The following is a 288,358-nucleotide window of genomic DNA, read 5'->3' on the forward strand; positions in this document are numbered from 1 at the left end:
ATCAAGTCCTAAGCGTCGTCTGCTTCTGTCACGACTGCAGCGCCTCCTCGCCAAAGTACACAGTTTTAAAGAGAATTCGCAAGTCTTTGTGACAAAAATCTTTACAGCTCCCTTTGGGGGAAGCACATCCGTCACAGGAGTGTCGATGTTGCATCTAAAAAAAAAAACTCAGGCGAGTAATTGACTCTAAAATACAAGAAATGAGGTGAGAGCTTTATGGTGCGATGCAGCTCCCACACACACAAAAAAAAAACTATATAATTATCATTAACCCCCCCCCCCACCCCCCCCCCCCCCCACCCCCCCCCCCCCCCACCCCCCCCCCCCCCCACCCCCCCCCCCCCCCACCCCCCCCCCCCCCCACCCCCCCCCCCCCCCACCCCCCCCCCCCCCCACCCCCCCCCCCCCCCACCCCCCCCCCCCCCCACCCCCCCCCCCCCCCACCCCCCCCCCCCCCCACCCCCCCCCCCCCCCACCCCCCCCCCCCCCCACCCCCCCCCCCCCCCACCCCCCCCCCCCCCCACCCCCCCCCCCCCCCACCCCCCCCCCCCCCCACCCCCCCCCCCCCCCACCCCCCCCCCCCCCCACCCCCCCCCCCCCCCACCCCCCCCCCCCCCCACCCCCCCCCCCCCCCACCCCCCCCCCCCCCCACCCCCCCCCCCCCCCACCCCCCCCCCCCCCCACCCCCCCCCCCCCCCACCCCCCCCCCCCCCCACCCCCCCCCCCCCCCACCCCCCCCCCCCCCCACCCCCCCCCCCCCCCACCCCCCCCAAATTAAGAAATTCACGATTTAAAGTCAATCAAGAATAATTTGAATTACATATATCATTACCAGGTGGTTGATTTGTTTGTCTTATTTTTGAAGAAAAGAAAGCCAATTTCAAAAGAATCTTTATAAGAAGAATAGAATTTTTTTTTTTTTTTAATTTGGAATTCATCGCAAATCTTTGTACATCAATACAATTGCTGCGGTTTCTTCGAAAATCAGCCACTCTTCAAAACATCAGTCATAATACACTGTTAGGGACAGTGTATTATTCGTTTTATATTTAGTTCCCGTGATATTTTGAAATTACTTTGAAGACGAAGTAAGTTATTAAGAAGATTAAAAGTCTTCTTAAAGAAAACACAGAACCTTGATTTTAAATAATAATTTAAAATCAAAACTACAGACTAACCAAGAAGGAATTAGGAATTGAGAATTCTACACAAAACCGTTTATAAATGGGAAAAATAAGGAAATTGTTTCTTTTTTTTACCTCATAATGACTTCATAATTTCAAACCATTAAAATCGAACTACGCTGAATGGAGAAATAACATGGCAGAAGTAAAATTTCGTTTTCTATAAAATCAGAGGAATTTTGTGACACACAAATGTTTTATCCCACCCACTCAGTTATCGGAAATTTATTTCACCATTTTAGCTCTAGTTAAATATTTTGTAATATATATATATATATATATATATATATATATATATATATATATATATATATATATATATATATATATAATTGCTTGTCTTAATGCACAGTTTTTAACTTGATTTATATTAAGGAAAGTGGATGATTGTCTTTGCATCTATTGAATTAACATATATATAAGAAAAACCTAAATTAAAAATATAAAACAAACAAACGAACTCTTCATTGCAGTCGGATGTGTCTAATGATATATATATATATATATATATATATTATGTGTTCAAGATACCAAGTAATTTTATATAAACTTGGTTTTTTAAACCTATTTTCCAAGTAAGCAAAGAGACAAGTAAGTCAAGTTTGCGCCTGGACGTAATGCAAGTCTGATGCAACTGGTGGTAAAGGTGGATTAAGGTCCGATCACTTACCTTAGAATTTTCCCCCAGTTGTATGATGTTATGCATTAAAGGCAATGGTCACTACCCATACCGGTTTCGACATTGTCAGTTGGTTGTTTCCTGTTTTGTGGGATGGATCTAGGGTTGAATTAGATTATTTTGTAACTTCTTTTCCTAGTTGTAATTAAAAAAAAATTAAAATGTTAATTATCTGAAAATAGGACAGTAGACGATCGTCAAATCTAAATCTCGATACAGGATATCAAATAACCAAGTTTACTTTTTGCATGATTTTTTAACCTGTGTACTCTGTTTGAAAACTGAAGTTAAAGAAAAGTCAGAAATACACAGGCCGAACTCTTATCTGCGTGTTAAGGCAATAAAATTCTCCTATAGAATGAACCTCTTGTATATTGGAAACCTAAAACGACTTCAAAATTCTGTATTTGATATCCCACGTTGATTTCCGTATTATTTAACCCTTTGGCCAAAGTTCTAATCTACCAAGATTTATAAATTTTGGAAGGTGGAATACCCATGAAAATTGAGTTTATTCACAAAGGTTAGAAACATCAATATATATTCATTATGCAAAGAAATTGTTTTTTTCACAATCTTCTTAAAAACGTTCATCTGGTGTTGCGATGTTGAACTGATCTGATTCCTACTGGAAGGGCAATTGCTTTTAATCAGTGCTGCTTAAGTATTTTTTCACATTATCTTCATCATCTTTTCAGGGATTTAGGCTCAGTGGCCTGTTTCGGTCTGATTCCATTTTTTTCTTGGTCATCCCTGAATTCTATAGCCTCCAAATGGGTGGTATTGTAGTATTGTTCGGGTAGTCTTTAACTATCATTCTTTCGACATGTTCTTTCTGAGTCTATGTTTAGTTCTTTACGTGTTTCTGTTCTTGTTTTGTTCCAGAGAGTACACATTGCTGTTCTAAATAAATAAAAACGAACAGGTTTCTGTTCGTTTTTATTTATTTTGCAGGTTTTTATGGTCCATAATTCTCTTCCATTCAGTAGAGAAAGTCTTCCCAAAAACTCTTATTCTTGTATGCTTTTGAACTAGGTTAGGTTTGAAAATATTATTGATCATTCCTGTTATCTTTAGGAACTTTAAAATTTTTGATATCAACGTGAGATTCTTTTGCCCATGATACATCCAAGGTATTTGAAGCAGATATTTTTTTCTAATTTTTTTTTTTCCGTCATCATTTTACTTCTGACTGGAGACGATCGTTTAATAGCCATGGTTTTTTGTTTTTTCTGTTGACATCCACATTCCAATTATTTCAGCAATTATGATTAAGGAGTATATTGAACTCTGGAGTTAATCTTCATTTCTTGCTATAATTATCTGGTCATCTGCTAACAAAAGGATGTTAAGTATAGATCCACGATCCAGTTTAAATGCTGATTTTATATTTTGTTCCATTTCTTTATTACTTCATCTATATACTCATATTCATAGAAACCGCATCACCTGCTGTAACCATGTGTTTTCGATAATTAAATCTAAATTTCTATTTGAAAAGGGATAATATTGGGTTATTACACAATAATTGTCAAAATTATGAAGAAGGAAATTAATCAGGGGAAAACTGACGATTTGTTTTCGAATATATAACTGCATGTATCTTATTATCTATGCAGTTATATATTCCAATATCAGCACATTTTGTATTTCGGATATCTAATAATATTTTCCTGTACTGAAGGCAGTATGATGTATCTCATTCTGAGTTTTGCCATCTGGTAATATCCAGGTTACTTTATGCATTCTCTTATGCTGGAAGATTCTGCCACCTATCACTAAGTTATATTGCACACAGTTCCACTAACTGTCCGCCATTTACATTTCTCTCTCAAACCATGCTTACCCATTATATTACGGAAATTCGATGCTGCTAAATTAAAAAATGCTGAAGACTGCAAAGAGAAAATATGGATATTAATTTTGAAGGAGGGGAGGATATAAGGAATGATGTTATGATGTTATAGAGGCAAAATAGAAAAAGTTAAAAAAAACCCTCAATGATACAGCAGAAGAAGTTTTAGTATAGGCTAAAAGAAAGAAAGAAGAATGGTTATCGATGGAAAATTGAACACTAATGGATGAAAGGAAAAAAATAAAGCTGAAATTATGTGCAAGAAATACTCTCCGAAAGGAAAATAAACTTAAGCACAAATATAAGATTTAAATTTAAAAAAAAGTTAAGAGAATGCTACAAAAGATAAATGGCAATGGTATGAAGAACTGCATCGAGGGCTCTACAAGCTACAGACAAGTACATCAGTAGAGAGTTATACAGTATTATAAGACTTTCTGGAGAAGGCATGCAAAAGATTTTCTCAGTGAAGGATCTCAACGGAAAAATTCTAGTATCAACAGAAGAGCAATTGGAAAGGCAGAGAAAACATTTTAGTCAAATATTGAACAATAGCAGTGATAGAATACAAACAGAAATAAAAAGAATGTAGATGAATTAAAAAATGATGCCAGCCCGCCATCTAAATTGGAGATAAAAAAGCACGACAAGGTTTTTAGGAAAAGATACTAGTAAAGTGTGATTGTTAGCGTAGTCATATGGATCTTTCTATGATACTCGTCTGACGAAGAAAGACAGTTGAATCTTGTGTTCTAGACGAATTGTTTTAAGAATATTTTCAGCCGATTTCTGGGCATGTCGAACTTTAGGCGAAAACAAGGACAGTTTTCCCAAACTTTAACTTGCGAAAGAAAACTTATCTCCTCCACTCAGTAAAACTGTCCACCCACCCACCCACACCCACCCACACACACACACACACACAATACTTATCCGGAAAGAAACTCAATTCTATTCTGGCACTGATTTCGAATGCATTTATTGATCATTTCTTAGGAACTGTTTACCTAGAAAGTGAACCGAATATAGGCGAATGTAAGTTGAAAAGACAAATTCAGGACACGCGACTTACTGATATTTCTAAAGGCTTAGCCTCCGATTAGGTTTGAGGTATGCTTGATATATCCACTCTGTCAGTAAATAAATACAGGTGTTGAGTAACTAACGGTTTAGGATTAATTACTCGCAAAACTGAGATCAGAAATGTTAACAGTTGTAATGTTTGGAATATTCAAGAATAATTGCATTTCATAAGGTGGGGAAAGATTCTCATTGTATAAAATGGAGAAGTATAGACACTTAGTCGAACAGGAGTTGACTGCACAATGTCAAGAATTATTTGGAATAATAACCAGTACAGGGTTAACAAATAACTAATGAAACCGTGTGCTCCATAGTTTTGTTCTGAGATGATTGATTTTGGCTATTTCATTAACTTTTGTGAAGGATTTACGAGGGTAATTGCAGAAATCCACCGTTTGCGTTTATTTATATAACAGAAGTTCTTACACTGATTCACATATCAACCTGCTGAATAAGCTGCGTAAATTGGGTATTCGGCATTATTTAGTCAAATTATGTGTCTTCTCAGAATTGGTAGACACATAAGCGGCAGGATAATGTGTTCTGAGTGGATAATTTCAGGAGTCAGGTTGCAATTAGAGAAGTTACAGAGATGTTCAACTATATAACAGTCAACATGATCACGTGAGTAGTATAGCGGGCACTTCTGACAAAATCATGATCAAGATAAGAAAGGAATCGCGACACGTGATTGAGATGATGACTTCATTGTGTGTGACGCGAGGAGTTTGGAATGTTTGGAATTTTTCTGGGGGCATATGTGTCAATGGCATCAGTTCTTGTGTTTTGGTTCGCGTATGGAATTATGAGTGATGGTAGAGATAAGGATTCGTGCTGTGATTGGTGGGGCACGTCTGACCAAATCAAGATCAAGATAAGATAAGTAATCGTGTAGCAGCTGAGTGTTGTTAGCAGATGAAGATAAGTGATGTCATTTTTCAGTTCTAAATAAGTGACATATTTGTTAGTTGTAAATAAATGTTGTTATTGTCTTGAATGGAAAAGTAAGATATATTAGAAGATATGGATTTGTGTTATGATTGGTGGGACACTTCTGACCAGATCATGATTAAGATAAGATAAGGAATCATGTCGTGGGTGAGTGTTGTTATCAGATGAAGATAAGTGACGTCATTTGTTAGTTGTAAATAAGTGACGTTATTGTTTTGAATGGAAAAGTAAGATATATTAGTCGAAAAGGATTCGTTTCATGATTGGTGGACACTATGAACAAAATAGGGGTAGGGTGAATGGGGGAAAGCGACGTCAATGTCTTGGATGTGTATTGTTATTAGTTGTAGATAAGTAAATGGTTTGCGTATGGTATTATGAGTAATGGAATCTGATAAGATCAAATTTGGGATGTTTCGAATTTCGCTGACCCCTTCTCTCAGGGATATGATGTGGTGTGTTTGGTTCGCGCATAGCATTTCAAGGTTTATTTAGGTATAAGGAATCGTGATGTTATGTGTTTGGAAATTTCTGAGGAACATGTGTCTATGTGAAATCACGTGTTGTTTTGGTTTGCGTATGGAATTGTGGGTGATGTTTTTGAGCTAAGATACCTTGGAATTTCCCAGGGTGACACACATCCGTCATAGTTGTCAAATTTTCTGTTTGGTTCTATATAGATTGCAGTACTAATTTTCCAATACAGTTTGGGGTATTTCTTTCCTGTTAAAGCTTATGGAAATTCGAAAACGATTATGGGAGTCGATGTGGCGGCAGCGTTTCGCGCTTTTCAGAATAATTTAATTATATGCTGATGTCACCCAATCACAAAAATTAGACATGAAAAGTCGCTAATGTATCCCATAGTAACACTCTAATGTATGTACCCTATGATAATTCTTATGAAAAAAAAACTATTCAGTATTAGAATTAGAACTGTGCTTACCAAACATACAATCACTGGCCATTGAAATTGGAAATATCACTTGGTATGTTTAAGTGAAACAAAAAAGATTAACTTACTTTTCAGAATGGGGCATCTTGGAACTAGCTAGCTAGGTTCTGTAAACAATATTTATTCAAAATTGTTGATTTTAACATATATTCACAGCACAAAAACACAAAAAACATATGAGTTGAAAGAACGATATTTCTGTAAATAACCAGCAGAATTTAGTTGACTACTTACTTCAGATTACTTCCCGTTTGGTTCTCTGCATTAATTCTTTCCAACAGTTGCTCATGCTATGTTGTCCAAAGCTTGGTGGGAAAGTCTATGCACCGTTTTGTTGAGGACATGTGTTATTTCCTGTGTGGAATTCAGAGTGCTGTTAGAATATGGAATTCTGACAAGCGAAATGATTTTTTTTTGTTTTAAATTGAGTGGTTATTTTCTCTATTTTACTTGTAAAATTATGTTTACATATTCTAACAGAATAACTGAGCAAAATTAATAAATAAATAAATTGTATGTGAATATATTTTCCCACACTGAAGATTTCTCATCAAGTCTTATCTTAAAGAGATGTCTCTTATCTGGTTGCAAATTTATTGTTCCTAGGTGAGAAATCGTGTGTATAGATTGGAACTCTTCATTCCAGTGGGAAATTTTACTGTAGTAAATTAATGCTTACTTTTTATTTTTTTTAAAACCAATACATATAATTCTAATCACCATAACTGAGCAAAAAAGAAATAAATAAATAACTGATTGTCCTTTTCTGACTATTAATTTTACCTTCGATTATTTCTGCTCTTAACCTATTTTTTGTAACTGAAATTTATGTTACTTATATGCTGATGTCACCCAATCACAAAAATTAGACATGAAAATTCGCTAATGTATCCCATAGTAACACTCTAATGTATGTACCCTATGATAATTCTTATGAAAAAAAAAACTATTCAGTATTAGAATTAGAATTGTGCTTATTCCAATTCTAATTTTTCTTTAGCATTAGTAATTATAAGTAAGAGATATGAGACAAACAACGTTTTAAACTCTCCATTAATGTTTTCTTTTAGAAACTTCGTTTGCCAGCACAACAAATAAATAGTTACTTCTTATTATTTCAAATTAATATTAGCTCTGTAATAAATACACTTTATTAATTTCTATGTTACCTTTTATTTGACTGTAATATTATTAATAAATTGCATTTACTGAATCTAACATACAGAAATTAAATAAAGTGAAAAAGACAGTATTTCTTTCTTATTCTTCTGATTTAACATCTGTGCTGATGTTCATAGTGTATGATTTGCCACTGGCGCTTGTGTCATTCACGTGATTTTTCTCCATGTGACATTTCAAAACAAGTTGAACTATAAAACTCATTTCGGTTAGTCTCAATTGACTGTTGTCCTCTCAGCCTGTCTTTTATTTCTTCACAGTAGGGATATATATATATTAAAACACAATTATTATATTAGATATTCTTTCCAACACAATTAATAATTATTTATTCTTATTTCAAATGAATATTGGCTCAGACAGAAAGAAAGAAAAATTGTAAAGAAAAAAAAAATGTTTACCTTCAAATAACTATTTTGGAATCACAGCAAGCAAGAAATTTCTCAGCTTTTCAAAGTTTTAAAATTCCTACCCATATTGTTTTCATCATTTAGACACATAAGCGGCAGGATAATGTGTTCTGAGTGGATAATTTCAAGAGTCAGGTTGCAATTAGAGAAGTTACAGAGATGTTCAACTATATAATGCAGAAAATGCAAGGACTCACAGAGGAGATGGGCAGCCTTCTGAGGGGATGGTGCAGAACATCAGTAGAATGGAAGTGACGGAGGCCATGAAGAGGATGAGGAATGGAAAAGCACTGAGCCCCGACAGAATTCCAGTGGAGGCATGGAAGGCACTGGGGGAAGAGGGAATTGACCTGCTGTGGGACCTGTTCATGAAAATTTGCCAACAGGAAAATATACCCGAGGAATGGAGGGAGAGAACTCTTTTTCCCATCTACAAGGGTAAAGGGGATGCACAAGACTGTAAAAATTACAGAGCAATAAAGTTGATGTCCCACACAATGAAGATCCTAGAAAGCGTTCTTGATGGTAGATTGAGGGAGGAGGTGGAGATTGCAAAGGAACAATTTGGCTTCATACCTGGAAGATCAACAACAGATGCTATCTTTGGGTTACGACAGATGATGGAAAAATATCGAGAGAAACAAAGGGAGCTACATCTGGTATTTATTGATCTGGAGAAAGCATACGATAGAGTGCCAAGGCAAGAAGTCTGGAGGTGTCTGAGGGAGAAGAAGGTGCCAGAGAAATATGTCAGGTTGGTGCAGGAAATGTACAGAAATGTGAAGACAAGTGTTCGGACCTGTTTGGGACAGACAGAAAGTTTTCAAGTAACAATTGGCTTGCATCAAGGGTCAGCATTAAGTCCGTTTCTGTTTAATATTGTGATGGAGGTGGTAACAGAGGAGGTGAGAGAAGATGCATCTTGGACAATGTTGTATGCAGATGACATCTTGCTGTGTGTAGATTCAAGAGAAGCGGAAACTAAACTGGAAAGATGGAGAAAAGTACTGGAAGAGAGAGGTATGAGACATACCTCTCTCTTCCAGACAGTAAGTAAGACAGAGTATATGTGTTGCGCAGTGGGCGGTGGCCAGGAGACAGACCTGGAGCTGGAAGGAAATGTCATCAGGAAGGTGAGAGACTTTAGATACTTAGGTTCGACAGTGGAAGAAGATGGAGGAGGTGAGAAGGAAGTGGGATGCAGGATACAAGCAGGTTGGAGGAACTGGAGGGAGATGGCTGGAGTGTTATGTGATAAGAGGGTGCCGATCAATCTGAAAGGCAAAATTTATAGGACAGTAGTGAGGCCAGCTATGACATATGCTATAGAAACTGTTGCCCTGAGGAAAAATAACATTAGCAGGATGGAAGTAGCAGAGATGAGAATGCTTAGGTGGATGTGAGGTGTGACCAGAAAGGATCATCTGAGAAATGACTATGTCAGGGGAACAGTGAAAGTTACGAACTTAGGAGCGAAAATACAGGAGGCAAGGTTGAGATGGTTTGGTCATGTGATGAGGAGGGAGGACGAATATGTGGGAAGAAGGGTCATGCAGATGGATGTGCAAGGAAGGCGGAAGCGTGGGCGGCCAAAGAAGAGATGGAGGGAGCTGGTAGAAGAGGACTTGAAGATGAAGAACTTGGATGTGGTGACAGCCCAAGACAGGAAGGTGTGGAGGAGACTCATAATAAACAGTGACCCTGCTTAAGTGGGAGAAGCTGCAGAAGAGGAAGAAGAAGAAGAAGAAGAATTGTTTTCATCATTTGGTATCATTTAAATGAAGAACAGGTATGGCTGTAAAGTTTGTTAATGTTTTTGATTTTTCTTTTCCAATGGCGATCATTTTTTGATACATTCATGTTAATTCTCCAACAAACTTTTTAAGAATTTAAATAACGTGATGGACTAAAATATATGCTGTTTCTTTGTAAAATAATCAAATTCTAACAGTCGTTTTGTTAGAATTTGGTACGACTGTTTTTTCTAGTCTGGTGAAGGTATCTACAGATATAGTAACAATTCTCACTTTTCATTTTATTTATACTTTATTCACAAAACTACAAATCTCTTATTTTCTATGGTCTCTGTTTTTAATTCCCCCATCAGTAGAATATATGGCTGGTAAAGTTTTGAAATAAGTTTTGAATCGCAGCCAATTAATTGTAAACTTTTATCGTATATTGCATTATCACCTTTCCACTGAAATCTTCTCCACTAAAAATTGTGGCTATTAATTTCATACCCAATTCCATTTTTTACATCTGAATTGATACAGTCTCTTGAAATATTTGAGGGCTTGCATAAACAAATAAGACTTAATTCACTGAGTGGATTTTCAAAAAACGTCTCTGGTTAGTTTGGTATTTTTCACTTTATTTATTTTCTGTATTTTTGATTCAGTAAATACAATTTGTATGTTATCCTCGACTACTTGCAAAGAAGTGTTGACTATGAAATGGACCACAGTGATTGTTATATTCTGAAATGCCAAGATGGGGAACTAATACTAGATGATACAGGAGCTGATGGAAGTAAAGTTTTTTCTATTAGTTGTGAAGAAGCTGAGACATTTTCACCAAATATGAACGACATTGATAACCATTTACTATTTTTGGAAATTGAATTACCAACTGTCCATATCATTGGGAAAATTATCGCTAATCATTTAAATTCTTCAATGGTAAAATTAGACTTTCAAGATTTTATCCAGTTCGATAAAGATTCTTTATTTTTGGACATTTACGAACATTTTACAAAAACTGTTTGTGTATATTTGCTGACAAAAGAATACACAGAATGTGTTAGGGAGGCATGGTGTCATTTCCAGACTGACACAGTATCAAATATAAGGAAGTGTGGTTTCCATGGTATCTGATTTAAAAATTCTTTTGCGTGACCAGCTATTTTGATGTAATGTAACCAAGAAACAGTGAGTAACAAAAATTTTATTCATTGATCTCTTTGGAAAATGTTAAGATCTAAACTAAATATTGTGAAATATTTTTAGGTAATTACATGTTTCGAATTTTTCTCAGTGAATATACTTGTAAATAGTATTTCAGCAAAATAAAATATGCAATTGTAAACTTAAATGAACAAAGATGTGTGCTTTTGTTGTTGTGTTTTTCCACAGTGAATTTTTTACTCAGTTATTCTGATTAGAACTTGATATTTAAATCCACAACTTTCTATCTTAATGCAATTCTGTTTAATTATTTTAAAAAAAATCACAACTGTGAAATTAATGCCAGGACGGAGGAGAAAAAAAAGTGTTGAAAACTAATATCCATGTCTTTATTATTTGAGAAATTGTCTAATGGTACATATTGACATTATTTGAGTTATCTGAAAGCAATTCGTTCACATAATCGAAAATCCGAACTGTTAGAATTTGGTTGTTTTACAGAGAGAGAGAGAGAGAGAGCACCTAATTAACCCAAAATGTGACTTTAACTCTTAAAGTTTGGTATAGAAAAAATATTTGTACTCTCCAGATAACACATATGCAAATTTTAGCTTTCCCCACAGAAAGTAAGATAAAAAGACACCAACAGTATATCCAACAGCATGCAAAAACATGTCATTGATTCATCTGCACAAAAGGTTCATTTTTTAAGGAACAGTCAGGGTAGGGCATGGTAAGTGTAACAGTACTATAAGAAAATACCATAGAGTCGAGTGACTTTGGACTTAAGGTAATCGTTCATCCACTGAAGCTGCTGTTTTGTGTTGTGGTGTTTTGAGTTTGGTAATCTAAAAATTATGGGTGAGCTACAAATTCTTTGAATGTTTCTTTGTGAAAAGTTCTAATTGTTCAGAATTTTGTAAACGAAAGTTACCACGAAATATACGATCAGAGCTAATAATCAGTGAAATAATAATAAGAAATAACTATTTATTTGTGGTGCCATATGAAGTAATCTAAGAAGAAGAAGAAAAAGAATGAAGGAAAACGATTATGAAATTCGACAGTGGGTGAAAAATACGAATTTTCAGTTATTATTGCTATAATTGATCTACAATTCCTTTAGAATAAGAGTTCAAATTTATTTCCTAAGAAATCTGTAATTCTGATGGAATTAGCATAAAATATGCATTGACAAAATCACCTTGTAGTTGGAAAGAATTACCTGAAAGAGTTAAAAAACAGCTGAAATGGGAAATTGGTTCACTATCTTTGGACAAACGAAGAAATTGGATGATAGAATCAACATGGAAATATCATATATTACTTGCCAAAGGAAGAGAAAAATCAAAAACATTAACGAGGTTAATAGGGAGGCCTGTTCTTGATTTAAATGAAATTGGTTGCCCAAAACGTGAGAACATAATGTGTACTTTTAAATGCTTTTGGAAACATAACAAAAGATTCTGTGCTTATAATAATTCTCAGAAGTATATGTATTGGATTCAAAGAAATAAATATACAACCATTAATTTTACTACAGTAATAAATACCCAACGAACACCACATGAAAAATTAACTTTCAGTTGAGAGTCACATTGTCAAAGCCATATAATGGCAATTCCACAAGCATAGAAGAACATTTGATGTATTTTTCAATTTATTTATTTTCTGCATTGTTAGATTCAGTAAATACAATTTGTAAATAATATTTTATTCAAATAAAATGTCTAAATTTAAATGGACAATTGGGTGTCATTGATGTGTTATACAACTTTAAGAAGAAGGATAACATTTTTTCCCCCTTGTGAAATTTCATGCCACAAAGTAACCAGAAAATTGTTTTTGATTCGTTGAATTAAAAGTCTTATTTGTTCATGCAAGCCTTCAAATTTTTCAAGAAACTGTAAAGTCTTGGAAGCAAAAGGAATAATCGTGCATTAAATTCATCATCATCATATGTATCAAGGATATAGGCCTAGTATGGCCTGTTCCGGCTTTAGAAGTCATCGTTGAATCATTTAAGAGGACGTCCTGGTTTTCTTTTTCCTAATGGCTCGTACTTTAAGGCTTGTCTTGGTAATCTTTCTGTTTTCATTCTTTGAACGTGTTCCATCCATTTATGTTTATATTTTTTATCTTTGGACAAACTAATAAATGAATAATATTCATTTGAAATATTCGACACTTGGAAGCAAAAGGAATAATTGGGTATTAAATTAATAGCCAGAATTTTAGTGCAGAAGATTTCACCTGAAAAGTTACAATACTGTAAGAATTTGAATATATTATTTTACAGACCCATTTGTTAATAATATTACAGTCAAATAAAAGGTAACATAGAAATTAGCAAAGTATATATTACAGAGCTAATATTCATTTGAAATATTCTACACTTGGAAGCAAAAGGAATAATTGGGTATTAAATTAATAGACAGAATTTAGTGGAAAAGATTTCACCTGAAAAGTTACAATACTGTAAGAATTTGACTATTTTACAGAGCCATTTGTTAATAATATTACAGTCAAAAAGGTAATATAGAAATTAACAAAGTATATATTACAGAGCTAATATTCATTTGAAATAACAAGAAATAACTATTTATTAATTGTGCTGGCAAAAGAAATTTTTAAAGAAAATGTAAGGGCGAGTTCAAAACCTTGTATGTCGCAAATATCTGTTACTTAAAATTACTAATGCTAAAGAAAAAATTAAAAAAAAATAAATTTACAAAAATAGGTTAAGAGCACAAGGAATCGCAGGTAAAATTAGTAGTCCATATTTGTTTTAAAAAATTAAATGTAAGCATTAATTTACTACACAAATAAATTCCGACGGTAATGAAGAATGAATAATTTCAGGATATGTGTCATCCAAACATGTGAATACTAATCCCTTAGTCATATGTAAGTATTTGAGAAATATCCAAACTTGAGGAAATGCTACCTTTTGAACAATACCACAATATACGGATGTGACGAAACCACAGCATCTATACGGTCTGTAATCTAAAGGAATAAGTACTTAACTAGTTCAGGTTACAGTATTTACAGAATTTTCGTTCTTTGTGGATTTTGTGTTTGTGTTGTGGTGTGGATATAAAATTGAACTATTTTGGAATATTCGTATTTAGACGAGCCATTCTGGAAAACTGTAAGTAATTTTAAATTATCACTAGAATTTCTAGAATACATACAATACGTTTTGTAATCCATTTAACTGTCCGTTTATTTTAATCTATTTATTTTAAATGCCGTAGAGATGCTACCATATAATTAAATTATTCAGAAAAGCTCGAAACACAGCTACCACCAGACTCTACTCTACTCTAAGAATTCCCACCCCTTAACAGTAAAGAAATACCCATAATGTATTGGAAATTAGTACACCCATCTATAGAAGAAAAAAATGTATGTTAGAGTGACAGTAGCATAGAATTAAATTATTCAGAAAAACTCGAAACACTGCTGCCATCACGACATACTCTAAGAATTCCCACCTTTCACAGGAAAGAAAGAAATACCCCATAATGTAATATTGAAAATTAGTACACCCATCCTTAGACAACCAAACAAAACATGATGATAATGACGGATGTGTGTTGGCCTTTGGAAAATTCCAAGATATCTTATCTCAAAAACATCGCCCACCATTCCATAGCCAATCCAAAACACCATGTGATATCACAGAGAGACATATGTTCCTCAGAAATCTCCAAACACAACGTCACGATTCTTATCTCTAAATATCACCAAACACACCACGTGATGTCCCCGACAGACGAGGGCCCCAGAGAAATTCCAAACATTCTTAACTCTATAACCACAAACATTCACATCAACACGACTCCATCTACCACCACCAAAGGTTTCGGACATAATTTTTGTAGAAAAGTGAAGAAGAAGTAAGAAGTAATAATTAGAAATTTTCTACACGTACAATTAGGTTATCAGGATCCATCTCTTTTTGACAAAAGTAACATTTGCCAAGGATCTCGAAATGAGTGAATTTCATATACGATTGGAAGTCATCCCAGTTCATTTTGGCATCGCAGATCTCGCATATTGATCATAATTGCATATATATATATATATATATATATATATATATATACAGATTGCTTTAAATTTGTTATCTAAAACAGAAACTGCTGAATGTTTTCTGCCCATTTTCATTTGAATCTAAATTAAAGCTTTAACACACTATTGTTGAAGTAATGGTTCAGGGAGTAGACAAGTCAGTGTGGTTAGCCTAGTGGCTTTGGGCATCGCAGGTATATGCCTCAGAAGGAGTGTCCTAAGTTCGATTCCCAACGACGACGTGATGAGCTTACGGATGTTTTTCAGCGATATCCAAGTTAGCACGTCTTGGGCATGGGCAACAATGTTCTTTCCGCCAGTTTATCTGCTTTTTTTTCCCCTCAAGCAAGCAAACCGGTCACGCTAACACACACATGAATTTTCATTCTGGAATACTGACCCCTTCATAGGCCTGATTTGTCAGCTATACCGGTTCCGAAGCAAGGATCAAATTTGTGGGGACTGACATGGTGCCTTACATTCCCGTAAAGGGAACTCACGGCCGCTGTATCATAATACGATAAACATTATTACCGAGTGGACAGTGTCTTCGCTTTTCACCCAAAAAACTGTGACTCTACTGCTATGAATATTGTGAATATTTAACTATTAAGTACATTTCAGCCAGGGATGAACCATGGATAGAATTCACCATCGAGGATATTCCAAGCTTGAATACGGCTTGGAATTCCATGCAGAGTACGGAATCTGGATTATTCGCTGTTTAATTCACTTGCGATAGTTTAATATACGAGAGTTCACAATTATAATGGGTTTTTTTGGTAACTTTTAGATAAATAAAATATAAAATTATAATTTCTGTCATTCACTTATAATTCGGATCCATGATGGAATAAACATTATTAAAATCAGTCAAGTGACCAATTCCTGAAGTTTTACCCAATTGCTTATGGAAAATTCTTTATTTTCATTTACGTTTTTGTGCAACGTCTACGGAGTTATTATTTATTTTTTTTTTCACAGTCAAAACAATATCAATTAAACAACAGTTGTTCTGGTGACACAGAACAATTGAGATTCTACCCAAGAATCTAACAATAGTCCGTCAGGTAGCGTCGTAAAAGATGGATTGTTCCGCGTAATGTCACTTCATTGATGTTTAATTGATTATTTATTGTGTAATTTATTATTATTATTATTATTATTATTATTATTATTATTATTATTATTATTATTATTATTACTATTGTTATTATTATTATATCGCAGAGGAAAGCAAGCTTCTAGCAGAAATGCCACCCAAACAAAGAAACAAACAAAAAAGTATATTGAAAAGAATGTACTCAGTAACGTCTATACTGCATGGTATTAAATACAGAATCTAAAAAAAAAAAAAAAAAAAACATAATCGACAAAATGAAGAAAAATTATGCACACTAATATAAAATCATTCCATTATTATTATTATGACTATTGAACTGTGAGTTATTGCTGAATTGCATTGTGAATCCATATGTAAATACGATGGATAGATATTAAATTAGTTTTAAGAAATGTATAATTATGTTTATAAAGAATTAAGTACTATGCATTTTGTACTAAATCCTTGTACTGTACAGAAAACATGTCTTATATATATATATATATATATATATACAGGGTGTTGTATCTATTAAATTTAATGAATTGACAAAAAAACATTACAGGCAGAGTTAATTACAATACTATCAACAAGATTTACTCAAAATAACCACCATTAGCATCGATCACAGCTTCAATTCTGCTTCGGAACCTCGAACAAGCTGATGCTACAGTCTCCCTGGGAAGGGCCGCAAAAACTGTTTTAATTTTATCCATTAACTGGGCTTTTGTATTACTGGAAGTGCGATTGGTGTCTTTTTCAACTGCGCCCCATACAAAATAATCCATGGGGTTAAGGTCTGGAGAGTTTGGAGGCCAAACATTTGGACTGATGAAGTCGTAGAAATTTTCAGACAACCATTTTTTACTTTTCCCAGAGGTGTGGCAAGGGGCCGAATCCTGCTGCCATACATACGGCCTACCATTGGCTACCCTTGTTATCCAGGGCTTGACTACAGTTAGCAACTCCACGAACAAAGCCCGAATTCCAATGCCAGGGTTCTTCAACACCTGTTCCTGCAGATTTGCGAGGAATTCTGCTGTACGAACGCAATCAGATCGTCTGCTAGGGATCTTTCTTCTTGCTACATCCTCGTAGTCACCATTGCAAGTCTCTAGTTCATGCCTGATTGTTTTTACTGTATTCAGGGAGCATTGGGCAGCAGTCGTAATATCCTTATTTTGATGGCGGGCACGAATCATCATGATACAAGTTATTCTCTTCCATGATTCAGGTGGATTCCAGCTATCCATCCTTTCTGACATCTTGTATATGAATGAAGAAGGGTCCAAACTTTTAAATGAAGAGAAGTGTGTGTTAATACATGTAACTTACGGAAAAATATAATTAATTATAAATATGTCAAATTTATCCCGAACACCCTGTATATATATATATATACGTAAAGTCTCTGTATGATAATAAACTTGTTGCCATTATCAAAAAAAAAACATATTATTATTATTATTATTATTATTATTACTCGCGAGAGCACCCTGTTCCAATGTACATAACTCACCACGTACCCTCCTTAAGCTTGAACTACAGAAATGTAAGAATTAAAGCATACATATAGAACTACAGAAAAAACACAACTTATGTTTCATCTACCCACTTCCTGCTTAAAGTGTTAGTGATCCTCTTACTGTAAACTTTACTACCATATTTCAGATGGCGCTATAGCCGCTAAGTACTTTTCACACCCATAGCTTTGGTACTGTTATTATAGTAGAAACCCAGTGTTCATTATTTAACCACTCTGTCGAAGAATTGTTCCCATTGTCCAAAATTAAGATTAGTTGTATTGGATTACTCGTATTTGATTGCAATATTATTAAGTTTCTTTTAGCATTATAACGTTTACTCAAGAGCATATTTCTATTAATCAAATAAATTATCATCACAATAGGTAAAATATAATCATGCAGAATCCAATTTAATTCATAAAAATGCAAAAATCTCTCATCCTATAATTACCTTTATCTTTAATGTCATTTTCTTATTTTTAATTTACAAATGTTGACTTTATTCAGATACTTGTACACGTTCGCTTTTAATACCCTCAATAGATACAGCTATGCTACCATACTAGGGAAGTGACTATGATCAAGGTGGTTCCCCGTTGCCTTCCTTGCCGTGCTATGTCCTATAGCTGTATCATGTGTGTTCACGGGTCCGGTTTGCCTGTTTGCGGAATGAAAAACCCCGCAAACAGACTCACTTGGGGAAAAAACCCTACTGTCAACCCCCAAGACCGGCTAACTTGGCTATGGCTGAGGAAGATCCTTAAGCTCCTCACCTCTCCGACGGAAATCGAACTTAGAACATTCCTTCCCGAGGCATATAGTTGCGAAGCGTACAGCCAGTAGGCTAACCGCGCGGACCATATGACATTCCTTAAAGAAAAGACTGAAGAATTCCTTTTGAAAATGCAAAAAAAGGCAAAGGAAGTGTATGCAAAATTTACGAATTTGACACGTTTATGGATCTGAATCGTGTGATGTATAAACACACACACACACACACACACACACACACACACACACACACACACACACACACACACACACACACACACACACACACACACACACACACACACACACACACACACACACACACACACACACACACAGATCATTCTGAAGTCATCTGATTTCTTGCAAGAAATCCACTCTAGAGCAAATAGACAAATAGGCACCAATTGTTAATTAAGCCAGAATATTGTCTGTTTGATGCTGTGTATAACTGGGGTTTAAATTGCCTTGCAAAGAACAAAGAACCAACTAAAGATAATTTAATGAATATATTTTTGTCTATTTTTCTTATTTCGATTTTCTTTAATGTCCCGAAAAGAACTTGTTACAGTTGCAGAAACAGAACTGGTCACCTTTCAGGAGATCGGTCCTTTGCTACGCCGAAGCATAAACCCAGACAGGAAATTCAGCTCCCATCCGCACATTGGCAAGCTACCCTTAGGAAAAGAGAATATTTTGTTTGTGGATCCTCTACCATTGAGATATTGAAAAAGAAGGTTACAACGCCGAAAACTGTAAAACCAACCATCGCAACTCACTCAACTCTCTCTCATTTGTCATGGATGACATCTTTTTTTTTCTAGAGATTGTTGAAGATTAGATTACATGATTCTAGTGGAACCATATATGGTTGTCGAGATGGAAGATTCAGAAGTTACTTATCAAAATACGAAGTGTGCATAAAATTGATAATTAACAGCAGTTCCAACGAATTACAATGCGAGAATATTTATAAAGGAACGGATCCAAAAGCATATTATGTCAAGAAGAGAGAAATTTAGCTGATGTCGACATTCCCTCGCTAGTTTTTAAAATGTAGAAATAGGTCCAGGAGTGAAAACGGAAGTTTTCGTTGTGGAACTGTAAAGTTTTGTTTCAACCCGAATAGAACTGGATAGTAAGAATGTTGGGTTTATTTATGGATGAAATAATTTAAACTAGAATGTAGTAGGAGTAAATCATATTTTGAATAAAGTGTACGCCAATAAATGGTCCTGTTTCTCTGTGAATTTGTTCATATTTTTAGCATATACATTTTTTTATTATTATTTTCCCTAATAGAAACTGTGCACAAGTCTAAAATTCAGATCATATTCAAATAATAATCAGAGCAGTAATGCCACACTGGGTGAATAAAACTGATTTATAATTTAAAAACATTCACAAATATTCTGTTTCATGCAGATATTAGTATAATATAAAATAATTGAAAGAGATATCAGGCACCCAGAATTATGCAATTAACCTGGTGGTTGTTTTAATAGAATTCTGACAACCATTCATCTGACATTTTCGAATGACACTTGGAAACAATTGAATTCCAAGATGAATACGTACTTCATAAATTTTAGCTAGTCAGGAAATGCTGAAACCCACGATAAATTGTCTTTCCGGGATATTACGTATCGTAGAACTATTCCAAGTATTTTTTTTTTTGTATTGAATTTGCTATTCTTCTTTCACATATGGACGCATTATTGAGGGAATGAGCTCGAATGCGGACCTTTTTTATGTTTTAACTCTCCAAGAAGCATTTAGCATTAATACAGTCAAAATTAGATGATTGGCTCAAAACTATCAGTGTGTTTTGAATAACATAATGGCTCTTTGTTGAAGCAGCTTGCATTATTCACACATCTGTACTTGTAGTCATGTATAACTGATAGGAATTTCCGTAATCAGAATATCTTAAACTCACGCACTCTGAATATAAGCGTCTGGCATTTAAGTAGAATAAATAAATGAGCATCTGGGAATAAACGATTCGTTAATTATATCTTATTTATCAGCTGAATCGATTACTTCAGGAGACTGTGGTGTTCCGCTATTGGCTGTATGCTGAGTACATCTGCGTGTGAGCGTGAGAGTGTGTATTCTAACTAATACTTACAACTTCAGTGATCTTCAGTGGTGCATGATACTCAACGCCACACTCATCACTGTGAGTATAATATAATCTGCCACTCTGTTCAGTTGCTCATGAGAAACAGTGTCGGAAGTGTAATAAGAATAGATTGAACAAGGTGATAACAGCAGACCTTTGAACCAATGTCACTCCTGTTGTTAACAGAAGATTACGGATTAGTCCAACAAAGTTATAACAGAATTACGCAATCCAAGAGACGGACCACAGTTTGAAAATATTAATCAGGAAGAATAATACTTTGATTATAATTATGCATGGCTGTGGAAGTAGACAACTTCAACTGGTTCTATTTATCACGACTAAGAAAAACTATGATCTAAAACACCAGGTTCTAATTCTTTCCAATTCCATTTCTAATTCCATTCCATATGGGGAGTTTTGTTAGCACGGAGTGAGTTTTATTGCACATTTACTTGTCTAATACCGGTGTCTAACCTGATAAAATTTTAAAGGCCTTATTGTTGTCAGGCACCCTAACGTATATTATGTAATATATAGATCCAATAGGCATTTCTCCCCCTCCTCCCCACAACAAATTGACTTTTCAGATCGGAGTAGTATTTGACCTGGTGTGGAACATCACCGAGCATCCGAGTGGCCATACGGCATTTGTATATGCCCAGTGAACATAGAGAGAGAGAGAGAGAGAGAGAGAGAGAGAGAGAGAGAGAGAGAGAGAGAGAGAGAGAGAGAGAGAGAGAGTACTATTTGGCGATTTTTTTCTGATCGTTTGAGTTTTTTATTGCTTTGAATATCCAATATGTACTTCAACATTACGCTGTGTAGCTTAGTAGAAGAGACGTGTGCGTTCAGGGCCCTGAAATGCAAGATGAAAAGCGTCGTAAGTTCTGTTATTGTCACTGACCAGAGGAATTTTTTTACTAAGCCTTTTTATCGATCGATTTCCGAATTAGTCGATCTCTGTAACGAGAAATCGTAATTTTTATCCCTGAAACTTGAGATTTCTCCCCGTAAACTCGATAAAAACGACCGTAGAACTCATAGTATTACGATTAGGGATCATCATAGAGTGAAATTGTTTTCAATACTATCTTTCCATTGATATACCAGTTAGCAGGATAGGAATTGGACGATTAAAATTTCAGCTATTCTGCTACAATTCCGTCCTCATACAACGACATTATTCTTTTCGAAAAAATGTTACCGTTGTCTGAATGATCTGCTTCTTTGTTCTTGATAAATTATTCTTGTTGTACTCTACACACGGTGTTGTGTGGGCAGCTCAAAAGGGTTGCCATTTCCATGATACTCGGAATGACTCTTGTTGCCATGAGTATCACACTTGACTAAAGATCAAAAAATCCTTCCACCTGCTTTGTACAGTCTGGAATGGTTTGGTGCTTCTCAAATAGTCTAACTGTGTAGTAATCGCAAATGATTTATGTTCAGTGTAGTAGTCTGCAACATCTTAATGGAAGTCGGTTAATTCTATACGTCAGTAGAATCCCACTACATAAGTACCAGGAAGTCTGCAAAAACTCAGGCGATCACCTAGATCACTGTAATCTCAGAAAGTTAATCGAAATCATTTACAGTAAATAACAACTCGGCAGTGTTTCCACTCAGCGACACGCCTTTCCCGCCAGCAAAAGGAATCCTCAGCAGTGGCTGTGTCCAATTGACAGGCTCATCCCACTGCCGAGCAGAGCCACTCATACACCAGGGGAAAGGCATCCACTTCAGTTGTCCCACCCTCTGTGGAACCCTCCTCAACAAATTTCTTACTTCAACACATCAGTGGGAGCCAGACCCAGAAGGGATTTCATGTACAAGTTATGAAAAGGAATAACAGCTTACAATTAAAACACTCTGGATTAGAGATATTTTTTGAAATTTTTTTTTTCACATGTTAATGAATAAAATTAAAGATGTCATAATTTATTGGCATATTTAATTTAATTTATAACCAAACGATAAAATTTTAACATACATATATTGTTTTTCTCTTACTTTCATATATTTCAATCCTCGTCAGGAGTGAATGTATTATTTCTGGATGGTGTGCAGGGAAACAACTTATTAAAACCGCTAACCGATATTGTTAGCACTCCTATACAACAATATTAAGTAATTTAGGAAAAGAGAATTTCAAAGTTTCTTACATCAGCATCGCTGTGTAGAAATTTTGGGGAATATTGTTGATATCATTCGACCTTTGAACATTTCTCTTTTGGTCCCCGTCTGGCATTTCGGTCCACCCTAGCGTTGCTTCGAATACAATTTTCGCTGCCAAAAGTGCACTTATTTTTATGTTCCTAATCGAAACTTCCTAATAGAAGTCGCTTCTTCTCTACTTAAGGCCAAACTTCCTCCTTCCAAAATATCTCCTTCTGAAATGAAATCTTTACAGTCCTTCAGACAAAATAATCACCTCATTATCACCAAAGCTGACAAAGGAAAAGCAACAGTAGTTATGGACTCAGCAAATTACAGAAGAAAACTTTCTCTTTTGCTTCGAGAACGCTCCACATATCAAGAAATTGATTATAATCCAACCAACAGACAACTAAAGAAATTAAATTCTCTCTTAGATGAAGTCATCAGTTTGGATAAAGACACAATTGAAAGACTTAAAACTCATTTTGCAAGACCTCCTAGATTTTATGGCCTTCCAAAAATCCATAAGATTGACTATCCTCTTCGTCCAATAGTAGATTGTATTGATTCTCCTACTTACCGTATAGCCAAATATCTAGCTAAATTATTGAAATTTTACATTGGCAACTCTAATTCTTTTTAAAAAAACTCCTCCGATTTCTTAGAAAAATTAAAAAATGTCTCATTACAACCTACAGATCTTATGGTTAACTTTGATATAGAATCTTTATATACCAATGTACCTCTCAAGGAAACTTTACAATTACTTGCTGACATCTTTCCTCAAGACATTATAAAACTATTCGATTTCGTAATACATTCTGGAATTTTCGTATGTCAAAATAAATTTTACAGCCAAGTAGAAGGAACGGCCATGGGAAGTCCTCTTTCTCCTGCTTTAGCCAACTTTTATTTGGAACATTTAGAAAAAGTCCTCTTCTTATCTATTTTCCCTCAACCATCCTTTTGGGTAAGATATATAGATGACATCTTTACTATTTGGCCTCACAGCAAAAACTCTTTACCTACGTTTTTAAACAGTATTAATTCCTTGCATCATCGTATAAAGTTTACTATGGAAATAGAAGGAAACAACCAGTTATCTTTTCTAGACGTTCTCCTCATCCGGTCACCTTCATATATTCTTACAACTACAGTATACAGGAAACCAACGTTCACAGGTCGTTATGTTCTTAAAGAATCAGCCCATCATCCTTGTCAAAAACAGGAATTATAAAATGCCTCATCAGAAGAGCCAAAACTAATGGCTTTTCCTAAACTCAAAGGCTTTTCTAAAAAAAGTACTCAACATCTTCTCAATTCTTATAATCTTCCACAAAACAACAAAGTTTCAATACGTCGAGTGCCTATTCCTTATATCTCTGGTATTTCAGAACCTATCGCAAGAATTTTAAAGAAATATGATTTAACAACTACGTATTCACCTATCAACAAATTGTCTTCTCATTTTCCTTCTCCTAAAGACATACGCTCAACTTTATATCTTCCTGGAGTTTATCAAATTCCTTGCAACTGTGATCTTTCCTATTTTGGTCAGATGGACGTTCTCTTGAAAAAAGAATCCAAGACCATCAATCCTCCATTCTTCAAAACAAACGTGAAAAGTCTGGATTGGCCCAACACGGGATTGAAACTGAACACAGCATCTTTTGGTCCAGGACTCGCCTCTTACATAGATCCCGTTATAGGTTCGAACGTTTGTTCAAGGAAAGCGTGGAACCTTACTCCATCGTCCCAACCTGAATCGTAATGACTGTATATCTATATCAAAAATCTGGGAAATTCTAATCAAGATTACTCATTATTATTTTTTTTTCAATCATGTGTCTACTTCAAAATGTTCCGTTTTATACTTAATACTTAGTGATATAACATCACGCGGCGTGTTCTATTTTTAACCATCCATTGTTAGTATTCTAGCTTGTATTTTTTAAAACTGTTCTTGTAATACCACTGAAGATGGTCTGCTATTTCCAGACCGAAATATTTGGTTAATTAAATATCTTTTTGTGTTTACTTGCATTTATCATTCAGTCTTATGTCACAAGTATCCTTAAAACAGCAAACTTAATATCTAATCGACAATCATGTCGATTAGATATTAAGTTTGCTCATCTAATCGTCATGGTTCGATGACGCAACCCGAGTTCCACTAAGGTGTCGCTCGTGGGGCTGAAATTTGCAATATAACGTCAAGTATTCTGAAAGTCGTGCTTTCACAGAGTTGTTTCGTTGCGGTAAGTACATTCGTTTGGAAGTTGTTTGAATATTTGAATACGCAGAGAAAAAACACTAATCATAAACGCGTTGTAACTGCCTTCAGTTATTGGTACATATATAGAGACTTTCTAAAATATAGGCAGTTAATGATTTCTAATTTGAAATTGCATGCATGAAACATCGAATTTGAAATATGCTGAAGCATTTATTGTAAATTTCACATTTATAACTAAACATAATATATATTTGATGAATATGTTACATATTATATGGATGAATAAAATATAATTTTTTCGTCCATATTCATTCCAGTAATCTGTGTGGAATTTCATTGAAATTTGGTATATGTTTTCGGGAAAAAAGGCAATGTTGCATACAATCGCAATTTGGTTTCAACCAAAGCCGTCAATTATATATTGTAAAGTCTCCTGTCACTTTCGAAAGAATCATAAAAAATTGGTTATTGTAAAACAGAATATGCCTAAGTGGTTTCAATTTTGAATCATTATTACAGGCTAACTTTGCTTAATAATTCGAAAGTTCTTATTACTAATTTCTACTGTCCTTTATTTTTTAAAATTAGTCGCAAATTAAAAAATGCATGCCGAAAATTCTTTTTTTTTTTCGCTAAATTAGGTTTTTATTAGAAAATCAACTTTACTTTATTCTTTCTATATATTCTGCAGATTATTCACCAGAATGTATTTACAAATATGGGATTGTTTTTTTCAGTAACAACGAGATGGTATAATTTCCTTTTTAATATTTTGTGCTATATCAACAGACGGACAAGATGGATACGCAGAAAAATGAGAAACAAAAAATTAATCAGATCGGTAAAATTAAACTTTTATCTATCTGATTCAATCATAAAACACGCGATTCATGTTTTATGTTTTATGCTACTTTGGGTGATAAAATAAATATAAAAAAATGAACGTAATTGAAAAACAGAAGAGAAAATAAAAAAAAAAGGACTGTAGTTTTAATAGGTTCTGGTAGTTTGGGTTCTGTTGTTGAGAAGGAGGCCTTCTAGTATATCGTTATTCATCCAGAGGGTTTGTCCGTGTGCTTTCATTTTTTAAAACGTTTTGTTGAGTTTTTGTTTATCTCTGTAAATAAGTTTTCATATAATGTTTTGTATCATCTAACTTGAGTACACTACTCCAGTCTGTGTTCCTAATGAGATCGATTTTTAGCTATTTATAAAGGTAAAAAATATTATATTTATAACGATACCAGTTGATTTTTCATGGCTGATTGGTTTCTCTTAAAAGAGAAGCAAATTTCTTTTAATTTTTATTACTTTATAATAAATCTTGTGTGAGTTCTAAGAATTATTCAAAGTATAATGAAGATAACCATTTTTCTTATATTTCATCTTTTTAAACATTTAAAAAAAATGTTTAACAGTTTAATAATGTTATCATACTTTTTAAACTGGCATTAACTATTGGTAATTATTAATTTATAATTAAGAATGGAAAACAGAATTCATTTATAGGGTATTTTTGCATGATCCCTCAAATTCCTTTTCAGAAAACGTGGTTGGATTTGAGAAGGACAAACAGTTTCGAAGTATCTGGAAAAATCTTGATCTGAATTTTATTAATCAAGAACTGAAGCTTAGTGTTTTCTATTCCAAATTTACTTAAACAAATGCAATTTTATACGATCATTGCACAAATTACTGTTTTTTTTTTAATATTTCAATGTACAGGGTGTCCCAAAATTCACGCAAGATTTAAATTTAGCGCTATTTGTGCGGTAAAGTGTTGCCAACGAGAAAAAAAAGACAGCGTGACAGCTGACAGTTCAGGGTTATTAAAAATGGAGCCCTACACGAAAGAACAACGCATTTTCATTGCTGAGCAATATTTTAAAAATAATGAAGGTTTTCGAACAAAATGATCTTCAGCGATGAGGCTCATTTTCATCTTGATGGCTTCGTTAATCGACAAAATTGTCGTATTTTGGGTTCAGAAAATCCACGAGTGATTGTTGAGAAACAAATGCATCCACAACGTGTCACTGTTTGGTGCGAATTTTGGGCTGGAGGCATCATCGGTCCATTCTTCTTCGAACATGCGGCTGGTAAGGCAATAACAGTTAATGGTGCTCGGTATCGCGACATGATATCCAGTTTTTTGTGCCTAAATTGCAAGATATGAATGTGGACGACATGTGGTTTCAACAAGACGGTGCCACATGCCATACAGCCCGAGAAACAATTCAATTACTGCATGAGTCATTTCCTGGTCGTGTAATTTCCTGTTTTGGTGATCAGAATTGGCAGCCCAGATTATGTGACGTAACGCCGTTGGACTTTTTTCTTTGTGGTTTTTTGAAGTCTAAGGTTTATGCCAACAAGCCCACGATCACCCACGCCTTGAAAGGGGAAATTGAGCGCTATATTAACGAAATTCAGCCACATTTATACAAAACGGTAATGGAAAATCTGTGCCAGCAAAGCCGTGGAGGCCATTTACCCGATATGCTATTCCATGCATAACCCTATACTGTATGCTTTATGAGTCAATAAGAAATTACAATTTTTAATTAAAAACCTGTGTTTTCTATCAAAATTACTTCTTGCGTGAATTTTGGGACACACTGTATAACACAGTGTCCCGATAGAGGTGAAATGAATAGCAATAAGTTAATCAATGGAACTGATGCACAAAGTTTCATTTTCATATACAAATTTATTTATTTTCATATGCTTCAAAATTGCAAAAAAAAGTGGTGGCATAGCGTATTAATACTATTGGATTTTTTGGTTAAGGGGTAAAATCAGGAACCGTTGTTCTAGAGATCAGAGACGAATCTTTTTCCTTGCCAATAGTGCATCAATAGCAGGCTATAACCTTACACCTAAAGACATTCACAAATGATTATGTTCCAGTATGAGAGCCCACAATTTGCCAGTTTGTGAGTGGAGATGCTATCCACTCAACAAATCCGTCGCATTTTATTATCTCCTTTGAAGCGTATAGATATTGAACATAAGGATAATTTTTGGCTTTTATTAGATCTTTGTCACTGTGCAGAAAATCAACTTTCCTAGAACAGTTGAGGTTGGTTTCTATCGTCCCAAATTGTGACCACAACTCTGATTACTGAATGAGTGAAAGAGCTCGGAAATATACTACAACTGATCTTGAGAGTTGGCTTCCTGATTACATAATCCTACAGATGGCAGCACAAACGAATTTTATAGCATTTATTGCCACTAATTATGTTAGAAATCACTTTTTATATAAGCTCTTTCAATTGTTTTAAACCTTTCATTGATAGAATGGAAGTCATTTTAGAATATCAATTTTTATATATGTATAACGCTCTTTTATTGTTTCATGAATCAAAGAAACGCCTTACTGATTGAATAAGTGATGGAGTGTCCATTCTGCAAGACGGAGTTATGTCAAATGAATATGAAGCAACATTTTGCAGAACTATGTTCCAAAATGCCAAAGGAATGTGAATATTGTCTAACGGCTCGAGAAATTAAAGAAGGCAAAGTAAGTATACCATTTAGTTATATTCAAATTTGTTTTATTTCATACGTCTAATATATGAAGATATAATTTGTTATTATGTTGAAGCACTTTACATGTCATTGCGGTTTAATTTGAAGTAAAATTATCAAATAAGACACGTTACAAAAATGAAATAAAATTTGGGGTTTTACTCAGTTATGTACAAAGCAACTTGAAAACACAAAACACATTTTTTACGTTATTATTACGAGGGAGAGTATGGAAAGTTCTTATAAACACCTACAACAAAAATGATATTAAAGCAACTTGCAAGGTATGCAAGTTGATATTAAATTTAAAATGATATTAAAGCAACATACAAGGTATGCACTAAACCAACTTGGTTTAGTGCATACCTTGCGGATTACATTTTCTCACGTAACATAGCTAATGACGCTTTTCGATAGATCTGTTTTGCTCTTCTGGAATGGTTTTCTGACATCATCCTTTATACGTCATAATTTCCTGCTTTGGAGTTCAAGATGTAATCTTTTCTGAATGGAACATTCATAAACTACCACTTCTCAAGTGAGTACAACATGATCACTGTCAGCAACCAGAAGCAGAATAGTTACGTCTTTAACTGAAACTCCCCCCTGACACTATAATCAGATTCTAACTTACTTTGACCTCGAGTGTTTTCTCTCACATGCTCACAAGCATACGATAACATGTGATATAAAGATAAAAATTTGTGTTCACTCCAAAGTGCATTCGGCAGAAGATAAAATCATTTCCACGCTACATTCAACAAAACGTATCTAACCACCAAATAACAGGCATATCTAGAAAAGTAACGCTCTGTACGAGAATATTTTAAAATCGAGACCCACCATACCCGATGGTAAGGCATTTTTTATCTTTTCGAATCACAACTTGACATCTTAAATAAAGGGTTCAATTTTGAGGTCGCGCCGGTGCACATTCCTAAAATATATATTATGTGCAAAGTGGAAAATTTCCTTTGCATTCTACCTGAATAGAAAGAATATCAGGTAATCCCATTGCACAAGGGTGGTGCAAAGGCCGATGCATCCAACTATAGACCAGTCAGTATCTTTGAGTGGTGGTTAAGATTTTGGAAAAGTTTGCTCGCATTCAGAAATGTGTTGACAGAATCTCTACTTTCCAACATGGATTTACCTTTGGAAGGTCATGCTTTAGCAACTTGTTCATCTTCTATAATAATGCACTCAGTGAGTTACAAAGGTTGCATCATTATACTTTCGGATTTTGCTAAGGTTTTTGACACAATAAAGCATGGAATACTGTTGCATAAATGAAAGAATATGGGATTAGATTATAAACTGTTAGCATGAATAAGAGGATGGCTAACCGACAGATATCAAAAAGTGATATGTATATCACTGTGATGTGAATCTACAAGATTCAAGGTAACAAGTGGTGTAAATCAAGCATCAGTTCTTGGTCCAATGTTATACAATCTGTATTAATGACATTGGGAAGGATTTGCTGATGATGCAAAAATAGTTAGGGCAATCAGGAGTGCTGCTGTTATGCAGTACTTGCAGAATGTTTTGAATAGGCTGGAATTACGGGTTGGCGAAAATAGAGTGATTCTCTGATTGAGAATCCCACTACAGCGCACGACTTTACATTTATGTTAATAAATGTAACGGAATGTAATAAATTAGTAAATATCAGAGAATATTGGCAATGATAAAACAAACCTCAACATGTGTAAATATAAGGAAGTGATTTTGCCTATTTACGGAAGCCTTGATAAGATCTAACTTGGACTATTGTGGTCAGGTCTGGTCTCTTGCTTTCCGTTGTGATTTTGATATAGTGGAAACAGTACAAAGGAGAGTGTTAAAAATTATATTAGGATAGAGGAATACTGATTATGAAGACAGATCGAGAATTTGTAGACTCCAGACACTAGCAAACAGGAGAAAGAGGGGTGATGTGATTGAGACCTACAAACTTCTTAAAGGGTAATACACGATTTCAGTTGATGGAATATTTCAATTTATGGAGGGTGGAGAAAGGACAAGAGGGCATCCTAGGAAGCTGAGAATGAATGCTACTAAGAAGGGGTGAGAGCTAGATTTTTCTCTCTTTGTGGTGTGTGATTGAAATGGATTGTCATTGGATGTTATGAGTGCAACTAGTGTGAATGAATTCAAGAATAAGTATGATCGATGGTGTGTGTAGGATGTGGCCTCTCTGTATGAGTCTCTGACTCCCTGGGAATCTCACATAATAATAATAATAAAAAGAAGATGATGAAGATTGAGAGCTGCGATATGAAATTATTCGATGCTCAGTTTAGGCAGAAGACGTGGTATGAGGGGTTGATAGTAGAAATTTTTGTATAAGAGAAATGGCCTGCATTTGAATGGATCTGGAAACAGAGCTTCAGAAATTGTTTATTGGGGGATGAGACCTAATACAGAGAGACAGAGACAGAGAGAGAGAGAGAGAGAGAGAGAGAGAGAGAGAGAGAGAGCCAAGAAAACTAGAACAGAGTAAGAATGATGAGAATGTATAAAATTCAGCAAAGGAATGCAAATGGTAACGTTGTTTCAATGGGTTTTGGTTTTCACTCTTTGGTTTTCGGAATTTCTTAGCATGTGTGGGAACAGAACAGAGAAATTTGCCAAGCGAAACCAATCAAATTGCAGATGGAAATGTATGAAAATATAAGGAGATAACTTCTGTCTATTCACAAATGACATGATCATGAACAAATGGATTGTGTTCGTTTGCTTCAATCTTAGGCAACAATGTTGAATTCAGTGTTGCCTAAGATGTATTGCATTATTGAAACTTGGCTCTCAGTGTTATGTACAGTGTGGTGTTCGAGTGTACAGGGGCATAGCATTTTCAGAAAGGACAGAAGAACAGGAGATGAAGAGTACTACTAATGATATCAGATGATTTAAGTCCTGTTAGGATTTTTAAAAAGTGATAAATAGGAATAATAATAAGAAAATGTTTCATGCAGCTTTGAGGCTAATAGTGTGAAGTCGACTAACAGAACTGGTTAAGGATTGCTACAGACTGCCAGTGCATTCTCCGGGAACAATGAATTCCATCGACAAATTATCCTGTTGAGTATAATCAGCATGCATGGCTTAAATTGTTATTATTATTCCAACCTTCATGAAGGCATAAGTCTCATTAGGGAGGTATACTTTAGACAACACCACTCCTTAAATCATCCACTCTGTATTTTCACCTTCTTCTCAGACCATGCATTCCATGATGCTACCACCATCCATTCAAAAACTTACTTATTGCCCTCTTACTTGCTTACTATTTCCATTTACAAATTCCAGGGATTAGCCTTGAGCTTGTTCCTTTCCCTTATTCTAACATATGAAAAAATTCCTGCTGACAATCCTCTAAATATCTGTCGACAGCTTAAATGTCTCCATTATATCCCTCCCGTTCGTTTTTCTGGATCTTGTAATTTGCATGTCCCTAGACTATTCTCCTAACCAACATTGCACTGTCTTGATATCAATATCGTCACCCGCTTCTTACCCCCCCTTCAGGGTTATTTCATTTCTCTTTCAAATCCAGGCGACCAGAGTAGAGCATAGTAATCCATATGTAGTCTGTTCAGTGCTTTATGCGATGGAACCACCACCCGTTTATATATTATTTTGAACTCTCCTGAGCACTGCAGCTATTCTCCGTGTTACCTTCACAGCGTTTGTAATATATCCTCTTTGTAATATATCTGTAATGAAACTTTAAATTTCTGTCTACTGTCTCCCCCTAAGATCCGCTGTTTTTTCCACTTCTTCCAGTATAACTCCACATAGTGAGTAAAGAATTCCATCTTTTCATCCCAAAGTTCAAAACTTGCCATTTTGAGCAAACCGATATCCCTATTCATTTAGCCACACCTTCTCATCTTATTCGAATCCTCATGAAGATCAAAAACATTAACACTGTTCCTAATAACTCTCTCAAACTTTACATCATCTGCAAACAACTGAATATCGACTTTTAGTCCAGCGACAATATTATTAATATAAAGATTGAGTAGTACACGGTATGGAAACTCTGCTTGCAATCTTCATACTTTATGACGCTCTTCCCCATATACAATTCTAATACCTATAATAAAGTTACTTCCCAACCCAATCCACAAGCCTGATAACTAAACCAATAACTCAAATATCAACTTGTTATGTGACTCCATATGAAATGCCTATATAAAATCTAAAAAAATAAAAGAAGAGGAACAAAAGAAATGCCATTGTATGTAATTCTCTAGTCCACTGCTCTTGTTACTCTATTATAAAAGGCAACCAAACTACTAACACAAGAGTAACCCTTAACAAATCCATGCTGTCCTGCATAAATGATATTGCTCCCAGCTGCCAAAGTCTATATACGAGTTCTTACTAATTTTTACTACAGAAAAAATACAAAGAAGTCTGTAGTTTATAGTTGAATTCTACTATCATCCTCATGCAATGGCACTATCGCACTCCTTTACTACTCCTCTGTTGAATGATTGATTAAACAACCAGGTTAATGGCACGGTCAGTTGCTTAAGACTTTCTCTGAAAGAACGGCGAAATTTCATCTGGTCGTCCCTTGCCATACTAATATCAAAGAATGCTTAGAATTCTGAATACATTCCCTCCATTCACTTCTAAACCTTTAATCCTCATTATCCTTAAAGGAATAAAGCCTGCTTTACCAAGATGGAACACCTTAATAAAGAAATCATTATGCATCTCGACTATGTCATCATTTTCCTTGGTTAGTCGACTACCATTTCCATCCAGCAGTGTAATGTAATCCATGTAATCCGTCTACAAGTATTTTACCTCCTACAGGCCACATAGTGAATAACATGTCTTGCATTATTCTTGCATCACAGCTGTAGCCTCTCCTGCTCTAATTTTTCTCATTCTTATACTAGTAACTCCTTCACCTTGAGTATTATATTCTTCGTGCAAATATTCTCTACCTGTCTCTTTATATGCCTTTCATAGCCTTCCTTTATCCGCAAACATTAAACGTGTAACATAAATCTCAAGTTAAGAATGAAAGAACATTTATTGCGCAGTTGCTAGACTACTTTCTCAAGTAGCATGTAAAAGAAGGAACTTGAGATCAAAGAATATTAGATTTGACAGTAACAACAGAATTTGTCTAAGCTAAAGATGTAGAACTTTTGTCACCAATCGCTGGGAGTTATCATGCCGCATTGACCCGAGGAGTAAAAAAGTATATGATGGTTACAATTAGTAGAAAAGGCTACATGTTGAACTACAAAGATGGATATTATGAAAACCAATGAGGGTATTATCTTCAACCCCTCACTATCAGTTAATAAGTGAGACGATATCAGAATTTCATGAGAAGCTTTGAAATACATAAATAAATAACGTAGTATCGAAATCTGTTTATAGAGTTCGGCGAATAAATAAGGTGCGAATGAAATGGGTACGTCATCTTATTAAGCATTCATCATATTCATAAAAAGAAGTGGATTGACGTGATAGGAATATCGGGAGAATGAGAGCAGTTATGAAATAAGACCATGGTCTGAAAGGTTCTCGGTCTAAAAATTAAAAACAAATTTATAATTTCAAAATTATTTTTATTTTCAACATAATCCAGCGATGCTCCAGCGCCATTATCCCGTCCCTGTAGTAGTTCTCATTAAAATCTGCAAAATATCCCTATACAGCCGCAATCACCTCTTGATTCGAAGAAAAACGCTGATCTGCGAAGAAGAGTTTTAGTTTTGGGAAAAGATAGAAGTCAGAGGGAGCCAAATCTGGGGAATAGGGTTAATGTTTCAACAATTCATAGTGCAGATTCCTTAATTTTTCCACTACCAGATGAAAGATGATTTTTGTCTTCTGCAAACCGGGTATTTTCTTACGAATGTTTTCGCCTGGTCTGGTTAAAAGATCAGTGTAATATTCCCCAGTTATTGTTTTACCTTTTTTCAAGATTATTAATAAAAAAATGCCTTTATCATCCCAAACCACCGATGCTATCGGTGGTTTGGGATGATAAAGGCATTTTTTTCGGTGGATGCTATCGGTGGATGACAAACCACCGATCTTTCCTGCTGATGGAACCCCTGAATGGTGAATACAAGACTCATCCTTAGTAATAAATCGACGCACAAAATCCGTTTTATTCTTGTTAACACGCTCTAAGCACTGTTCAGAGATTTTCATGCGATTGCGTTTTTGATCTGCTGTGAGCAAGCGCAGCACCCATCTTGCCCAGAGCTTTTTCATTTGCAATTCTTCATGCAAAATATCCTACACTTTCTTTTGAAATGCCTATCATCTCAACAATTTCACGCACTTTGACTCGCCAGTCATCCAATACCATATCTTACACTTGATCAACGATTTCTGGCTTGTTACACTTTTCGGACGTCCTTCAGGTGGATCGTCTTCAAGGCTGGTATGGCCATGTTTAAACTCTGCAGCCTATTTCTTAATTCTCGAGTCGAGAACGAAAGAGAAGTGTGCCCATAACCTTTCATGAACTTCGAATGAATTTCTTTTGACATCGCACGATACACAATTTTATCCATTTGAATGGATACATACATACTTTTGTTTCAGACAGCTGGGTAAAACAAACTATTACTTTATAGAATGACTTGCAATTTCACATGGATGCTTATGACAGATGTACCAAAATAAAAATCTTGGCGATAGTGTTGTCATCTATGGTCGAAGCCGAGAACCTTTCTGACTACACTAGTATATGAAACGCAGGCCAGAAACATAACGAATACTGTAAGAAAACTAAATCGGAGTATGAAAAAAATTGGCTGCACAGGCTAAAATCAACACAAAAGAATTTTGTCGTTATGCTGTAATTGAAAGAATCAATGTGGTCATTATATTATAACTCGTTTTTATAGCTTACATTATATGTACATCGCAAAATAAACCTTTCAGATATGAAAAAATAATATCTGCCGAAACTACTGTATATGTTAGTCTGTATATTTGTTAACATTGCTAGGTGGTGACTGTAGTTATTATGGCGAAGTGAAGACGTTTATATTACTGTAATTACTTATTAAATTTATTTAGGGAAATCCTAATTATTACAATCCTAAATCGAATTCCCAATCCGAGAGGTATATTTGAAGTTGTCTGAAACATAAAACCATTAGTGCTGACAAAAATAAAGAAAAAGTGAGACCTGAGAACTATACTGTGGTTGCGCCAAAATGAAGGATTTTCGTTTCGTTTGAAATACAGACCATGAATAACAGCCAGAGACATCGGAAGAAATGCTATTTGGCAACATTTCATACCCTCCACAACTTAAGAACAGAATGAAGGAAAGATGGGCATTATGAAAAAATGTCTAACCAGGTGACTTTCGTGAAGATCTCTGTCAATTTTCCTAATTAATGTTATAAATAGAAAGGTTTTTTTTTTCGTTCCATTTTATTTAGTATTTATTATTTAAATCACTAGTAAATAACTGGAGAATAAAGATAGACTATATTTAAATGTAATAATGAAAGCTAGTTTCTCTGAAAGTATCCAATTGCTGGTTGTAGATTGATATATTTATATTTATATTTTCTCAGAAACACCAAACTAGATGCCACTTCTCTCTGGTAAAGTGTAAACAATGTGAAACTAAAGTAAATGAGAAATATTTACAAGCGCACGTAGAAAAAGAGTGTCCTGAAACACGCGAAGCGTGTCCTGCCTGCAATCAGAGTATTCGCAGGAAAGAGATGCCTGTAAGTATGAAGATGCTTTATATACAGTATGTTGCTTTTATATTTATTTATTCATACCTTTTTGTGTCCTTCATGCGGCTCACGAGAGCCAGGTAAACTACAATAGTACTAATGGTGTAACTCTACATAAATTTTGGTACACGATCCTATCTTACCGTTCGCAGCACTCACAAAATATCACTGCAGACAGCTGCACTGTCATCCTTCATATGCCAGTTATTGTTAATAAGGTCATTTGATTCTCAGTCTCTGCTAAGCGTGAGTGTGCATATGTATCTTTAAAATAGCCTTGATAATTTATTTTTCCGTATGGGTTTCCCCCCCCCCCCCCCCTTTTTCTTCCCTATTCCTTTGGATGGGCGGGTTGAGCTCTCCTAATGAGCGATTAAGTATGTATAGCGTATGACTGTATATCCGTGTGTAGCCTTGATATTCGTAAAATAAGCTGGATGGAATAATTTATAATGAAAACGATAACAGTGTTGTAGTGTCTACAATATAACATTTAACAAAATCTTGTACCCTAATAACAGGAAATGGGTAGTTTTACTCTGATATGAGCGAAATAATATTAACTTCTTCTTCTTAAGCTTCACGAACCATTAAAGTTCTTAGCTGCAAGCACCACAGTTCTCCATTTTTTTCCCTATCCTTAGCCAGCTCCTTCCAGTTTCTCAGCTTCAGCTCTTTCATGTCCATTTCAATGTTATCCATCCATCCATTTTCTGAGGGTTTTCCTCTAGGACGTCTTCCATTTGGATGATGTTCAAAAGTTCTCCTCACTAGCCTGTTATCCTCCATTCTTTCCAGGGTGACGTAACCATCTCATTCGACTAGCTCTGATTTCATTTATTATTAGTGGCTTCTTATAAAGTTCATGGAGTTTTTTATTCGTTCGCCTTCTCCATTCATTTGTCACAGGATTTTTAACCGGACCAAATATTTTTCTTAAGATTTTGTTTTCAAAGCGTTGTAATTGATGTTCAATAGCTTTTGTTATATTCCATGTCTCTGCACCATATAATACGACTGGTCTAATTAGCATTCTGTAGGTATTTATTTTAGATTAATATGACATATTTTAAGATGAGAGGAGGTGCTGAAGTGAGAAATATGATTTATTACCTGCTTGGATTCTCATCTTTATTTCTGTTTGGACCTTATTATCTTTAGTTATTATAGAGTCTAGATATTTAAATTGTACTAAGTTTTTCAATATCATGTCAGCAAATTTAATAATTGGTGGCTTATTCAGATCATTATCTCTAGATACTTTTAAATATTATGTTTTATTTTGGTTATTATTAAGACCTATTTTTTCGGAAGAGATTTTAAGGTTTATAAAAGTTTCAGTTATATCATATGCACTTTCTCCTATAATATCAGTATCATCTGCATACCCCAGGAATGATGCAGAGCATGACCCAGTACCCTTCGTTGTTTCTCGAATTACTTTTTCTAAAGCTATATTGAAGAGTACAGGGATATCGCATCTCCTGGTTTTAAACCTGTAGATATGTTGAATGGCTCTGACAATATGCTGTTAGTTGTTAGAAATAATAGAAATATTTAATGTTAATTAATTTCTGATTATGGTCAAAACATAAAATGTCCTGAATGAATGTCCTGAGAACGCAGTGTACCATTTAATTTCGTGAATTGCCCTTGCAAATTTGTCAATTCTGCGAATGAAAAATCTGAGGACCCTGGTTTTTAATTCGGATTAGGAAATCTTTGTAAGGCAAAAAATATTATGTGGAATATACAGCAAAGAGTTGTTTCTAATTATTGAGAAAATAATTAGAAACTGAGAAACGTTTAGTCCGATTTCAAGCCAACGCACATTGTTTCTGGTTTCTTTCTTCCTTTTCTTTAGACAGAAATTAATACTGCATCCAAATTATTCCACACTGGCTGATAGGAAATTAAAGAATACATGCATTCATTCATTTGAAATATGAGACAGAGGATGTGAATTTGAAACAAAAACTATAAAAATAGAATCAAAGGTCAAACTGCCGATGCCAATTCGCAAAGCCTTTTCCATAATTTTAGTCCTAGCTTGCTTTCACCTGTTCTTCGACTGGATGGATGCAATGATACTTAAAGGTGGACTCTTCTTCTGTGTTGTCTTTTCATTTTCTACTATTTCAGCAGTATCTATCCTGTAGCACTGGAATTGCTTCAAATTCAAGATATTTCTAAAAATGATAACAAATCTTTTTACTGTGACCTAAAGACCTTTCAACTGCACTAACATCACTTTTTTCTAAAGTGATGAAGTAAACCAATGAAAAGAAACTTTTGTGATTTTTTCATTCCCCTCAATTAATAAACGTTCTCAAGTATTGATTCCGAGGTCAGGTACGGATTCAAGTATGGATTCTGGAGAATCGCAGACGTTTCTTCAAAACCCTGGGTTTCCACGAAAATGTTCCGCGGATTCATTAAAGCATTCAGATCTTTGTAATGTATATGTCCTATCTAACAAATCTTTTTGCTGTGAATGGAATATGATCTCTGACGCAAACATATCTGTGAGAAGAGTTGCTATGTTGCATTATTTGCTACTCAGCACATGACTTCCTATCTTTTAAATCCCAAGGAAGGCGTTGTTATTAAGTAATATGCGTTGTTTGTCTTCTTATTTGTGCAACTGAATTGCCACCAATAAATAACTGCCATCATACGCACTTTGCGTATGATGGCAGTTATTTATTCCCAGACTTTGCAAGTAAAACTGATGTTTTTCACAATTTTGTTCTTTCGCCTACTCTCTCCTACACATCAACGACCTTCTATAGTTTTTCTGAAAACAGTCTATTGCATCCCCTTTCTCAAAAAGCACACCAGCCTTCACAATACAAATCACCAAACCTCTCGAATACCAACTCCTGCAGTCTTAAATTCATCTTCGAACTGTTTTTTAATTGGATCTAATAACCTGATGAATTCCTGTTTTAATTTTGTTTGGTACAGTATTGCTTCAAAAGCACTTTTTTTTTTCAGGAGCACATCAAAATTTGTAAATTGGTAATGGTCTGTTGCGAAAAGTGTGATGCTAAAGTGCAAAGGAAGAACTATACAAGACATAGTACCTCTGCTTGTCCAAAGAGATGTGTGAGTTGTCCGTTCTGTGAAAAACAAATAAAAAAAGACAACCTTCAGGTAAGTTTGGGAAAAAAATAGCTTAATTATGAATAACGTCTACAGGTATTTAAATATCAAATTTTGTTCAAGTTAACAGCATAATAAATAATATAACAAACCATCTCTGCTACAAAAAGCACACCAGAATCAGAATATATAAAGTTCTGATTAAAACAACTTTATTATATGAAAGTGAAACATGGACCATAAAAAAGAAAGATGAAAAACGAATTCAAACAAATGAAATGAAATTTCTCAGAAAAACAACTGCATATACTTGTGTGACCATAAAACAAAAGAAGAAATTTTACGATTCCTGAATATAAAATCAATTAACTATTATATAATTAAATATAAACGAAAATTGTTAGAAAATTTAAATCGAATTTGACAATAACAGACTGCAAACATGGATATAAATTAAATGGGAAAGATGAACTATAAGAACAAGAAAGCAATGGAATGAGACATGCACAGGACTACTGGCCTAAAATCTATAATGGGAAGAAGAATAACTTCTAATTATTTTCCGTTAAATTGATTCAAATACAATTCACATGAATATAATGAACTTGCATAACGTTATTACTCCTGGACCAGATGTACTTTCTTCCAAATGGGAAAATATGTCTAGTCTAGTTTAGATATTTTAAAATTAAATTGTTAAAAAAAAGTAATTAAAAGTAAGTAAGTAAAAGTACTTGCGTAATGATTCTCAAGTTCTGCAATTGTGGCATTAAACCAGAACAGGCGAATCTATAGAGTAATATCGCACCTGTAGATTACAGAATTACTTCTTTTAGCTGAAAAGTTTTTTCTCATATTATCTTTAACCACCTTACCGTCCATTAAAGATCACATACGCATCCTCAAAAGCTTCATATCCATCATAAATATCAATGTAATATCAATGGAATTACAGTTTTAATATGCACTTCGCATCCATGGACGTATATATACGTCCTGGTCGGTAGCGTGGTTTTTAATTAGTAATAATTTCCTTCAGCAGAGAATCTCAAATTTCCAGCACCTAGTAAAGCATAAAAAACTGTTAATTATTATTAACAGTTTTTTCGATGAATTATATATAATTCATCGAAATCAGCCAAGTGAAACCCAAATTTTGAGTGTGCTGAAAATTGAGCAGAGTTCACCGTGGTTACTAACGAGCATAGAACAAAGGACGTCGCAATCTTTACAGTTGTCCAAGGGAAGAAAGGTGAGCCATGAAGTGCAACAAGTGCCCGAAGGAATTATCGTCCGACAGAAGTCATATAACCTGCAGAAACTGCCTTAGGAATATTCACTTTACAGTTCCGGATTCTCAGAAACAACATGGCAACGCAAACCCAAAGCCAAGCGAGAGAAATGGAATGCCTATATTGCAGAGAGAACAAAGAAATGCCGCCACCCACGGCGCAACTGATTACTCCAGAGGCAGAAGCGGACGATGAACTGAACAGATAAAAAAATACCGGTGAGTCTTATAATTTTAGTTCCGTAAATTTATTACTAGAAAAAGGTTTAGAAAATATAAAAGCCAGCTTGGTAGATCTTGTCCAAGAACTATTTGATAAACAGAATAAACAAATAACAAAAACAATTAGCGAATATGAAGAGTTTGTTAAATTTAATAATTCAAAAGTCGAAGAAGTCTTACAAACAGTAAAAGACATTAAAATCAGCATTAACACTAACTGACAGGCAGCACAAATTGATAAAAGACACATCGGAACTCCGTCAAGAACTTAATTCCCTGAAACTGCAATACGAAGTTTTAAACCAACAACAACATAAAGAAGACCTTGTCATAAACTGTCTTCCAGAAACTGAATCCACAGAAAATCTCAGAAATGTAGTTTTAAAGTTAGGCCAGGCAATTGACATCCCCCTACAGCATAATGATATTCAGACCATAAATTGGATTCCCAGAAAGAACAAAAAAAACAAGGCTTGCCACGACCTGCACCAATAATAATCCCTCTGACAAGCAAGGCTACAAAAGTCAATCTCATAAAAGCCAGCAGACTGAAAAAAAAAACAGTAGTCAAGGATTTAAATGCATCGCAAGGCAATAAGCCAATCTTTCAATATGAGTATTTAACACCTTTCAATCAGAATCTTTTCAACCAAGCAAGAAAAAAAACAAAAAGATAAAAAATATCAAATTTTATGGATTAAAGACGGCAAAATATTCTTGAGAAAGCCACACACTTCAAAGTCTATACAAATAAAAAGCTCGGAAGATATAGATGGGTTGCAAGAGTGAAACAAAAGACTCCAACTTAGTTCAATAAGAAGATCTCAACACAACAAAAATGAATGTGAACCATCAGACAGATGTAATTACACCAGAATACATCGGTAATTGTACTTCCGAATTGCTTGATGCATGGAAACAACACACAGTACAAGCGAGATGTCTCTCGATCTTGCATATTAACACCAGAAGCATCCGAAAACATTGGTTATTGTTATAGGCTTATCTGAGGAATTACATTTGATATTATTGATATATTGATTCTTACAGAAGTATCCATAACTAATGACGAAGGGACTCCTTTCCAAATTCCAAGCTTCCAACAACATAAATCATGCCGCTAAACAAAAAGAGGGGGTGGAATATTAATATTTATCAAACAAAAATGAATAGCAAAAGAAACGGCCTATCAGTTTGAGCATGCTGAAACCCTCTGCCCCGAAGTCATTAATACCACGAATAGACAGCATCCCATAATACTAAATGCTATTTACAGGCCACCAAACCTAAACATAATAAAATTCTTGCACGAACTCAATTGCTGGCTTTCACGCCAAGAAATATGTTCAAACGAATACTTAATGATAATTGGCGACATAAACATAAATATTGCAAACGAAAACTAGAACAACACTGTACAATATCTAGACACGCTATCCATGTATAATCTAATACCAACAATAAGATCATGTACTTGAGAAGAAAAATTCGGAAATACTAACACTGCCTCCTGTCTAGATCATATAAACATACGAGCACCACCAAACAGTTACACTGCATCAGTCATAACGTGCAAAGTAGCAGATCATTACTTCGCCGCTCTAACCCTGCACACCAAGACAATATCCATTCAATGTCCCAGAAAAGTGACAGAAAACAATAATAGACGAAGAAATAGTCAACTACGAAATAAGATAAACAGACTGGGAACACCTGGCATCAGATTCAGCAGATATCTTATACAACAACATTAAACTCACACTGGAGGAAATATATAAGAAAGTTACAAATTCGTTCAAAAACAACACAAAATCACTGGATAACACAAACTTTAATCCTAGAAATACACAGAAAGGACGCTTTAAGGAAAGAATTAAAGCGATATCCAAATAACACAGCTTTAAAAACTGAATATAAGATCCCAAGGAATCGCCTTACGACACAAATCAGAAATGCAAAAAGAAGCTACTACAGAGACAAACTAACCTCTGCACAAAACAACATGAAACAAACCTGGCATCTGATCAGTGAGATGCTTGATTGTGTTCCCAACACCACCGCCTCCGAAATCATAGAACACAGCTTCAGTAAAGACGCAAAACCTATCCAACAACTAGCAAATGACTTTAACCAATACTTTGCAGACTCCATACGAGAACTGCACAGAAATATTCCCTCAATCACAAAACGAGACCTTCCACTTGGACCGTGATCAAAACAGACATTATGGTTCCCAACCATAAAAGAAGCAGAACTTCTCTCAGCAATTCATCAAATCAAACCAAACAAAGGCGCAGGAATTGATGGTATAAGATATAAAGCAACATGCAACTAGTTTAAGTCCTATCCTACTAAAATTAATAAACAAAATATTTAAAACAGGACAGATACCAAGTATGCTAAAAACCGTCATAATCACACCCATATACAAACATGCAAAAAGAAATTTAATCACCAATCACAGACCCATAGCCACATTACTAATTATCAATCAAATTATGAGCGGATCGTAATGAAGAAACTCACAGCATATACAGAGACCTTTCATATTATCCCCAAAATACAATATGGTTTTCAGAAAAATAAGGGAACAGCATCTCTCTCTTGGAAGACATTACAGGCGTAATGAATACCTCCTTAGACAAAAATAAAATTGCCGCGGTAGTCTTTGATCTAACTAAAGCATTTGACACACTCACACATCAAACCTTGTTAGAAAAGCTGAGGCATGTTGGAATAGACAGGCCTCTTCACAGGTGGTTTACAAACTACCTTCAAAACAGAAAGCATATCACACGTATCGGGTCAAACCGAAGCAGAGAGCAACCAGTGACCTGTGGAGTACCACAGGGAGCTGTACTCTCCCCAACTCTATTCAACATTTACACGCACGATATTAATCAGTTACGACTCAAAGGTAGGCTATTCCAATACGCAGACGATACAGCAATAATATCCATCCATAATAACGCATGCATAGCCCAAACAAATATCCAACATGACATAAATCTGATCATAGACCGGCTCACGAAAAACTCCATACACCTAAACTCAGAAAAGACAAAATTAATGATATTCAGAAACCCACTGACTCGACCAGTTGATAACAAGTATATAACCATCCAACATCCACTTTCCAACATAAAAAACACCCAGAACAGCAAAACCACTACAATCACTCAGGCTGAAACAATACGATATATTCGATGCAGAAATGAACTCGAATAGCCACATAAACCATCTACACAACAAAATCCGAACAATAAGTGGCAAACTCTACAGGTTAAAAGACATACGCCTTAAAATACTAATATACAAAGCACTATACCAAGATACGCTATAACAATGTATGCTTTCTATAACATTTATATGTTATAGAAAACATTTATAGCAAACATGAATGCTTTCTATAACATTTATATGTTATAGAAAACATTTATAGCAAACATGAATGCTTGCTATAACAATGTATGCTAAATGTTTTGCTCTCAGTATTTTGTGTTCTGACATTGCAATGCATATAAGGTCGTTATTTTTTGTTTGTTCCCAAAAGATTAGTTTTATCATTTTGTACTGTAGTGACATTAATCTATTTAATTTGTAGGATGCACATTCTGTGCATCCTACATTAAATAGATTAATATTAAATAGAGTTATGTCACTAAATTAAATAGATTAAATAGATTAACGTCACTACAGTACAAAATGATAAAACTAATCTTTTGGGAACAAACAAAAAATAACGACCTTATATGTATTGCAATGTCAGAACACAAAATACTGACAGCAAAACATTTATGTCACTGTGCAGCTTTGCTAAAACATTATTTCGATGCCAACTACAGGACAGTTAGAAATACATACCGTATAACAAGACCTCAGACAACTAATTATGTCACATATAAATACAGTAATCACTACAGAAAGGCCACGCGAAATTTCTATATCCCAGACATGATAAACAAATTTCCTTTTGAATACAGAGACCTTACAAAGTACAATAGCCTGAAAAGAGCTCTAAGGACATACTATGAACTAGAATCACGCACCCAACATTCCATACAAACTTAATGAAACACACAATATATTAGTTCAGGCTTCCAGTTCAGCAACGCACCAATACATTCCAAGTTAGTTTGTGTGTGTGTGTGTGAGTGTGTGTGCGTGCGTGCGCGCGTGCACGCGAATTTCTCAATCATAGATTTCGTAGCTTGCCAATACAGCAAAAAAAACCAATAAATATTAACCAACTGGTGTCATACTCAGATAAGCTTACATATAAGCTTCTAGGATGAAAGCAGAGAAATTAGTTCTCATCCAAGATGTATCATATGTAACCAAATGCATGTATTGTACGTATCACATGTAAAGCAATGTTTGTAATGTATGTTTTATATGTAACCAAATGCATGTAATGTACGTATCACATGTAAAGCAATGTTTGTAATGTATGTTTTATATGTAAACAAATGTATGTAATATAAGTCTCATATATAAACAAATGTAAGTAATGTTTCATATGTAATCAAATGTATGTAATGTATGTAATAACTCTAACAAAAGTATGCAACATAGAGTGATTATATCCATTGATATTGTATATATAGAGTGTAAAATTGCAAAGAAATATCTGTAGTAATCATCATTATGAATATTCTAATAATATACGTTGTAAACAATTATTGTTATTATTATTATTTAAAAAACTTTATGTGCGAGAAAGTATTTGTTATGCATAATTGTGTTCATATGATGTATGTAATTTATCTGAGAAATAATAAAATGTTAAAAACAATAAAAAAAAAAGAATTATTATCATTACATCAACTCACCTAGAAAATATGCGTGTTAGAAAAAGACAAAACTTTGAAAGGTTTATTTTCATCCATCTACTGTTATTATCTATCTCGTTAACTATGTTTACATGAAATCGTTGCTTGATGGATTCAGGTCATTCAACCTAATACGAAAAGGAACAGAGAGTAGAATTTTCGAATCCAGCAATGTCACAGTGTTTTAAGAAGTAATTTTTGGCATGCAAACATGGCAAAAATTACATGCCCTCATGTAAATATTAAAGTTTACCATTGAAGACATTTTTCTCATATTTAAGTATATTTAATCCAATTTCTATGAAACTTTATCTTTTAAAATGAAATCTATGTAATTTTATTCTTTATAATTATTATCTGTTTTCTTTCTTAGAAACACAAAAAGAAGTGTTCCATTAGTAGAGTCAAATGCGAAAAGTGTGACACCATGGTCTTCATCAATGACATGGAACGACACAAGAAGGAGTGTCCAGAAACACGCCAGTCATATCCTGGCAGTGAAATTATGCCCTGGTGGAAAAAGGTACCAGTAAGTGTGGCTCTGTTTCGAAATTGATTAAAAATAATTCAGGCTTAGTACAAAATGAAAATGTTTCTTGAAAGTTCAGTAACACCATCGTTTTGTACAGTCAGAAATAATAATTACTATTTCACAATTCATAACACTAAAAGTGAGTTATATCAGATCTGGAACGTTTTGGCCACGCCATATAAATATATGAAAACAGTTCTGTTCATCGTTCAGTGGATGTTTTTCTGTAGTAGCGAATTTTAACCATCTTATCGGCCATTATGGATCAAATACGCATCCGCATATTTGATTTATTTATGCTTCGTATCCATCATATATTTCAATGTAATATCAGTGGTATTACAATTTTAATATGCACTTCGCATCCATGATATCTTGAACGTCTATAGATCTTGGCTGTTAGCGTGGTTTGTAATGGATATCTTATCTAAGCTGTTTAGATAACGATCATCTCAATAAAATATAGAGCCTTTTGACTCCGCGTTTTTGGTCGTTAATAGTTAAAATAATTACGTTTTGCTACCCAAGAACGTAAGCCCAACTATGAAATTCGGAGGGGCAGTGTGATGTATGGTATGGTGCAGTTTTTCTCCGTTCGGACTCAGGTCTCTGTTTATGGTGACACAAACATTGAACCCTGAAAGGTATCTGGTTGATGCAATGCTTTCTACTTTGTATGGTTTCTACAGAACTGACCATTGTCTTGTACAGCAAGACCATGCACCGTGTCATAAGACTGCTACTGTAACTTCGTGGTTTGTGGACATGAATATCACAACAACTGCAGTCCTCCATAGAGCCTTCACCCTATTGACCATGTGTGGGATGACTTTGAACGTCGGGTGAGGTCAAGGGACGTGTGCTCCATAACAGTCCAGGACCTCCTTACATGCCTACAGGAAGAATGGTCCCAAATTTCCATTGATTGCTATTGTACGTTTGTTAAAAGCATGTCCCTTAGGAAATTGAAAATTTACTACCTTTTGATGTAATGAATTTTATTTATATGTTGGTATTTATTCGTAACAATATTTATTTCAGTTTGTAATTTCGAAATCAAAACATGCAATAAACCGTACGGAATTGAAATAAGAAAAAATTAATGAGAAATAGTTTAAATTAATCAAAGGTATTTTTTGTCTAGTCTTACGTCAACAACATATCTTATTTTTCAGAAGGAGAAAGTTAATCGTAACTCTGCAAAGGTTACTTGTGAAAAGTGTGGCTCTATTGTGAACAAGAAGAACCATAACAGACATATTAAATCTAAATGTCCAAAGATATGCTTGAGATGCTCCTTCTGTGAAAAAGAATTCGAAAAGATTAAGTTTTCTGTAAGTTTGGACAAAGGTACTTTAATTTTCAATAACTGCTGATTAATTTCAGTTAAACTAATAATACTGACTCGGTTGTAATCAAGTCTTATTACCTTATTACTCATGACTAACCTGTACGTTCTGCCAAAAGGGAAAAATTAGAATAAATGAAACCATTTTCACGTTCGAGCAATGATTCTAAACTGCTTCAATTGTGGTAATAAAACACAAGAGGTGAACCTAAATGAACCGTTCTACATGAGCACTCTGTGGATGCTCATATAGAACAGAAATCCTTCCACGCTTATCTTCTTTTAATTGAATACGGAAGTGATGTGTGTGTGTGGGGGGGGTTTCCTTCACGGAAACACAAATTCTCTTTACCAAGTAAAACAGACAGACCTTTCTAAGCCGTCGTATGTTGGCAAACATAAAAACTAGGGAAGTAACATTGCCGTCCATGCCATTATCTACAGAAGTTAAATTTGTATGAAATAATTTCTTGAACGATACAAGTCATTAGGACAGCTAAAATACTAGAACTGGGTATGTTTCCTAGCAAACTATCATTGTTTTAAAGGTATTTCTGGGATTTATTTTCAAACTTTACCATAAAAGAATATTTGCTCACATTTCTCTATACCTGAGATCTAATTTTTATGAATATCTTTTAACCCTTTAACTGCTGATTTTATATTTTCCTGATATTGTCCCATGTGCTGAATTAATTTTTCCAAAAATTTAGAAATAAAATCAATTAAAATTCTTACAAGGAAGAAGTCCGGACAGCATCATACATTCTTCATATAGAATTGTTCACTCACAAAAATGGCGATAATTGTGTTTTATAAAATTTACATAATCTGTAAGTGGTGTCCACTTGAGGGCGCCATTTTTACCACGCTCGAGTTAACTCGACTGTTGCAGTTAAAGGATTAATGTAATTCTCTGTTTTCCTTCTTAGACACACGAAAAGATCTGTTCCTCCAGGACAGTCAAATGTGAAATGTGTGAAAATATGGTCTGTATTAAAGATGTCGAACAGCACAACACGAATGAGTGTCCAGAAACTCAAAAACCATGTCCTGCATGCAAAATTATATTCAAGAGGAAAGAACTAACAGTAAGTATTGTTATATTTCTATATTCATTAAAAATAACTTTCACTTGCTTAAAATGAGAGTTTTTCTTGAAATTTCAATAGCACCTTTAATTAGGACGATCGTAAATAACGATGACCATTTAATAGTCCTTAACTATGAGAGAGTTATATCAGATGTGGAAATTTCTTGGCCACATAAATACATGAGAATACTTGTTATCGTTTCCTAAACTTTTCTGTGTAGTTGCGCTTATGATTGCAGTTTTTAACTGAGTGCGTCAGAAATTAATCTGCATTTTCGTAGTAATTCTTCAAATAACCGTACAACATCAGAATAATCAGAGTTTGAAAAGAATTGCGAGATTCTCTAGTTGTAAATCGTTGCTCTTTGTCAAAAGGAAGTTCAGGGTTTTCACTACAGTTGAGTTTCGCATTGAACTCATTACCTCGGTTTCCCTTCAATAGCCTAGTTTTAATTCAAACCTTATCATCAACACTTTTCCAATTCGATTTAAGTAGGGCAATGCTGCTGTGGAAGCAAAATAATAGGCTTTTATAAAGCTATGGTACGCAGCAATGGATCACAATATGTACTCTTGAAATCTAATAGAATAAATTTTGTATGGCTGTAAGAAGAATCATTTTTATCAGTCCACTTTATTAAATGTGGTTTAAAGGCAGTGAAGTTATTTCTTCGAATTTAACCACCTTACCGGCCATTAAAGATCAAATACACATCCTCAAAAGCTTCGTATTCATCATACATTTTAATGTAATATCAATGGTATTACAATTTTAATATGCACTTCGCATCCATGGAAATGTGGATATATATACGTCCTTGCCGGTAGCGTGGGTAAGTTCAAAGTGCATATCAATGTCATATAGCACCATGGAGAATGATAAGACCAGTGGCGACATGGTTTGGCAAAACTGGACTGATAGAATTATTTTTAATGAGGGAGAGATTCTAAGGTGTGATCAATTTTTTTACAGGAATACTGACTGCCGTGTGATGAAGGAAAATTCCAAAATACTTGTGTCTGTTTATCACGTTTGCAAGGGAATATTTGTCCATTAGTAAATAGCACAAAAGAAGGAAGATTTACTGATATGTCTCCAAATAAAAGGTTTGAGAAACAAAATTATATGCACTCACAGATATATGCACCAGATATATGCTCCCACATCTGACTGCACAGATGAGGATATTGACTTATTTTACAAAGATCTTACAGAGGCAATAGAAACAATACCAAAGCAAGATGGCTCATTATCGAAGGAGATTCGAATGCCAAAGTTGGAATAGATAATGATGGTTGGGAAAGAGTCATGGAAAATATGGTTTCGGAAAAAGAAATGAACGAGGTGAAAAATTGTTAGAATTTGTTTTAGACCACGAGATGATGATCTATCACACAAGATTCCAACAAAAGGAGTGTAGAAAATGGACGTGGCGATCAAATGATGGGAAAACTAAGATCATGATTGATTATGATTAAATGAAGATGGATAACATTAGTACAGCAATGTAGAACTTTTCAATGAGCGGATATAGACTCGGACCATAGTTTAGTGGTTGCAAACATCAAGTCGAAATTAAACAATAAATATAAATCTCAACATCAGAATAGCAGAGATACAGCACGAATAAGTGAAGCAAAAATAGGAAGAAGGTACAGAGCTGTGTTAGAAGAGAAATTTAAAAGTGTGAAGAAAGAAAATATCTCGAATCTAAGAGTGAAAAGAGTAATGAAGGCGATAGAAGGTGCAGTTGAAGAAACAGTAGTAGATGAAGAGAAGATCAAGAAGAAATGAATTACACAAGAAACACTGAAGTTAGTACAGGAGAAAAGAATTTTGAAGATAAGAAGGGATACATCAGAACAAATAGAAGAGCAATATAGAAGAAAGTGTAATGAGGTGAAAAAAGCAGTCAGAATAGATAAGATGAAATGGTTAGAAGCCCAATGCAACAATATAGAACAGTACTATGGAGACAATAAAACAAGGGAGGTACACAAAATGATCAGAACGATTAATTGAAAGTGGCAACCAAAACAGACCACAATTAAAGATGAAAAAGGCAAATTATTTTTGAGTAAAGAAAAAAATTGTACAGCGGTATACAAGATAGTGTAGTGAGTTATATGAAGAAAAACTAGATTTAGATAGTGTTGGGAAACTGACTGAAGAATTGAAGCAGATATCACCACCAGTTAATGAGCATGATATGGACATTTTGAGAGGAAAGGTAGAAAAAGCAATAGGATGGATAAAACACAACAAGATTTCTGGTAACAATAACATTACTGGAGAAATGATTAAATATGGTGGTGAACGTATGGTTACAGAATTGTACCAACTATGTAATATGGTATGGAAAGAAGGGAAATGCCAGAGGATTGGGTGAAATCAATATTAGTAACATTATACAAGAAAGAAAATAAGCTAGAATGTAAAAAGTATAGAACAATTGCATTAACAAGTCAACTTGGTAAAGTGTTGTTGATGATGATATTGACAGAAAGATTGAGAACACAATTGGAAGCATAACTTGAAGACGAGCAAGCAGGATTTAGGAAGGATAGAACTACAATTCAACAGATTTTGAAAATGAGGTTAATAGCAGAGAAAGCTAGGGGAAAAACCAAAAACATATATCCTTGCTTTGTTGATTTTCAGAAGGCATTTGACAGTATTGACCAGAACGTGACTTTAGCAGTTCTGGAATCCTATGGAATTGATAAAGAAACTAATAGCTATATTAAAAGATGTTTACCAGAATGCAGTTACGGCAGTTAGAATAGATGATGATGTGGGGAAATGGTTTAGAACAAGCAGAGGTATTGGACATCTGGATCCAATATCACCAAGCATTTTCATCGCACATTTAGAAAAAGCAATGGACAAATTAAAGGAAGATGCCAAAGGAATATCTGTACACGGAATGACAATTAACAATCTGAGATTTGCAGATGACATTGTTATTATTGAAGAAGAGACGAAAGAGAACTACAAAAACAACTGAAACTGTTAAATGAGGAAGGGAAAAGTTTTGGACTTATTATGAACTTGGAAAAAACAAAGACAATGGTATTTTGTGAGAAGAACATGAAACAAAAGATACAAGTGGATGGAACTGATATAGAAAATGTAGAACGATTCACATATTTGAGAAGTAAACTGACATATGACTTGGACTGTAAAAAAGAAATAAAGATCCGGATTGCAAAGGGAAGAACAAATCTAAAGGCTATGGATAACCTCTGAAAAAGTCATGTGATCAATCTGCAAACAAAACTAAGAATACTGGAAACATGCATCTTTAGCGGTGTACTGTACGGATCTGAAATGTGGGTGATAAACAAGGAATCAAGAAAAAGAATTTTGGAATTTGAAAGATCTTGTTACAGGAAGATTATAAGAATTGAATGGATACAGAAAATAATCAATGAAGTGCTCTATCGAAAGATACAACCAAAAGATAATCTAATGCAGAAGATTATAAAACGGAAGCTGCAATTATTTGGACATATCTGTAGAATGACTGGAGACCGAAAGGTAAAGACATTTGTGTTTGGTATTTTGGTCTTCTGTATGGTTTAAACAGAAGAGGTAGACCATACAGAGAATGGATAGACGATATAAAGGACTGGTGTGGAATGGGTGTACAAAAAACTACGACATTGCGCACTGGACACAGAAAGGTGAAAGAAGTAGTGAAGGAGGCATTGGACACCAACGGGCAGTAAGCTCATGGTTCGTGATGATGATGATGAAATAAAATTTAATCTTGTCAGTTCTCTAAGATTTTTGTAACACAAAATATGTATATAACCAGTATATACACTGATTATTCCATAAGTAATTTGGTAAAACTTCAGTAGTTGATCACTTGAGTGATTTTAATAATAATTTTATTCCATCATGGATCAGATTTATAAGTGGATGAAAGAAAGAATAATATAATTTTTATTTATGTGAAATCTAACATGAAACATTATAATTGCGAACTGTCTCGTAAGTGGATTAAATAGTAATCAGAATTCGTACTCTGGATGGGCCGTTTTCAAGTTTGGAATATATCGGATAGTGAAATTCATCTCTGGTGCTTGACTGCCTGAAATTTACCTAATAGTTAAAATTCACAATATTCATACCCGTAGGATCAGAGTATTTTGGCCGAAAAGCGAAAGCACTATCCATTTGGTGAACAAGTACTTCGACAATACTGTGATAAAACTTTCATTTAGATTTAAAAGTTCGAAATATTTTAAATTATGAAAATGAACAGCAGAAAACGTTGAAATGTTGCTGTTTTAGATTACAAATTTAAAGTGATCGTGTCGTTTCTTATGATTATTCATTTTATGTTTCAGGAACACTCAGTTGTGTGCAATTATGTTCAATACCGTTGCGGGATTTGCGATGTCAAAATGAACTGGGATGACTTCCAATCGCATATGAAATTCACTCATTTCGAGACCCTTGACAAATGTTACTTTTGTCAAAAAGAGATGGATCCTGATAATCTGCTTGTAAGAAAATTTCTTATTAGTATACTTCTTCTTCACTCTTCTACAAAATTATGTTCGGAACGTTTGTGGTTGTGGTAGGTGGGTACTTGGATGGCAGTTGTATCTTTATGTGTTATAGTTGGTGGATTAAGTAGGGTAGGTGTCAGTTATGTATAGTTGTGTGGAGCGTCCTTTCGCGATGAGCCCTTGCTTTTCTTGCGGTGTTATGTATTAATAATAATAATAATAATAATAATAATAATAATAATAATACACACCATTTAGCACGTTAGAGAAGAGCATCCGTTGGAAGTCAAGAACATCAGATATTTAAGATTAAATTTTCATTATTATTTTATCAAAACTGAAAGTTGCAAAAAGCCGTCCTTTGATAAATGTTAATGTTGAAATATAACAATTCAAGTGATAAATGATTAAGAAATGAACTTTTTTACCCAAATAACGCTCAATTCTATAGACTTTGCACTAAATTTTAAATGAAAATAAAGAAATAGATTGTATATGCCAAAGTAGCGTGGCATAAACATTTTACACATTGTTTCTTTTTTATTACTGTCCAAAACAGCAAAGTCTGTTAAAATTTCTCGTTAAGCACCTGCATTTTGTAATCTTTACAGAATACCTCAGAAAGAAAGCTGCTCTGGGAACAGAGAGGAGGCAAGAAGAAGATGCGGTGGATCAACAGTTGCACTTTAAATGAATGTTGGTCAGCAATAGTGTGTATTATAGTAGACTGAGCAGAAATGGAAGGTTGGATAAGGAAAGTAGAAGTAGCTGGGCTGAGATATGGAAGTTAAAGTGGTTCAGAGGTAAAGAAGAATTATCGATGAGCCGAACTGCTCTCTTTTGTAGAATATTAACACTTTTTAAGGTTTTTGTAGACTACCCGAATGTGAGAGCTTTATTCTAAGGTCGGGGAGGATTTGATATTTGTTCCGACTTATGCGTAATTTGATGTGAAATTACGCACCAAGTAAATGGAAAGTGTTGAGCAGAACAGTACACAGCTATAAATATTTTGGAAGACTATGAAATACAAATACGATGTGCTTGTGCCACGTAGAGATAAATGTTATAGAGATAAATACTTTAAAAAAAATAAAGATTTAAAAAAAATAATAAATAAATAAAATAAAAACGTTTTCTATGAAAGATGTTCTTATTTCATTCTGTTGAAATTAGTTCTGAATCGTCGTGCACTGAGAGCTACTTTTCCAATCAATGTCAATCCAATCTTTATGGGGTTGCCATTCTAACAGTTTTTGATTAATGTCAAATGTTTTGGTTTTTGCAAAATGCTTATTCTTGAAGGGTATCGATGATGAAATTCCTAAATTAAAGATGACACGATAAAACAATGACATTAGCTTTTCATGTGTTGAAGTTCGTAAATGTTTAGTAACTGTTGCTCTGCTGATATTTGTAATTTAAAAAATACATGATTTCTCATATCTAATGATATAGTGATTTATGAAGCGAAGTTCTTATGACCCGCTTTTCATGCAAGGAATTTCATGAAAGGAAATTACATTCAGCAACTCCATGTTCAACACAAAACACAATTTCGCTTTAGCACCATGGATTTGGAATATAGAAATGCTTACGAATTCTTAAATGTCATAGTTATCTTTAATATATAGCCTGTAGTCCTCGTAGAGGTTCAAGGAGATCTGAGAAAAATATATGATGAAATAAAAAAAGTAAAAAAAACTTATAATTATGCCGTATCAAAAAGAATATGAGTTGACTAGAATGAAGGCGTAGGCTTTTAAGTGAAAAGAGAATTAAAGAGACTAAGTGACGAAAAGTCAGTATGGTAGTCTCGATCATGAAAAACTATGTTTAAAGATACGTGCTCCAAAAGTACAATAGACGAACTCAACGGCTGAATTGCTATTGACCTCGGGTTACAAGCATGCAATTAGTCTTCTGAAGAACAGGTTTCTTGGATTTTCTAAATTGTCTGAATTACATTTTTCAATAACCTATCAATTTGGATAGGATACCCAAATTGATATCCTATCAATTCAAAAACAGAAACTAGAAAAGGGTATCATTATTAACACAAGGATATCTGTCCACATGACTTTTGTGGTTCTCATTAAGTGTCAATGTTTCCAATTAATGTTATAAAGCAGTTTATTATTATTATTATTATTCTAGTTGAGTTAATATATATTATTGAATTCAACCAATAGCTGCAGAAACGTAGATAAACTTAAATTAAATATAATGATCAAAGCGATGTCTCTGAGAGTTCCCAATTATTTATTGCAGTTTTATATTTTTATCTAGTAAACCTTGGTATATGTTTATTTTTAATTTTTCTCAGAAACATCAGAGTATCTGCGACTTCTTTTTGGTCAAGTGTATACAATGTGGGACTGAAGTGGTTAATAGAAATGTCGAAGCACACATAGAAAAAGAATGCCCTGAAACACGCGAAGCATGTCCAGACTGCAGCCAACGTTTTCGCAAAATGGATATTCCTGTAAGTATGAGATGGTTTATTTATTTTTGCAAATGCAATTGAATGTGTGCTTAATATATATTTAAAATTTAACATTTATGAAGCAGCTAAAGTGGTTTGAAAAGTTCCATGTTTAACCCATTACAGCCGAGTTTGAGGACCATTTAAAACATTGTTTTAAATGGTCCTCAAACTCGTTTAGCTGATTTTTTTTATAAAAATACAAAAAATATAAATGTAATAAAAATAGGCAAAAATGTTTAGGTCACCCACAGCACTAATATTTAGGTGTTCAAAAACCGTTTTTGTGTGAGAGTCACATAAAAAAAATATATGCACACAAACTAACAAAAATTATTTTTTTTTAGTCGTTTTGAAACTACTAAATTATTGCCAAACACGCGTTCAATTGGTTTCTAGAAATTATAATAAGGTTATAATAGGAGGGATGATCAAAACTACTCGTTGGTATAATATTTTGTAAGGAAAACGGAAACAACGTTGCAATTGGGAAAACAGAATATTTGTTAATATTTGACCCCTAGATTAATAGTAAGTGGGTATTAATTCCTTTATTCATCATTGGAATCACTTATGCGTCCATGACTTGAAGTATCCTTGAATTTTTTAACCGCAATTCAAATTCAAGGATAAGGTGATGAACCTTATTCCTAATAAGTATTCTTTTGTCTGTAGATTGCGGATGTTCTAACAGCTAATTTGTCTTGGTTCAGAACGAAAAAACCGAGTTCTGTTTTTAACGAAGAGGAAACTTTGTGTGAAAAATTCTTACCCACTATCTGACCAGAAATTACAATTCATAGATTCATTCGATTAAAATATGCAACAGACGATGTCAGTTTGAAGAGAAAAAAGACCATATCAGCAATTTTGTTTTCTTTTCACGTTTTAGATCGCATTAATGTACGTATGGAGAGATCTGTTATTAGAAAGGATTATTAAAATTTATATTTGCTAAATTACCAATGCTAATTCGCAAATCTATTTTCCTAACTTTGGGCAGAGCCTGCTCAAATATTTTTCGCTGCGATGGATGCAACGATACCCAAAGCGGAAGCCAATCTAAGGAATTCTTCCTTTCCCACTAAACCATATTATAGTCTTAGTAAATGCCTTCCGAAAATTCCAAACACCGAACATGAAATTTTTATGTGATGTTTCGGTAGAATAGATCAGAATAATCCTCTCTAAACTATAAGTGCAGAGAGAAGACTGTGCATAAGAGAAGACTCTTATGCACAATCAGTTCTTATGATCTATTCTACCGAAACATTACATAAAAATTTCATGTTCGGTGTTTGGAATTTCTATTTCAAAAAAAAAAAAACATTCTTGGTAAAATATGACAAATGTTATTAATATTATTAAATCACCGTTCAGTAGCACTTATATAATTCGTTTTAAATTAATGAAGGATACCATTGAAATACAACTTTGCGTTATCTTAATTTTTTAATTAAAAAAAAAGATTTCGAGTATGGATTCCTTGGGGAAGATACGGATTCGTGTAGATTCCAGGGGTTTCACGGAGATTTTTCACTGATCCAAAAGCATGCAGACCTTTATAACTTGATTTATATGTAATTTCTAATGAAACGTTAACTGGATTGGAAACATTCTCTGGCGTAAATGTGTTTGTAAGAACGTTATGGTTGCTTTTTTTGTTAGGCCTGACGACTCCGAGGTAATAGTATTCAATGGCATCCTTAATATTACTGAAATTCACTTATTGTATCAGTAAACAGCGTAAGTTAGATCCATTATTTTTTAAATGAGAAGTTAATGGATTTCCTGCTGACACTAGGGATGAGCCTCTCCATCAATGATTGATCTAATGATGAATTAAAATTAATTGATGCAGCTGCAAATAAAAAATATATATATACGTCAACTAAAAGTCACTTAAGAATTGAATCTTTCCACTTCCCAAAAGTGTATTTATATCACATCTTCGCCGGAGAAGTGAAGAAATAAACACATTGAATACGATCTTTCCTACAGAATATTTGATTTCACGTGTGATTGCTCATAAAGTGTTGTTTGTTCTGACATTTTTTTATAAATATACTTAGGTCCCGGCAAGCTTTTAAGTTATTTTCAAACAAACAAAAACAGTAACATAGAAATATGTCAAATGCTTTTCAAATCAAAATAGAACGAATTAATAGTATAATTGATAACTTACACGCAATCTCATATTTATCATTACGATTTGTGCACATATAGTGAGTACATATTTCTTTATTCAACTGACTTAATTATAAAAAATAATTTGTATCGTATTGTATCATTAATTTTATTGATTAAATTATATTTTGCCCCTAACCGTTCCCTTCTATAATTTCTTTCGAATAATATTAACGCATATTTTCATTAAGCGAAATCAAGGTGATACACAAAAGTTCTAGAAATTTTATAAAAATTTGAAAACAATTACTGCCGTAACACTTGGTTTCCACTAAACTAGCCTCCTTTGAACAAGCCCCCTTGAGCACGTACACAGGAATACCAGTGCTATTTCTATGATTTCATGGATCCCCGAAGTTCTCAAGTGTGATTGTGTTCAGCCTTCTGTCATTTGCTTGAATATTCTGAATCGTGCCAAAATGTCGCATTTTCAGTCCTTAGCAACAGGAAAATGTCTCATGGAGCTAGTTCGATCGATTAGGAAGTATGTGTAATGATTGTGGTGTTTCTCGATGCCAGGAACTTGGAAACATTGTCACGGTGAAGAACCCACTTGTTCCTTCATTGTTTAGACGTTGGTGCCGAATTCCCCCATCACTCACTTCGAAACTTCACAGTAAAACTTGCCTTGATAATTTCATTGGGAGGAAGGAATTCCTTGCAAACACTTAGATGTCAAACAAAGAAACAAACAAACAAAAAAGATCAACATTGAGTTTGATATTGCTGCAAACGCGATGCGTAGGTTTCTGTTGCGGTGAATTTGCAGACATCGACTGGGACGACCGTTTGTTTCAGCTGTTGTAGCAGTTTTGTAGGTTGAAGCCAAATTTGATGAAGGTTATGTGCTCCTTAAAATCCGCCATTTGGAGAAGAAAATCGCAGAAATACTAAAATGCGACGTTACAAAAAAATCACGCTACGAAGGATACTTCTCACCTCTTTTACCGGTGGAACTCCATACTACAACAGATTTGCGCGCGCGATTCAAATTGCTGGACACGTCGTAATCTGCTCTCACGAGATCTGTCTTCATGTTTTTTCAACCAGCTTGCTAGCTTCCTGACTGGCCGCACGTTACTTGTGATATAGGATAGATCTTCATCCTCTGATTTCTCAAGTAATCCCAATATTTTGCGACTTGGTGCTTTTACTTCTTTTCACTTGAATACAAATCCAATACAGGTATTTCCAGAAGACCGTTCACTACATCTCTCTCTCTCTCTCTCTTTCTCATTTGAGTACCATATTGAACTCCTACAATATCCAATTCAAATATTGGAGCCATTTTACAGTCAGGTCTTGACTTATGTTTTACTACATTTAATGAAAATCTAGTTTTACTCTAACATCACGTATAATTTCTTATTTTTCAGCACCACAGAAACATTTGTGAAATCGTAAAAGTCTCTTGCGAATACTGTGGTGTTCTAATGAACAGGAAGACATATGAAAGGCATGTCACCTCCACTTGTCGAAAAATGCGTGTGAAATGTCCCATTTGTGATAAAGAATTTGAAAACAGACAACTTCCGGTAAGTTTGGAAAATATATTTAAAAATGAATAATATCCCATTAATTTAGATTAAATTAATACAACTGGCTTGGTTATAATGAACTCATATGACGTTATTATTCTTGGACAACCTTTGCTTCTGTCAAATGAAAAAAAAAAGGATAATTGGTGAGATATTTTAAAATTAAATTATTCTAAATAAAAACCATTTTAAAGTCCGGTTAATGATTCTTCGATTTCTTTCCAAAGATCTTCGATTTTGGAAATAAAACAGAATAAGCGAAGCTATATCATAATGACCACGGGGTGCTCACTTATCTTCTCATTAATTGAATACGGAAGTGATGGGGGTTTCCTTCACAGAAACACAAATCTTCGCTACCCAGAAAAAAAAAGAACATGCATATAGGCAAACATTGCAACTTATGAAAGCAGTGTTATCAATCGTATTATTAATAAAATGAAGTTTATCTAATTTCTATCATCACGGATACAGATCATTGGGACTAAAACGTAATGGAAGAATTTGTTAGGTTTTGGAATTCTTGGTAATGTCAAGTGCTTTAGGAAGTAATTTTGGAATAAACCGTCGATCCAACTGACTGATGATCGAGAGAATACACAGAACTGTATTTGTATTCTAAAAAATATCATCACTTAAATAGTACTTCTGAGATTTATTTTTGAAATTTACCATAAAAGGATATTTACTACATTTCAGTACATATAGGATCTAATTTTTATGAATATCTTTTAATAGTGCTGTATTCTTTTTTAGACACACAAAAAGATCTGTTCCACCAGTACAGTCAAATGTGAAATGTGTGGCACTGTGGCCTTCGTTAAAGACATCGAACGGCACAAGACAAATGAGTGTCCCGAAACACAGCAATCCTGTCCCGAATGCAAAATTATGTTAAAGAGAAAAGAACTAACAGTGAGTGTGGTTCCCTTTTTAAATTCATTAAAAAATAACCTTGGCTTACTCAAAATGAGAGCATTTCTTGAAATTCTAGTAGTACATTTAATTGGGACGGTTGGAAAGAATACTTACCGGTTAACAGTTCACAACACTACCAGTGAGTTATATCAGTTCTGGAAATTCTTGATCATATCAATGCACTACTACCAATAATTATCCAGACACCCGGTATTTGAATTTATGCAACATTCAAGGTTTGTTAACATAAAATCCGGTATACGAATAGCAGGAAGCACAGTGTTTCATCGTAGCAGTTGAACACAGGTGGTATGGTAACACGACGTGATCTTACTGACTTCGAGAGAGGTGTCATCGTTTGTTTCAATTGGTGGCATGTCCATAAGTGACATTGCCTCTCAGCTGGTGCATCCAAAACGAACCGTTGGTAATTTGATCAACAAACCGAGACGTTATGGCATCACTAGTGCAGAAAAACACTCAAAATGACTGACAAAGACAGGAGGGTGATAAAAGGAGTGACAAGTCAAAACCGGCTACATTCGGCAGAGACCACCCGTGATGAGTTTGAGAGCACCAGTATCATATCGGATGTGTCGACCATATCGGATCATATCATATCAGATATCACTCCGATTACTGGGTTTCTAAGGAAGAGTAGCGGCCCACTAGCCTAACATCAAAACAACAAACGAGGAGGCTTGTCTGGTCTGGTGCAAAGAGCATGTGAACTGAATTGGCCACTATTAAACGGTACTCTGGAGCGATGAATGAAGGTTCACCTGTTTCCAGTCTGATGGCAAGGTGTGGGTGTGGAGACAGCCTAGTGAACGCTTGTTATCACAATGTGTTTTACCAAACGTAAAGTTAGGTGGTGGAAGAGTAATGGTGTGGGGTGCATTCGGTTGATTTGGAGTGGAACCACTGGTCGTTCTCCATGGTTCCACGAAGGCATCTCAGTTCCTTCACAAATTCTGGATAATCCGGCGCTGCCTACACTGTGCAGGTTTATGGAAGACGGCCTATACCACAAAGCTGCAGCTGTTATGGAATGGTATGAAGAGACCTGACCTGACCTGACCTGCGCAGAAGAGTGATTTCAACCCTGTCCAATACCTGTGGGACGAATTGGAGAGTTCATTAAAATCTAGAACAGCACCTCTTCTATCTGTCGCTAAACGCAGTGTTGATGGAGGAATGGAGACAAATTCCACCTGATATCTGTCGCACGTGGGTGAAAAATAAATCCTCAAAGGATGCAGCAGGTGATCAAGGCTAAAGGTCGACACATCTGATATTAGGGATCGCCTACTTCCGGGACAATTATTGGTAGATATTGTATATGAAAACACTTGTGGTTATCGTTCGGTAGACGTTTTCCTGGTCCCGAATTTTACTGAATAATTTAAAGGAGATATTTAGAAAACCATTTGATTAATATTTTTTCGCCTGCAGAGTCCCGTTTAGGGTCCATATGAATGAAAGTAATATGATTATCGTGGAGGTGGGTGTGTGATAAAAACCATGAACCCACTCATTTCAAATAGGATAGAGACACAAGAAATAGCCTACCAAACATTCCACTTTGTTGAAAAAGTCTCACATGAAATCTTTCTCGCATATTGTATCCCAGCGTTTGACCACTTTGATTTGAAAGTGACAGAGATAAGTGTGCCGCCGTACACACTTCATGAAAATGTTTTAGCTTGTCATTACCAACCACACAACTTCTGCACATATTATTATAAATTAGCCTATTAATCATCAGCCATTGCAGATGACATAAGTAGCGCTTTGGAATAGTAGAGCCAACGACTAACAGTAAACGGAAATGTATAATGGAAATACTACCGAAAGAAAATTTAATTAGTCCATATAAATTGAGGCAACCAGTCTGGAAGAGAGAGAAATGATGGAGAGATGACACGTAGAAAAATTGACAAGAGTGGCACAGGAAAAGAGAGAGTGGGAGAAGTTGGGGAAGGCCTTTGTCCTTCAATGAGACATTAAGCTAAGAATAACCACAACATACACTGAGGGATTCTCGATTTTCTCTAGTGGTACATCTGTGATGTTTGTCAAATGGAAGTTCAGTATGCTTTAATGTTTTTCACCAGAGCATTTTGCTCTGAACTCCTTGCCATCGGTTTCCTTCAAACAGTCTGCTAGTCTTAGCCAAACACGATCATCAACATCGTTCCGATTCGACTTGGGTAGGGCAGTGTTGCTGTGGTAAGAGAACAGTAGGTTGTTGGAAAAGCTGTGGAATTCCGTGACAAAATACTCCCAACGCGCACTCTTCCAATCAGCACTGTTCTTCTGTATGGCTGTAACAAGAATATATTTTACCAGTCCGTTTTATTGTGTAGTACCAAGAAAGGATCACTATTAACCTTTGTATATATATTGGAGCAAAAAAGGTCGGGATTCGAATCTCGTTATGATAATATGCATTTTTATTCATTCTGTGACCGGATCGTATCCGTGTTACAACACAGTTCAAAGGCAGAGCTCTAAATATTATTAGGGGGTTTCTTTTTATCTGATTGCTAATTGTCCATGTGATTTTTTTAATATTAAATTAGAGGAAAAATCCTCTTTCCTGTGCCAGAAGTTGATAGACTCAGGAACAGAAAACAATAAATAATATAATCAACTAACGTCTTTTATTCCCTTATAGGAAGTAGGCAAGTTTTTTTAACCCTATCTATCTTTTGGAGACTAGCTGGCCCAAGGCTATCACTAATTATAAGCTACAACCGTTGAATCGACAGGCAAACATCTGCTGCCATCTTTTGGTACCTAACTCAAAATATACCACAGTCTACAATAACGAGGGTTCTACGGTCTATTTCCTTGAGTCTACGGGACAAAAACCTGAGTTTCCAGTTTCCAGGAGAAAAAATCACATTTATCGTGCCAGAGATCGACTAACTCAGGAACCAGTCGAAGAAAGGCTTAGCCATTCCTATAGTGAGAGTCTAGACTTGAACTTTAGTCCATCTTTAGGCGGCTTAGTGCAGAGGATGCAAGCACCACTTCCACTGAGCTACATGGGGCTATATTATAAAATATTCATCACAAAATAAAGAAAAAAGAAACTGAAGTTTTGAAAAAAAATTAAAAAACTTCAATGAAAAATAAAAATCAGAAGAATAACTCTGAGATTTATACTCACGCCTGGCATAACAATTATTCATCAGAAACAATAAACAGACTACTGTAATTCATTTTATTCGTTATTTCAGATAGATATTAAAATATTCTTTAACATTACTGTTCCTCCACTATGCTAAATAAAAAATAAATAAATAAAATAAAAAAGAATGGATGAATAAGATCTGGAAAATGTGAGAAACACTGCATATTGCAACACCACAAGTAATCAATCGCGTAGTTCTTGTAGGAAAATTTACTTAGGCTGAGATGGCAGATTATCAATGTTGTGAGACCACTAATCTCCTTTTATAGAAAATTGAAGGGTTTTGAAATTGACAGATAATCTTTATTTATTTTAGTGGCACTAATTTGTTGTAACTTTAATAATTGGGTGGGAATTTTCATTTAAAAAACCATAAAGTAAAAAACAAAAGATGACACAATTTGACATGTTTGTTCACACCAATTTGTTGATAAAAACATTCTAAGTCTTTTCTTTTAATTTATCGTTTTTTTTCAAAAAGGATGCCACCCTTCACGAATTCATTTTTAAAATGACTGGTTTACCGTTGAAAACACAGTAACTTAAATAGTAACGTAAAACTTAAGACAATTTAAATCATCTTTTTTTCATATATAGTTTATGTTATCTTTCAGGGCCACTTAGTTGCCTGCGGTTCTGTTCAATACCGTTGCGAGATACGCAATGCTAAAATGAACTGGGATGACCTGCAATCGCATAAGAAATCCATCCATTTCAAGAATTCTGACAAATATTCCTTTTCTGAAGAACAAACAGAACCTGATAATCTATTTGTAAGTTTCGAAATTTTTTAACATGTTTTTATTTCCTATTCTTCATTATTTTTATATAAATAATTGGGTCAATAAATCACGTTAACATATTTTCCAGATTCCATGTAAATCTATGAAGAATTGTTTGTTTTCTTGCTATTTTTTTGCTATTTATTTTAATCATAATTGCATTATGATTAAAATAAATTAAAGAAAAAATTCATATAACACTTTAAAAACCACCCATAAAGCGAAATTGAAAAATTAAAACTAAAGTGAAGAATGGTTTAAAAAGAGTTACTTTGCTGGTAACTCTTTTTACACGAATACCATGCAAGAAGTGAGTATTGTATGCTAAATTGTATTCTGTTTTTTAGGATTAAATGAATGATAATTTTGATTTAGAATAAAAATAATATCAGTATTAATTACAAATACGAAACTATTATCTTTATTGAATAAAGAACGTCATTGTTTCAGTATCTTTTAATATTTTCTAGCATATTAATAAATGCATTATTACCTGGTGAAAAAAAGTCTTATAAAAGAGGACGAGGCACCAGAAGGGGCTATTAAACAAATTAGTAAAAATTGTTAAAAATATCTGATTATAACTGTTTTTTTCTTCATCTTTTTGAAAAGTGTTTACACATTTTAAATGACTGTTTAATTTATATTAACTATTAAAAATCATTAATTGAATATTATGAATGGAAAACAGAATTCATTTGTGTGTACGTTTACAGGATGAGTCAACTATCTCCTCTGAAAATGAAGGTGAATCTAAGACCGACAAGGATAAACAGTTCACTGAAGAGCTCTTCAAACACCTTGATCCAACTTTTATTGATGAAGAACTGAAAGTCAGTGATCTCTTCCGAATTAACTTCTCTAAGTGAAATTTTAGACTTTTTTTTTCACAGTTTTGTTTAATTTTCATGCATAAAATTATTTCGTTTCATATGCTCTCAAAATACTACAAAAGTTTTTTAATCCTATAGCGTGTTGATATCCTGGGTTGGGTAAGAGGTCAATAATTATTGATGGACAAGACAGAAATCATACACAGGTGTACAAAATATTGCAGCGAACTATATAAAAATCAACTAAATAATACTGCAACAGAAGTAATCAAAGACCTAAAAGCAATCTCTCCACCAGCAGAGGTCTTTGAAAATGACACCTTGGAAGAGGAGGTGAATAAGGCTATAAAACATCTCAAGAACAACAAGAGTCCTGGACATGAAAATATAATAGGCGAGATACTAAAATATGGTGGCGAATCAGTTGTAAAAGAAATACATAAGCTATCTAATGAAATATGGAGATCAGGGCATGCCCCTGAAGAGTGGAATAAATCGGTCTTGGTTGTTCTTCATAATAAAGGCAGTGCTTTGGAATGCACCAATTACAGAACTATTGCATTAATGAGTCATCTTGGCAAAGTGCTGATGAAAATACTAACAGAACTCCTGAAGGGTCATATGGAGTCACATCTTCCTGATGAGCAAGCCGGATTTCGAAAAGATCGAAGTTCAGTGCAACAAATACTCGCACTAAGACTAATAGCAGAGATTGCTCGAAGAAATAACAAAAATATATACTGCTGTTTCGTTAACTTTCAAAAAGCATTTGATAATATTGACCCAAATATAAAATGGGCTGTCTTGTAATCCTATGGTGTGGACAATAAATTGATCCGCCTGCAGAAAGATATAAACAGCTAAGCACAAGCAAAAATCATAATAGCAGGTGAGACTGAAGATTGGTTTGCCACTAGTCAAGGCACAAGACAAGAGGACTCAATATTAACAATCATCTTCATCACACATCTGGGAAGAACACTAGATAAGATTAAAGATGAAGGTGGAGGAATTTCAATGAATGGCATGAGAATAAAATACCTCTGCTTTGCAGATGACATCGTCCTGATTGAAGAAGACGCAGCAAGGCTGGAACAGACATTCCCACCCCCCCCCCCCCCCACCCCCCCCCCCCCCCACCCCCCCCCCCCCCCACCCCCCCCCCCCCCCACCCCCCCCCCCCCCCACCCCCCCCCCCCCCCACCCCCCCCCCCCCCCACCCCCCCCCCCCCCCACCCCCCCCCCCCCCCACCCCCCCCCCCCCCCACCCCCCCCCCCCCCCACCCCCCCCCCCCCCCACCCCCCCCCCCCCCCACCCCCCCCCCCCCCCACCCCCCCCCCCCCCCACCCCCCCCCCCCCCCACCCCCCCCCCCCCCCACCCCCCCCCCCCCCCACCCCCCCCCCCCCCCACCCCCCCCCCCCCCCACCCCCCCCCCCCCCCACCCCCCCCCCCCCCCACCCCCCCCCCCCCCCACCCCCCCCCCCCCCCACCCCCCCCCCCCCCCACCCCCCCCCCCCCCCACCCCCCCCCCCCCCCACCCCCCCCCCCCCCCACCCCCCCCCCCCCCCACCCCCCCCCCCCCCCACCCCCCCCCCCCCCCATTTCATTTTTCCTTCAAGGTGTTTAATTTTTTTTCAAAACATCAATTTGTTTTTTCTTTATTTTATGATGAATATTCTAAAATATAGCCCTGTGTAGCTCAGTGGAAGTGGTGCTTGCATCCTCTGCACTAAGCTGCCTGAAGATGGACTAAAGTTCAAGTCTAAACTTTCACTATAGGAACTTATCGTAAGCATTTCTTCGACCGGTTTCTGAGTTACTCGATCTCTGGCATGGTAAATTTGATTTTTTTTCTACTGAAACTCAAGGTTTTCATTCCCATGGACTCAAGAAAATCGACCGTAGAACCCTTATTATTGCATACAGGGACATGTTGTGGGTTAGTTACCAAGAGATGGCAGCACATGTTTGTCTGTCGATTCAACGGTTGTAGCTTATAATTAGTGAGAGCTATGGGCCAGCTACACTCCAAAACGTAGAGAGTGTCAAAACATCTCCCCTACTTCCTATAAGGCAGAGGTGTTCAACTCGTCGATCGCGAAGCGATTTTTGTTCGATCTCTTGTGTATTCCTCCTTACTTACAAAATTAAGTAAAACTGAAAACATAATATTTTATTTATCATTATTTTTTATTATTTTTTATTCGCTTTAAGTGTATTGCTATTGTTTATTTATTTTACGTTAAAATTGTCAAATCAGTAATTTTCTTATAAGATCAGGTAAATGAATTAATTTCGATCAGTGGAAGTCAAACAGCGAGCCGAGTGAATACAATTATAAGCAAAGTGTAAAACCTCGATTGTAGCTTAAATATTAAATATTCCAAAGCACATTACATCGATTTTTTACTTAGGTTAAGTCCCATGTGAATATTGTAAAAAAATAAATTTTGTTTGTCTCGGTATAGTTTGTATTACATGTTTTTTGTAAATAATTAACTCTTTAATAAATAACTCTTTTGAAGCTAACTGTATATACTGCTTTAATAAGAATATGTTAGGGTGTTAAAAACAAAGGAATGTTTTTGCCGCCGAAGCTATATATGGCGGCATTAGAAAGATTGTTATTGAAACTAGTATGTATGAGAAAGGCTTGCAGGCTCTAAGTGTAAAAATCTCTGAAGTCAGTCAGAAAGAGTTCAAACAACTTTCTGATGGCGGACATCTTAAAATCAAAAGAAAGCAGAGGAGAACAAACGGCGTGCTGAAATTGAAACTTAAGATGAAAGACCTATTCCGATTTTTTGGGGGTTGCAAAACTTCATGTGAGGTCTCAGACGAGGCCAAATAAAAATCGCCTGAAGCAAGCAGAAGGGGTCCCATTTCCAGAATTGCTGTCAGCGAGGAGGCCGCCTGGTCCAGAATCGCCGTCAGAGATGAGGCCGCCTGGTCCAGAGTCGCCATCAGAGAGTCTGCCCGGATCCACGTTGCTTGAGAGAAGAGTTTCCTGCTTCCAGAAAGGAACTTCTCGGTTCGAGACGTCGCAAGCGAAAGAGACTACTTCTTGGCCGCAGACAAGCTTTCAAATTGCCGAAAGGAAGAGTTCAATTGCCGGACAAAAGTTTCCAGCCCAGGTTAATATCAAATATTTACCAGTGTGTTGAGTTTTCATTATAATTTGATGAATCAAACGGCTTCACTGATATTACTCAGTTAATGGTATTTATTCGCATGGTATTTCAAGATTATTCAAGTAAAGAAGTACTTTTGAAAATTATACCATTATTGGGAAGGACTAGGGGAGAAGACATTTTTTCGGCATTTGATGAATTGTGAAACAACACAAATTTCCGCTTTTAAAACTTGTGTTTATTATTACTGATGGTGCTTCTGCAATGATAGGTAATAAATCAGACTTCATTTCATTATGTAAAAATGATGAAATATGATTTTTTAACGTACCACTGTGTTATTCACCAACAAGCACTGTGTAGTAAAAGGTTAAACGCAAAAGATGTTTTGGTTATTACATTAAAAATTTTAAATTCTGTTCGAGGAAAAGCCCTGCATCGGCGGTTATTTAAATTACAGGCAGATGATGATAGGGAACTTCTGTTGTACAATAATGTTCGCTGGCTGAGCAGATGTCAATTTTTAGAAAGATTTCTTGTATTAATTGAAGATATAAAATTTTTTTCTTGATGAAAAAGTAGATATTTATGCACCATTGAGTGAAAAAAGATGGTTGTTACACTCATTAAAAACTGCAATCAAAAACACTATAGAGAAAAGTTTAGAAACAATAACAAGAATTATTCTCATGTATTTATGTGACCAAGAATTTTCCAAATCTGATGTAACTCTCTCATAGTGCTACGAACTGTTAAACGGTCATCATTATTTCAGACCGTCCTAATTAAAGGTGCTATTGAAATTTAAAGAAAAACTCTCATTTTAAGCAAGCGAAATTTATTTTTAATGAATTTAGAAATAGAACAATACTTACTATTAGTTCTTTCCTCTTGAATTTAATTTTGCATGCAGGACACGGTTTTTGAGTTTCTGGACACTCATTCGTCCAATGCTGTTCGACGTCTTTAATACAGACCATATTGTCACACATTTCACATTTGACTGTACTGGAAGAACAGATCTTTTCATGTATCTAAGAAAGAAAGCAGTGAACTACATTAAAAGATATTCACAAAAATTAAACCTCATGTATAGAGAAATGTGCGCAAATATTCTTTTATGATAAAGTTTGAAAATAAATCCCAGAAATACCTTTAAGAGAACGATATTTTGCTAGGAAACATACCCATTTCTAGTATTTTAGCAGTCCGAATGACTTGTATCGTTAACTACGTTACTTCCGTAGTTATTATGTTTGCCAACATGCGTGTTCTTTCAAAGGTTTGTCTGTTTTACTGGGTTGCGAAAATTTGTGTTTCCGTGAAGGAAACCTTCCTCCCATCACTATCGTATTCAGTTAAAAGAAGAGAAGCGTGGAAGGATTTCTGTTCTACATGAGCACCCACAGGGTGCTCATGTAGAACAGTTCATTTAAGTTCACCTCTTGTGTTTTATTACCCAATTGAAGGAGTTTAGAATCATTGCTCGAACGTGAAAATGGTTTCATTTTTTAAAATTTTTCCCATTTGGCAGATCATACAGGTTAGTCATGAGTAATGAGGTAATAAGACTTCATTACAACCAAGTTATTATCATTTTTTTAATTGAAATTAATCGGTAGTTATTCAAAATAAAAGTTCTCTTGTCCAAATTACAGAAAACTTTATATTTTCGAATTCATATGCAAGGTGAAAATATTTTAATCGATAACACATATGATATATAATACGAGAATTACAAATAATTCTATAATTATATCGATTTATTAAATAAATGTTTAGTCACTCAATGTACACAAATCTTAATGACAACTGAGATTTCATCAAAACTATCAATTATGCTTGCTAATTACTCACAAATAACTCACAAAAAATACGTAGCAATGTTTTCTGATATTTTGAGTCATTCCGTTTTCGTCTAAAAACATAACTGACAACAACTTATGCTTCTGGTATTTGGTTTCAAAATATCTCGAAAAATATTTAGCTGGAACTATATTTGTAAATAAAAAACTGTGAAGAATAAAACACATCCTGTGCAATCTGTATATTGAAACCAGGTGATGCTCAACATCTGATCAATAATATCCCGAGTACCCAACTTTCACTCTATTATGAATACATTAATATGGCGTTGGTCCATATTTAACTGCTATAACTGTCTTCAATTTTCTTAGAAGGATTACCACTCGATTTTGGTAATCGAGTGGAAATTACTTGATGCGGTAATTTCCCTCCAGTCCTCTAGAAGAGCATTAATTAAATTGACACTGATATCGGTCCTTTTTGCCTGACTGGCAGTCAACGTTTTCCAGTATATCATAGATTTTCGATGGGTTGAGATGATATCTTTATGCAGGTGACCAAGCTTCTTCAACACCGATCTTGTCAAAGCTCTCCTGCATAGACTTTGCATCGTGGAAGAGGGCATTGTCGTGTTGCTACTGAAACATCCTTTACCGAGCTCATAAGCCTGTATGTAGAGAATTGTCTGGAATATCGTTATACGTCCCATCGACAACATTTCCTATCACAGGAACCCCTGAGTCGAACCAGAACCATGAAAACCAGGTACATACACCATGATGATCGTCCACCAATCATAACAGTTGGCACTACACGTTCGGGCATGTAGAGTTCTCCTGCCATCTGCAAAACCGAGATTCTTCCGTCGGATTATCAGATGACTAAGCGTAATTCATTAATCCAGAGAGCCCGTTTCCACTGCTCCAGAATTCAATGGCGACGAAATTTACACCTTTTCACCCGATGCTTTGCGCTGCTATTAGACTTGTGTACGGCTTCGAGGACCCGAAAACTTAAATTATTCCGCTCCCGACCTACAGTTGTGTCACTGACTTAGTGTCGAATGTTTAGATTCACGATAGAAGACCGTTTCGCGCTACGCGCTTCGGAACTCGGCGGTACCTCTCTTCAGAGTTTTATGACCTACCAGTCGCCATTGTGCTATTGCTGCTCCTGTTCCCACTTCACAGAAACTTCAGTTACGGTTACTCGAGGAAGTTGTTGCACGGAGAATTTCAATTACTCTTTTACTCAAACACTCTGCTTATATTTTCTGCAATGACTGATGATTAATCAGCTAATTTATAACATTACATCGCTGGACATCACGAATTAACGACACACCTCTTCTCATGAAGTGCATGCAGCTGTACTTTGTCTTTACTTTTGTTACATGTGTACAATGTGGTCCGTCTCTGGTCGCAATATGTGAGTAAGATGCAGATGTCTTTTTACTTTTTTTCAAGAAAGCTGGAATCGGCTTTAGGCTAATTCTTGAGCTGTTTTGCGATTTTAATGAGTAAAGTCAAGGCTTTTATCACGCATATCTCCATAGTAATTCTATTGTTTCTACAATTAACGACCAGAAACGCGGTGTCACAAGGCTGTATATTTTATCGAGATCATCGTTATCTAGTCAGCTTAGATAAGATATCCATTAAAATTCGTTACAACAGAAAAACATTGACTGAACAATAAACAGAACTGTTTTCATATATTTATGTGGCGTGGCTAAAACGTTCCAGATCTGATATAACTTAATTTCAGTGTTATGAACTGTGAAATAGTAATTATTATTTCTGACTGTCCAAAACGATGGTGTTACTGAACTATCAAGAAACATTTTCATTTTGATCTAAGCCTGAATTATTTTTAATCAATTTCTAAACAGAGCCACACTTACTGGTAGCATTTTCCACGGGGACATAATTTCACTGCCAGGGTATGACTGTCGTGTTTCTGGACACTCATTCTTGTGTCGTTCCATGTCATTTATGAAGACCACGGGGTCACACTTTTCGCATTTGACTCTACTATCGGAACACTTCTTTTTGTGTGTCTAAGAAAGAAAACAGATAACAATTATAAAGAATAAAATTACACAGATTTCATTTTAAAGGATAAAGTTTCGTAACAATTAAATTAAATATACTTAAATACGAGAAAAACGTCTTCAATGGTAAACTCCAATATTTACATGAGGGCGTATAATTTTTGCCATGTTTGCATGCCACAAATTACTTCTTCAAACACTGTGACATTACTGGATTCGAAAATTCTACTCTCTGTTCCTTTTAATATTACGTTCAATGACCTGAATCCGTCAAGAAACGATTTCATATAAACATAGTTAACGAGATAGATAATAAAAGTAGATGGACGAGAATAAACCTTTCGAAGTTTTCTGTGTTTCCAACACGCATATTTTCTAGGTAAGTTGATGTAATAATAATAATAACAATAATAATAATAATAATCATAATTTAACATTAACATTTTTTAAACATTTTATTATTTCTCAGATAAATTACATATATTATATGAAGACAATTATGCATAACAAATACTTTCTCGTACATAAAGTTTTTTTTAAATAATAATAACAACAATAACTGTTTACAACATATGTTATTATAATATTCATAATGATGATTATTACAGATGTTTCTTTGCAATTTTACACTCTATATATACAATACCAATGGATATAATCACTCTATATTGCTTACTTTTGTTACAGTTATTACATACAATACATACATTTGATTACATATGGTATATTACTTACATTTGTTTATATATGAGACTTATATTACATACATTTGTTTGCATATAATACATACATTACATACCTTGGTTACATATGATACATCTTGGATGAGAACTAATTTCACTGCTTTCATTCTCGAAGCTTATATGTAAGCTTATCTGAGGATGACACCAGTTAGTTATTATTTATTGTTTTTTTTTTTTTTGGATGTGTTGGGAAGCTACAAAATCTATGATTGAGAAATTCTCGTGGGTGCATCACACACACACGTACGCACGCACGCACGAACGCCGCACGCACGCGCACACACACACAGACTAACATGGAAGCATTGATGCGTCGCTGAATCGTGTTTCTTTAAGTGTGTATGGTATTTTGGGTCTCTAAGGACATCGTATGTCCTTAGAGCTCTTTTCAGGCTATTGTAGTTTGCAAGGTTTGTCTGTTCAAAAGGTAATTTTCTTATCACGTCTGGGATGTAGAAGTTTCGCGTGGCCTTTCTGTAGAGATTATTGTATTTATATCTGATATAATTAGTAGTCTAAGGGCTTGTTATACGGTATGTATTTCTGACTGTCCTGTACTTGGCATCGAAATAATGTTTTAGCAAAGCTGCATAGTGACATAAATGTTTTGCTGTCAGAATTTGTGTTCTGACATTGCAGTGTATATAAGGTCGTTATTTTCTCTTTGTTCACAAAAGATCAGTTTTATCATTTTGTACTGAAGCGACATTAATCTATTTAATTTGTAGGCTGTACAGAAGGCATACGTTGTTATAGCGTATCTTAGTATATTTTGGCATAGTACTTTGTATATTAGTGTTTTTAGGCATAAGAGAACTATGTCTTTTAACCTGTAGAGTTTGCCACTTATTGTTCGGATTTTGTTGTGTAGATGGTTTATGTGGCTATTCCAGTTCATATCTGCATAGAAGTAAATTCGAAGGTATCGTATTGTTTCAAACTGAGTGATTGTAGTGGTTTTGCTGTTCTGTGTGTTTTTTATGTTGGAAAGGGGATGTTGGATGGTCATATATTTGTTATCAACTGGTCGTGTCAGTGGATTTCTGAATATCATTAATTTTGTCTTTTCTGAGTTTTAGATGTATGGAGTTTTCCGTGAGCCAGTCTGTGATCAAATTTATGTCATGATGCATATTTGTTTGGGCTATGCTTCCGTTATTATGGATGGATATTATTCCTGTATCGTCTGCGTATTGGACTATCTTACCTTTGAGTGGTAGCTGATTAATATCGTGCATGTAACTGTTGAATAGAGTTATGGAGAGTACAGCTCCCTGTGGGACTCCACGGGTTACTGGTAGCCCTCTGCTTCGGTATGACCCGATACGTGTGATATGCTTTCTATTTTCAAGGTAGTTTGTAAACCACCTGTGAAGAGGCCCGTCTATTCCAACATGCCTCAGCATTTCTAATAAGATTTGATGTGTAAGTGTATCGAATGCTTTAGTTAGATCAATAAAGACTACCATGGCAATTTTGTTTTTGTCTAAGGCGGTATTAATTACGTCTGTAAAGTCTTCCAAGAGAGATGTTGTTCCCTTATTTTTCTGAAAACCATATTATGTTTTGGGGATAATATGAACGATCTCAGTGTATGCTGTGAGTTTCTTCAGTATGATCTGCTCCATAATTTGAATGATAATTGGTAATATTACTATTGGTCTGTAATTGCTGATTAAATTTCTTTTTCCATGTTTGTAAATGGGTGTGATTATATCGGTCTTTAGTATACTTGGTATCTGACCTGTTTTAAATATTTTATTTATTAATTTTAGTAGGATAGGACTTAAACTAGTTGCATGTTGTTTTATATCTTTAGGTATAAAACTTTACCTGATACCATCAATTTCTGGGCCTTTGTTTGGTTTGATTTGATGTATTGCAGAGAGAAGTTCTGCTTCTTTTATGGTTGGGAACCATAATGTCTGTTTTGAGTGTGGTCCAAGTGGAGGGTCCGTTTTGTGATTGGGGGAATATTTCTGTGCAGTTCTTGGATGGAGTCTGCAAAGTGTTAGTTAAAGTCATTTGCTAGTTGTTGGATAGGTTTTGCGTCTTTCATGAAGCTGTGTTTTATGATTTCGGAAACGGTGGTTTTGGGAACAAAATCTAGCATCTCATTGATCAGATGGCAAGTTTGTTTCATGTTGATTTGTGCAGTGGTTAGTTTGTCTCTGTAGTTGCTTATTTTGCATTTCTGATTTGTGTTGTAAGTTGATTCCCTGTTATCTTATATTCAGTTTTTAAGGCTGTGTTATTTGGATATCGCTTTAATTCTTTCCGTTAAGGGTCCTTTCTGTGTATTTCTAGGATTACGTTTTGTGTTATCCAAGGATTTTTTGTTGTTTTTGAACGAATTCTGACTTTCTTTGTAGCTTTCTTATATATTTCCTCCAGTGTGAGTTTAATGTTGTTGTATAAGATATCTGCTGAATCTGATGCCAGGTGTTCCCAGTCTTTTTTCTTATTTCGTGGTTGACTATTTCTTCATCTATTATTGTTTTCTTTTGCTTTTCTTCTGTGGGACATTGCATGGATCTTGTCTTGGTGTGCAAGTTTAGAGCGGTGAAGCAATGTTCTGCTACTTTGCACTTTATGACTGATGCAGTGTAACTGGTTGGTGGTACTCGGACGTTTATATGATCTAGACAGGAGGCAGTGATAGTATTTCCGAATATTTCTTCTCTCGTACATGATCTTATTGTTGGTATTAGATTATACATGGATAGCATGTCTAGGTATTGTACAGGGTGGTTCTGGTTTTGGTTTGCAATATTTATGTTTATGCCGCCAATTATCATTAGGTATTCGGTTGAGCCTATTTCTTGGCTTGAAAGCCAGCAATTGAGTTCGTACAAGAATTTTATCATGTTTAGGTTTGGTGGCCTGTAAATAGCATTTAGTATTATGGGATGCTGTCTATTGGTGGTATTAGTGATTTCGAGGCAAAGGGTTTCAGCATGCTCAAACTGATAATCCGTTTCTTTTGCTATTAACTTTTGTTTGATAAGTTAGATAGGGCTCAATGGCCTCGCCTACTTCCCGTATACGGGAATAAAAAGGCGTTAGCTGATTTTTTTATTTTATTTTTTTAATATTAATATTCTACCCCCTCTTTTTATTTGGCAGCATGATCTATGTTGTTGGAAGCCTGGAATTTGGAAAGCAGTCGCTTCGTCATTAGTTATGGATACTTCTGTAAGAATCTATATATCAATAATATCAGGGTAATTCCTCAGATCAGCCTGTTACAATAACCAATGTTTTCGGATGCTTCTGATGTTAATATGCAAGAATGAGAGACCTCTCGCTTGTACTGTGTGCTGTTTCCCTGCATCAAGCGATTCGAAAGTACAATTACTGATGTATTCTGGTGTAATTACATCTATCTGATGGTTCACATTCATTTTTGTTGTGTTGAATCTTATTGAACTAAGTTGGAGCCTTTTGTTTCACTCTGGCAACCTATCTATAAATTCCGAGATTTTTATTTGTATAGACTTTGAAGTCTGTGACTTTCTCAGGAATATTTTGCCGTCTTTGATCCATAAAAATTGATACTTTTTTCTGTTTTTTATTTTCTTGCTTGGTTCAAAACATTCTGATTGAAAGGTGTTAAATGCTCAGATAGAAAGATTGGCGTATTGTCTTGCGATGCATTTAATTCCTTGACTACTGGTTTTTTCAGCTGCTGGCTTTTATGAGATTGCCTCTTGTAACATTGCTCGTCAAATGAACTATGACTGGGTCATAGTTCATTTGCGGGTCGTGGCCAGCCTGGTTTTTTGTTCTTCCTAAGAAACCGATTTATGGTCTGAATATCATTATGCTCTGGAGCATGTCAACTACATGGCCTAACTTTAAAACTACGTTTCTCAGATTATCTATGGATTCAGTTTCTGGAAGACCGTTTATGACTAGGTCTTCTTTATGTTGTTGTTGGTTTAAAACTTCGTAGTTTCAGGGAATTAAATTCTTGACAGAGTACCGATGTCTTTTATCAATTTGTGCTGCCTGTCAGTTAATGCGTCAATGCTGCTGTTTTAATGTCTTTTCCCATTTATAAGATTTCTTCGATTTTTGAATAATTAAATTTAACAAACTTTTCATATTCTCTAATTTTTTGTTATTTCTTTATTCTGTTTATGAAATAGTTCTTGGACAAGATCTACCAAACTGGCTTATATATTTTCTAAACCTTTTTCTAGTAATAAATTTATGGAACTCAAATTATAAGACTCACTGGTATTTTTTTTTTGTCTGTTCAGTTCATCGTCCCCTTCTTCCTCCAGCATAATAATTTCCGTTGTGGGTGGTGGCGTGTCTTTGTCCTCTCTGCAGTATAGGCATTTTCTTTCTCTCACTTGGCATTGGATTTGCATTGCCATGTTGTATCTGAGAGTCCTTAACATGTAAAGTGAAGATTCCTAAGGCATTTCCTGCAGGTTATATGACTTCCATCAGACGATAATTCCTTCGGGCATGTGTTGCACTTCATGGCTCACCTTTCTTCTCTTGGACAACTGTAAAGATGGCGACGTCCTTTGTTCTATGCTCGTTATTGACCACGGTGAACTCTGCTCAATTTTCAGCACACTCAAAATTTGGGTTTCACTTGGCTGATTTCAATGAATTATATGTCACTTACTTTAGTGTGAAAAGAAGAGTTACTTTGTGACACTTTTAAATTAACCACAGGAGTTTGAACCACATTAAAGTATAAAAACTGGACAAGCGATACAACCATGCAACCGTTTTTGTAATAAATAATAATAATAATATTTAACAGGTTTTTATGCTTTACTAGGTGCCTGAAATTTGATATTCTCTGTTGAAGGAAATATCACTAATTGAAGATAATATGAGAATAAAAAAACGTCTTAGCCAAAAGAAGTCATTCTGTCATCTACAGGTGCGATATTACGCTATAGATTCGCCTGTTCTTGTTTATTGCCACAATTGCAGAACTTGAGAATCATTACTCGGATGTATCATGTTTTTTTTTTAACAATTTCATTTTAAAATATCTCACTAGACCAGACATATTTTCCCATTTGGCAGAAAGTACATGGTCCAAGAGTAATAACGTTATACAAGTTCATTATATCCGTGTGAATTGAATTTGAATCAATTTAACGGAAAATAATCTGAAGTTATTCTTCTTCCCATAATTTATTTCAGGTCAGTAGTCCTGTACTAATTAATTTATATCTGTTTTGTATTTTTGGGAGTCTGCTATTGTCAAATTCGATTTAAATTTTCTAACCATTTTTTTTATATAAATTTAATTATATAATAGTTAATTGATTTTATATTCAGGAATCGTAAAAGTTATTCTTTTGTTTTATGGTCACATTTGGTATATTCAGTTGTTTTTTTTTGTGAAATTTCATTTCATTTGTAAAATTCGTTTTTCATCTTTCTTTTTTATGGTCCATGTTTCACTTTCACATAATAAAGTTGTTTTAGTCAGTACGTTATTCTGGTGTGTTTTTTGTAGCAAGGATGGTATATTATATTATTTATTATGTTGTTAACTTTAACAAAATTTGATATCTAAATACCTATAGACGTTATTCATAATTTAAAAAAAATTTTTTTCAGAAACTTACCTGAAGGTTTTCTTTTTTGATTTGTTGTTCACAGAACGGACAACTCACATATATATTTTGATAAGCAAAGCTAGTATGGCTTGTATAGTTCTCCGTTTTCACTTTAGGAACACAAATCACGCATATATTTGGACAAGTAGAGTTAGTATGTTTTGTATAGTTCTTCCTTTGCACTTTAACATGACACTTTTCGCAATAAACCATTACCAATTTACAAATTGTGATGTGTTCCTGAAAAACAAAAGTGCTTTTGAAGCAATACTGTAACAAAAGGAATGGTTTTGTGTAATTGAATTAAAACAGGTATTCATCAGGTTATTAGATACAATTAAAGAACAGTTTGAAGATGAATATAAGACTACAAGAGTTGGTATTCTGGAAGATTGGTGATTTGTATTGTGCAGGATGGTCATAAGAGAAAGAGTGGTGCAGTGGACTGTTTTCAGAAAAATTGTAAAATGCCATTGACATGTAGGAGAGTGAGTAGGCAAAAGAACAAAATTGTGAAAAACATCAGTATTACTTGCAAAGTCTGAGAATAAATAACTGCCATCATACGCAAGGTGTGTCCCCTTCAGAATGATGGCAATTCAGTTGCACAAATAAGAAGACAAACAAAGTGAGACCACATTAGTTAATAATAATTAACTTCATTGGGATGTAAAAGATAGGAAGTCATGCTGAGGACCAAATAACGCAACATAACAACTGTGGTCACAAATATATTTGTGCCAGAGACCATTTTCCACCTTCTTTATTAGATAAAACACATATTACAGAGTTCTGAATGCTTTAATGAATCCCCGGAACATTTTCGTGAAAAACCAGTTTTGCAGAAACGTCTGCGATTCCCCAGAATCCATACTAGAATCCGTAACTGACCTCGGAATCAATACTTGAGAACGTTTCTTAATTGAGGAGAATGAAGAAAGCCCAGATGTTGCGTGTCATTGGTTTACTTCAGCACTTTAGAAAAAAGTGAGGTTAGTGCAGTTGAAAGGTCATTAGGTCACAGTAAAAAGATTCATTATCATTTTTAGAAATATCTTGAATTTGAGGCAATTTCAGTGCTATAGGATAGATACTGCTGAACTAGTAGAAAATGAAAACACAACACAGAACAAGAGTCCACTGTAGTATGGGGGTCACTTCTGACCAGATCAAGATAAGATGAGGAATCGTGACGCGATTGGTTGATGACGTCATTGTGTGTGACGTCGTGAGTTTGGAATGTTTGGAATTTCCCTGAGGGCATATGTGTCAATGGGTTCAGTTCTTGTGTTTTGGTTGGCATATGGAATTATGGGTGATGCTAGAGATAAGGATTCTTGTTGTGATTGGTGGGACACTTTGAACCACATGAAGATCAAGATAAGATAAAGAATCGTGACATGGATATTTGTTGTTATTGATTTTGGAATATTTGGTATTTTGCTGGGCTGCACATCTGTCAGAAACATCACGTGGTGTTTTAGGTTCGTTTGTTGAATTGTGGGTGATATTTCGAGATAAGAATCTTGACGTTATGTGTTTGAAAATTTCTGGGGAACATATCTCTCACTCTCTCTGTGATATCACATGGTGTTTTGGTTTAGCTGTGGAAGTGTGGGCGATGTTTTTGAGATAAGATATCTTGGAATTTTCCCAGGGTGACACACATCTGTCATTGTCGTCATGTTTTGTTTGGTTGTCTATAGATAGGTGTACTAATATCCAATACAATATGGGGTATTTCTCTCCTCTTAATGGTTGGGAATTTTTAGAGTAGAGTCGTGATGGTGGCCATGTTTAGGGTTTTCTGAATAATTTTATTATATGCTAATGTCACTTAAACATGCAGTTTTTGCTTTTATAGATGGCTGTACTAATTTTCCAATACATTTCGGGTATTTCTTTCCTGTTAAAGGGTGGGAATTCTTAGAGAAAGTCGTGATGGCAGTCGTGTTTCGAGCTTTTCTGAATAAATTAATTATACTGGTGTCCCTTAAACACACACACACGCACACACACACACACACACACACACACACACTAGGCATGAAAAGTCGCCAATGTATCCATGTTGATACTCTAATATGTACCCTATGATTATTCTTATAAAAAAAAATATTCAGTGTTAGAATTATGCTTACTGAAACATACGAGCATAGATTATTGAATTACAATTAGCAATTGTTATGTTTAAGTTAAAAATAAATTAACTAAATTATTAAACTAAATAAATTAGCTAAATTTATTTATTCTTCGTTACCGTCGGTATTTATTGGTGTAGTAAATTAATACTTACATTTAATTTTTAAAACCAATATTGACTATTAATTTTACCTGCGATTCCTTCTGCTCTTAGCCTATTTCTGAATTTTTTTATTTTTTTCTTTCTTTAGCATTAGTAAATTTTAAGTAATGGATATTTCCGAGAAACAAGGTTTTTGACCTGGCCCTTGTGTAGTTTTTTTTTTTTAGAAATTACTTTTACCAGCACAGCAAATAAATAGTTATTTCTTATTATTTCAAATGAATATTAGCTCTGTAATATATATTTTGTTAATTTCTATGTTACCTTTTATTTGACTGTAATATTATTGATGTCCGAGCGGTTAGCCAAGTGGCTTTGCACTTCACAACCATATGCCTGGGGAAGTAGTGTCCTAGGTTCGATTCCCGTCGATGACGTGAGGAGCTGAAGGATCTTCCTCAGCCATAGCCAAGTTAGCCAGTTTTGGGCACGGGCAGTAGGGTTTTTTCTGCCAGTTTGTCTGGTGTTTTTCATCCTGCAAGCAGGCAAACCGGCCCCGTGAACACAGGTATTCAACCAAGAAAACCTTGAGGCATAGGAGTGGCCATTCTATCCTCGTATATCGGTTACAAAATCCAAGCATGGTTGGAAGGCTTTGGGCCTTAAAGGCCTGCTAAAGCCATTGGGATAGATAGAATATTATTAACAAATGACTCTGTAAAATAGTCAAATTCTTACAGTATTTTAACTTTTCAGGTGAAATCTTCTCCACTAAATTCTGTCTATTAATTTAATACCCGATTATTCCTTTTGCTTACAAGATATGAATATTTCACATGAATATTAGCTCTGTAATATATACAGGGTGTTCGGGATAAATTTGACAGTTTCGTAAGGAAAAAGAAAATCTTCTTTGTATCTATTAAATTTAATGAATTGACAAAAAAACATTACAGGCAGAGTTAATTACAATACTATCAACAAGATTTACTCAAAATAACCACCATTAGCATCGATCACAGCTTCAATTCTGCTTCGGAACCTCGAACAAGCTGATGCTACAGTCTCCCTGGGAAGGGCCGCAAAAACTGTTTTAATTTTATCCATTAACTGGGCTTTTGTATTACTGGAAGTGCGATTGGTGTCTTTTTCAACTGCGCCCCATACAAAATAATCCATGGGGTTAAGGTCTGGGGAGTTTGGAGGCCAAACATTTGGACTGGTGAAGTCGTAGAAATTTTCAGACAACCATTTTTGACTTTTCCCAGAGGTGTGGCAAGGGGCCGAATCCTGCTGCCTTACATACGGCCTACCATTGGCTACCCTTGTTATCCAGGGCTTGACTACAGTTAGCAACTCCACGAACAAAGCCCGAATTCCAATGCCAGGGTTCTTCAACACCTGTTCCTGCAGATTTGCGAGGAATTCTGCTGTACGAACGCAATCAGATCGTCTGCTAGGGATCTTTCTTCTTGCTACATCCTCGTAGTCACCATTGCAAGTCTCTAGTTCATGCCTGATTGTTTTTACTGTATTCAGGGAGCATTGGGCAGCAGTCGTAATATCCTTATTTTGATGGCGGGCACGAATCATCATGATACAAGTTATTCTCTTCCATGATTCAGATGGGTTCCAGCTATCCATCCTTTCTGACATCTTGTATATGAATGAAGAAGGGTCCAAACTTTTAAATGAAGAGAAGTGTGTGTTAATACATGTAACTTATGGAAAAATATAATTAATTATAAATATGTCAAATTTATCCCGAACACCCTGTATATACTTTGCTAATTTCTATGTTACCTTTTATTTGACTGTAATATTATTAACAAATGGGTCTGTAAAATAAAATAGCCAAATTCTTACAGTATTGTAACTTTTCAGGTGAAATTTTCTACACTAAAATTCTGGCTATTATTTTAATAGCCGAGTATTCCTATTGCTTCATAGAGTTGACAGTTTCTTGAAATATTTGAGGGGTTGCATGAACAAATAACACTTTCAAATCAGCGAGTCAAAAAAAAAATGTTATCGTCTTTCTTAAATTTGTATAACACATCAACGACACCCAATTTGTTCATTTAAATTTACACATTTTATTTGAATGAAATATTATATACAAATTGTATTTACTGAATCCAACAATACAGAAAATAAATAAATAAATTGAAAAATACATAAAAGGTTCTTCCCATGCTTGTGGTGCCATCATGTGGTTTTTGACAATGTGGTTCTCATCTGAAAGTTAATTTTTCATTTGGTGTCGTTGGGAATTCATTACTGTAGTAAAATTAAAAAAAAAAAGAAAAAAATCAGCTAACACCTTTTTATTCCCGTATACGGGAGTAGGCGAGGCCATTTAGCCCTATCTAACTTTTGGAGACTGAGTGGGCAGTTCAATCTCCACTGGTACTAATCAGAGATAGATGGCCCAAGGCTATCACTAATTAAGTGGTATACACAGTGAAGAGAGACTGCTCAAATGTGCCGCCATCTTGTGATCCCTAACCCTAACACAATATATTTAATGTCTGAAATAATATGGGTTCTACAGTCGATTTTCTTGAGTTTACGGGACGAAAAACCCGAGTTTCTGGGAGGAAAAACCCGCTTGCCCGTGCCAGAGATCGACTAACTCGGGAACCGGTCGCAAAAAGGTTTAGCAAAATTTCCTCTAATTCCCGACTAGACTCGAAACCAAGTATTCTTTCGTGCGGTCAAGCCCCGTGGTATGCAAACGCCACATCCACTGAGCTACACAGGCTTTGTAGTAAAATTAAGGGTTGTATATTTATTTCTTTGAATCCAATACATATACTTCTGAGAATTATTAAAAGCACAGAATCTTTCGTTATGTTTCCAAAAGCATTTAAATCAAGAACAGGCCTCCCTATTAACTTCGTTAATGTTTTTGATTTTTCTCTTCCTTTGGCAAGTAATATATGATATTTGCATGTTGATTCTATCATCCAATCTCTTAGTTTGTCCAAAGCTAGTGAACCAATTTCCCACTTCAGCTGATGGTTATATTTTATTAACCAAGTATTCTGTTTTTTTACTCTTTCAGGTAATTCTTTCCAACTACAAGGTGATATTGTCAATGCATACCTTACATTAATTCCATCAGAAATACAAATTTCTTTAGGAAATAAATTTGAACTCTTATTCAAAAGAAACTGGCAGTCGATTATCCCAATGATAACTGAAAATTCGTATTTTTCACCCACTGTCGATTTTTCATAATCGTTTTCCTGTATTCTTCTTCTTTTTCTATTACTTCATATGGCGCCACAAATAAAGTTATTTATTATTATTTCACTGATTATTAGCTCTGATCGTATACTTTATGGTAACATTCGTTTCCAAAATTCTAAACAATTAGTAATTTTCACAAAGAAACTTTCAAGGAATTTGTGGCTCATCCATTATTTTTACATTACCAAACACAAATCACAAAACAGCAGCTGCAGGGGATGAACGATTACCTTAAGTCCGAAGTCTCTATGGTATTTTCTTATAGTACTGTTTACACTTACCATGGCCTACCCTGACCATTCCTTCAAAAATGAACCTTTTGCACAGATGAATCAACGACATGTTTTCACATGCTGTTGGATATACTGTTGGTGTGTTTTTATCTTACATTGTGTAGGGAAAGGTAATTTGTATAGGTGTTATCTGGAGATTACAAACATTTTCTCTATGCCAAACATTTAAGAAGAATTAAAGTCATGTTTTGTTGGGTCAATTAGGTGCTTCTCTCTCTCTCTCTTTCTCTCTGTAAAATAACCAAATTCTAACAGATCGTATTTTCGATTATGTTAACGATTTGTTTTCAGATAACTCAAATAATGTCAATAGATAGCATTAGACAATTTCTAAAATAATCAGTACATGGATATTACTTTTCAACACTTTTTTTCCCATCTTGGCATTAATTTCACAGTTGTGATTGTTTTTGAAATAACTAAACTGAATTGCATTAAGATATAAAGTTGTGGATTTAAATATCAAGATATAATCAGAATAACTGAGTAAAAATTCACTGTGGAAAAACACAACAAAAACACAATTTATTTTTCTGAAATACTATTTACAAGTATATAAACTGAGAAAAATTCAAAACATGTAATTACCTAAAAATATTTCACAATATTTAGTTTAGACTCCTAACATTTTCCAAAGAGTTCAATGAATCAAATTTTTGTTACTCACTGTTTCTTGGTTACATTACATCGAAATATCTGGTCACGCAAAAGAATTTTTAAATCAGATACCATTGTAACCACACTTCCATACATTTGATATTGTGTCAGTCTGGAAATGACACCATGCCTCCCTAAACATTGTGTATTCTTTTGTCAGGAAATATACAAAAACAGTTTTTGTAAAATGTTCGTAAATGTCCCAAAATAAAGAATCACTAAAATATATCTCCAAAAGATAAGCTTATTCATCTCCACTAGGCTGAGCAGACATCTTCTGGAGGAGAGGGGAGAGACTAGGGTGATGTGGTTAGGTGGGGGAGCATTGCAGGGAAGACATCTGTCACCCTCTGTGATATCACAGAAAGAGAGACATATGTTCCCCAGAAATTTCCAAACACATAACGTCAATTCTTTTCATGTTTTGTTTGGCTATGGAATTGTGAGTGATGTTTTTGAGATAAGATATCTTGGAATTTTCCCAGAGTGACACACGTCCATCATTGTCGTCATGTTTTATCCAACAGCATGTAGAAACATGTCTGTGAATCATCTGTGCAAAAGTTTCATTTTGGAAGCAATGGTCAGTTAAGGGTCAGGTAAACAGTACTATAAGGAAAAATAAATGAGTCAAGTGTCTTTGCAGTTACGACAATTCGTTCATCCTGTGAAGTTATCATATTGTGTTGTGGTGATTGGTATCCAGGAAAGTAAAGAACCTAATGGGTGAGATACAAAAGTCATTGAAAATTTCTTTCTTCAGGAAAATAGCACGAGACAACACTCTTCACCTAGCTCTAAAAGGATGGAAACCGATTATTATTTTAGAAGACATGTACATTGTGATGTATTTATCCAGGACCACTTGGAAAAAATTACGCAGGAAGTGGTCTGATATCCTCGGCTACTTGCAAAGAAGAGTTGACTACGAAATGGACCTCGGTGAGTGTTATATTCTGAAATGCCAAGATGGGGAACTCAACATTTTATCCAATTCGATAAAGATTCTTTATTTTGGGACATTTACGAACATTTTTCAAAAACTGTTTGTGTATATTTGCTGACAAAAGAATACACAGAATGTTTAGGAAGGTATGTTTTCATTTACAGACTGACACAATATCAAATGTATGGAAGTGTGGTTACCATGGTATCTGATTTAAAAATTCTTCTGCATGACTAGCTATTTCGATGTAATGTAAACAAGAAACAGTGAGCAACAAAAATTTATTCATTGAACTCTTTGGAAAATATTAAGAGTCTAAACTAAATATTGTGAAATACTTTTAGGTAATTACATGTTTCGAATTTTTCTCAGTGAATATACTTGCAAATAGTATTTCAGCAAAATAAAATGTGCATTTGTAAACTTAAATGAACAAAGATGTGTGTTTTTGTTGTTGTTTTTCCACAGTGAATTTTTACTCAGTTATTCTGATTAGATCTTGATATTTAAATCCACAACTTTATATCTTAATACAATTCTGTTTAATTATTTAAAAAAAAATCACAACTGTGAAATTAATGTCAGGATGGGAAAAAAAAAGTGTTGAAAACTAATATCCATGTATTGATTATTTTAGAAATTGTCTAATGCTGAATATTGACATTATCTGAATTATCTGAAAACAAATCGTTAACATAATCGAAAATCCGAACTGTTAGAATTTGGTTATTTTACAGAAAGAGAGAGAGAGAGAGAGAGAGAGAGAAGCACCTAATTAAACCAACAAAACGTGACTTTAACTCTTCTTTAAAGTTTGGCATAGAGGAAATGTTTGTTCTCTCCAGATAACACATATACAAATTTTACCTTTCGCTACATAAAGTAAGATAAAAACACACCAACAGTATATCCAACAGCATGTGAAAACACGTAGTTGAGTCATCTGCACAAAAGGTTCATTTTTGAAGGAACGGTCAGGGTAGGGCATGGTAAGTGTAAAGAGTACTATATGAAAATACCATAGAGACTTCGGACTTAAGGTAATCATTCATCCCCTGCAGCTGCTGTTTTGTGATTTGTGTTTGGTAATGTAAAAATAATGCGTGAGCCACAAATTCTTTGAAAGTTTCTTTGTGAAAATTTCTAATTGTTTAGAATTTTGTAAACGAAAGTTACCATAAAGTATACAATCAGAACTAATAATCAGTGAAATAATAATAAATAACTATTTATTTATGGTGCCATATGAAGTAATAGAAAAAGAAGAATGAAGGGAAACGATTATGAAATATCGACAGTGGGTGAAAAATACAAATTTTCAGTTATCATTGGGATACTTGACTGCCCATTTCTTTTGAATAAGAGTTAAAATTTATTTCCTAAAGAAATTTGTATTTCTGATGGAGTTAATGTAAGATATGCATTGACAAAATCACCTTGTAATTGGAAAGAATTACCTGAGAGAGTTAAGAAACAGAATTCTTGGTTAATAAAATATAACCATCAGCTGAAGTGGGAAATTGGTTCACTATCTTTGGACAAACTAAGAAATTGTATGATAGAATCAACATGCAAATATCATTTATTACTTGCCAAAGGAAGAGAAAAATCAAAAACATTAACGAAGTTAATAGGGAGGCCTGTTCTTGATTTAAATGAAATTGGATGTTGAAAACAAGAAAACATAATGTGTACTTTTAAATGCTTTTGGAAACATAATGAAAGATTCTGTGCTTTTAGTAATTCTCAGAAGTATACGTATTGGATTCAAAGAAATAAATATACAACCCTTAATTTTAGTACAGTAATGAATTTCCAATGAACACCAAATGAAAAATTAACTTTCAGATGAGAGTCACATTGTCAAAAACCATATGATGGCAATTCCACAAGCATGGGAAGAACCTTTGATGTATTTTTCAGTTTATTTATTTATTTTCAGTATTGTTGGATTCATTAAATACAATTTGTATATAATATTTCATTCAAATAAAATCTGTAAATTTAAATGAACAAATTGGGTGTCGTTGATGTGTTATACAAATTTAAGAAAGACGATAATATATTTTCTTTTTTTTTTGACTCACTGAATTAAAAGTGTTATTTGTTCATGCAAGCCCTCAAATATTTCAAGAAACTGTCAACATGGAGGCAATAGGAATAATCGGGTATTGAAATAATAGCCAGAATTTTAGTGTAGAAGATTTCACCTGAAAAGTCACAATACTGTAAGAATTTGGCTATTTTATTTTACAGACCCATTTGTTAATTATATTACAGTCAAATAAAAGGTAACAGAAATTAACAAAGTATATATTACAGAGCTAATATTCATTTGAAATAATGAGAAATAACTATTTATTTGCTGTGCTGGTAAAAGAAATTTCTAAAAAAACAAAACTCACGGGCAAGTTCAAAAACCTTGTTTCTCGCAAATATCCATTACTTAAAATTACTAATGCTAAAGAAATAAAAAAATAAAAAAAATTCAGTTACAGAAATAGGTTAAGAGCAGAAGGAATTGCAGATAAAATTAGTTGTCAATATTGGATTTAAAAATTAAATGTAAACATTAATTTACTACACCAATAAATACCGACGGTAATGAAGAATGAATAATTTTAGGATATGCCATTGCAATCATGTCAAGGCTAAACATTAATCATATGTAAGTATTTGAGAAATATCCAAAGTTGAGAAAATGTTACCTTTTGAACAATACCCCAATTTATGGATGTGACTCCTGTCATCTTCATGAAAGACCCTTTGAAGAAAACTGCTCACTGGGGGATATTGCACAGGATGATAACATACCATCTGCGGTCTATAATCTAAAGGAAGAACTACTCATATATTTCAGGTTGCAGTATTTACAGAAATTTTGTTCTTTGTGGTTTTGTGTTTGTGTTGTGGTGTGGATATAAAATTCAACTATTTTGGAATAATTTTTTTTTTTTTGGAATATTTGTATTTAGAAGAGCAATTCTGGAAAGCTGTAAGTTATTTTAAATTATCATTAGAATTTCTAGAATACATAAAGAAAGTTTTGTAATCCATTTAACTGTCCGTTTATTTTAATTTATTTATTTAAAAATACCGTAGCACCATTCAATTAAATTATTCAGAACAGCATAGTACCAAGATGTTCTTATTCTGGAAAGAAATGTAAGTTAATTTTTTTTTTTTAAACATAACAATTGCTAATTGTAATTTCAATAATCTATGCTCGTATGTTTCGGTAAGCATAATTCTAACACTGAATAGTTTTTTTTTATAATAATAATCATAGGGTACACATTAGAGTATCAACATGGATACATTAGTGACTTTTCATGTCTAATGTGTGTGTGTGTGTGTGTGTGTGTGTGTGTGTGTGTGTGTGTGTGTGTGTGTGTGTGTGTGTGTGTGTGTGTGTGTGTGTGTGTGTGTGTGTGTGTGTGTGTGTGTGTGTGTGTGTGTGTGTGTGATTAAGGAGGACACCATTATAATTAAATTATTCAGAAAACTAATCACACCCGCCATCACGACATACTCTAAGAATTACCAACCCTTTAAGAGTAAAGAAATACCCCAAAATGTATTGGAAATTAGTACAACCATCTATAGAAGAGAAAAAAACTATATGTTTGAGTGACATAGCATATAATTAAATTATTCAGAAAACCTCGACACTGTGAATTTACAAACACATAATGTAACGATTGTTATCTCTAAATATCACCAAACACACCACGTGATGTCTCCGACAGACGAGCGCTCCAACGAAATTCCAAACATTCCAAAATCAATAACAACAAACATTCACGTCACGATTCCTTATCTTATCTTGATCTTGATCTAGTCAGTAGTGTCCCGCCAATCACAACACGATTCCTTATACACTAATATATCTCCCTTTCTGGGTAGAGCTATCAGGAGTAGTGTGGATGCTGTAGCTTTACAAGAGTACACTTGAATACACTGTCTGAATGTAAATAAGTGGGGATGTCAATTCAATGTCTCAAAGTGTAAGGTTTTGAAATTTGGGAAGCAGAGATGGGATGTAAAGTACACAATCGGTGCGAATATCTTGGAAAAGGTAGAGGAAATGAGAGATCCGAGTGATTGTAGACAAGGACCTAAAATTTCACGGACATGTTACTAAAATAGTGAAGACAACACAGCGGATAATGGGAATGATGTGGAGGACATTGACTTGTAGAAGTAAGGATGTTATGGTTCCTTTGTATAAGGCTTTGATCAGGCCACATATGGATTACTGTGCACAGATCTGGTCGCCTGGTTTTCAAAAAGATGAAATTGCATTGCAAAAAGTTCAGAGGCGATTGACTAAGGTGGTTTCTGGTCTCTGGAATGTAGAGTATGAAGACAGATTGACAAAATGCAATTTGCCGAAATTGGTGGATAGAAGGAGGAGGGTGGATATGATTGAGACATATAAGCTTTTGAGTGGTTATTACCAGATTAACGTCGGGGAGGTTTTGCACAGAATGGGTGAGGATAGGAGAACAACAGGTCATTCCTGGAAGCTGTATAAGGAGGGTGTGAGCAAGGGAGTGAGGAGCAGGTTTTTTGCATGGAGAGTGGTGAGTGATTGGAATGGTTTGCCCGAGAGTGTGGTGTGTGCAGAGACAGTGAATATATTTAAGGCACAGTATGATAAACTGTGTGTATAGCAGTGGACCTCCCACGATGAGTCTTTGATTCCATGGAGGTTTTTATAATAATAATAATAATTTTCCATTCAAAACAATAACATCACTTATTTACAACTAACAAATGACGTCACTTATCTACATATCATAACAACAAACAATCATGTCACGATTCCTTATCTTATCTTGATCTTCATCTGGTCAGAAGTGTCCACCAATCACGCCACGAATTCTTATCTCAACGATCACCCATAATATCATACGTGAACCAAAACACAAGAACTGAAGCCATTGACACATATACCCCCAGGGAAATTCCGAATATTCCATTCTCTATAACAACAAACATTCACGTCACGATTCCTTATCTTATCTTGATCTTCATCTGGTTCAAAGTGTACCACCAATCACAACACGAATCCTTATCTCTACCATCACCCATAATGCCATACGCGAACCAAAACACAACTGAAGCCATTGACACATATGCCCACAGGGAAATTCCTAACATTCCAATCTCATGACGTCACACACAATGACGTCCTCAACCAATCATGTCACGATTCCTTGTCTTATCTTGATCTGGTCAGAAGAGCCACCCATTCTACTCAGGCATTTACAGTCGTATGATATACATACTTAACCGTTCAATAGGAGAGCTCAACCCGCCCCTCCAAAGAAATAGGGAAGAAAGAGGGGAAGAAACCCATACGAATAAATAAATTATCAAGGCTATTTTAAAGACACATATGCACACTCACGCTCAACAAAGACTGAGAATCAAATGCCCTCATTAAGAATAACTGGCATATGAAGGATGACAGTGCAGCTGTCTGCAGTGATATTTTGTGAGTGCTGAGAACGGAAGGATAGGATCGTGTACCAAAATTTTTGTAGAGTTACACCATTAGTTCTATTATAGTTTACCTGGCCCTCGTGAGCCGCATGAAGGACACAACAATGTACATATAAATAAATATAAAGGCGACATATATAAAACATCTTCATACTTACATGCATCTCTTTTCTGCGAATACTCTGTTTGCAGGCAGGACACGCTTCGCGTGTTTCAGGACACTCTTTTTCTACGTGCGCTTGTAAATATTTCGCATTTACTTTAGCCTCACATTGTTCACACTTTACCAGAGAGAAGTGGCATCTAGTTTGGTGTTTCTGAGAAAATATAAATATATCAATCTACAACCAGCAATTGGATACTTTCAGAGACACTATCTTTCATTATTACATTTAACTATAGTCTATATATTATTTTTTCCATATCCTAAAGGTTTATTTTGCAATGTATATATAATATAAGTTATAAAAACGAGTTATAATATAATATAAAAGAGAGCACTAATTCTTGGAACCATTGCATTTGCTTCTGACCGAAGGATACCGTCTACATTCAGTAGAGTTATTCTTCCACATTGATTCTTTCTTTCACTTATAGCATAACGACAAAATTCCTTTGTGTTGATTTTAGGCTGTTCAGCCAATTTGATTCATATCGATTTAGTTTTCGTATGTACTCGTTATGTTTCTGGCCTACGCTTTATATACCTCATAAGCATCCATGTGAAATTTCAAATCATTCTATCAAGTAGTAATTTGTTTTACTCAGCTGTCTGAAGCAAAAGTATTGTCTGTATCCCTTCAAATGGATAAAATTTATCACGCGCTTATAAAATTCTTTGTAAAAGAAGGTTTCATGTCAAAAGAAATTCATTCCAAGTTCAGAAAGGTTTATGGGCTCTCTTCTCCTTCGTTTTCGACAATTAAGAAATGGGCTGCCGAGTTTAAACGTGGCCGTACCAGCCTTGAAGACGATCCACGTGAAGAAGTTAAAAAAAAACTGTAACAACACCAGAAATCATTGATCAAGTGCATGATATGATATTGGATGACCGGGGAGTCAAAGTGCGTGAAATTTCTGAGTCTATAGACATTTCAAAAGAACGTGTATGATATATTTTGCATGAAGAACTGCAAATGAAAAAGCTTTACGCAACACGGGTGCCGCGCTTGCTCACAGCAGATCAAAAATGCACTCGCATGAAAACATCTTAACAGTGCTTGGAGCGTTTTAACAACAATAAAACGGATTTTGTACGTCGATTTATTACTTTATTACTATGGATGACTCTTGTATTCATCATTCACCAAAACAGTGGACAGAATCCTGTTGTTCAGCGCCAAAGAAGAAAAAGTCAGTTTCATCAGTAGGGAAGGTCATGGCATCGGTGTTTTGGGATGCTAAAGGCATTTTGTTTATTATCTTGAAAAATGTAAAACAATAACCGGGGAATATTATTCCGATCTTTTAATCAGACCAGACGAAAAAATTCGTGAGAAAAGATCCGGCTTGCGGAAGGAAAATAATCATCTTTCATCATGACATCGCACTTGCCAAAAAGGTGTTTTGGCAGTGGAGAAATTAAGGGATCTGCACTACGAATTATTGAAACATCCACCCTAGTCCCCAGATTTGGCTCCTTCTGACTTCTATCTCTTCATGAAACTAAAACTCTTCTTTACTGATCAGTGTTTTTCTTCAAATCAAGAGGTGATTGCGGCTGTAGAGGGGTATTTTGCAGATCTTACTGAGAACCACTAGAGGGACGGGATAATGGCGCCGGAGCATCGCTGGAATAAATGTATTAATCTTAAGGGAGATTATGTTGAAAAATAGAAATAATTTTGAAATTATAAATTTGTTATGAATTGTTAGACCGAGAACTTTTCAGACCATGATCTTATTTCATAACTGCTCTCATTTTCCCGATATTCCTACTACGTCAATCCACTTCTTTTTACGAATCTCCTGCTTAATAAGATGGCGTACCCATTTCATCCGCACCTTATTTATTCGCCGAACTCTATGAACAGATTTCGATAGTACCTTATTTAATTACGTATATTCAAAGCTTCTCAAGCAGTTCTGATATCCGTCTCACTTACTAACTGATAGTGAGGGACTGAACATAATATCCTCCTGAGTTTTCATAATATCCATGTTTGTAGTTCAACATGTAGCTTTCCGAATTTGAACCTTCATGTACTTTGTTATTCCTCGAGTCAATGCGGCATGATAACTGCCAGCGATTGGACAAAACATCTACATTTTTAGCTTAGACAACTTCTGTTGTTACTATCAAATCTCATACTCTTGACCTCAAGTTCGTTCTTTTACATGCTGCTTGGGAAAGTATTCTAGCATCAGTGCAATAAATGTTCTTTCATTCTTAACATGAGTTTTATGCTACACAATTAATGTTTTCAGATAATGGAAGGCTATGAAAGGCATATAAAGAGACAGGTGGAGAATATTTGCATGATGAATATAATACTCAAGGTGGGGTAGCTACTAGTATAAGAATGAGAGAAAAATTAGAGTAGTAGAGGCTAGAATTGTGATGCATGAAGAATGGCAAGACAATTTCTCCACTATGTGGTCTGTGGGCAGGAGGGAAAATAATTGTAGATGGATTACATTACACTGCTGGATAGAAACGGTAGTCGACTAACCAAGGAAAATGATGACTTAATTGAGATGTATAATGATCTCTTTATTATGGTGTTCCATCCTGGTAAAGCAGACTTTATTCCTTTAAGGATAAAGAGGATTAAAGGTTTAGAAGTGAATGGAGGGAATATATTCGGAATTCTAAACTTTCTTATATATTAGTATGGCAAGGAATTACTAGATGGAATTTTGCCGCTCTTTAAGAGAATGCTCGTTAAGAAAATGGCACGGCCAGTTGCTCCTTAAGCAACTGACCGTGCCATTAACCTGGTGGTTTAATCAATCATTCTACGGAATACTAGAAAGAGGGTGCGATAGCGCCATTGCATGAGAATGATAGTAGAATTCAGCTATCTACAGCCCTCTTTGTATTTTTTCTGCAGTAAAATTAGTAAGAACTCGTATTCAGATTTGGCAGCTGGGACAATATCATTTATGCAGGACAGCATGGATTTGTTAAGGGATACTCTTGTGTTAGTAGTTTGGTTGCCTTTTATAATAGAGCAGGGGTCGGGAACCTTTTTGAACCAAAGAGCCATTCCACCAAAAGAATTAATTAAAACAAATTTTTGGAGCCGCAACTTCAATTCGATTTTTGCTTGTGACTCAAAGGTGCCGTTAGTTCATACTTAGGAAAATTTGTTTTTAATTCAGTACTTCCAGATATCAAATACTACTTTTATGTTTGAATATAAATTTTTATATGTTCAATAAATAAAATAACATTAAATTTGATTACATTTTTAATCACAAAACATTTTTAAGTAAGTAAAATACTGCAAAAATGTCAGAATTTGTATTGCAAAAAGAATTATTCCGAACAAAAATACAATATTATGTATTTTAATAGATATTTGATTGTTTTAATTTAAATTTCACTAATGAGACTTTTGATTTTGCATCTTCTCAGCCAACTTACTTAAATCCGGATTGTATGGCGTGCACTTTAATAGTAATTCGCTTTCAAACATTCATCAGTCCATTTGTTCTTGTACTTATTTTCTCTTCAATGTAATTCATTGAAAAGTAAAATTTTTCGCAATTGTACGGAAAAGAGTCAAAACTCCCAACGCAAGTCGCCTGGCAGTTAAACAGGGCCGCCCCTAGGAATTTTGTCGCCTCGTGAAGTAGCATATTTTGCCTCCCCTTCCCTCTTATTTTTCGTTTAGTTTATGCGAATTTTACTCCGCAAAAAACTTGTCTCCCCGTGCAAATGCACGTCCTACACCGTCGGTAGAGACGGCTCTGCATTTGAATAAATAGTTGGGAAAGAATTCCAACATTTAGATATAATTTCCTGTGGTGTTTCTTCCTCAGTTTCCTCATTTTTTTTTCAATTTGTGCTACTCTTTCCTGAAGTTTTTTACCCAGATGCTTTAATTCTGAATTTCCAGAAGCTCCATTTCTAGTTCTGCCATTGATATTCTGAAAAAGTTTCAATATTTATTAATTTTAAATTGCAATTTAACGGATGTAATATTAATTTTATCATCTCCTGATGTTTTTTAAAATCCTGAAATCTGCTAGTAAATGAATCTAAAATTACAGTAACCATTTCATCGAATATTTTGAAATCAACTTTTTCCAGTGCTATAGAAAGATATTGAAAATAAGCTGGATCCAGAAAGTGAACAATGAGGAAATCTCTAGACGGATACAACCAAAAGAAAACCTGATACAGAAAATAATTAAAAGGAAACTACGTCTCTTTGGCTATATATGTAGAATGAACGATGAGAGGAAAATAAAAATGCTGCTGTTTGGGATGATTGAAGGAAAGAACAAAAAATGAAGACCAAACAGGGAATGGGGTGATGACATCGTCAAATGGAGCGGAAACTCTATACACAAATCGAGTCGTCTTGCACAAAATAGAATGCAATGGAAGAATCATATCAAGATGGCATCAGACACCTTCGGGCGTTGGACCCATTGTTGTTGTTGATGATGATGATGATGATGATGTTAGTCGACTTCACACTATTAGCCGCAAAGCTGCATGAAACAGTGTTATTAATATTGTTCCTACTTATATCACTTTTTAAAAATTCTAACCGGATTTAAATCATCTGATATCATTACAAGTACCCTTCCTCTCCTATTCTTCTGTCCTTCCTGAAAATGCTATGCCCCTGTATACTCGAACTCAACACCGTACTGTGCATAACACTGAGAGCCAAATTTCACTAATGCAATAAATCTTAGGCAACACTGTATTCAGCATTGTTGCCTAAGATTGAAGTAAACAAACATAATCCATTTGTTCATGATGCTTCTGGCATTTGTGAATAGACAGTAAGTAACCTCCTGATATTTTCATACATTTCCATCTGCAATTTGATTGGCTTCGCTTGCCAAATTTCTCTGTCCTGTTCCCACACATACTCAGAAAGTTCGAAAACCAAAGATTGAAATCCAAAACCCATTGAAACATCGTTACCGTGTTTGCATTCCTTTGCTGTTTTTAATACATTCTCATCATTCTCATTCTGATCTAGTTTTCTTGAGTCACTATATATTAGGTCTCACCCCCAATAAACAATTTCTGAAGCTCTGTTGCTAGATATAATCAAATGCAGGACATTCCTCTTATACCAAATTTTCTACCATCAAACCCCCTCATACCACTTCTACTTAAACTGAGCAACAAATAATTTCATATCGCAGCTTTCAATCTTCTTCTTTTTCTTATCATTATTATTATTAAATGAGATTCCCAGGGAGTCAGGGACTTATACAGAGAGGCTACATACTACACACTCCATGATCATAATTATTCTTGAATTCCTTCACACTACTTGCACTCATAACATCCAATGACAATCCATTTCAATCACACACCACGAAGAGCGAAAAATTTAGCTCTCACCCCCTTCTTAGCAGCATCCATTCTCAGCTTCCCAGGATGCCTCTTGTCCTTTCCTCACCCTCCATAAATTGAAAACTTCCATCAACTGAAATCTTGTATGATCCTTTAAGACGTTTGTGGGTCTCAATCATATCACCCCTCTTTCTCCTGTTTGCTAGTGTCTGCAGTCTACAAATTCTCAATTTGTCTTTATAATAAGTATTCCTCAATCCTGATATAATTTTTAACATTCTCCTATGCACTGTTTCCACTATATAAAAATCACAACGGAAAGCAGGAGACCAGACCTGACCACAATAGTCCAAGTGAGATCTTATCAAGGATTTGTAAATAGGCAAAATGACTTCCTTATCTTTACATGTCAAAGTTTGTTTTATCATTGCCAATATTCTCTGATATTTACTAATTTATTACATTCCCTTACATTTATTAACATAAATGTAAAGTCGTGCACTTGAGTGGGATTCTCAATCACAGAATAACTCTATTTTCGTCAGCCCGTAATTCCAGCCTGTTCAAAACATTCTGCAGGTACTCATATCAGTAACACTCCTGATTGCCCTACCTATCTTTGCATTATCAGCAAATAGTTGTAATTCACATGTCAAATCCTTGCCAATGTCATTAATGTATAGATTGTATAACAATGGACCAAGGACTGATCCTTCATTTACACCACTTGTTACCTTCATTCTTGCAGATTCACATACCCCATACATACATAACACTTTTTGATATCTGTCGGTTAGCCATCCTCTTATTCATGCCAACAGCTTATAATCCAATCCCATATTCTTCCATTTATGCAACAGTATTCCATGCTGTATTCTGTCAAAACCTTAGCAAAATCCGAAAGTATTATGATGTAACCTTTGTAACTCACCGAGTACATTATTATAGAAGATGAGCAAGTTTCTAAAGCATGACCTTCCAAAGGTAAACCCATGTTGGAAAGTAAAGATTCTGTGAACATATTTCTGAATACGAGCTAACTTTTCCAAAATCTTATCCACCACTCTGAGATACTGACTGGTCTATAGTTGGATGCATCGGCCTTTGCTCCACCCTTGTGCAATGGGATTACCATATATTCTTTCTACTCACGTAAAAGCAAAGGCACTTTTCCACTTTGCACATAATATATATTTTAGAAATATGCTCCGGCGGGACCTCAAAATTGAACCCTTTATTAAGATGTCAAGTTGTGATTCTAAAAATTAAAAAATAACTCAGCATCGGGTAGGGTAGGTCTCGATTTTAAAATCTTCTCGCACGAAGCGTTAATTTTCTTGATATGCCTGTTTTGGAGGTTACATAAGTTTTGTTGAATGTAGCGTTGATCATAATATCTATACGAAACCATTGGTGAGCATCTATGCAATTAAATCAAGATACAATGAATCAACTTGGTTCAGTGCACACCTTGTAGTTTATATTTCTCACGTAATATAGTTAATGACGCTTTTCGATAGATCTGTTTTGCTCTTCTGGAACGATTTTCTAACATCATCCTTTTATATATGATATTCCTTTCACATAATCATTTTCTTATGAATCTCTTGCTGAATTAAATCACACGTCCATTTTACTCCTACTTTATTTATTCTTTGAACTCTAGGAGCAATTCTGATATCGCATCATTTAAGAATTTTGTAAACACTTGCCATACACTTTTGATATCCTTCCCATCCAAAAACTGATACCATGACACAGAACGCAGCATACCCCTCAGGTGGTCATAATTTCCTGCTTTGTAGTTCAAGATGTAACCTTTTCTGAATGGAACATTCATAAACTACCACTTCCCAGAGGCAGAATAGTTACGTCTTTAACTGAAACCCCCTCTGACATTTTAATCAGATTCTAATACACTTTGACTTCGAGTTCCTTCTGTCACATGCTCACAAGCATGTGAAAACATGTGATATAAGGATAAAAATTTGTGTTCATTCCAAAGTGCATTCAGCAGAAGATAAAATCATTTTTTGTTGCTAAAACCAATTAGGCCATAAATACTTTCGAATTACTTACGTTTCAATGCTAGGTAACTAACAGGAGACTTCACAGTAACCTGTAGAGAACTGACAGAGGTTTCTAAACGAGGGACAATTGCTATGATTACAAGTCTACCTAATGAATGTGGACCGTCTGGTAATGTGTGATTCGACCCACGCAATTTGTACTAGGCGGTCTAGCAGAAACTTAATGAGATAAAATTCATACAAAATCGTGTATTCAGCTAAAAGTTTGATACAAGGTGGTTGCCTTCAATATAATTCCCCTCCACACATACCCAGCAAGAAATGCACTGGTTCTAACGTTCCTTCCATGCGGTACGTATAACAGGATTAAAAGTTCCCTTCTGTCACTGCTTTTTGGATTTTTTTATACAGTCTCAAAATAGGTACCTTTCAGTTTGTTATTGAGCTTGGGAAAATCAAAAAGTCAGATGGAAAGAAGTCGGGCGAGTACGGTGGCTGTTCCAACACTGGAATACATTTTTCTTTTTTCTTTTTTTCCATTTTTGCATGGAATGAGAAGGCGCATTGTCGTGAAGCAAGATCTAATCATTTGCAGTCCCTACATGCATATCTAATATGAGTGTTTTCAACTGGTTAAGGATTTGCTTGTACTAAACTTGATTGACACTCGCAACAGGAGGTAATAATTCTCGCTGGATCAGGCTATGGTCCATCCAGGACCATGACATGATCCAAACTTTCAAAAAATATCTTGAGCCATTTAAACATTTTAGCACGTGACAGAGATCAATTACCCTACGACGGCATAATTTTATCGAACATTTCGATAGCACGATTTAACACAAAATTTAATCAAGAAAATGGAGATGTGTAATTTGCACAAAGTTGTTCAAGATTCCGCATCTCCATTTTCTTTACGAAAGCACCCAACATGCACTTCCTAAAAACACACTAACTCGACAGGTGTTTGCCCTGCTTACGAGAAAATGGTACTGCTACAAAGAGCGGAATTCACTCTAACATACTAGGCAATCGTGAGTTGAGCAATTCAGACAATTGTCGCGATAAAAAAAAGAAAAACAAAACTCATTACTTTCGTTGGTAGATCCCGTATGTACTGAATTAAACCATAATCACGTCATATGCTGGAACTGCTTTTCCCGATTGAAACTGATCCCAACTATTTTCGACACGCAACCAGATAGAACAGTCAAATCCAATTTGAGGAATAACCAGTTGAATAAATGCATATTAAACACTAATTACTGGTTTGACAGTTAGATTAAAAACAAAATGGTGGATCAGAGAAAGGAAACTATCTTTATTAGCATTCGATTCTGTATGATATGCATCAGGATAGCACTGTGAAAGAGAACTAATGCTTGGAAGGTACAAGGGGAATCTGGGAAAGTTCTGATAACACCTAGAACAAAAATGATATTAAAGCAACTGATATAACCACAAGTGAACATACTAGTAGCAGAGTTATGAATGTAACTGATGTTCTTATATTTTTATGTTCTTTCTTGTAACTTTATCAGTTGCTTTAATATCCTTTTTGTTCTAGGTGTTTATAAGAACTTTCCATACCCCCACCCTCTTCGTAATAATAACGTTTTACATAACTGAGTAAAACCCCAAATTTTATTTAATTTTTGTGACGTGTCTTATTTGATAATTTGACTTCAAATTAAACCGCAATGACATGTAAAGTGTTTCAACATATTAACAAATTATATCTTTATATATTAAACGTATGAAATAAAAAAAAAAACATCTGAATATAACTAAGCGGTATACTAACTTTGCCTTCTTTAATTTCACGAGCCGTTAGACAATATTCACATTCCTTTGGCATTTTGGAACATAGTTCTGCAAAATGTTGCTTCATATTAATTTGACATAACTCCGTCTTGCAGAATGGACACTCCATCACTTATTCAAGCAGTAAGGTGTTTCTTTGATTCATGAAATAATAAAAGAGCGTTATATATATATATATAAAATTATATTCTAAAATGACTTTCACTCTATCAATGAAAGGTCTAAAACAATTGAAAGCGCTTATACAAAAAGTGATTTCTAATATCATTAGTGGGAATAAATGCTATAAAATTCGTTTGTGCTACCATGCGTAGGATTAGGTATTTAGGAAGCCAGCTCTCAAGATCAGTTGTAGTATATTTCCGAGCTCTTTCAATCATTCAGTAATCAGAGTTGTGGTCACAATTTGAGGCGATAGAAACCAACCTCAACTGTTCTAGGAAAGCTGATTTTCTGCACAGTGCTAAAGATCTAATAAAAGCCAAGAATTATCCTTATGTTCAATATCTATACGCTTCAAAGGATATAATAAAATGCGACGGATTTGTTGAGTGGATAGCATCTCCACTCATAAACTGGCAAATTGTGGGCTCTCATACTGGAACATAATCATTTGAGTATGTCTTTAGGTGTGAGGTTATAACCTGTTATTGATGGCCTGTTGGCAAGGAAAAAGATTCGTCTCTGATCTCTAGAGCAACGGCTCCTGATTTTAAACCTTAACCAAAAAATAAAATAGTATTAACACGCTATACCTCCACAAATTTTTGTAATTTTGAGGCAAATGAAAATAAATAATTTTGTGTATGAAAATGAAACATAAAAAAGAATTGATTAACTCATTGCTATTCATTTCACTTTATCGGGACATTGTGTTATCCATTGTAATATTAAAAAAATTGGTAATTTGTGTAATGATCGTATAAAATTGCATCGTATAAGTAAATTTGAAATACGACACTAAGCTTCAGTGCTTGAATAATAAAATTTGGATCAAGATTTTTCAAGATACTTCAAAATTGTTTGTCTTTCCCAAATTCAACTTCATTTTTGGAAAAGGAATTTGAGGACTCATGCAGAAATACTCTAGAAATTAATTATCTTTTCCATTCTTAATTATAAATTAAAAATTACTAATGGTTGATGCCAGTTTAAATATTATGATAACATTGTTGCACTGTTAAACATTTTTTTTAAAAAAAAAGATGAAATATAAGGAAAATTATTATATTCAACATACTTTGAATAATTCTTAGAACCCGCACTAGATTTATTATATAGTCATCAAAATTAAAAGAAATTTTGATTACTGTTTGTTTTTAGAGATACTAATCAGCCATGAAAAATCAACTGGTATCGCTATAAATGATAAAATATGTTTTACCTTTATATATAGCTAAATATTGATCTCATTAAGAACACAGACTGGAGAAGTGTACTCAAGTTAGATGGTACAAAACATTATATGAAAACTTATTTACAGAGACAAACAAAAATTCAACAAACCGTTTTAAAAAATGAAAGCAAACGGACAAACCCTCTTGATAAATAACGATATATTAGAAGGCATCCTTCTCAACAACAGAACCAAAACTACCAGAAACTACTAAAACTACAATCCTTGTTTTTTCTTTTTCCTTCTGCTTTTCAATTATGTTCATTTATTTTATATTTAATTCTGCACCCAAAGTAACATAAAACTTAAAACATGAATCGCATGTCTTATGATTGAATCAGATAGATAAAAGTTTAATTTTACCTATCTGATTATCTTTACGTGAAATTATATCTGATTCAATTTTTTTTTGTTTCTTTCTCATTTTCCTGCGTATCCATCTTGTCCGTCTATTGATATACCAGAAAATATTAAAAAGGAAATTATACCATCTCTTTGTTACTGAAAAAAAAAAAACAATCTCATATTTGTAAATACATTCTGGTGAATAATCTGCAGAATATATAGAAAGAATAAAGTAAAGTAGATTTTCTACTAAAAACATAATTTAGCGAGAGAAAAAAAAAGAAACAAAGAATTTTCAGCATGCATTTTTGAATTTGCGACTAATTTTAAAAACTAAAAGACAGTAGAAATTAGTAATAAGAACTTTCGAGTTATTAGCCAAAGTTAGCCTGTAATAATGATTCAAAATTGAAACCACTTAGGCATATTCTGTTTTACAATAAAAACCCAATTTTTTATGATTCTTTCGAAAGTGACAGGAGACTTTACAATATATAATCGACGGCTTTGATTGAAACCAAAATGTGATTGTATGCCACATTGCCTTTTTTTAGAAAACAAATACTAAATTTCAATGAAATTCACATAAAGAGATTACTGGAATGAATATGGACGAACAAAATTATATTTTATTTATTCATATAATATGTAACATATTCAATAAATATATATTAAGTTTAGTTATAAATATGTAAAATTTACAATAATTTCAGCATATTTCAATTTCGATGTTTGATGCATGCAATTTTAAATTAGAAATCATTAAATGCCTATATTTTAGAAAGTTTCTGTATCGGTACCAATTACTGGAGGAAGTTACAACGCGTTTATGATTACTGTTTTTTCTCTACGTATTCAAATATTCAAACAACTTCCAAACGAATGTACTTACCGCAACGAAACAACTCTGTGAAAGCACTACTTTCAGAATACTTCACGTTATATTGCAAATTTTACCACAAGAGTGCCACCTTTTGAACCTTATCTTTAAAAGTATTGTATTAAGCTGATGATTGTCGAATAGATATTAAGGTGGCAATGCCTGAAATACTAAGATACGTTAACTGATAATCAATGACGCATAGATTGATTTAGATTAGAAGGGCAAATAAAATCTATCAGACATGTGCACTTAAAAAACCTTGATAAAGATTAAGAGAGATCTGCGATATAATTTTATTGAATGTGTCATTTAAGAATTAAATTAGTTGCATAATTAATTTTTTTTTGCTATTTGCGAATGTCCGCGCGGTTAGTCTAGTAGCTTTGTGCTTCGCAATCATATGCCTGGGGAAGGAGTGTCCTAGTTCGATTCCCATCCGTGACGTGAGGAACTGAAGGATCTTCATCAGCCATAGCCAAGTTAGCCGGTCTTCGCGTGCACAAAAACAAGAGTGGCGAACCGGTTGCATTAATACACTAGTAATCCCTCATTAGGAGGGAATTCAACCCGTCCTAGGCGGATGAGAAGGATAGGATAGGATAGGATTTGCGAATGGCCATAATGCACACCGTAAAGCGTCCATGGCTCAGTTGATATAAACGAGCCCTTTGGTGAAAAAAAAACCCTGGTGCGAGTTCCGTCTATGATGTGAGAAACCATTATCAGGTGTTTTCAATTCAAATGGTGAGTAATGCGATCTCTTAAAGCGGCGGAGGTTTTTCTTCCAGAAACTACTGCAGAAACGAGGGTTTTTTCTTTCCTCAACCAGGAGAACAAACGCAGTTGACATACATACAAAAATTTGTAACCAAGAGTTTCATAAGATCTTGCCGTACTGGTCGGATGGGACTCATGACTCATGGCCGTTGTATCATAATACACTAATTAATTAATAGTTCACTCTAAATGCAATAGGTACAAACATTCTGTAACCGAAGCCACTTTAAACCAATACACAAATATTCTGAGCTGCGTTCTGTACTCCATGTTTCATTTAATTTATTTATTTCTCAGAATCCACAAAAGAAAGACTGCACATTAAACCCCGTTTAGAAGAATGGTCGCAATAAAAGTTACACAATCACGGAAGAGGCAAGAAAATTTTATCAGTTCAATATCAAACAACGTAATTAATTATTACATTTACCCTTTACCAAGGGTTGGCTATCCGCGGTTTCAATTATCCGTGGTCATCCCCGTTCCGAAAATATTAAATGCAAAATTCCAGAACTGAAACAATTGCTAATGACATAGACAAAGTGCATATTAGATCACATTATTTCAAAGTCGAATGTTTGTAGAAACTATGAAAGTTTCGTAAGATGACCCGAGAGCTTACGAGAATACAATTCTCGGCATCCCCGAGTTACCTCAGCTACTTAAATCAAGTGGTGCAAGATAAGGCAACTCGGGATGCCAAGGATTGTATTCTCGGTTGTATTGTAACTACGAAACTTTCATAACTTCTACATACATTCTGGTTTGAAATAATGTTAGCTCTAATATCCGCTTTGCCGATGTAATTTTATATCACTGAAATGGACTCTTTCTTTTAGTAATAGACAATTCATATGTTTTAAATTGCGTGCAATTCTGAGTAATTCTCGGTTATCAGACTGACTGTAGCGGTATCGAAGTGCTTGTGTTCAAGTAACCCTTATTTTATGTAATAATGTCTTCAAAGCGCAAGAGTAGCGAAGCTGGCAATTCGAATATGCCAAACAGAAGTCGTAAAGTGCTTACTTTTAAGTGGAAAAGGTGAAAGTTCTCAACTTCGTAAAATAATAAATAAATAATAACAAAAAAAAAGTATGCAGAGGTTGATAAGATTCCATTCACATTCAGATAACTTTTATTACAGTATGTTGTTATAATTGTTCTATTTTTAATTTATTATTGTAGTTATTGTTATTAATCTCATACTGTGCCTAATTTATAAATTGAACTTTATCATACATATCGGAGAGAATGAATGACTAATATTTCGTTTTTTTTTTTTTGATAAAATTTATTTTAAACTAAGTTATACCAACTAGTTTCACCAACCTGTGGCTGCTAGCTTCATGAGGTTAAGATATATATATATATATATATATATATATATATAAAGAAGTAAGAACATTTAAACGCTAAAACTGTTTACACTAAAACCATAAAATGAACCGAACACAATTGCATTTACATCACACGCATAGCGCGTGTATGATCTACTAGTTCTTATGTAGGAACGTTCTGTACTTGGCAGCAAAATTTAATTCTAGCATGGTGAAAGATCTCATGAAGGTCCTCCAGATCTCGAGCAGAATCAATCATTGGTTTCTATTTAGGTTTTGTTCTGAACGGAGAACTGTTGTGGCTTCTTTTCTGATTCGGAAGCAGAAGTTCTCCTCTAAGTAGGACATTGAGCTTTTATCGCATTCTATATGGTTAGTCCTAGCAAAATGAAAGACTAACCACGATTTGTCTTCTCTATTATTATTGACGTCTCCTATGTGCTCCTTTTTCCTGATTTCAAAACTTCTTGAAGTCTGGCCAATATAGTTCAAGCCGCATGAGCAGGGGATGTTGTAATCTCCGGCATATTTAGAAAATGGATGACTGTCTTTCGGAGATCGTAAAAATTGGCGAATGGTCTGTGCAGGTTTAAACGCCACTCGTGTTCCATGTAGCTTGAGGAGTGTAGCAATTTTATTGGAATCTGTCCCAGTATATGGAATCACGACAGTGGAATTATAATGTATATCTTCAGGCTGTGTTTGTGGGGCGGTCACAGAAAAGTATCTTGTGGATCAATTTTCTAGGATAACCATTGTTTATAAGGTTATTTGATATCAGGGATAGTTCATCTTTGAGGTCCTTATCATCTGTCGTAAGGAGAGAGGCTCTATTTTTTAGCATGTGTACAATGATAAATTTTTGAGAAATATGGTGTGAAGAAGTGAAGTGCAAGTATCTACCTGTATTGGTAGGTTTGCGATAAAGTGTACGGCTGATACGTCTATCTATTCGTTTCTTGATTAAAATATCCAGAAATGGTGATTTCTTATCTTTCTCGATTTCTATAGTGAATTTAATTTTTTGATGCCAAGAGTTGATCTTGTTTATGGAAATCGAACAGATCCTTTTCCATATTTCTCCAAACAATAAAAATATCATCAACGTATCTCCACCAAACTGTGGGTTTAAGGCCTAGTTGAGATAAAATTTTACTTTCAAATTTCTCCATAAAGAGATCCGCACAAGGTGGTGAACGAGGGCTTCCCATTGCAAGACCTGTTAATTGCTGATAAATAGTTTTATTCCAAGGAAAAAGTTAGATGTTAAACAATGATGGAACAAAGAAGTGATGTCTTGAGGGAATAAGCTTCCTAAAATGTCGATCACTTCTTCTACTGGAATGATGGGGAATAAACATGTAACATCCAGGTTTGCTAGAGGATCTGTACTGAAGATGCAGATGGTTTTTAATTTCTCCACGAAATGTTGTGAATTTCGTGTACAAGTATCTGAATTGCGGATGTGTGCTTTGAGGAGACCTGCAAGGTATTTAGATAATAAATAGGTAGTTGAATTAATACCATCAACAATGGGACGTAAAGGTATAAGGCAAATCGGGGTTAGTCTTTCATTTTGCTAGGACTAACCATATTATAGAATGCGATAAAAGCTCAATACCCTACTTAGAGGAGGACTTCTGCTCCCGAATCAGAAAAGAAGCCGCAACAGTTCTCCGTTCAGAACAAAAGCAAAATAGAAACCAAGGTTGATTCTGCCCGAGATCTGGAAGACCCTCATTAGATCTTTCGACATGCCAAAATTTAATTTTGCTGCCAACTACAGAAGGTTCCTACATAGCAACTAGTAACTAGTAGATCATACACGCGCTATGCGTGTGATGTACGCGTTCTTCTATATATATATATATATATATATATATATATATATATATATATATATTGTATATTGGCGAAACTAGATAAATTTTATCAAAAAAAAAAAAAAACCCGAAATAATAGTCATTCATTCTCTCTTATAGTTCTTGTGGTCAAAAATAACTGTATTATCTTTATCTTAGATATGTATGTATAGAGACGGTTTGGTACTATCTGCGGTTTCAGTCAATTGCAAATAGAGTTGTCCCCGTTTAACCTCTTTATCCAATAAAGGGGGACTATTGCATTTGCAATTGGCAAACTTCCATTATTAAACAACTGAGTATAAAAAAGTACATAAATTATGAATAATATTTTTGCACCAGCAATACTATGCAATGATGTTGTTGGTAATTTTTATTGAAAAAGTGAAGGTAACATAGATGTGTTTCGGCATTGTTCACATAAATCCCATGGAGATTCCCTTAGACAAACTCTTTTCATAAAGAACACTGTAAATTCAAAATGCTACTGTTTATAGGGAGGTGGGATGGAGGGAAAGGCAATCTAGTCTAATCAGCATAAAGCGATATTGAATATGATACTTCCATAGATACAATCATATCCTCTCAGCAACAGCCATTATCTGTGATATTTATACATATTTCAGGTTATCTTGGAAGTATCAGAATAAGCTACATTTACGTTTTTTCTTACCATTCGTACAATAGGTTTACGCTGCATAAAATAGTTCCTCAATTTTTTTTGCAGTGATATCGTGGGTACTTTGTATATAATTATTTTACTACTTCCTTACTTGTCGATGCTAAAATTATATATTTCTTACCATTAAATTGTTACAGAGAACGAACTTATTTTTGGAAAATGCAATTATCTATCATGTGGTCTGCCATGTTTAGAGTAAAGTCGTCGGAGGCCACTTCATAGATAACTAGTATGGGTGGATAGATATCCACTCATAATAGTCGTTTACGCGTGAGTGTAGTGATGAGTGATTTATGAGTTTTCCTCTCCTGCTGTATGAGTTCCTATATACAGTATCTTCAATTTCGACGCCATAATTCCTTCTTCGCCATCTGCACTCCTCACCTGCGGCTATCGCTGGCGAAGGATTACCTGCCATGACTCCGCACATTCCTGTACTACCACGGACTCAGCAAAACAAAGACCCCTACGATTTCGGATCAGGAAAGAAGAGCAAAGTTCACTAGAGCTATGGACTTGGAAAACAGGTCAGTCAATTCAGAATCCTATGCTAAAATCGTATCAAATGGAAATATTCTATCGTCTCCCAAAACACAGATTTTATTTATTTATTTTTATTTTATTGTAAACATAACAATCTATGTACAGGATTAACCGGTTTTTGGTTTTCTGCAGTCAGGCAGAGAGGTTACATACTCATACTCTTGTTGGGGTATGTTACATCGAAATATCAGTTATAAGGTGGATTACATTTTTTTTTAAATTTAAGCCATTAACAGTTATTTTGACATGATACTGTATAAGAACATAAAATCTGACATGTATTTGGAAGAACATAACAGTTACTATAGGACAATATTATCCATTTACATGAGAGTGATAGCTGCTTAATTTTCGCACTGTTAAGCACAAAACTCTTTCTTCCCCCTTTATTTGGGGGAGGAATGATGTCACTTCTATGTTGGAAAGTGGACTATGATGCAGTCGCCCTGCTCAGCCAGGAGTTGATTCCGTGGATTCCAGGCTTGGTGGAAAAAATCTAAGGTGTTGTTTTGCCTGTGGTGGTGATGCTCTTGTATGATCCGACTTTTCACCTTTTGTTTGAAGGCTGCAAGGATTTGGTCAGCTTCCTCTCTCTGTGAAGTCGCTGTGCTGTCTGGTGTTGTATGTCTGAGGTGGAAGCTGTATATTATCGCTTTCGCAGTAATGAAAAGTTAATTGCCGAATGAATGATTATTTGACTTTTCATGGACGAGACTGAAATACCCCTCTTCTGTATGAAGATTACCAAAGGTGAGACCTGTTGTTTCCCGAGACAAACTGATTAATTGGATGTTGAGTGGGCATTCCAAGTAGATATGCCGGACTGTTCCTGATCGGTACCATAACAGACAATTAACTGAGACAACAGTAAAATTTTAGTAATATATTTGGAGTGGGTAATACATTGTGCCACATTCTCCACAGAATATCTGCATCGGGTTTGCTGGCTCTTGTGCGATATGGGAGGTCCCACTGAATTAGTGTTTGGTGGGATGATGCAGGATTTTCCAATAAATCTCTTTGGTTCGACTGTTGTGTTAAAGTGCTGTACATTTTGTTTGTGTTGCTGGGTGTATGTTTCTGCCATGGATTATTAGTTTTTATCAGAAATATAAGCACCGGGTTAGGAAGGCTACGTCCTTCTTCCGTTATGCTCTCAGGCATAGCGGCTTGAAAAGCTGCCTTCACAGTATGTATCAGCTCAGCCTGATTCCCGTGTTCCAGGTTTTCGAGCGATTTACGAAAGCGCAGGGTGAGGCTCGGAGAAAGAATGTCACCTAAGATCGTCACCCTCGCCAGCTCCATGGAGGAAAGAAAATCTCTTTCGGTGTGATCCGATTTCTTACCATCGTGTTGTAGAAGATGGGTTCCATGAGGATTTCAGGACGGGATGCTGTCTTCACTGTGTGCTGGAGTTTAGCTTCTTCCATCTTCGAAGGGCATCTTTGTAGAAGTTTGTTAATTCATTGGCACGTGCGCTGTTGTCATTCTTAAGACTGTGGAGACACACACACACACACACACACACACACACACACACACACACACACACACACACACACACACACACACACACACACACACACACACAGAGAGAGAGAGAGAGAGAGAGAGAGAGAGACCTCTAGTGGCAGAAGTGAAAATATATTCAGTGGTGCATTTGTGTGCTATATCCTGTTGTAGGGTATTAAGGAGAAATCTGGTGCGGAACGTTGTTATCCTGTTATCAATGGAGGTCAAGTTTTGTCCTCGATCTTTGAGAGAAGTACACAGCTTGAGTAAGTTTGTTTTGTTCCATATGAATCGATAGATGGTCGACTTTATTTGTTTGATGAATTGCACTGGTAGCATGAGAATCCTTAGTGCATGCCAAAGGACAGTGGTGACTGTTTGGTTAACAATTATTGTTCTTTCTCTTGTTGAGGCAGAGGCTCTAATCATAAAACACTAAATAAAAACTTTTATTTAGTGTTTCCCAGTTCTTATCCACATAAGAATCGCGTTTCTTAGGCAAATCCCCAGGTATTTGTTTCCCTCTGTGGACCAGTGACCAGACATTGGGGAATCGGTTTAGTTTTTCCATTTGCCACACCACAGTCCTGTGGTTTTATGTGCGTTTAGTTCGGCTCCTCCTGAGGCTGCTTGGTATTGTTGGTATGCTGTTTGTATGTTATGGAAATCCTCTTCTTTGGGGGCTATAATTGTAACATCATCAGAATATGCTGTCAGGGTTAAGGTTTGGTAGGAAAGTTTAGGACGGAATGCCCTAAGCAGCATGCTTAATCTACACAAAAAGGGTCTCAATGGCAATTGTATAAAGAGGACCGGAAAGTGGACGGCCCTGTTTAATATCTCTGCTGTATGGTACAGTTATGGCAAGTCTATTTTATTTTCATTCAAAAGTGTGCTTTGTCATACAACATCTTAAAAGAATGAATGATGCCTGAGCCAAAGCCGAATAGGTATTCAATGCGGTCGAAAGCTTTTTCTTGGTATAGTGTTACAAGAACTATTGTTTCACTGTTGTTGTTGTTGTTGTTGTTGGCTATGCTTATGAGATCCCTTATGAGGTGTAAGTTTTCTTGGATAGATCGTCCAGGAATGGAATAGCTCTGATTCCTATTTATTAGTTTGTTCAGAGCGGGTTTAAGTTTGTTGGCAATGGCTTTTGATGTTATATTACAGTCGGTGTTTATGATGGAGATGGGTCTCCAGTTTCCTAAGTTCGTCGAGTCTCCTTGCTTTGGAATAAGTTTAATAAACAGATGTTGTCATATAGAGTGGGAAGATATTGGTATTGGCGTCGACATATGCTCTGTAGAGGATAGGTACAAGTTTTTCCCAGAAGAACTGGTATATTCAGTGATGAGCCCGTCTATGCGAGGAGATTTATCTTTAGGTAAGGAGGTGCAGGCAGTGTCAAATCGTATAGCATAATGGGGTGATCTGTGTTAAGCCTAGTTGCTGGTGAGAATCTTTTCACATCGGAGAGAATTATATTCGTGGCATCCATAGATGTTGAGTTTGCTTGGTATAAATTTTTGTAGTACTCCAAGGTATATAAGAGGATTTCGTCATGATTTTCTATGATGTTTCCACTATCTGCTGTTATAGCAGATATAGTGGTGCACTCTCGTTGGCGTTTTTCCAGTGAAAAGAAATACTTTGTGGGTGCATTTGCGAAATTAATGTGTTTGCGTCGTGCTCTTATTAGTGCTCCTCTTGCAGTGTGAGCATATTGTATGGTTACTTCTATGGACTGGTATTCCTCAGATTCCGGATGATGTAACTGCTGTTGTTGTTACAGATTTTTAAGGTCTGAATGCTTTTTTAAATTCGTCTGGTAACTATATTTTGGGGTAAATACCCTAACTTTGGATTTAAAGAGTGACCACCACTTGGAAATTGATTGGGAAGTAGATATATCTCTGATTAGAGTTTAGATTATAGTATTTGAAGGTTCTGAGATAATCTCTATCCTCTAGTAGGCTGTTAATAAATACCCAGTATGCTCCTCCTTTGTGTCTGGTGTGTCCAGTCATGCAAATGCTCAGAAGGATGGAACCATGGTCTGATTCATGAGATGGATGGTATGCGACTCTCCTTACGTAGGGTATTTTGTGCATAGATGTGTAGTTTCTATCGAGCCGTGCATGGTATAGAAGACTGGTAGGACCACATTTGGCCCTCCAGGAGAACACTTTCTCATGTGGGTGGAAGAGTCTGAAGGTATCAGCCAGCTTGCAGTCATTTATTACATCCTGGAGAAGCTGAGCTAGTGAGTGTCGATGTTCTTGACATTGTTTGCTGTCCATTGCAGGATCCAGAGTGCAGTTGAATTCCCCTGCCAATATGAGGTGGTCATTGACCTTGGTGAGGTGGTTTCGGACGAACTCTAGTACCTGCACTGCAAGCTGATCGCTTCGTGGCATGTATATATTAATTATATGTATTTTCTTTCCTGTCTGAATTGTAATAAGTGCATATATTGCACACCCAGGAAAGGTATCGATTCTTCCTAATTTTAGCGCGCTGTTTTGGTGAATTCCAATGAGTCTCCTGATCCATAAAGTTGTATGGCAGGACAGTGGTGCACGGTATATGACCAGTCCCTCCAGTGTTGATATGAAGCTTTGCTCTTGCAATGGAAGTTAGATTCCTGCAGCATAACTATTTCCTGCAGGTGGGCAAGGATATGCTGCAGCACAAGATTGTTTGGCAGCAGTGTGTCACATCATCTAGCGTTTAGTGAGAGAAGGTTTACTGAGGTGTTCATTATTTTATGGTTTAGTTTTTTTGTTTTTTTTTAATGCCATAATACTCACTTCCTTTATGCATAGTTACGCTGCTGCTGAGATTCAAGCCCATTGATCAGGTAGTATATTCTTTTCCCGAGATTCATGGTTTTTCTTCCTCTTTTTTTCCTGCCAGAACGGTTCTTAATTCTTCCAGCTGGGTGATAAAGCCACTGATGTCGGCGATGTAGTCATATGCTGTCAGCAGTTTTTGTGAAGAGCCTCGAACTTTTTAAGAAAGCTCTGAAGCTGCTCATTTGTTAGTAGACCCTTCATTGTGAGGAAGACCTGCATTTCCAGTTTCCTCTTCACCATCTAAGGATTCAAGAAGTTCGATCTCTTCATCCCCAACTACAGGCTGTTTGGAGGGTTCTGGAATGTTTGAAGGCAAAGATTCCCTGTTGCAGCTGCGCTGGTTCGTCTTTGGCTGTTTTTCTGTCTTTTTTTTTGCTCCTCTTTGTTATTTTTATCTCAGAGTTTAGTTGTCCGTTTTTCTTTTCCTTTTCTCTAAAATTTCTTTTAATCGATGTTGGTGGAGGTGCTTCCGAAATTTGGGTTTTGTTAGTGCTAACACTCGATTTTTTCTCCTCGGTATTCGAATGAGAGTTGTTTTCATGAGACTTTTATTGTTTGTTAGGAATGCTCTGTTTTTGAGGTTGGCCGTTTGCTGCTTCTGGTTCTCTGATCCATTGTTAACCGGTTTTCTCTTTTTTGGGTATATACGGGCATAACTTCCTTACACGACATTCTTCGTGGCAGTAAAAGCACTGAGAAGCGACAGTAATATAAAAGGTGTAGGGCACTCCATCTATTTCTGTGTTGATTATTTTAGGTATGGAGCCGATTGTGTTGTCGCCAAAGTGCATTAAAACCTGTCTTCTAAAGCCCTTGATGTGATAGAATTCAGACCTAGTTGAAGCGGCTCGTAGCGTTCGGATTTTACCTGTCAATGCGCTGTATTTTGACAGTAATCCGAGTAGCATTTGATGGCTTATTTCTGGTGGGACATTTGAGAGTTACTTTTGTGGAATTAATGTCCCCCCCCCCACCCCCCCCCCCCCCCACCCCCCCCCCCCCCCACCCCCCCCCCCCCCCACCCCCCCCCCCCCCCACCCCCCCCCCCCCCCACCCCCCCCCCCCCCCACCCCCCCCCCCCCCCACCCCCCCCCCCCCCCACCCCCCCCCCCCCCCACCCCCCCCCCCCCCCACCCCCCCCCCCCCCCACCCCCCCCCCCCCCCACCCCCCCCCCCCCCCACCCCCCCCCCCCCCCACCCCCCCCCCCCCCCACCCCCCCCCCCCCCCACCCCCCCCCCCCCCCACCCCCCCCCCCCCCCACCCCCCCCCCCCCCCACCCCCCCCCCCCCCCACCCCCCCCCCCCCCCACCCCCCCCCCCCCCCACCCCCCCCCCCCCCCACCCCCCCCCCCCCCCACCCCCCCCCCCCCCCACCCCCCCCCCCCCCCACCCCCCCCCCCCCCCACCCCCCCCCCCCCCCACCCCCCCCCCCCCCCACCCCCCCCCCCCCCCACCCCCCCCAGAAATTGTATTGCCAGAACCAACTACAAGTGTCACCCGCAGTGGATAACCCACCACACTCACCGAATGTGACCGTAGGATGCTACGAAGTATATTATATAAAATCAAACTTTCGCGGCCTAAACGTTATATGAGGAGTTCCTGATATCGACTGGAACAAGGATCTGCACAAAAACATTTAGAAACTAGGCTCACAACATGGGTTTCCATGGTAGAACCGTAATAGTCAAGCCCCACATTACTGGAATGAACATGCAGCATCGCCTTCAGTGATGCAAAGAGCGTGTAAAGTGGCACGTAAAAGCCTGGAATGCTGTTTCATGAAGAGACAAATCATGTCTCTTCATGAGACATGATTTGTCTCATCAGCGGGCATTCGTCACGTCGAGGTAGCGAATGCCCGCTGATCGTCTCTAACTAGAGTGCGAAACCGCAACAATAAAACTCGGAGTTGGTGGCGTGATGGTACAGTCCTGTTTTTCGTGCTTTGGACTCGGACCTCTGTTTGTGGTGCCAATAAACATTGAACTCGGGGAGGTATCTGAATATTCTGAACATGCTTCCTACTTTGTGGTGTTTCTATGGAACTGACCATTGTCTCTTTCAGCAAGACAACGCACTGTGCCATAAGGCTGCTGCTGTAACTGCGTTGTTTGTGGACATGGACGTCTCCACACTTGACTGGTCTATACAGAGCCTTGATAGCAAACCATACTAAACATCCGTTAGATGAACTGGAGCGTTGGGTGAGATGAAAGCACGCCCACCCACAACAATTTAGGACATGGACCAATTTTGATCCATACTTCCTACAAGAAGAATGGTCCAAAATTCCCACTGATTGCAATTGTACGGTTGCAGAAAGTAAGCTCGTAGAATTGCTGAAGTCATCATAGCGAAAAGAAGTCCTACATCTTATTAAGGTAGCCATCATGTCTATTTGTTCCTCACACTATGTTTCCGTTGACTTCCTTCCAATCAGTGCATTAATTTTGGTGAATTAAAATGTCTCCTTTTCTCATTTAGTAATCATTGGACCTTGGGTTCTTCCAGTCCATGGTGTAGGAGTATTTTTACTAACACTTCCTGAAAGTGAGTAACTCTGTTTGATATGGAGGTGCCTCTGATCGAAAACGGATTTTCCTCTTCATAATCATACAAACCAACCAAACAGCACATTCAGAAGGCTATGTAGATACGATTACCAATACTATTGTAGCATTACATAAGTTCAGATAATACCAAGATGCTTGGCTGTTGTAGGAATTTGAGTATAGGGCTTTAGGAAAATCTTCAAATAAGATGAGAATAAAAATGATGGAAGAAAGTATAAATAATATACCAAAATAAAAGTAAATAACGATGTTAACACGTTCATTGCCAAGCTGAAAATTGGAATTTCGTGTGGTGGCCAAATGTTTTTTATTTTTTATTTAGTTAGCGACGTCCACGCGATAACGCGTGATCGGCCGTTCGGTGAGAACTCGCATCGTACGATATCGTTCATTGCCAAGCTGAAAATTGGAATTTCGTGTGGTGGCCAAATTTTTTCTGGGACTACCCGATTGGTCTTCGGGACTATAGATCAATCTGTTCATACGGTAATGGACCTCAGAATGGAGTGGCAATTTTTCCTTTCACAATTCAAGCAAAAATTGATTTTAGTTTGTTGGGACTGTTTATCAAATTGGCTAGGGTGATTAAACTTATTAATCATTGTATTAACACTTAAACTTATTCTAATGTTTTTAAATTTTTGATTGTCACTATCCATAACTAAATAATCAGTCTATGTTTATTTGACAGTAGAAAACGTAAGAATAATTCTGAATGGAAATTTAAGCAAGAAAAAAAAAAAAAACTCTGCAAAATTCTTCATCATTTCCGCTGTACGATTTTGTGTATTTTCTTATGGACTTGCTTTGAAAAATGAGTACAATATTTATGTGAGTAAAAGAAAATTAATGTTGCTCATCTGCGTGTTTCTTCACTAATTTGTGTTGACAACACTGTTTTGTAAATGAACTGTCAACCTTCAAAGCCAATAATATTAATATATTTGAATTATCAAGAAGCAGATTATTATTGAACAAAAGTACGCATTGTTTTAGAATATCGCTTGTTTACCAAAGTGATGCAATGTTAACTACCGTATGTATACTCGTGCAACCGATATTTAGAATTTGAATTAGTTTTATTGTAAAATCCCTATTTACTTACATTAATATCAGATTTCCTGAAGACCGCTTGGCAATAAGGACAAGTCACGTGCAGCTCAGGACATCTTTGGGATAAGTGCTTTGCAAGATTTTTACGATGAAGCCCAATCCGGCAATGTGAACAATGAATTTCTGACATCTCGCACGTATACTTGTGTGCCTACGAAAGAATGGAAGAAAGTAGAAGTGTATTATAATATATAGCATATAATGCATAAGAGTCATACTCGTTTCATAGTTATATTTTTATCACTTATATTATATCTCTAAGAAAATAATAAAACGATAATAAAATGTCATCTCTGTTATCGCCAGTATCAATTTCCTTCTGTTGAGGATAACGCCAAAAGCCAGAATCTTTTTTTTTTTTTTTTTTCATTTACAGCAAATGAGTTTATTTCTATAAACTACCTTACCTTAGAATCTACTTTTGGAATTCTTTTTCTGCAGAATGGACATGTCACAGTAGTACTGGAAGAACACTGCATCTTTGTACGACTATCCGATGTTTTACGAGACATCTTTGTACTGAAATGATGGCAAATTACCTCATCTAGGACACACTGATTATTGGATCCTATGAAAATTATTGAATATATATGAATTAAAGAAATATCTAGAGTTTTTCTTCACTTTATCTAGGAATTATATCAGAGGTTATATCGATCAGCAAGGATTTTAACTAGAATGTTCAAAATATGTTCTGCGTATTTCAGGGCGTAAAAATTAAAGTACTTTCTCTTGAAGGATCCTTCGCGTGACTTTGAATAAACCTATTATTGTATTCATAAATAACAGCTTTCCATTTTCTCTTATTTCTCTGCATCATTAATATTACGTCATAGATCCCAGGAATCAAATCCAGGCGAGAATGAAGCAGATGAATCTTCGCCGATATCCTAAACTTAAGATACTTTTGTGTAAGTTGATCATATATTTCTTTATAATTTTTTGGTTTTACTATTTCCCAAACGCCTCCCGTAATATCTCTGAACGTATCCAACTTCTATTTTAATTATTCATTCTTATTGCCTAATATTTCTGCTGCGTATTTTTGATTATTCTAAGACTTGCAACACTTATGACTACTCTTGAAATTGATCCCCCCCCCCTCGAAAATGAAATGCACTCCTTGCTCCCATGATGACGCTAGCACATGAACTACACAGACGGCGAAAGCCGTCCGCTTTTGTTTCACAGTCTCCAACTTTTAAATATGATAATTATTAGAATTAAAAGTAAATAAATAAAAAAGAAAAACAATCCGAGATTCAAAGGTCTAGGAAAGCTAGACCTTTGAATCTCGTAAGTAAGGGCTATTAAAAGATCACAATAGTCTAGTTAATAAGATTTTCAAGGAGGAAAAATAATGTTAAAAAATCACTTACCATTACTTCTCCTGTTAAAAAGACTGCAGCTAAACGTCAGAGCTTTATGAAGTTCTTTTTTTATTATTATTGTATTTTTATCACACTGGAAACCGAAACCAAAGTCAATGTTTGATGTCTCCATCTAGTACTGTCCGATTACAGGTCGTAATCATATCTCTGATGATTTCAGAGATTAAACTATTCACCGAACTGCGCAATAAAGAATTGGTGCATTGACAGAGTGAGTGATTTTGTCAGACTTCAGCAGTTCTGTATTTCACTGTTGACGAAAACCGATATTAAAATCTCAATATATTTCATTCTCAAAAGGTTTTGATATAAAAGTTTTTTTTTTTAATTAACTTAGTTTATTTACTCAATTTTCAAATCTACAGCTACCTGTTAAAGATTAATGCCACTGTATAGTAGCAATTCAGAAAGCATGGGGCACTAGGTCCTTCCATTTATGACTTAAGTTCCTTTCTCGTTGTAATGAGAGGATTCTCTATACGGACTTTTTCAATTGACGACGAGTTATCTGATCTCATAAGGTGGTAGCCGTATTTTTATTTATTTCCCCCCCCCACACACACACCCACACACACACACACACAAAATGCGTGTTTTTGTTTTCTTTTTTTAATCTAGTACACAGGCAAATCAGTTCGGAATACACACACACACACAGCTTATAGACAAATACAACATTAGTATATTGTTAAATCGTGATAGATTGTGAATTTAGGAATTCCAATCTCATCACGGTTTAACAAACATAACCCAATGAAAGGAAAAATAAATACATGTATTTGTCTCTAAGTGTTATAATACAACTTTATAAATATGTTAAATGTTTCAAACTTAAGAAAAAAGAGTAGTTATCAAGTATTTCAAGAAACGAAAACTCACCATGTTTGTGTAAATAACAGTGGATGTGTAAATATTTAATATTTGTTAGAGCCACAAGTATTAAGAGTTGTTGAATGACTTGCACAAAATTCTGAAGGGGATGTAAATCCAAAGGTCACGAAGCAGTAATGAGAGGGGAGCGGTTTTCCCCGGGGCGATCGCGTACCGACGGCGCACAAGAAGGGTAACGGAGAAGGTGGTCGCTGTGACGTTGACCCACGTGACAAAAAAGTTCCAAGCGCTAGGTAGACATCGTGGAGTGCGAAAATCGCCGGGATAGAGGGTGAAATAAAAGGTTCAAGAACCTTCCCCCCCCCTACCCCCGAACAAGGCTTTTTTAGTTCCGTATTTCTTGAGGTTGGTCTCTCGGTGTCGTGAACTGGAGAAGGATGGCAGCACCTCCACTCCGGAGGTTTTGGTCGACTCATCGGCGGAAATTCGAGGTCCGTAGTCCCATGGAGCGAAAATAGGCCCAGCCTTCCCCAGAAGGAAGGGTTACGCTCGTCATGCAGAGATCGTGAAAGTTCACCGATAGCACGAAGAGTCACGTGCGTGCTTAAAGCCAGCAGAAGAAATCTATGGAAAATTCGATCAAGGAGAGACAATTTCCTGCAGATCAATCAGTGTGATGAACTTACAAGATAGATAAGTAGAATTTACGATTAAACGTGAGAAAGATCGTATCGAAGCTAAATTCCGATTTTAGCATGTCATGCAATTTGTTACCTTTCAGTGAGAATAGCGCAACTTACTAAAATTAGGGCTCAATTCAGGTTTTGAAATTAATCCATTTCGAATATCGGACTCTTTCCTTTCAAACGGCTGGTTCTTTAACATGGTAGCCTATGGGAGACCGCAGCGGACGCATTAATGCGTGAGCGGGTACCTCGTCTTCGTTCGCTACCGGAAATGACGTCACCGGAAGGGGGGTGAAGCGGAAGTTAAATCAGATTGACGTCATGGTGACGCTCATATCTCTCTCTCTCCGTCGGCGGCTAGCATAGCGGCCGTGGTTTTCCTATGTGGCTGTGGTTACGATCGGTCGCTTGCGTGCATATGCGGCCGAGCACACGCGGCATGTTTGCTTTTTACGGTATATGTCACCATACGCGGCCAGGGTGAAAAGAGCTTGCCGCAGTTGTGATTTTCGTTTCCGAAAAATAAATAAAAGCACATTGCATCCCAACTAATAAGATATTTGAAGTAGTCGTGTCGATTGTGTTAGTGAGAGGGGGGAGGAAGGGGAGGGAATCGGCTAACGCCTTTTATTCCCGCATATAGGGAAGAATTAATATTAATATCTGAGAAAAACGTTTGCTACATGCTAATGTGTTATTGTAAATCTTCTAATTACTGATGTGAAGGAGAGTGGGCGGGGTGGAGGTTGTTATGTCATCCATACATCCTTAACGAGGGCCGCATTTACCATTAGGCGCATGAAGCGCAAGCTGGGGCCACATTTTATTTTAAACCTTACTCCTCACAAAGAACAATAAAAAACAAGGTAGTTATAGTTGCAAAATAAAATAACATAAAAACTATAGACCGCTGAAAAATATGTGGGGCCTCCTGCTTCCATTTGAAATACATTGTTCTTTCCTTAGAATATAAATAAAACGAACAGGAACTCCTGTATTAAATAAAATTCATGTATGTAAGCATACCATTTCTTTGCTGGACGTATATACACATCCAGCAAAGCTGGATAATATTCTGTCGACCTGTTGAAAGAACATGGATGAGAAGTGCAGTTTGACCGTCATGTCCATTAGAACTATATTAGACTTTATACCTGAGTTATATTCATTTTTGCTGCTTGTTTTTATCGCATAATTATAGTTTTTAATGCCAGTGCAAAATAAGAAATCCTTTCATACTTTTTTCAGTTCATATTGTTGTATCACTATGGAAGATCAATGTCACTATCAATTTTTTTGGCTAATTATTTTAATCGTCAATACATTTTAAAATTCTCCCAGAACTTGATTGAAGATAATTATTTTTGTCAAACGATTATTTTATAAATTCATGAAAATCCTAATCTAAAAATGAATACAGAATGAGTTACTAAATATATGAAAAGAGTTGTTCTCAAACAGCAGCAGTATATCTGAAGCTGTAAGCATGCATCTGTCTTGAAAATCACCAAAATATTAGCTTGAATTTCCTAATTGAAGAAATCCAAAGTAACACAGGTTCACTCTTCTAAATCAGGAGGTCAAAACCATTACAAATCCACTATAGTTAGTCATTTCCATGATTTCCGATGTTCAGTTGACACTAATAGCCAGAAAGTAATGATGTCCCCTTTTCTGAAATCACACAAAGAAAGTACATTATAAATTACTTCATTCTAATAATCTCCACTCAATGAAAGTACCGCATCTTTTCTTATCACTATCATTATTATTATGATTATCTGACATATCAGTACAAACAAGAAATAACCGCATATTTATAAAAGATATTTCAGCTAGTTTAGATCGGTGGCAAATTTTGAAATAGCTATGTACTTTTAGTACAATAAAATGCACGAGTATGCTCCCTAACCTAAGCACTTTTGGTTCGTAACAATTGTGTTTTGAACGATGAACGATACTGAAAATAATTTTTTTTAACATCAGCAGATTAATAGGCGGTTCCTTCCCCCACAAAAAAAAGAGAAAAGCTGGGTTCTTATGCCAAGGTCCGGTTTTACCATTAGGCGAACTTCTGGGAGCCAGATTTTGCTACATATTTCGGGGAAAAATTACAACCTTCGAAAAAAATTGGTAAAAACCTTGATTACTAATTAAAAAAACAAAAAAATTAAATAAGTCCAGCCGTCCTGCTGCTTGCTGATGATCCTACATAATTTCGCAAATTTTCCCCCGAGTTTCTCAAAATTAAAACTTAAAAAAAAAAAATCGCTCTACGATGCCTCAGGAACGACTCACTGGTCTAATAATAATAATATCTATAGTGCATGAAATTGCATCTACAATCAATATAGATGAATTAATTCGAAACTGCTTGAGGCCGTTTAGTGCGACTTCTGAACGAATACAACCATTCTTTCTCAATAGCATTCAGAGTAATCTAAGCTTTTATACTTTACCTCCAGCTGAGAACATTATTGTCTAGTATTTCGGAGACCAAAGTGTTTCCTGGGAAGAGAAGATTATTGTCTAGTGTTGGTGATGATGAAAATATAAAAATTTACTTCCAATCGCAGTAACATTGTCAGTATTGGAATTTTTTTAAGAAATAAACTGACACTCCACTACTGAATTTGTTTATTATTATATATTTTATTTTTTTAACTGGGAATAATGTCAACACACACCCACAAAGAAATATTGAATATTGAATTCGCCAAATACAACAAATTTCTTAGTTTAATAAACGTTAAAATGAAAAAAATAGATATTAATGACTGTCTAGTGAAAACTTTTAGTAGAAAATTAGAGTAGTTCATTATAATTCATGGGAGAGAGAGAGAGGGGAGGGGAGTGCTAATTGGAAATGTTCATAATTAGCATAAATTCTGAATCAGTCTGTGCAGAATATCTCTCATATATTTTCTCCATATCTACGGAGTTACATATATATCATCGTTCTATATATATACATATAAGTTCGTTATTTATATATATATTCAGGGCCGCATTTACCATTAGGCGCATGATGCGCAAGCTGGGGGCCTCACTCTCTATGGGGGCACGTAGAAAAACCTTACTCCTCACAGAGAACAATAAAAAAAAAAAGCATAGGACGTATATACACGTCCAGCAAACCTGGGTAGTTATTATTTTTAGTTATTAGTGATTTTTTTTTAATTTTAATATTTAAGTTTAATATCTAAGTTTTGTAGCGGAACAAAATGGGATGTAATATCACTTTATTTTAATTATCATTTTATATTATAAAGTGTATATAATATATATATATATATATATATATATAACGATGACCAAAAGCGCCATCTTACCACAGGTATTGTATTTACTGACCATCTTCATCCACGTGGTGGTTGCCTGCTGCAGGGAGTTAGTTTCTGTTCGTGATATGTGCGTATTCGTTTTGTGAAAAAATCTAACTTTGTCCTCTCTTACTTAGTATGTGCTGCTTGTATTGGTTATGTTCGGATCTGTATGTATGTATTTAGGAATTGTCCATTGTATGGAAACCGACGATACCATACAACCCACGACATCCAGCAATCGCACCGACGTTGTCCGCGTATGGCGGATACCATGTTCGGCTGCATTTTCCCGCCAGTGACGGACCCCTAACAGTAGCCATGGAGTCATGATAGCGTTTGTGTGGTGATAACAAACACGAAACGAATACCCAACTCATTTTTACTTCATTTCTTGTATGCTTTATTTATATTCCCCTCAGTGCTGCTTGTGCTTGTTAAGTGTTATCGACTACTATTCAACCGACAACATTGCATCGTGTATGGGATATATTTAGTTCCGCCGCATATGCCCTTCCAGCGCCCGTAATATTACGAAAGATACGTCAGCTTCTCTAACAGGTTACATCTGTGGTGACATCCAGCAAAAGTGCTTGTTATTTGTGTTATAGCTGTTTTCTTTATACCCTACGTAACTTCAGTTCTTCTGGTAAAGGAATGTTCGTTTCAAAATCGGCGGGCGCAATTATTCTACTAGCTTTCTTCCTCTACCCATCGGTGCGTCACTGTGACGTCTGCCTGATGTAACATCCGCTTTGTCCCCCTTCCGGTTACGTCACTTCCGTTCGCGAACGAGGACGAGGCGCCTGGTAGCGCATCACAACGTGCACAGCGGTCGCCCATAGACTTCCATGTTAAAAAATGGACAGTTGGAAAGGAAAGAGTCCCTGTTAAAAATTGGATTAATTCAAAAAATATGGATTATCCGTTCCGGCGCTTGGTTGCGCTGTGACATTCCACAGGTAGGGGATTGTCATATATAAGGTGCCATGCATTTTGGAATTTTGAAAAATGATACATTTATTGTCAATAGTAACCATAACATCAAAAGCTATTGCCAACAAACTTAAACCCGCTTTGAACGAAATAATAAATATGCATCAGAGCTATTCCATCCCTGGACGATCTATTCACGAAAACGTACACCTCATAAGGGATCTCATAAGCATAGCCAATAACAGTGAAACAATGGGTCTTGTAACGCCATACCAAGAAAAAGCTTTCGACCGGCTGCTTGAAAGCCTTCGGCTTTGGCTCAGGCATCATTCATTCTTTTAAGATGTTGTATGACAAAGCACACTTTTGCATGAAAATAAACAATAGACTTACCATAACTGTACCATACAGCAGAGATATTAAACAGGGCCGTCCACTTTCCGGTCCTCTTTATACAATTGCCATTGAGACCCTTTTTGTGTAGATTAAACATGCTGCTTAAGGCATCCTGTCATAAACTTTCCTACCAAACCTTAACCCTGACAGCATATGATGATGATGTTACAATTATAGCCCGCAAAGAAGAGGATTTCCATAACATACAAACAGCATACCGACAATACCAAGCAGCCTCAGGAGCTGAACAGAAAGCACAAAAAACCACAGGACTGTGGTGTGGTGTGGCAAATGGAAAAACTGAACCGATTCCCCAATGTCTGGTCACTGGTCCACCTGGGGATTTACCTAAGAAACGTGCCTCTTATGTGTATAAGAACCGGGAAACACTAAATAAAAGTTTCAAACAAGTACTGGGAAAGTGGGCAGCAATTAGAGCCTCTGCCTCCACAAGAGGGAGAACAATAATTGTTAACCAAATTCACCACTGTACTTTGGCATGCACACTAAGGATTCTCATGCCACCAGTGCAATTCATCAAACAAATAAAGTCGACCATCTATCGATTCATATGGAACAAAACAAACTGACTTTCCTACTTCAAGCTGTGTACTTCTCTCAAAGATGGAGGACAAAATTTGACCTCCATTGATAACAGGATACCAACGTTCCGCACTGGATTTCTCCTTAATTCCCTACAACAGGATATAGCACACAAATGCACCACTGAATATATTTTCACTTCTGCCACTAGAGCTCTCTCTCTCTCTCTCTCTCTCTCTCTCTCTCTGTGTGTGTGTGTGTGTGTCTCTCCACAGTCTTAAGAATGACAACAGCGTACGTGCAAATGAATTAACAAACTTCTACAAAGATGCCCTTCGAAGATGGAAGAAGCTAAACTCCAGCACACAGTGAAGACAGCATCCCGTCCTGAAATCCTCATGGAACCCATCTTCTACAACACGATGGTAAGAAACCGGATCACACAGAAAGAGATTTTCTTTCCTCCATGGAGCTGGCGAGGGTGACGATCTTGGGTGACATTCTTTCTCTGAGCCTCACCTTGCGCTTTCGAAAATCGCTCGAAATCCTGGAACACGGGAGTTAGGCTAAGCTGATACACACTGTGAAGGCGGCTTTTCAAGCCGCTATGCCTGAAAGCATAACGGAAGAAGGACGTAGCCTTCCTAACCCGGTGCTTATATTTCTGATAAAAACTAATAATCCATGGCATAAACTTACACCCAGCAACACAAACAAAATGTACAGCACTTTAACACAACAGTCGAACCAAAGAGATTTATTGCAAAATCTTGCATCATCCCACCAAACACTATTTCAATGGGACCTCCCATATCGCACAAGAGCCAGCAAACCCGATGCAGATATTCTGTGAAGAATGTGGCACAATGTATTACCCACTCCAAATATATTACGAAAATTTAACTCAGTTGTCTCAGTTAACTGCCTGTTATGGTACTGATCAGGAACAGTCCGGCATATCTACTTGGAATGCCCACTTAACATCCAATTAATCAGTTTGTCTCGGGAAACGACAAGTCTCACCTGTGGTAATCTTCATACAGAAGAGAGGTATTTCAGTCTCGTCCATGCAGAGTCAAATAATCATTCATTCTGAAATTACCTTTTCATCACTGCGAAAATGATAATATACAGATTCTACCTCAGACATATAACACTAGACAGCACAGCAACTTCACAGAGAAAGGCAGCTGACCAGATCCTTGTAGCCTTCAAACAAAAGGTGAAAAGTGGGATCCTACACGAGCATCACCACCATAGGCAAAACAACACCTTAGATCTTTTCCACCAAGCCTGGAATCCACGGAATCAATTCCTGGCTGAGCAGGGCGACTGCATCATAGTCCATTTTCCAGCATAGAAATGACATCATTCTCCCCCAAATAAAGAGGATAGAAAGAGTTTTGTGCTTAACAGTGCGAATATTAATCAGCTATCACTCTCATGTAAATAGATAACATTGTCCTATAGAAACTGTTATGTTCTTCTAAATGCATGTCAGATTTTATGTTCTTCTAAATGCATGTAAGATTTTATGTTCTTCTAAATGCATGTCAGATTTTATGTTCTTCTAAATGCATGTAAGATTTTATGTTCTTCTAAATGCATGTCAGATTTTATGTTCTTATACAGTATCATGTCAAAATAACTGTTAATGGCTTAAATTTAAAAAAAAAAATGTAATCCACCTTGTAACTGATATTTCGATGTAACATACCTCAACAAGAGTATGAGCATGTAACCTCTCTGCCTGACTGCAGAGAACCAAAAACCGGTTAATCATGTACATAGATTGTTATGTTTACAATAAAATAAAAATAAATAAAATCTGTGTTTTGGGAGACGATAGAATAGTTCCGTTTGATACGATTTTAGCATAGGATTCGGAATTGACTGACCTGTTTTCCAAGTCCATAGCTCCAGTGAACTTTGCTCTCCTTTCCGGGTCCGAAGTCGTAGGGATCTTTGTTTTGCTGAGTCCGTGGTAGTACAGGAATGTGCGGAGTCATCGCAGGTAATCCTTCGCCCATCGATAGCCGCAGGTGAGGAGTGCAGATGACGAAGAAGGAATTATGGCGTCGAAATTGAAGATACTGTATATAGGAACTCATACAGCAGGAGAGGAAAACTGTCATAAATCACTCATCATTACACTTACGCGTAAACGACTATTATGAGTGGATATCGATCCACCCATACCAGTTATCTATGAAGTGGTCTCCGACGACCTACGACTTTACTCTAAACATGGCAGACCACATGATAGATAATTGCATTTTATAAAAATAAGTTCGTTTTCTGTAACAATTTAATGGTAAGAAATATATAATTTTTGCATCGACAAGTAAGTAGTAAAATAATTATATACAAAGTACCCAGGATATCACTGTAAAAAAATTGAGGAACTATTTTATGCAGCGTAAACCTATAGTACGAATGGTAAGAAAAAACGGAAATGTAGCTTATTCTGATACTTCCAAGATAACCTGAAAAAAAGTATAAATATCACAGATAATGGTCTGTTGCTGAGCGGATATGATTTTATCTATGGAAGTATCACATTCCTATCGCTTTATGCTGATTAGACCAGATTGCCTTTCCCTCCATCCCACCTCCCTATAAACAATAACATTTTGAATTTACAGTGTTCTTTATGAAAAGAGTTTGTCTAATCTAAGGGAATCTCCATGGGATTTATGTGAACAATGCCGAAACATATCTATGTTACCTTCACTTTTTCAACAAAAATTACCAATAACATCATTGCATATTATTGCTGGTGCAAAAATATTATTCATAATTTATGTACTGTTTTATACTCAGTTGTTTAATAATGGAAGTTTGCCAATTGCAAATACAATAATCCGCCCCCCTTTAGTGGATAAAGAGGTTAAATGGGGACAACTCTATTTGCAATTGACTGAAACCGCGGAGAGTACCAAACTGTCTCTATACATACATATATCTAAGATAAAGATAATACAGTTATTTTTGACCACAAGATCTATAGGAGAGAATGAATGACTACTATCTGTTTTTTTTTTTATCAAATTTATTTTAAACTAAGTTATACCACCTAGTTTCACCAACCTGTAGCTGCTAGCTTCATGACGGTAAGAGGTAAGAAGTAAGAGCAATTAAGTATGTATAAAGAAGTAAGAGCAATTAAACGCTAAAACTGTTTACACTAAAACCATAAAATGAACCGATATAATTGCATTTTTATAAAAGCAGAAGAACGCGTACATCACACGCATAGCGCGTGTATGATCTGCTAGTTGCTATGTAGGAACGTTCTGTAGTTGGCAGCAAAATTAAATTCTGGCATGTAGAAAGATCTAATGAGGGTCTTCCAGCTCTCGGACAGAATCAATCCTTGGTTTCTATTTAGCTTTTGTTCTGAACGGAGAACTGTTGCGGCTTCTTTTCTGATTCGGGAGCAGAAGTCCTCTAAGCAGAGCATTGAGCTTTTATCGCATTCTATAATATGGTTAGTCCTAGCAAAATGAAAGACTAACCCCGATTTGTCTTCTCTATTATTATTGACGTCTCCTATGTACTCCTTCTTCCTGATTTCAAAACTTCTTGAAGTCTGGCTAATATAGTTCAAGCCGCACGAGCAGGGGATGTTGTAAACTCCGGCATATTTAGAAAATGGATGACTGTCTTTCGGGGATCGTAAAATTGGCGAATGGTCTGTGCAGGTTTAAAAGCCACTCGTATTCCACGCGGCTTGAGGAGTCTGGTAATCTTATTGGAAATTGACCCCACAAACGGAATCACGATGGTAGAATTATAATGTATATCTTCAGGTTGTCTTTGTTGGGAGTCACAGAAAATAATCTTGTGGATCAATTTTCTAGGATAACCATTCTTTGTAAGGTTATTTGATATTAGGGATAGTTCATCTTGGAAGTCTTTATCATCTGTCGTAAGGAGAGAGGCTCTATTTTTTAGCATGTGTACAATGCTAAGTTTCTGAGAAATATGGTGTGAAGAAGTGAAGTGCAAGTATCTACCTGTATTGGCAGGTTTGCCATTGGTAGGTACTTTAGATCAAAATCTATGGTCACTTTTAGATAGAATGATAAATAATAGCTATGACAAGACTTTTTCAATCAGTAAACAAAGCCAAATCAAAAATTCAATGTTCTTTACGAAAAACATTTTCAGTCAACACCTGCTTTACCGGACAACACGGTGATGTGTAATTTATCCGATCGCGTTCTATCAAAACCGGAAGTGGGTATGCTTAAAAAGGCTTCAATTTTTCTATTACCCCCGATCCAATTCCATCTAATGCAGTGTAGAAAAGGCCGTTTCGTCGCTACCGGAGCCCATAGCAAATGATCTCAGACTAAAAAAGCAGTTTCATTCTTTTTTCTTCGAGAGCTTCCGACATAAACATCACTCCTTTAGGGAAAAGAGCTATGTTTAGGTTAAAGAAAGATAAAGAAATCATCATATTAGAAGCCGATAAAGTTAACCGTACGGTTATCTTAAACACTAGTGTTTACAAAGAAAAGATTGCCAACTTACTATCTGATACATCTTCTTACCGTGTTCTAGATTCGGCCCCACTTTAAAGTATCATAATGATACCAACGATTTATTACGTTGGATAGCTGGGCAACATAATTAAATATGGATAGCTGGCCAACAGAATTAAAACGAAGAATGAAGTCTATGCATCCACTGACGCCGAGACTATATGGCTATCCAAAAGTTCACAAAAATGGTATACCGTTACGCCACATATTAATTGATGGTGAATTAATACCATCAATTAATGCAATTGATGGTATTAATTCACCTATCGATTTATTATCTAAATACCTTGCATGTCTCCTCAAAGCACACATCCGTAATTCAGATATTTATATAAGAAATTCACAACATTTCGTGGAGAAATTAAAAAACATCTCCATCTTCAGTACAGATCCTCTAGCAAGCCTGGATGTTATATCTTTATTCACCAACATTCCAGTAGAAGTGATCGACATTTTAGGAAGCTTATTCCATTAAGACATCACTTCTTTGTCCCATCATTGTTTAACATCTAATTTTTTCCTTGTAATAAAACTATTTATCAGCAATTAACAGGCCTTGCAATGAGAAGCCGTTTTTCTCCACCTTGTGCGGATCTCTTTATGGAGAAATTTGAAAGTAAAATTTTATCTCAACTAGGCCTTAAACCCACAGTTTGGTGGAGATACGTAGATGATATTTTTATTGATTGGAGAAATATGGAAAAGGATCTGTTTGATTTTCTAAACAAGATCAACTCTTTGCATCAAAAAATTAAATTCACTATAGAAATCGAGAAAGATAAGAAATTACCATTTCTATACATTTTAATCGAGAAACGAATAGATTTGTCGCAAACTTACCAATACAGATAGATACTCGCACTTCACTTCTTCAAACCATATTTCTCAGAAACTTATCATTGTACACATGCTAAAACATAGAGCCTCTCTCCTTACGACAGATGATAAAGACCTCAAAGATTCACTATCCCTGATATCAAATAACCTTATAAACAATGGTTATCCTAGAAAATTGATCCTTTTCTGTGACCCCCCACACACAAAGACAGCCTGAAGATATACATTTTAATTCCACTATCGTGATTCCATATACGGGGACAGTTTCCAATAAGATTGCTACACTCCTCAAGCTACACGGAATACGAGTGGCTTTTAAACCTGTATAGACCATTCGCCAATTTTTACGATCTCCGAAAGACAGTCATCCATTTTCTAAATATGCCGGAGTTTACAACATCCCCTGCTCATGCGGCTTGAACTATATTGGCCAGACTTCAAGAAGTTTTGAAATCAGGAAGAAGGAACACATTGGAGACGTCAGTAATAATAGAGAAAGCAAATCGGGGTTAGCCTTTCATTTTGCTAGGGCTAACCATATTATAGAATGCGATAAAAGCTCAATGCCCTGCTTAGAGGAGGACTTCCGCTCCCGAATCAGAAAAGAAGCCACAACAGTTCTCCGTTCAGAACAAAAGCTAAATAGAAACCAATGAGTGATTCTGCCTGAGACCCTGGAAGATCCTCATTAGATCTTTCGACATGCCAGAATTTAATTTTGCTGCCAACTATAGAACGTTCCTACATAGCAACTAGTAGATCATACACGCGCTATGCGTGTGATGTACGCGTTCTTCTGCTTTTATAAAAATACAGTTATATTGGGTTCATTTTATGGTTTCAGTGTTAACAGTTTTAGCATTTAAGTGTTCTTACTTTTTTTATATATCTCTTATCCTGATGAAGCCAGTAGCCACAGTTGATGAAACTAGTTGGTATATCTTAGTTTAAAATAAATTTGACCAAAAAAAAAAAAAAAAAAAAAAAAAATATTACTCATTCATTCTCTCCGATAAAGTTGAATTTATAAATTAGACAGAATATGAGATTTACAACAATAACTACAATAATAAATAAAAAATAGAACAATTGTAACAACATACTGTAATAAAAGTTATCTGAATGTGAATGGAATCTTATCAACCTCACCATACTTTTTTTTGGTTATTATTTATTTATTATTTTATGAAGTTGAGAACTTTCACCTTTTTCACTTAAAAGTAAGCACTTTACGACTTCTGTTTTGCATATTCGAATATGCCAGCTTCGCTACTCTTGCGCTTTGAAGACATTATTAAGTAAAATAAAGCTTACTTGAACACGCACTTCGATACTGCTACAGTCGGTCTGATAGCCGAGAACTGCTCAGAATTGCACGCAATTTAAAACTTATGAATTGTGCATTACTAAAAGAAAGAGCCATACGGCCTCATTTCGGTGATATACAATTACATCGGCAAAGCGGATATTAGAGCCAACATTATTTCAAACCAGAATGTATGTAGAAGCTATGAAAGTTTCGTAGTTACAATGCAATCGAGAATACAATCCTTGGCATCCCGAGTTGACTTAATAATTGACTTAAGTAGCTGAGGTAACTCGGGGATGCCGAGAATTGTATTCTCGTAAGCTCTCAGGTCATCTTGCGAAACTTTCATAGTTTTTACAAACATTCGACTTTGAAATAATGTGATCTAATATGCACTTTGTCTATGTCATTAGCAATTGTTTCAGTTCTGGAATTTTGCATTTAATATTTTCGGAACTGGGATGACCACGGATAACTGAAACCGCGGATAGCGAACCCTTGGTAAAAGGTAAATGTAATAATTAATTACGTTGTTTGATATTGAACTGATAAAATTTTCTTGCTTCTTCCGTGATTGTGTAACTTTTATTGCGACTATTCCTCTAAACGGGGTTAAATGTGCAGTCTTTCTTTTGTGGATTCTGAGAAATAAATAAATTAAATGAATCATGGAGTACAGAACGCAGCAAAGCACATTTGTGTGTTGGTTTAAAGTGGCTTCTGTTACAGAATGTTTGTACCGATTGGGTATCCAGTGAACTATTAATTAATTAGTGTATTATGATACAACGGCCATGAGTCATGAGTCCCATCCGATCAGTACGGCAAGATATTATAAAACTCCTGGTTACAATTTTTTTTGTATGTCACCTGCGTTTGTTCTCCTGGTTGAGGAACGAAAAAACCCTCGTTTCTGCGGTAGTTTCTGGAAGAAAAACCTCCACCGCTTTAAGAGATCGCATAACTCACCATTTGAATTGAAATCACCTGATAATGGTTTCTCACATCATAGACGGAACTCGAACCTGGGTTTTTTTCCACCAAAACGGCTCGTTTATATCAACTGAGCCATGGACGCTCTACGGTGTGCATTATGGCCATTCGCAAATCCTATCCTATCCTATCCTTCTCATCCGCCTAGGACGGGTGGAGTTCCCTCCTAATGAGGGGTTACTAGTGTATTAATGCAACCGGTTTGCCACTCTTGTTTTTGTGCATGCCCAAGACCGGCTAACTTGGCTATGGCTGATGAAGATCCTTCAGCTCCTCACGTCACTGATGGGAATCGAACTAGGACACTCCTTCCCTAGGCATATGAGTGGGAAGCTCAAAGCCACTAGACTAACTGCGCGGACATTCGTAAATAGAAAAAGAAATTTAATTATGCAACTAATTCTTAAATGGCACATTCAACAAAATTATATTGTAGATCTCTCTTAATCCTTATCAATATATTTTAAGTGCATGTGTCTGATAGATTTTATTCGCCCTTCTAGTCTAAATCAATCTATGCATCATTGATTATCAGTTAAAGTATCTCAGTATTTCAGGCGTTGCTACGTAAATAACTTAATATCTAATCGCCAATGATAAGCTTAATACAGTATTTTGAAGATAAGTCAAATTTTAGCTCCTCGAGTACCACCTTATCAAAAGGGCATTCGTGGTGTTAAAATTTGCAATATAACGTGAAGTATTCTGAAAGTCGTGCTATCACAGAGTTGTTTCGTTGCGGTAAGTACATTCGTTTGGAAGTTGTTTGAATATTTGAATACGCAGAGAAAAAACAATAATCATAAAAGCGTTGTAACTTCCTCCAGTAATTGGTACCGATACAGAAACTTTCTAAAATATAGACATTTAGTGATTTCTAATTTTTGAAATTACATGCAATGAAACATCGAAATTGAAATATGATGAAATATTTAGTTATAAATATAACTAAACTTAATATATATTTAATGAATATGTTACATATTATATGAATAAATAAATTATAATTTTTTCCTCCATATTCATTCCAGTAATCTGTTTATGTGAATTTCATTGAAATTTGGTATTTGTTTTCGAAAAAAAAAGGCAATGTGGCATACAATCGCAATTTGGTTTCAATCAAAGTCGTCGATTATATATTGTAAAGTCTCCTGTCACTTTCGAAAGAATGTCATAAAAATTGGGTTTTTATTGTAAAGCAGAATATGACTAAGTGGTTTCAATTTTGAATGATTATTACAGGCTAACTTTGGCTAATAATTCTAAAGTTCTTATTACTAATTTCTATTGTCTTTTATTTTTTTAAAAATTAGTCGCAGATTCAAAACTGTATGCCGGAAATTCTTTCTTTCTTTTATTTCTCTCGCTAAATTAGGATTTTAGTAGAAAATCGAACTTTACTTTATTCTTTCTATGTATTCTGCAGATTATTCGCCAGAATGTATTTACAGATATGAGATTGTGTTTTTCAGTAACAAAGAGATGGTATAATTTCCTTTTTAATATTTTCTGGTATATCAACAGACGGACAAGATTGATACGCATAAAAATGTGAAACAAAAAATTAAAAATTGAATCAGATATAATTTCACGTTAAGATAATCAGATAGGTAAAATTAAATTTTTATCTATCTGATTCAATCATAAAACATGCGATTCATGTTTTATGTTTTATGCTACTTTGGGTGCTAAATTAAATATAAAAAATGAACATAATTGAAAAGCAGAAGAGAAAATAAAAAACAAGAATCGTAGTTTTAGTAGTTTCTGGTAGTTTGGGTTCTGTTGTTGAGAAGGAGGCCTTCTAGTATATCGTTATTTATCCAGAGGGTTTGTCCGTTTGCTTTCATTTTTAAAACGTTTTGTTGAGTTTTTGTGTGTCTCCGCAAATAAGTTTTCATATAATGTTTTGTATCATCTAACTTGAGTACACTACTCCAGTCTGTGTTCTTAATGAGATCGATTTTTAGCTATTTATAAAGGTAAAACAAATTTTATATTTATAGCGATACCAGTTGATTTTTCATGGCTGATTGGTATCTCTAAAAACAGACAGTAATCAAAATTTCTTTTAATTTTTTATGACTATATAATAAATCTAGTGCTGGTTCTAAGAATTATTCAAAGTATGTTGAAAATAATAATTTTCCTCATATTTCATCTTTTTTTAAAAAATGTTTAACAGTTGTAACAATGTTATCATGCTATTTAAACTGGCATCAACCATTAGTAATTTTTAATTTATAATTAAGAACGGAAAAGAGAATTCATTTCTAGAGTATTTCTGCATGAGTCCTCAAATTCCTTTTCCAAAAGTGTAGTTGAATTTGAGAAGGACAAACAGTTTTGAAGTATCTTGGAAAATCTTGATCCAAATTTTATTATTCAAGAACTCAAGCTTAGTGTCGTATTCCAAATTTACTTATACGATGAAATTTTATAAGATCGTTACACAAGTTACCAATTTTTTTAATATTACAATGTATAACACAGTGTCCCGATAAAGGTGAAATGAATAGCAATGAGTTAATCAATTCTTTTTTATTTTTAATTTTCATACACAAAATTATTTATTTTCATATGCCTCAAAATTACAAAAATTTGTGGAGGTATAGCGTGTTAATACTATTGGATTTTTTGGTTAAGGTTTAAAATCAGGAGCCGTTGCTCTAGAAATCAGAGAGGAATCTTTTTCCTTACCAATAGGCCATCAATAGCAGGCTATAATCTCACACCTAAAGACATACTCAAATGATTATGTTCCAGTATGAGAGCCCACAATTTGCCAGTTTGTGAGTGGAGATGCTATCCACTCAACAAATCCGTCGCATTTTATTAACTCCTTTGAAGCGTATAGATATTGAATACAAGGATAATTCTTTGCTTTTATTAGATCTTTTGAATTGTGCAGAAAATCAGCTTTCCTAGAACAGTTGAGGTTGGTTTCTATTGCCCCAAATTGTGACCACAACTGTGATTACTGAATGAGTGAAAGAGCTCGGATATATACTACAACTGATCTTGAGAGTTGGCTTCCTGATTACATAATCCTACACATGGCAGGACAAACGAATTTTATAGCATTTATTGCCACTAATTATATTAGAAATCATTTTTATATAAGCTCTTTCAATTGTTTTAAACCTTTCATTGATAGAGTGGAAGTTATTTTAGAATATCATTTTTTATATACTGTATGTATAACGCTCTTTTATTATTTCATGAATCAAAGAAACACCTTACTGCTTGAATAAGTGATGGAGTGTCCATTCTGCAAGACGGAGTTATGTCAAATGAATATGAAGCAACATTTTGCAGAACTATGTTCCAAAATGCCAAAAGAATGTGAATATTGTCTAACGGCTCGTGAAATTAAAGAAGGCAAAGTAAGTAAACCACTTAGTTATATTCACATGTTTTTTTATTTCATGTGTCTAATATATGAAGATATAATTTGTTAATATGTTGAAACACTTTGCATGTCATTGCGGTTTAATTTGAAGTAATATTATCAAATAAGACACGCCACAAAAATTAAATAAAATTTGGGGTTTTACTCAGTTATGTAAAACGTTATTATTACGAAGGGGTGGGGGTATGAAAAGTTCTTATAAACACCTAGAATAAAAAGGATATTAAAGCAACTGATAAAGTTACAAGAAAGAACATAAGAATATAAGAACATCAGTTACATTCATAACTCTGCTACTAGTATGTTCACTTGTGGTTATATCAGTTGCTTTAATATCATTTTTGTTCTAGGTATTATCAGAACTTTCCCAGATTCCCCTTGTACCTTCCAAGCATTAGTTCTCTTTCACAGTGCTATCCTGATGCATATCATACAGAATCGAATGCTAATAAAGATAGTTTCTTTTCTATGACCCACCATTTTGTTTTTAATCTAACTGCGAAACCGGTAATTAGTGTTTAATATACATTTATTCAACTGGTTATTCCTCAAATTGGATTTGACTGTTCTATCTGGTTGCATGTCGAAAATAGTTGGGATCAGTTTCAATCTGGAAAAGCAGTGTTCCAGCATATGACGTGATTATGGTTTAATTCAGTGCATACGGGATCTTCCAACGAAAGTAATGAGTTTTGTTTTTCTTTTTTTATCGCGACAATTGTCTGAATTGTTCAACTCACGATTGCCTAGTATGTTAGAGTGAATTCCGCTCTTTGTAGCAGTACCATTTTCTCGTAAGCAGGGCAAACACCTGTCGAGTTAGTGTGTTTTTAGGAAGTGCATGTCGGGTGCTTTCGTAAAGAAAATGGAGATGCGGAATCTTGAACAACTTTGTGCAAATTACACATCTCCATTTTCTTGATTAAATTTTGTGTTAAATCGTGCTATCGAAATGTTCGATAAAATTATGCCGTCGTAGGGTAATGGATCTCTATCACGTGCTCAAGTGTTTAAATGGCACAAGATATTTTTTGAAAGGTTGGATCATGTCATGGTGCTGGATGGACCATAGCCTGATCCAGCGAGAATTATTACCTCCTGTTGCGACTGTCAATCAAGTTTAGTACAAGTAAATCCTTAACCAGTTGAAAACACTCATATTAGATATGCATGTAGGGGCTGCAAATGATTAGATCTTGCTTCACGACAATGCGCCTTCTCATTCCATACAAAAATAGAAAAAAAGAAAAGGAAAAATGTATTCCAGTGTTGGAACAGCCACCGTACTCGCCGACTTTTTTCCATCTGACTTATTTTGATTTTCCCAAGCTCAATAACAAAATGAAAGGTACTTATTTTGAGACTGTAGAAAAAATCCAAAAAGCCGTGACAGAAGGGGACCTTCAATCCTGTTATACGTACCTAATGGAAGGAACGTTAGAACCAGTGCATTTCTTGCTGGGTGTGTGTGGAGGGGAATTATATTGAAGGCGGCCACCTTGTATCAAAAATATACGATAGCTGAATACACGATTTTGTATGAATTTTATCTCATTAATTTTCTGCTAGACCTCGTAGTACAAATTGCGTGGGTCGAATCACACATTACCAGACGGTCCTCATTCGTTCAATAGGTAGACTTGTAATCATAGCAATGGTCCCTCGGTTAGAAACCTCTGTCAATTCTCTACATTCTCTACAGGTTACTGTGAAGTCTTCTGTTAGTTACCTAGCTGTGAAACGTAACTCGAAAGTATTTATGGCCTAATTGGTTTTAGCAACAAAAAATGATTTTATCTTCTGCTGAATGCACTTTGGAGTGAACACAAATTTTTATCCTTATATTACATGTTATCACATGCTCGTGAGCATGTGACAGAAAGAACTCGAGGTCAAAGTGTATTAGCATCTGATTATAGCGTCAGAGTGGGTTTCAGTTAAAGACGTAACTATTGGATTAAATGGGATTAAAGACGTAACTATTCTGCCTTTAGTTGGTGACAATGATCATGCGGTACTATGTTACTCACTTGGGAAGTGATAGTTTATGAATGTTCCATTCAGAAAAGGTTACATCTTGAACTACAATGCAGGAAATTATGACCACCTGAGGGGTATGCTGCGTTCTGTGTCACGGTATCAGTTTTTGGATGGGAAGGATATCAACAGTGTATGGCAAGTGTTTACAAAATTCTTAAATGATGCGATATCAGAATGTGCTCCTAGAGTTCGAAGAATAAATAAAGAGAGGTAAAATGGACGTGTAATCTAATTCAGCAAGAGATTCGTAAGAAAATGATTATGTGGAAGGAATATCGTATATATAAAGATGATGTTAGAAAATCATTCCAGAAGAGCAAAACAGATCTATCGAAAAGCATCATTAGCTATGTTACGTGAGCAATATAATCCACAAGGTGTGCACTGAACCAAGTTGATCCATTGTATCTTGATTTACGCTACACTCTAATTGCATAGATGCTCACCAATGGTTTCGTATAGATAATATGATCAACGCTACATTCAACAAAACTTATATAACCTCCAAAACAGGCATATCAAGAAAATTAACGCTTTGTACGAGAAGATTTTAAAATCGAGACCTCTCCTACCCGATGGTGAGGTATTTTTTAACTTTTAATATCACAACTTGACATCTTAATAAAGGGTTCAATTTTGAGTTCCCGCCGGAGCAAATTTCTAAAATATATATTATGTGCAAAGTGGAAAAGTGCCTTTGCTTTCTACGTGAGTAGAAAGAATATATGGTAATCCCATTGCACAAGGGTGGAGCAAAGGCCGATGCATCCAACTATAGACCAGTCAGTATCTCGGAGTAGTGGATACGATTTTGGAAAAGTTAGTTCGCATTCAGAAATATGTTCACAGAATCTCTACTTTCCAACATGGGTTTACCTTTGGAAGTTCATGCTTTAGAAACTTGCTCATCTTCTATAATAATGTACTCGGTGAGTTACAAAGGTTACACAATAATACTTTCGGATTTTGCAAAGGTTTTTGACAGAATACAGCATGGAATACTGTTGCATAAATGGAAGAATATGGGATTGGATTATAAGCTGTTGGCATGAATAAGAGGATGGTATAACCCACAGATATCAAAAAGTGTTATGTATGTATGGGAGATGTCAATCTGCAAGATTGAAGGTAACAAGTGGTGTAAATCAAGGATCACACTTTGGTCCATTGTTATACAATCTGTTCATTAATGACATTGGCAAGGATTTGACATGTGAATTACAACTATTTGCTGATTATGCAAAGATAGGTAGGTCAATCAGGAGTGTTACTGATATGTACTTGCAGAATATTTTGAATAGGCTGGAATTACGGGCTGGCGAAAATAGAGTGATTCTCTGATTGAGAATCCCACTAAAGTGCACGACTTTACATTTATGTTAATAAATGTAAGGGAATGTAATAAATTAGTAAATATCAGAGAATATTGGCAATGATAAAACGAACTTTGACATGTAAAGATAAGGAAGTCATTTTGCCTATTTACAAATCCTTGATAAGATCTCACTTGGACCATTGTGCTCAGGTCTGGTCTTCTGCTTTCCGTTGTGACTTTTATACAGTGGAAGCAGTGCAAAGTAGAGTGTTAAAAATTATATCAGGATTGAGGAATACTGATTATAAAGACAAATTGATTATAAAGAGGGGTGATATGATTGAGACCCACAAACTTCTTAAAGGGTCATACAAGATTTCAGTTGATGGAATTTTTCAATTTATGGAGGGCGAGGAAAGGACAAGAGGGCATCCTTGGAAGTTGAGAATGAATGCTGCTAAGAAGGGGGTGAGAGAGCTAAATTTGTCGCTCTTCGTGGTGTGTGATTGAAATGGATTATCATTGGATGTTATGAGTGCAAGTAGTGGGAAGGAATTCAAGAATAATTATGATCGATGGAGTGTGTAGGATGTGGCCTCTCTGTATAAGTCCCTGACTCCCTGGGAATCTCACATAATAATAATAACGATAAGAAAAAGAAAAAGATTGAGACCTGCGATATGAAATTATTTGTTGCTCAATTTAGGTAGAAGTGGTATGAGGGTTTGATAGTAGAAAATTTTGTATAAGAGGAATGGCCTGCATTTGAATAGATCTAGCAACAGAGCTTCAGAAATTATTTATTTGGGGTGAGACCTAATATATAGAGAGTCAAGAAAACTAGATCAGAGTGAGAATGATGAGAATGTATAAAATTCAGCAAAGAAATGCAAACATGGTAACGATGTTTCAATGGGTTTTGGTTTTCAATCTTTGGTTTTCGAAATTTCTGAGTATGTGTGGGGACAGGACAGAGAAATTTGGCAAGCGAATCCAATCAAATTGTGATGGAAATGAATGAAAATATCAGGAGGTAACTTACTATCTATTCACAAATGCCAGGAGCATCATGAAAAAATGGATTATGTTTATTTACTTCAATCTTAGGCAACAATGCTGAATACAGTGTTGCCTAAGATTTATTGCATTAGTGAAACTTGGCTCTCAGTGTTATCTACAGTACGGTGTTGGGTTCGAGTGTACAGGAGCATAGCATTTTCAGGAAGGACAGAAGAATAGGAGAGGAAGGGTACTACTAAGGATATCAGATGATTTAAGTCCGGTTAGGAATTTAAAAAAGTGATATAAGTAGAAATAATAATAATAGCAATGTTTCATGCAGCTTTGAGGCTAACAGTGTGAAGTCGACTAACATCATCATCATCAACAACAATGGGTCCAACACCCGTAGGTATCCGATGCGATCTTGATATGATTCTTCCATTGCATTCTATTTTGTGCAAGACGACTCAATTTGTGTATAGAGTTTCCGCTCCATTTGACAATGTCATCACCCCATTTCCTGTTTGGTCTTCCTTTTTTGTTCTTTCCTTCAATCATCCCAAACAGCAGCATTTTTATTTTACTCTCATCGTTCATTCTACATATATAGCCAAAGTTTCCTTTTGATTATTTTCTATATCAGGTTTTCTTTTGGTTGTATTCGTCTATAGATTTCCTCATTGTTCACTTTCTGGATCCAGCTATTTTCAATATCTTTCTATAGCACTTGAAAAAGTTGATTTCAAAATATTCGCTGAAATGATTACTGTAATTTTGGATTCATTTATTAGCAGATTTCAGGAATTTAAAAAACATCAGGAGATGATGAAATTTATACTACATCTGTTAAATTGCAATTTAAAATTAATAAATATTGAAGCTTTTTCCAGAATATCAATGGCAGAACTAGAAATGGAGCTTCTGGAAATTCAGAATAAAAGCATCTGGGTACAAAAACTTCAGGAAATAGTAGCACAAATTGAAGAAAATGAGGAATCTGAGGAAGAAACACCACAGGTATTTATATCTAAATGTTGGAATTCTTTCCCAACTAATTATTCAAATGCAGAGCCGGCTCTACCGACGGTGCAAGACGTGCATTTGCACGGGTAGACAAGTTTTTTGCGGAGAAAAATTCGCATAAACTAAACGAAAAATAAGAGGAAAGGGGCGGCAAAATATGCTACTACAAGGGGCGGCCCTGTTCAAATGCCAGACGACTTGCTTTGGGGGATTTGACTCTTTTCCGTACAATTGCGAACAATTTTACTTTTCAATGAATTACATTGAAGAGAAAATAAGTATAAGAACAAATTGACTGATGAAAGTTTGAAAGCCGAATTACTATTAAAGTGCACGACATACAATCCGGATTTAAGTAAATTGGCTGAGAATATGCAAAATCAAAAGTCTCATTAGTGAAATTTAAATTAAAACAATCAAATATCTATTAAAATACATAATGTTGTATTTTTGTTCGGAATAATTCTTTTTGCAATACAAATTCTGACATTTTTGCAGTATTTTACTTACTTAAAAATGTTTTGTGATTAAAAACGTAATCAAACTTAATGTTATTTTATTTATCGAACATATAAAAAATGTATATGCAAACATAAAAGTGGTATTTGATATCTGGAAGTACTGAAATAAAAACAAATTTACTTAAGTTTGAACTAACGGCACCTTTGAGTCACAAGAAAAATTCGAATTGAAGTTGCGGCTCCCAAAAGTTTGTTTTAATTAATTCTTTTGGTGGAATGGCTCTTTGGTTCAAAAAGGTTCCCGACCCCTGCTCTATTATAAAAGGCAACCAAACTACTCACACAAGAGTATCCCTTAACAAATCCATGCTGTCCTGCATAAATGATATTGTCCCAGCTGCCAAATATGTATACGAGTTCTTACTAATTTTACTGCAGAAAAAATACAAAAAGGTCTGTAGTTAGATAGCTGAATTCTACTATCATCCTCATGCAATGGCGCTATCGCACCCTTTTTCTACTCCTCAGTTGAATGATTGATTAAACCACCAGGTTAATGGCACGGCCAGTTGCTTAAGGAGCAACTGGCCGTGCCATTTTCTTAACGAGCGGCGAAATTCCATCTAGTAATTCCTTGTCATACTAATATATAAGAAAGTTTAGAATTCCGAATACATTCCCTCCATTCACTTCTAAACCTTTAATCCTCCTTATCCTTAAAGGAATAAAGTCTGTTTTACCAGGATGGAACACAGTAAAAAAGATATCATTATACATCTCAACTATGTCATCATTTGCCTTGGTTAGTCGACTACCGTTTCTATCCAGCAGTGTAATGTAATCAATGTAATCCATCTACAATTATTTTTCCTCCTGCCTACAGGCCACATAGTGGAGAAAATGTCTTGATATTCTTCTTGCATCACAGACCTAGCCTCTACTACTCTAATTTTTCTCTCATTCTTATACTAGTAGTTCCCCCCCTTGAGTATTATATTCATCATACAAATATTCTCCACCTGTCTCTTTGTATGCCTTTCATAGCCTTCCTTTATCCGAAAACATTAATCGTGTAGCATAAAACTCATGTTAAGAATGAAAGAACATTTATTACACTGTTGCTAGACTACTTTCTCAAGCAGCATGTAAAAGAACGAACTTGAGGTCAAGAGTATGAGATTTGATAGTAACAACAGAAGTGGTCTAAGCTAAAGATGTAGTTGTTTTGTCACCAATCGCTGGGAGTTATCATGCCGCATTGACCCGAGGAGTAACAAAGTACATGAAGGTTCAAATTAGGAAAGCTACATGTTGAACTACAAAGATGGATATTATGAAAACTCAGAAACATATTATGTTCAGTCCCTCACTATCAATTAGTAAGTGAGACGGATATCAGAACTGCTTGAGAAGCTTTGAATATACGTAATTAAATAAGGTAGTATCGAAATCTGTTCATAGAGTTCGGTGAATAAATAAGGTGCTGGTGAAATGGGTACGCCATCTTATAAAAGAAGTGGATTGAGTGAAATAGGAATATCGGGAAAATGAGAACAGTTATGAAATAAGATCATGGTCTGAAAAGTTCTCGGCCTAACAATTCATAACAAATTTATAACAAAAAAAAAAATCAGCTAACGCCATTTTATTCCCGTATACGGGAGTAGGCGAGGCCATTTAGCCCTATCTAACTTTTGGAGACTGAGTGGGCAGTTCAATCTCCACTGGTACCCAATCAGAGACAGATGGCCCAAGGCTATCACTAATTAAGCGGTACGCAGTGAAGAGAGACGGCTCAAATGTGCCGCCATCTCATGGTCCCTAACCCTAACACAATCTATTTAATGTCTGAAATAATGTGGGTTCTACGGTCGATTTTCTTGAGTTTACAGGACGAAAAACCCGAGTTTCCGGGAGGAAAAACCTGTTTGCCCGTGCCAGAGATCGACTAACTCGGGAACCGGTCGAAAAAAGGCTTAGAAAAATTTCCTCTAGTCGCCGACTAGACTCGAAACCAAGTCTTCCTTCGTGCGGCCAAGCGCGGCGGTGTACAAACGCCACATCCGCTGAGCTACACAGGCTCTTCAAAATTTATAACTTCAAAATTATTTCTATTTTTCAACATAATCTCCCTTAAGATTAATAAATTTATTCCAGCGATGCTCCAGTGCCATTATCCCGTCCCCGTAGTGGTTCTCAGTAAGATCTGCAAAATATCCCTATACAGCCGCAAGCACCTCTTGATTCGAAGAAAAACACTGATTTGCAAAGAGGAGTTTTAGTTTTGGGAAGAGATAAAAGTCAGAGGGAGCCAAAACTGGGGAATAGGGTGGATGTTTCAAAAATTCGTAGTGCAGATCCCTTAATTTCTCCACTTCCAAAACACCTTTGTGGGCAAGTGCAATGTCATGGTGAAAGATGATTTTTTTCCTTCCGCAAGCCTGGTCTTTTCTCCCGAATTTTTTCGTGTGGTCTGGTTAAAAGATCGGAATAATATTCCCCGGTTATTGTTTTACATTTTTCAAGATAATAAACAAAACATTTTAGCATCCCAAAACACTGATGCCATGACCTTCCCTACTGATGAAACCGACTTTTTCTTCTTTGGTGCTGAACAACAGGATTCTGTCCACTGTTTTGGTGAATGGTGAATACAAGAGTTCCATAGTAATAAACTAATAAATCGACGTACAAAATCCGTTTTATTGTATTAAAACGCCCTAAGCACTGTTCAGATGTTTTCATGCGAGTGCGTTTTTAATCTGCTGTGAGCAAGCGCGGCACCCGTCTTGCGCAAATCTTTTTCGTTTGCAATTCTTCATGCAAAATATATCATACACGTTCTTTTGAAATGTCTATAGACTCAGAAATTTCATGCACTTTGATTCCCCGGTCATCCAGTATCATATCATGCACTTGATCAATGATTTCTGGCGTTGTTACTTCTTCACGTGGATCGTCTTCAAGGCTGGTATGGCCACGTTTAAACTCGGCAGCCCATTTCTTAATTGTGGAAAACGAAGGAGAAGAGAACCCATAAACTTTTCTGAACTTGGAATGAATTTCGTTTAACATGAAACCTTCTTTTACAAAGAATTTTATAAGGGCGTGATACTCAATTTTATCCATTTGAAGGGATGCAGACAACACTTTTGCTTCGGACAGCTGTGTGAAACAAATTACTACTTGATAGAATGACTTGCAATTTCACATGGATGATTATGACAGATGTACCAACTTAGATGTAAAAATCTTGCCGATAGTGTTATCGTCAAAGGTCGTGGCTGAGAACTTTTCTGCCCACCCTAGTATATGAAGCGCAGGCCAGAAACATGATGAGTACATAAGAAAACTAAATCGATATGAAACAAAATGGCTGCACAGGCTAAAATCAACACAAAGAAATTTTGTCGTTATGCTATAAGTGAAAGAAAGAATCAGTGTAGAAGAATAACTCTACTGAATGTAGAAGGTATCCTTCGGTCAGAAGCAAATGCAATGGTTCCAAGAATTAGTGCTCTCTTTTATATTATATTATAAATTGTTTTTATAACTTATATTATATACACATTGCAAAATAAACCTTTACGATATGGAAAAAATAATATATAGACTATAGTTAAATGTAATAATGAAAGCTAGTTTCTCTGAAAGTATCCAATTGCTGGTTGTAGATTGATATATTTATATTTATATTTTCTCAGAAACACCAAAATAGATGCTACTTCTCTCTGGTAAAGTGTAAACAATGTGAGGCTAAAGTAAATGAGAAATATTTACAAGCGCAGGTAGAAAAAGAGTGTCCTGAAACACGCGAAGCGTGTGCTGCCTGCAAACAGAGTATTCGCAGAAAAGAGATGCCTGTAAGTATGAAGATATTTTATATATGTCGCCTTTATATTTATTTATATATACCTTGTTGTGTCCTTCATGCGGCTCACGAGGGCCAGGTAAACTATAATAGAACTAATGGTCTAACTCTTCAAAACTTTTGGTACACGATCCTATCCTTCCGTTCCGTTCGCAGCACTCACAAAATATCACTGCAGACAGCTGCACTCTCATCCTTCATATGCCAGTTATTCTTAATGAGGGCATTTGATTCTCAGTCTTTGTTGAGCGTGAGTGTGCATACGTGTCTTTAAAATAGCCTTGATAATTTATTTATTCGTATGGGTTTCTTCCCCTCTTTCTTCACTATTTCTTTGGAGGGGTAGGTTGAGCTCTCCTATTGAACGGTTAAGTATGTATATCGTACGACTGTAAATGCCTGAGTAGTATGGGTGGCTCTTCTGACCAGATCAAGATCAAGATAAGATAAGGAATCGTGACGTGATTGTTTTCGTTGTTATGATATGTAGATAAGCGACGTCATTTGTTAGTTGTAAATAAGTGACATTATTGTTTTGAATGGAAAATTATTATTATTATTATTATTATTATTATTATTATTATTATTATTATTATTATTATTATTATTATAAAAACCTCCATGGAGTCAAAGACTCATCGTGGGAGGTCCACTGCTATACACACAGTTTATCATACTGTGCCTTAAATATATTCACTGTCTCTGCACACACCACACTCTCGGGCAAAGCATTCCAATCACTCACCATTCTCCATGCAAAAAAACCTGCTCCTCACTCCCTTGCTCACACCCTTCTTATACAGCTTCCAGGAATGACCTGTTGTTCTCCTATCCTCACCCATTCTGTGCAAAACCTCCCCGACGATAATCTGGTAATAACCACTCAACAGCTTATATGTCTCAATCATATCCCCCCTCCTCCTTCTATCCACCAATTTCTGCAAATTGCATTTTGTCAATCTGTCTTCATACTCTACATTCCAGAGACTAGAAACCACCTTAGTCAATCGCCTCTGAACTTTTTCCAACGCAATTTCATCTTTTTGAAAACCAGGCGACCAGATCTGTGCACAGTAATCCATATGTGGCCTGATCAAAGCTTTATACAAAGGAACCATAACATCCTTACTTCTTCAAGTCAATGTCCTCCGCATCATTCCCATTATCCGCTGTGTTGTCTTCACTATTTTAGTAACATGTCCCCGAAATTTTAGGTCCTTGTCTACAATCACTCGCAGATCTCTCATTTCCTCTACCTTTTCCAATTGACATCTCATTTCATCTACCATTGAATTGACATCCCCACTTATTTACCCGTTCAGACAGTGTATTCAAGTCCTCTTGTAAAGCTACAGCATCCACACTACTCCTGATAGCTCTGCCCAAAAAAAGGGAGATATGTTAGTGTATAAGGAATCGTGTTGAAATTGGTGGGACACTACTGACCAGATCAAGATCAAGAAAAGATAAGGAATCGTGACGTGAATGTTTGTTGTTATTGATTTTGGAATGTTTGGAATTTCGCTGGGGCGCTCGTCTGTCGGACACATCACGTGTGTTTGGTGATATTTAGAGAAAAGAATCGTTACATTATGTGTTTGGAAATTCACAGTTTCGAGGTTTTCTGAATAATTTAATTATATGCTATGTCACTCAAACATACAGTTTTTTTTTCTTCTATAGATGGTTGTACTAATTTCCAATACATTTTGGGGTATTTCTTTACTCTTAAAGGGTTGGGAATTCTTAGAGTATGTCGTGATGGCGGGTGTCATTAGTTTTCTGAATAATTAATTATAATGGTGTCCTCCTTAATCACACACACACACACACACACACACACACACACACACACACACACACACACACACACACACACACACACACACACACACACACACACACACACACACACATTAGACATGAAAAGTCACTAATGTATCCATGTTGATACTCTAATATGTACCCTAAGATAATTCTTATAAAAAAAAACTATTCAGTGTTAGAATTACGCTTACCGAAACATACGAGCATAGATTATTGAAATTACAATTAGCAATTGTTATGGTTAAAAAAAAAAAAAATTAACTTACATTTCTTTCCAGAATGAGAACATCTTGGTACTATACTTTTCTGAATAATTTAATTAAATGGTGCTGTCTCTACAGTATTTTTAAATAAATAAATTAAAATAAACGGACAGTTAAATGGATTACAAAACTTTCTGCTTGTATTCTAGAAATTCTAATGATAATTTAAAATAACTTACAACTTTCCAGAATGGCTCTTCTAAATACAAATTTTCCAAAAAAAAAAAAATATTCCAAAAAAAAAAATATTCCAAAATAGTTATATTTTATATCCATACCACAACACAAACACAAAACCACAAAGAACGAAATTTCTGTAAATACAGCAACCTGAAATAGATGAGTAGTCCTTCCTTTAGATTATAGACCGTAGATGTTAGGTTATCGTCCTGTTCAATATCCCACAGTGAGCGGTTTTCTTCAAAGGGTCTTTCATGAAGATGACAGGAGTCACATCCATAAATTGGGGTATTGTTCAAAAGGTAGCATTGTCTCAACTTTGGATATTTCTCAAATACTTACATATGATTAATGTTTAGCCTTGACATGTTTGTGATAGCATATCATAAAATTATTCATTCTTCGTAACCGTCGGTATTTATTGGTGTAGTAAATTAATGCTTACATTTAATTTTTAAATCCAATATTGACTACTAATTTTACCTAAGATTCCTTCTATTCTTAACCTATTTCTGTAACTGAATTTTTTTTATTTTTTTCTTTCTTTAGCATTAGTAATTTTAAGTAATGGATATTTGCGAGAAACAAGGTTTTTGAACTCGCCCCTGCGTTTTTTTTTTTTTAGAAATTTCTTTTACAGCACAGCAAATAAATAGTTATTTCTTATTATTTCAAATGAATATTAGCTCTGTATTATATACTTTGTTAATTTCTATGTTACCTTTTATTTGACTGTAACATTAACAAATGGCTCTGTAAAATAGTCAAATTCTTACAGTATTGTAACTTTTCAGATGAAATCTTCTCCACTAAATTCTGTCTATTAATTTAATACTCGATTATTCCTTTTGCTTCCAATATTTGAATATTTCACATGAATATTAGCTCTGTAATATATATATACTTTGCTAATTTCTATGTTACCTTTTATTTCACTGTAATATTATTAACAAATGGGTCTGTAAAAAAAAAATAGCCAAATTCTTACAGTATTGTGACTTTTCAGGTGAAATTTTCTACACTAAAATTCTGGCTATTATTTTAATACCCGATTATTCCTATTGCATTCAAGAGTTGACAGTTACTTGAAATATTTGAGGGCTTGCATGAACAAATAACACTTTTAATTCAGTGAGTCAAAAAAAAAAGAAAAAATATTATCATCCTTCTTAAATTTGTATAACACATCAAAGATACCCAATTTGTTCATTTAAATTTACACATTTTATTTGAATGAAATATTATATACAAATTGTATTTACTGATCTAACAATACAGAAAATAAATAAATCAACTGAAAAATACATCAAAGGTTCTTCCCATGCTTGTGGAATTGCCATCGTATGGTTTTGACAATGTGACTCTCATCTGAAAGTTAATTTTTCATTTGGTGTTCGTTGGGAGTTTACTACTGTAGTAAAATTAAGGGTTGTATATTTATTTCTTTGAATCCAATACGTATACTTCTGAGAATTATTAAAAGCACAGAATCTTTCGTTATGTTTCCAAAAGCATTTAAAAGTACACATTATGTTTTCACGTTTTGGGCATCCAATTTCATTTAAATCAAGAACAGGCCTCCCTATTAACTTACTTAATGATTTGATTTTTCTCTTCCTTTGGCAAGTAATAAATGATATTTGCATGTTGATTCTATCATCCAATTTCTTAGTTTGTCCAAAGATAGTGAACGAATTTCCCACTTCAGCTGATGGTTATATTTTATTAATCAAGAATTTTGTTTTTTAACTCTTTCAGGTAATTCTTTCCAACTACAAGGTGATTTTGTCAATGCAATCTTGCATTAATTCCATCAGAAATACAAATTTCTTTAGGAAATAAATTTGAATGCTTATTCAAAAGAAATTAGCAGAATTATCCCAATAATAACTGAAAATTCGTATTTTTCACCCATTTTCGATTTTTCATAATCGTTTTCCTTTATTCTTCTTTTTTTTCTATTACTTCATATGGCACCACAAATATATAGCTATTTATTATTATTTCACTGATTATTAGCTCTGATCATATTCATTATGGTAAGTTTCGTTTACAAAATTCTAAACAATTAGAAATTTTCACAAAGAAACTTTCAAAGAATTTGTGGCTCACCCATTATTTTTACATTATCAAACACAAATCACAAAATAGCAGCTGCAGGGGAAGAACGATTACCTTAAGTCCGAAATCTCTATGGTATTTTCTTATAGTACTCTTTACACTTACCATGGCTTACCGTGACCGTTCCTTCAAAAATGAACCTTTTGTGCGACTCAACTACATGTTTTCACATGCTGTTGGATATACTGTTTGTGTGTTTTTATCTTACTTTATGTAGCGAAAGGTAAAATTTGTATATGTGTTATCTGGAGAGTACAAACATTTCCTCTATGCCAAACTTTAAAGAAGAGTAAAAGTCACATTTCGTTGGGTTAATTAGGTGTTTCTCTCTCTCTCTCTCTCTCTCTCTCTCTCTCTCTCTCTGTAAAATAACCAAATTCTAACAGTTCTGATTTTCGATTATGTTAACGATTTGTTTTCAGATAACTCAAATAATGTCAATAGGTAGCATTAGACAATTTCTAAAATAATCAAGACATGGATATTAGTTTTCAACACTTTTTTCCCATCCTGACATTAATTTCACAGTTGTGATTTTTTTAAAGAATTAAACAGAATTGCATTAAGATAGTTGTGGATTTAAATATCAAGGTCTAATCAGAATAACTGAGTAAAAATCCACTCTGGAAAAACACAACAACAAAAACACACATCTTTGTTCATTTAAGTTTACAAATGCACATTTTATTTTGCTGAAATACTCTTTACAAGTATATTCACTGAGAAAAATTCGAAACATGTAATTACCTAAAAGTATTTCACAATATTTAGTTTAGACTCTTAATATTTTCCAAAGAGTTCAATGAATAAATTTTTATTACTCACTGTTTCTTGTTTACATTACATCGAAATAGCTGGTCATGCAAAAGAATTTTTAAATCAGATACCATGGTAACCACACTTCAATACATTTGATATTGTGTCAGTCTGGAAATGAAAACATACCTCCCTAAACATTCTGTGTATTTTTTTGTCAGCAAATATACACAAACAGTTTTTGTAAAATGTTCGTAAATGTCCCAAAATAAATAATCTCTATCGAATTGGATAAAATGTTGAGTTCCCCATCTTGGCATTTCAGAATATAACACTCGCCGAGGTCCATTTCCTAGTCAACTCTTATTTGCATGTAGCCGAGGATATCAGACCACTTAATGTGTAATTTTTTACAAGTGGCCCTGGATAAATACATCACAATGTACGTGTCTTCTAAAATAATAATCGGTTTCCATCCTTTTAGAGCTATTTGAAGAGTTTTGTCTCATGCTATTTTCCTGAAGAAAGAAAATTTCAATGACTTTTGTATCTCACCCATTATGTTCTTTACTTTCCTGGATACCAATCATCACAACACAATACGATAACTTCACAGGATGAACGAATTGTCGTAACTGCAAAGACACTTGACTCGTTTATTTTTCCTTATAGTACTGTTTACCTGACCCTTAACGCTGACCATTTCTTCCAAAATGAAACTTTTTTGCAGATGATTCACGGACATATTTCTACCTGCTGTTGGATAAAACATGATGACAATGACGGACGTGTGTCACCCTGGGAAAATTCCAAGATATCTTATCTCAAAAACATCACTCACAATTCCATAGCCAAACAAAACATGACAAGAATGACGTTAGGTGTTTAGAAATTTCTGGGGAACATATGTCTCTCTTTCTGTGATATCACAGAGGGTGACAGATGTGTTCCCTACAATGCTCCCCCCCCACCTAACCACATCACCCTAGTCTCTCCCCTCTCCTCCAGAAGATGTCTGCTCAGCCTAGTGGAGATGAATAAGCTTATCTTTTGCAGATATATTTTAGTTATTCTTTATTTTGGGACATTTACGAACATTTTACAAAAACTGTTTGTGTATATTTGCTGACAAAAGAATACACAGAATGTTTAGGGAGGCATGGTGTCATTTCCACACTGACACAATATCAAATGTATGGAAGTGTGGTTACCATGGTATCTGATTTAAAAATTCTTTGGCTTGACCTGCTATTTCGATGTAATGTAACCAAGAAACAGTGAGTAACAAAAATTTGATTCATTGAACTCTTTGGAAAGTGTTAAGAGTCTAAACTAAATATTGTGAAATATTTTTAGGTAATTACATGTTTCAAATTTTTCTCAGTGAATATACTTGTAAATAGTATTTCAGCAAAATAAATTGTGCATTTGTAAACTTCAATGAAAAAAGATGTGTGTTTTTGTTGTTGTATTTTTCCACAGTGAATTTTTACTCAGTTTTTCTGATTAGATCTTGATATTTAAATCCACAACTTTATATCTTAATGCAATTCTGTTTAATTCTTTAAAAAAATCACAACTGCGAAATTAATGCCAAGACGGGAAAAAAGTGTTGAAAACTAATATCCATGTAATGATTAATTTAGAAATTGTTTAATGCTACCTATTGACATTATTTGAGTTACCTGAAAACAAATCGTTAACATAATCGAAAATCCGAACTGTTAGAATTTAGTTATTTTACAGAGAGAGAGAGAGAGAGAGAGAGAGAGAAAGAGAGAAGCACCTAATTGACCCAACAAAACGTGACTTTAACTCTTCTTTAAAGTTTGGCATAGAGAAACTGTTTGTAATCTCCAGATAACACATATACAAATTTTACCTTTCCCTACACGAAGTAAGATAAAAACACACCAACAGTATATCCAACAGCATGTGAAAACATGTCATTGAGTCATCTGCGCAAAAGGTTCATTTTTGAAGGAACGGTCAGGGTAAGCCATGGTAAGTGTAAAGAGTACTATAAGAAAATACCATAGAGTCAAGTGACTTTGGACTTAAGGTAATCGTCCATCCCCTACAGCTGCTGTTTTATGATTTGTGTTTGGTAATGTAAAAGTAATGGGTGAGCCACAAATTCTTTGAAAGTTTCTTTGTGAAAAGTTCTAATTGTTTAGAATTTTGTAAACGAAAGTTACCATAAAGTATACGATCAGAGCTAATAATCAGTGAAATAATAATAAATAACTATTTATTTGTGGTGCCATATGAAGTAATAGAAAAAGAAGAAGAATACAGGAAAACGAACGATTATAAAATATCGACAGTGGGTGAAAAATACGAATTTTCAGTTATCATTGGGATATTTCACTGCCAATTTCTTTTGAATAAGAGCTCAAATTTATTTCCTAAGGAAATTTGTATTTCTGATGGAATTAATATAAGATATGCATTGACAAAATCACCTTGTAGTTGGAAAGAATTACCTGAAACAGTTAAAAAACAAAATTCTTGATTAATAAAATATAACCATCAGCTGAAGTGGGAAATTGGTTCACTATCGTTGGACAAACTAAGAAATTGGATGATAGAATCAACATGCAAATATCATATATTACTTGTCAAAGGAAGAGAAAAATCAAAAACCTTAACGAAGTTAATAGGGAGGCCTGTTCTTGATTTAAATGAATTTGGATGCCAAAAACGTGAAAACGTAACGTGTACTTTTAAATGCTTTTGGAAACATAATGAAAGATTCTGTGCTTCTAATAATTCTCAGAAGTATACGTATTGGATTCAAAGAAATAAATATACAACCCTTAATTTTACTACAGTAATAAATTCCCAACGAACACCAAATGAAAAATTAACTTTCATTTGGTGTTCGTTTCATTTGGAAACATAACGAAAGATTCTGTGCTTTTAATAATTCTCAGAAGTATACGTATTGGTTTCAAAGAAATAAATATACAACCCTTAATTTTACTACAGTAGTAAACTCCCAACGAACACCAAATGAAAAATTAACTTTCAGATGAGAGTCACGTTGTCAAAAACCATATGATGGCAATTCCACAAGCATGAGAAGAACTTTTGATGTATATTTCAGTTGATATATTTATTTTCTGTATTGTTAGATCAGTAAATACAATTTGTATATAATATTTCATTCAAATAAAATGTGTAAATTTAAATGAACAAATTGGGTGTCTTTGATGTGTTATACAAATTTAAGAAGGATGATAATATTTTTTTTTTTGACTCACTGAATTAAAAGTGTTATTTGTTCATGCAAGCCCTCAAATATTTCAAGAAACTGTCAACTCTTGAATGCAATAGGAATAATCGGGTATTAAAATAATAGCCAGAATTTTAGTGTAGAAAATTTCACCTGAAAAGTCACAATACTGTAAGAATTTGGCTATTTTATTTTACAGACCCATTTGTTAATAATATTACAGTGAAATAAAAGGTAACATAGAAATTAGCAAAGTATATATATATTACAGAGCTAATATTCATGTGAAATATTCAAATATTGGAAGCAAAAGGAATAATCGAGTATTAAATTAATAGACAGAATTTAGTGGAGAACATTTCATCTGAAAAGTTACAATACTGTAAGAATTTGATCATTTTACAGAGCCATTTGTTAATAATATTCTATCTATCCCAATGGCTTTAACAGGCCGTTAAGGCCCACAACCTTCCAAGCATGCTGGGATTTCGGAACCGAAATACGAGGATAGAATGGTCACTCCTATGCCTCAAGGTTTTCTTGGTTGTATCCCTGTGTGTTCACGGGGCCGGTTTGTTTGCTTGTGGGATGAAAAACACCAGATAAACTGGCAGAAAAAAACCTTACTGCCCGTGCCCAAGACCGGCTAACTAGGCTATGGCTGAGGAAGATCATTGAGCTCCTCACGTCGTCGATGGGAATCGAACCGAGGACACTCTTTCCCCAGGCATATGGTTGCGAAGCGCAAAGCCACTACGCTAACCGCACGGACGTTAATAATATTACAGTCAAATAAAAGGTAACATAGAAATTAACAAAATATATATTACAGAGCTAATATTCATTTGAAATAATAAGAAATAACTATTTATTTGCTGTGCTGGAAAAAGTAATTTCTAAAAAAAAAAAAAACAACACAAGGGCGAGGTCAAAAACCTTGTTTCTCGGAAATATCAATTACTTAAAATTTACTAATGCTAAAGAAAGAAAAAAAAAATTCAGTTACAGAAATAGTTTAAGAGCAGAAGGAATCGCTGGTAAAATTAATAGTCAAGATTGGTTTTAAAAATTAAATGTAAGGATTAATTTACTACACCAATAAATACCGACGGTAACGAAGAATGAATAAATTTAGCTAATTTAATTAGTTTAATAATTTAGTTAATTTATTTTAAACTTAAACATAACAATTGCTAATTGTAATTCAATAATCTATGCGCGTATGTTTCGGTAAGCGTAATTCTAACACTGAATTTTTTTTTTTTATAAGAATAATCATAGGGTACATATTAGAGTATCAACATGGATACATTGGTGACTTTTCATGCCTAGTGTGTGTGTGTGTGTGTGTGTGTGTGTGTGTGTGTGTGTGTGTGTGTGTGTGTGTGTGTGTGTGTGTGTGTGTGTGTGTGTGTGTTTAAGGGACACCAGTATAATTAATTTATTCAGAAAATCTCGAAACACGACTGCCATCACGACTTTCTCTAAGAATTCCCACCCTTTAACAGGAAAGAAATACCCGAAATGTATTGGAAAATTAGTACAGCCATCTATAGAAGCAAAAACTGCATGTTTAAGTGACATTAGCATATAATAAAATTATTCAGAAAACCTTAATCATGGCCACCATCACGACTCTACTCTAAAAATTCCCAACTATTAAGAGGAGAGAAATACCCCATATTGTATTGGAAATTAGTACACCTATCTGTAGACAACCAAACAAAACATGACGACAATGACAGATGTGTGTCACCCTGGGAAAATTCCAAGATATCTTATCTCAAAAACATCGCCCACAATTCCACAGCCAAACCAAAACACCATGTGATATCACAGAGAGAGAGAGATATATGTTTCCCAGAAATTTCCAAACACATAACCTCAAGATTCTTATCTCTAAATATCACCCACAATTCATTAAACGAACCTAAAACACCACGTGATGTTGCTGACAGATGTGCAGCCCAGCAAAATACCAAACATTCCAAAATCAATAACAACAAACATCCATGTCACGATTCTTTATCTTATCTTGATCTTCATGTGGTTCAAAGTGTCCCACCAATCACAACACGAATCCTTATCTCTAGCATCACCCATAATTCCATATGCCAACCAAAACACAAGAACTGAAGCCATTGACACATATGCCCTCAGGGAAATTCCAAACATTCCAAACTCACGACGTCACACACAATGATATCATCAACCAATCACGTCACGATTCCTTATCTTGATCTTGATCTGGTCAGAAGTGACCCCCATACTACAGTGGACTCTTGTTCTGTGTTGTCTTTTCATTTTCTACTAATTCAGCAGTATCTATCCTATAGCACTGAAATTGCCTCAAATTCAAGATATTTCTAAAAATGATAATGAATCTTTTTACTGTGACCTAATGACCTTTCAACTGCACTAACGCCACTTTTTTCTAAAGTGCTGAAGTAAACCAATGACACACAACATCTGTGCTTTCTTCATTCTCCTCAATTAATAAACGTTCTCAAGTATTCATTCCGAGGTCAGGTAGATTCTAGTATGGATTCTGGGGAATCGCAGACGTTTCTGCAAAACTGGGTTTTCACGAAAATGTTCCGGGGATTCATTAAAGCATTTAGACCTTTGTAACGTATGTGTTCTATCTAATAAAGAAGGTGGAAAATGGTCTCTGGCACAAATATATTTGTGACCACAGTTGCTATGTTGCGTTATTTGCTCCTCAGCATGACTTCCTATCTTTTCCATCCCAATGAAGGCATTATTATTAAGTAATATGCTCTCACGTTGTTTGTCTTCTTATTTGTGCAACTGAATTGCCATCATTCTGATGGGACACACCTTGCGTATGATGTCAGTTATTTATTCTCAGACTTTGCAAGTAATACTGATGTTTTTCACAATTTTGTTCTTTTGCCTACTCTCTCTCCTACATGTCAATGGCATTTTACAATTTTTCTGAAAACAGTCCACTGCACCACTCTTTCTCTTATGACCAGCCTGCACAATACTAATCAACAATCCTCCAGAATACCAACTCCTGTAGTCTTATATTCATCTTCAAACTGTTCTTTAATTGTATCTAATAACCTGATGAATACCTGTTTTAATTCTATTACACAAAACCATTCCTTTTGTTACAGTATTGCTTCAAAAGCACTTTTGTTTTTCAGAAACACATCACAATTTGTAAATTGGCAATGGTCTATTGCGAAAAGTGTCATGTTAAAGTGCAAAGGAAGAACTATACAAGACATACTAACTCTACTTGTCCAAATATATGCGTGATTTGTGTTGCTAAAGTGAAAACGGAGAACTATACAAGACATACTAGCTTTGCTTGTCAAAATATATGTGTGAGTTGTCCGTTCTGTGAACAACAAATCAAAAAAGAAAACCTTCAGGTAAGTTTAGGAAAAAAAAATTTTTTATTTATGAGTAACGTCTATAGGTATTTAGATATCAAATTTTGTTAAAGTTAACAACATAATAAATAATATAATATACCATCCTTGCTAAAAAAAACACACCAGAATCAGAATATATAACGTTCTGACTAAAACAAGTTTATTATATGAAAGTGAAACATGGACCATAAAAAAGAAAGATGAAAAACGAATTTCTACAAATGAATTGAAATTTCACAAAAAAAACAACAACTGAATATACCAAATGTGACCATAAAACAAAAGAATAAATTTTACGATTCCTGAATATAAAATCAATTAACTATTATATAATTAAATATAAAAAAATTGTTAGAAAATTTAAATCGAATTTGACAATAGCAGACTGCCAAAAATACAAAACGAATATAAATTAATGAGTACAGGACTACTGACCTGAAATCCATTATGGGAAGAAGAATAACTTCAGATTATTTTCCGTTAAATTGATTCAAATTCAATTCACACGGATATAATGAACTTGTATAAGGTTAGTACTCTTGGACCATGTACTTTCTGCCAAATGGGAAAATATGTCTGGTCTAGTGAGATATTTTAAAATGAAATTGTTAAAAAAAAAACATGATACGTCCGAGTAATGATTCTCAAGTTCTGCAATTGTGGCAATAAACAAGAACAGGCGAATCTATAGCGTAATCGCACCTGTAGATGACAGAATGACTTCTTTTGGCTAAGACGTTTTTTTTTTTTTTTCTCATATTATCTTTAATTAGTGATATTTCCTTCAGCAGAGAATCTCAAATTTCAGGCACCTAGTAAAGCATAAAAACCTATTAAATATTATTATTATTATTTATTACAAAAACGGTTGCATGGTTGTATCGCTTGTCCAGTTTTTATACTTTAATGTGGTTCAAACTCCTGTGGTTAATTTAAAAGTGTCACAAAGTAACTCTTCTTGTCACACTGAAGTAAGTGATATATAATTCATCGAAATCGGCCAAGTGAAACCCAAATTTTGAGTGTGCTGAAAATTGAGCAGAGTTCACCGTGGTCAATAACGAACATAGAACAAAGGACGTCGCCATCTTTACAGTTGTCCAACAAGGAAAGAAAGGTGAGCCATGAAGTGCAACACGTGATTGAAGGAATTATCGTCTGATTGAAGTCATATAACCTGCAGGAAATCCCTTAGGAATCTTCACTTTACATGTTCTGGACTCTCAGATACAACATGGCAATGCAAATCCAATGCCAAGTGAGAGAAAGGAAATGCCTATACTGCAGAGAGGACAAAGACACCCCACCACCCACAACGGAAATTATTATGCTGGAGGAAGAAGGGGACGATGAAGTGAACTGACAAAAAAAAAATACCAGTGAGTCTTATAATTTGAGTTCCATAAATTTATTACTAGAAAAAGGTTTAGAAAATATAAAAGCCAGCTTTGTAGATCTTGTCCAAGAACTATTTGGTAAACAGAATAAAGAAATAACAAAAAAATTAGCGAATATGAAAAGTTTGTTAAATTTAATTATTCAAAAATGGAAGAAATCTTATAAACGGTAAAAGACATTAAAATAGCAGCACTGACGCATTAACTGACAGGCAGCACAAATTGATAAAAGACACATCGGTACTCTGTCAAGAATTTAATTCCCTGAAACTACGAAGTTTTAAACCAACAACAACATAAAGAAGACCTAGTCATAAACGGTCTTCCTGAAACTGAATCCATAGATAATCTGAGAAACGTAGTTTTAAAGTTAAGCCATGTAGTTGTCATGCCCCCAGAGCATAATGATATTCAGACCATAAATCGGTTTCCTAGGAAGAATAAAAACCAGGCGCGCCATGACCCGCAAATGAACTATGACCCAGTCATAGTTCATTTGACAAGCAATGCTACAAGAGACAATCTCATAAAAGCCAGCAGCTGAAAAAACCAGTAGTCAAGGAATTAAATGCATCGCAAGAAAATACGCCAACCTTTCTATCTGAGCATTTTACACCTTTCAATCAGAATGTTTTGAACCAAGCAAGAAAATAAAAAACAGAAAAAAGTATCAATTTTTATGGATCAAAGACGGCAAAATATTCCTGAGAAAGTCACAGACTTCAAAGTCTATACAAATAAAAATCTCGGAATTTATAGATAGGTTGCCAGAGTGAAACAAAAGGCTCCAACTTAGTTCAATAAGATTCAACACAAGAAAAATGAATGAGAACCATCAGATAGATGTAATTACACCAGAATACATCAGTAACTGTACTTTCGAATCGCTTGATGCAGGGAAACAGCACACAGTACAAGCGAGAGGTCTCTCAATCTTGCATATTAACATCAGAAGCATCCGAAAACATTGGTTATTGTAACAGGCTGATCTGAGGAATTACACTGATATTATTGATATATAAATTCTTACAGAAGTATCCATAACTAATGACGAAGCGACTGCTTTCCAAATTCCAGGCTTCCAACAACATAGATCATGCTGCCAAATAAAAAGAGGGGGTAGAATATTAATATTAAAAAAATAAAATAAAAAAATCAGCTAACGCCTTTTTATTCCCGTATACGGGAAGTAGGCGAGGCCATTCAGCCCTATCTAACTTATCAAACAAAAATTAATAGGATTATCAGTTTGAGCATGCTGAAACCCTTTGCCTCGAAATCACTAACACCACCAATAGACAGCATCCCATAATACTAAATGCTATTTACAGGCCACCAAACCTAAACATGATAAAATTCTTGCACGAACTCAATTGCTGGCTTTCAAGCCAAGAAATATGCTCAACCGAATACCTAATTATAACTGGCGACATAAACATAAATATTGCAAACCAAAACCAGAACAACCCTGTACAATACCTAGACATGCTATCCATGTATAATCTAATACCAACAATAACATCATGTACTAGAGAAGAAATATTCGGAAATACTATCACTGCCTCCTGTCTAGATTATATAAACGTCCGAGTACCACCAAACAGTTACACTGCATCAGTCATAAAGTGCAAAGTAGCAGAACATTGCTTCACCGCTCTAAACCTGCACACCAAGACAAGATCCATGCAATGTCCCACAGAAGAAAAGCGAAAGAAAACAATAATAGATGAAGAAATAGTCAACCACGAAATAAGAAAAAAGACTGGGAACACCTGGCATCAGATTCAGCAGATATCTTATACAACAACATTAAACTCACACTGGAGGAAATATATAAGAAAGCTACAAAGAAAGTCAGAATTCGTTCAAAAATAAGACAAAATCCTTGGATAACACAAAACTTAATCCTAGAAATACACAGAAAGGACCCTTAACGGAAAGAATTAAAGCGATATCCAAATAACACAGCTTTAAAAATTGAATATAAGATAACAAGGAATCAACTTACAACACAAATCAGAAATGCAAAAATAAGCAACTACAGAGACAAACTAACCACTGCACAAAACAACATGTAACAAACTTGCCATCTGATCAATGAGATGCTAGATTTTGTTCCCAAAAGCACCGCTTCCGAAATCATAAAACACAGCTTCATGAAAGACGAAAAACCTATCCAACAACTAGCAAATGACTTTAACTAACACTTTGCAGACTCCATCCAAGAACTGCACAGAAACATTCAAACACCGGAACCCTCCACCTTTTTTAATTCCAAAACGAATTTTGGTTTCTTTAAAAAAATTTTCTGCACCCCCCCCCCCCCACCCCCCCCCCCCCCCACCCCCCCCCCCCCCCACCCCCCCCCCCCCCCACCCCCCCCCCCCCCCACCCCCCCCCCCCCCCACCCCCCCCCCCCCCCACCCCCCCCCCCCCCCACCCCCCCCCCCCCCCACCCCCCCCCCCCCCCACCCCCCCCCCCCCCCACCCCCCCCCCCCCCCACCCCCCCCCCCCCCCACCCCCCCCCCCCCCCACCCCCCCCCCCCCCCACCCCCCCCCCCCCCCACCCCCCCCCCCCCCCACCCCCCCCCCCCCCCACCCCCCCCCCCCCCCACCCCCCCCCCCCCCCACCCCCCCCCCCCCCCACCCCCCCCCCCCCCCACCCCCCCCCCCCCCCACCCCCCCCCCCCCCCACCCCCCCCCCCCCCCACCCCCCCCCCCCCCCACCCCCCCCCCCCCCCACCCCCCCCCCCCCCCACCCCCCCCCCCCCCCACCCCCCCCCCCCCCCACCCCCCCCCCCCCCCACCCCCCCCACATAATAAGTTCCTTAAAATCTCTTTTGCATTCTGCTAGCAAGGTGATATCATCTGCATACCTCAAATTATTAATATTTGTTTCGCTAATTTTAATTCCAACTGAAGACTTCTCCAGCCCTGCCATTCTTAAAATGTATTCCCTGTACAAGTTAAACAGGTATGGAGATAAAATACATCCTTGTCGCACCCCTTTACCTATTGTGAAATAGTTTCTCCAACATCTGTTCGGACAGTAGCTTTTTGTTCATAATAAAGATTCCTCAGAAGGATAATGAAATGCTCAGGGACTCCCATTGTTCTTAACACATTCCACAGTTTCACATTATCTACAGAGTCAAAAGCCTTGACATAGTCAAGGAAACAAAAGTAGACATTCTTGTGATATTCCTGTGCTCTTTCTATTGTCCATCTTACATTGGCGATGTGATCTCTTGTTCCTCTGCCTTTTCGAAATCCTGCCTGTTCATCTGGTATTTCTCTCTTCATGAATGGTTCCAGTCTTTTCTGAATGATCTTAAGTAAGACTTTACTTGCATGAGAAATCAATGCTATAGTTTTGTAATTTTCGCACTCTCTTGCATCGCCTTTCTTCAATAAAGGTATATAAACTGATTTTTTCCATTCCCTAGGCTATGTAGTTGTGATCCAAATTTCCTGCCATAGAGCTGTTAAAATTTTAACTGCCTCTTCTCCCAGGACTTTGAGCAGTTCAATGGGTATTCCATCTCCTCCTGGTTTTTTTTTTTACTGTGCCGACCTCACTTCACTCTTCACTGATACTGGTTCCTGTGTATAATTCTTCCCTTCAAATTTCTCAGTAATTTTGGAGTCCTTTCTGTAAAGGTCTTCTGTATACCCTTTCCATCTTTCTTGAATGTCTGCAGCTTCGGTAAGATATCCTTTGTGTTTACTTTTCAATATTGTCACCTTGGCACTAAACTTCCCTGTCGGTTCTCTGGTCTTTTTGAAAAGATCTCTTATTTTTCCTTTCTTGATTTGGTCTTTTATTTGTTGGCATTCCTGGTAAAAGCATTTTTCCTTTTCTCTTCTGACTTGTCATTGAAACTCTGTATTCAAATGCTGTACTTCCTTCAAATTTCCTGTGGCCTTCATTTTCCTCTTATCCTGAGCAGTTTTGATAGCATCTTCTGACAGCCATTTAAACTTCTTACAAACTGTTGGAATATTCTTCTTTGCTTTTCTTTTAATTATATCTTTAATCTCTTTCCATAGTTCAACTGGTTCTCTTTCCGGCAAATTGAGTGTGTTGAGTCTGTTCTGTATGCTAATATTGTATTCAGCTGGTATGTTTCCAAGATCATATCTGATAGACATTTGTGATGTTTTCAGTTTCCGTAGTTTCACATGTATCGTAGCCACTAATAACTCATAGTCTGTTCCACAGTCTGCACCTGGAAAAGTCTTGACAGACTGAATTGCACTTCTCCAGCTTCTTTGTCCAATTATATAGGCAATTTGATTTCTGTGTTGTCCATCAGGTGATACCCATGTGTACAATCTTCTTTTGTGCTGTTTAAAGCAGGTATTAGCAAAAAAAACAAAGAATTCTCTGCACAAAACTCAACTAGTCTCTTCCCTGCAGTGTTACGAATACCTAAACCGAAACGACCTGTTATTCCTTGTTACTCAGTCTCTCCCACTTTTGATTTCCAAGCTCCAATAAGTAGCCATAAATCTAGCTTTGGTGCTGCATCTATCACTTCTTGTAACTTTCAATAAAATTCTTCAATGTCTTCTTCTGATGCCTCTATAGCAGGTGCATAAACCTGAATGATGGTCATATTCATTGGATGTCCACTCACTCTGAGAGAAATGATTCTGTCACTCACTGGATTATAACCCAATACATACCTAGCCATCTGTTTCCTGAGTAAGAAAGATGCTCCATTTTTTCGACTTTTCTCATGTCCTGAGTAATACACCATACACCCTGACTGAAAATGGCCCATTCCTGTCCATCTAAGTTCACTTACTCCCAATATATCCAGCTTCTTGAGCATAGAGATACAGTATATAAAATCAGTCACTGTGGCGCCATCGTGTGCTGGAAAATGCATGTCATCGCTATCAGTGTGAAATACGTAATGCATGTTGTAGTCCAGTGGTGGCGAACCTATGGCACGCATGCCAGAGGTGGCACGCCCGAGAATTTTGCTGACACATCAATGATTTACAAATGATATCCTTTTATACGCTAATAAATTATTCCACCTTTTTTTTAATTGTTACAATAAGCACAAGTTAAATTTTGTTTTACAGGAGAGAGCAGCATTGAAGACATGAATTTGATTGGTGCATTATTAACAAAAGATCACGTCACTCAAAGACAAACGAAACCGATAATTTTTGAGTTGCAATGCTAATTCTCTTCAACCGAATTCCATAACATATGCAACTGTCATAACAACATTCACTATATATTTCTTAGTTTTAAGACATTCACGATGGGGTGTCGTTTATCGTTCCGACAGAACTTCTCATTACCTGCGGACTCTACTCACACAAAGTTTCAACCCTTGGTTGATTTTTATCGCCTTGTTTGCTTTTAAGCTTGAAGGGAAACTCACACAAGCATTATACCGCATGTTTCAATTCGTGGTAGAATTTTATTTGAAGTTAGCCTCCGTGATCTGTCATACTGATATCAAGAATTTCAACTGCAATCAAACAAACACTTATTTCATGTAATTGAAAAATTGGACAATAGTTTTAGTTAATACCGTGTTTCCGGTGCAACATATGGTTTTGCTTGCCTATACAGCATAGTTTCTGTGAGAGGGGTACATGTGATTCATTAGTTAGCATTCATTAGTCAGCTGTCTCTAATTGCAGTATTTGTTGAGAAATATATTACACAGACTGCAAAAGCCTCTGTACCTTATTCAGGGATACAATAAAACTATTTCCCCCCCCCTCGCTTGCATCCACAGTATATAATGGCTGTTGGGGAGGGTGTGTTGTTTTTTGTGTGGGAGATATATATGCAAAACCTTTAAATGTCTTTTTTTCGTAAAGTGAAATCAGGGGTGCCAGTTATACTCGAGGGCAAGTTATATTCGACGGAAGCGTTCGCCGACAAGTCCACATTCCTCTGCTGCTTTCCCTGCTCTTCTGACTTCTATGGTGAGTTACAATGCATAAATATTTTTCTCACTACCGTTTTTTCTTCAAACCAACATCATTATAATCAATTGTATACTGAAAAATATTATAAATTTTTGGTGATCAGATTGGGATATGTCAATGAAACTTACCGCAAATTAATTTAATAATGTTGGCCTGAGAAAACTACAATATTATAGCATTAGTCCTGTGATTGATAACTAATTTAAATGCGTACTTTTATATTTGTGAACATGCTACACCGTATACATTAAGTGTATTAATACTCTTATGATTATGCCATAATTAATTATTAATACTTATTTACTAAAATAAATAGCCAAAAGGCTTCACATCGGCGATCCAAAATTTTATAAATTAAGTGGATATTAAATCCGACATTATTTCAAAGCCGACTACAGAAACTATAGACATTTCGTGCGAAATTTGACCAGAGATCTTACGGGAATACACTCGCCGCCATACTACGATTTGGGCGGCTAGAGCAATGGTAGTACGGCGGCGAGTGTATTCCCGTAAGTTCGCTGGTCAAATTTCCCACGAAAATTCTATAGCTACTGTAGTCGGCTTCCAAATAATGTTGGATTTAATATCCAGTTAATTTATATAATATTAATACTTATGTTAATTTAATGTATGAACTTTAAAAAAATTGGAACGGTATTTACGAGTAAGTTTGTTGGGACTGAGCCCTCTAATATAGTAAGAATAAACAAAAATACAGTCTATAGAAAAAGAATTGAGAACGATTGATCCTTAGGATTCCCTTACTTTTCCCTTTTCTAATCACACGTGCGTTCATTATGCATTTCGCACCGCGCATTCGCCAGTAGGCTGAAATAAGCAGCGGCAAGTGCATTATTGTAGCGTATGTGCACGGTTTTGTTTCTGCAACTGAAATTTGAACAATAAAGATAATTTAATTTAGGCATATAATAAAATGTTGATTTTTTTGAAACTATAAAAAATGCATTTGATTTAAGTTCTGAGTTATTTTGTTACAGTTCTACCGAACATGGCTGGCGAAAATAAAAAACGAAAATTATCACAGTCAAGCAGCAGAGAGTTCCAAAGCTGGTGGAACGAAGGGTATGGCATTTATTAAGAAGGACAATAAAACAATATGCGATTTATGTTCCGGAGCAGTTGTGTGCAGAACGTCGTCAGTAAAACGGCATTATGAGACAAACCATAAATCGCTCCTTGAGAAAAGCAAGGACGAACAGAAAGAATTTATTGCTCGGGCAATTAAAACTAGGAATATCCAGCCAACAACCGTAATGAAATTTATCGGCAGTCGTTCAAATATAACTGCTGCTAGTTTTTTTTTTGCCTCAAATGTAATTGCCAAACACGGGAAACCTTTTAGTGATGGGGAATATCTAAAAGAAGGATGGTTAAAATGCGCACCAGTTCTCTTTGAAGATTTTGAAAACAAGAAAAAAATTATTCAAAGAATAAAAGATATGCCTTTGGCTAGAAACACAGTGAAAGATAGAATCATAGAAATGGCTAAAAATATGACTCATCAGGAAAAAACAGATATAAAATCTTCTGGTTTAATTTCTCTTTGTCCTGGTGACAGAACTGACATAACTGGATAAGCTCGTTTAGCAATTTTTATTGTTATTGTGTTGGGAATAACATCAAAGAAGAATTGATAAGTTTAACATTATTAGAAACGAGTTAGATGTAAATACAGTTGCTGAAAGAGATATAGATCCCTTCAAAATTGTATCAGTAACAACTGATGGCGTTCGCAGTATGACTGGAGAGGAAAATGGGTTCGTCAATTTATTTACCAAACGTACAGGACATTCAGTTCTGGGTTTTCAATATATTGTACATCAGCAGATTTTATGCGCAAAAGCTAGTTTCAAGCCACTGGAAGATATTATGAGCATTGTAACAAAATTGGTCAATTTTATATCTGCACGTGCTTTAAATATACGAAAATGTATAGAATTATTAAGTGCCGTAAACTCGGTGTACAATGGTTTACTTATGTACAACAACGTCCGATGGTTAAGTCGTGAGAAAGTTCTTCAAAGATTTGTTGAATGTTTAGACGAAGTCAGACTTTTCTACATAATGAGAAAATCATTGAAAAATACAATTAATTAATGAACGTCGAATTGCTTGAGAAATTAATGTTTTTTACTGATTTATGTTTACATTTAAATGAATTAAATGTTAAACTGCAAGGTGTTAACAAGACAATTATTGTCATGTTTGATTTAATCAATGCATTCGAGCTAAATTAACAATGTTTAATCGTGACGTTATTTCCAATCCCTTCCGATATTTTCCAAATAATAAAAAAAATTCTTTGCAGTCTAGAATCCCATGAAAAAAACAGATCAAGTTAAATTGGCAAAAGCGTTTTCTGCAGTTATTCAGTGGATAATCAACGAATTTTCTTCAAGATTTACGCAGTTCAGGCAATTTGCAGAGACATCAAAATTTGTTCTGCATCCGGACACAACATCAACAGATAAACTCAATTTGGAGATTTTCGAGTGGCTGAATTTGGAAGATATAGAAATGCAATTAATCGATTTTCAATCTAATGGAAACAAAAGTTTGTCGATTTGAGAAATGACTTGGAAATAATGGAAAATGATCGATTATTGGGCGCAATTAAAAAGAATGCAGCAGAGGAAATATTGAGAACTTGGAATGCCATTCCTGAAACCTTTTGTTGTTTTAAAAAAAATAGCGATCGCCATATTATAAATTTTCTCCTCTACATATGCTTGAGAGTCATTATTTTTCGAAATGAATTTTATAAAACACAGTTTAAGAAATAGAATGACTGATGAATCTATTTCCGCGTGTGTATTACTAAAAGTGACAAAATACGAACCTGATATAAAGCATTTGGTGTCTAATGTACTACAGCAAAAATCTAATTAATAAATTGATATATTGATATTGATAAATTGATAAAAGATTGATATCGATTTGTATATGACAATGTGTATGTCAAATTATGAGTTCATTTTTATGAAATTCTATGTTAATTTTTAAACTTGTCTCAATAAAATTCTGCAAATAATTTTGTATTAATTAATGTTAATTTATTAATTCGTGTTGTATTAATTAGTTGTTGAAGTTTCCGGCACGTCAGCAACTCGATTTGTAAACTTTTGGCACGCTGACATCAAAAGGTTCGCACCACTGTTGTAGTCTGTTTTTCATTGATAACAGTAACGTACTTTTGCATTCAATGTGAGCAACTCGTTGCTAAGAATATGCCAGACTTTTTTTTTGTTTCATACTAACGTATTTTGTGAATGTTGGAGCTCGAATAAACAATTAAATATTTTACTAATATCTTATTTTTCGGTATAATTCACAATATATCTCCATTCCTATATGCATTTTTTCCGAGTTTATTTGTTCATTGAAGGATAACAAGATTGCTTGCAATTACTCCACGCTTTTGTACTTGCAAGCGGGATACGAATGCTCATCTTTGGTGCTAAAATATGACCTACCTGTAAACGGAAGAATATGGGGCTTGTGGGTCAGTGAGTGATATACTTTTTCCACCATTTTATAAAAAGCACCAATATTTAAAACAAGCAGTTCCAGCTGATATACAAGCGATGCCTTAAATAATGAAATTCTATGACCTCTTCTGGTAAAATAAAAAGGCTACACCTTAATAATCTTCCGTACAAATCATATTTTGAAAAGAGTAATTCCCCAGCGTTTTAATCACATATTACCTACAACTTTACCAAACACTCAGGGGTCTGCAAAATGCCAAATTCATTAGTTCAATCGACGATAAAATATATCTATCTACATTAAGTTAACAATTCATCTTCCATAAAGATTTTCGTGTGATGTGTACAACCAGCAACTCATGATGAGAAAACAATATTCGATGAGTAGATATATTATCATTGGATGTCACCAAATTTGTTCGTGTACTCTTCGATGTCTTTTCTTGACCGTTGAACTTGACAGGCCAATATGGCTATAGAGAGATGAACAGTTTAATATATTCTTCACTAACTCGTCTAACGGACTGAACTATACAGTCATACAATTACTGCTGCTTGTTGCCAGCGATTTAAAGATTCATAAATTATATTATTTATGAAGAGAAAAGATAGTAGTTCATGAAAGCACTTGTCGAGCGAACTTGTTCATGGAATAGAATCAGATGGAATGGAAGATGAAAACGAGAAGTATATCAAGTGGGTTTGTGTTACAAATGAAAACTTAAAATAATAAAAATCAACTGTGCTCAATGCTTATGCCAAAGGCGTTTCTAGCTACACTATTTCTGATAATATGTAGCATTAGTGCACAGTAATGAATATTATGAAACGCCATGGGAACTGTATTGATTTAGGTTTCAATATCTCTCAGAGTCTAGCTTCCACGAATGAGATCAATGAGGTTCAAAACCAATTTTAAATTTTGACAATTCCCTTAGTGCACAGGAATATACACGTCTGACAGGAAGTGTTATATGTATTATGAAGTACTTAATCAATTGGTTAAAGGACCAAAACAATTTTTGTTTGTGTAGAATAATTTGCTTTCTCATCAAGGGACAATTATTTTGCACAATGTTTATGTGCTGCCATAAGAAAGGCAAAAAGAGAAAAAAATCTGAGCCTTCACATATATCATATCCATACTAAGTTGACTATCCACGTTATCTAACTTCAAAAGAAATTAAGAATTGTAGCAGGGGAAATATTAGATAAACTGTAAGAAAAATCTTTGTGTGAGCTAAATAATCGTTATAGCCTGAAAATAAAGGACGAAAGAGACTGGCAGAGAGAGAGAGAGAGAGAGAATAAGCAGCTAGTCTTTATTCTTTTTCAGTTAAAATTGTCACACACACACACACACACACACACACACACACACACACACACACACACACACACACACACACACACACACACACACACACACACACACATCTTAACTGGAGTTTGTTTCCAAAAAAGCTCAGCATTCTACAATAGAATAAACAAGACATAAGGCAGTGTGATCAGCACATGTATATTTGTCATTATCTCAGATGTAGTCAGTAGATTTTGAGATTTTGAGATGAAAGAAATTCTCTACTTTAATTTCTGAGTGAATTTATATGTGATGTATAAGATAAATATTTTCGTCCTAGCATTTGCTGTGGGTTGAGACTGGTTGCTTGATGAGAGAATACGTTAATTTGATAATGATATAATAATAAAGAGAGAGATTAGTCTACAATTAGCCAGGTTATCTGTCGAATTCCTTGGATTCATTACAACCATCGGTTCGTCCTCCATTGTCCATATTTATGCGGCTTTTCTAATGTAAGATATACATATTATTTTCTTCATGTATTTTCTTAAGTGATGCTTTCGCCTCCAATGCAACTTGTGACATTAAACGGGTCGTTACTAATTTTACTTCTGAAGCTTCAAAGAGCATCTAAACCACTCTACTTCAGTCTTTGTAATGAAATCTTCCAAAATCTTGTCTTTCTTGGTTAAGCTATCATCGAGAAATCTAATAAACGTTTCTCAAATTTCCTTACTTGTCTTCTTCCATGTTCTTTAAAACGCTCTTCACATTTTTCGTTTCACTCAAAAACATGCTAATTGGGAATGCTTACTTCATTCGCTGCTGGCCAAAATGATAACAAGCAGCAAGTGTTTGTTCTTTTTCAGTTAAAATGGTGTAAAATATCCAGATAACCACAACAAAAGCGTATGTAAATTTGAACCAAAGAGTATTATAAGCTAATGAATTCATATATATTATGACCAATCGCCATTATATGCAAATCTTAAACACTAAATATCAAATGTCCTCTCAGACCAGAACTTCATTAAGATGTTACACAAAATTTCGAACAGTGCCTTGTTCATGTGATCTTAGAAAACTTGTTTGTCATTTTAAAGTCAGTAACAGCAACTTCTATCAGACGAAAAACATTTGGCTACAGGAGTACAGCAAGCAACACGGTATCATTATACAGTATTGACTAGGATTTGGATCCTCGGTATCATCGTAGACGTGATTGGATTCCAATCACATCTATGATATAAGAACCTTTTTTTAACTCTTTTCAATCAAATGGTAAGTTAGCCGGTATCATACGGAAGGTTTTTCTCTCAGAAACTGATTTTACGTCCCTCAGGAGAGATAACCCGTTCCTCGAACACACTACACAGTTTACAGACAGAAAATACCCTTAGAGGGATTCAGCAGAGAAATGGCCAGCCGACTGCATTAAATTGGCTAGACCCCCCTAATAAGGGAACTCAACCCATCTGAAACGAATGAGAAATGAATGAATGGACTAGGCCTTGCAAATAATAGTGACATAGGTCAATAAGGAAGTGTCCATTAGGTTACAATACTCCGCATCGTATTTAAAGTTTGTTGATTTGTATGCTCATTTTCTGAATCTTTCTGAATGTCATCACCACAGCTTTTTCTAATACCTTCATGGATGCTAATTTATCAGACTGCATCACGGAAAGGAAATTCATTTCGATTATTTAGGCCGGGCCCTATTTGAATCACAACATCTTCAGTATATGTTCCACCAGTTTTAATTTTCCTAAAATTTCACTGACACAAAGATCTAAACAAAAGCGAGTTTAAATGCTTTATTTTATGGTTTTATAAACGGTCGTTTTTTATGCTTAACTGATTTAAATTCAATAATTTAAAAGAAAAAAATCCCGAGGGAAAATGAAAGTCTTGCTTTGCATTTTCAGTATAGAAATTTATTTATTTCTAGAATGAATTTTTTGAGAAGGTAGTGACATGGATTTCTTTTTCATTCGGCTATCAGTAGTTGTAGGATTCATCATTAGACTTCTTGGAGATGTCTATTATTAAGATACTGTTAGATGATAATCTAACAGTATCTTAATAATCTGACATACAAAATTCACTGCTTACTTCAATGTTTATATTCTCAGATTGTACTATATATATATATATATATATATATATATATATATATATATATATATATATATATATATATATATATATATATATATATATATATATATATATATATATATATATACTGCTAAAAATACTAACTGCTAAGTGAATGCACAAATTATAATCCATTCAAATATCAACGGAATCTGATGGAATTATTTTTTTCGATTTTGCAGGAAAATGATGAGGAGGTTACGATGATGATTTGATAATGATCATGGAATGACATAAAGGGAATATATCAACGTGGAGTAATCAAATGATTTGACAACAACATGAACCTGATGTTTGCAATTATCATTATGCATAGATTACAACAAAATCTTGTTCTGTGGTACCAGAACTACTAAACTCGCCAAGAAGTCAACAATCATTGTTGTTATATGTGTATTCAGGATACTATCTGAAGATGGTCTCGATGAAGTGAAATTATTCATTAAGCTTAATTATAAATTAATAATAATAATAATAATAATAACATAACGTATATTTCTCCACTTTTTACAATGCACAGTAGTTTAGAAATAAGAACACTGAAAAATTGTAATAAATTCTCTACAAACGACACTCAAATTATTACCATGAGATTAATAAATGACAACGCAACAATTAAAACAGAGAATGGTTATGTTATAGTTCTGATGAATATGCACTATGTTCGCTGGAAGTTATAGAATAAAATGAAATTTGAAATTTAAAAGTACAGTATACAAGCAAAGGCGAGATGGAAGTTTGGTGCAGGGGAAGCCGAAGATAATTTTGAAGTTGTTATTAGTTATTATAAATATTTACTTCTATATAATTTATTTCTGATATAATAGTACTGGTCGCCACGTTTCCAACATTCCGAACAGAGACTCCATTTCAATCCTGTATATCGAAAACATTTAGTTCGTTTCACTATTGAAATAAAATATAAAGTGACAGTTGCTTACAAGACATTCCAAACTATTGAAGATTCCGTATACACATTTTCCATAGATTGTTCTGTAGATACGTAAATATTTATAGAAGTAATCCAGTTCATAATTATCACATGTCTACGGTATTTTTTTTGTTAACGTGTTCTAATAACACAGGTCATACTATCGTATGTTTTGAAGAAAGAAAAAACACTTCAGCGACCTCACACGCAAAAGGAAAGAAACATCTATCACATGATTAATTCACATAGAATAACAGAGATTAGAAAAAAGGACCATAATGCCTAATCCATAGACAACTTCTCACTTCGTATAAGGAATGCACTACTGTTATTCCCTCTCATGGCTTCCTGAACAAAATCCGGGGATTTATCTTAAATGATTAGGGGAATAAAGGAGTAATATTCCCTAGCATACTCGATTTCAGTTTTTTAACCAGGAATATTGAAAGTCTCCTAAAGAACAGATAACATGTGCTATACCGTATTTGTACTATCTCGTTGTCCGTGTTGCTATTTATTAAACGGATCATCTCAGATTTGTTTTAATTTGTAATCTATCTTCATAAATGTTTTACTCTAGAAAAAGAACTATCCCGTAGTTGATATTTGATTGAATAACATTTAAATATAATAAAGAGCTTGTCTCTTGAACTGTATTACTTAAAAAAGATCAGAGACAATCAAATTGTTCTATAGTTTCTAGACATTAAGCAATATATTAATTAAAAAAAATCGGAGCTCGTCTGTAAGAAGAATTCCTTCTCTTTTCCTTTCTCTCTCTCCTTTCCCGAAAAGAATTTAATACACAATAATTTACTTCCATTTTTCACAAACACACTGCCATCAGAACAGGTGGCATCGCTTCTGAAACAGTGTAATCACGCGATTACATCTTGTATACTGATCAACAAGAATAAACTGCTCTTATCGGTAAGGCACTCTCTCAGAAGATAATACATGAAGTAAATTCATCATTAAATAAGCAAGATTTTTCAGTGTTTTCGGTGTATAAATATTCATTTAAGAAAATAAAGAAATGAGTTGTAAATCCACCGTGTTCTGAGATATCATTATTACAGGTGATGATATGCCACGTCATAGTAAGAGACAAGGCAATCAGGAATAGTGTAGTTCACATACAGGGGGTGATCAAAATTAAAGTATCCCCGTTTAACGCCTTGTAAAACACTAGCCATGATCCAAATGCTTCAAAACATTGCGGTAATAGATGTGCGTCATGCGGAAGAGTTAGCTGCGAAAAGAAAAGGGTAGTTCCAAAATTCGCAACCAGACGTCGCTGTGTGATGTAGTGAATGTAGATGTAGTAATTTTTCTGTGTGTGTGTGTGTGTGTGTGTGTGTGTGTGTGTGTGTGTGTGTGTGTGTGTGTGTGTGTGTGTGTAAGAAGGAAAAAAGCGACACAAGCATGAATAACAAATTTTATTCACTTCTATTATCATTCAGGCTGTACTGTTCAATGTGCTGCCCTTCTCGGGATGCAGTTCGTGCTATACCGAAAAGGTATTGCACATTATCTTGAACGGCAGAACGAAGCTAGTCAGTCCAGTGATATTGCGCACATGCTGCGTTATGTTACTCTTCAGCGCTGGCGAGTTATCAGGATGGTCCCGATAAACCTTGCCTTTGAGAAATCCCCAGAGCCAGAAATCAAATGGGTAAGATTTGGAAAACGAGATGGCAATGCAGTGGGAAATGCACGGTTAACCATTCAAGCTTCCGTGAAATGTTCTCGAAGAACCTCCTGTACAAGACGACTAAGTCTGGAGGGACCCCATTCTGCATTAAAATGATTGATTCCATGTACAGACGCTGCTGTAGCTGCGTTTTATAGCACAACAGAATTGTTTATGATATCGCGATAGCTCTCGACAGTAACTGAGGTCACAGGACGACTGGCGATTGTCCTCAAAGAAGACTGGTCCAATGATAAACGAGGCTGTAAACCAGCACCGGACAGTAACCTCTGAGTGAATGCAAAGGAATTTTTTAGATTGTATGCGGGTTTTGCGTGGCCTATACTCTGGAGCTATGGGAATTAAGAGTTCCTTTCAGATGAAAGTGAGTCTCATCTCCCCACAAAATCAACCACGGTCGCGCAACGTCTAACTCAACTCGAGCAAGGAATGTTAAAGCGAATGTCACTTGACTTTCAAGGTTCTGCGGTTGAAACTCTTGTCTGAAGGTTATGTTGATCGGGTATCATCCGTAGAAGATTTGAGATAATTGTGTATCCATGTGTCTTGATATATCACGTACACTGTAGGTACCAACACTGTTATTCATGGCCTGCTCCACAACAGTAGTAGCAACTTCATTCACTTGCGAACTGATTGGTTTGCGACCTCTGCCAAGTGTGACTCCCAACGATCTCGTTTCTTCAAAACGACTGATCATTCGTCGCAGAGCACATGGGAATTGTGGATTTCCTCGATATTTGTTCAAGAGACGAAAAGCGCGGAGTGCAGCAACAGCACTGCAATTGTTTAGGTCGTACAGCTTCACGAGTAAAGTACGTTGGAGAAAGGTTAGTGTCATCCCTGTGGATGGGTTTAACAACAGAATGAAGCGAAAATCCCGTGTCCATCTTTTTTAAACTCTCCTAACACCTGCCGAGTTGCGCGGTATGCAAATTCCATGCATTTGGTGTTTACACTGCATCATGGTGGGGAATTTTGAAACTACATCTTTTTATTCAGATGTCTCTTCGCCTTTAGCATTCCTACAAATTCCTTCGTATTCCTGGAAAGACTCGCAATATTTAGATCAGTGGATGACGCTGCATAAGCTATCCTTAAACATGGATAGTTTAATTTTGATCGCCCTGAACATTATTTAGTTTTATTCAGTTATTTAATTGAATAAAGCCAAGTATTTAGTTCTGGAGAAATTCCTAACGACGGGAAATTGGGAAGAATAATTCTCATACATAAAAAAGTATTCAATAATGCGAAACGACTAATAACCTTAAACCATAATATATAAATAATTTATAAGAATTGTACGCCATTAACATTCCGAAGAGTATTGATTCAATTAATATTTATTTGACATGAAATAATATTATAATGAAATGAAAATATTAAAAAACATTTTCGACAGCTTTTCCAGGACAGTGATTATGATGATAATGAGTATGAAAATTATGAATATATTTGAACAAATCTAATGAACTCTGAGAGTTCTGGCAGTTCTGGGTGAAAAATAAAGTTTAGTTACGATTAACAATTTTTTTTTACTATCAGCTTGAAATATATATCAGATTTTATGAAGAATTCCCAAAGAATTTCAGCTTATATAAGTTTTATAATTAATTGTATCTTAAATAAATATTTGTACTTCTGATGTGACAAAATAAAGCATTTGATTAAAGTAGTTTCATGTTTTCCTTTTTTTTTTCTTCAAACAAAGTACTTAATAGAAGTATTTATTTTTCTTTTCTTGTCATCGAGCTAGTCATACAGAAGAGTTATAAATATATGACTAAATTATAAAAAACTCATGGAAGATAAATCTTGTAATAATAAGAATAATAAAATAAGACACAATCTGCAAATCTATAAGAAATTTATAGATCTGAAAATTTACGTTTTGTATTGAAAGTCTACAGATTTGTAGACTTCCAATTCCATATGTGAAAGTGAAATAATATTTATCTTGACGTATGGATCCACTGTATGGATAAGAAGGACAAACCTATTATGGACTTTGCTGTATATTTTAATCTGAAAGGTGAAAGAAAATTTCGTTAAAAAGTTTAGAGAAAATCTACTAAATAAACTAATCGATTTAGTCCTTTCATAAATCACACTTACCTAACTTGTTCAACTTAACCAGAATATATTTTAGGTTAAGATGGTCATTTGCAACTCCACTGAGTGGCCCCTTTATTAGGAACACCTCCAGCAATATTATTAAGCAAATCGTGACCAATTAAATTAGGTCATACCTCCATTATCATTCAGGGAGAGAATTGAAATCTTTCAAACTGTATAGAAAGAAGAAAAATATTCTTTAGAAAAATTACATCTAAGCATATCTTATTTGCGGCGGATATACGCTGCAATCAAGTATATGCTTAGATGTAATTTTATATGCTCCATCCATGAGTAAGAAACATCAACCGTTGCTATAATCTCATTCTTATATTTGGTGCTCTGTTGTTTACAGAATTACGTCCAGTTTGACAGATTGCATATTCTTATTTTGTCTTCTGTGCAAACAGCTAACAGAAGGGAAGTTTCTGATAATACTTGCAATACCATACCTATTCCCGAAATGCACTGCATTATCATATTTTAAACAGTCGTGCTTCTTGGACCTCCTATTCAATCCTCCATTTTGTTACATATTTATTTTTTTCTATTATTCTAATGCTGTATTGTTTGACTTTACTGATTATCGGTGTACTGGCCAAGTCTTAGTACTTCCACATTATTGACTTAGCTCTCAATAACTAAGTGGTGAGAACCACCTAATATTAGTTCTTAATGTTTGAGTTCCAATGTTGTCTAGGACAGGAAGAATCTTTCAATAAGGGCTTTCAATTGAAGATGAAGTAGTCAGTTGTATAAAGAAATATATATCCTCTTCGAGAGGCGCATTTTATAGTCCATCCTTTTCATTTCACATGATTTTGTGATATCATATGCTTTAGATATTACCGTTTGTTAATATCAAACTGTTTTTTTTTATCTCTCTACGAGTAATATTCCTTTTTCGCATATATCTTTCCTTCACAAGTGACTATTTTTTCTTCCTCTCTCTCTCTCTCTCTCTCTCTCTCTCTATATATATATATATATATATATATATATATATATATATATATTGTTTTTGTTATTGGTATAGAAGAGTTCAACAAATACGGAAGGAATCTAAGCACACAATTAATTTTTCTGTACTTTAATTAGCTATACTAGAATAAATAATTAAATTTTGCAAAACAATATTCCGCATTCGCTCTGACAATTTGGTATTCTTTGTTCTTGGCTGTGAACTTCTGTTGTAATTAAAGCTACTCCTTCACCGAAATTGTATCCCCATCATCATTAATGTATTGTTATGATTATTTTTATGTTTTTTCTTTTTTTTAAAAACGCGTTTTTTTTTCCCCCACACAAAGTAAAATAAGAATTTTTCAGAGAGACTGCAGATATTTTAACCCATCACGTTACCAAACTCTTACAAAAGCTTGGTATAGAAAATAATAGAAGGTACATTTTTCTTTTCTTTTCAGACATTTGTACATGACAAAAGTTTAAAAACATATGACTGGCAGTCAAAAGGCTTTTTTTTTTCCTTCAAAACTTGACAACAACATGCTATTCCATTAGAAGAACGATAAAAGAAAAAAAAGACAGTTGTGATAGCTAATAATGTAATTGTGTCTTTTGAAATGAATAAAATACAAATATTTTTTTTCTTTTGAAATTTCTGTTGGTGGTTTTACATAGAGACCACAAATAATTTAACCCAAAAAACATGACTTAAACTGTTAAAGTTTGGTATAGAAAAAAGATGTATACTCTCCAGATAACAGAAATACAAATTTTACCTTTCCCCAAACAAATTCTTATCCCTTAAGATAAGAATTTTACAGAGAGACTGCAGAAATTTTAACCCATCACGTTACCAAACTCTTACAAAAGCCGCGAATCTTAAATTGGAAGAATGAGAAAGAAAAAAAATTGTCGTTTTCACTTTATTTAATTTCTGTATGTTAGAATCAGTAAATACAATTTGTTAATAATAATACAACAAAATAAATGGTAACACAGAAATTAACGATGTATGTATTACAGAGCTAATATGCATATGAAATAAATTCCAGTTTCCTAGCTACACAAAAGGAAAACAAACAAGCCATCTACTTGAAAACTATACGTGTATAAAATCCTTAATCAGGAATGAATAAGTTTAGGATATGTGTTATCACAATCATATGAATGCTAATGCTAATCACTTAGTCGTATGTAAGTGTTTGAGAAACATCCAGCAGTGGGAAAATGATACCTTTTGAACAATACCGCAACTCATATATTACAGGATGTGATTAATACAATCAGACTAAACTACAGACTAAGACCGGAAATAAATGAGATTAACAGAAAGGCAAGCACTGAGTTTACTTTTCTTCCACGATGTCAGTAATCAGAGAAACTCCAGAAGTGCATGAAAAAAAAAAGAGGAAATTATACCTTATGAAGAATACTGCAAGTCATCTAATACAGGATGTGATTAGTTGTATACAAAATAACTAACTACAGTTCCATAGTCTGAAATGAGGAGCGAAAACGAAGACCGGAAATTAAAGAGTCATCTTCAAGAAAACAAACAGAACCAAGCGGGTGAAAATCTAAACGATGTAGTCAACTATATTTTCTGGTTATTTACAGAAATATTGTTGTTTCATCTCATGTGTGAGTGTTTGTGTTGTGCTGTGGATATAAAATACGACTATTTTGGAATATCTTATTTGGTATATTCGTCTTTAGGAGAGCCATTCTGGAAAGACGGTAAGTAATTTAAATTATCATTAGAATTTCTAGAATACATACAAAAAAGGTTTTGTAATCCTTTAACTCTCCAGTTATTTTAATTTATTTTTTAAATACCGTTTAGTTTTTCTCTTGACTGTAAAGTAAAAAATACCAATAGCCAAACATTTTGTAAAAAAGATATCGTTAATTAGAAAAGTAATGAATTTTATGATCAAAATATTCGGATGAGTTATGTATATGAGAAAAAAAAATTCTGTGTTTGAAGGACACCAGCATATAATTGAATTATTCAGCAAAGCCTAATCACTGCCGCCATCACGACTCTACTTTAAGAATTCCCACCCTCTACCAGGAGAGAAATACCCCAAACTGTATTGGAAAATTAGTACACCCATGTATAGACAACCAAAGACAAAGTATGATGAAAATGAGGATGCGTGTCACCCTGGGAAAATTCCAAGATATCGTATCTCAAAAACATTGCCCACAATTCCATAGGCAAACCAAAACATAATGTGATATCACAGAGAGATATATGTTCCCCAGAAATTTCCAAACACATAACGTCACGATTGCTTATCTCTAAGTAACACCCACAATGCTACGCGAACCCAAAACACCACGTGATATTCCTGACAGAAGGGGGGGCCCAGCGAAATTCCAAACATTATCTTATTAATATTTATCACCCATAATGCCATATGCAAACCATTTACTATCTACAACTCATAACAATACACATCGAAGACACTGACGTCGCTTCCCCCCATTCACCCTACCCCTGTTTGGTTTAAAGTGTCCCACCAATCACGCCACGTTTCCTTATCCACTAATATATCTTCCTTTTCCATTCAAAACAATAACGTCACTTATTTACAACTAATAAATGACTTCACTTATCTTCATCTGATAACAAAACACATCCACGTCACGATTCCTTATCTTATCTTGATCTTGATCTTGTTCAGAGTGTCCCACCAATCACGACACGATTCCTTATCTCTAACCATATACGAACAAAACAAACAACGTGACATCACACACACATATGTTCACCAGAAAAATTCCAAATATTCCAAACCATGATGTCACACACACAATGACGTTATTGATCTTATCACCCAAGCACGTCACGATTCCTTATCTTATGTTGATCTTCATCTTGTTCCGAGTGGTTGCTATACTACTCCTCTCGAGGCCCGGTATAATTGATACCTGGGCCTGGCGGTTGAGAAACACTGATCTACAATGAGTCGACTGACACAAAGAAAAATTGTATTTATTCACAGCCCACTGTAGGAAGAAGACCGGGCAGATATGAGAGATACGACCGATATATTACTCTTAATAATATATGTTTAGAAGCCACGTGTTTTGACAAAGTTGCAACTAATGCTAAAAATATTAAAGATAATAAACTTGCGTAGTTAATTAATAAGCTTTTAAATAAGGAAACGTTTTAGCAATTAAACACAGTTGTTTTATATCAGTCATGTCATTATGCCCCTCAGCCATTGGTAGGAGGGTTAACATCAGCTGTGATTTTCAACTGCTCGACCTTCTTCCTACAGTAAGCTTTGTGTTTGTTGGTTAGTTTCTTTCGTGTAGAACAAAATTCAACTTATACGTATTACTGTAATAATAATGTAAATACTGTAATAAGAATTAAAAAGAAAAAGGTTGAATAATTTTTAAGCGTATAAAAGGATATCACCCGTAACATATGACGCCCAGCAAAATTCATGGATGTGCCACCTCTTGCACGCGTGCCATAGGTTCGCCATCTAGGATCTATTCTATCAATGCACCAATTCATTTATTCCGCAGTTCGGTAAATATCGTAGTTTAATCTCTAAATTCATGATAGATATGGGATCTGTAATTGGCTAATACTGTATACTTGGAGCACGTGGAACATTGATTTTGGTTTCGGTTTCCAAGGTGATAAAAATTAAAATATAATGAAAAAGGACTATATAAGCTAAATTGTTTAGCTGCAGTGTTTCTAACAGGAGAGGCAATGGTAAGTGATTTTTAACTTTTTTTTTCTCTTGAAAATTTTATTAACTAGCCTATTGTGGTCTTTTAATAGCATTTATTTAAAAGCATTCATAGATCTTTAAATCCGCTTTACTTTTTTATTCATTTAATTTTAATTTTAGCATGTCGTATTTAAAAGTTGGAGACTGAAACAAGGGCGAACTGCCTTTGTGATCTGTGCAGTTCATTTACTAGTGTCATCATGTAGTAAATAAATAAATAAATAAATATATATATATATATATATATATATATATATATATATACAGGGTGTTCGGGATAAATTTGACAGTTTCGTAAGGAAAAAGAAAATCTTCTTTGTATCTATTAAATTTAATGAATTGACAAAAAAACATTACAGGCAGAGTTAATTACAATACTATCAACAAGATTTACTCAAAATAACCACCATTAGCATCGATCACAGCTTCAATTCTGCTTCGGAACCTCGAACAAGCTGATGCTACAGTCTCCCTGGGAAGGGCCGCAAAAACTGTTTTAATTTTATCCATTAACTGGGCTTTTGTATTACTGGAAGTGCGATTGGTGTCTTTTTCAACTGCGCCCCATACAAAATAATCCATGGGGTTAAGGTCTGGGGAGTTTGGAGGCCAAACATTTGGACTGGTGAAGTCGTAGAAATTTTCAGACAACCATTTTTGACTTTTCCCAGAGTTGTGGCAAGGGGCCGAATCCTGCTGCCATACATACGGCCTACCATTGGCTACCCTTGTTATCCAGGGCTTGACTACAGTTAGCAACTCCACGAACAAAGCCCGAATTCCAATGCCAGGGTTCTTCAACACCTGTTCCTGCAGATTTGCGAGGAATTCTGCTGTACGAACGCAATCAGATCGTCTGCTAGGGATCTTTCTTCTTGCTACATCCTCGTAGTCACCATTGCAAGTCTCTAGTTCATGCCTGATTGTTTTTACTGTATTCAGGGAGCATTGGGCAGCAGTCGTAATATCCTTATTTTGATGGCGGGCACGAATCATCATGATACAAGTTATTCTCTTCCATGATTCAGGTGGGTTCCAGCTATCCATCCTTTCTGACATCTTGTATATGAATGAAGAAGGGTCCAAACTTTTAAATGAAGAGAAGTGTGTGTTAATACATGTAACTTACGGAAAAATATAATTAATTATAAATATGTCAAATTTATCCCGAACACCCTGTATATATATTTATTTATTTAATTTAAAAAATATTCAAATCTTCACAGGACCTAATAATCAGTGTGTCCTAGATGTGGTAATTTGCCATCAGTTCAATACAGAGATGACTCGTAAGACATCAGATGGTCATATAAAGGTGCAGTGTTCTTCCAAAACTAGTGTGACTTGTCCATTCTGCAGAAAGAGAATTCCAAAAGTAGATTCTGAGGTAAAGTTTATAGAAATGAAAACATTCGCTATATAAAAACTTATGAATGATGGGGTTTGTGAAAACAAACGATATGTCAAAGACATAAGCTCCGGATAAATTTTTCTAGCTCTCTCTCTCTCTCTCTTTGTGTGCGTGTGTGTGTTATGCAAACCATCCCCTGTAAGGTCTTTTCTTATATGATTCCTTTACGCGGAAGGTCGTAAACGTATAGTGCATTATTTGTAGTGCACTATTCGTGGATGAAGTAAGGTTTATTTTTATTTAAAATTAAATTGACAACAACTTTCACACCATTTCCAAAATTGATTCTAATTTTTGGTATTATCCTCGAGAAAAGAAACTTATGATACCGGAAATGACATTTTTTTTACCTGTATAGAAACTGGATTCTATACAGTAAACGCGTATTAATGTAATGGATTAAAACATGAGAAGGATAACTCCTTCTCATGTTAAAGTTTTATAGTTATATGTTTCGTATTCCCTTAGAGATATAATATAAGTCATATAAATTTAACTACGGAACGAGTATGAATTTGATGTTTATTATATGCTGTATATTTTAATTCCCTTCTATTTTGTTCTGTTCTTTCATAGACACACAAGTATACGTGCGAGATGTCTGAGATTCATTGTTCACATTGTCGGATTGGACTTCATCGTAAAAATTTTGCAAAGCACTTATCCCAAAGATGTCCTGAGCTGCACGTGACTTGTCCTTATTGCCAAGCGATTTTCAGCAAAGCGGATATTAATGTAAGCAAATACAGATTTTACAATAAAACTAATTCGAATTCTAAATATCGATTGCACGAGTATAATCTCATACGACAGTTAGCATTGCACTTTGGTAAACAAGCGATATTCTAAAACAATGCGTACTTTCGTTCAGTAATAATCTGCTTCGTGATAATTCATATCTGTTAACATTATTTGAATAGCAAATGGATATTTTCTCTCTGTCACCTTTATCAGGAGAGTTTCAGTGATAATCGTTTATCAATAGACTTTGTTTTGAAGGTTGGCAGTTCATTTACAAAACAATATTATCAGCACAATTTAGTGAAAAAACAATCAGTGTATGTTTATATACTTCCATCATTTTTATTCTCATCTCGCTTGAAATTTTTCCTAAGGTGCTAACTCATATTCCTACAAGAGCCAAGCAACTTGGCATTATGAGAACTTAAGTAATGCAATAGTGATAATCCTAACAACATAGTTTGCTGTTTCATTGGTTTGTATGGCTATGAAGAGGAAAACAATTTGAGATCAGAGGCACCTCCATAACTACCAAGGCAACTCACTTCAGGAAGAGTTCGTAAAAATGCTCCTACTATCTGAACCGGAAGAACCCATTGTCCAATAACTATCAAATGAAATAAGGAGGCCTAGATTTAATTTAACAAATTTTTACAATGATTACGAAGAGGTCAACGGACATCATAGTGTGAGGAACCAAAAACAATGGCGCCCACCTTAAGCAGATGTAGGACTTTCTTTCGATGCAATGACTACGGCAATCCTACGGGACATACTTTCCACATGAGTACGATAGTAATCATTGGAAATTTTGGCTCATTTGTCCTGTATACTTGTAATGGGGCCTACAGTTGTGGGGTGGGCGGCCCATCTCTCACCCGACCCTCCAGTTTATCCAACAGATGTTTAACAGGGTTGAGATCATCTGTGCAAGCAAGTCAGGTGTGGTGACGTTCATCTCCACAAACCAGGTTGTTACAGGTAGCTTGATGACGCGGTACTTGTCTTGATGAAAGAGACAATGGTCAGTTCCGTGGAAATGCAATAAAGTAGGGATCACCGCATTTCCCAGTTTAGGTATCTTATACTTTTCGGAGATCAGTGTTCGTTGTAGCACAAACAGAGATCCGATACAAAGCAGCAAAAATGGGACCATACCATCACACTGCCACCTCCGTATTTCATAATTACCTACTCAGGTTAGAGGCATTCACTGAGTTTCTAGAGGGTGTAGCGGAAACACAGATTTTCAGCTTCCACGTCCCACTATACACGCTCTTTGCACCGTGAAATGTAAGCTCCATATCACCTAAATCATGTTAGTTTAAGTAATGTCGAGCTTGCATATTGAGGTCCTACCACGGAAACCAATGTTGTGAGCCTCGGTTCTGAATGATTTTGTGCAGATTCGTGTTGAGTCGATGCCCGGAACTCCACATCAACGTGTCGGTTGGGTTGTCCACTGTGGTTGCAATTGACTCCCTGCAATTCCATTTCAGCATGGTATCACTGATTATTGACCTGAGATAACCCAATTTATCAATAATTTGTTTGAAAGAGGCGTTGTGACGGGATGCCATGTCGCAGGACAATCTGTTTGACAAATTATTGATAAATTGGGTTATCTCAGGTCAATAATTAGCCGTTAATTAACTTCTCGCAGCCATTTCATACGGAAACAGTTCATCTGATATTGCATCATATTCCTCCAATTTATACCAGTCACAAACACGTGACTCGTTACATGGCACAATGCACCTTTCCCATGGGAGTACACGATGATTTCTTTCGAAGCAGAGGATTTGGCTTATTATCTTTCCTTACAATGTATTTTGCAAAATCCAGTAAAGGTGAAATCATTTCATTTGATCCACCAAATTAATAAGACTTTTTAATATTAATTTATAGAATACTTTAACTGAATTAGCCAGTGAGTGGGACCAGCACACTGAGAAATGCGAAGACGTTATTATTGCTGTTTTATTGGTGTATATTATTCCCTTTAAATTAATCACTCCAGTTTCTCTTACTCAAATTTAAACGAATTTTATTGCGTTTGTATTATACATTAAGTTAGTATTCATTTATTTCTTGGTTTTTCTTAGGAACATAAAAATAAGTGCAATTCTGACAGCGAAGATTCTCTTCGAAGCAACGCCAGGATTGATAGAAATGCCAGACGGAGACGAAAAAGGAAATGTTCTAAGTGCGAGAGACATGAGCAATGTTCTACAAAATTTCTACACGGCGATGATGATGTAAGAACTTATGAAATTCTCTTTTCCTAATTGACTTAATATTGTTGTACAGGAGTGATAAAAGTATCGGTTAGTGGTTTTAATAATTATTTCCCTGCATACCATCTAGAAATAATAAATGATAATACATTCACTCTTAACACGGATTGCAGTTATCAGAGAATATATGAAAATAAGCGACATTTAATTTCTAATCATGTGAACTTTCAAAAAATATCTCTAATCCAGAGTGTTTTTATAGCAAGTTCTTATTCCTCTTCGTAACTTGTACATGAGAAGGATATGATTTTTAAAACACGCTTGGTATCCCTTCTGGATCTGGCTCCCACTAATGCGCGTTTGTGCTGAAGTAGGGAAGTCACTGAAGAAGTGGTTTCCACAGAGGTGAGGCGACTGAAGTGGATGTTTTCGTTGGGATATGAGCGGTTCTGCTCAATATTGGAATAAGGCTGCCATTCGGCACAGCCGCTGCTGAGGGTTCTTTTCAGTGGCAGGGTGGGCTTGTCAGATGTCTGCCTATGGTATAGCTCCTAATGACTTGACCTTCATCGGTACCATTCGGTGGATACTTTTCCGTGGTACTTTTCCGATACTTCGTAGACAAGCAGTTCTGCTTGTCTACAAAGATTGAAAGCGATCTGGATAGTAGACTTTCCCATAATGCAAAGCATTATACACATCCGAAAGAATGGGATACTAAAGCATTTAATGTGAAGTCATTAGATTCTATATACAAGTAGATCAAATGTGAGGTTACGTGACGCGCAGAGTTTGGTCTACAATTGGATAAAGGTTAAGAAAAAATATAATTTTTTGTCATCTTTAATTAAATATCAGCATGAGCTGCCAAAACACAACCTTTAACAATTACTTTAATAATATACAGATAATGTATCAAAGCCATCGCTAGACCTGATTATCATTACAAACTGTAATTGTAAAAAAAAAAGTAATTTATTCTTAAATCATACAGCAGAGATTTTTATTTATTTATTGAAATTTTGTTTGCAGTTTTGATACAAAATTTTGAGGAAAATCGATGCAATATATTTATTTTACAAGAATGATGAATGTATTAAAAAAAACTAACAATACAATCTCTTCTAATAGCAAACAGATCACGCACTTAAAAACCGATTTATTGACAGAGCCATTAGCATTTAAGTACCACATTGGTTTTTCTCAGAATCAAATTCAAGTAACAGTTTTTTTTGTTTTATTATTATTTTTTTCCGAAGAATCTGACCGAATTTTGGGACGAAAATAACAACATCCAAAAATGGATTTGATTTACAAATCTCAAACTATAATTAAGTTTACAATGAAAAAAAAATCATAAATAATTTTATCATCACCAATCCATAAAAAGCTAAACAATTTTTTTTTTTTTTTTCGCAAAAAGCAGAATGAAGATTTTTCGTACTGGGATGAAGACAATGACGAAAATTGTTCTAGCGATGAATGAAATTCGAATATTTTAAACAAAGTGTTAGTAAAACTACATTTAACGAATTTTCTAAGCGATTGACAGCAAGCTCACAAAGCAATTTCTACAGTTTTTTTTTTCCCCATTTTGCTTAAAATAAAAAAAAAATCTGGACATATATTCACAGAAAAATTGAGAATCTCAAATATAATATAATAAAATCAGTTGTTTCTAATAGCACAGAAGTCTTTTATGTTCTTTTGGAAAATATCACATTATTCCTGAAATAAAAATAATTAAAAATCTAAATGTTCAATTAATATTACAACACTACAAAAATGCTTCAAAGGAACTGATGCAAAAACTATTATAGGCTTAACATAAAGAACTTGAAAGATAATTTATTCAAGTTAAAAAAGCGCACTTCTTTTTCTTAAATGGTCTGTAAGATTTCCAAGGAAATAATTTAACATTGCTATGAAACTGTAAACATGTTTAACTTCGCTGGAAATAGTTAAACATTCCTCAATATTGCTAGGAAAAAGTAAATAACTGTTTAAACAGTTACGTCACATCTGAGAAGTTAATATTTTAGTAGAAGATAAACACTTCATTATTTGGTTCCAATTTTGTTCGTTATTTCAATTAGCCCTGTATTTCGTATTTTTTAAAATCATATTCATATAGTAAATACCCTTAGCAATTTATGCTAAACAGTTAAATGGTTTAAAGCAACTATTAATTTTAAATAAGTCTATTCAAACCAACTCGTATTACTTTCGATGTTGACGTTGTGACAATTTATAGAAATGTAAGCATATATTAAAATATATTTATTTTATCAATTTAATATGCACGCTGAGAATGAAAGAGACAAAAGTGATTTAACGTTTAGCTTGAAGACAAATGAGATATTATTACCGAAAAAGAAAAACAATTTTCGTGTAGATTTAAGAATCCGTTCGTTCTCTGATGTCAGCTACTGGAAGAAAATATAAATAATCTTGCAAACAGATTGCGAATATCTTGTAATATAACATATGACTGGTTCGGTCACTTCATTTATGGGAAGTTTAAAAAAAAAAAAAAAAAAATTATAGTTTTCCAGTTACCTCAGAAACAAATTAAAATCCCAAAGCTATTCGATCCGATGTTGATCAGCAAATTGCATATAAACAGACTTTACCTCTTGTTCATTTATCAACGTCATCAGATCTCTTATCAATGTTTACAACAAGGTATAATCGATTGGATAAGCTCGATGACACGAACCTCTCCTTTCAATCAAATGCTCATAGCTTGGAAACTGTGGGAAATTTGTTCTCAGTTTACAAAGAATTTTTGAACAATTGGTTTCTATGCCTTGGTACAAACCTTGGAAGTGCTGTACCAATAACAGTAGTGCACTGAAGATTTAATCTTGGAAAGATGACTATGACTGAGCATCTGCAATGATCGCTAATACATAAGTAGGATAGAAATAGAAGACACGACACAACATAATAAAAAAAAATGAATTTTAATTACGAAAAGAATTTTTGGAAAATTTTCTAGTGTTTTTTTTTTTTTCCTTTTTCTTTGGGGGAAGGTTCCCCTTGGTCCCCTCTCTGGGTGCGCCAGTGACCAATGAAGTACACGTTACTCAATTTAATCTCATGCAAATCATTTGGTTCAAATATGAAGATAATTAAGGCATTAAAATACAGGGTGGCCATAAAATAACTTTCCCTCTTTGGAGGCATCTGTAGCTAAAACCAATACACGGAATGAGACAATATTTTGTATTGAGACTTTTGAAGGCATGGGGAGATGATTTCCGGGAAAACAAATTTAGTACCAAAAGTCGCCGATAGAGGAAATTTTGACGCTGGCGGAGCCGAAAACAAGCGGATAATTATTAAAGCCATATAAAATGGAATAATAACATTTCGACGGTGTAAGAAAAAGCCGCGTCACTCATTCCAGCTGGATATGTGGCGCGTTACAATGAAAATAATAATAATAATAATAATAATAATAATTAAACTAAAACAACAACTTGCAAGAGACACAAAAATTAATGTAGTGATTGAACTCACAGGAAATAATATTTTATTCATCAGAATCAGGGTCCCCTGGACCACATACACGATTTTCAATGTGCTGACCTTTCTTGTGTACAACAAATTGTATCCTGTGTGCGACATGCTCTACAGCTGATAACCCTCTCATTACTGAAATGCTGGCGTAAAACGCGCTGTACTGAACGTTCAATGTGTGGCGTTGCTCATCCTGCATAAAAATTATTGAGTCCAAACATTATCTTAGCTGCAATGCAGGAATGACAAAATTTTCCCGCATTCGTCGATAAATCTCTCCAATAATAGAGCAGGTTACAGAACCTGTAGGGGTAAAACGCTCAAAAAAGTATGGTCCTATTATGAAATCGGCTGTGAAGCTACACACAACATGGTTACTTTTGAAGAATGCAGTGGTACTTGCTGGATAGCTTGGGGATGTTTAGATGCCCAAATTCTGCAGCTGTGAGAGTTGACCAACCCATTCAGATAAAAATGAGCCTCATCACCCCACAATATTCTCCAAGGCCAGTCACTGTCGACCTCTATTCGGGCAAGAAACGTTAGCGCGAAGGGCATGCGCTTATCATAATCTGCGGTAGCTAGTGCTTGCACACGACTGAATTTATAAGGATAGAAGTGAAGCATTTTCCGTAAGATTTACCAGACTGTACCATAAGCCATATCAAGTTTGCGAGCTATGGCACTTGCGCTTGGACGAGTACTGGTCCCTGTGTCGTCGGACACAGTAGCAACGTCTATTACTGTCTGTTCTTGCACTGTTTTCCGTCCTCTGCCAAGTCTAACTCCTACTGATTCAGTTTCTTCAAACTTCTTAATCATAGCTCTCAGTGCTAAAGTTGACATAGGACTGTACGCAGGTTATAAGGCCTTGTAAATTCCCAATGGGACGATACGGTATTGCACTGTTTAAGGTAAAACAACTTAACAAGTAAAGCACACTGAGGGTAGGTATGTGATTGCGTTCGTCTCCGCCAGTGCCAAAATTTCCCCTGTCTGCGACTTTTGGTACTAAATCTTGTTTTCGCAGAATTCATCTCCTCATGCCTTCGAAAGTGTCAATATAAAATGTGGTCTCATTTCGTGTATTAGTTTTAGCTACAGATATCCAAAGAGGGAAAGTTAATTTATGGTCACCCTGTACATTACGCTTCAAATAATATAAATAAACTGTTCTTAATTTGTGCACCTCTGTAGGAATAACTATTTGAAAATTTTCACGAAACTTGTCAAATATCTTCAAAAAGAGAAAAAAATTACAGAAATAATTACGGAATTCCACACTCTCGGAAAATAATAGAAGTGCAATCTTTTCCATACTGTTCTGTTTATCGTGTGCAGGCCGTGGAGGAGAGGATACTTACTAAATACAGCCTCTCTTAAAAAGTTGAATAAGTTCCCATAATAGTAGGGTGGTTGGGAATAAGTCATGGAATCACAGGTGCTTAGAGTGACGTTAGGTAAACTGGAATTATGACAAAGCAAATATTGCTATTATAAGTCTGTCAGTTTCGCAGAATGAGAAACCCGACTTTCCGAAAGAAATAACTTCCGTGTCCATGGGTGTCTTCGCCTCTTAGACCGGATTTGAACCTAGGTTTCTCAATCCATCGTTTCGTCAATGACTGAGAATTGCTTGAATAATTCCAAACTATTAAAATTATACAATGATAGTAATGAAACTGTGGCTGAATTCTGTATTACTTTTCATTATAAACAAATAAAATTGCTTCACTTAAATAGGGATATTGGATCGTCATCCTTACTCCACCCACTTTACGAATAATAAATAATTAACTTAACACTCTAGTCAATGAGATTCATGTTTCTAAAAGAATGTGAGAACAATGATTCTTTTTTGAAACTGAAATAAAACTAAAACACTTTTTTTTTCATGTTTCTAATGGAAATCCCATCACCTAGAGTTGTAAAGCAATCAATGGGTGAAATGGGTGCGAGAAGAATTGCCCGACTTTGAAAAAGACTTTGTGATAGGATGCAATGTTGCAGGCCTATCTGTTCGTTAAATTGCTGATAAATCGGGTCATCCTAGATCAACAGTCAGTGACACCATACTGAGATTGAAACAAGCAGTCAACTGCAATTGCTACCCGTAGTGGACGACCTCACCATATTCACCGAACGTGATCTTAGGGTGCTATGAAAGTTAATATGTAAAAACCGCCATTAGCCCGCCGACACGTTGAATGTCGAGTTCCAGGCTTCAACTGAAACAAGAATCTGCACAAAAACATTCAAAATCGAGACTCACAACATGAGTTTCGACGGTAGGACTGTCATATGCAAGTCCCACTTTATCCGAACGAACATGTAGAATCGTCTTCGATGGTGCAAAGAGCGTGCACAGTGACACGTAGAAGGTTGGAAAGCTATGTTATGAAGCGACGAATCACGCTCCACCCTGTACGGAGCAGATGGATGGGTGTGGATGTAGCGGATGCCCGGTGAACTACCAGAGACTCAAACCCCCAACTATGAAACGGGGAGGGGGGGGGGCTGTGTGATGGTTTGGTCATGGTTTGGCTTCGGACCTCTGTTTCTAATGCCACCAACATTGAACGTCGAAAGGTATCTGAACATTCCGGACAATGCAATGCTTTCTACTTTATGCTGTTTCTACGGAATTAACCATTGACTCTTTCAGAAAGATAAGGTACTGTGTCATAGGGTTGTTGGTGCTGTAAGTGCGTAGTTTGTGGACCTGGATGTCACCACACTTGACTAATCTCAATTTTACTAAACATCTGTGGGATAAATTGGAGCGTCGGTTTATCATCATGTGATAAACCGACATATCGGGCGGACGTCGCTTACCGGGTGAGATCAAGGGACGTCTTCCCCATACCAGTCCAGAACCTCATTACATACCCACAGTAACAATGGTTCAAAAATTCTCACTGATCGCTATCGTACGCCTGTGGAAAGTAAACCCCTTAGGATTGCTGCACTCATGACAGTGAAAGTTCTACATCTTATTAAAGTGAGCGCTATGGCTGTTTGTTTCTCACATTGTAGTGTCAGTTGACTTTTTTCCAAGCAGAGTACATTATTAGTACTGTGGGTGTATTAACGCTTAGATAATACACGAACCTTTTTGTAGAGAACAAACATCAAAATTGTGATTACGATAATAATTAAAATAACGAATTCTCCTATAGACATCACTGGCATTTTAGAGTCATTTTTTTTTGTAAATAATGATATTTGGTTTGTGTGGTTTACCACGTTTTCAGTACATGGAATTCATTTAATGAATACAAATCATGTTATATTATTCCATTGTTCAGTGATTATTTTTTATTATTTTTTTTTTTTTATAAAAAAACGTGCCTTTCAAAATGAAATATATGAAGGAAAAATTGTCTATTTGCATTGTTCATAATGAACAAAAACCTTTTGGTGGTATATATAATTGCATTGCAAATTTTGCACAGAGCCCCACATTTTTGAAAATGCATGCTAAATGACAGCAATGACTACAAAAAAAAAAAAGAAACAGGTGTCATGTTTAGAGTTAACCGACTTCCATTAAGATGTTGCAGACTACCACACTGCACATAAATCATTTTCGATTAAATCAGAGTTAGACTATTTGAGAACCACTAATCCATTCCAGATTATACAAAGCAGGTACTGAATAATTACAGAAGGATTCTGTAATTATTGAGTCAATTATGATACTCATCGCAACAAGAGTGATTGCGAGTATGATGGAAATTAGAACCCTGTTGAGTTGCCCAAGCAACATTTAGGGAATTATCCTCATTACTCATCCGGGCTGTTGCAACCCACTAAGAAACTAAGCAATGATCAGGAGGGGCAACTTTGAAGGGTGGCAAAATTGTATACTTCAACTATAAAACCACTGCTTTTTGTTTTTAATCTTACATATTTTCTTGAGTTTAGGGGCGGCAAAGATTGTCCTTTTTATGGGCGACATATAGCCTAACAGTGGTACTGTCATCATCATACTGAGACATCGATAAAGATCAAAAACATGGCAGGAATTTTGGTGCAAAACTCTTCTTGGAAAATATTTCTACGATTAGTTTGCAGATGTAATTTTTCATATTCTTACTCTAACTAAATCGCTTATGCGATATTTAATGTGTGAACATCTTAAATTAATTAATACAGCTGTTATTATTCTTCTCTAATTTGTATTTTTGTTGATTCACTTAATACAACAGGGAAAAATGACGTCATCGTTTTTAAAAACTGTCCATTATTCACCGCCTAGTTTCTTAAACTTGTGCAACGCGCAATTCGAAACGTTCGAATTTTTCGGACGTTTCGAAAAGTCCGAATTACATTAAGAGAGCCACCAGGTTACTTTCATCATTCTGGGCTACTGATATACATGACTAAACATGTTTTAAGAACAATGAATGGGACGTTATACTATCGCTGAAATATTGGAGAATTATGAAGAATGAAAAAGAAAATGTAGATTTTGTGTCGTTTAAAGAGTATACCGATGATCATGTTCCACTTAATGAGTATAAGTTTCCCATTCCACTCTAACATTTACGCAGAAGAATGAGGTACAATGAAGTACTAACATTACCTTATCCCTACAAAACTGATATCCATTGATAACGGTTTGAGATTTAAAAAAAAAAACAAAAAAAAATCTATAATTGAAAATACATGTTATTCACTTCTGATCAGACAACTTCTAAAACAGCCTTGGTTTCGAAAATAAGTGTAACAACAGAAAGCCTCATACAATTGGACGTGCTTCATGAAGTATTCAGGGATTCCTCGTGAAACGAGCAGCAGACAGCAGTGATGGTGAGAAACAAAGAAAAACAGCAAGTGAATGTATGCCAATAGCAGATCTACAGGAAAAGCAGTAACATATTTTATCTCTTTCCATTCTTTTATACCAATCCCTACCGTGACCCCGGATATTTCTGAAAGTTTATAAATTATAAATCAATTTTATTCACCCAATTTGGTATTGCTGATTTGATTATTAAAGAGACCTGAATTTTAGACTTGTGCGCACTTTCCTATTAGGGATAAAAAATAATTATGTGTATGGTAAAAATAGAAATAAATTCCCACAGGATCATTTATTTGCGTACACTTTATTCAAATATCATTCACTCCTACTACAATCTATTTTAATCATTTCATCCATAAAGTAAACCTAAGAGCACTGACTATCCAGCTGTATTCGGGCTGGAAATAAAACTTTACAGTTCCACAACGAAAGCTTCTGATTTCGCTCCTGGACCTATCTGTACATTTTAGAAACTTGCGAGGGAACGTCGTCGTCAGACAAAGCCTTTCTCCTTTCTTAACATAATATAATTTTGGATCAGCTTCTTTATAAATATTCTCGCATTGCACTTCTTTGGAAATGCGGTTAGTTAGCGATTTTATGGACACCTCGTAGTTTTGATAAGTAATTTCTGAATCTTCCATCTCGACCAGGATATATGGCTCCACTAGAATCATGTAATCTTCAACAATGTCTAGAATAAAACAAATTTTATTGTCCATGGCGTATGAGAGAGTTGACTGAGTTGGAATGGTTGATTTTACAGTTTTCGGCGTTGTAAAACTTTTGTAAACTTTCTCTTTCAATATCTCAATGGTGCAATATCCACAAACAAAATATTCTCTTTTTCTAGCGGTAGCGTAGCCATTGTGCGGATGGGAGTTGAATTTCTTATCTGGGTTCATGCTTCGGTGTAACAGAGGACCAATCTTCTCAAACGTGACCAGTTCTGTTTCTGCAACTTTCACAAGTTCTTTTTGGGACATTAAAGAAAATTGAAGATATGGAAAAACAGACAACAAAATATTTCTTAAATTATCTTTCGTTGGTTCTTTGTTGTTTGCGAGGTGATTTAACCCCCAATTATGCACAGCATCAAACAGACAATATTCTGACTTAATTGACAGTTGGCGCCTACTCGCTATTTGCTCCACAGTGGATTTCTGGCAATTCAAAAAATCGGGTGACTTCAGAATTATCTGCGTGTGCTTACACATCGTATCCAGACATTTATACATCACACGATGTAGATCCATAAATGTGGCAAATTCGTAAATTCTGCACACACTTCCTTTGTCTTTTGTTGCATTTTCAATAAGGAATTCTTCAGTCTTTTCCTTAAGAAATGGCATGTGATATTTCTCTGCGGCATAGCAGACCTCCATAGCTGTATCTATTGACGGTATTAAAATCGCGTCCATGTACACATATCTGAAAAAAAAAAAAAAAAGTCAACATTTGTGTATTGAAAATAAGAAAATTACATTAAAATTACAATTAGTTATATGATGAGATATTTTTAAAGTTATATAAATTAAATTGATTTTACTTCATTAAACTTTATCCACTGCGATTATCAGGCATTTGATTAGCAAAAGTATGTTCTGCAGTGAACGTTATAATGCTAAAAGAAACCAAACAATCCTGCAATCAAATATATCAGAGTAATCCAATACAACTGAAGTTAATTTTGGACAACTGGAATAAATCTTCTACAGATTAGTCGTTTGAACTAATTTGTGCTTCAATAACAGTAACAATGTTGTAGCTGTGAAACGTACTTAACGACTACAGCGCCATCTCAAATATGGCAGTAAAGTTAACTGCCATATTTGAGAGTAAGTAAGAAAATCACTAACAATTTAAGCAGGAAGTGGGTAAATGAAATATAAGTTGTGTTTTATCTTTCGTTCTATTTGTACCCTTTCATTCATGTTTAAGAAACAAACCGAAAGTTCATTCACAGACTTTCTATGCACAATATTATGATGATCGGAGCTTGAGTTTTAATAATTTTGATGAAATCGTATTTTTCATGAATAAAACTAAAAACAAACAGTAATGAAAAAAAAAAAGTCTCGACTGCATAAACTATCAGAAGAACAAACCTACTTCAACATAATGTGGAATGCTTCTGGAGTGACATCGGGAACCACAATTTTTCCCTTTTCCTTTAAGGGACCATAAAACATGACAGCAAATACTGGACTTGCTGTAGCAAGTAGCAGCTTCTCGTGAACTTCTACTATTATTCCGTTTTCTTCTTCACCTAGTAAGAATATCGCATCGGAATCGGGAAACTGTGCATCTTTCAGTAAGGTGTGAAGTCTTTGTTTCTCCGTCTCCATAGTAACCTGTTGGAGAAATAAAATCATGTAACAACACACCTTGATGTCATGGAATTTACAAAACAAATTGACATGCTTGAATAATTTAGCGATAATAAGCTACTTCGTAAAGTATTAATAAATATTATTAAAATACTATAATTTTTACGAATTATATAAGGCTTAATTCGCTAAACAAGATAACTTCTAGATGCCTGCAATTCCATGTTTAGTCTGTAGAGCAGACTAAACATGGAACAAGCATAGTCTTTTACCGGACTATGAAAAATAGGGAAAAAAAGTCCTTAGCGCACCCACGGTACAAAAAGGTGTAAGTTAGCAAATAACCTTTAGTGGATAGAAGCAGCATAAAAAAAAAAAAAAGCTGATACATAGTTGACACCGCCGATTTTTTTTAAAAATGTTATTATAATTATTACTATTTCATTCACACAATCAAACATAGCTGAAACAACAGATATTAGTCACAACAATTTGAATGCCAAAAGAGTTCCAATTCAAATTCCACCCAACCAGCCAACTTCGATTGGGAGATCTAGATATTTAGTTCTTGTTGTTTTTTTCTTTTACAATTATTTGTTGTTGTTGTTCTTGTCACTGGGTGCTGCGATGTCAATAATCCAAACCTGCCGATGCCCAGTAACTGTGATATCATGTCTATTTGGTTTCAAATCTGATCAGTTTGTATTCTGAAGCCTCAGAGAGTTTTTGCTATTTCATTTCCCAATACTCTTCTGTTTTATGATGCCATCAGATTCCAGTAATAGGAAATTCACATTGTTTGCATACATGCCAATGAATTATTTTGGCCACTTCATCATGTAAAGAAGTAAATTTTAATAAGGAACTTCAATTTCCTCTTACAACCTTTCAGCGAAATGGTTATTCAAAACAAACAGTTAATAAGCTACTATTCAATCCACCTCCTCGTCGTCTTGAAGATAGATTAGTGAAAACAGCTACATATCTCTACCGTATATCAGTTCCGTTTCGCCAGAGTTCTTAAAAAAATATAACATCCGGGCTTCTTTCACTCCTCAACTTAAACTATTTATAATTATAGTTCATCATAGCATCGAAAGATATTTTCCGATTTGTCCAACATGTCTGGATGAATGATGGAGTTTAAGTCGGCAGACTTTTTAGCCCACTGACCTCTTCATTGCATCCTTGATCCCAGTTGGCATTGCATGTTTACTAGGTGTTACTCAAAATCGTTTTAGGTGTTCATTAAGCCCTTTTAAGCCCTAGACAATTTGTCGATCCCTGGGATAGCCACATCGACCCCGATGGGGTCGATATCGACCACTTTTCCGATCCCTGCTTTAGACGTAATTCGATCGATTTTTCGATGGAATACGGTAAACACCTGGATATTTCAAGTTGCTATGTGTTTTTCTTGGGCGTACGGAGCAAGGAACGGAGTTTAAGTAGAGGAGTCAAAGAAGTCCGGATGTTATATTTTTTTAAGAAGTATGGCAAAAAGGAACTGATATTTGGTACAGATATGTAGCCGTTTTCACTCTTCTATCTTCAATACGACGAGGTGGATTGAATAGTAGCTTATTTATTGTTTGTTTTGAATAATCATTTTGCTTGAAGGTTGTAAGAAGAAATCGAAGTTCCTTATTAATATCTTCTTCTTTACAAAAGACAGGAAAAGAAAGGAAAAAAAAAACGTGCTCGTTTCCTCCTCTGTGAGAACGAAGAACTGGAAAGAAGAATTTAAAGAAATTGGCTTCCGTCCAGTACATCTCAACATTAATATCAACTATAATCTCTCAGACTGTCATTGTGCTGCTATTTGACGTACACGAGACCTTGAACACGCTGCACAAGCTCAATAATGAAGAGATACACAGAACGCATTCAAACATTGATAAGTTAACGCTTTAATGTATAGATTTTCTCTCGCATTCTTTGTTAGGTGGTTTCAACAGCCCTATATTTCATGAAAACTTGCATCTTACTATATCTTAATATTGTCTCCCTCGATGAGTCTTGACTCCATGAGATGTTTGTATAATAATAAGAAGAAGAATAAAGACAGATTAATTCATCGGCACCGTGTCTCTGAAGTACAGACAGGAGTTTCAAATTTCGCATAGTGTCTTGATGGTAAGAATTTGTTTGGTAACGGGTTTAATCTTCTGTAGAAATCGGAACTATTCTCTTTTCTTGCAGATTATAACAACACAATCGTTATAGATCAGCATGAGTGCATCATAACAATAATAATCCTGAAAAACCCACAAAATAAATCATTGCGAATTACGTGATTTCAAGATGGCTAAACAACAAACCCTTTTCGCTATTCTTAAAACCCAGAAAAAATAATTAAGAATTTAGACAATGCATCATCGCAATTTCATATTAAAAGACACTAAATTTGACACGAATAGATTCAATAAAATAAAATGATTTCTCAACTAATGTATATTTAGCTACAGTTTTTAAAAACAAAGCTGCTAACTCACCACAGCGACTATAAAATCAGGCTTCCTGGTTAATTGTCAAAACAGAAACGGAATCTTCCTCAGTCATGAGACGTAAAGCAATGCTTGAAAAGAAATAAAGAACAGTCCTTCGGGCATCCAGGCTACAATCCTTTACGCTAATTACTGATACACACACCTTACTCGCGGATGACAGGGGGACTCGTGACCCCATTAGCTTTAAGTACTGTAATTAAGAACAAGTCGGGGGTGTGGGGGGGAGCAAGAAAGGGATGTACATATGGGCTATTGTTGGAGAAAAAAGAAATTAAAAATATGTTAAAGTTAAATGATAGCAAATGAGTTGTGTCCATGTACGTTTGTGAAAGTAGGGAATAAAAATGAGAATGATTTTGAAAGTATTTGGTGTGAAATAAGATTTCTAGAGAGAGAGAGAGAGAGAGAGAGAGAGATTTAGCGTAAATTAGTTTAGCTATTGCAAAAGCGCTATAATAATGGGGGATTTCAATTTTTGAAATACAAATTGAAAAGAAGAAATAACTTATGGGAAAAAGGGAAAAGATTTTCTTGAATTGTTAAGGGCACACTGTCTTATAATGTTGATGATGAGAGAAACCCGTGGGCAAAATGTACTGGATTTAGTGATATTGTTGGATAACCTAATTGTTAACAACAAATCAACATTTCCAGCATTTGCTGACAGTGATCAGTTAGTCCTGACTTGCGATGTGCGAAAGCATGCGGATTGCAGAGGCAACTAAAGTAAAAGGGCATATGTGGAAATATAGGGATGGGGATTATGGAAAACTCAGAAAACAATTTGAAGGACTTCTATGGGAAAAAGAACTTGAAGGAAAAGAAATTAATATGGAGTGGGTCATAGTAAAGGAGTATTTGATGATGCCAATAACAGATTGTGTGCCTCAATAAAAAAAAAGAATTAACAAAATAGGTGTTAAATGAATGAATAGGGAAATTAAGCATTTGGATGGAATATATAAAGTGCAGCCAAGAAGAGTGACAAGTATAACAAGCAAGGCGAAATTAGAGTATGAGAGGAGCCTAGCGAAACAAGCTAAGAAAAATCCCAGAGAATTTTTTTGTTATGCAACTAGCAAAAGAAAGAATGATTATACGAGTAGGAAGATAACTCTGCTGGATAGAGATGGCGCAAAAAGTGACCAAGGAAGAAGTTATTGTGGAGTTGTTCACTGATCATTTTGCAAAGGAGTTTCATACTGATGGTAATGATACTGTTTTAAGGAAACAGGAAATTGAGGAATCAATACTTCACCTAGTTCCTTGAAGGTGAATGAGTTAGAAGTCTATGATTGTTTGTGATCTTGATGTGAATAAGGCTATTGGACTAGATGAAATTTCACACACGTGTTATGAAAGAATGCGCTAAGGAACTGACACTTCCGTTGACTCTGGTTGTTTAATGAGAGTCCTGTGTCCTCAACAATCCCTAATGAGTGGAAAGAGGGCAAGATTGATTCATTGCATAAAGGTGGAAGCAAAACTGAGGATTCAAATTATAGACCAGTTTGCATTTCTGGAGTTAAGATCCTGGAGAAACTGGTCAGGAATATTTCTGGATAAAGAATTGAAGTTGAAGAATTGAAGGGACATATTGCAAATAGGATAAAAACAGCACAAAGAAAGGACAAGTAGAGATAAGGATGTGGTTATTCCGCTGTACAACGCTTTGATTAAACCACACTATTAAACCATATTAAACCACATCTGCACATCGATTTGGTCACCTGCGTTGCTAGTTGAGAAGCAAGCATGCTCCGGAAAAAGGAGCGATTAATAAAAGCAGTACCGGGATTGTGGAATATTCACAATGAAGACAGGTTGAGAGGATATAAATTACAGAGGCTAGTCAATAGGCGGTAGAGAGGCGATATGATAGAAAGATATAAATTATTAAAGGGTGCTTATCCAATAGATACCGAATATATATTTCAAACGGCTGAAGGAGGGAAGGCAATAGAGACAAGAGGTCATTCTTGGAACATCAGAATTATAACTGCTGAGATTTACTGTTCATAACAAAAACAGCGACTTTTTTCAGGAGTAGCAGCCGAAACTGAGCTGATACCAAGAGAGGGTAGAAGTCTTATGAATGAAAAGATATATTCAGTGAATCGAGAAAAAAAAAAAAAAAATATTTCATTTTGCTAAGTTCCATTTTTATATTTCATTTGAGTTCAATGAAATATCTAAGTACAGCTAATGAAGTAATACAACGAGCCCAAATGCTTCGTAAATGTTTTATGTTAACAATTATTAATTCCTTAATATCATTAATTATGTTATGTAATGCTGAGAAAGAGTTAATGAATACAGGGAATTTGAATTTTGAATGGCCGAGTTAAGTTCGAGAGTCATATTAATAAGGCAAACAGTAATGATTTAAAAATCATAAGGTCACTTTTCTCTCAATTCCTGTCCACACGAAGAACTAAGGCCTTGGAAGTTCTTCATCATCTTAAGCGTGACTGATATGAGAAAAGGCTTCAGACTACTAGAGGATTAAAAGAAAACCTTGGCTTAAGGACAAAGGAATTCATGATGTGCATATATAAGTCTCTAATCACACAGTTATGGTAGGCGACTTTAATCACCTAGGTTTTTAATGGACGCTAAGAAAGGAAATCTTCTTCAAATTCCCTAGGGTGTACCCCAAGGCCTTTAATCGCTTTAAATGACATCGCAGCTATTTGTTATGCTAATATCCCAACTATTTTTTTTTTCTGCAGGTGATTGAAATTTCACATTATGCAAAAATGAAGTTTATTCATTATTACTAAATTTTCATAATAAATAAAGTCAGTTTTATATCATATATTAAGCATTTATTTTTTCTCGTTGTATTATTGCAATAGCAGAACGGTCTTTCAAATTACACAGTCATTCAAAGATGGCGCTCGTGCATAACTCTAATTAGAAATTACCAGTCAGTCACACAGAAAATTTCTACTAAAAATCCAAACCTTCCAATTGTAATTTGTGCTTTGGCTTTGACCAACGAAAAATGTTTCGATAAGAAAATACTGTTTTCTAGTATTAATAAATGAAGGATATTAGCACACGTTCTACACTAGATCAGTTAGGATGAGGTGCATGTTTTATTAGTGTGTTTTCAGGGGCTACTCGTGGTATAAATTGGATTTACTATGTTAATGTACGGCATATTGATTGCTGAATCCCATATTGCTTTTTCTTGACAAGTGTATACATCCTTGCGTTGTGGCAATTTTACCTAACTTTTTATTTATTTAATTTTTTCCAGATGGCTAATCTTTATTTTAAAAAAATCAGTCATAAAAAGCCTAATGCACAAAACAGCTATAGTTCGCCCACCGATTTGAGGTCCCTCGACACTTCTGCGCATGTCAGAAAAAGGAGAATCCATTCCGATAATAGGGTAATCAGTCTGTCTTCTGGGATGTAATAATAAACAAACTGAGTTTGTTTATTATTACATGTCGGAAAATTTAGCTTTTCTTTTACGAACGTTGTTGTTTTTAAAGTGTAACTATTTTGTTTGTATAACAGTTGGAAAAATGTACGTAGAGTGTTAATACGTGCAAATACTGCGTTCTACATAAAACAATGTCACTTCGCTCCATGATAAGTTTCCTTTTATTCTGTGACTTTTTAAAACAAAATCCGATTTCATGAAGTATTTTCCTCAAAGTTTCTCTTTTCCAAGGAAAATTAATTTTTTCTTTAAGCACAGGAATCAATTTCGGAACAGTTGGCACTCTTTTCTCGACTACGTAAAATTCGTGAATAGTTCTTCTTATAACGTCTACATCAAAATCATTCAAAGCTACGGTTTCGATGGTTTTCTTTCTCTGGCGCTTTTTTTTAGGAGATTTAAATTTTGGCTTACCTTCACCTTTTGATTCCCTACGAATTCTTTTAACAGTCGACCCCGATGCGCCCGCACTTGCACGTTTTATGACTTGAGAAAGGGGAACAAGAAGACGGCCTTCTGACGATTCTTTTTCGCAGAATGTCAGCACATCATTCAATATTCTTTTGCAAGAGCTACTGAAACGTGTAACAATAGAACTTGTGGACTGTACTGGATCCATCATACAAATTAATAATAAAAAAATAATGCAAAAAGAGAACAACAAAAATCAAGCTAGTTCTAGTACAGCGACAGACAAGAAAGCACGTGATTTCGCATGTTTGGCGACCAATTCGTACATCCTTCATTTCTTTCTCCCCTTCAGCATGAATCGACTATTCTTGGCACCAAGCCAAGAAGGGATCTAGAAATGGTGGGCGAACTATAGCTGCTTAATTTTAAGAACATAAGTATGTATTTAAAAAAAAAAAAAAGCAGCAGTAAAACTTATCCATTTATTTATTTTTTATTTCTTTGGTTAATTGTCATTTAGGGCGACTTGTTCATAAATTACATCGAGAGAAAAAAGACGTTATGTTCATTTCTAGTTGAACATTTTCATTTCTAGTCGACAGCATACGAACATTTTCTACAAATTTCTTCGGCTGCTTTCCTAGCTTAATATAATTGAAATACTTAATATAATTGAAACCAAAACTGCCTACTCTGCTTATCAAGAAAAACAAACTGTGAACACAACCCTTGTACTCTGAAGCTGTAACTGTAATAAAAATATTTCGATAAGCCTAACGTTATCGTCTACGTGATAAGAACTTGTAATAATGAACAGGCGATTAGAATGATTACTCAACTGACTGATTATTTTATACCCAGAACTTTCTTTTTACCCGTTAGTTGATAGCATATGAACATTTTCTACAGTTTTCTTCGGCTGCTTTCCTAGCTTATATATAATTGAAACCGAAACCCAAACTGCCTACGTACTTATCAAGAAAGACAAACTGTGAACACAACCCTTGTACTCTGAAGCTTTATATCCAGAACTTTCTTTTTACACCAAAAAGTAATTTTGATTCTCTGAGTGGTACTGCTCTATTATCATTTCGCTTCGTTCTACCATTGTAACAATTAGGTTTTGGAGAAGAAAAAAAAAAATTGATAAAAATTAGAATTCAGGACTAGGCGGACAGCAATATGATACTTAATAAGGGGCAACATGGTTTCGTGAAGGGTAGATCTTGCCTTAGTAATTTGCTCACTTTCTATAATGAAGTAACAATGGAGTTGGGTAAAGGAAATCCTTATTCCGTGATCCTGCTGGGTTTTGCAACGGCATTTGACATGATTCCCATGGGACTCTGTTGCATAAATTGGAGCAAATGGGTATGGATCCGAGGCTAGTGATTTGGATTAGAGGGGGGACGCTAGTGGATAGATATCAAAGAGTGGTTTATAATGGAGCAGAGTCCAGTAGAAGGCATGTGGCTAGTGGTGTACCCAGGGGGTGCTGTGGTGCAATGCACCCGGGCCCCACGATCGAATGGGCACAGTCGGTACACATTTGTGGAAACGTATGATATTTCGAGTGTGTTTTTTTGTTTTCCTGTGCCAAAATCATTTGCAGGTAAGAGGTTTTACAATACGTTTATTTCGATTCCTTTAATTTTTCCTTTGAAAAATATTTTAGGGCCCCAAAATGCTTCTTGCACCCGGGGTCCATTATAGAGAAGGCCGGTCCTGGGTGTACCTCAGGATTCAGTGCTTGGTCCTCTATTATTTAATTTGTACATCAATGATATTGGGAATACTTTGAAAGGAGGGATCCACTTGTTTTCTGATGATGCAAAACTGGAAAGAGCGATATTTAATTCAGATGATGGGGATATCTTGCAGGATGAATTAAATAAGTTACGATTTGGGTTAAACTAAATGGTTGCGAGTTTAATATGACCAAGTGTAAGGTAATGCACTTAGGAAGGATGAGATCAGATGCTGTTTACTGAAAAATTCATTACCTCCGTCTGAGAATACTTAACTCAGCTTCAGATGAAAATGTTTTTCGTCTTCTAGACGGGATTCGAACACGGATCGTTCTGTCCAAAGAATTTTCGTCTATACTGATTGAGGTACGAAGGCTCTTCGTAGTTCATTCAGTTTAGATAAAGCCTTATATGTTTTAAATGTGCTACAATTGGCACTTTCTTTCTATTTTTTTTGACTCCGGGAGGGAGAAAGAAAAAGCAGCAGTGATCAGGGACGCCCCTAGGAATTTTTCCACCCCAAGAAATAGCATATTTGCCTCCCCTCCAACCTTATTTTTCGTATAGTTTATGCCAATTTTACTACCCCAAAAAAATTGCCGCCTCATGCAAATGCACGTCTTGTTGGGTCGGTAGAACTGACACTGGCAGTGAGTTTAGGAGAAAATAGATTTCAAGTAGAAAACAAAAATGTTCCCTTAATAAGAGGTATTTCGGAGGCTTTTTTCCTATATAGTTAAAAGTATTATTTTGCCTTGGCTATCTAGACGGAAGTTAAAAGGGGGGGAGAGAATGATGCCAGGAATTCCCTTTCGCTTTAAGTTTTGTAACAGCGCCATCTGGGGTAAAGAATTTGGACTAAGGTTTGAGAAATTGCTTCAACAGTCATTGCAAGCGACAAGAAGGGAAGGACTTTCATTTATACAAGAGGAGAGATTTCTGCACTTATTTCTTTCAGAGTCTTCGATTTGTTAATGTTTATTTATTTTGCAATAACTGCAGATGGGTTGAGAATATGGAAATTGAGGATTTTTGCTTAAAATTAATTAATTATTTTTTTTATTTTTTTTTTGTGGCATACTTCTTGAAAAACCGTGGATTGGATAATTAGTTCGAATCTTCAATTGAACAGAGCACTTCGCGCGCGCGCGCGCGCGTGTGTGTGTGTGTGTGTGTGTGTGTGTGTGTGTGTGTGTGTGTGTGTGTGTGTGTGTGTGTGTGTGTGTGTGTGTGTGTGTGTGTGTGTGTGTGAAACTGAACAGAACACAAGGATGATAATGGCTGATTGAAGGATATTCCACTGCAGATGAAACTCATGCAAGATTATGATCTGAATTACTGAGAGGAAAGGTAACTTTAGCAGTGTATCTGGAAGGAGGCCAGGTTTATATATATATATAATATGCGTTGGGTATATATATATAATATACGTTGGGTATAATATACATTAAAGATACCAAGCTATTTTAAATATAAACCTAGTTTTAATCCATTTCCCAAGTAAGCAAACAGACAAGTAATTCAAATTTGCGCCTGCAAGTAGTGCAAGTCTAAGTGACCCATACGTAGTACAAGTCTTAGGCAACTCGTGGTAAAGGTGGAATTAAGCTCTGATCACTATTCTTGATATTTACCTTTAATGCAAAGCCAATCTCCTTGGGGAGAGGAGATGTATGATGCTATGCATTAAAGGCAAGGGGCCACTATCCAGACCGGTTTAGACCTTTGTAAAAGTGAAACGGGCTCTAAAAAGAGGACATTCCCTAACTCCGCGTTGTTCCACTCAATGACAGGCTCACCCCGTCACTGAGAAGAACTTCTCAGCATTGGCTCTACCCAGTGGTAGGCTCATCCCACCACCAAACGGAGCAATAATCTCGGCGGTGGCCCCACTCAGCACTCAGAGACAGGCAAAAACCTGTCCCCAAGCAGAGCCTCTCAGAAGCCAAGTCTCACCCGCACCGGTTTCGACCTTTATTGAGGCCTCATCAGTGGGAGCCAGGCTTAGAAATACCAAGTTTTAAGTAATACAGAGCTTATAAATATTTTACAAAAACAACTTACCATAAGGTCCTTTGACCTTATTAAATAAAAATCTCAGGATGAGAGATAGATGTAGAAAGTTTTTTATCTTGGGTATAACATACGTTAAGGATACCAAGCTATTTTAAATATAAACCTGGTTTTAATCCATTTCCCATTTATCGGAAATACTATAAATTTCCTATAAATATTTCTAGGCATTCTATAGAATGCGTGACGATTTTAGGCAAAGTATGAAATATCTGTGTTATTTTAATATTTTACATACTTTCCTTAGGCATTGTATAGAATACCTATTCATTATATAGAATGAAATACTATTTCGGCACAGTATGAAAAAAAGGTTTTATCGAAAAGACGCATGTGAAAATGTAAGAAGTATAAAATGTAAGATACGGGATTTTTCTACATAAAAAGAAAAAGACCAGTGCTGAACTACTTGTTGCTACAAGGTAGACTGGAAGGACATTTTGAACTGCACTTAACTGCCTTTTTCATACAAAATCACTTCAAATTTCGGCATTTGGTCTTGCAAGTACACCTCACGAACCCTTGGCCGCTACCCGTGGACTGAGCGGAAGTGGCTGACAGGAGAGCTATTTCGTGGTCAGGAACGTCTCCAATTCTCAGTAAGTCCTTGGGACATAAAGTAAATTGTGATCTGGCATAGAGTTGATTTAAAATTCCTTCAGCAGTTCCAAGTCGGTAAAAACCATTGTCTGTCACACTCATTACAACAGTCAGCAGATTGCGCGAGTCACCCATCCCTTGTCGACGTCTGGGATAGGAACTTCCGCAGTGGCCCCCAAAGTTGCAGGAGCGATTGTTTTGTCGGAATCCATTTTCATTTTTTCGGCCTGTATTTCTAGATTCAATTTAGATCGAATTTTACCTTCGACAGCATTCTCAATATTGAAGCAAAGAGTACACAAAATATTAACATCATGACCTTCTATTTTCTCATTTCCATCGTCTTTACTCTCATGTCCACAGGCAGCATGAACGTTTCAGGTTAGGTTAGGAAGTGCTCTGGCTCTCTGTTTGACGCGTGCGTCGAAAGTCACGTGATCCGCCTTGCGATATTGAAAGTCGCTGCCGGAGTATTTTACACATCGCCGATTTGCCTTTTGGCATTCTATAGAATGCTTAGGAAATGTGTGGAAATCTAAGCGTTTCATACTTTGACGTCCCACGTTCGGCATTCTATAGAATGCCTAGAAATTCTACACAATGCCTAATTTCTCACTTTGCCGGTAACATATATATATATATATAATATATATAACAAAAACGTTAGCTTTGAAAATTAAAGATTATTAATTTTCGTGCAGACTGAAAGTAGTGAGCAAAATGCTTCACAATCCAAACACAAATTTAAGTGAATCTATAAACGCGTTAAATAATGTAATCGACTTTTCTAAAGAATTTAGGTCGGATTAAAATTTTAATGTTACATTTGAATCGACAAAAGAGTGGGCATTAATTAAATATAACTTTAAAGTTACATTTTTCTTCATGTTGACAAGTAACTTTAACATATTTCAGTTTTTATCCAGTTCCAAGGTTTCAAGAAAATTTCTCATTTGAATGAGGAAACTTTAAGAAAACACTGTGATGATTTACAATTTGCACTGATTGATGGTCAAGAAAATGGTATTTGTTCCACCGAATTATATAATGAAATACAAATTGTAAACATCATACAGGATATTGAAAGTTACGATTATATATATATATATATATATACTGTATATATATATGTAGAAAGTATTTTACCTTGGGTATAATAAATGTTAAAGATACCGAACTATTTTAAACCTGGTTTTACTTCATTTCCCAAGTAAGCAAACAGACAAAAAAGTCAAGTTTGCGCCTGCAAGTCTTACAAGTCTAGCTGACCCTGCACGTGGTGCAAGACCAAGGAAACTCATGGTAAAAATAAAATAAGCTCTGACACTAATCTTAATATTTATCCTTAATGCAAAGCACATCTCCTGGAGGAGATGTATGATACTTTGTATTAAAGGCAAGGGGCCACTTCCCAGACCAACTGATGAGACCTCAATAAAGGTCGAAACCGGTCTGGGTAGTGGCCCCTTGCCTTTAATTGCTTTTAATTAATACAAAGTATCATACATCTCCTCCAGGAGATCTGCTTTGCATTAAGCATAAATATTAAGATTAGTGATCAGAGCTTATTTTATTTTTACCATGAGTTTCCTTGGTCTTGCACTAGGTGCAGGGTCAGCTAGACTTGCAAGACTTGCAGGCGCAAACTTTACTTGTTTGTCTGTTTGCTTACTTGGGAAATGGAGTAAAACCAGGTTTAAAATAGCTTGGTATCTTTAACACACACACACACACACACACACACACACACACACACACACACACACACACACACACACACACACACACACACACACACACACACACACACACACACATCTATCTATCTATATATATATATATAGGAACATATTCGTCTTCTTGAAATTACAATAAATAATAATTTTTTTCTTTACTTTTTGTATGATGCATATAGTTATAACATTCTATTTCTTAACGTGCCTAAAATATGGTGGAAATATATGAAAGATATTCTGCATAGACTGATTCAAAATTTATATTAACTTTGAAGGTTTCCAATTCCTTCCCCCCACCTCTCTCTCTCTCTCTCTCTCTCTCTCTCTCTCTCTCTGTGTGTTTCCGCTCCTGAAACTAAATTATAAATAACTATTCTGTATGATTTTCTACTGAAATGAAAGTTTTCAGGCAATATTCAATATCTATTACTTCATTTTACCGTTGAATTAAAGAAGTAAGCCAATAATATTATTCTATCCCGAAGCAGGTACTTCCAATTCCGGACTTCCTCTGCAAACTGCAATCATTTGTTCATTTCTTCATCTGCTCTGTTCATATTATTCTAAGTTTCAGAAATTCTCTTCTATATTTTTGCCATTTAAAAACCGCTTTCATGTATGCAACAAAAAATTTCAGGAGTGTTATTTTTTTTTTCTCTTAAAAAAATTCCAAATATGACGATTTTTACTGTTGATGGAAATTACTTTTGTCTTAGAAATACTAGACCAGGGGTGTCCAACTTGTGGCCCTGGACTGTTAGTAATGCGTCCCCATAACATCTTAATCTTTTAATATTATTATGTGATGCGAAAAATATGCTGTCGCTCTTTCCGTTTTGATAAAGGAATTTTTGAGATGAGGTTATTTTTATTTTTATTTTTTATTATTTAGTTATTTTATATATATATATATATATATTTGCGACTTCATTTTCAGTCAACATAAAAACATTACCTTCAGATTTTCAAATGGAATATATAGAGTTGCAATCAGATATTCAACTGAAAGAAAAATTTGATGATATCTCTTTGTTAAATTTTTATAAGCCAGAGAAAAATGTACTTCGCTTCACAATTACGCTTCATTCATGTCATCGCTATTCTGGTATTACGCACATTGCGAACAACTACTATTTTCAAGGATGAAGAATACGAAGAGAACAGTTAGATCAAAATTCCTGAAGAGAACCTTGAGAGCTCACTGCGAATTGCAACCACTTCCATCGAACCAGACAAAGCCTAGTTTTGTGTTCATGCTACCCTCTTTTTTTAATATTATAATAAAACATTTTAAAAATAAAGGAAATTTTGTTATTTATATACATTAACTATATTATCCATTTTATGTGCGCCTCAACACAATTACTCTTCGGTATTCACACAATTCCTCTTCACCCAGGCATGCCAAAATGTTGGACACCCATGTACTAGACCAATGTTTCTCAGAGTGTGGTACGCATACCCCTGGGACTATGCGAAAGGTCTTCAGGGGTATATAGAAATTTTCGGCTATGCATCATTGACGAATGGAATCATTATTAAGAAAAAAAGAATTATTTTAAACGTATATATTTGTCAATAAATTATATATCATGTATGAATTCTCCTACTCAAATTGCGAGTTACTATCGCCAGGGCGTTCCCTTCTTGGCGATAGTAACTCGCTCCCTCCGGTAAACAACGCACTCTCCCCAGCAGCGTCACTAAATTGAAGACGCAAGAAAATCAAGTAGTTTTATTGCATCACTGAATAAGGTATAGAGGCATTTGCAGTCTCTTTAATATATTTCTCAACAAATAGTGCAATTAGAGACAACTGGGATAAAAATATCACTGACTAATGAATCACATCTCCACTCCAACAGAAACCGCTGTATTGACTCAAGCAAAACCATATGTTGCTGGTGAAACTATGGTTTTGCTTGACACCACCCCATCGTGAACGTGTTAAAACTAAGAAATATATAGTGAATGTGTTTCAGATAATATGGAATTCGGTTGAAGAGAATTAGCATATGAACTCGACTGTTGACTTGCCTTGTCTTTGGTTCGCGCGATCTTTTGTTAATACGGCACCAATCATATGCACTTCTTCATTGCTGCTCTATCTCTAATGGCTGTCTGTTTCGCCTCTGCTTTTACTTCTCGTTAGTCAGTTGTGAAGGATTGTTCATTATGTATCTCAAGTCTTGTAAATTATTGGTAATTTTTGCTTCAAATAATGGGAAAAAAGATTAAGCTATTTGGGTAGATGACTTTGACGATGCATACAAGGACATGTTCTCGATGCCAAAAGTAGCGATTGCAAATATGAGCTTCTTGGTAAGTCACACCACTTTTAGTTTAGTTCTTTTTTTGAAAACTTTAGTTTCAGAAAATCTCAGCATATATCTCGAACCACGAATTTTTAGTTTAATTTTGGGAAAAAGTGAGAGTGATATTCGAACAAATAAAATAATTTTTTAGCTTTCAAATTCTTAAGTATGGATCATTGGTTAAAGACTGGATTTATAAAACGCACAAACTAGAGCAATATAACAAATACAAGTAGCTGTAAGCAACAAAAAAACTTTGATATTCTATGTGGATCGAATGAAATTGATAAGGGTGTGTCGTCTGACATCTCTAGAGAACCGACTAGGAAGAAGATGAAAAATCTTCGTGAGTATGATATGAATTATTGAAATGTGGATTTTCATGGACAGGAAATGAAGAGGAAGCTATTCCAAATTTTGTTCGATTAAAAATAAATCATATTTTTTGTTTACATGAACATATAAATTCAAATAAAAGAGACATTTACAATGAAATATACTTTATTTATTTGTTTATTTTAATAAGAGGGTACTTGATAATAATGAAAATTTAAGAAGGAGTACAAGGATAACTGAAGTTTGAGAAACACTGTACTAGACAATAATCTTCTCAGCTGGAGGTAAAGGCTAAAAGCTTAGATTACTCTCAATGCTATTGAGAAAGAAAGCCACTTCAGAAGTCACACTAAAGAGCCTCAAGCAGTAGTGCATAATACATCAGCAATGTCTTGTTTTGGTTTCGATTAATCCTAAATAACAATACTGATATTTCTTTTATACTCGGACAGAATATTTTTTCAAAATTATTTCTTTATTTTTATCAATGACAAGTTTACTTTTATTATCGAAAAGTTATAAATTATTTGATGCAGTTATTTAAGAAAGAAATCAATATTTGAATTGAAAAAAAAATCAGGTGCATATGTTTTCCATAAACTTTCAGCTTTTTTTTTTGGGGGGGGGCAAGAGAAGACCCACCTATTCATCCTGCTAATGTTTAAAATAATTTATTTTGATAACCGTTCACAAGGCAACTGTTACAAACGTAAATCACTTGGAGAGCATAATCATACTTTTTAGGTAAAATTGTCGTAAAAATACTTTGCCACCTATAAAATTCTAAAATAGAGGTAAATGTCTTTTCCAAATATGCGGTGATGTCTCATTTGTACTAAAGAAAATGCCAGATAATGATGATGAAGATAATAATAATAATAAGAAGAAGAAGAAGAGAAAATATGGGGTATTTTCTTTTTGATTGAGTGGAGATTTCAGAATGAAGAGTGATTTTTAATGTACTTTCTTTGTATGTTTTTTGAAAAGAAAGTGCACGTAATAATATTTGTCAACTGAACATCGGAAATAATGAGAATGACTAACTGTAGCGGAATCGGTTGTTTCCAAGATGCAAACGCGTATATATATATAATATTCATCAAAGCTTGATTTGCTTCCTCAGTCTTAAGAAAAGGCTGGTTATATTCCACTAATTCGAGCCCTACCCAAGGGCCTATGAGTTGTGAAAATACTTTCTGAAAATGAAAGCTGTGCCGAACAAAGCAGCCTTTTTCAGCTGCCCAATTTTTAATGCATCTAACTCGAGTGCTTCTAGATGTTTTTTCAATGTTTTAGGGATGGCGCCTAAAGCACCTATTATTATGGGAACAACTTTCGTTTTCTTTTTCAAGATTCGTTCAAATTCGATTTGTAAATTGCGATATTTTGTAATTTTTTCATTTTCTTTGTCATGAATCCGACTATATATATATTCATTTCAGAAGATATATTACAGAAAATATTGTGGAAATTATTTTTGTGCTAATCTTCGGGCTTGTGTTAAACAATTCTTTTAAAATATTCTTGGGAAAAAATTCTACCAAGCAAAATTTATTGAAATAAATAAGGTTTGAACATTACTTTTTATTTTATCTTGCAGTATAACGATGTATGGAAATTGCAAATTTCGTCACGTTGCTATGGTTACAGATCAGTAAGCGCAGCATCTATTTGATATTTCTACTGCTATATTTCTACTATGATATATCTACTGCAACTACTGCTATTTGAGAACATCTCTTTCTGCTTTTATGAAAAAGACATTGAACTGCATTACATTCTTATTTCAAGGCTAATTTTAAAATATCGCAAAATTATATTCTTTAGTATTTCAAACGAACTCGCAGTTAAAAACACAAAACAAATTGTTATTATCGTTATGTATAGAGTGCTCATTTAAATAATATTAATAATGCTGTTTCTTTAACGTTCTAAAATAATATTTCGTGAGTGGAAGAATATATGTTGCTTCCACCCACGAAATATTATTTCAGAACGTTAAAGAAACAGCATTATTAATATTATTCAAATGAGTACTCTACACATAACGATAATAACAATTTGTTTTGTTTTTTCAACTGCGAGTTGAAATGCGATAGGATTAAAGCTTTTCATATTATCTGTTAAAGCAAAGACGTGAAGCCGCTCCCATCAGGCAATCTGTGAATTATTATTATTTTTTATTTTTTAATATTTTCATATTTCAAATATTTATCTTCATTAAGTTCTTCGAGAACAAATAAAATGTAATGTCGACTAAGCGATTAGACAATATTAGCACAAAAATTTAAAAATGACATTGGTTTTCTAAGTTAATGCAATAGTTAAGAGAAGAAAGTATGCAAGGATCTCTTAATTGTGCTGGCATTAAAAATTGCACAATGAAGGAGAAAACAAAACTAAAAATAATTTCTATATTATTTTTAATGCAAATTTTTAAAAATTGCACAATGAAGGAGAAAACAAAACTAAAAATAATTTCTATATTTTTAGACTATTCAATGCCAGAGTAACTAAGCTGGGTAACTAAGAGTTACTCAGTTACCCAGCTTAGAACGAGGAACTGTGTTTCTTGTTAAGGGCAAGTGAGAGGTAGCTATGATCGCGAGGTAATCGGGTTAAGTGTTCTCTTCAGCGTGAAGGATTATCGCACCTTCAAATGGACATGATGGCTAAATTGCTCTTCTTATCCATGTTCTTTCATCGGTTATCGTGCATTGTACCCAGATTTTGCTAGATGTATATAGACGTCCTGGCCAGTTGGGAGGTTAATATATGCATTTTTCAAAGTACACAATTTTACATAAAAATTAAAAGTAAGGGGCGCTCGACTTAAAATTGCATCGTTGTGCCAGGACCCCTAAAGCTGGCTTTTGATTCAAAGGTACCTGAACTAGTCATTACCTTTATGCTTTATCTTTTTGTGTGTGTGATAGCGCACTTCATGTATATTACGAAACAAGATGATAAAGCCACAAATTAGAGTGAAGGATCCAAACATACAGCTCTAAATAACGAATTTTGTATGTTATGAAACGAAAGTGTCTACTGATTATATTATGTTTGAAAGATAATTATGCTCTTGGAAAAAGGCTTGGCTATAAATGCGTTAGCTACTTTACGTAGTTTCCTCCCGCCTAGACTCCATATCCATGTTAACGATAATGCTCTTTGATATCAAATGTTTGGTTCACTACCCATCTACATGTGAACAACCATTATAAGAGGTGTTCAGCCAAAGAGAATTAACTGGTTTCATACAAGGCAGTGGTTAAATTCAGCCGGGGCCCTTCAGAGCCCAGTCCCGAAACATTTTTATGCACCGGACTCGGACCCAACATGTTTCTGTTTTGTGACTTCTCTTCCTTTACGGTAATAATGCCTACATTATTGTGTCATTATTCAACAAATGTTTACAGTTTTGAATGTGCATATCAAGTCAATATCAACAGTCGCCTGGTTGAAGGGACAAGGAGGTTTGGAGTTTCGTATAATGTGCTATCTTGCATCGATTGACAAGCAAACATTAGTGCACTGTAGTGTAGCTGAATTTTGAAATACTCGTAGCGATATTTTGTCTTTTCTGGTTGACAACACTGTCAGGAACAGTAAGTAACCAACAATAGAACAGCAGATTAGCAGTTGTTTATCAGAGCTCGTGATTGTGAGAAGTACAAAGAAAATCGTGTAATATTTTCGTGTTTATATAGCCTACTATTTCAACTATGGATAAGTACAGTGGTACCTTCTTTGAACTGAAAAACAACTCGGATGATAGTGATAACACAAACCGAGTATGTAATGACAGTTCGTGTGTATATTTCTGAAGAGAAAGAAGTCTGTAACGAACACAGAAACACGGGATTCCCATCAGTTGCAATGCGATAATATTAATACGTTGAACGAAAGGAAAGATTTGTCGACTTGCTGGACACTCGACCAGTGGATAACATTCAAAGGTAAACACAACTGGTTATTTTGTAATGACGGAGGTTTGGGGCGTATAACATGTACAAAAGTACAGACCCTAGGCACAGGCACAAGTTCTTCATCAGGGTATTCACTTAGCATCAGAGTGGATAAATGAATTAATAAATATTAAAGGATAAGGGTCTAAACAATGCCAACAAAAGCAACTCAGAAAGAAAATTTACGAACATAGAAATACCAAATCTCACAAAAGTTCAGAAGCAATTATTAGAAGTAAAAGTGAGAATTCATTGCGACACATTGTAGAAGAACAGAACTCTTTAGCTCACGAAATTGCGTGCGTGTGTTTCGCACTTTATATTCCATTGCAAAGCATAATCGTCCTTTTGTAGATCTTCCTAAATAAATAAATTTAATTAAAAAAAAAAAAACTTGCGACAATCTAACAATAGCCTCACATTTAGAATCCTTACTTTATGGGCCCCGGAGCGTATTCGTTCAGAATTTAACCACTGATACGAGGTAAACCTGGTTTTCCTTCTGGAAACCCAGAAGGTTTTTCATCCTGAGGAACATGCAAACCTGGCCTCGTAGTTTTAGTTGCTTTGATGGTTATTCCAAATCCTGAAAGTCTCCTTCCTTTTAAGGTGAGTTAACCAGTCTAATTGTAGATAGCAGATTATTTTCGCTACATGAAGACAAATCACGAAGATAACAGTCGCAGACACCAGATAAAAATAAATTTGTATTTTTGGAGTGGATTGTAATAAAAGTCTGTGCAATGCTTCTGAAGATACTTGGTTCCTCCTTGATGTATCATGCAGGTACCGAATAAGGATCATTTGCTATATTTAATAATTTAAACTGTACCAAATTTTATTTAATAATTAATAACAACAGTGGCCAAACTCCGAGTTTTGACCTTCTGTAACAAACTTTCAATGAGACTTTAATACGTACTTCTAGGTTCTTTTGAGGAGCAGCACCTCTGCACTGAATATTTAACTTTCTATAGAATGAATAAATTTGCCTTTACATTATACCGGAAAATCATCGTAAGGTCCATTTATGAACTCCCCACGACTACAAAGCCATAATTATTGTGAAATAAAACAAACACCAAATCATAACCAAAAACTTGACAAAGATTATCGTCAACATCTTTTTTCAGTCCACTGATATACAAACCTTTCCATATTCCTTCCATTTTTGTCTAATTTTTACATGTCTATGCTATTAGTGTGTATAATATCTTTTTATCTCATAGTCCCATCTTAATACTGTTCTGCCTGCTCTGTGTCTAGTTCTTGGTGTCCATTCTGTTCTCTGGGAATAACCATCTTATTCTCATAGTGGAAGGGGTGAGAAAGAGTTTGATTGTGTTTACGGTCTATCCAACTGTCTTTTAGTAAGTCTCCATGTTTCATATGTCATTGCTGGGATGTTTCTAATATACATTTTAATTAACATCTTTCTGTAATATACTCGTATTTTATTAATCCCCTTCAATATTATCTTTATAAATGCCCATTTTTAATATCACTTGGAGGATATCAAGGAAGGATGTTAAAGAATATTCTTTAATATCCTTTTACATTTGGAAGCTGAGAATGAATGAGAAGGAATGAGAACTAGATTTTTCTCGCATAGGGTGTTACGTGATTGGAATGGATTGCCATCGGATGTTGAATTTGGAAGTAGCCTGAAGGAATTCAAGAATAAGTATGGTAGCTAGTGCGTGTAGTATGGGGCCTCCCTCGGTGAGTCCCTATCTTCCCAAATTTCTTTAGGAGTCACGGACTAATAACAATAATAATAATAATAATAATAATAATAATAATAATAATAAATATGTACTGTAATGAGGATATTTTTCATATCCTGATTAGAGCTTTCATCTCAGCTTCACTCGAGGCCCATTGAAATGTTCATCGAGTCCTTTTCGATGGGATTTCACATCACATTTAATTCTTTGGTTCAGATTTGTAATTCACCCAAATGGTTTATTTTCAGGTACCTGTACACAGATGAAATATCGATTCCTTCAATAGACACAGCAATGGAAGTGTGGTACATGGCCGAAAAATATCAAGTACCATTTCTCAAGGAGAAGAGTGAAGAATTTCTATTGGGTTGAGGCACGTAACTGCAAAAGCAGGATGTGTTTGTAAAGTTTACGAATTCGCCATACGTATGGATGATTGTCGACTAATCTCTAAATGTCTGGACATAATTGACAGACATACTGAAATCATTCTTAAGTCATTTGATTTCATGGAATGAGAAATAAGTACCGTGAAGGATATAGCATGCAGAAATACAATTACAATTGACTCAGAATATTGTCTATTTGATGCTATTTATAAATGGGGTATATATCATTTCTCAAAAACACAAGAAGCAAAAACAGAACAAAGTTTAAAATGCGCGCTATCTCCTCTTTTGAGATGGATAAGGTTTTCTCTTATGTCGCTAGAAGAACTCGCCAATGTGATGGAAACAGGATTATTTACATTTGATGAGATCGGCCGTCTCTTAGGCCAAAAAATAAAAGGGAAAATCACAGATAAATTTTGGCCTTCTATTGGCAGCATCATCGAACTTCATAGATGATACTACCCATGTTTAAAGTGCAGTATTAAATATTTGATTTAAACACAAATACATCAAAATTTGAAATTGCAGCTGATATGGATAACCCTTCGTCCACAATTTGTGATAACAAGATCCGTTTTGTGGTAGAAATTCTAGAGAAATCAATACTGCTGGTGGAGCCATACTTTAATGTTCAGGTTGTAAATGATGGTAAAGCATATGGAAATAACACGTGATGCATAAAATCACTGTCATTGCTTGCGAAAATGTCAGGAATAAAAGTAATCCCAATACACTGTACGTTAAGGGAGGAGACAAACTTCAAATGACTGCGATATTTAGTCGCAAGTTTAGGAAATGTAACGATGATTCAATCGCCGAAAAGGGACATTACGATCGACCATATTTTATATTCAATGTACATCGAGAAAATAAGTGGTTAGTGACGTCCATCGTATGATGTCAGTATGCTACATTACCGGTACCTAAGTTGCAGCAGAACCTTGATAACTGAATGTAATGGTTCTAAGGTTTAGAGAAGGCGTATTTTGTGTATTCTTAGCTGTTGTTAATTGTGAGCATGCGTGCTTGCTTAGGGGTGTGTATAATGAGAATGAATGGTAGGCAAAATAAAAAGTTTTAGTATGCATTATTTTATGAAGTAAAATGTATTAGTGATTTTTAAATGATAAAGCCGCTTTCCCCTTTTATTCCCTTAAGGGGAACAAAACTTGACTTTTTTTCCCTCTATCTAATTTTTCGACAGTGAGTGGGGGCAGTAATCTCCCTAAAATTAGCTAATTTTAAGTAACATCAGTTGAAGATTCAGCTTAATTCAACCACTTTCCCTAACACTAACTCTTTATTCTCTGAAATAGCGTGAGATCTGAAGTGTCGATTTTGTGCAGTTTAGTGGAAGAAATCTGAGTTCCAGGAAGAACATTTTCATATTCTTAAATAAACATACATCACTGAAAATATTTTTCCACTCCATAATCGAACTCCACGTTTCACAGACGTAGAGTTAGCTTTACATTTGTTTGCATATGTAGTCGTCCAATGATTAAAAACACTGAATAACTAGAATCTCTTTTAGCAGTTGTATATTCATTGTGCTTTAAATTTTTTTCCCATTGCAATAATTCCCAATTCCCCCCACCCCTCTTTTTACTGTGCTACGTACAATTTTTATTTGAAGAAAGCAGTTTTAAAAAAGTTTGGCGATTAGCGTTCAATTTTACTATTGTAACTATATTTTTTTAAAAAATACTATATGTTAAACTAAGCTGATATTTAAAATTTATTGGTGCTAAAGTAATAATCGGCTAAGTAGGATATTTCTCCGTGCAGTGATGATTTTAAGCCTACAACTGACGATCCATGGAACTCGCATTGTTTCATCATCATCAAATTCCCAACATACATCCCCCCAGGGTGTAAAGGATGAAAGAACTACATGAACAGTCACATCATTACTAAATTCCTATCAACAATTTTCCTCCAAATCAATCTGACATCTGTCAACACTCCAAAATTATGAGATTCTTTATTTATTTCTTCTAAGGCACCTTTACTGTACTTTACTTTACGAGATGGCAGCACTTGTTGAGCTGTCTCTCTTCACTGCATGCCAATTAATTAGTGATAGCCATGGGCCAGCTGTCTCTGATTGGTTACCAGTAGAGATTGAATTGTCCATTCAGTCTCCAAAAGTTAGATATAGCTAAAAGACCTCGCCTACTCCCTATATACGGGAATAAAAAGGTGTTAGCTGATTTTTTTTTTTTTTTTTATTTTGCCAATGTTATCGACGATTTTGCTAAAAGACAAGCAAGAAAAATAACATTTCAGAATGTTGAAATTAAAGTTTTACTTCAAAAATGAACATAATGTTTTAATTTATTTCCCTATACGTTATTTTTATTTTTTGCAGTATTTTCTTCAAGATTTACGTAGTTCAGGCAATTTGCAGAGACATCAAAATGTATTTTGCATCCAGACACAACACCAACAGATAAACTCAATTTGGAGATCTTCGAGTGGCTGAATTTGGAAGATATAGAAATGCAACTAATCGCTTTTCATTCTAATGGAAACAAAAATTTGTCGATTTGAGAAATGACTTAGAAATAATGGAAAAGAATCGATTATTGGGCGCAATTAAAAAGAATGCAGAGCAGGAAATATTGAGAACTTGGAATGCCATTCCCGAAACCTTTTTGTTGTTTAAAGAAACTAGCGATGGCTATATTATCAATTTTCTCCTCTACATATGCTTGAGAGTCATTATTTTTCGAAATGAATTTTATAAATGACAGTTTAAGAAATAGAATGACTGATGAATATAGTTCCGCGTGTGAATTACTAAAAGTGACAAAATATGAACCTGATATAAAGCATTTGGCAACTAATGTACAACAGCAAAGATCTAATTAATAAACTGATTTATTGATAAATTAATAAATTGATAATAGTTTAATATTGATTTGTATACGACAATGCGTATGTCAAATTATGAGTTCATTTTTATGAAATTTTATGTTAATTTTTAAACTTGTCTCACTAAAATTCTGCAAATAATTTTGTATTAATTAATGTTAATTTATTAATTAGTGTTGTATTAATTCGTTGTTGACGTGCCCGCCACGTCAGCAACTCGATTTGTAAACTTTTGGCACGCGGACATAAAAAGGTTCGCCGCCACTGCAGTGGAATCATATCGGAACAGTTTTTATTTCTTTATTTATGAGCAGACGCTATCGCAGTTTCTCCATTAGCACTTTTAGTATGTTGCTGACTAGAAGGACACACGAAACTGATACGAAAGTTGCTCACCTGATAAGAAATAAACGTGGGAAGGTACTTCATTCCGAAATCAAAGTTCACATTAACACTGCGTGCACACAAAGAAATCGTATGATGAGATACCGGAAGTGCTATTGAATTTTAAAACCAAAACTAAACACCCCTTTACCGCCTGTTTTAAATTTATAACTTTCATGTTTCAAATGATGCTGAAGTATATTATTAAACTTTTTATTTCGTATAAATCGTCTTAAACAAAAAATAAAATTATTTACCAAATCACTGTATATATTAAACAGTTTAAAAAGGAACAATTTTTTAGAAAAAAACGTGGATATAGAGGCGTAGCTAGGGAGGGGCGGTCTTTCCCGGGACACTTTGAACCTTTTGCAGTTAATTCAAAATGCAGTCTGGAGAACTCATTTCCAAATATTGCGACACTCCTGCGAACACAGAGCTTGTGTAGCTCAATGGATGTGACATTTGCACACCACGGCGCTTGACCGCACGAAACAACACTTCTTAGTTTCAAATCTAGTCGGCGACTAGAAGAAATTTTTCTTAGCCAATTTTCGATCAGTTCCCGAGTTAGTCGATTTCTCGCAACAGCAAGCGGGTTTTTTCTCCTGGAAATTCGGGTTTTACGTCCTGTAAACTCAAGAAAATCGACGGCAGGACCCACATTACTTAGGAAATTAAATACGAGTGTTAGGATTAGAGACCACGAGATGGCGGCACTTGTTGAGCTTTCTCTCTTCACTGCATGCCACTTAATTAGTGATAGCCTTGGACCAGCTGTCTCGGATTGGTTACCAGTGGAGATTGAACTGCCCATTCAGTCTCCAAAAGTTAAATATGGCTAAAACGGCATCGCCTACTCCCTATATACAGGAATAAAAAGGTGTTAACTGATTTTTTTACTGCGAATTATCTTCACAATTGCTGTAACTTTTGCTAATCGGAAGAGGAGTTTTTCTAAGTAAAACTGATTAAGAATTTCCAACATTACTATGAAATAGACTTTGCCAATGTTATCGACGATTTTGCTAACAGAAAAGCAGGAAAAATAACATTTTAGAATGTTGAAATTAAAGTTTTACTTCAAAAATAAACGTAGTGTTTTAATTTATTTCCCTATACGTTATTTTTACTTTTTGCAGTATTTTCGGTGTTTATTGAGAGGGGGCGGCAAATTCAGGCACCACCCCATTGCTCGATGCTTGCAATGAGTGTGCTTATTTCTGATCCTAGCATTAACTGCTGCCATGTTCAGGATATTTAATTGGCGCTTTTGATGTGTGGATGTTAAGGCACTCAAAATTCATTTAAGTTATTTTGATAAAATACTATACTGACTTGTACCATTATTACTGCAAGAGTGTGTCATTGTGTCAGTAAATAGATACCAGTGATGAGTTGTGTCTATTTACCTTAAGCACTGCAACACCCCAAGGAAAGAATGAAAAAAAAATAATTTTGTTTCTGTTTATAAATAATAACAAAGCTTAAAACATTATATAAATTCTGTACAACATGTTAAAGGTTACAGCTTATGTTTTGACATTGATTGAATAGTTAATAATTGGAATTTTTCGATTAACGCTTTCGATTACGAAACAAATGCACTGCAAACTAACGCAACGTGAGAATTACCCCGCCAATTGCAGCTACGACACTGCTCATTTGGGCAGTGTATCGTATGCTTGCGCACGTTATTTCTGTGAGATACGAAACTTTTATTATTGGTGTTTGTTCATGGTGAGGGTGAAATATTTTTAATAAAGAAATTTTTTAATATGTAAATTTATTTATTAATTGGTTACTGATTAGGGAAAAATATTTATATTTTTTATTTAGATTTTTATTAACATTTTTTTTATTTATTTTTTATTTTATATATGCAGCACCCCCACTTAAAAAATTTTACGGCCCCCACTAATAGGTACTCAAAACTAAATAAATAAATGAACATTTATTTAAATACTCCTGTCATCTTTTCTACTTTGGACAGACTAGCCACTGTGTTATTATTAATATCCAAAAACATCAGGATTATATAAGATTTCTGGAATCTGAGGGTTCAGACCTTGCTTCACATGGCACCGACACTAGACACAGAATTCAGTGGAATCAATTAAGAAGCTACATTATAATTGATTCAAATTTGGTGGTCTATTTTTTTAATCGTGTGAGGTCTAATATGAAATGTTTATAATGTTCAAAGAATTTAAACTTCTAGTCCCACTTCTCTGATGTCTAATAGCGTTTTCTCCTATTGTATAGTTGCGACCGAGTCACTTGATATTTACGCATTAATTAAAGATAACGGCATAGACAGCAGAGTTCTATGTATTAAAGATAACGACATTAAAAATTCTAGGTATTTTAACACAGAACAAATCAAAATGATTATTGAACTTTCTCTCTCTCAGTAAATGATTCGCTATTTCCCATTTTTCAAAACACTTTCACTTTATTTTGAAAACAAAACTAAACAATTCTCTAAATGACTCGCTGGACACACCCAATGCTGTAGCAAACTTAGTCTTCCTTATATAGTAGTAGTAGTGCCGTCTACATGCATACGTAATTTCAGAAGTAACTATATCCAAAGGACGCCCTCTATACAGCGTCATTTTGAAACCAAAACCAAACAAACCAAGCGTGTGCAAGTCTGTAATCCTGAAACTACCGTACCGCAACAGTTGTGACTTGCGCAACGTATAAGCAAACGTCATTTCGAAAGTATATCCAATGAACGCCTTGCATAAGCGACGTCATTTCGAAACCAAAACCTAACCAACCAATAAAACACGTGCTAAATCTGAAACGAATATGACCTCAACAGATGTCAGGAGCGCCATCTATATAAGCTAAATTCATTCATTTCACTTAACCCCCTCTATAATTCAACATCATTTCGAAACCGAAACTTAACCCCAGCAAGAAACACGTGATAATCCTCAAACCAATGTCTCCACAATAAATTTCAGTAGCAAGTAAATGCCATTATGGAATCAAAATTAATATAATGCCATCACAAACGGCTCTCAGTTTCATTAACTGTATTCCGTAGCTCTTACGGACTACCAGCGCCATCTATTCGATTTAAATGGAAGCGAAAAATAAATATAAAGAAAATATAATATTTCATTGCGTTACGAAGAGAAACTGCCTCCATAAGTTAAAATACGATATGATAAAGTTAAAATATTTTGGCCACATTAAAAACAAGTAAAATGCTAAAACAAATTACCTGTTTATTGAAAACATATACACATTATTCTCTATATCTATGTGTTCCCTCAGCAATATGGTTGGTGCGGGTGGCTATGTGCTACCATGCCAGGGAATTTACTAATGAGCAAGGTGTTTTTACGTTCCTTGCCGTATGTTCATGGGGTCCGTTGGCCTGCTCGTAGGATGAAAAACCCCACATAACCTTGTGGAAAAACCCTGCTGTCTATGCCCAAGACCGGCTAACTTTTAATACTAGTTTTCCAGCATACTCGCACATACACCGCGCACCGTGAAAAACGAGAACTATAAAGAAATCTTTTTTCAACTAATTTCCCGATAAGTTTTCAATGGCGAAATTAAATCCTTATCAATGGCCATAATATTACGTAATATTATATAGTATATTTTTATAGGTGATTTTCATTTTGGTATCACATCATAACTGTGGTCGCTATTCTTTGAGAAAGAGTCTTATTTCTAATCGACTTCTTGTATCCATAAGTTAAAACCGGCTTAAACAATGTCTTTTATATAGCTAAGTTGATGTTTTGATAATCTATTTTGCATAAATAGCTGAAGGCTTTTCTTGTTCTATAGGTTGTTTCCCATTCAAGATGTGGTTGATGTTTCTCTCTATTTTCGTTGCCGTTTTGTTCCAGTAGCTGACTTTTTGCTGTTAGCCTTTGTTCCCTGACGACACCAGAGGCAGTTGTTTTAACCGGGTTAAGGCCCAGCCGACATCAAATTCCATCATGTCGTATCATCGTTTTGAGTAATGGTTTAAGCCCAAATGAATAAAATTGGTTGACTAAATCCCAAATGGCCAGCTCATCCTGGTCTGTTCAGTATCCAGGATGCACCATAAGAAGGTTACTATTGTACATCAGGTAAGACTGGCTGGTCAGTTCTCCGCATTCCCCATAAAGCTATGTGGGAGTCTCCTTCCAGTTATACAGCCTTGACTCTTAAGCACCACCTCTCCCCATCACACTGTTTCAGATAATAACAATATATATAAGAACAAAAATTTCACTTCTTCCTTATGATAACAGCTAACTTCCAGTCACTTGGAATATTCAAAACAAAATATCGCGCGTTATGAAGAAATTCGGATTTTATATTCCATCCTATTTCAGGCTTGCCTATAAGTAATAATAAGAAATTTCATCTTCTATGTTTTGAGTTAATTCTATTAACTTCTTTCTGTTGTCTTCTGTATTATTCTGTTTTAACTGTTCGTTGATAGAATCTCTTTTGGTGATCATAGCATTGATATTAAGATCTTCCCAAAATGGAACCCAATTGTTTTTCCTGAGTGTCTGGGAATTGAATTTTTTGCAGCTCTCTGTATGTTTCTGGTTAATTCTAGTAGTTGATGATCAAGTTTTACCAGTGGGTGTGCTAGTGCAATATATTTCTAATAGTTGTGTGTATTTAGGCCAATTTCATTTTCTGAAGTTCCAAGATCTCTTTGTCTGTGGTTTTTGGTCTAATTGTAAATTAATAGTTGTGATAATAAGTCTATGATCCCTGATGGCATTCTTTAGTATTTCCCACTGGGTGAGACTCGCAGGTTCATAATTTACAGCTGTGATGTCTAATGCTGCTTCTGTTCCTGTGTATATATTTTTGACAGATATGTATTTTGCTTGTTGTTTAAGATCTCAAGGTTGAGATCATCAATTATGTCTTCTATTTGTGCACCATTCCAATCTAGTTCTGGGGAGCCCGAAGTTGGGATTTTGGCATTTAGATCTCCTAGGATCTTTGTATGTGACATTGTTTGACTTAGTTGCTTAAGTAGTTCTGTATTTATATCTGTGTTATCTGGGTTAAATGCAATGACTATTGTAATATAGCCTTTTGGTAAAAATATCTTTATTGCTTGAGCCTCTGTGTTACTATTTATGTTGCTGTTTGTAGTTAAGGTTGGTGTTAATGTTGCTGTTTGTAAAAGAGCGTTTGTTCAGATATTGAATGATCATGTTCATTTTCAAAGTATAAATATGTGCTCTAGTGTCCTGGAATTAGATTAGATGATTATTCACGTTCTCATTCATTCTTAGACGCTAGTGTCACAGATAATGAAGTCTCAGATTTTCCTTTGTGGAATGATCAGTATAAAATAATTTCCTTTCATAAAAATGCAATGAATAAATGTGACTATAGACATCTTGGAAGTCCGAAGGACACTGTGGAGTCATAGTGCATAAAGAAACATTGCCATTGCGATTTTGCCTATTCGATAATATTAATGAGATGTAAATTATCTACTATAACACAAGAACAAACAGTACAAAATATATCACCTCTTTTCAGGAGTTGAAATATATAATGGTAAAGCTATGAACTCAAGTATCGGTTAGAAATTAGATTTGAAGTCAACCTATCAACAGATTTTCCAGTTTTTTACCTTTAGAAAGGCTTTTCTAACAGGAAAAGCACTTGAAGCTTTGGAATTTTTGAAACGTGTGAATCGCCACACCTAGCAGATGCCTGCAACTATTACTCAAACACATGGAACGAAAGTATTAAGTCATCTGATTTCTTGGAATATTATAAACATTCCTTAATCTTATAATGGAGTAATGATGATAATTTTACGATAATAACCTGATCGGTACACTGAAGGTGATAATGGTGAGTTCTTAATAATAAATTCCTGATACACAGATGGTTTTGACATCTTTATTTTCTCGCAATCATTAACAGTTTAAAGTAATAATTACCATATAATTTCTTTCGGTGCTTACGGCTTTTCGCTTTTAATGTATTTTTATTTTCCTTTTAATTTTCATCATTGTGCAAGTGGCTTGCAGTGGCAATACAACCTACAAATGACGGCCACAGAAAACTTAACACTAATACTATGTTGTTGTTGTTTTGTTTTAAAACACATCACGGCTGCAAATCCAGCATTAGATTCTGTCCTTCTCTACATTTTCAGGAGTGTCGTATTTGTAATCAGTTACTATCGCTTGTGTCACAAAATCTAACGAAATATTGCATTCTTCATGTGTTCTTCATAGTGGAAGCAGCTTTTGGAGTTTTTTAAGGTAAGAAGAATGTTTGATCTGTATTATTTTAACATTTATATTATTAAAAACCGATTATGTTGGTTTAATCCTAATCCCCATTTATGATTTTTTCAGATATAAGATTAAATTAGTGCCTCAGTTTTAAAAGTTATCTGCATAGGAATTTATTTTAATTAGTACATGTAGATGAATAGCATATATTTGACACAAATGTGCGATACCAAAACGAAAATCATCTATAAAAATATATTATATAATATTACGTAATATTATAACCATTGATAAGGATTTAATTTAGCCATTGAAAACTTATCGGGAAATTAGTTGAAAAAAAGATTTCTTTATAGTTCTCGTTTTTCACAGTGCGCGGGGTATGTGTGAGTATGCTGGAAAACTAGTATTAAGCCAAGTTAGCCGGTCTTGGGCATAGACAGCAGGGGTTTTCATCCTACAAGCAGGCCAACGGGCCTCCTGAACATACGGCAAGGAACGTAAAAACACCTTGCTCATAGTCATTTCCCTAGTATGGTCGCACATAGCTACCCCCACCAACCATATTGCTGAGGGAACACAGATATAGAGAATAATGTGTATATGTTTTCAATAAACAGGTAATTTGTTTTTAGCATTTTACTTGTTTTTATTGTGGTCAAAATATTTTAACTTTATCATACCGTATTTTAACTTATGGAGGCAGTTTCTCTTCGTAACGCAATAAAATATTATATTTTCTTTATATTTATTTTTCGCTTCCATTTAAATCTAATAGATGGCGGTGGTAGTCCATAAACGCTAAAGAATACAGTGAATGAAACTGAGAGCCGTTTATGATGGCATTATATTAGTTTTGATTCCATAATGTCATTTACTAGCTACTGAAATTTATTATAGAAATATTGGTTTGAAGATTATTACGTGTTTCTTGCTGGGGTTAAGTTTCGGTTTCGAAATGATGTTGATTTATAGACGGGGTTAAGTGAAATGAATGAATTTAGCTTATATAGATGGCGCTCCTGACATCTGTTGAGGTCATATTCGTTTCAGATTTAACACGTGTTTTATTGGTTGGTTAAGTTTTGGTTTCGAAATGACGTGGCTTATGCAAGGCGTTCATTGGATACACTTTCGAAATGACGTTTGCTTATATGTTGCGCAAGTCACAACTGTTGAGGCACGGCAGTTTCAGGATTACACACTTGCAAACACTTGGTTTGTTTGGTTTTGGTTTCAAAATGACGATGTATAGAGGGCGTCCTTTGGATATAGTTACTTCTGAAATTACATATGCGTGTAGAAGGCCCTACTACTACTACTATATAAGGAAGACTAAGTTTGCTACAGCATTGGGTGTGTCCAGCGAGTCATGTAGAGAATTGTTTAGTTTTGTTTTCAAAATAAAGTGAGAGTGTTTTGAAAAATGGGAAATAGCGAATCATTTACTGAGAGAGAGAGAGAGTTCAATAATCATTTTGATTTGTTCTGTGTTATAATATCCAGAATTTTTAATGACGTTATGTTTATTTAATACGAAATAAGATGGAATCTCTCTCTCTCTCTTTTTTTTTTTTTTCATTTTTAATGCTGTTGAAACACAAAAAAGCAGTGAAAGCATATTGGCTGTAGCAAGGAATCAGGAGCAAAAGAAGTGTCACCTGTGCATGGTTTCAATTCTGATTCTTGATCCTTACAAATTACAAGCCTTACGAATTGGTAACAATATTTAAATTATGATACGAGAACGAGTCACAGCGTGCGTGTAATGTCAAGTGACTCGGTCGCAACTCTACAATAGGAGAAAACGCTATTAGACATCAGAGAAGTGGGACTAGAAGTTTAAATTCTTTGAACATTATGAACAATTCATATTAGACCTCACACGATTAAAAAAAGTAGCCGACCAAATTTGAACCAATTATAATGTAGCTTCTTAATTGATTCCACTGAATTCTGTGTCTAGTGTCGATGGCATGAGAAGCAAGGTCTGAACCCTCAGATTCCAAAAATCTTATATAATCCCGAATTTTTTGGATATTAATAGTAACAGAGTGGCTAGTCTGTCCAAAGAAGAAAGGATGACAGGAGTGTTTAAATAAATGTTCATTTATTTATTTAGTTTTGAGTACCTATTAGTGGGGGCCGGTGAAAATTTTTTAAGTGGGGGTGCTGCATATACAAAATAAAAAATAAATAAATAAAATAAAATAAAATCTTTTTTTCCTAATCAGTAACCAATTTATTAATAAATAAATTTACATATTAAAAATATTTCACCCTCACCATGAACAAACACCAATAATAAAAGTTTCGTATCTCAGAGAAATAACGTGCGCAAGCATACGATACACTACCCAAATGAGCAATATCGTAGCTGCAATTGGCGGGGTAATTCTCACCCTGCGTTAGTTTGCAGTGTATTTGTTTCGTAATCTAAAGCGTTAATCAAAAAATTCCAATTATTAACTATTCAATCAATGTCAAAACATAAGCTGCAACCTTTAACATGTTGTATTGCATTCATGTAATGTTGTAAGCATTGTTATTATTCATAAACAGAAACAAAATTTAATTTTTTTCATTTTTTCCTTGGGGTGCTGCAGTGTCGCAGTGCGTAAGGTCAGATGCAAGTCACCACTGGCATCTATTTACTGACACAATGACACACTCTTGCAGTAATAATTGTACAAGTCAGTATAGTATTTTATCAAAATAACGTTAATGAATGTTGAGTGCCTTAACATCCACACACCAAAAGCACTAATTAAATATCCTCAACATGGCTGCAGTTAATGCAAGGATCAGAAATAAGCACATTCATTGCAAGCACCAAGAAATGGGGCAGTCCCTGAATTTGCCGCCCCTCTCAATACACACCGAAAATACTGCAAAAAGTAAAAATAACGTATAGGGAAATAAATTAAAACACTATGTTTATTTTTGAAGTAAAACTTTAATTTCAACACTCTAAAATGTTATTTTTCCTGTTTTTCTGTTAGCAAAATCGTCGATGACATTGGCGAAGTCTATTTCATAGCAATGTAGATAATTCTTAATGAATTTTACTTAGAAAAACTCCTCTTCCGAATAGCAAAAGTTACAGCTATTGTGAAGATAATTCGCAGTAAAAAAAAAAAAAAAATCAGCTAACACCTTTTTATTCCCTTATATATGGAGTAGTCGAGGCCGTTTTGGCTATATCTAACTTTTGGAGCCTGAATGGGCAATTCAATCTCCACTGGTAACCAATAATAATTTTTCACAGTGCGCGGTGTATGTGTGAGTATGCTGGAAAACTAGTATTAAGGAAGGGGATTGAATAGTTTGTCGAATTTGGCTAGAGTGGTCGCTCCGGGTCTGTAGTGAATATTTGCTTCATCTCGGATGTTGAAACAGTACACTTAGGGACTTTGTTTAATTTCTGTGTTGAGAAATCTTGTATTGAAGTTGTTTGTGACGCAACAAACAGTGATTCATCCACCTCAAGCCTACGGAGCAAACTCTAGGATGTACAAAAGGAGGAGAACCCACCAGCACACAGGAGAAAAAGTCTACATTCACTTATCTACTTATCATAACATAAATTTTTGGTGATCAGAATGGGATATATCGATGAAAATCAGCACAAATTAATTTAATGATGTTAGCCAGAGGAAACTACAATATGCTATAAGATTTCATTAGTCCAATGATTGGTAATAAATTTAAATGTAATTTTATATTTGTCGACATGCCACACGGTACACATAAGTCTACTAATACTCTTCATGATAATACCATAATTAATTATTAAAACTTATGTTAGTTTAATGTATGAACTTAAAAAAAAATGGAAAGGTATTCACGAGTAAATTTGTTGGGACCGGGCCCTCGTCTTAAGAAACAAATTTACTAGGCCACGGTCCCACAAAGGTTGAGAACCACTTACCTAGAGGAGCAATGTGACTCTTCGTGTGAACCACGTCATATGTGACTTGTTCAGCTTAGGACGCCTTGCTAGTAGCAATGCTACCACCGCCATGATTGTAAGATCATCGGAATGTGAAAAAGCCCCACCACGACAAGAAAGAGACACCATTGGGGTGGGGGGGGAGTTCTCTTTTAGATTATTGAATCAATTTAATAATCTTTGTAAATCATTTTAATTTACTGCTGGTAGAATTATATCCAATGTCACATCCTTGCTTGTAGTCATTTCCCAAGTATTGTAGCATATAGCTACCCACACCAACCATACTAAGAGAACACACAGATATAGAGAATAATGTGTATATGTTTTCAATGAGCTGGTAATCTGTTTTAGCATTTTACTTGTTTTTAATGTTTTAATTTTCACTTATGGAGGCAGTTTCTCTTCGTAACGCAATGAAATATTATATTTTCTTTATATATATTTTTAGCTTCCATTAAAACTAATAGATGGCGCTGGCAGTCCGTAAAAGCTACGGAATACAGTTAATGAAACTGAGAGCCGTTTGTGATGGCATTATATTAGTTTTGATTCCATAATGTCATTTACTTGCTACTGAAATTTATTGTGGAGACATTGGTTTGAGGATTATCACGTGTTTCTTGCTGGGTTAAGTTTCGGTTTCGAAATGATGTTGAATTATAGAGGGCGTTAAGTGAAATGAATGAATTTAGCTTATATAGATGGCGCTCCTCACATCTGTTGAGGTCATATTCGTTTCAGATTTAGCACGTGTTTCATCGGTTGGTTAGGTTTTGGTTTCGAAATGACATTGTTTATGCAAGGCGTTCATTGGATGTACTTTCGAAATGACGTTTCTTATACATTGCGCTAGTCACAACTGTTGTGGCTCGTTAGTTTCAGGATTACACAATTGCTTCTTGGTTTATTTGGTTTTGATTTCGAAATGACGCTGTATAGAAGGCGTCCTTTGGATATAGGTACTTCTGAAATTACGTATGCGTGTAGAAGGCGCTACTACTACTACATCTATATAAGGAAGACTAAGTTTGCTACAGCATTGGGTGTGTCCAGCGAGTCATGTAGAGAATTGTTTAGTTTTGTTTTCAAAATAAAGTGAGAGTGTTTCGAAAAATGGGGAATAGCGAATCATTTACTGAGAGAGAGGGAGAGAGTTCAATAACCATTTTGATTTGTTCTGTGTTAACATACCTAGAATTTTTAATGACGTTATGTTTATTTAATACGAAATAAGATGGTATCTCTGTCTCTCTCTCTCTCTCTCTCTCTCTCTCTCTCTCTCTTTTTCCATTTTTAATGCTGGTGAAACACAAAAAAGCAGTGAAAGATTATTGGCTGCAGCAAGGAATCAGGAGCAAAAGAAGTGACACCTGTGCATGGTGTGAATTCTGATTCTTGATCCTTACAAATTACAAGCCTCACGAATTGGTAACAATATTTAAATTATGATACGAGAACGAGTCACGGCGTGCGTATAACGTCAAGTGACTCGGTCGCAACTATACAATAGGAGAAAACGCTATTAGACATCAGAGAAGTGGGACTAGAAGTTTAAATTCTTGGAACATTATAAACAATTCATATTAGTTACTTAAATATAAAGAGCTAATAAGCTTCATTTCGACGATATAAACATTGTTCAAATTAAGGGGATATTGAATCCCACATTGTTTTAAAACCGAATAAGAAACTCAAAGATTGGAATCAGAGAGTTTCATGCCGAATATAGTAAACTGTAAAGTATCGGTGATCACTAGCGTGAGCTAATGCAAGTGACCCTACTACGTAGTACAATACCGGACAACTCGTTGCAAAGGTGGGGAAGTTCAGATCGCTATTCTTAGGTATTTTCCATAATGTAAAAACACATTTCCTAGGAAATGTATGCTGTTATTACATTATGGTGGGAGGTCACTACCCAGACCGGTTTCAGCCTTATTTGAGGCTTCATCAGTGAGTAACTAGACCAAATTTATACCAAAGTGTATAGCGAAAAGAACTCTGCTATACGAGTTTCCAAATATTCGGTATGAAACTCTTTGATTCCAATCTTTGAGTTTCTTATTCGGTTTTAAAACAATGTGGGATTTTATATCCCCTTAATTTAAATATAATTCATATTATACCTCACACTATTAAAAAAAATAGACGACAAAATTTGAACCAATTATAATGTAGTTTCTTAATTGATTCCACTGAATTCTGTGTCTAGTGTCGATTGCATGAGAAGCAATGTCGGAACTCTCAGATTCCAGAAATCTTATATAATCCTGATGTTTTTGGATATTAATAGTAACAGAACGGCTAGTCTGTCCAAAGTAGCAAAGATGACAGGAGCATTTAAATAAATGTTCATTTATTTATTTAGTTTTGAGTACCTATCAGTGAGGGCCGGTGAAAAATTTTTTAAGTGGGGGTGCTGCATATACAAAATAAAAAATAAATCGATAAAAATCTAAATGAAAATAAAAATATTTTTTTCCCTAATCAGTAACCAATTAATAAATAAATTTACATATTTAAAATATTTCACCTTCACCATGAACAAACACCAATAATAAAAGTTTCGTATCTCAGAAAAATAACGTGCGCAAGCATACGATACACTGTCCAAATGAGCAGTGTCGTAGCTGCAATTGGCGCGGTAATTCTCACACTGCGTTAGTTTGCAGCAGTGTATTTGTTTCGTAATCGAAAGCGTTAATCGAAAAATTCCAATTATTAACTATTCAAACAATGTCAAAACATAAGCTGTAACCTGTAACATGTTGTACAGAATTTATATAATGTTGTAAGCATTGTTATTATTTATTGTTATTATTCATAAACAGAAACAAAATTTAATTTTTTTCATTTTTTCCTTGGGGGTGCTGCAGTGTCGCAGTGCTTAAGGTAAATAGATACAAGTCACCACTGGCATCTATTTACTGACACAATGACACACTCTTACAGTAATAATGGTACAAGTCAGTATAGTATTTTATCAAAATAACTTTAATGAATGTTGAGTGCCTTAACATCCACACACCAAAAGCACTAATTAAATATCCTCAACATGGCAGCAGTTAATGCAAGGATCAGAAATAAGCACATTCATTGCAAGCACCAAGCAATGGGGTGGTCCCTGAATTTGCCTCCCCTCTCAATACTTTTTTTTCTCAAACCGAAAATACTGCAGAAAATAAAAATAACGTATATAGAAATAAATTAAAACAGTATATTTATTTTTGAAGTAAAACTTTAATTTCAACATTCTAAAATGTTATTTTTCTGTTTTTCTGTTAGCAAAATTGTCGATGACATTGGCAAAGTCTATTTCATAGTAATGTTGGTAATTCTTAATCAATTTTGCTTAGAAAACTAACTCCTCTTCCGATTAGGAAAAGTTGTGAAGATAATTCGCAGTAAAAAAATAATCAGTTAACACCTTTTTATTCCTGTATATAGGGAGTAGGCGAGGCCGTTTAACCATATTTAACTTTTGTAGATTGAATGGGCAGTTCAATCTCCACTGGTAACCAATCAGAGACAGCCAGCCCAAGGCATCACTAGTTAAGTGGCAGGAAGTGAAGAGAGACAGCTCAACAAGTGCCGCCATTTCGGGGTCCCTAACCCTAACACTCGTATTTATTTTCTGAAATAATGTGGGTTCTGCGTTCGATTTTCTTGAGTTTACGGGACGTAAAACCTGAAATTCCGGGAGAAAAAACCCGCTTGCCCGTGCGAGAGATCGACTAACTCGGGAACTGGTCGAAAAATGGCTAAGAAAAATTTCTTCTATTCGCCGACTAGATTTGAAACCAAGAAGTCTTCTTTCGTGCGGTCAAGCGCCGTGGTGTGTAAATGCCACATCCATTGAGCTACACAAACTCTGTGTTCGCAGGAGTGTTGCAATATTTGGAAATGAGTTCTCTAGACTGTATTTTGAATTAACTGCAAAAGGTTCAAAGTGCTCCCGGGAAGGACCGACCCTCCCTAGCTACGCCTCTGTATCCACGTTTTTTTTCAAAAAATTGTTCATTTTTAAACTGTTTAATATATACAGTGATTTGGTAAATAATTTTATTTTTTGTTTAAGACGATTTATATGAAATAATAAAGTTTCATAATACACTTCAGCATCATTTGAAACACGAAAGCTAGAAATTTATAACTGGCGGTAAGGGGGTGTTTAGTTTTGGTTTTAAAATTCAATAGCACTTCCGGTATCTCATCATACTATTTCTTTGTGTGCACGCAGTGTTAATGTGAACTTTGATTTCGGAATGAAGTACCTTCCCACGTTTATTTCTTATCAGGTGAGCAACTTTCGTATCAGTTTCGTGTGTCCTTCTAGTCAGCAACATACTGGAAGTGCTAATGGAGAAACTGCGATAGCGTGTGCTCATAAATAAAGAAATAAAAACTGTTCCGATATGATTCCACTGCAGTGGTGGCGAACCTTTTTATGTCCGCGTGCCAAAAGTTTACAAATCGAGTTGCTGACGTGGCGGGCACGTCAACAACGAATTAATACAACACTAATTAATAAATTAACATTAATTAAAACAAGATTATTTGCAGAATTTTATTGAGACAAGTTTAAAAATTAACATAGAATTTCATAAAAATGAACTCATAATTTGATATACGCATTGCCGTATAGAAATCAATATCAACCTTTTATTAATTTATCAATATCAATTTATTAATTAGATCTTTGCTGTTGTACATTAGATGCCAAATGCTTTATATCAGGTTCATATTTTGTCACTTTTAGTAATACGCACGCGGAACTAGATTCATCAATCATTCTATTTCTTAAACTGTCTTTTATAAAATTCGTTTGAAAAATAATGACTCACAAGCATATGTAGAGGAGAAAATTGATAATATTGCCATCGCTAGTTTTTTTAAACAACGAAAGGTTTCAGGAATGGCATTCCAAGTCCTCAATATTTCCTCTGCTGCAATCTTTTTAATTGCGCCCATAATAATCGATCATTTTCCATTATTTCCAAGTCATTTCTCAAATCGACAAACTTTTGTTTCCATATAGAACTGGATTGAAAATCGATTAATTGCATTTCTATATCTTCCAAATTCAGCCCCTCGAAAATCTCCAAACTGAGTTTATCTGTTGATGTCGTGTCCGGATGCAAAATAAATTTTGATGTCTCTGCAAATTGCCTGAACTGCGTAAATCTTGAAGAAAATTCGTTGATTATCGACTGAATAACTGCAGAAAACTCTTTTGTCAATTTAAATTGATCTGTTTTTTCATGGGATTCTATATCTGCAAAGAATTTTTTTTTTTATTTGGAAAATATCGGAAGGTATTGGAAATAACGTCACGATTAAAAATTGTTAATTTAGCTTCGAATGCATTGATTAAATCAAATATGACAATAATTGTCTTGTTAACACCTTGCAGTTTAACATTTAATTCATTTAAATGTAAACACAAATCAGTAAAACACATTAATTTCGAAAGCCATTCGACCTTCATTAATTGATTGTATTTTTTTAATGTTTTTCTCATTCTATAAAAAAGTCTGACTTCATCTAAACACTCAACAAATCTTTGAAGAACTTTCCCACGACTTAACCATCGGACGTTGTTGTACATAAGTAAACCATTGTACACCGAGTTTACCACACATAATAATTCTATAAAGTTTCGTATATTTAAAGCACGTGCAGATATAAAATTGACCAATTTTGTTACAATGCTCATAATATCTTCCAGTGGCTTGAATCTTTGCGCATAAAATCTGCTGATGTATAATACAATGAAAACCCAGAACTGAATGTCCAATACGTTTGGTAAATAAATTGACGAACCCATTTTCTTCTCCAGTCATACTGCGAGCACCATCAGTGGTTACTGATACAATTTTGAAAGGATCTATATCTCTTCCAGCAACTGTATTTACATATAACTCGTTGCAAATATCTATTCCTTTGGTTGTTGTTGCTAATAATGTTAAACTTATCAATTCTTCTTTGATGTTATTCCCAACACAATAACGAATAAAAATTGCTAAACGAGCTGATCCAGTTATGTCAGTACTCTCATCAAGACAAAGAGAAATTAAACAAGATTTTATATTTTTTTTTCTGATGAGTCAAATTTTTAGCCATTCTTTAATTCTATCTTTCACTGTGTTTCTAGCGAAAGGCATATCTTTAATTCTTTGAATAACTTTTTGCTTGTTTTCAAAATCTTCAAAGAGAACTGGTGCACATTTTAACCATGCTTCTTTTATATATTCCCATCACTAAAAGGTTTCTCGTGTTTGGCAATTACATTTGAGGCAAAAAAAAAAAAAAAAAAAAAAAAAAAAAAAAGCAGCAGTTATATTTGAACGACTGCCGATAAATTTCATTACGGTTGTTGGCTGGATATTCCTAGTTTTAATTGCCCGAGCAATAAATTCTTTCTGTTCGTCCTTGCTTTTCTCAAGGAGCGATTTATGGTTTGTCTCATAATGCCGTTTTACTGACGACGTTCTGCACACAACTGTCCCGGAACATAAAACGCATATTGCTTTATTGTTTTTATTGCATACCACGGCGCTTGGCCGCACGAAGGAAGACTTGGTCTCGAGTCTAGTCGGCGACTAGAGGAAACTTTTCTAAGCCTTTTTTTCGACCGGTTCCCGAGTTAGTCGATCTCTGGCACTGGCAAGCGGGTTTTTCGTCCCGTAAACTCAAGAAAATCGACCGTAGACCCCACATTATTTTCAGACATTAAATATATTGTGTTAGGGTTAGGGACCACGAGATGGCGGCACATTTGAGCCGTCTCTCTTCACTGTGTACCGCTTAATTAGTGATAGCCTTGGGCCATCTATCTCTGATTGGTACCAGTGGAGATTGAACTGCCCACTCAGTCTCCAAAAGTTAGATAGGGCTAAATATCCTCGCCTACTCCCGTATACGGGAATAAAAAGGCGTTAGCTAATTTCTTTTTTATTAATCATGCCATGCTCTTCAGTCTACCAGCTTTGGAACTCTCTGCTGCTTGACTGTGATAATTTTCGTTTTTTATTTTCGCCAGCCATGTTCAGTAGAACTGTAACAAAATAACTCAAAACTTAAATCAAATGCATTTTTTATAGTTTCAAAAAATCAACATTTTATTATATGCCTAAATTAAATTATCTTTATAATTCCCATTTACAGTAGAAAAAACAAAACAGTGCACATACGCAACAATAATGCCCTTGCCGCTGCTTATTTCTGCCTACTGGCGGATGCTCGGTGCGAAATGCATAATGAACGTACGTGCGATTAGAAAAGGGAAAAATCAGGGAATCCTAAGGATCAGTCACTCTTTTTCTATAGACTGTATTTTTATTTATTCTTACTGTATTAGAGGGCCCAGTCCCAACAAACTTACTCGTAAATACCTTTCCCATTTTTTTTAAAGTTCATACATTTAACTAACATAAGTATTAATATTATATAAATTAAGTAGATATTAAATCCAACATTATTTCAAAGCCGACTACAGTAGCTAGAGAATTTTTGGGAAATTTGACCAGCGAACTTACGGGAATACACTCGCCGCCATACTACCATTGTTCTAGCGGCCCAAATAGTAGTATGGCGGCTAGTGTATTCCAGTAAGTTCGCTGGTCAAATTTCCCACGAAAATTCTATAGCTACTGTAGTCGGCTTTGAAATAATGTCGGATTTAATATCCACTTAATTTATATAATTTTGGATCGCCGATGTGAAGCCTTTTGGCTATTTATTTTAGTAAATAAGTATTAATACTTAATTATGGCATAATCATAAGAGTATTAATACACTTAATGTATACGGTGTAGCATGTTGAGAAATATAAAAGTACGCATTTAAATTAGTTATCAATCACAGGACTAATGCTACAATATTGTAGTTTCCTCAGGCCAACATCATTAAATTAACTTGTGGTAAGTTTCATTGATATATCGCATTCTGATCACCAAAAATTTATAATATGATTCAATATAAAATCGATTATAATGATGTTGGTTTGAAGAAAAAAAAAACGGTAGTGAGAAAAATATTTATGCATTGTAACTCACCATAGAAGTCAGCGGAAAGCAGCAGAACCCTTCCGGCGAATATAACTTGCCCTCGCGTATAACTGGCATCCCTGATTTCACTTTACGAAAAAAGACATTGAAAGGTTTTGTATATTTTGCATATATATCTCCCACACAAAAAACAACACGCCCTCCCCAACAGCCATTATATACTGTAGATGCAAGGGAAAAAATAGTTTTATTGTATCCCTGAATAAGGTACAGAGGCTTTTGCAGTCTGTGTAATATATTTCTCAACAAATACTGCAATTAGAGACAGCTGGAATAAAAACGGTGCTAACGAATGAATCACATGCACCCCCTCTCACAGAAACTATGCTGTATAGGCAAGCAAAACCATATATTTCACTGGAAACACAGTATTAACTAAAACTATTGTCCAATTTTTCAATTACATGAAATAAGTGTTTGTTTGTTTGCATTTGAAATTCTCGATGTCGTTATGACAAATCACAAAGGCTGACTTCAAATAAAATTTTAACACGAATTGAAACATGCCATATAATGCTTGTGTGAGTTCCCCTTCCAGCTCAAACGCAAACAAGCAGCAATAAAGTTCAACCAAGGGTTGAAACTTTGTGTAAGTAGAGCCCACAGGTAATGAGAAGTTCTGTCGGAACGATAAACGACACCTCATCGTGAATGACTTAAAATTAAGAAATATATAGTGAATGTTGTTATGACAGTTGCAGAAGTTATGGAATTCGGTTGAAGAGAATTAGCATTTCGACTCAAAAATTATCGGTTTCGTTTGTCTTTGGGGTCGCGTGATCTTTTGTTAATACCGCACCAATCAAATTCATGTTTTCATAGCTGCTCTCTCCTGTAAAACAAAATTTAACTTGTGCTTATTGTAACAATTAAAAAAAAAAGGTGGAATAATTTATAAGCGTATAAAAGGATATCATATGTAAATCGTTGACGTGCCAGCAAAATTCTCGGGCGTGCCACCTCTGGCACGCGTGCCATAGGTTCGCCACCACTGCACTAGGGCAAAGCTTCCCAAACTGTGGGCTACGACCCCCAAGACGGCCATACGTTTTGTTGAGGGGTACTGTGAAATAATGAAAACAAATTTAAAATGTTTTAAGACTAAGTATTTTATTTTTATCTTAAAAGAAAAGTATTTAATTTTTATTATTTCTTTTTTTTTCTTCTTTTTTTTTGTCTTTTATATTTTAATGGAAAGATTCACACATTGGTGTTGGTTCACAAATTTTGCTTCTTGCGTATTTTGGCGATTAATGAATATTAGTAAATATATATTTATTCATACAAGTTTCATTTCAAAGGTATTGATAAGAAGATTACACAAAAAAGATTACAAACGCAAAATCTTGAATATAAATTGTATTGAATATAAATACAACAAATATTATAATAATATATCTCTTTATAACGATTTCTTTTTCGATGGGGGCCGTATAATATTTTAATTTTTCCAAAGGGGGTCTTGTCATCCAAAAGTTTGGGCAGCACTGCACTAGGATATAACTCTAGTGGAATTATATCTGAACTGTCTAGACAATGGAAGTGTCTAGATTGTCTAGTTAAATAACTCAATAATATGGTAGAAGATTTGAATTACGATTACGGTGCCTTCTCTTATAATTCAACAGCTGATATAGCGATATCTTCTCTGATTTTTTGTTGAGAGAGAGAGAGAAAGGGATAAAACATGAGAAAAAGTTTATTAACACTTATTCGGAACACAAAAACTAAAAATACATTAATAAATAGGTAAAATAAAATTCAGTTAACACAAAATAGTTATAATATCCGACCAGATGCAATGCACTCCAAGATTTCTATAGAGTGAAATACCGAACTTGCTAGTGTTTTCAATTTTTTATTTTTATTTTTTCAGTATTTGACTTTTATTTTCCATTCTTTTATTTCTTATATTGGAACATTGTGCGTATGAAATAAAAAGTGACGTCATCCTGTACAGGACGAAGGGAATCAAAAGATAGAAACGATATCATAAAAATATGCCGATTAAAAACAAAATCACTGCAGACAGAAATCTGACTGACGAAACTTGAGGCCAGATATCTGTGACTAGATCATTCCAGTGACTGGTGTCACCGTGAAAAATTTTAAATATTCTTTCTGTATAAATTCAATAGTAGTTTAATATATTTATATTTGTAGATTAGGTATTTTACATTGATAATTATCAGCGAAGTGCTCCTTAGTATTTAATTAAAACAATACCATATTTTCATTACAAAATAATGTTCATCGTCAAAATAATACAGTATAACCGGTTTTTTATTAACTCAGTCCACAGACTTCTCAAAAACGTTTTTTTTTTTAAGTATTTCCTCCTCTTTGTGCGTCACACACATTGCACATATTTTTTTCTTCTCTCTTAAACTGAACAAACAGTGCTCCTTCTCTTGGAAACTAATGGCGCGAAACTGAAGACACGTAATTGAAACTGTCCAATCAGCAAACAGTTCCTTTATCTCTTTCCCGCTTCCTCTCTTGCATAAGTATGAAACTGCTATTTGCGTTAAAGCGATCTCGTTTGCTTGTAGCACTGACAGTATTATAAGCCATTTTGCATTAGGTAAGTTTATTAATTTAGATTTATTAATTAATATCAGAGATAATATGCTTTGAATATTTGCTTTCCCTGTTATGATAACGCAAAATGGTAAAGCTTGAAAGTAATAGAATGCACCTAAAATTTCAAAATTTTTAAGTATTTCCTCCTCTTTGGCGCCTTTACTATCCTTACGTCTGTGCACATCGCACACATTGCACATATGGCGGGCGCGCCCTTGAGACCATAATATGAGTATTTACCTTGCGTCCATTCGCCATAAAGCAGAACTCGAAATATGAAACATATTCGCTTCTCGTTTCGAGTTTGCTGTCGCTACACGTGAACCCTCTAAATCAAGTGCCGTATTTTTCTTACAGTTACGGTACGGTCGCTGTCGTGACAATGCAGCACGATCACACCGTATTTGCCGTACGTCAGGATATCAGAAGAGAGGGCGCTAGTGAGCCAAGCGCTGCGGACGCGATTTGAAGGGCTCCTGATTCAGATAAGTTTTACTAGGAATAATTAAGTATATATGCGTAATTGTTTGAGTGAGGGCGGCTATAAACGTACGCTACCGGTATTATTAGTGTGGGGGATTTTTCTTGCCTAAAGTAAATTACGAAATCGTTACTTAAGTATAAAGAGCTAATAAGCTTCATTTCGGCAATGAAAACATTACTTAAATTAAGGGGATATTAAATCCCACATAGTTTTAAAACCGAATAAGAAACTCAAAGATTGGAATCAGAGAGTTTCATGCCGAATATAGTAAAACTATAAAGTATCGGCGACACTAGCGTTAGCCAATGCAAGTGACCCTAGTACGTAGTACAATACCGGACGACTCGTTGCAAAGGTGGGGGAAGTTCAGATCGCTATTATTTTCCATAATGTAAAAACACATTTCCTAGGAAATGTATGCTGTTATTACATTATGGAGGGAGGTCACTACCCAGACCGGTTTCAGCCTTTTGTATAGGTGAAACGGGCTCTAAAAATAAGACGATCCCGAAAGATCGCCCAACTCTGCGTTGTTCCACTCAATGACAGGCTCACCCCGTCACCGAGAAGAACTTCTCAGTATTGACTCTACCCAGTGACTGACTCACCCCACCACCAAGAAGAGCCGTAAATCTCAGCGGTGGCCCTACTCAGAGACAGGCAAAAACCTATCCCCAAGTTTGGATTGAAAGTGATAGTGGTGGGAGAATGTGCAGAAAGTGTAAGCAAAGTGAGGAGTTGAAGTATGTGTCATGTTGTGAGAGAGGTATGGTTGAAGAAAGCCAGAATGTGAGTGAAAATAGTGGCTTGATAGGAAATTGCGATGTACAAGATTGCAATGAGAGCGGTGATCAAAGAAAGAGTGAAAGCAACCATACAGAGAGAGAAAATGGTTTAAATGATAAAAATAATGAGGATTTATTTCTAGGAAGTGAGATCGCTAGGTTGCGCGCAGTGATACAAAATGCGCAGCGGCAATTAGAGCACCTGCAAAACTCTCTCCAGAGTGATTCGGCTAACGTAAATAAACAAGTATTTGAAAGGAAAAATAAGCGTAAGCGTGGGAGAGTTTCTGAAATGAAAGAAAGAGTGTTGTATGGTGACTCGTTATTAAGAGGAGTGATAGATGGGAGTTTAACTAAATCTAATTTAAGGATGTAAATGAGAGTATTAGAGTGCAAAAACAGAGGGGGAAAGAATTGATAGTTGTGGCGGGTACGAATGAATCAAAAGGAGATAATTTTTTTATGAGAGAGGACTTCAAAGTATTGTTAAAGGTAGCGAAAGAAAAGAGTGACAGAGTTAGGATGGTGAGTCTGTTGCTGCGGTATGACAGAGAGGAGTTTGGAAGGAGGGCCATAATCGCAAATGACATCAGACGTGTGGAATGAGTTTGATGGGCGAAAGGATTTATACAAGATGGATGGCCTGCATGTGAATGGATTTGGTGTGTGGAGACAGGCAACAGTGTTGCTGAATGAAAATGGATGTGCAGAACCAGAGAAACTAGAACTACCAAGGAGGGGGGGGGGGAGTGGTTGTGCGAACATCAGTGTAACAGTTGAGTGTAAGAATGTATATGATGCACCCAAGCCAGTACTAAGGACAAAAAAACCGGAATCGGATAGTTAGAATAACGCATCAAGATATGGGTGGGACAGAGGAATCACTGCATTTCATGTATACTAATGACAGGAGTATTAGGAACAAGAAGAAAGAATTTTTGACCTTGATTGGCTCTTCCTGGCCACAGGTTATTGGCATTAGTGAAACATGGCTGACGGAAGATGATATAGTTAGTGGGATAGAATGTGTAGGTTATAGTGTGTTTAGGAGGGACAGAGAGAATAAAATTGGGGGAGGGGTGTTATTGATGATAGCTGATGAACTGCAGCCAAGGAGAATTGAAGTTGTGTCTTGGCAAGTATGACAAGCTTAGGAGATTGCTTGGATCAGCGCATGGCATGTACAACTGCAAGGGCTGGATGTCGATAGAGCATGAGAAGTGGTCAAGGAGCATTTGCAGGAAGTTATGGCTGATTGTATACCTAGGGTCCGAATAGTAAAACAAGTAGGGGTTAAATGGATGAATAACACCATTAAGCCTGAGCTGCAAAAAAGGAAACAACTGTGGAGGGAATTTAAAGAAAGGGGTGATCTGCAGGCACACGAACGATATAAAGTGCAGGCCAGAAGGGTAACGAGTGTGATAAAAAAAGCAAAAGCGGATTATGAAAGGAAACTAGCTGCAAGCTAAAGATAATCCCAAACAGTTCTTTCAATATGCTGCAAGCAAGGAAAAAACTGTACAGGGCAAAATGATTTTAAGGAATGGCGATGGTAAGGAGGTCACTGAATCAGTCGATATAGTGGAATTACTGAGCGAGCACTTTGCAAAAGTATACCATCCAGGTGGTGACATTGAAAAAATGAAGGAACCATTAGTTTATAAGGGAATTGTGATGAATGAAGTGGAGGTGAATAGTCTATTACAGAACCTTAATGTGAATACCTCTGTGAGATTGGATGGTATACCAGCACGGGTCTTGCGTGAAGTGGCTAAAGAATTATCAGTGCCCTTGACCATGTTGTTTAATCTGAGTGTCGGGTCTGGTTTAGTCCCGAAGGTGTGGAAAGAGGGGAAAATAGTTCCACTGCATAAAGAAGGAGCCAAGACTACTGTTGCAAATTACTGACCGATCAGCACATCAGGAGTCGTTGTCAAGGTCTTGGAGAAAGTAGTCAAAGGAAAAATACAGGAATGGATTGATGAAAATGAGATACTGTACGGGGGACAGCATGGCTTTGTGAAGGGTAGATCATGCCTCAGTAACTTGCTCAAGTTTTATAACATGGTGACGGCTGAACTGGATAAGGGTAATAGGTTTACAGTGATACTGCTGGACCTGGGCACATATGGGAATGGATATAGGATTGGTGAAATGGATAGGTGGGTGTTTGAGGGAGAGATATCAAAGAGTAGTTTATTCAGGAGTTGAGTCCAAAAGACGGCCTGTGACTAGTGGTCTGGCGCAGGGTTTTGTTCTTGGACCACTGCTGTTTAATTTGTTCATTAACGATATAGGGAAGGATCTAAGAGGAACAGTTCATTTGTTTGCTGATGATGCAAAGTTGGGCAGGGCAATAGTGAATGCAGAAGATGTCAAAATCTTGCAGGACGACTTGGATAGACTGGCGTTCTGGGCTAAGAAGAATGGATGTCAATTTAATGTGACAAAATGTAAGGTTATGCATTTTGGGGTGAAAAGATTAGCAGCAGTATACCACATTGGTGGAACTGTACTCCAGGAGATTGAAGCCAGGGACTTGGGAGTGTTGGTGGATAGGGAGATTAAGTTTAGGGGGTGCATTGCAAAAGTAGCTAAATCAGCTCATCAAAACTCACTTGGTTGTTGAAAAATACCTTGACGAGCAGAGACAAGCACGTTATTGTACCTTTGTACCGAGCTTTAATAAGACTGCATCTCGACTACTGTGCCCAGATTTGGTCATCTAGGTTCCTTCTTGATGGGGAGGAGGTGGAGAGGATCCAGAGGCAAGTGACTAAGATGATATCAGGTCTATGGAATGAATCATATGAGAATAGATTGAAGATTTGTGGGTTGCAGAAATTAGTTGATAGGCGGAAAAGGGAAGATATGGTTGAGACATTCAAATTGCTAAAGGGTTTCTATAGGATTAACTCAGAGGATATTTTTGAGATCAGGACTGGTGGCGGGAGAACTAGTGGACACCTATGAAAGCTGGGCATGCGTGTGGTTAGCAGCGGTGTTAGAGCTGGGTTCGTTACTTTTAGAGTGGTAAGTGAGTGGAATAAGCTGCCAGAGTCTGTTGTGGGTGCTAGGACGGTGAGTGAGTTAAAGGCAAGGTGTGATAGATACTGTGAGAATGTCGTATAGTTGTGAGGACATGATGTTTAGGGCCTCCCTCGATGAGTCTAAGGACTCCCTGGAGTCTCCCTTAATAATAATAATGTACATAAATTTCTAAATATAAAGTTTTAAATGGTCAGTAATTCATTATTCTGCTAATCAGACTTCAGTCACACCTCTCACTCCCTGAATAACAAGAGCAAGCATGAATTTCAAGACCAGCATTCGCTCCTGCAGAGAACCAACCAGGACTTCTGATGTAATATTCAGTTAGTACCTCATTGTACACCCTGTTAAGCATCTACCTGGATACTGAAGGAAAAAGGATGAGCTGAAATTGTATTCTTATTGGCATAAACAAAAATGATGAGAGAGCATGACAGATTCTCATGCCTGGTTAAATAAGGCTTGTTTTCTTTTTATCTGGGAATCAGGACGAATAACGCAAAGTCAATTACAGGAATAAATTCCAAAGACATCCCAACCCAACCACAAGCAGAGTCAAGATTGGTATTATCAACATAAGAAACATTAATGGAAAAGAAATAGAACTTGGAGAAGATTTGGATAAGTATCAGATCAGTGACAGGTGTGACTGAATTAAAGAAGACAAAAATGGGTGATAACTTTCTAAGCAACAAATAAAAAATGTTATATTCAGGCAATAACAATTAGGAAAAAGAAGGAATAGCTATAATATTCAACACTAAATACGAGAGTGATCTTGAATGACAGGTAACATCAAGTAGAGTGATGTGGGCAAACATCAGATGGACATCAAATCTTATTTGTGCCAATCGTCCCACAGAAAATTCTACTAAGGAAAACGTTGGGTGGGTTTTTTTTAGGCATTAGATAAGGCAGCTAACACAATGAAAAAGGAAAAGTTGGAGATCTAAACAGTAGACTAGGAAGTTACTACCAGACATAGAAATGATTTTGGACAATTTGGAGAAAAGATCAAAGCGAATAATAAATGCCTGCTGCATTTTGGTTCAAGAAGACTAGTAATAATTAACATCATATGCCAACATAAAGATATGCGAATTCACATTGACCGAAGATGCAAAAAATAAGAATGACTATGTTATAGTTGATAGTGATGTTTTCCCACTGGTTGTGGCACAAGATTATCAAAGTTGAGCAACTTTCAGAGGCAAACTTTAGACTAAAATACACAAGCATCATTCAATAAAAAATGAAAGAGTTTGAAAACAAGAAACAACTTGAGAACGGTGGCATTCCCTGAAGAAATCATTGATTGGTTCAGCCAGAGAAGAATGGGGTGAAGTTGCTTGTAAGAGAAAAATCAGAACTCAAAGTTGGACTAATGAACTTAAAGGTGCAGTCAACAAAAATAAGAAAGCTTATTGAAAGTTTCTAGCGAGTAAGTTGGCTTGTACTCTTAGAGAATACAGAAAAAAAAATGTAAATAAGCCAATCACTGTGTAATACTGGTTAAACAAAACATGTGAAGACTTCGGTAAGAACATAAAAAATAAATATAGGTTGTTATTAGTGCTGCTTAAAGATGTCTTTTTTTTTCATGTTTTAGTTAGTAATATTAGATTAAATCATAAGGGTACAAGATTGACTGAATTATTAAGTTTATAAGGAAACATTGTATTTTTTTTTGTTGTTGTTGTTTTGTTTGTTTGTTTAAATATGATATTGTAGGTCTGGCAGCAATGAATGATAGAATAATGCCACCAAAGATGTCGTCATTGTCAGGTGATTTGAATTTATGTTATTCTGTACAGTGCAGTGTGTGTGAGATGCATTTGTTGTGAAAATTAAAGGATTTATGAAGGAGATTGAAATGGTGAACACTCATCCCAGTTTCACTCTCACAAGTCGTCAAAAGAAGTACACATGCCATAAACACATCATCTGATAACAGAAATAGGAAACAAAAATCTTTTGCTTGTGCCACTGTCAACAGATAAAAATGTTACTTTTCTTTAATCAAAAGGGTTTTGGAAGATTGGCAGGATCTCCCGAAGTTTTTTTTTTTTAAAAACCCTACAGTCTGTTGATATTCTTGTGTTGGCTTCATGTTAGCAAGACTCAGAAAATCTGTGACCAAATTTGCTGGTGGAAATACCAATTATTGTAACACTTCAGAAAATACTCCTCTATTATATAGGTGGAATCTCATAATGGGTGCATCTTGATGCTCCAGATCATGTGTTCAGAGTTAAAGCTCAAGGAGTGACATCTTTGAATTGCATCCTGATATGTAGCGATGGTTGTTCTGGTTCAGGCTAAGAATATCCTGCTTTCTTTTAACATACTCAAACTTCCAACATCATGAGCTCCACGTCTTTAATCCACCAAGATGCTTTATTAACAATCCGGTAAAAGGGGTAGTTATAGTATTCAACCAAAAATATGAGGCTAATCTTCTTGAATGGCAGGCAATATCAAGTAGAGTGATGTGGGCAAATATCAGAATGGGGAAACGGAACAATAAGATATTTGTGCATGCCTACCTGTGGTCCCACGAAGATTCTACTAAAGAAGAAGTGGAGGGATTTTTTGAGGCTTTAGAGACAGCAACTGACGCAAAGAAAAAGGAAAAGTTGGTCCTTATTGGAAATCTAGATAGCTACATTAGGAAGTGATTGTGAGGCATACAAGTTTATTTTAGGAAAATTTGGAGAAAATAGGAACGCTAATAATAATGGCAAATACCTGTTGTTGGATTTCTGCTAATGACATGGAATTGTTATTACAAACATAATGTTCCATCATAAAAATTTGCACAAATTCACAAAGAGAGAAGAGAAAAGGAATAAGAAAAGTCTCATTGATTGTTATTGTGAATGGATGTTTTCTTACTGGCGCAGGATACCAGGTTGTACAGAGGATTTGAAATTGGAAGTGATCACCATTTATCTTGAGCAGGATAAATTTGAATTTCATATTGAAAAGAACATGTGAGAAAGTTTTAAAGCGAATAAAAGTTGAGCAGCTCTCAGATGTGAAATGCAGACTAAAATACACAAACATTATGCAACAAAAAATGAATATCCTCTCCTTTAACATACTCAGACTTTAAAAGGTTTGGTTCCTGTTTGAGAACAGTTACTTTTTGAAGAAAGATTAAGATAATTTAAAAGCATGAAATTACTGCTTTCCTTAGTGGAGGCCTAAAGTCGCTTGTAAAGATCCATTTTATGCTTTAGAGTAAAGTTTCAGATTATGTAAAAATTAGAATGATAATAACTTAGTACTAATAGTAATAGCCTATAGACTAACTGCCTTTCTTGGGTGAGGTACGCAAAAAAATTAAATGCATAAATAAAAGTCACTGTGAGCTACTAAGGGTGGTGAATTGGACATGAGTATATAACCAAACATAGAAAGGTGTGTTCGGGAAAAATATCACCTATTCTTTTAGAAATTAAATGTTTATGGTTGGAAGAAAGAAAGAATAAAGTATTGTTCAGGCAGTGGAAAGTATTGTAAAGAACGTTCAGGCAGTTATTCGAATGACTGACGAATTGTGCTCAATATGCGTCCTACCTTGCCATTGAAATGTTATTCCATTTTATCTGCCTTTAATGTAATTATCCACTTGTTTTCGGCTCGGCCAGCGTCAAAATGTCCCTATCGGCGACTTTTGGTACTAAATCTTTTTTTTTTGGCAGAAATCATCTCCCAAGCCTTCAAAAATCTCAATATAATATTTGGTCTCATTCCGTTTATTGGTTTTAGCTACAGATGCCTCCAAATTATTTTATGGGGTACCATCTATACATGGTGGACATAAAATAACTACTAATATTTGGTCTCCAACTGAAATTTCGTATAATCTATTCCTTAGTCCAAGCACAGTTCTAATATTCCAAACATTTACAACTGTGCTTGGACTAAGGAATATCTTTGAAAATTTGGGAGATGGAATACCCATAAAATTGAGTTATATCCGCACAGGTTAAAAATATCATTATTTATTCATTATGCAAAGAAACATCTTAAAAAAAATTCCTCGTTAACAAATTAATTATACGCATGTATGCGTCACTTTATTTAAAAAGAGTTCAGTTACTTAAATATAAAGAGCCAAAAGGCTTCATTTTGGCGATATAAACATTATTTAAATTAAGGGGATATTAAATCCCACATTGTTTTAAAACCGAATAAGAAACTCAAAGATTGGAATCAGAGAGTTTCATGCTGAATATAGTATAATAAACTATAAAAGTATCGGCGACTACTAGCGTGAGCTAATGTAAGTAGTCCAAGTACGTAGTACAAACTCGGGCAACTCGCAGCAAAGGTGGTAAAGTTCTGATCGCTATTCTTGGTATTTTCCATAATGTAAAAACACATTTCCTAGGAAATGTATGCTGTTATTACATTATGGTGGGAGGTCACTACCCAGACCGGTTTCAGCCTTTTGTATAGGTGAAACGGGCTCTAAAAATAAGACGATCCCGAAAGATCGCCCAACTCTGCGTTGTTCCACTCAATGACAGGCTCACCCCGTCACCGAGAAGAACTTCTCAGTATTGACTCTACCCAGTGACTGACTCACCCCACCACCAAGAAGAGCCGTAAATCTCAGCGGTGGCCCTACTCAGAGACAGGCAAAAACCTATCCCCAAGCAGAGCCTCTCCGAGCCAGCCTCCCACCGGTTTCAGTCTTATGTACAGGTGAAGCGGGCTCTAAGACGATCCCGAAAGATTGCCCAACTCAGAGTTGTTCCACTCGATGACTGGCTCACCCAGTCACCGAGAATAACTTCTCAGCATTGGCTCTACCCAGCAGCATTCTCACCTCACCACCAAGCAGAGCCATAATTTCAGTGGTGGCCCCACTCAGAGACAGGCAAAAACCTACCTCCAAGTGGAGCTTCTCAAAGCCAGATCCGCCCTGCACCGGTTTCCACCCTCATTGGGGTCTGATCAGTGAGTAGGTAGACCAAATTAATACCAAAGGGTATAACGAAAAGAACTTATATACTTTGCTATACGAGTTGTCAGAAATGTGCACCCATTAAGTTACTTAAATATAAAGAACCAATAGGCTTCATTTCGGCGATATAAACATTATTTAAATTAAGGGAATATTAAATCCCACATTGTTTTAAAACCGAATAAGAAACTCAAAGATTGGAATCAGAGAGTTTCATGCCGATTATAGTATGATAAACTATAAAAGTATCGGCGACTACTAGCGTGAGCTAATGCAAGTAGTCCAAGTACGTAGTACAAACTCGGTCTAAGGGGATATTAAATCACACATTGTTTTAAAACCGAATAAGAGACTCAAAGATTTTAATCAGAGAGTTTCATGCCGAATATAGTAAACTATAAAAGTATCGGTGACTACCTTTGCTGCGAGTTGCCCGAGTTCGTACTACGTACTTGGACTACTTGCATTAGCTCACGCTAGTAGTCGCCGATACTTTTATAGTTTACTGTATTCGGCATGAAACTCTCTGATTAAAATCTTTGAGTTTCTTATTCGGTTTTAAAACAATGTGGGATTTAATATCCCTTTTTAAATTATTTAAAACTATTTAAATAATGTTTATATCGCCGAAATGAAGTCTATTGGCTCTTTATATTATATCTAGGACTAAGATCTATGAAACTCATAGATCTTAGTCATAGTTCTTAGAGTTTCGCTTACTGGCAGATAAACATCAAAGGATTTGTATCCCTTTCATTATTATTAAGTTTGCCAGAAAAACAGCGTTTTGGCTTTCATTCTATGTTATAATATACAGGCACACCTTTATGGCATTCATATAGTGAAGGTATGTAAGTTGTTTTCACTTAAACCTTGTTGTATCTTCCAAGTCTACCTACTCACTGATGAGACCTCAAAAGAAGGTTGAAACCGGTGTGGGTAGTGACCTCTCCTCATAATGTAATTACAGTATTACATCCCCTAGGGGCTGTTTTTACATTATGAGAAAATATCAAGGATGAGACCTCAAAAAAGGTTGAAACCGGTGTGGGTAGTGACCTCTCCTCATAATGTAATTACAGTATTACATCCCCTAGGGGCTGTTTTTACATTATGAGAAAATATAAAGGATAGTGAGGGAGCTTGCTCCACCTTTGATACGAGTTGCCTTGGTGTTGTACTACCAAGTAGTTACTTACACTTGGATTTGCCGATAGTTTTTCGGTATATATGAAACTCATAGATCTTAGTCCTAGTTCTTAGAGTTTCGATTACTGGCAGATAAACATCAAAGGATTTGTATCCCCTTCATTATTATGTCTGCAAGATTTTAGTCATTGTTACATTGTTATTTATTCTAAAGGATGTTCGGTAAGAATTGACAACTATAAATATTTTGCTATTTGCTGTGTAATGATAGGCAGAATAATCACGAATGCAACTGAGGTGCAGAACATACAAAATGATTTGTATAGGCTGGATATGTAGGCATGAGAAAATGAACTTTGCTTCAATCGTAGTAAAGGTAATGAACTTTATTGTGAAGAGAGAACTAATGTCGTATTACATAGACGGATTATGCAAGAAGAAATGATCAAGGTAAGAATCTTGGCGCTTTAGTAGTTACGCAGTTGAAGTTTAGTAGTGGTCATATAGCAAAGTTTGAGAATGAAACTAAGATGTCAGTTGCAATGCCGAAGAGCACATTGATATGCAAGTGGAAGAAAGTCATCCAACGTGTTTACATAGCCTTTGAACGATATCATCTGGATACTCTATGCATGTAGTTGCCGAGGTGATCCAAGTATTGTGCATCCAAGAAGGTATAAAGGAGAGAGTTAAATATAATATCTGACTATGAACACAGGTGAAGAATTTGTGGACTACTAACGCTAGAAAACAGGTGAGGGAGGACGGGCTCATTTCATGCTTCCGAAACGGACACAGATAATATAGATGAAAGGAATTTTATCATTTTATGAGACAGAGAGGGCATCCATGGAAATTAGGAATGAATGCATTCCAGAATGGATTACAGCTGGATTTTTCTCTCAGAGATTAGTGCGTGTTGACATGAATTGCTTTTAGACGGGGGGGGGGGAGTGCAAGTATCATGGATGAATCCGAGAAAATCTATGAGTGATGATGTCAAAGGAAAGTACCTTCATTCACGAGTCCCTCCTTTCCTGGAAATCTCTTGAAATCATAATAATAATATACCAATAATTAGCAGTTATTTGGGATTATTTCTACTTCAGAATAAACTATACCATAATTATGTTAATTCCAGACCAATATCTGGATAAAAAAGGAGGCAACACTGATTGAGTTGTGATACCATACAGATGAAAATCCCTCATGTAGCTTTTTCACATCACGGAGGAGATTCTAAAACACGTTTATCCATCGAGAGGACATCATCGTTGCTCGTTGAAAGTTTATTTTTCACTTGGTTAGAGTATAATAAATTTAGTTTAATCCTTTATCCAAGTGTGAGCAAACAAAGTTTGCGCCTGAAAGTATCTTCAGGACTGAGGTAAGGTGGTACACACCAGGGCAACTCGTTGCAAAGGTGGAGCAAGATACCAACACTCCTGTCTCAGTATCTCCTATAAAGCAAAACACATCTCCTTGCGGATATGTCTAATGTTCTGCATTAAGGGAAGAGCCACTACCCAGACTAGTTTCGACCTTTATTGAGGTCTCTTCAGTGGTGTGTACCACCTTACCTCAGTCTTGAAGATACTTTCAGGCGCAAACTTTGTTTGCTCACACTTGGATAAAGGATTAAACTAAATTTATTATACTCTAACCAAGTGAAAAATAAACTTACAACATCTTTCTCTAAATCCAGAGTAATTTATTAAAAATGGGTGGCACACCATTTGGCAACTCCTACAGGTAGAGATGACCAGCGAATGCTTCTGCCTGGTATCTCAGCTTGGGCCTGGCTCCCACTGAAGAGACCTCAATAAAGGTCGAAACTAGTCTGGGTAGTGGCCCTTCCCTTAATGCAGAACATTAGACATATCCGCAAGGAGATGTGTTTTGCATTATAGGAGATACTAAGACAGGAGTGTTGGTAGCTTGCTCCACCTTTGCAACGAGTTGCCCTGGTGTGTACCACCTTACCTCAGTCCTGAAGATACTTTCAGGCGCAAACTTTGTTTACTCACACTTGGATAAAGGATTAAACTAAATTTATTATTATCATCGTTGCTCGTTGCATTACGAACGTTCTATATGTTAAAATCCATCATAGACATTTAGTTAGTATACTGTATAAAGTCAAGTAGTTAAGGCATCACTTTGTCGAGATGTAGATAAGATAAGGAGAAGTGATGTGATTGGCTGATTAGATAAGTGACGTCATTCTTTCAGTTAGAGTATGGGATTTCCCTGGGGAAATCCATTCAGGTGGATACTAGGTAATTGTTCGAGTATGGAATTTTGGGTGATGGTCCGAGCCCAGTTGCCAATGACGTCACGTTGTGTTTTTTTGGTTCGAGCATTGAATTCTGAGTAATATTCTATGTGGAATTCTTGAATGTGCTACCATCTGTCAGTGACGTGAGGTGAGCCTTTGGTTCGAGTGTGGCATTATGGGTAATGATTAGAGATTGGAATTCTGGGAGGATATTTGATCACGTGTTATGGTCTTTGGCTCGATTGTGGAACTATGGAAGAATATTTGTCTATAGATGGCAACACTATGATTTTCCAATATGAGTGCATGGAATTTCATTCCTAATATTTGACTATGGGAATTTTTAGTTTAGAGTCAAGCGATGGCACCAGCATTTTTTTTTATTTACGCTCATGTTTTCTTGTCATTATGTACCAATTAGACATTTTCTAAAATAATTAACTACTGGATATCAGTGGTGTTCCCCACCTCACCCACAAACACAAATTTTTTCCCCATTTCTTGCATTAATTCCAATGTAGTGTGAACAGATGGCAGTAGGAATTTGGTATTTTAAATGTGTATTATTTTATCCCTAATTTTGACTATAGGAATTTTTAGTTTAGTGACAAAAGAATGTCATCATGAACAGACAAAGATCACAATGAGGTTCCTTCCCTCACCATTTACCCTACTCCTATTTGGCCCTTAGTGACAGAATTGTATTAAGGGATAAAGTTATGAATTAATATATATCAACTTCTGAATAAAATAAGTGAGTAAAAATCTTAAATGTATTTATTCACTCAGTTATGTGGATATTAGTTAGTGACGTCATTTATCTCAAACTGATAACCGATTCTGCAAACAGTGGCATCAAAAGTGACGCCACTTATCTCCCCTTTACTAAGCGGAAATCTTCTGGAAGCAGCGTTGGGTGGGGTCATTTCAGGGAATGGTGAGATCACCCTCTCGACTACCCCTTTACCCTCCTCCACTTAATCCTGTTTGGTTCCTCTGCTTATTACAAGCTGGTGATAACAGTAAAAATGGAACAGAAGGAGTAAGCAATCATATGAAGTTGTACATTAATTATATCTACGACAATTTATCACATAATTATTCCATACAGCAGACGCTATGACTGTTAATCAAACAGCTGCAAAATGTAAAAAAAAACACCTAGAAATTGATTAATTAAGTCTCATTTCCTATGAACTTTCTTTTTTTCCCCATCCCAATAATTTATGACACCTAAGTGACAGAACTAGACATTCAAAACATCAAAATGCTTTAAGAGCAAGTAATATTAGGAATTATCGATCTTATTTTCAAAAATAAAGAGAAGACACATTTCTTCTTTTTTTTTTAAACACAGTTGTACATGATAAAAGTTTAAAATCATGTGGCTGCCCGTCAAAACTTATTTCAAAACTTTACGACCCTTAGTATTCCACACGCAGAACAAACAAACAAACAAAAAAAAAAACAAAGGTAATAGCTAATAAAGTAATTGTGGCTTTTTTTAAATAGATAAAGTTCAAAATGAATTATATAGTGATAATTTTGTTACTATATCTGTAGATGTCTCAAACAGACTAGAATATTTGTTCAACAGTTTGGAATTAAAGTACGACTAAGAATTAAAGCAGATATTTTAACCCAACATTTGACGGAAAGAATTAAAAAATTTGTAATAGAAAATAAAAATAATAATGTAAGATAACACAAATACAAATTTTGGGGAATGAGAAAAGAGGGAAATTAATGTTCGTACAAAGTAAACAAGAAACAGCTCCTGACTTTACACATTTTTACAGTAAGAGTAGAAAACCAAAACAAATTTGCAAGTTTGAAAACATTGAGTACAAAATGTTTTGTCACATAGCATTACGAGATGTTTAAGTCTTATTTGATTTGGGGAGAATGAAATGAAATCTTATTTTCTTTCACAGTGTGAAATTTCTTGCCACTAAGCCGGAACTTTTTTTGAAAATCCACTCTGAATTATTGGTCTTATTTGTTCATGCCAACCTTCAAATATTTCAAGAAGCTGTTAACTTTAAAAAAAAAAATTAAATTTCAGCTACAGAAGTAGATTTGGAGCACAAGGAATCGAAGGTAAAATGAATATCCAGAAGGGACAAGTTCATCCCCACAGTTTTGCAAGCAAAAGCAGTTTCTCTGGGTCTGCGAAGAAGACATAAAAAGTAGATTTTGAAAAGCATATTTTTAATTTTTATGAGAAATGTATCTCGTATTAAGAATTGTGGGAAACAGGCTTAAAGCTACAGAGCAGTTTTCATGAATACAATGAAGTCAGCATTTTAAGCTTCAGTGGCCAGACGTTGATGCATCTTCAGAATATGTTAATTCCATATCTCCTTCCGAAAAATCAATTTTTGAAATAGACAATCTTTTTGTTGCTACTGCAAGATTTAAAAATAAAATAGAGAAAAACAAGCAATCAAATTGAAAAAAATATAGAAGCATATCAAAAGGTCACATTAAGTGATGCAAATTTATGGGTTGCTGTATTCAAAATGATGAAAATATGGGTGTGAATGTCAAAACTTTGAAACGCTGAAGTTGTGTTCAACAGCATCAGTTGAGAGTTTTTTCTCTGAACAATGTTTGGTCTGCTGATCGAAAATGACTTTTAACTGAAAACACTTAATCTCCTTCAAATAAAAGTGATATGATTTGTTCAGATTTCTCTGCACCTGATAAAAATGACACTTTTTTTTTTAAAGAATGTTCATTCCTCTGAAAAATATGAATGGTACAGTTAAAATGAAAAGATATTTATTTGAAGGTAAACATTTCATTTTCTTATATATATATATGTGTGTGTGTGTGTGTGTGTGTGTGTGTGTGTGTGTGTATATATGTTAAAGATACCAAGTAATTTTATAACCTTGGTTTTAATATTTTCCCAAGTAAGCAAACAGACAAGTAAGTCAAATTTGCGCCTGAACGTGGTTCAAGACTTGTGGTAGTGCAACACTAAGGCAACTCGTGGTAGAAGTGGATCAAGCTCCGTTCACTATCGTTATTATTTCCCATAGATGTAAAACACATCTCTTAGGAGATATATGATGCTATACATTATAGGTGGGGGTCACTACCCATACCGGTTTCGACCTTTTAGGCTGGCTACTGGTTCGTGGGGTGCTGCATACTACTGTAGATACGAGTGTCGTAATGGATTGCTTCATCATCTGTCGGTAACGTCCGATGTTGGTTTGTTTTATTGGGGTATCTCAACTAGTGTATCCAAAAATGGTAAAGACCTGTTTTTTTCTAATTCAACAGTGAATTTAATTCGAGAATGAATGTTGTTCAGTTAGGTAACGAAATCTTCTAATTGGGTAGTAATTTAGAGCCAGATGATAAAAATATCGTCAACATATCTTCCACAAAATTTTGGTTGTGTTCCTTGAAACAAAATAGCAAACTTTCTCAAATATTAGCCGTTACGTTAGTTTTAAAAAACTGAATCTAATTTCCTATAGTATTTAGAATGTTAAAATTGTGTGGGGAGTGACCCCCCCCACCCATAATGTATAACATCATACATCTCCTAGGAGATGAGTTTTACATATATGGGAAATACCAAGGATAGTGAACAGAGCTTGATCCACCTCTACCACGAGTTGCCTTGGTGTTGCACTACCATAAGTCTTGAACCACGTTCAGGTGCAAACTTGACTTACTTGTCTGTTTGCTTACTTGGAAAAAATGATTAAAACCAAGGTTATAAAATTACTTGGTGTCGTTAACATATATATTAGTGCCAACTGTTCACACTACAGTGTGAATTTAACAAAACAGGATAATGGTGACTTCTTTACTTCCAATCCCTTGTGTGTCTCATTTCCTATTAGTCAACACTTACTAATGCAAAAGAAAAATACAGGAGTCTAAAGTACAATCTTTGGAAGTTGTAACAGAGGAACTAAGTTGAAAATTATAGTACCAGACCTAATATTCAGTTGAAATGATTTTGTGCTAATATTAATGCTCAAAATATATGTATTCTTTGTTTCTAAAAAAATAAAAATGTACGCATCAATTTTACTACAAAAATAATTTCCTGGACAGGGGCCAGAGATGAAAAGCTTTGCTCCTGGATGATGTCACGCAGTCTGATAACATCAGTTCAATGTCACTTCAACAAGCATGGGAAAACATATTCGTGAGTCATCTGTGCAAATGTTCCGTTTTGAAGGAAAGGATTAGGATAAACAATCCTATTAGGGAAAGACTCGACTGAATGTTTTCAGTTACTGCAATTTGTTCAGTCAGTGCAGAAATCGTCTTGTATTGTGGTGTTTTGTGTGTCTAGTAAAGTAAAATAATGGGTGATCCCCAAAAGCCTATGAAATTTTCTTTCTTCATGAAAATAGAGACAAAATATTTCACATAGCTCTAAAAGGATGGAAACCGATTATTATTTTGGAAGATACATATATTCTGATGTGTTTATCGAGAAGCACATGGGAAAGATTATGCCGCCAGTGGAGTGATATCCTAGAATATTTGCAAAGGGCAGAGTATGAATTGGACATAACAGACTGCAATATTCTCACGTTCCAAGATGGTGAACTAATCATCGAGGAAACAGGAGATGGTGTGAGTAAAATTTTCTCTATTAGCTGCGAAGAAGTGGAGCGATTTTCACACAAAATATATCACATTGATAATAATTTATTATTTTTGGAAACTGAATTACCTGCTATTCGTCTGATGGGAAGAATAATAGAGGCTCCTCTGAACTGTTCGATGGTTAAATTAGACTTTCAAGACTTTATTCAATTCGATAAAGATTCTTTATTTTGGGACATTTACGAACACTATACAAAGACTGCTTGTGGATATCTGTTGACAAAGGAATATATAGAAATAATAAACATGCATGGTGTTGTTTCGAGACACACACTATATCAAATGTGTGGAGCTATGATATCCGATCTTAAGATTCTTTTGCGTGACCAGCTATTTTGATGTACTGTAACCAAAAAAAAAAAAAAAACAGTGGGTAACGAACATTTTTTTTTATTATTATTAAACTCATTTGAAAATGTTAAAAGTGTAAACTGAAACTTGTGAAATGTTTGTGGATAATTACATGCTTCGAATTATTCTCTGTGAATATAGTTGTAAATAATATTTCAGGAAAAAAAATGCAATTGTAAACCTAAATGATCAAAGTTTGGTGTCATTGGATGTTTTCCATATTTAAATTACACTACAGTGAAATGTTTACTCACTTATTCTGTTTACAGGTTGATATATAAATCCCATAATTTTATACCTTAATGCAATTCTGTTTAATTATGGTAAAAAATTTAATGAGGAAAAAGTAATGAAGTTTTAAGATTCAGAAAATGGAAATTATGCGAAGAATGTTCGTGTATAATTGGTGACAAAGGAATCATTAACACAGATCAAACTATTGATTGAGTTATATATGTACAAAAATTATTAGAAACATAATTACTTAATTATTCATGCAAAAAATATCCAAGATTTTTACTCACATACAATTCTGTCATTAATAACCAAATAGGAGTAGAGTAAATGGTGGGGGATGGAACTCACTGTCAAATCCTCTCTGTTCGGGATGACATTGTCTTGACACTAAATTAAAAAATTCTAAGTAAAAATTAGGGATGAAATATCAGCACAATTAAAATATCAAATTCGTATTGCTATCTGTTAACACTACATTGAAATTAATGTAGGAAACGGGAAAAAATGAGTGTATGTGTATGATTGTGTGGGTTGGGGGGGGGACACTGATATCCAGTAGTTAATTATTTTAGAAAATGTATAACTGGTACCTAACAAAAAGGAAACGTGAATATGAAGAAAAAGAAACAATGCTGGCATTGTTTCTTTTGACTGTAATCCATCTCTTGACTATAAACATGACATGAGAGCCATCTCTTGACTGTAAGCGTGATATGATAGCCATCACTTGAGTGTAAACTAAAAATTCTCATAGACAATATTAGGAATGAAATACCATACATATTGGAAAATCGTGCTGCCCTATAGACAAATATTCTTCCATAGTTCCGCAATCGAGCCAAAGACCCTAACACTTGACCAAATATCCTCCCAGAATTCCAATTTCTACTCATTACTCATAATGTTACTCGAACCAAAGGCTAATCCCACATCACTTACAGATGGCGCACATCCCAGAACTCCACACTCTGACCATTACCCAGAATTCCACACTCGAAACAAAACACACGTGATGTCAGAGCCGGATGAGTCTTCAGGGAAATTCCAAGGATTCCATACTCTAAACATCATCAGCTCAATGACATCACTTATCTCTAACCATCACCCAGAATTAAATACGTGGACAATTAAATAGAATTCCATACTCGAACCAAAAGAATGACATCACTGATCTAATCGGCCAATGACGTCACTCCTTATCTTGTGTACATCTTGATTTTGTTCAAAGTGATCCCTTAATTACTAAGTTATATTTCTTGCACATTAAATACATTACTGAATCCTTTATTACCCTGGCTGCAAACTGTATCAGAAGCTGAAAAATTATTGTCTGAACATTGGGTTGAATATTTACAAGATTGTAAACATTGAAATTTGAATGGCGTGCAATTTGAATACAGTCACCAGGATTAATTGCCCCTCGTCATAGATATAAAACTATGCTGTTAAGGTTGGTAAGAGGACAATGTTTGCTTTTATTTGTAACGTTAGGCAAAAGTAACTTATTGGGGGAGAATGTTTATATGATGTTATATGTTAAATGAAACAAAACACTGTGAGTGGAACATAAAACAATAATATCAAGAATGAGAAAATATTCCACACGTTGTTTACAATGCAAGCAAGCCTTATTACGAAATTCTTCACTTTTCAAGAAAATTCTCGTAATTACATAACATTAAATTTAAATAAACAGTCCTTTTCAAAATCCGAATGTACATTTTAATTTCTTGATTTACTAAGTTCATAATGTTTGTTGAAGAAATAATGGAATTTAAGCATCTAAGTATAGAAACTGTGTGGTCGAAGGTTTCTTCTATTTTAGATTCACATGAAACTAAAAGATCTGGAGATATATGTAAATCTATTGGCCATATCATTGCAAAAGATTGTATTTTAAAATCTTTAGTCTAACTGGTCATAATGTTCCAACAGCATTCTATAAGAACGTTAATTATATATATGAATATATAATTAACTTAACATAAATTATAAATAACATAAATTTATTAAAAATTACAAAAGTCAGTTCTTAATAATTCATTCTATTTTTCCCTTCAGTTAGCCATGGAAACAGTGAAAGGAAGGCTTCTGTCCTTGTTGAAAGATCCCCTCTATACTGATGTAACATTCATAGTTGGTGAAGGTGAACGGAAAGCAATAGCAGAAGTCCATAAGTTGCTGCTTGCCATTGCCAGTCCAGTGTTTGCTGCAATGCTATACGGACCTTTAAAGGAAAACGGAGAGATACAGATTCCTGACGTCACTCCTGAGGCATTTCAGATTATGCTAACGTAAGTCGTTTTCCATTGGTGTTTTCGAATAATAATATTGATCTGTGTATCACTTAACCTTCTTTAAAATGAAAGAAATAATACGTATTAAATTTTTGAGTTACTGGTTGAAACAAAGAGCTCTTGATATGCTATGTCCATCGCAGTCAACTAAACTCAGTGTTCGACTAGACATTCTTGTGTTGATATTTCAACCTGTCATCCGAAGAATGCAGGAACACCTATCCTACAAACCGAGATTAGAAAAATCTGAGAAATTTTGTCTAGAATTGATACTAACAGAGATATCGTATGGTCTGAAACACGCTTACTACCTGATTGCAACCGTAATTTAAATACTTATTTAAAGGAGACCGCCGAAGGCTTACTTCACTGGGGAAAATTGAATCTTAAAGACTGCCTCCCCCTATCTAAGATATGAAACACTTATTCTCACCAACATCATTTACATTTTTCAATCATAATGCAATGTTTCGTCTGTAATCCATTTGCGTTGTTGTATGCGAAAATAATCCAATATTCACGTATTATTAGGCATCAAGTTGCTTGGTGAATAATTGGTTATTAAATATATCATTCCCTCTTTTCTATATGTATTATTAATTTGTTAAATATTACAACGAAATTGTCGTAAAACAACAATGATAACTGTGCACGAACGTATTCCAAATAAGCAAACCAAATTAACTGAATAATATAGGGAGTTGAGGTTTAGGGGCTCATCGCAAAAGAGGTTAAATCAGCCCATCAAATCACTTGGTTACTGAAGAATACTTTGAAGAACAGAGACAAACAGGTTATTGTTCCTCTGTATCGAGCCTTGATAAGACCCCATCTAGACTACTGTGCCCAGATATGGGCGCCAGGGTTTCTTCTTGATGGGGAGGAGGTGGAGAGGATCCAGAGACGAGTGACCAAGATGATAGCAGGTCTATGGAATGAACGTTATGAGAACAGGTTGTGGGTTGCAGAAATTGGTTCATAGGCGGAAAAGGGGTGATATCATTGAGACATTCAAATAACTGAAGGGTTTCTATAAGATTAATTCAGAAGATATTTTCGAGAATAGGACTGGTGGTAGGAGGACTAGGGGGCCATACATGGAAGCTGGGCAAGAGTGTGGTTACAAGGGTGTTAGAATTAGATTTTTTACTTGGACAGTGGTGAATGAGTGGAATAAGCTGCCAGAGTCTGTTGTGGGTTCCATGACTGTGAATGTGTTCAAAACAAAGTAGGTTAGATACTGTGTGAATGTCGAATAGTTGTTCTTGACATTATGTTAGGGCCTCCCTCGATGAGTTATCGGCTCCTTGGAGTTGCCCGTAATAATAATAATTATGCTCATCAGTATAATCAGCTGCTCTAACTCTCGCGATCATTTCAGATGTTAAGATATCAGATAAACATTTCGTCCTTTGCGTGTCACTCAGTGGAATGCACAGTAAAATGACTGGGATTCATACAAACATAACTAGTGCTGCGTAGAGTAATTTTCATACGTTCTTCTCTTGCTGTAGGATTTAGTTTTTGGCGAGTGGGCTGGTAAGTCATCTTAGTGAAAGATGACCTACCTACCAATTTGTCATCTTAGTGAAAAGCTGTCTAACTCGCTTTCGGTAGAAAAATATGTGCTCTCGGTCCATTGAACAGATTCGAATCTAGTTGACGCTATCGCTGCAATCTGAACTTGGAAACTTTTCAATACTCGTTCAGTAATTAGAACACTTAATCTCATATTAGTACATTGCTGTACATTTGATATTTGCATTCTGATTTCTAATCCTTAAAAATTAATTATTTTCAGATATCTGTACACAGATGAAATTTCAATTCCGTCAATAGATACAGCGATAGAAGTTTATTTTGTAGGGGAAAAATACCAAATTCCATTTCTTAAGAAGAAAAGCAAAGAATTTATATTGGAACATACGACATCCGAGACAGGTCGTGTGTGTAAAGTTTACGAATTTGCCAAGCTGATGAGTCTCTCTAATCTGATATATAAATGTCTCGACATCATTGACAGACACACAGAAGCCATTCTTAAGTCATCGGATTTTTTGGAGTGTGAGAAAGACACTGTGGAGAAGATTGTGCGTAGACAAACATTAACGTTGAAATCAGAATATCGTCTGTTTGAGGGAGTGCGTAATTGGGGTGTTAATTATCTCGCTAAAGCAGCAGAAGAAGAAGAAACAAAAGAAAATTTAAAAAGCGTGCTAGATCCTCTTTTGAAATGGATATCGTTTTCTCTTATGTCATCGAACGAACTCATTAATGTGACCAAAACAAAATTGCTCACATTTGAAGAGATTGGACCGCTCTTATGCCGAAGTATAAAGAGTAACAGAACCTTAAAATGTTGTCAGGCCATTGGCTGCAACTGTATGAGATCATATTCTTCATATTTATTTTGTCGTGTTACAATATTTGAGTTAAATAAACGTTCATCAAATTCTGATGTTCCGAAAGACATAAATTGTCCTTTATCAACTGACAATAAGATCTCTTTCATGATAGAAATTCTAGAAAACTCAATTCTGCTATTGGAGCCATTTATAAATGTTCAGGTTGAAGATAATGGTAAAATGTATTACAATGAGAAATCTTGTATAAAGTCGCTCTCTTCTTTTGAGGTCAAGGAAACTTTGTATGAAAATGATCCTAATAAAAACAGTCGCACGCCACTTTATGTGAATCCAGGAGAAAAACTACAAGCGACTGCAATATTTAATCACTCATTTAAGAAATATACAAATGAATCGATTCCTGAAAAGCAATGTTTTGATAATCCACAATTTACGTTAATTGTACAACCAGAAAGTAAGTTCATGGTGACATCTCTTACATTTATCATTTATGTGAAATAATGATACCTTGTATTTATTCTGAAAAAAGCTAATAAATTCATATTATCATTATATTGAAATTGAAGTTTTTGAGCAATTTTTACCTCTAAAATGAATTGATGATTTGTCATTTGCTCTTTATATAGTTGCCTTCAAAACACACCATGTAAAAACGAATGTAGTTACTTAATTTAGAGTCGTTCAGCTTAAACTACTTTCTTTTGTCAAAATTTTAGTCTTTATATCAACCTAAACATCAAGTAATAAGTTTTATTAGAAATATTCAACATTCGTGATCATGGGGGGATTCGAAGTGTGAAAAGCAAGAACTGATACACTAAAAAGTCGTCCATCAAGGCCCACATTATGCTAATATGATTGCTGCCTGTTTATTCTCCCCGCAACCTTTCTAGTGCCATATTGCTAGTTCTTCAGAGCGACTGCATTAGATCTCATTATAATCGCTGACTACAAGCTATCCTGGACAAATCTCGAGTTAGTTGTCTCTGGAACAGGAATATTTGGTTTATTCTCACTGAAAGGTGCGTTTTAAATCCATATTACTGATGACTCTAATATTCAAAATATTGCAAGATCTGTATGTGTTAGGTTTTTTTTTGTTTTTTTTTCAAGATACTTTTATATTTAGATATGGTAGAAATTGTTGTACTCACATTAAATATGCACCTGAAGAATTACAGAAACAAAAGGAACGTCTATAGAAGAGTAAGTTATTAATCTCCTGATGTATTAGGGAGAGTCGTTTCTGTTAGAAAGAACAACAAAAATCTGATCTTTTATTCCCAAGGGAGGAAGCCGAAACGGATTTAGTACTAAACTTTCAAGAGTGATGGCAAGTCACTCTTCTTTCTTAATCTGTGATAGCTGGCCCAAGATTATCATTGATTTAAACGCATTGGGGAGTGAGTATGGTCACAATACATAACATCCCTAGTTTCTGGGAAGGAGAAACCTATTTATCCCTGCCAGATATCGACTAATTTGAGAATCGATCGAAAAATTGCAGTGTTCGAAAAAAAAATTTTTTTTCTCTACTATAAATCATATTTTAGATGTGTTTTGTTCATATCTCAATGTTGTGACAATGAACATTTCCAGTAAGTTTTATTATAAAAAACTTTTCGACAAAATATTTCTAATTGAATTACGTGAAAAAAAATTATTCAACTGAAAGAAATAATAATGAAAGAAGTAAGGAACCAATAGAAGAATAAGAGAAGTACCAACTCAGTATCATCCAATTCGCTGTTATTGGTCCTAAGATGATCAGAACCGTAAAATTCTTCCCCATGAAAACATGCATTTTGCAGTTACAATAATTGGATAAACACAAAAATAATATTAAAAAAATAATATTTTAAAATGTTTAGAAAAGTTTTGGAAAATTGCGGAGGAAGAAAGGCTAGTTATCAAAGTAAGCATTGTCTGCAATTCATTCAGTGGGCGGCTAACTACTGGATTAAACTTCAGCTCAACATCACCGATGTTCATGATTGGCAGCATCAACATAAGAAGAATCAACGACAAAAAAAATGGAACTAGCAGGTGAAAAAAAATTGCTCACTACCAGATTGACATAATAGATGTTATGAAAATACAACAAAATAAAATTAAATTAAACAACAAATGGAAGATATTTATGCAGGCAATAACGATCAGTGAAAATAAGTCACTATAGTATTCAACATTAAATTCAATAGTAATTTCTTCATTGGCAGTGCAATATCAAGCAGAGTGATGTCGGCAAATATCAGATTTAGTGTTTGACAGAAGAGTAAGCTGCATTTACGCCCAAATAATCGTGAATCCATATTATATTTAATTTTCACGTGAACACGAAGAGTTGAGAAATTCGAGAATACACAAGGGCTCTGTATTTCATATTTGTCTGTCACGAAAAGTCATACGACATGATGACCGAGAAATGTTTTTCAAAACACTCGATATTTATTGTTCTGTGTAATTTTATCCGATGATCCGATAATACGTGTTTCATTATTTCTTGATCAACATACACTAACACAGATCGGAATTTAAGGAATATTTTAGGAAAAGACTGTAAAAGTGATATCCATGGCGTAGCCTTGAATAAATTTCCATGATACTCGGTCTGTAGGTGGAAGACGATTGAATCTTGGGTTCTTTGTAAGGAAATATACAAACACTAGAGCAGTTTCTCAACCGCCGGGCCCTGGCATCAATTATACCGGGCTGCGAGAGGTTCTGCTGGAATTTGTCATTTTAGTTTTCTAAGCAATTTTCATTAATAAATATTTCATAGATAAAATATTCTGAGGAGAATAATATTTGCGAATGTGTCGAAAAGCTCAGATCTTGAACGCCTAAATAACATATGTGTAACAAATGTCATTCACCAAGCCTCATTTTTAAACATGGAAGTATTAATGAATGATGAGGAATTTTCGGACATCGAAAGCTTTCAACATCCGGGAAAGGGAATACCGTGTTTATGACCGGTCATAAAAATTTCCTGCAAGCCGATTACAAAAATGTGAAGCGTATCCTCTGTTCTCAAAACTGCACGAAATAACATCTGTGCTGCAAATGTCAGTGACTAATCAGCAAAAGGTACAAAGAGAATTTTTCCACTGAAACTGAAGATCCATGTAGTCTATATCTGGTTCTGAAATCTAGTAATACTATTTCTTCTCAAGTTTGCATTGCAGTGTGTAAGTGCTTGCTTCGAAACCCGAGTGCTCTGATTTTTTAAAAGTAATAGGCCTACTGATTTAAATTTTAATTTGAATAAGGACGTGAGACTGTATTTAGTTTTCATGTTAAGGAATCTCTTATTGAAAGTTTGTGCAACAAAGTGATTCATCCACCTGCAGCCTACAGAATGTACAATCTCTAGGATGTACAAAAGAAGAGGGAAAACTACCAGAATACAGAAGAAAAGGGCTGCATTCATTCATAAGTACATGGACAGCTATTTGAAATTTTGTTTCATACATTGTCCTCACACTGACCAATTGCCGCGATCACAGTGTCATTTGTGCTAGTTCTAGGAAATGAAGTCATCCCGACTTACCCGACATGTCAACACAAAACATTCCGGTCTAGTCAACAAACCGATTGTATTTTTTATGCATAAAAAAGATGCCCTTAAAATAGATATGAAAATTATTTCCCAAGCTTCAACCACTAACACTTCACTTCCGATGTCATCTTATTCCATTTCATAACAGATAGCTAAATGCAAAAAACCGTATTCCATTGACTAAAAACTCATTAAACCTTCTTTGATTGCTGCTTGTAACGAAGTATTAAGCCGGTCTGCAGTATGTAAAATGAAAGACATCCCGTTGTCGAATGATACAGTTGAAAGGCAGATATCTGATATGGCAAATTAGGGTTACCAGATTTTGGAAAACTAAATACTGGACATGAGTAACCGGTGCAGCCCCCGTAAATTGTAAATACAATTAATTTCCTCGAATTGTCAGTTTAAAAATCAATTTAAGTTGGATTATTAGAAAAGAATATTGAAAATTATAATTGCTTAACATAATTATAATTTTATATGTTCATTAAAATATGGGATATTAGGTTCCATGAAAATTCACCGAAAAACAATTCATCGAACGACAATTTCACGAATTGCAATTCTCGAAAAGGCAATTCATCGAACGACAGTTCGTCGAAAAAACAATTCACCGCAAATTGTTCGATGAATTCTTTCATAATTCATCGAAAAGTCATTTTTCTTGCCAACTATGTTTAAAAGCATTTGGCGACAATACCTGACGTTATCAAGTTATTTGCAAAATATAGAAGTGGTCACTGAAATGTAATAATTATTTTCTTTCATTTTATGTAACATTTTATGGAAGTGTACATACCGCTTCATTGTGCAGATAGCGATTTTTCTCTACGGAACAAATTTCATTCTACCAAAGTTTGTCATAATAACACTAGTTCGACTGAAATTAAAACTTACATGTATATCTTAACTGTAAAATTTCATTAAATTCATCCAGCCAGAGCTGAATCGCTAATATCATTTTGAAACTTCTTTACAGAATCTGGTACTGAAGACTTCTGCGAAATTACGCTATGTCAGAGTATTGTAATGCGTAATTTGTTTCTTTGTAGCACTGTTAGGGCCTACGTAGTTCAGTCGGTATAAATGAAGCCCTTTAATTAGAAAAACCTGGATTGGAATCCCATGTACGACGAGCATAATTTTTTATCAGCCCACTTCAACTTTTAACTTTTTTAAAAAAAAGTTAAATTGTTCTCTCGAAAGATAATAAAATGGAAATGATGAATAAAGAATCAGAAAAAAAAACCTTACAAAACTTTGAAGTATTCTCATCTGTTGTTATTGTTATACAGTCATCCCTCAATGAGTCCTTACTCATTGAGGGAGGCCCTAAACATCATATCAAGAACAACTATTTGTTATTCACACAGTATCTATCATACTTTGCTTTGAACTCATGTACAGTCATGGCACCCACAACAAACTCTGGTAGCTTATTCCACTCATTTACCACTCTCCAAGTAAAAATACCTTGTTCTAACACCCTTGCTAACTACACATTTGCTGAGTTTCCACGGAGGGCCCCTAATTCTCCCATCACCAGACCTGTTCTGAAAAATTTCCTCTGAATTAATCTTATAAAAACCCTTCAGTAATTTGAATGTCTCAATCATATCACCCTTTTCTGCCTAGCAACCAATTTCTGTAACTCACAGATCTTCAACCTGTTCTCATAAGGTTTATTCCATAGACTAGCTATCATCTTGGTCACTTGGTCACACATCTTGGGAATTTCATATACTTTCAAGTTCCAGCCAAATAAAAGCCAGACTGTCAGGGAGAAACGAACATGATTCAGGAAAAAGACAAACGAAACTGGAAGAAGGAACATATAATGAAAATCGCAACTTTGAATGTAAGGAGCATCGCACATAAAGAGCTTGATGAACTAAACCAAGTCAATGTAAATACTGTATATGTATAGATAGTAATAGAAACAAAGAAAAAGGTATCAAGCAAACCAATAACTATATACAATCTAATGCATACTAAAAAACGAGAAAAACCAAACCAAAGGCAGTTATAATGATGGTACAGAAATCTATGAAGAACAATGCTGTATATTATTATTACTGGACTGAAAGGCTAATAGAAACTAGACTCAAAGTATTAAAAGGTCACTTAACAATAATCAAGGCATAATCGTTTCTTGATGTTATTTAAAAAAAAAAATAAAAGATTTTTATGCCCGAGTTTTTGAGCACATTCGCTTGAAAAAGTACTCTTTCCTTCTGATGAATTTTCCAGGAAATCTATTAAAATATTTGAAAGAAAATCAACTTCTGGTTGCATTGAAGGCAATTTATACGTTAGCAGAACTTCTTATGTCGATTCCGAGCTCTGTTGCTAGATTCGAGCATTCTTTGTCAGCTACGAAGAGAATACATACGTGTTATAGAAAAAGACAATCAGAGGAAAGGCTGTGCGTCCTCAGCTTAATCGCTATTGATGATGGAACGGTTACAGGAAAATTCATCGAAAAACAATTCATCGAAAAGTCAATTCATCGAATGAACAATTCATCGAAAGACAATTCACCGAAAATTTAAAATTTTTGATAATGTTATGGTAAAAGTAATCCATTTAGAATAAAAACTGAACCATGGACAAGCTTCTTGTACCGACAACTTCTACTAAGTCATTTAAGTCAGAGAGGTTTTGTAATACAGTACATAATTTGGACACATTATTTCTTTGTCGCCCCGAATATAGCTGAACTGAAAACTGGAACGGTTCGACATTTTCTTGTAAAAGTTTCAAATAGCGAATCTGAGTAAAATTCATCCCATAATAATTGCTGTATTGAAGTCGCATATTACTACTAGCAACAATAATAATAATGGGGCCAGCGTAGTTCAGTCGGTAAAAACGAAGCCGTTTAGTTAGAAAGACCTGGGTAGTTGGATCCCATTTGCGCATAATTTTTATCAGTTCTGTTCTGCTAAAGGCAAGTTAGCAGGCATAATCCAGATACGGCTGGGCTTTTCTTCCGGAAACAGGCAAATCAGTCCCATGAACAGACATGAAACAGTTATCGGACAAGAAAGACTATAAGAACCATATTGTTCTATAATTTTTCCCTATGAAAGTAGCATTGTAATCTCCTTATTCACGGTTCAGGTTTTGTTCGAAATGGATCAATTTTCTCATAAGATTTTCGAAAATTTTAAATTTTCGGTGAATTCGATGAATTTAAAATTTAAATGTTTTTTCGATGAATTTAAAAATTTTAAATTCATCGAAAAAACAATGAGAACTGTTTTTCGATGAATTGCATTTGCGACGAATTGTCGTTCGATGAATTGCATTTGCGACGAATTGTCGTTCGATGAATTGCCTTTTCGATGAATTCTCCTGGTGCCATTCTGATTGGCTACCGTGGAAATTGAACTGCTAACGCAGTCTCCAAATACTAGATAGGGTTAAAAGGCCTTTTCTTCCTAATAAGGGAAGAAAAGGGGTTAGGACATTACATGACTTTTATTATTATTATTATTATCATTATCACATTTTCTCTAATGTAATAATGATAATATGATGAAATACCCGACTTTCCAGGAGAAAAATAAACCCTGCTACCTGCATATGAGATCGACTAATCACCTATAATTTAAAATTTTAAAATTTTAAATTCATCGAAAAAACAATGAGAACTCTTTTTCGATGAATTGCATTTGCGACGAATTGTCGTTCGATGAATTGCCTTTTCGATGAATTCTCCGGGTACCATTGAATTGCAATGCATTCTTGGGTACCATTGAAATGCAATTCATGCATTCTGCAAATGCATGAATTGCATTTGCAAGAATATGAAAAATATAAAGGTTTTCTGTAGTGTAGTCACATTGGATGAAATTTAAGTATCGTTTGTACTCATTCGCTTATTCCTTCACCTTCTAGTTAAAGAATGAAATACGTCATCGTTATGTCAATTTTCTATGGAGTTCATTATCGCTAGAATACTTTCTACCAAGTGTCAGCTTCCTCAACAAGTCTAAGAATACATTTCATTTACGATATTTAATTTCTTTATTCTAAAAAAAGTCTGCCGACTTCGCATTTGGTCTCCTAGGTTTTGTTTGGAGTTTCAAACTCTTTCATTTCTTCTCCAATAATATTTCAATCATTTCAGGGCATGTAGTTAGAGAACCGCTCTCTACAAAATTGGCAGTAAAATCGCGAATTTTTTCCTGAATTTGGATCAGTTAAAACCAGAACATGTAAAAAAGAAGTAGTTGAAATAAATAAAGAAAAGACGTGTCTTCCATTCTTTAAAAACGCACTCTCTTATATGTTCACTGGCCATTAAATCATATGGAAGAAGCGCGAAGATATAAATTTGCTGTTCGGCTGCACGGAAAACCTGGACATGCAGTAAGTTTCGTATCGTATTTTTGAATGCATATTACTTCTAAATTCCTATCCATATATCTTTGAAAAATTACACCGAAATTATTGCACGTTTTCAGCTCCTTCTAAATGCCTATTCCTAATGCATCTGAAAAAAAAATTCTAAACTAACTGCTGCTTTCTAATCGCATTATCCCTAAATGCCTACGCTTATCAGCTTGTGAACAATACCGAACTAATTACCAGTTTTGTTAATGCATTTATTTTTTCACATTTTCCATCCAACCAATTTCGACCCAAAAGCTATGCGATTCCTGGAATGTGCTTGTAACTATTTTCCCGTTTCTGTCTACACAAATTATGATGCCAGTTTTCATTCCTTTCAAAATAATAAAAAAAAATAGTACACCGTGTATAGTGATGTATTCCGGCCCCATGGGTGTCGATTGTTAGAAGGCTAATTTTCTGCAATAGCTTTACAAGGGGTGTCGACTCTAAGACATGACACTCATATGAAACGGAAGTAAGAGACGTAAGATTTCTGCATTTTTCCTTACGGGATTAGGATTTGTCGAAAATATTTTTGCAGCATTTCTGAACTGCAATGTAGGTTAAATTCTAAGATTGGTTATATCAGATGTATTTGCGATATATTGAATTATTTTCTTCAACTGTCTGAGCACACTTTTTGGCATGAATCAGGAAATGGAGAGCGACGGAATCGTGGAATTGGGTATTTTTCTACTCCTTTTAGTAAATGAATATATTAAAGGATGAACTAGGCTTTATTTAATCTTACAATCTCGGTTCAAGCAGAGTTAAAAATGGAAATTAATCGGGATTTTTTTAAAAAAGAATAAATACAGTCATCCCTCGACTTAAGTCCGGGTTCCGTTCCATCCGTAAGTCCAGAGTGATAGGGGTTAGGGACTTAACCATAATAAGTATATTGTAATTTAAATTTTTAAAACCTTATTATAAAACTGTACTGTGTGTTACTGCCACTATAAAACAGGAGAACAATCACCCAAATCTTCCACCATATTCACATATTCATTGTCTTCCCTGTGTGAACGATCAGGCTGTGGCTCTTCTGGTGTAAACTTTTTTTTTTTTTTTGATGAAAACGTCCAATGTGCTTCGCTTACTCCTCTTCTTTTCATCATAATGTTCATAGCAAGTAAACGCATCATGTACTTTCGTTTCTCTTAGTAATTAGCGTTCAGCATTGGGGTCCATGTCTTCAGCCATTTTGAGAACATCGCTAACTGCAAAGAAAATTTCCTCAAGCCCCTTCACTATACATTGTTTAACTACCGCTTCCCGTTTCTCTTTTCCCTCTTCCTTTTCTCGTTTTACCTCTTCTGCAACAGTTGTTCCTCCAGTCAGACCAATTCTTCATTGGTCAACTCTTCAGGGGAACGTTCTATGAGTTCAATTATATCGTCATCATTCACTTCGAGATTCAGATTGTTTGCTAGGCCGCAATTAAAAACTTCCAAAATCATGCACAAACATTTTTAATGTCTTTTTCCATAAGCCACTCATACATTGAGAGGTCATTTCGTCCCAAGCCACTGCAATATTTTTAATAGCATGAAAAATATTAAATGTTTTCCAGAAATGCATGCGTATCTGGTCATATTCTTCAGTAGCAGAAATGGCTTGTGAAAATGTTCTTCGTAGATAATAAGCTTTAACCACTGCAGAACTCCCTGATCCATCGGTTGGATCAATGAAGTATTGTTTGAAGGGAGAACCATGACCTTCCATTTGGTGAAGATCACCGCTAAGACGTATAAGACAGATAACCTGGCGCATTATTTAGAATTAATAAAATTTTAAATTCTACATTTTCTTTCACACAATAACTTTTTATTTTATTCCGTATAACAATTGATTAAGGCATTCCTCAATTTTGTATTGCTTCAATAATGAACTGGGAGTATACTTCATAAAGTTTGTGAAGATTCGTGGATTTTCACTGTGCCATATCACAATGGTTTCAGTTTATATCCAGCCACATTATCGTAACAAGATCGTAATACGGGAATTCAGAGCTTTGAAACTAGTTATAGTTTCAAAACTCTTAATAATTTCAATTTAGCTTTTTGTGGATGAATGTCCGCTCGGGCATTTTTTCCGAAACAAGGACGTCAAATCCATATTAAATATTTGCTGAGGCAAATAATTTTTATCCGCAATAATTTTATCCAATTTTTCCACAAACTCCTTGGCAGCCTTGTCAGTTCTTGCAGATTCCCATTTTCACATTATGCAGTGCAAAACGCTGCTTGAATCTCATGAAACAACCGGAAGAAGTGTTGAATTCCTAGTCATAATCAGGTTCTGCTTTCTCCTTCAATATGTTGAAGAGACTTTGCCTTAGCGGTTATGTGCTAAGTGGGTATGCGCTTTTGGTATAGGTCCTCTTTCCATGATGCAAGTAGTTTTTTCATATCACTGATACGACCTTGTCCTTGCTTCGTCACTATCGTCGATTTAATGGAAACAGATACCTTCACATCCTCTACGATTTTATCCTTATTATTCAAAAGGGTCGTCATTGTAGAATGAGAACATCCGAAGGCATATACAATCACATTGACGGGCTTACCCGTTCCATATTACTTTATAACTTGCAACTTCGTTTCAAGATCAATTGCTGACTCTTTATCTGTGATTCTTCATTAGGATTTTTGACTGTGCGTGTAGGTACCATGTTGCACAAAACATCGCGAATTATATAACAACAAATGCACAAATAATCCATTTCTCAAACACAAAATCAACAGAGGAACTGTTGAAGACAAACCTCTCTCGACGACTGCCGAGGGAGGTTTGCCGCCTTATGGGATCACGGACGTATCTTCGAGAGGACGTAACTCGAACAGACATAAGTCAAGGGATGACTGTATAGTATTTGGACCCAAGTAAGGAATTCTTACCTGATTTTGTTAAATACAGCCTTTCACATTTCACCGCATGAATTGTTCAATTAATATACCACGTAAGTTATAACTGATATTCCTTCCTCAATGTTAAATGTTACCAGATGTCATCGATATTAATAGCATCACCTCATAAGATGCAGTAGTAATGGTGGAAGTAGTAATAAAAGTATGTATCTTACGTAAACCACATACGACTGGAGCCTCCTTTTAAGAGACTAAAGGTCCGACTGGAGATTCATATCGCTGATTTTTTAGAAATCTTCAGTTCAGTAATAACTGGAAAATGGGCATTTTATTTTCTGCTTTAGATTCAATTTATTTTCTAATTTCAGATATATTATTTTTCTGTTGTTGAGATCTAAGATTAAATTCTTGTGGTTATAAGTTCACTGTATTTTTTATTACTGTCAAGCACTGTAGGGATTAAAAAAACGAAGTGGGTCTTCTTTTAATTACTCCTAATCCTTACGAAAATACCCTTGGAATATTTAATATGAATAAGTTTGTTTATTCTTTTATTAGCTCTAAGCTATGAATAGAGCCAATAAGAAAGATGCTTAGGTGAGCTAACACGAGAGGACTTGACATTAATCATTCAGTGGCAAGAGTCGTTACTCGAATCCACAAAATGATTAAGTCTAGAATGAAGGTTGACTGTTTGTCAACTTGTTCTTCCTTTCTTCGAGTTCTGTTCATCCCTCTGAATTTCTTCCCCGGGAACATGGCAGGAAATTTTAAATCCCACAATGTAGTCATTTTTGTTGTTTAAGAGCGATGGAATGTATGATCCGGATGAGAATTTACATTAGAAAATTTCCTTCTTGTTCTAGTATTTTTATAGGCGTATTTTAGATGTATCAGTGAAACAACTTCTTTTGCTTGAGTCACACATAATTCAATCTAAACAAGTTAATAAGCTTAGAGATATTTCTAGAATGACGAAGAAAAATGATAGTACAATTTCTTTGTTATGATTTCTGTATCTCTTTCTACATCTCAACTGGATCTCTTTCTGCTAGGACAACTTCTCTATAAACATTAGTGATATTCCTGGAGCACTGATTTTAAATTAATCACTATGGAGTTAATATACTTAACTCCACTCCACTACGCACAGCTAACCGTCTTCCCTACTACTTAATTCTCCCACCACACACAAATACGATCATTGCCCATCAAAACCACTGACAGTATCTTTTGTCTGTAACTTGAGTGTGTGTTTCATGGCCGATTTACCTGTACGGGGGATGAAAAAAAACCGAATTTCCTGGAGAAAAAAACCTTCTACATCCGTATGTGATCGGCTAACTCACCGTCGAAAGAAAATGTCCATATAAAGATTCCTCTGGTCACGACAAGATTCGAACTCACATATTTTCCAATCGAAGAGTGCAATGTCGTTCGTCTCATTAGTAAAGAGAACATGGACAGAACTTTGGGCCTGTAGAGACGCATTCCAAACCTTAACCTCCCTAATTGTTATTATTATTATAATTATTATTATTATTATCTGAGACCTCCAGGGAGTCAAGGACTCGCCGAGGGAGACAGTAAATTACCGAATCAACTATCATACCTTCCCTTAAATTCGTTTACACTACATGCACTCACTACCCTAAGGTAAATAATGTAGCCCGTAAAGTTATCTTGCCGCGTTCCACATTAAAGTAGATTTGATTAGCTGTTTCGATAATAAGAACGAGAACAGTAGAATAACCTGAAGTGCTTAATTAAAGAAAGGCCTGTAATTGTCTTTAAGTTCGTATAAGTTTAAAGAGAATTTCATTCGATGATCTCGTGTGATATTGAGAAGGCATTAAGTAATTTACATTCTCAACAGTTATGAAATAAATTCAGCACTTATCCCCCTTCTAATCTGCAATGAATCAAAGTTTTTTCTCCGTATTTGTTCTTTTCTGAGTTATTTGAATGCGGTATTAATTATTTTTATATATATGAGGTAAAACTGTACAGAAAGAAACTAACGAAATCAGATTAACGATGAGCCCTTAATACTATGATAATTCTCACTTCACACTAAACTACAATAACAGTTTTGCATGCATGTTTGTATATGCAGCGTGTTTTAAATTAAAGTATGTAATAGGTAGAGAATACCAGTAGAGGAGACTCCCCAGCCCCCATACTTGGATTTTGACAATAATAAAAAGTTCATAAATGGCCGATAGGGGAAATATGGCGCTATGCGCAGAAGAAAATTATATTAATGAAAGCCGGTTGATATGCGATTGTGAATTGATTCAGAGTCAATGACAAACGAAGTTATTTGAAGATACCTGTTTCGCTTATTTCATAAAATAATGTCATATAAATAAGTATCACATACAGCAGACAAACTGCAAGGAGATTCGGATGATCAATGTGGCTGACGTTCAATGTTATGGCCTTAGTGCAGGACCAATAACTGATACAGCCATCCAGCACTGTCTTCAGCAAATCGAAGCTGATCTATTGAAAGGTTACCCATATGACGTGCAATGTTGTCTTTCAAATCTGTAGGTGAAGAACTTTGCCCCGATTCATCATGCTGTGGAAATAACCCCAAAGCTAAATTTCACAGGAGTTAATGTCTGGTCAACGTGGTGGCCATTCTAGAATACAGGAGCGAGTGACTACTGACTCATTTCTAAATGTGACACAATCATTGTTGAATTGATGTTCTATATGTGGTCTTTGTTGCATCAACATTCTTATGTCCAGTCATCCTCTTTGCTGCAGTTGTAAACGACGGAAAGTCAGCCTCTCTCTCCTTCGTTAATATCCCTTAACAGCTCACGAGATTTGCAAAATTCACTATATTTTCTCGATCACAGCGAGATAAGAACGAATATTTATGCTCCACCTTTCCTTATCGGTCATTTTTGAACTACGTTTTATTCTTAAAATGGCTTCCCCCAGTGATCTGGTTAGGTATCCACCAAGTTCTATTGTAATTCTTCTGCTGGTTTTCGGTACAGATTGCTCTGAATATGAGTACATGAAATACAACACTCCTCTCATCTCTCTCTCTCTCTGTATGTGTCTGTGCGCGTGCGTGTGTGCGTGTGTGGATCCCTTCTCATAGAGCTCAGGATTGGGTAATCCAAAGTGTTGTCTAAAAACTACACAGGGAAATTCAATTGGAACACTATTTAGGAACGGAGAGCACGTAGGATGACCTGCTCTACAACTAGGGTAGCAATTCAAGCAGCGTAAAAGTTCCCACAATGCATGCTTTTGAAGCTTACTTCCTTACGCAGTCGACGGCGATGTATAATTATTGGCATTACCATATAAGGTTGAAGGTATTAGCATGCTGATTCTACAACCAATGACAATCCGCGTGTTACCTTTGATAGAAAAGGAGCTAACATGAGATTATGTAAATAGCCTCATCAGTAGACTATCCAATGAGAATTTGGACAGTCTACCGATTGATTCAGGTCAATTTCCCAAAATTCAAATTGAGCAAGCACGGAATATCTGGATGTCTGGAAACAAATTCTACAGAAATGGGAATGAAAAGTGTTTGCAGAAGACTGCTTGCAATTATAAAACAGCTGATTGGGATTGAATTAAACTCGCTGACGTCTTTCCTCAGACTCCCTGCGAAGTGAATGAAGAGGATAGTTTGAATGCTGCTGTTTTTGCCACAGATCTAAAGCAGGAGTGTTGATAGCTGCTACTGTTATCTCTACTATTTCCATATTTAACGACATACAAATATTTGGAACTATAACTCCCAATTTCGTAGCTGATCATCCTATGAAATATCAAAATCCTCTTATCGAATATCATAACTTGAAAATTCTGGGATTACATTATAGATAGTAAGCAACGGGGTGCTATGATTGTGGAAATGATCAAATATTATAGTGAATATTAATTGAACTTTAGAATGCAAATTGTTTAAAAAGATAAAACTGTCTATTTGAAGAAATTATCTCTTCATTTTTTTGGTATTTTAAGGTGAGAGAGATGTTAACAAAATTGTGAGTATGGTTGATTCCGCTAAGTCTCTTGAGCTGAATTTCTGTTTAGTACTATGCTAGGCTGAAAAACTCGCCGAGCGAGGAATTTGTCACGTAGTATTTTTTGCTTTATTGTGGTCTTCTGTACAAGAATATCAAAACCGAAAACATCGTGTTAATTCTTCTCTTCTTGTCGCAATATTTAAACATGAAGACGTCAGGTATGAAATATTCTGAAATTTACGCATCTATATCAAGGATTTACTTAAGAAAACTATCGCATTCAATTGTACTTGAACTGTTTCTATAAATTATTTAAATTTAGAAAGGATTCCCTGCCATAAAACTTTGAAAGCTCTGCAACAAAGGAGCAGCTTCATCCTTTCACAGAAGAACGAAAGAGAGAACCATCCTTAGTTTTACTAACTGATATACTCTATAAATAGCTATTATAAATATATTTTGTCTATAAATAAAGCTGTTCTATTGCACAATAATGAACTTAACTTCTTATATACTTTTACCAACATACCTTATTCTTGTATATTATTATTGTAGCTTAAGGGATTTTCCTTAGTGCGAGGCAACTACCGAATGTGGTGCACTCTGTTGTAAGGAAAATTAATTAATTAGCGTATGATACGGAGGCGGAGAGTCTCATGTGGATAGTACGGAACATCTTGTGAAACCAACATGAAGCAGTTAGTTATAATGTAATTTGTCTGTTTATTACTGTCTGAGGGACGAAAAATCTGACCTACTGGGAGAAAAAACCCTCTACCGCATGAGACCGCCTAACTCATCTTTAGTCGAAAGAAACCAGATAAAGCTCCTCACGCCATGGACGGAAATCGGACCATGGTCTCTGCAATAAAGTGCATCGTCGACATCGACTGAGCTACGGAGGCTCTTGCTAACAGGAAGATGTATTTGCTATTGTACCTGAATTAGAGAGAGAGAGAGAGAGAGAGAAAGAGAGAGAGAGAATGAGAGAGAGAGAGAGAGAGAGAGAGAGAGAGAGAGAGAGAGAGAGAGAGAGAGATGAAATTGAAAGGAAACAAGAAGAATCATTCTCAAAGTTATTTGGTTTCCTTTTTGAAAATTGACTGCATTAATTTCAAAGAAATGAAATCCAAAGATTAACCGTAGGCAATTTTATTATTCTGCAGATATCATTCGTCTTTACACTTGACCTCAAAATATATAGTTGTTCAACTGAGTGCGATTGATTTATTGCAATGCAAAGCAAACAAAAAATAACCCTTAATATGCTATATTGAAATTGCAAAAAGATCAAATAATAAGAAACAAAATCACCTTAAGATTAAAACTGCTAAATGTGTCTGGTTGCTCATGGATCATTCATAATGATCCATATTAGTGCATGCAGGATATTGTTCAGTTGATAGAGCCATTTCTCTATTTTATTCTTTCTTTCTTGTGTTATGTCCCCGGGAAGAGAAACAAATAATATAGTGGCTTTTCTAAACGTAACTCCTGATGTCTCAGATGGTTTGAGGTTTGTCCCCCATAGTAATTTTGAATAACCAATGCGCGAGCCATCCTGTGTACACCGGAGTAGTGAATTCCGTGTTACTCAGAAGTAAGCTAAAATTCATATTTATGCAACCGAATGTGCAAAAACATTCCCGAAAATCTCATTCTCAGCATTAGAAAACGAAGGGAATAAAATAAGAGGGGAGTTCGTTCTAGTGGACGAACTTCCCCTATCTTTTTTATTCGTCTCTTAGAACTTTTGTATTTCTGACACATTATTTGATCTGAAGCCTCACATACTAAAATAATCATGCAGTCGTATAGCTGCTGTTATGAAACATTAATTACTCCAAATTTACCCAAACAAACAAACAGACAATTTCGCAAGTTTGTGTGTGTGTGTGTGTGTGTGTGTGTGTGTGTGTGTGTGTGTGTGTGTGTGTGTGTGTGTGTGTGTGTGTGTGTGTGTGTGTGTGTGTGTGTGTGTGTGTGTGTGTGTGTGTGTGTGTGTGTGTGTGTGTGTGTGTGTGTGTGTGTGTGTGTGTGTGTGTGTGTGTGTGTGTGTGTGTGTGTGTGTTTGCATACTCTTTTCCTTATATTCACCTTGTCGGTGAATCCGTGGTCATTTAATCTGTTTCTTCAATAAAAACTGGTTCTAATATTAGAAATGACAATCTTTATCTCCTGTGCAGTCAAGCTATTACATAATCATTTGATGCACGCGCCTCGGATCAAATTTTTCCATTAGCTATAAAGATTACAGTTTCTAGCAGGCTGATTTCCCACAGTAAATTTTTACAATTGGAGGATTGCACAACATCGCGATTAGTGATCTATTAATTGATTAACTTAGCTAAATGATCAGAGTAATTTATTGAATCAAATTAATAAAACAATTAAGTAATAATGAATTCACTAACGCTTTTTATTCCAGAAGGGAATAAACTGAATTCTTTAGCTTTAAGTAAGTGTTTGTGGATTCGAGTGACATATCGTCCCCATCCTTTTGACGGTTTAGATTGAATCTATCAATAAATCCAGACTTTCAGGAATTACAACAGAAAAGTGGCTCCATCTTGTGATCCTAAATGCTAAGAGGTATTTATCATGCCCGAAATAGTGTCAGTGTTTCCATCAAGTCTGAAACTGATTGATTAAAAATCGGTGTTTACTGGAGGTAAAACTCACTTGCCTCAGTCAAGTGTAGAGGAAGTTGGGAACCGGCCAAATTAACTAGAATCTTTTCTAATTGTTATAATTTTTTTTTTTTAAAAAAAAAGGTAACACATTTTATTTCTCCTATAGGGAGTAGGCATGGACCGTTTAACCCTATCTAATTTTTAAAGATTGAGGTTAAAAATAGGCTAAGTAAAAGTTCTAATCGCCGACTAAAATTGAACTCATGATGTTGTTTAGGAAGATTATTGCCATGGAGCGCACATTCCACTTCCTCTGAGCAACACAACTCTCTTTAAATTTTGAATACTTTTTAAGAGGAACTGAGTTGTTAGGGATTGTTGAACTCATAGTATGTAGGTTGGAAAGCAGGTATGCTAACTACTCGACAAACCAAACCAGTAGATCATACAACAGCAGTAAGAAGGCATACCAAGAATTAGTTGCATAACTATTAATTGTCGGGGCAACCTGTGTTGTCCGTGCAACAATTTTGGATCAATAAGAATATGGCGGTAATTTTGTCCTATTAGTGACAAAATTCTGCAGATTCCACATTCTATAATTACATTTTATTTCCTAAAATGGAAAGTAAGCTAAAAGTGAGATAAATTTGAGGATATTTCAGAGATCCAGACGATATTGCAAATAAGAGAAATAAAAATTAATAAAACACTACAATAAGAGACAAATGGAAAAAATGGAAATAAACCTGAAAATCGTGAGAGCAAAATAAATTAAAATTCAAAATGATTGAAAAAAATTATCAGATGGAAGAAGAAATATTTTATTCAAGGTGACGCACGTTCCACATTCTATAATTACATTTTATTTCCTAAAATGGAAAGTAAGCTAAAAGGGAGATCAATTTGAGGATATTTCAGAGATCCAGACGATATTGCAAATAAGAGAAATAAAAATTAATAAAACACTACAATAAGAGACAAATGGAAAAAATGGAAATAAACCTGAAAATCGTGAGAGCAAAATAAATTAAAATTCAAAATGATTGAAAAAAATTATCAGATGGAAGAAGAAATATTTTATTCAAGGTGACGCACGTCGGAGATACGATCAACAAAATTAAATATTCTGTGTCCATTTTTAGTATTTTAACATTATAAGTGACATAGTTTGCATTACTATCTACAATTCCGGTAACATGAAAGCATTATAACATTTTCGCTGTGTATTGACAGCCACAAACCATAAACAAACGGCTTCGGTTGTTTTGTTAACTATGAATGACTAAGAAATCAGAGATTATATGGGGATACGCTAATCCTTAGTCAGACATTCGGATCAACGAAAGGCAATGTCGTAATCGTTTCTGTTTTATACAAAAAGATGAATAAGGCAGAGAAAATATATTATCCCCTGAACAATCTCACGCGATGGATATGAAAAATTATTCTTTAATAAAAATATAATCAAGAAAAAAATTTCAATTTTTATTTATCTTATAAATCTATTTATTTCTTACTATTTCATCTGTGTAGTGTTTTCGTTCATAACGAAGTAATAAATAACTGATTTTTTTGTTTGTTTGTTTGTTTCTTTTTATTGAACCGCAATGAATGAATATTACCGAGTCGACCAACAGGCAACGCAAGGTCAAAGAGTCAAGGGAAGCAATATCAACAGAATAATAAAATGACGGACTATTATTCGTAGGAGTTCAACTCTTAGAAATGATGGCAATATTTCTCAGTAAAGGTGGAAATGTTTTGTAATTTCTCTTCATATTTCCCGACCCTTGTCTGTGTTGCCATTCATATCTTCTGTCAAAAAGAAAGCCGAGATCGCATAAATGACGAATTAGAGGATTGCGCACAACCGAGTAATGAAATCGAAACTTCTACTTGCCTTGTTCGACTTTAAGTCATACCCAAGGGAAAATATTAATAAAGTTTTATCTGGAAAAAAAAACTCATTTTGCTGCAGCCCAAAAAGTGCAGGGTTACAGAGTAAACAAGTGATCCACTTCTCAAAATACTAGTATCTTTTATTTTTAGGCCTGTGGAAATAATTTGCATCGAGAACTCTACGCCTGCCGAAGAATGACTGTTTTCTAAGTTTGGTTATAGTCGTCAATTATAGTAACGTTTTAAGATTTCTATCATGGAATAATACAGTTATACAGGAAACTCGAGTTTTCTTTTTATCTCTCGAACCCAAGGAAATCAACTGTAGAACTTCTATTATTTCGCATAATAATATATTGCCGAAACAGTATGCGTTAGAGGCAATAAGATGGAAGAAAGTAATCTCTGCTCATCCAATGCCATTTAAAAGTATGGTCGCTTCTGCTTCTACAACTTTAAAGAACATCACACGTGTCCATATAAATGGAGCTCCTCTCAAAAACGTAAGTCTTCTTCACATCTCTCACGCTCTTATTTAGCAATATCCCCAAATTACATTCCCTCAAACTCTCCTCATAGCCAACATCCAACACCCAATATTTGACATCTATCACTGGCAATGCATGCACCTCTCTCATGATTCTAGATGAGCAAACCTTATAGTACAGCAGAATGGCAAATATCTTAAGATTTCCCATGTGACACGAGCTACATCTCCTTATCCACCTTTCTCTCAAGATCCCTCGTCTCCTCTACTTCTGCAGCACAACGTCGCCAATCTGGTAGACAAAGCTGCTTTCTAAGTTCTAAAATGCAAAAACCTTACAAATGGTATCGCCGGAACACAGGTAAATACTTGTATTCAAACGGCAATATCACATTTTATCTTGGAACAGTATTATTTCAATCAGTTTGAAACAGGCAAATAATTATTAAATAGATTTGTAATAACTCTTTACCTGCAGACTGCCTCCAATATCTTTGCACAGAACTTTCATGATTTCTATTAAACTTTCATTATCGTTAACATCAGATCGCCGTATTTTTTTGTCTTCATTCCTGCTATTTTACTAGTAGCACTTCAGATAATTGTAACTCGGCTACTCCTCGTGGAGATATCTTGATTAGAATATCGAGAAAACTAACACAGCAAGTAATAATTTTAATTCAAATTTTAACAATCGCACTCAGTATAAAGATGAAAATTAAAACCCACAATTTGACTGCAGTATATTGATAACGTCTTTACAGTTTGGAGCCACACAGAACCATAGTTCCACTCATTTCTACAGAAAAATCAACAGAATACATCCTGGTATTATGATCACACAAGAAAAAGAGAAATTAAAAGGTATTTCCTTTCTAGATGTACACATCCGACGCAAGCAAGAGGGGTGCATTTCTACTACTGACTACCGAAAACTAACGTTTTTAGGTTATATCCACAGTACATCAGGCCACCATTCGTGTCTTCAAAATATCTTTACTATCAAGTGCCTTCAAGATCTGACCGGAATCGTGAAAGAAACATCCTTATTAAATTACTGTAATGCAACGATAAATAAAAAAAAATATTAACGACTCTTCTATACAGCAACCAGACAAGACGAGTTCGGCATGATTCTATACCTCATATATTAAAGGCATCTCTGAACGTGTGGTAAAAATTATGAAAACATATAATCTCTTGCTACATATAAACCAATCAAACAAACTATGTCCTGCAAAAGTTTGTAGTTTGTCTTGTGGAGAAGACAAATAACAGTTTGTCTTGATAAAATGAAAAACTGCTATCAATGATGCTGCCTGGCGTAAACCAAGTGCCGTAATCGTGCAACTTGTCTTACTATGGACAAACAGGAAGATCTGTAAATACACGTGCCTATGAACACCAAGATCACATCCTGCTTATCAAACTTGACAAACCTGACGTGGCACAACATGGAATTGAAAACAATAATCACCGACTCTGATATATAAACCTGAACGTTAATACAAAGAAATTGAAGTCTCACTTCATCGACCTAACCTCAATATTAACAACTGCTTCATTGTTCCATAAGTTTTGTAAATTGCTGTCCTCAACTGTATTATATACGTCTTTAATCTTTTATATATTTTTAAACATATTTTAATTATTTTTATCCAAATATTTTCAATCCATGAACACGCAACTGCAACATAGAGGGATTCCAATTTAACGAATTTGCTCTACTGTTTATTTATTCAACTGCTTATTCTTGTTCGTTGTTTGTACTGATCTCTTCCGGTACGTCATACATCCTGGAAGAGATCAGTACAAACTGGCCCCTAGGATTTAATAACTCTTACTAGCTGGTTGTCAGTAGCAGTTTGCTGCTGGAGAAGTATGCACATTGAAGAAGCGTTTTTCACACCGTGTGAGAGTCATTATGTAATTAGTCTAGTGCCTTAAGCTCTCTGTGTTACATTTCCAAGTGTATATATATATATATATATATATATACGTCGTGAGTGTTTCGGAAAGCAGATATTGGTCATAACTCATCTGTTAACATTGGCAAATTCTGTCTTTCACAACAGATATTACGTTCATCCAGAACAAACATTTCGCATTCAAGACTCTCTAGCATACTATATCCCACATTTCCATTAGTCCCCTACGATGAAAAGAAAGTACATCCCTTCTTGAGAGGCAGTCCAATACAGTCTGTTGGATTTCATAGAACTCCTCACTTCATAAGGCCCCTCAGTGAGGGATCGTAAATTACGAAGACTGACACAATGATATGACGAGCCTCAAGTATAATGCAAAGAATCCCGTTATTAACGGGATTATAACTAAGAAAACGTCTTGCCTCAACTTTCTCAGTACTACAGCTACTTCATTATTCTCCTCAATAACTAACTAGTTTATCATATTGTTTTTGAAATGCCTTCCTGTGTTCCATGTAGTCTCTTTAATTCCCTTCTCTATTGTATCCATCTGTAGATCCTGCATATTACTAGTTCGGATAAAAAGTTGACCTCTGAGATTAATCCTATATCTTGTATATTCTTCATTCACAGTAACAGCATGAGATGGATTATTGGACACAAACATTACGATTTGGGAGTGAATTCACTGCAAGAAAAAGTAGTAGGTTTCCAGAGAATCTTTCCGCATTAGTTGGGGATTTAATCATAGTTCTTTCCGAATGAATCAGTTGGGTTTGACTTTAGCTTACAAGGTGAGGCAAATATTTGTGACAGAAGGCAGACTTCCCTCCATAGGACGAAAAGAAATAGCATGACTGTAGTGGAGGTAGGAGCAAGTAGAAGAGACTGAAGGGTAGGGACCAATTTACCGATAATATAATAGATGTACATTACATGATGTAAGGCATCATCTACCATCAGGAACCTCGTGTTTACCAAGCGGTACACACTACAGGAGCCTTCAAGGAATTCATTAATATAATGCAATGCGATACAACAACTCTTACATACAATATGAGCTAATAAATGGAATCGCCAATTTAATTGGACATTTTTCTTTTACAGGAATTAGATTGCTTGGCAATCAGACCTGTTCATTGATTTACTGGATTGGTAGTGAATCCAGCAGACGAGCGACGAAACAATTCTAATGCTGCAGGTGATAGGCACGATGTCAAACTGGATTACCGTGTGATACATGAAATGAAAATTATCAGCTATGAAAATTACTTTAATTTAGATATGCTGTACGTTAATTTTCTGTCGCTTTATCAGAACATATCATTTTATAAAAAAATTGCAGTTCCCTGTAAATAACCCTTCATTTAAAAGTTATATACATTACGGAAATCCAGCGTTAAGTAACAACATAAAAATGACGGTATCGGATATTTCCAGGAGTAAGCGGACGGAAACCAAGTAAGAAAGTTAATATCATTAAATACAATATTCGAGTATCAAATCACGACTGACTTCACTCATTAACAGATAATTCTACAGAGCAGATATTTCTGATAATCAAATTTTTCAATGGAAATGCAATAATCAAACGGAAATAAGGAAAGCCGATTAATTATTAAAGATTACTGATTTTTATTTATTTTATTTAAGGAGCTCAATCAAATGAAAGTTTGTTTTCTTTTATTGAGTAAAGCTTCTTTTTTCAATTTCATATAGTGGTAGATTTAAGCAATTGTTGTTTTGAAGTAGGAACGAATAGGACTTGCTTCTCCGAAATTTTTTCCGTCGCTTCAAAATCTTTGCCACACTTCGTATGCTGTTGATATTCAAATTATTCCTCTTTCTCGTGAAAATATTGTTTGCAAAGTATTGGTAATTTTTCTAGTTTATTTAATAAAGTATTTAACTAAATAAAAAGACATCCGACATTTCAAGACAAGGTTATTTATTATTCGCATGTAACAGGATAAATCAGAACTGCTTTACAGCAATATGTTTATAAAAACAACTGCCTTGGCAAACTTTAAAGATACATAAATACATAAGTAAAAATTATTAACATATCAGCATACCTCAACAAACAGGAAGGA

At 35.3% G+C, this 288,358-nt stretch overlaps 5 protein-coding genes across 5 annotated transcripts; 3 read left to right on the forward strand and 2 right to left on the reverse strand.

Moving 5' to 3' along the window:
* Positions 1-23,013: 23,013 nt before the first annotated feature.
* On the reverse strand, positions 23,014-126,971 carry LOC150106077 (uncharacterized). The gene is made up of 5 exons (XM_090394625.1): positions 126,861-126,971; positions 118,236-118,497; positions 117,264-117,424; positions 116,849-117,007; positions 23,014-23,124 (listed from the first exon to the last, which is right to left on the reverse strand). Exons 2-5 carry the CDS (start codon positions 118,357-118,359, stop codon positions 23,014-23,016), a joined length of 555 nt encoding a protein of 184 aa, XP_090250751.1. The 5' UTR covers positions 118,360-118,497; positions 126,861-126,971.
* LOC150106078 (uncharacterized) lies at positions 28,600-65,421 on the forward strand. The gene is made up of 11 exons (XM_090393909.1): positions 28,600-28,728; positions 36,323-36,481; positions 39,491-39,649; positions 46,317-46,472; positions 48,756-48,914; positions 53,276-53,434; positions 55,767-55,925; positions 59,489-59,647; positions 60,407-60,565; positions 64,385-64,543; positions 65,269-65,421. The coding sequence occupies exons 1-11, from the start codon at positions 28,600-28,602 to the stop codon at positions 65,419-65,421; spliced, it is 1,710 nt and encodes a 569-aa protein (XP_090250035.1).
* LOC150106079 (uncharacterized) lies at positions 69,158-101,053 on the reverse strand. The gene is made up of 6 exons (XM_090393910.1): positions 100,953-101,053; positions 91,786-91,944; positions 78,730-78,960; positions 72,228-72,383; positions 69,394-69,552; positions 69,158-69,166 (listed from the first exon to the last, which is right to left on the reverse strand). The coding sequence occupies exons 1-6, from the start codon at positions 101,037-101,039 to the stop codon at positions 69,158-69,160; spliced, it is 801 nt and encodes a 266-aa protein (XP_090250036.1). The 5' UTR covers positions 101,040-101,053.
* A 55,658-nt stretch (positions 126,972-182,629) lies between the features above and the next one.
* Positions 182,630-187,459, forward strand: LOC150106080 (TRAF-type zinc finger domain-containing protein 1-like). The gene is made up of 4 exons (XM_090393827.1): positions 182,630-182,784; positions 183,385-183,543; positions 185,655-185,807; positions 187,213-187,459. Exons 1-4 carry the CDS (start codon positions 182,680-182,682, stop codon positions 187,270-187,272), a joined length of 477 nt encoding a protein of 158 aa, XP_090249953.1. The 5' UTR covers positions 182,630-182,679; the 3' UTR covers positions 187,273-187,459.
* Positions 187,460-241,834: 54,375 nt separating this feature from the next.
* LOC150106081 (BTB/POZ domain-containing protein 6-like) lies at positions 241,835-265,014 on the forward strand. Its single transcript, XM_090393829.1, has 3 exons — positions 241,835-241,844; positions 261,872-262,100; positions 263,905-265,014. The coding sequence occupies exons 2-3, from the start codon at positions 261,874-261,876 to the stop codon at positions 264,968-264,970; spliced, it is 1,293 nt and encodes a 430-aa protein (XP_090249955.1). The 5' UTR covers positions 241,835-241,844; positions 261,872-261,873; the 3' UTR covers positions 264,971-265,014.
* The last annotated feature ends 23,344 nt before the right edge of the window (positions 265,015-288,358 follow it).

The sequence above is a fragment of the Typopeltis vanoorti genome, chromosome 6 (genome assembly GCF_054136105.1).
Source record: "Typopeltis vanoorti isolate ZY-2024b chromosome 6, IOZ_Tvanoo_1.0, whole genome shotgun sequence".
NCBI classification, from domain to species: domain Eukaryota; kingdom Metazoa; phylum Arthropoda; class Arachnida; order Uropygi; family Thelyphonidae; genus Typopeltis; species Typopeltis vanoorti.

What these genes read in the sequence shown, in the direction of transcription:
- LOC150106079 (XM_090393910.1), bottom strand. Translation starts at nt 101,039, where the DNA reads ATGAAGCAACATTTTGCAGAACTATGTTCCAAAATGCCAAAGGAATGT. An exon ending in TCAAAAAAGAAAACCTTCAG is followed by an intron (nt 72,384 to 78,729) that starts GTAAGTTTCTGA and finishes TTTCTTTCTTAG; the next exon opens with ACACACAAAAAGAAGTGTTC. An exon ending in CCCCGTGGAAAATGCTACCA is followed by an intron (nt 69,553 to 72,227) that starts GTAAGTGTGGCT and finishes TTTCTTTCTTAG; the next exon opens with ATACATGAAAAGATCTGTTC.
- LOC150106078 (XM_090393909.1), top strand. Translation starts at nt 28,600, where the DNA reads ATGGAGTGTCCATTCTGCAAGACGGAGTTATGTCAAATGAATATGAAG. An exon ending in CCTGGTGGAAAAAGGTACCA is followed by an intron (nt 46,473 to 48,755) that starts GTAAGTGTGGCT and finishes TTTCCTTCTTAG; the next exon opens with ACACACGAAAAGATCTGTTC. An exon ending in TTCGCAAAATGGATATTCCT is followed by an intron (nt 55,926 to 59,488) that starts GTAAGTATGAGA and finishes CTTATTTTTCAG; the next exon opens with CACCACAGAAACATTTGTGA.
- LOC150106081 (XM_090393829.1), top strand. Translation starts at nt 261,874, where the DNA reads ATGGAAACAGTGAAAGGAAGGCTTCTGTCCTTGTTGAAAGATCCCCTC. An exon ending in GCATTTCAGATTATGCTAAC is followed by an intron (nt 262,101 to 263,904) that starts GTAAGTCGTTTT and finishes AATTATTTTCAG; the next exon opens with ATATCTGTACACAGATGAAA.
- LOC150106077 (XM_090394625.1), bottom strand. Translation starts at nt 118,359, where the DNA reads ATGGAGACATCAAACATTGACTTTGGTTTCGGTTTCCAGTGTGATAAA. An exon ending in TTTTAACAGGAGAAGTAATG is followed by an intron (nt 117,425 to 118,235) that starts GTAAGTGATTTT and finishes TAATTTTCATAG; the next exon opens with GATCCAATAATCAGTGTGTC. An exon ending in TCAGGAAATCTGATATTAAT is followed by an intron (nt 23,125 to 116,848) that starts GTAAGTAAATAG and finishes AGTTTCGATTAG; the next exon opens with GAACATAAAAATAAGTGCAC.
- LOC150106080 (XM_090393827.1), top strand. Translation starts at nt 182,680, where the DNA reads ATGACTCGTAAGACATCAGATGGTCATATAAAGGTGCAGTGTTCTTCC. An exon ending in TTCCAAAAGTAGATTCTGAG is followed by an intron (nt 182,785 to 183,384) that starts GTAAAGTTTATA and finishes GTTCTTTCATAG; the next exon opens with ACACACAAGTATACGTGCGA. An exon ending in TTCTACACGGCGATGATGAT is followed by an intron (nt 185,808 to 187,212) that starts GTAAGAACTTAT and finishes CGCAAAAAGCAG; the next exon opens with AATGAAGATTTTTCGTACTG.